The sequence below is a fragment of the Sabethes cyaneus genome, chromosome 1, assembly GCF_943734655.1.
Source record: "Sabethes cyaneus chromosome 1, idSabCyanKW18_F2, whole genome shotgun sequence".
Taxonomy (NCBI): domain Eukaryota; kingdom Metazoa; phylum Arthropoda; class Insecta; order Diptera; family Culicidae; genus Sabethes; species Sabethes cyaneus.
In genome coordinates, this window is record NC_071353.1 from 33,576,656 (window position 1) to 33,822,388 (window position 245,733).

Below are 245,733 nucleotides of genomic sequence, written 5' to 3' on the forward strand. Positions count from 1 at the left end.
GAAGAGAACAGACTTCACTGCAAAGTTGGCCGGCATCCTTGCGACGTGGCCGGCCCATCGTACTCCACCGATTTTCGCCAGATGTACCATTGGAAATAAATGTAATTGATTGAGCCAAGCATTACAAGTTTACCGCGTTCTTCAAGTGTTTGTATATTTATAAGCATGGAGCCTACTCTATATGATGGTGTACAAATCTTCCACACGATTGTGAAGAACGTGTTGCTCGAGCCACAAATGCTGATATGATGGTGTAGGAAATGCTGCCCAATTCACTTTGCGTAGTACTTAGAATAGGAATTATTTTTGGACAGATTCGATGCGTTCTTCTTCTTCCCAAGTAGCACACTATAGGTCCATTTAGTTGATGCAACTGAATTACTACTGAAATTAGTCATATTTTGGATACCACAACAACTTCCTCTATTTAGTGGTATACAATAAGCATAATATTTTATCATATTAGCGATACTAACGAGCATTTTATTCTAAGTGTTCGAAGCTTGAGACTGTTCTAATTTTGAATCAGAACGATATGGTATATAAGCGCTTGGTGTAAGAATCTTTGAAATTATAGCTGAAGCATTTTATAAAACCCAACACGCTATTTGCTTTGTTTCTAATTGTATTGTATTGTTCAGTAGATGTTAATTTTGAGTCTTAAATTACACCTAGATCCCTTACATTTTTACATTTTCCTACACGCTGGTTTCCTAAAAACAGGCTTGCTGATTATCGCGAAAGCACTCTACTCTCTTTGTTAGTTATTCTCCAGAGAGTTACACGACCTGTGAAAAAAAGCTTCTTAGATCAGCTTCGATCAGCTTTGCGGTTGAAGCTATTCGGCATATTTCGTTTTTTCATGTTCTTCGTTCTGCTCTGAATTATCGCCTGTATGGCAGGCAACAAGTATTGCTCACCCATGAACTACGGGTTAATGCGATTCACAAAGCAGTCTTCAGCTAAAGAAGCGTTCAATAGTGAGCGATATCATCTACATTCTTCATGAAGAATATTTTTTGGTTCTTCCTCGCGAATGAATGAATGATTTTAGGAAACAAGGGAAACCAGTTATTCATGTTGAATGGCAAAATTCGTTGTGATGGTAAACAAAATCAGAAGATTTGTTGCATTGCGGGTAGATAAACCTAAAACTTTTCCTCTTAATTCTATTATTTGGTCGGCGTTAAGTCAAACCGAAGACCGAACCAAGTAACAAAACTTTGATTTCGAGAAAAACTCGTTCAAAGTTTGCTGCTCTGTATGGTTTATAGCTATGAATCGTTCGAAATCTTCTCATAACTCTGGCTGTTTGCAACATTTATGTAGTCTGATTAGTGTATAATGTAGCTTAGAAATTTCTTGATCGTTTGCTGTCATTAACTCATTTTATTAAATGTTGCGACTTGGTGTAGTCTGATTTAACACCGACCATTTATAAATCGTAGAATTAAAAGGAAAACTCAGTTTTTTTTTCATTCTGCATAATCTTCTTCGACGAACTGTAGGTCTAATTATAACGATAAATAAGACATTGTAACAAACCTTAAGTAACTTTGTTTATCTTTATACAGAATATAGCTATAGTTATAGGCTATAGCTATTGGCTGTGAAATGTGAGGGTCGACGAAGCTTGATGGTATTATCAGCTGCTACGCTTACGTTTTACTATTAAATTAAGGTTTCGCGGTCGAAAAACAAAAGAAAAAATGATTTTTTTTCGTTATGTTAAGCAAATTTGATAGACGCTGCTCATGTAACATTACGTTTTTAGCTTCATATACCTTTATCTCAAAAACTAAACAAAATGTTTGTTGACAGACGTTTGAAGAAAATGTTTATAATTTGTGAGCTTTGGCCACAAAATACAACCTACAACCTGTAAAGGAACTCAGGATCCAGGTTCACAGGTGATAAACCATTCTGTGTAGTTTATTAATAAAAAAAAAATCTGAGTCAAATGATACCTGGCATTCGTCCCACAGGGCCTTCTTTCGATTTTCGGTTTTCCGAGTGATTCCTATACATTTATACTACTATATTTTCATATACACATAGTACAAAGGCAAAAACTCAAAAAATGCAAAATTGCAAAATAATAAATTTATATCTAGAAAAATGTATTTCTGTCTGTCTGTGTGTTCCTATATGCATGCATGTATGGTACTTTCCGCGAAATGGTATTCCGCGTTATGGTCAATCGAGAATTGCTTTTCCGCGAAATGGTGTTCATCGAAATATTATACAATCACGGCAAATATTTTAATGCTATCAGCTTTATTTTTTTTCGGATTATAATCACTTTAACAGCATTCGTGACTTCTGAGGGGTTGGGATTTGAACCCGGGTCCGCCGCGTGAGAGGCGTAAATGTTAACCACTACGCCGGGACTGACCCCCGGTATCAGTTTTGTTTTATTTAGCATAGCAAGGGGGTGTTGTTTTATACTTTAGTGCGAGGAAAAATTGAAGATTGTTATATTAGACTACCCATGCAGTTTACAATTTTGTACAGCACAGATTATTTGTGGTAGTATGAACTATGCCGGGTCAGCTAATAATAAGTAAATAAGAAATAAATGTTTCAAATTAAAGCTATAAATTAAACTATAAATGTATTACATAGATTAGACTATAATAAAAAGTGTATAAGTGTAAATTATATACAAAAATGAAGTAAAGCATTTACAACGATTTAAAGTGAAACGCCCTTAACCCACCAAATGTCGGGGATGGGCACTAGAGGGTTAACTAATAGAATATATTTTAAATAGTTACAGCTCTATTAAAATTGCTTTGAAATATGCTTTAAGTATTTTATCTGAGGTTACATATTTTTTATGCATATAAAGACAGTTCTTCATAACTAACATTCTCGGTGACCATAAAGATGTATTATCGACTGTATTATCAAATTTGCGTATAGAATTCACTCTATGCGGTGGTACACTCGACTTTTGAATTGCTTTTCTTGTCTCATTTGATCAATTTTACTTTTTATTTCATGCTATGAACTGGTCGGTATTAAATCGAACCGGACCAGTTAAAATGAGTTAATGACAGCTAACGATCAAGAATTTTCTAAGCTAAATTTTACTCTAATCAGACTACATAAATGTTGCAAGCAGCCAGAGTTATTAGATGATGTCGAACGATTGATAAATATAAACCATACCGAGCGAAGTTTGCGCGTTTTTCAAAATCAGAGTTTTGTCTATTAATTCGGTCTGACTTAACACCAGCCAACTGTCTTCCTAATTTTTAAAATAACTGTCAATAATATTGCTACAGTTAGTGAAAAAATTAAGTCAGCTCTAATTTGTAACAGAAAATTTATCGATCTCTTCAAATTTTAGTAACATTTGTAATTGGATGATATTAGACAACATTATGGAAAAAACTGACGCAATTTGAGAAAAATTCAGCCGTTACACGCTTTTACACTTTCACGCTTTTTATTCAGCAGACTTCGCAGCCAGCTATTAGAGTACAGAACAATTGCAAGGCTAGTGCTACGATATTACAGCCTCCCCCAGTCAAGGTTTGAACATGCAACGACGGGTTTGTTAGACCACTGCCATAGCACGTAGCCAACTGGAAGGCTTTTGTTATGTATTGTATTAAAATTCTGAAACTGACTATATTTTTCCAATTATAGTCTTATTCTATTCAATAATTAAGTATAATGTTAACCCTTCCTTCTTTGGAAATTTCAAAAGCATAATTGTTTTCAATAGTTTATAATTATGCTTGTTGTTTTAAATTTTCTTTACTAACGAATAATAGTTTAGTCCTCCAAGCAAAATTTCAAAAACCTATATTTAATTGGATTTAAATATTTTGTTTTTGAGAAAATGTGTTTCATTTGGATAGGAGCCCCATCTCCTACGTCCTCCCTAAAATTGCTCTCTCGCCCACCTATAAAATTGCTGGTCATTTTATCTATCTAACAACATATATATTGTTCAGTTTCGTTCAGTAGTTTAGTAGTTATTAACATTTGAAATCTTTCATTCAAACGTTACACTTCTATTTTCGTTTTCGCAAAGTGCTACCCAGTCCCAGTATAGTAAACAAAGACGTAGTCCTACGTCAAAAATTGGTAAAAATGTGTCTCATTGTAGACGTCTCTCCCCTATATTTTAAAATTTTAGTTATCAATGGTTTTATTTAAATAAAAATAATTCAAGAATGTGCTAGGTGCAATAGTGATATTTCTCTTCCTGGGGTGCGTAAACATTTCTTAGCGTCATCCAGTTAATTTATTTTATCAACACCTTTATTAATTTCAAATATATTCGTATGGTTAGGAAAATATATCACATAGATGATCATTTTTTCAGTCCTCTATGAATATATGTAAAATATCAGTAACTACGGAAACAATATGAAATTGAATGAGATAAATATTTGTTTGTCCAGTGCAAGTCTTTGTTGATTGCAAGAACGCAAAATTTGTTTGAAATTTGTATAGGAAAACTAGTTCTTGCTATTTTAATTCTACGAGTAACTATTTGTATGAACCAGCTACAGATCAAACCGATTTTGGCACGTTTCACGGATTATTTTTGACACGACCGTATTCGAAAATCAGTTTTATTCTTTTTGAAAAACAAAACTGACATATCAGAATATTTCTTCGCGGCCGACATGGCAATTCTGAAGGCTTAGCGGACAATTCCCGGTTCGGTTTGGCGAATTCTGCGCGAAGTTACAAGTACACGTACATACATCACAAATACACACATACTCATACACATACATGCAAGCACACATACATCAATACATAAAATCGACACTTGATAGATGTTTTGGTTATCCACGTTTTGACGGTTTTATATACGTTCCTAAGTATTCAAGTTTAAATATAGTTTATTTTCGTTTGATAGGTTTAAACAGAACAGTTTTCAAATAACGTTTACTTATATACTGATAGAAAATTCAATAGTGATCTTTCATTTGTCACCAAGACCATCCAAATCTGTCTACCGACTCTGAGAAAAGTGAGTGCAAACCGTTCATAAGTACACACATACACGTACACTCGCCCAACGCCCATACGTACACTCACACATACATACATACACACTATCTTATAAGGTTTCCAAAAATAAAATACGGAAACAGTTTGCTTTTACATTTTATCCGTTATCTGCAGCCAACTAAACTAAGCTATTAATCATCGCCTCGGTAATAAATTTTTGTTCGCTTCTTCATGAAGATCGAAGCATTCGAAGAAGAGTGAAGAATATCATGTACGCTTCGCACCGCAAACGGACCGAAGGCGAAGAATAGAGAGCGCAAAGATAAAACACAAATGTTCGGCCTATGTATTACTCTCACGCAAGTCGCATCGCTGCAAGCTTTCAAGTGTTATTATTATCTTCATTCTGGAGCAGTGAGGCGTTATTGAATCTTCGAATGCGTTCCTGCTTGAAGACTAAAAATAGGCGTTATGATGCGATTATCAGCAAGCCTGCCTAAAAATATGTCTGTTGGAACTGTTTGTGTTTTCCTGCCGAAGTCAATTGTATTACACTTTTTGACGTTTAACTCGACGCTTGCTTCAAAGCTTTTATTGCAATGTGTGTGGAATACATTGACTTCATTCTGGAATGCTTCGAAGTTTTGAGCTTGTTGAGCTTGAGCTAGTTGAATTTTGCGTCGATGCCAGTTTCTGCAACTACGTTGGCCACTTTTACAAACAAACTTGTGCAACAGCTATGGGAAATCCACTATCACTTACAATAGCGAATCATATCATCGCAGTTTTGCAATCCTGCTGGTTTAAACAGTTGAAAGTAGACCTTCCGTTCATCACAAAGTCTGTTGACTGGATTAACTGAGGTGTGTGATCGAAACTTTCAACAGTTACAATCCTAATATTCAATTCACTTTTTAGATTAAGGAACCTTTTTGGACATGTTTTTTTTTGTATGCCAGAAGGGCATTGGGTTAAAAGGCCACTGCGACAGTCTTAATTATCGTCTTTTGTGGCAGGCCCCGATTGCTGTACACAGTTTACGGACCGCTGTTGGACATGTTATTAGTAAAACACGGCGATCAACATGCCTTTACCGAATGGTGCCATAAACCTATTGCATGTGGCCGTTTCCTAAATGTTTTGTCAGCACATCCTCCACATCTAAAAATAAACATTTATGGTCATCAACTTCGTCAATGCAGCCGACTGTCTCCAGGCCCGTCAGAAGCGGCGAAGTTGGACATAGTACACCGAAATTTGAAAAACTGTATGATCTATACATGTTCGGTGCTTAAAAACATAATTGATTAATGTTTTCTAGCAAAACTGTAGGACGCCGGTCTTACCCGCATTACCCCTACATAGGTATGACAATGAACAAATTGAAAACTAGAATTAGTGGTCAAAAATCAAACATAAACGCATTACAAAAGTTGAGTTAAGCGACTCCCGACATGAAATAATTTGCGTAATTTGCGGTTTCTTCACTAACGAGAATGACATTAGCTGGGGCTCGTTTATGTAGGTAGCAAAGCATGGAGGAAATGATCCGGGAGTTTGGATTTTGATGTTGTTGATATTATTCCTACTGCAAACAGCTTCAGCGATGGCCAAAGCTAATGTCAAAAAATCTTTATATGTGTGCGTGGTGGAATACTTCATGGAGTACACATCTAAAGATTTTTGGACATTAGCTGTGGCCCTCGTTGACGCCGTTTGCAGTAGGAATAATATCAACAACATCAAATTCCAAACTCCCGGATCATTTCCTCCACTCTATGTTCCCCTCTGAACTTCGAGTCCCAGCTAATATCATTTTCGTTTAGTGACGAAACCGCAAATTGCTTCATAGCAACAAATTCAATACTGTCAACAAGAGAAGTGACATCGAAGGCCTTACACCGAAAAAAATACACACGCTCGATCAAAGTGGAAATCACATAGATTTCTCCTGGTGCTAATCACTACCGTTCCGTATAGGAACAACACATGAATCATGGTCTAATGGTACAACACTTTAAGATGATTCGGTTTGACAATGTCAAAAATTGACAGTGCAGCCAGAATCCAAAATTTAAGAGTTTGGATGTGCCTCTTGGGTGCTACAGTGTGCAACAAATTGTGATCAATGAGCTGAACTATGTAAGACATCGTTCCCTAGATGGTGTCAGCCCAATGTTCTCAGCGACTTCCCCCTTGAGTAAAACCCTTTAATCAAACGTGTAAAACTTGTGAAATATTTATAGAAACCCACACACTATAATTGTATGTGGATTGCAATAGGATATGCACTAATGGTAAAACACGTAGATTTGCATGCAAAAATATTGTTTGCCAAGTTGACTGTAGTTTGCTGAAAAAACCCGATTTAATCCACCTAGTGGTGAAAGGAACCTTTGTTATACGGTCTTACTTGCTATTTGAGATAGAAATCGACACGTCTTCGGAACATAACTCATCTATTGGTTATCGTTGCGTAGTGCGTTGGTTTACATGAAATTTTTGAAAATTGAATAAGTTTATAAAATTTGAGCAAAATAGGAACACTTAAATTTTGATAGATCCTTTTTTCATGAAATTGCTGAGTAAGGATAAGTAAGTTGTTATTAATCTGAGTAAGTTCAAATAAAAGTAAGTTGTAAGAGGAAATTTTTTCCTTTAACATATACATTGTCTAGTAAAGGTCTAGTTTATAGGTTTTTGAACTATGCATTACAGGAAACTGTAATGCCATTCTATTTGAATCACATCAATAGAGTTTTCTTGAATAATTTTCATCAATTTTTATTAACTCACGCTGCTGTATTTTATACAAGACGTGTAGGTTTTTCAACGCCATATTGTTATAAAGTTACAAATCGTTGTTTAACTAACGTATATTCTTCAACAAACTTATTGTAAGCAAAATATCATAATTATTGAATGCATTAATAATTTTAATTGTTAGGAAAATGTATGCAGCAAAACTATCAGCAAATGTAAAATGTTTAAAATGTATCCGTCTGCTGGTAGTCGAGTAATTCGAAGTCAAAATCAGGGTATTCTTTATAATCAAAGTTCTACAGTTCCTAAACAAGCAAACATACAGGTATACTATTTTCAGCAAAGTTGTGTATTTTTACTATTTGTACAATTTTGTAGTACATGAAAAAGTCATACAACAATTACAAAAAGAGCAAAAATAGAAAAACTGATTTTACAAATTCATATACAATAAATAAGATTTTTCTATTTTCGCTACAGAGATAGAAGGTTACTGTCTTCAGCAAAATTTCTTGTAATAATATGCTCTATACCTTTGCAGAACACATCAATGTGTTATATTGACTCTGAAGAAAAATATTTTTTTATTTCACTTTTAGGGGGATTAATCAAAATTTAAATTCCACCAGACGATAGAGCTTTCAATTTCAAGAAACTCTTCCAAAGGTTCGATAAACCTAAAACCAAGTTTTCCCAGTCAAAACTCTAGTGCACACGTTTTCTTTGGTTTGAGGCTATTGTGAGCGCGAGTAATTGTGTTATAAAAGTTGGCGCGAGTGTTCGAGGGTTAATATCTTTTAACCGATAAAACCAATTCTTATGAAATTTTGCATATATATTCGTATTGTCAAAACCTCTCGTTTGTTATTAAAATATTTCAAATTAGGTAAATTATCTTGGTTAAAATCATTATAAATTATTGTTAATTTTGGTGTGGTGTATACGGTTGCTCATAACTTTCAAATTAAACGTCCAATCAAAAAACCATTCAATAGTGATCTATTAGCATATATTATCTTTCAAATGAGACTAATAGCGCATAAATAGGTTTGGCCATCTCTAAGAAACAGGCGATAATTATTTCCTTGTCAAAACAGGTTTTTTAAGCATAACTTTTAAACTACTTTTTTGTTTTCAATTAAAAATTTCTGAATAATTTAGCTTTAATAAGGGCTTTCATTTAATACTAAGATCGTTGAAATCGGTCATGTAGTTCTAGAGAAACCCGTGTCACGTATTTTTCACATTTTTGCTTATTACTTTCAAACGAAACGTCGTGTCACGAAGCAACTCAATAGTGATCTACTAGACAATAATACCTTTCAAACAAAAGTAATAGCGAACGATTCGGTTCAGCGATCTTTGAGAAACAGGCGATAGAAAAAATCATTACATACATACACACACACACACAGACATTGCTCAAATCGTCGAACCCTATCGATTGGTATATGTGACTTGGCCCTCCGGGCCTCGGATCAATTTCGTGTTTTTCGACCAATTTTTAAACCTTTGTTATAGTATAACAAAGGTAAAACATGACCGTTTAATGTATTTTGCTGATAAAATATTTCATTTCACGTTAAATCGAAGGGAAAAACTTTTGATGCCCGAATGATTGGCATATGAAACAATGGTTCTACAATTGATGAAGGGACGGTAGGGGAAAGAAATGAAAATTTTTGGTGAAGGAGGGGGAAGAGCGGAAAGGAAGGGGGGGGGGTATTGGTTTCAAAAAAATATTAATATATGTATGACCTCATTCCAAGGTCAAGACTAAAATCTTGAGATTAGTCTATATGAAACAAAATTAACAATATTTACAAATAAATATTTACAAAATTACAATAACGTTTAAATCTTGCGTCAATTCCCTTGGTAACGCCGTGTCTATTTCTATCGGTGTAGTAAAACATACGCCGGTTGCCTTCATACTATTGTAAACAACAACAAACAGAAGGCTGAACATGACACTGCATAAATAAACACAAATGACGGCAAGAACAGAGTGGTCAAGTTAGTGCTGTAAAGTGTATGATTTTATTTATATAAATGTGAGTTTTTCGTCTACATTATACGTTTAGTGACGTAGGGTTTATTTCAAATTTCCGTCGTAGTAAGTAAAATCACTCTTATTTTCATCATTTTTTTAATGGATTATTCATTCAGAGTAGTCATTCCAAAAGTTCTTGTGCTGATTTGACTCAAACACACTTCCCAGCTAGCACCAACTTGTATATCAATGTACGAAAATTATCGTAAATATCTTCTAACAAACTCGAAATCGTAACTAAGCTGAATAATGTGGGAATAAGTTGATTTTCTATCGTATATAATGATAATAACTGACATACATACGGTTTTCAGCACAAAATGGTATAGTAGTACGGAGCGATTCGCGCTTAATCGGATTTTATCGTATATAAATAATTATATAGTCGTAACGCTCAAAATTATTCGTAATCACGTATATCACTTCCATAATAGTACGGATATGCCAATTTTGCGCATGAAATACGATTTATTTAACATGTATTTCTGTGCGTAATGCCGATTTTTATCTTTTATATATATATGAAAATGCTAGCTGGGTTACCTTCCGTTCCGTGCACTTTGAATTTACAAAAATGTGATTATTAAAGCATTTTATTGAAATTACGCAATTGACTTTATTTCTCAAACTCGTCGTACCGTTTCAAAATCCGTCCATCAAAATTGTTCATCGTCCAAACTAAAAATCATAACAATGTTTTCGAAATTAGCGCGCATGTAATGACAAATGGCATGACAACATGACAAATGTTATTATGCAAAAATTTCTGCTGGTCATACAAGTTTTTCCCGTTGCAGAATAACTACAATGCGTTGCGTGAGATATTTTCATTTCATGAATGACGGAAATGGAAACGATTAGTCGACATTTTCTTCTTCGTCGCACGAAAAATCGTAGGAAATTTGGCTGCTAGGAATTCTTTAATGAAAAAAAGCATTTAAATAGATCTCAGCTCGCTTTCATTGATCGCGTATGATAATCAATAAACTAAAATATTTGGGAATAACTAATTTTGCGTTGTGTGTCATAAAAAACGGTGATATTTTAATAATTTGCGTTATATAGGACGGGAATAAGCAATTACGACGAAGCAGCAACATACCCTACGTTAAGAAATTAGTGACGATTGGATTAGAAATTAGATTTGACGAGTAATGACGACCACGACATCAACAATAAAACGAGAAAACAAATAGCTACGCAAGTACATTAGGAAAAATTTGTATGTAAGTAAGGCTTAAGTTCATGTGAAATTATATTTATTTTGTGATATCCTTTCTATTGACAAAATGCATAAACGTTAAGGCAAATTAGTTAAATTACGTTTAATTCTTTAATGACTAATTTACTGAAAAAATCAAGTCTAAAAACATACAAATATGTTAACCCAACAAACATTTTATTTGAAGAGCAGTTTATTCAACCATTATACAGCCAATATCCAGTAAACAAGCGCTTAATAAGCTATTATACAACAAAAATGTTTGTTTTTTTTGTCGGAAGTTTTGACCACTGCGACCATTATTTTGATCTATTGTGGTATACTTCTTCTTTTGTATAGGTGTTAGTTGCCGACATAACACTATTGATGGAAGTGTTTGTTGGGAATGTAGTGACGAGAAATACAATCGGCTGGGTATGTGGCCAAAATGCCCGACGAAAAAGTAACTAAAACTATATTCAGCAGAGAACCATGAAAAGACCGTAGACTTCGACTCGCACCCGGTGAATATTCGCTGTCGAGGATGGTGCTTTTTCAGCTGGTGTTCATGGGGATTGGAGAACGTCTGTCCAGGACTTACAGCATTAATTTGTTCTGCGTGGGATTGATAACGAACCGGCGCTACTAAAGTAAACTAAATAAACAAGGACTTACCCATGCTTTCATGCTTGCTTCCTACAGAAGATTCCTACATGCCTATTCACTACATGCCCCCCCCCCCCCCCCTTCTAAGTTAGACATCGCATAGTTGCTCTCTTTTTTGCTCGAACACTTTCGTTCTTGAACTTAGATGTTGCCATTTTTTTCTTCATTTTATTTAGAACCACCTCGTTGGAGGCTCGAAATGCTTCTACTTTTTTCGCATATCAACGATATTCGCTGCGTTGAAAATTCACTACTAAACTTGCCGTACCAACATCTATCTTCTTCATCAACACCACACACTTTAAACGATATCATACACAGCAAAACCGAAAGCACATAATGCGTTCGTACTCAAATTAGGGCATTCAATTTTTCGCCAAAATCTCCCCATTTTGGCAGAGCTCTAACAATATCCGAACAAACACTGATTGAAACTCTTGGTCGACTAGAAGCTTGTTCACACTCCAAACCAACAACAACCTTCCTATATCATGGCGATCGCAAGCCGGGCACTTTTACTTTGTAGTTATTTTCGAATCCTCTGTCGCAGTGGCAAACAATCGAAGAATACCTGTGTCGGCTTGAGAAGCATTGATTCACTGAATATCTATTTAGCCTTCACTCTACCAGCACAGTAGCCGTAAAGTAGTTACAGTGACTTATATGTGACCAATACAAGCCATAAATAAGTTATTTCAACCTAATGTGGTAAAAGCGTGTTATTTGGGCAGCAGCATAAATCGGCAGAATTATAAACGTGACAGTGTCATCACATATCTGGGGACAATCAATCAATCGAATCTGAGTTTAACGATTCAAAACAATTAACAACTAGTGATTAATACAGAAATATTGCAATCGTTCGACTAACAAGTGAATGTTCTCCATTAAAAGCCTCCGGTTTTGTTAGGTACCTTTTGAATAAACATATGCCAAGCCATCATGAACTGTGACCATCAACCGAATCCAGAAGTAAAAGATTAAAGATTAAAGTTTTATCTGGAGATTTGCACCGCATACAGTACATGAATTCTTTATACAGTTTTGTTTCCTAATCTATAAGCTGTTTGTCCTAATTGTCCTAAGAAAGTTGATTCTTCATTTTGTACGTTCGATTACTATCTGCTTGAATAAAACTAACGTCACTTAATAGCAAACAGTCATTCCGCACAGGTAATTACCATCAGCTCAAACAACACGGATATTGCAATATTGCTTCTGGTTCGAGTAGTGTAGATCAGATTCCGTTTCCGCTTGAGGGCTCCGATTTGCTAGCGGTTCAATCAAAACACGATATGCATGCAACTATTCCATGCCACGGTTAAAGCAATTGCTTTTCTATTCCAATCTCATCCAACGACGGTGTGTGTTTTGAGAAACACAATTTCATACAAATAGAAGCAAATTTGATGTGTTAAAACGTCACTTTAAAAGCACAATAACCCCATTTATGAAATTCGCATACAGTACTTTAATTGCCAGCATTGAAAAATGCTTAGTTTTTTGTTTTGATCACATCGATCTTTATTTTGATGTAGGTAATCAAAATGCACAAGCTATCCTGCCGTGAGTCTCACCATTACTGGTTGCCGCGTTAGCCAATTAGGCAATTTTATATATTTACAGGAGGCGTTGTCCGCGAGTCAAACGTTAACAAACCTACACTCGCTAAAACTCTTCAAAAACGTGCCGTTGCCAATTAGGACAACCGCTTGCGGCACTACAGTTAACAATTTATTTGCTCTTCCTTATTCTGTCCCGGTAAAGGTTTTCCCGAAAAAACAAAACCCGTGCTGTCTTCGTTCTACATCGAATTTGGGGTGCTTCCAGAGAATTGCTGGGACTAAACGTCCAATGAATGAATAAATGAGTAATAAACTTTGCTAACATTAATATTATATAAAAATTTAACCATCGTGTCTGATTGATATTCATCGTCCGAAAATCTACGGAGAAAACCATTACCGTGGAAATGCTGGAGGGTCTCCGAGTAGCAGCTGGATAACTTTTCGGCATTTTCCAAAATTATAAATTGAATCAACCGAACGGATACTGGCGCTTTTGGTCCACTATCACCGAGGGGGCAAATTTGCTGTAAGCTTATTAATTATTCAGCGTGAACCTTGAGTTGACTGTTCGTAATGCTGAAGCTTTTAATCAATCACTTTTTCAGACAAGGTCGTAATCATGCAGGACAGGTGCCAGCAGAGCACCGGCAAGTGGTGCTAAACTGGAACTGCGCTAATGAAGTGCAAACAGTTGCAGCCACGTGAAAACGTGAGTTTGACAAAGGAGTGTGTTTATTCGCTAGTTGTTCCGACAATGGCCGTAGGTATTATGTCGAATAAACGACGATGAAATTTGCAACAGAAAGTGGGGAAATTTGAGTTCGTCCCTTCCGTATCAGAGTATTGAAAAAAACCTTTCTTGGTGAGATTCTACTGAACGTCACAATTTTCTAACACTAAAACACAGTACTTTTTTCCTCTTTTCTTCAAGGGCATCGATCTTAAATATTACAATTAAAGACTGAAACCTTGAACTTCTATAAAACTCAAGTACCTACTATCCAACGACATCAAGTACCGAGCAATGCTTCCACAATTTTCTACCCGCTTTTCCTGACTCTCACGTGCTACATAACGTACCATATGTCTGAAGTGACGTTCCCCTCGCAAGTATCGACCCAAGTCCCAAGAAAACAATGTAACAGGAAGTTCATCCTCTCATCTGAGCCTCTTAGCCGGAAGGTAGAAACACAAGACCAAAACGTAATCATCAAGCCAGTAGGTAATCGACCGTCTTGGGACTTGTACCTACAGCCTAGCAGCAGTAAGCAGCTATCAGGCCTCGCGATATTTACTTAATTAAATATTTCATGACGTTGCTCGCTTTGAAACGAAACGGAACCGTGCGGTTCGCATAGCACTTCTGAGGTAGAGCGAAAATTTCCCGAAACCAAAGTGGTAGTCTGGTTCAAGGTAATTTATTAATTGAATTGCCAGTCAACCCGAAATCAGCGGCAACTCGACATGTGCCAAGCAAATTACGCAAGGAGGTTATCACCTTTTTCAGCTTATTGAAACGTGAGATATGTGCTGATCGTTAGAATTTTTTTTTCATGTTAAACTACGCGAAGCTACGCTGTTGTTCCATTAAAATGCGTTTATTTCAATTAACAAAGTGTATCAATGACAATGACAATGACGATCAACACTTTAAGCCAAGATGAAGATCCGAATCGCGATCGAAACATTGGCCTTTAAAGGCAAATTAGACGGCTACTAACATATAATGACTGAGCGCCATCGTAACTCAATCACTTGATAAAGCAAAAATGATTATTTTAAGGTGTTAGTTAAAAAAAAAAATTAACGCCTGACCACATTACATGACATGTGTTATGTCCTATAGTTATAGAATTCAGTCTACTTTGGTACCCTTGTCAAGGTATACTAAACGCAATTACTTATAATCCAGTACCGTTACTGACTAGGCAATTAAAAATTTGTGTTGGCCAATCTCAAAATCCAGAAAGTCCTTAACGATCAGACTAGGGTCACTGATCATATTGTCAGCTTCCACTATATGGACAGAAATATACACGCGGTAATAACGCATAAAAAGTTCACAAGCAGCAGTCAACTAGACTTGCTGGAAGTTCGAGACAGCCACACTAAGTTTATTTGGGTGCACTTAGGTTGTCGGAGCTGCTGAATGGTGCTTTGCCTGGGTACCAGACAAGTTTGCATTTACTACTGGATAGCAAAATACATGAATTAATACGAGTTTTGATTCGTGGTATCTGCCGCAGAACAACTCAACAACTCAGGTAGTGTGGGGTTGGGTATCCCGACCCCCTAATGACACGAGAGGATCCCGACCCAGTAAAACCCTACTCGAGTCTCCATCCTCAATCCGCTCTGGCACCACCTTACCGGTATTACTTCAGGGAAAGGCTTTTGTGCTACACGCACCCTCTTAGATAACTACTGGACTATGGTAAGCGCCGTTGATCGGCTCTCCAGCGGTTTTGTAGCTCAAGTACAATCTGGGTAGCAGCCGCATTGACTGCTCCCCACACGTCCGAGCTAGAACACATCCTATGGACCAACTTAGCTGGAGTAGTGTCCTGTCCGCTCACTGCCATCATGTTGTTTCTCGCGCCCACGAAACGGGGGCATTTGAAGAAAGGATGTTCTGCAGTTTCCTCTATAACTAAGCATTCGGGACACACGGGAGACTCCACATGTCCGAACTTGTGCAGATACTGTCTAAAACAACCATACTCTGTCAGAATCTGTGTCAGGGGGAAGTTGACTTCACCGTGGCGCTTGTCGATCCACTCGGGTAGTTCCAGGATAAGTCGATGTTTTCACTGGTCTTTTATGGAATCAGACCATGCCCGCTGCCATGTGATCGTCGAGGCCGATCTTGTGGTACTTCGTATGCCTCTAGTTCCACGTTGCTTGAAGCGCTCTACGTCCTCGCTGATGATGATGCCAATAGGCATAGTCGACGTGGCTTCTGAACACGAGATTGTCGTTAACCATGACTCCCAGGAGGTTTAAGGACCGCATTGACGAAATTGTGCAGTCCCCGACGCTGATCTTTGCTTGCTGCACCGACTTGCGGTTGTTCACCACAATAAACTCCGTTTCACGATGTGCTAGCTCCAGATTCCTGGAGCGCATCCAATCTTCAACAATGCTTGTAGAGTGGGCGGCCGTAAACTCAACTTCTCTGATAGATTCATCGTAGACTTCCAATGTGATGTCTTCCGCAAAGCCAACAATCACAACCCCTACCAGGAACTTCAGCGTCAACACCAGTATGGAACCTTGCGAAACCACTGCGGTGATTGAAACGCACTTCGGACCCTCCTCCGTGTTGTAACTATACACGAATGTGGAAATAATTTGCCAGAATCCTGTCTAGCGACACCGGCATTTGGACGTGCCGAAGCGAGTTGGCTATGGAGTCCCAACTAGCGCTAATCAACGCACTTCTCATGTCGAGTGTGACAATTGCGCAATAGCGGATACCCGGCGTCTTGCGCTGGATTGCCACCTCGACTGTCTTAGTGACAGACAAGATGGCATCCACCGTAGAATTGCCTTTTCGGTAGCCGAATTGGTTCTTTGACAGACTGTTTGTACCCTCAGTGTACTGTACGTGTCTGTTAAGGATAACCTTCTTCAGCACCTTGCCGGCAGTATCGTGTAGACAGATCGGCCAATATGAGAAGGGGACATCCGGAGGTTTTCCCGGCTTAGGACCAGGTTCTGTCGCTTCCATCTGTTCGGGAAGTGACCATCTTCCGGGCGTCTACTCATTACTGCTTCGAATAATTAGGGAGCCTCTAAAATAACCGCTCTAAAGGCCAAATTCGGGATTCCGTCTGGTCCCGGTGCCTTGTTCACCTTTAGAGATTTAGCGATGCCAATGAATTCCTCGTTCATAATCGTCGCTTCCTCCCCGACCTCTAAACCGCTGTGATCCACGTTACTTTGAAGGTTCGGCAGGGAGGCCGACCATCTTACGCTATGGTCTGATGGTCTGGAAGGTCGGCCGTGAGACCGTTCAGCGACCTGAGACCTTGGCTCGTGGCGCAGAAAGAGGCCCTCGATGATCCGCCCCAGCATATCTGGCGATCGTTCAGCGGGCGCCATCACGCCCTTGGTCTTTACCATTACGGCCCTGTAGGCATCACCTCAGGCACTACCATATAACCTTTCAAAGCAGGCTCGTCTACCAGCTTTTACACAATTCTTCTCTTACGAAAGCACGCTCCGCGGAGTTCCACAATTTCATCTGTCTACCAGTAAACCAGTGACCTCCCACACCTAGGTCGGCCTTTCCTAGGTATGGTAGCGTCACACGCTCGCGACAGCAGCTCAATCAAATGATCAGCGCTCGGATCGGGCATACCGCGATCACTGCACTCTCTTCAGATCGTTTCCACACTACGTGATTGAAGTAGGATGCCTTCCATCCACGGGTGGCTGGAGTGTCGGCTCTACCCGCCACGTGCCGCCTCACCCAGCCAGCACCAACTCGTATATCAATGTACAAAAACTATCGTAAATATCTCTAAACAAATTCGGATTCGTAAATAAAACCTAATAAAGCACGCTCAAGTTGATGTTCTATCGTTTATAATGCTAGTAACTGACGAACATACGATTTTCAGCTCAAATTCGTATAGCTGCGTGCAGCTGGACACGCTTAATCGGATCTTATCGTATTGGAATACCTATATAAGTGTATCGCTCAAAATTATTGCCCAGTGCGTATATCGCCTCCAAATTGGCACGGATAAGCGACTTTTGCGCGTCGAATACGATTTTGTTGGATGCATATCATTACGTAATTCTTATTTGCAATCTAATTATACATATGAAAATGCTGACTGGGCGTTATCTGACCGACACCATAGCGGACCGCCTGATGGTCACTGTGAGTGTAGCCATTGTCTACCCTCCAGTCTCCTATCAGACCAGGACTGCCGAATGTCACGTCGATGATAGAGTCCGCACCATTCCTACTGAAGGTACTTATGGTGCCGACGTTAGCCAGATCTACGTTGAGCTTTGCCAGAGCCTCAAGCAGAATCCGACCCCTACGGTTCGTGCGACGACTTCCCCACTCTACCGCCCAAGCGTTAGAGTCGCCCGCCACAATCACCGGTCTTAGATCAGTCAGCATAACTGATTCTCGGTCTACCAACCGCAGAAACTGCTCGATAGATACTCCATCCACTCTGGCAACCAAAAATTCCTTGTCTGCAGTTGACACAACCTCTTGAACCGGGACCCTGCTTGTTGTCCATACAGCCGCCGTCCCGGACCTATCCGAGATCCAGTTGCCGTTTCCGGCAGGGACGCGGTATGGGTCCGAGATGATGGCAATGCCCGTTGCCAACTCAGAAACTGCTTAGTGTAACAACTGCTGAGCCGTGCTGCAGTGGTTCAGGTTGAATTGTGTCACTTGCACTATGAACGTGGCTTGGTCGCCAGCACACCAGCCGGGCACCTTGAACCTCCCGTTACGTGCTTTGCCTCCCGTTTACCGGTACAGATCGAACACTTGGGAGGCTTCGCGCAGTCTCTTGCCAGCACTACCACAATTGGCTCCTTTCTGGCCCATTCCCAGATAACACAAGGTCGTAATAGAAAGCCCACATTAAGTCGTATGCATGTCAATTTTACATTGGATTGCATAATGATTAAAGTATGTCAAAGCGAAGTGTACAATGAGTTGTTTGGCAGTTGTGCGTGTAGTCACATACAACGTATGGCTGCAAATGTATGGCTTGTCGTATCTTACCGACTGCAAAGCGTTTGTGCGAGTAAATGGAACTAGCTCTCTTCTTTTTGAGATGAAATCAGGTTTGCCCCAAGGAAGCCACCTTGGCCCACTGCTGTTCAATCTTTTTGTGAACGATCTGTGCTCCACTATAAAATCTCCAAAGTTGATGTTTGCTGACGACTTAAAATTTTACCGGGTGGTAGCATCGACAGATGATTGCTACGCAATACAATCCGATATTGATTCGCTGTTGAATTGGTGTACATTGAACGGCATGGAAGTTAATATACAGAAATGTAATGTGATATCATTCTGCAGAAACAGACAGACTACTTTGTTTGACTATAGAATGCAAACAGTCAGTGTCAGCCGAGTCCATTCTGTAAAAGATTTAGGAATTCTCCTCGATAGCAAAGTATGTTTTGCTCAGCACGTTGCAGTTACCACTGCTAAAGCATATGCGTTACTAGGCTTCGTCAAAAGGAATACGCAGCAATTCGATGATATTTATTGCCTGAAGTCTCTCTACTGCGCGATTGTACGTAGTATTTTGGAGTACGGAGCGATAGTGTGGGCACCTTACCATTTTTTTTTGTATGCCAGAAGGGCATTAGGTTAAAAGGCCACTGCGACAGTCTTAACTACTGCACCTTACCATGCTGTCCAGATCAACCGGATTGAACGAATCCAGCGTCACTTCATCCGGTATGCCTTGCGAACGCTGCCCTGGGATGATTCATTTCATTTGGTCAGAACAATCCTATTGATATGTGTTGTCTTGGATTCAATGTAGTGTCTGACTCTTATGATTTTAATATTAGTAGAATGACTTTTAAATTTAGAATAAGTATATATTAGGAACTGTCTGTGCGATACTATCGAAGAGTAGTAATAAATAAATAAAAAAATTATAAAGCAGTATAGATGATTGTAACATTTAGTTATATTTTAATCGTATATTGAGGAATATTAAGTTGCGTGTTCCAAAAACTGTTGTAAGAAATGCGAGATAGAATTACAAATGATTGTCAACATTTATGCATGTATTTTGCCTCCACTTTGGTACTTATATGTTCTTACGTGGTGTGAAATATAACTTTTTCGTACGTATATAATTTCGTATCTCTGAGTTACAACCGAGATATACAAACCAAATTGTTTGCTGGGTTGCAGTTTCAGGTCTTATGCCCGTGCTCGAAGCACCAGAAGCAAGCCTCCGACTGCTTGAGCACGCTCAGTGGGCATACCGACCAACCCACTTTTAGCCAATCAGCTTTCAGGGCTTCGTTTCCGTCCGCTAGTGGAAGTCGTATGGTGGCTACCTGGGCCCCGGCCGGACCCCTGCGCAGGCGAACCACTCCACGTTGTTCTTTGAGAGCCTGTACGACCTCGCACATTTCGGTGATTTCATCCAGGTTCTTAAGCTGGAGAGTCATTTCTGGTGTGAGAGCACGTACCTGCACTTCCACCCCGAGCACTCCCTCCGCTACCGACTTGTATGCGAAACTCTTCTTGGTGGCGTCCTTCTTTAACTCAAGGGTCATATCGCCCGTGCGTGAGCGGCGGATGCCCCGCACGTCCGCGCCCAGAGCCCTGAGTAGGGCGTCTCATGGCCTTCAGAACCACCGAGTATTTCGACCCGTCGGTTTTCAGAAGAAGAGTGTCGCCCTTCTTCGCTCGCTTCCCTGTTGGTTTAGGTGGAGTTATCTTTTTGGTAGAGCTTTCTCCTGTTGTCTTCTTTGCCTTGACCCCGGTCCATGGGCCACCCGTCTTGGTGTTTCCTGCTGGTTGATCGGTTGGCTCTGCCAACCCGCTAACCTGAGGGCTTTTACCGATCAGGCGTTTCTCTGGTCCACTGTAGAGGTGCCATCCCCCGGAGACTGTCTCAGACGCTTGGCGCTTATGGTAGCGCTCTCCGTGGCCTCCTGGGTCGCGTTGCGATACCCCGTCAACGGGAAGGCATCCGTCTGTACTGACTTCGACGCCTTCACGGTCCACTTATTTACCTTTCCTGCATGCGCCAAGAGGTCATTGTGTGTTTTGGTCGCTGCACACAAGGTTCTCCGAAGTATGAGCAAGCTCTGCGTGAAGTCCTTGGAGAAATTACCGCGACCTGACGTGAACTCGATGTTCATATCGAGCTGCTGTGACGCGGCTACCACTTTGGGTAGTGCCTCTCTATTCTTTTCCATCGTCCTGATTAGCGTACCGCTACCCTTGCCACCCACACTAGCACTTTGGGTTGCATCCTTCTCCACCCTTGGTGGTCCAAACTATCCAAACCCATTTGAAGTAGTCGCTTTAATGATTCCATGGTGATCTATGGAACAGGGAGAACCATGCGAGGGCTGGGGCAGCCAATGTTGCTATTCATCGATAAAAGTGCTGAGTTGGTTTGAAACACACTCAAAGGTGATTCCATAACGTCAAATTCTCTGGCAATGCTTTCCTAGCTGAGAATTATTTAATGAGAGTGAGAGAAAAGCGAATAACCACTCACTCTTTTTCATGCAATGATTTGATCGCTAGTGATGCCAATCAAACACGAATAGCTCGCTTTTTGATTCATCGTGATGAGTAGCGATGATTTATCAATTTTGGAAAACAGGTAAAAGCGCTATCGGATATTGAATTATACCGACAAAAAAACTTGTACCTAACATTTATGTTGGTTTTTCAGTTCGACTATTAGCACCTGAGATACTTGAAATATACATTTTTGCGACATAATACATAAATGCAATTCAAAACATCAACGTTCTTTTACACTACACCCAGAAGAATTTTAATCTCATAAAATTATTTTAACATGCTATTCATAATTTTTCAACATTCAGGTTGAGTGCAGCATAAATTTTTTTTTCGTGACAATGACAAACACCAGCAACGTTTGCAAATGTTTACAAGATACAAGCGATTTTCAGACATGTTGGCAGGATCAAATATTGAACAGTTCCCCCCGATATTTTTATTATCAGCCTTCATCGTTAGTCACACAAGAAGATGTATTGTTTTTCATAGCTTCGAACCTTCGAGGCATAAATTAATGATAATAATATTGCACCAGGTTTGCATTTCATTGAAACTAAATCTTGAAACCATTTTGTTTGTCCGTGTGCCGCTTGAAGTTGCTGGTTGTGTATGGCGTCGCAAGTATATGTTGACGTTTGACAAGTTCATAATTATGGGTGCGCGACGTTATGCATACGGACGATAGGCATACGGACGTTAGGCATACGTACGTTAGGCATAACGGACGATAGGCATAATGGATGATAGGCATAATGGACAATAGGCATAATGGATGATAGGCATAATGGACTATAGGCATAATTTAAAAAAATCGCTTTCCTACGAATACGCACTTGAGTCAATCATCACAATATAACACAGTAGTGCGTCACAATATAATAAGAACCGGAGCCACCCATTCAACATAAAGTCATTTAGCATAATGCTGCTTGGCATAACGTCGTTTGCCATAGAAACATCCATGAGACCATTTGACAGAAAAATATATGGCATAACTACTTTTTGATAGAATTTCGTGAAAAATGTTTTACGACTCTTCACAGACGATTCAAACGAGATGGGCGCAAGCCGCAAGGGTTACCGGCGAGCCTCCGTCGAAAGGGACGGCCACTACGGAGGCGGCCCCCAACAGAGATCTAGGTCTAGATTTATTCGCTTTCGTAGGTCTACCGACTTTTGTTAGTTTTCCCTACCCCTCGCATCGACTCACCGAATTGGTATCGAATGGTCCAATAACAAATAACCGAAATTCAAATGGCCGAATTTCAACAACTACCACCGAAGGCGGAAATTGTATTTGGCAGTATTATGAAGGGCCAAACCCTTATTTGACCGAATCATCATTTCGTAAAACACTGGCACCTTAGTCTAAAAACAACAAAACAAACACATTCTGTACCTTATGTTTCACTTTGGTAACTATTGGTAGTACAAACATTTTCTTTCTCTTAGGCGCAAATGAGTTACGCTCATTTTAATCCATTAAACCCCACACATTTTCCAGCAGAGATAAAAAGCTGAAACTTTCAGGAAAGTTTTGTTTTGGATCAACTAGAAAAAAAAAACCCGCAGAGATGTATTTTTAATTTTGTCCCTATGTCCCGTAACGGTACGCCGAAAAAATGCAAACGTATGGATTTACAGTGGGTGGGGAGATGGTATGCAGTTTTTACGTAGCTTTATCATTCCGGAGAGATTATAACATTATATTCGAATCCAGAAGTACTGTCATTGGCATTCCCGCTTTCACCGATTTCGCCTTTGCCATCAGAGGGTAAAGTTACTAGTTTGAGCTGAATGAAAATTAGCAAGACCTTTTATGTTTACATGGCTGTAACATTGTTATATGTAACATTGAGGCTTTAAGCAAAAACAGGACGATTAGATTTTTTCCCGATCTTTCTTTGTTTTTAGGGTCAAATTTGGTATCTCAAACCTAGCCTTCTCTAAAATCGAGAGGGTGCGTTGCGTTTTCGCAACGCTGGGAGGAAATGGGTTAAGGTGCGAGACCTACCCAAGCAACACAGCTTGTTATAGAATAGTATAACATTACATACATCAGAACTTCTCTATTACCAGAAAAGCGCAAAAAATTGAAGTCTAATGAAACAACAATTGATAGAAGTATATATCAGGTTATTTCATACCATTCTAATACGTTATTATAGCATAAGCTACAGCTTGTTCTTCCAGTAGTTTAAATTTAGTAATGGAGACATAATAAAAACTTCGTGTTGACATGTTGACAATAACAAACATTATTCATTAGATATGAGCTGTCAAATAAATTCATGTTATCACAAAACATCTAAAAACCTTAATAATAACGACACATGTTTTCAAAGTACGTTTATAGTACTCTTAAACGACTACTTTCCATGAAGATTATTTTCTAACTTGTTTTGCGTGTTACTTGGGTATTTACCGTGTGAGTAGCAAACATTTCCTCGATGATTCAGGGCGAGACGGCCGTAGGCCGCGAGTGTTCGCCGGCGACCCGCCGTCGCACAGTGGGACAATTTAAAAAAACAGTGAGACATAAGGAATAACATCGAAACCTTAAGGCATAGCATAATAGTACCTTCAGAAAAGTTTCTCCATTCAATAAGTGCTTTCTAGTGGGGGAAAAATATTTGAACATTAGGGTGTCCCTAAGCAGATACAAAAAATATTTTCTCTATTTCAAGTCAGAAACGATTACGATCTACAGAAGATTTATAGATAAACTAATTTTAAGAAACTTTGTTGAATACTGAAGGTTTCTATCTCTTACATGAAAAAAGTTATAGAGCCAAACTCTTCGGGACACCCTTAAAAACAGTTTTTTCGATGTAGCTCTTGAATTACGCTTCGTATACTTTTCAAATGTATTAAGAAATTGGTAATCTAATTAAATTGCACATTTTTGTCGAAGATAGTAGAGCTCTATCTTGTTTCCTTTAGAAGCCATCACTGGTTTTTATATTTTTTTACGTAATCTTTGAAGGGGTGTATCTCGGGGGAGAGCAGCTATGAGCAGCTAATCTGACTTGTTTTTTGTGAATCAATTTATGCTGTATCCCACCATGTACAACTTAGGGTGGAACACTGTGGAACATCTGAAAAAACTTATCACGAAGGCAACCGTTTTTAAAGCCTGAAACTATGAAAACCATAGTTTTGTACCGCTTTTGCATGTTCTCTGAATCAAATCAACAAATTTTGTAACGGTAACTTAATAACCCGATACAAAACCTGTCAATACTTTAGTTATACTTCTTTTATCGCGTCAAATAGTGAGATGAATATGAATAACTTGCGACGATCGACTTTATTCGAAGTGTGGATAGAAAAATGCAAGTCAGGAGCAGATAGCAAGAAGAATCACTGCGTTGATTACATAAAAAATAAGCTTGATGAGAAAGCGCATTTCACGTGCAGGATGGAAAGACAGATATCAATGTTTTGCTACAAGCTTCAAAAGAGATGGGAGAAAAGCCAACGAGATGTTGTCCGTTTCCGCAAGCAAAACATTATTTGGCTATCAGAGAAAGTTTTCCCAGAAGCATGCCTAGCCATGAATATCCCAAATTCAGAAAAATTCTGTCGACCCAGGAAACCGTTTGGAGAATTGACCAACCGAAGCAAAATAACTATACTAAACAACAACACTCAATTCACTACTACACTAAACAACAACACACAATTCTGGCTTTAGTTTTCAAAAGGTCGCATAATCCAAGCAAAAGGGTTGATTATGCGACCTTATGAAAACTAAAGCCAGAATTCATCAATTTAAATAAAGTCCTATTAAACTACAATGTCATAATTTTTTATTGGCTTAGTGAAGGTTTTAAAAACGGTTGCCTTCGTGATAAGTTTTTTCAGATGTTCCACAGTGTTCCACCCTAAGTTGTACATGGTGGGATACAGCATAAATTGATTCACAAAAAACAAGTCAGATTAGCTGCTCATAGCTGCTCTTCCCCGAGATACACCCCTTCAAAGATTACGTAAAAAAATATAAAAACCAGTAATAGCTTCTAAAGGAAACAAGATAGAGCTCTACTATCTTCGACAAAAATGTGCAATTTAATTAGATTACCAATTTCTTAGTACATTTGAAATGTATACGAAGCGTAATTCGAGAGCTACATCGAAAAAACTGTTTTTAAGGGTGTCCCTAAGAGTTTGGCTCTGTAACTTTTTTCATGTAAGAGATAGAAACCTTCAGTATTCAACAAAGTTTCTTAAAATTAGTTTATCTATAAATCTTCTGTGGATCGTAATCATTTCTGACTTGAAATAGAGAAAATATTTTTTGTATCTGCTTAGGGACACCCTAATGTTCAAATATTTTTCCCCACTAGAAAGCGCTTTTTAAATGGAGAAACTTTTCTGAAAGTACTATTATGCTATGCCTTAAGGTTTCGATGTTATTCCTTATGTCTCGCTATTTTTTAAATTGTCCCACTGTGCGTCGGAAGCGCCGGCCACTGCGGGGGGGCAGCCCCCCTGCAGAAATCACCTCTATTTAGGGGCACGCGTTATCCTAGGTTTACTGACTAGTAGGGGTTATCCCTTAGTTGAGTCCGAACGAGCGTTAGCGAGTAAGGGCAGTATATAGGGCTTTGCTAACACATTCGCGTTTTCAGGGGGGCACACATTACGTCAAAACAGCTGGGATTCAATAGAAATTATTACAGAAAATATTGTTTAACTACGGTTTTCATTGCTATTTTATCATTTATTTTGCACGAAAAGTGGGTAAACCTATTTCTTAAGTAGTTAGCCGGTTTATGTGTCAGAAAAATAAAACAAGGTGCGTTTGGCATGCGGAACACGCCGCTGTTTCCCAGCGTTATTTTAAAAGAGGTAAGGTTCATGGGATATATCATAATATATTTCGATAACTGCTGCCTATTGCAGGAAGAAGTGCAAGAATATAAAACTGGGATGCACCCTACAGGTTTCCTTCAGTTTCATAAATAGGTTTCTGCATGTGGCATTGAGTTTCTATATCTGTCAACCTTTTTTCAAGGTCAGATTCTTACAATTAGCAGACTTAACTTGAATGTACAATTCTTTTGTGTTTCAGTCATTCGTATGTAATCTGACTCATACCATATGTAATGAACTTTTAAACTGAGTTGATTAGATCTCTCACAAGCTAACGGCAAATTGCCAAACGTCCGTTATGCCTTCCGCACGTCAATTCCCTATCACCCGTGTAGATCTACCACTATAGATCTAAGTGCAGTGGTCTCGTATCCTATAAACAAAAACATTCTTCATAATGCCTAACGTCCATTATGCCTAACATCCATTATGCCTATCGTCCATTATGCCTAACGTCCATTATGCCTAAAGTCCATTATGCCTAACGTCCATTATGCCTAAAGTCCATTATGTCTAACGTATTTATGCCTTACGTCTATTATGCCTATCGTCCGTATGCCTAGCGTCCGTATGCCTATCGTCAGTATGCCTAATGGGGTATACTCCATAATTATTATATGTGATACGAATAACGTATTATATTTGATCGAGCAATATTTCTTTTGTAATTTGCCAAAAAGTTTGCTTGTTTACGTTTCATCGCTAATTACATTCTCGGTTGGATGACAGCAATTAACGATGATTAGCGATGAGTGTGAGACAGAGATACCGAGCGAGTATTTGCGAGCGTAATCAATTCATATTTTGCTCACCAGTTTCTGCGTCGGCGATTCATCGCGAGCAATCAGGATACGATAGAGTCGCCAGTTTATAAGATTTAAATCACTGATGAGCAGGTGATGAGCCTTCATCGTGATGAAAATTTGCAACATTGTGGGCAACTGCACTTCAGAGCCAGATCGGTGTAAATCAGGAAAAAGCATCTGAATCTACTCCCTCCTGGTGGTCACCGGTCGATGGATTTGGAACGTACTTGAACCTAAGTAGCACATTGTAGGTCCATTTAGTTGAAGCAACCGGATTACGACTAAAATTAGTTATATATCGGTTACCACAACTACTTTGTAACAACCGCGCTAGTAGGGAAGGCCCGCCAGATTTTACGGGACGGAGTCACATGCACCATTTGCCACCTCGTCATTTCAAGTCGCTACCACGCGACTTTACTAGGGGAGCTCGTCGCAAACGCTAGCCCTAAGTCATGTTGTATATCGTGCCCGAATCATGTCCAATAATTATGTTATAACATAACCGTCAGTTTACCGACGTTGAGACCTTACTGCCATCGGCCCTAATGGGTCCTAATGGACCACTCAGACACCTGGTAGACCAGAGGTCTAAGGTCTAGGAGTCCCTGTCTACCTGTCTGTTTATAATGACGGGTCCAACCAGAGGGGAGTTTCTGGTTTTTCCTGGAACCTGGTTGTATGACCAGCTGGCACCACGAGGAGGTAGGGATAAGAGTTACTATAACTGAAAGTGGCCAGGTTGCACTGTTATAGCCAAGCCGACATCTCTAGGTAACATACCTACATCGAGTATAAATCACTTTACCATAGCTTAACTAGTTAATGTTTGAAACGAAACGAATCAAGTTCAAAACTTGGTTCAATTTTCTTGCAACCTAGGTAGAAGGCAAGCAAGATTATCAGCACGACTGCAAACGAATGGTGACATACGACCGTACTCGTATGATTATTTCTTCTGTTCAAAGCAAATTTGTTTACCAAAAAAAAAACTTTCGCAATTAAATTTACTTCCGCTATGGGATAAAGTTTTTATTTTCCTGGTAATTGAAGAAATTCCGCATTAGAAACATAATCTCTTGCCGCACGGCAAGAGACAAAATTCATCGGAAAGCTTGTTACTGTATTTCAGCGAAGCATTACGGAGCCATGAATCGGAAGCGAAAAAAATTCTCCGGATAGTCGGCACCGACTTCTGGGAAACGGAAAGACTCTTCCTCGAATTTCCCACCGGAGTATGCCTACAAACAGTTATTCGAGATTTTTTCGCCCCCGAACCGTGATAATATTTGATGATTGATTTCACCGGAAGGAAGCGGCCGTCGCCGTGGTCCTTAGGGCTAGCATCTTCTAGCTCGTTATGGTTGAGTCCATTTTCCAATTGCAGCGTATCTTCATATTTTTTTTCACGTAACAACACCGTCGGTGGACGATGGGAACGAAACAAACGACGGTACTTCCATTCGCCTCGCCTCGGTGATCGGTTTATCGGAGTTTTTTTTCAACTCCTGCAAAGCTGACGAATTCTTTCTCTCGTAGAGCTGACAATCCGCCGAAAGATTGATTGGCTTGAGGCCAAGAAGCCATAAACAATGGATGGTTTTTTTTTCATTTCAATCACGGTATGGTGCTGCAGGTTTCGCTGAATATTTCCAGTTCGCCGTGCAAAGCCACGTGCAGTTAACGTTGTCCTGGTGATCGGTATGCTTGGGAAGAAAAGCTCCACCGTAGACAGTTGATAATATGAATTTTTCGCTTATATAGTACGGATAGTATGGTTTCGATCTACCCAGGATCGTATGTATTCTATCTTACATCATATCAAAGATGAACTTTATTATTACCCTTCTGCTTTATACGAACAAGTTTGGCGAATCAAACATATTTTATTTTTTTTAGTTTAAAGATATCTTCTTGTACACGAAATCTTCACCTACCTTCCATTGCAAAATATTATGACGAGAAAATCAACAAACTCTGTAAAAGCTTTTTTCAAACAGCACCAGATGCTGTAGAAATATGTTATTCCTTTTTAGAAATGGTACTGAATAAACACCCGAAATGTGCGAGAGCTGGCAAATGTTCCGTGCAGTTTATTTTGCCACTGCAAGTCACCATACCGTGAATGTAAATAAGAAATTATGGATTTAACTTAAAATTCAAACATGAATTCAATTGAACAGAGCTGTTTCAACCAGTGCTTCATTCAGTCGCCTTTCCTGTTATGAAAGTAACTATATTACGAACCTGCGGTAAAGGAGTTTTCATTTTTTTCACCTCATGCAACAATGCAAGAGAAAAAGCGTAACGTCCCAACTTTCCTAGATAGGTACGTTGTTCGTCGGATATCTGGTATGCTTTTAGCAATTTTTCGCATACTTGTCAGCAAACACATCACAACCTCTGCGTGCTTCTTCCACTGTAGTTGTCTGAGCTGATTTCCATTTTTCATGCTGCAAAACGATTCCCAGAAACAGCTGCTTCCTCACCTCATGCTGTTAGACAGCTTGAAGCATCGGAATTTCTTTTCACTTCCGCTGAACCGGCACGGTTTGCGTGCCGTCGAACAACAGCAACAGTCAGTGCGGAGGAAATACTACCGAAGCCGGCTAGGAGAGTGTGCTAGGTATAGAGGTAGGATGACGACTCGCTTGCACGAGACCTGCACGGGTGGAATAATTCGCGTTATGCGGCAAATTCACTCCGCCGGAGGTCCCCGCTGCTCGAGAATATCATCTCATTTGTGAGTACTCCGCCCAGCGGGGGAGCCTTGCGTGGGCGGAGATGCCAAATATTTTGGCACGAGTTTGTTGTGAAAATATTGATTTTCTTATTTGATTTGCAATGAAGGTAAGAGCGTAAGGAAATTATTGGATAAAAGTTTAAATTCTTGCACCAACACGATAGAGTTTTTAAACTAAATTATTAGTCATCCATCTAGGTGCGATGGAAAGCACAGCAACCGCCGGCTACTCTCATCCTCTCTAACATTTTTACTGCACATTGTTTTTTTTGTCTGGGTGATTCGGCAACACAGTCAATGCATTGAACTCCTTCGAATAACGAATAACGTGGTCCAACAGCAAAAAGTTGCCCCGATTTTGTTCAAACTTGCTGTACTTTTTCCTTTTTGGAAAATTATTAGACCCGCAATTTGTCATTTGGTCTACAGGGTGGGTCTTTCTGAGTTAGGGTAGCCCCAAAAAAACGCGATTTTTATCTAATTTTCTAACTATGCTAATTCATAACTTTTGAACCAGTGAATCGATTTCAAGTATTAATGAAAGAAATTTTATTCTAGACAAAAACTAGTGTTCTAGAAAAAATACTGAGGTGGAACTAAGAATTATGCATAATTCCAATTTTTATGTTGTGAGGCCCAAACTTTTGATATCTTTCTTTGAAAAACTGAAAATTTTTTACATAATACGTTAAAAGAATTAGAGGATTAGATTTTTTTTTTTGCTTCGAGATACAATTTTAAAGTAAAGGAGTTGCAAAAATGATATGGAGAGGCATGGTGTTTTATTTTTATGCGCAATGAAGTGCATATTTTTCAGCAAACACGAACCAAAAATATCCGTTTATGTTGCCTGTTTTCTCATTCCCGAACTGCAACCGCGACCACCAAGGCATCGCACAGTAGTCCAAAAGGGCGAAAAGTGAAACTTTTTTCCTAGGGGGCCGTGCACTAATTACGTAAGGCATTATGGGGGGAGGGGGGGTTCCCGCGAAATCTTACAAAATCTTATTTGGGGGGGGAGGGGGGTTTAATCATTTCTTACGTAAGATTTTCACACACGAAAAAATTATGAAAATGTCACATTTTTAATAGCAACTTATGTTATTTGTTTCAAAAATTTTTAAATTGATGAGGTAAGTTGTGAAGTGTCGAAATCTTTCATGCTGCAAGGAAATGCATAGCAACCTGCTGAGTATTTTAGCCTTGTCCACTCAAGGAAACAGCAGTTGGCCTACTTGTTCCAGAGTCTCTGATGTCATCGGTTTATGCTAATATTTATAATTTATAATTTATTCGTATAATTCATAGGACAATTTGGGTCTAAATGAATACTTAAAAGTTACTTAATTGTTAGTATTTACATTGTCAAGTGCACGAATTCGTTAGCGGTAAATGCGTGATGGTTCGCCAAAAACAAAAAGGTCAGCAAAGCAGTTGAATTGTCTGATCATGGAAGCGATGGGAGAGTTGACAGCATATTGCGTTGAATAGGAGTCTTCCTGTAGAATCATTCTGGGTCGTAAGACTTTTGAAGGTGCGTAGAGTCCGATTTGCGATAGGATGTCCGGTGCATCATATTCGCCAGTGAAAAGCTTGCAGCCAAACAACGATTGCGAAACCTCTCTACGTCGACTTAGCGTGCTTAAATCCAACAGACGACAGCGGTCTTCGTACGGTGTTAAGTTTTGCTGATACTCTGCACGGAAGGTGACGAAGTGCATGTCGAACAAATTTTCGCTGTACGTTTTCCAGTCTGGCGGACCAGACTCGTGCGGGTTCCAAACGATGCTCGCAAATTCCAGCGTTGACCGTACAATAGAGCAATAGAGAGCTTTGAAGCAGATCGGGTCATTGAATTCACCAGCAATCTTAAATGTGAACCCAAGACTACGATTGGACTTGTCAACGATGGCAGAAATGTGGGACTTCATGGTGAGTTTCTCGTCAAGTAATACTCCAAGGTCCTTCACCTGTTCTACCCTATTCAATTTTGATCCGGAAATTTCGTAATCGAACTCTATTGCGCTTCTAGTGCGATGGAAACTGATGACGCAACATTTCCCCACACTCAGTGACAATTGATTCCTTACGCACCAGTCACTTAACAAGTCCAGAAGCTTCTGCAACATTCTGCAGTCCTCGATTCTTCTGACTTCAAGATAGATTTTCAGATCATCAGCGAAGAAAAGCATTCCATCTTCATTGAGTAGTAACGCTGCATCATTTATGTAGATACAGAATAGCAATGCTACCAAATTGCTACCCTGTGGCACACCAGAACCATTTGTAAACGCGGCAGGCCGGCAGTTGCCAAGTTGTACGAAGAGTTGCCTATCCGTAAGGTAAGTTTCCAACCATCTGCACAATCTTCTGGTACACCCAAGTTTCTCCAACTTGCTTAAAAGAATAGTATGATTAACGGTATCAAAAGCGGCCTTCAAATCAGTATAAACTGTATCCACTTGCGCTTTGGCGCTCATACTATTTATGCAGAACGATGTGAAATTCACCAAATTCGTTTTTACAGATTGCCCGGGATCATTCCAACATATTTCGTTGCAATTTCCTATCTCAATCCCGCAAGGCAGCCGCAATCCCTTATGATATCACGAGAAATATTTTTGTTTAAAAGTAGCTTACACAATTAATGTATAGCTGTACCAATGGAACAAGTGCTTGATAAGCTACTATATAACAAAAATGTTTGTTGGGATATATTGTTCTTCTGTTCCCAAATATCTTGCCTGCCGTATGTGGCCAGAGTGGGGTCAGTATTTTGCTTCAAAGGAAACCGCGGTCATTACAGATCTGTACATTAGACGCAACGCAGTGTCAATTCCAACATAAGACCATGTCGCGTGTCATCTAGAAGAGGCAAAGAAGTTCTTTGTATACTACTTGACGAGGACACGTTTTCAGACGATTTAGATTGGATCAATGCGTATTAAGTGAACGCTAGTGAGTTTCTGAGCATACACCAACATTTATTGACAACCTCAATGCTGAAATACGTTCTGTTCGTGAGGGGATTAAGGGATTTACAATAGATAATTGATATTATTTGTTTTTTTATGAATTTGTTTGAACTTTGGTTTTTATGAACTTGTTTGAACTTTGTTGACTGTTTCAATATTCTTTCAATGTCTATCTTTTTAAATAAAACTTGAATTTTGATGTTTCAAAAAATCTTACTAAGAATTTGTACGGGGGGAGGGGGGATTGGCCAAAATCTTACAAAATCTTATATAGGGAGGAGGGAGGGGGGTTCAAAAATGAGGAAAAAGGCCTTACGTAATTATTGCACGGTCCCTAGTGTCTTTTGTTTTTATTTTATCATTTATGGTCTTCAGCACTTTTGTTCGTATGAATATCCCCCTTAATCTAAATCTATCAAAAGTGAGGCATCGCTTACTATAATGAAGATAAAAAAATAACTTTTTTGTGTTAAAAAATATAGACATAGCTTCTTAGGCAAAGTTGTAAATATTGTAAAAAGTTGGTTTTTTATAATTAGCTTTTCTTTGTGGCATTTTACAAAAATACAATGTTCTATGCAATTATCGAAACTCTCAAAATACACGTTTTTGCAGAAGACCGCAAATCTCTTGGACCTTTACATGCTGAGTTATCGCATGTTCAAGCTTTAAATTTCTATGGCTTCACGCGCCTATAGGGTGAAATGGGGCAAGTGAATTCATAAAATCAGTACTTCACCTTAAAGCTTAGGTCGAGTACTACAAACCTGTATAGATGCCGCTTGTGCCCAACCACCCAAATGAGAGTACTGCAAGCATACGTTTTAAGGGTTTCGCGTTCGCTAAAGGCTCGATACACGTCCATTTTTTTGTGTTCTTAGATAGACACATGATTTCTTCGGCAAAGCTTTAGAAAATATAAAGATAAACAATTTTGTTAAAGAAATAACAATACTATCTCTATCGAGTGCGGAGTTATAAAGCATTTTCTATGGAACTTCTATAGAAAATTCTTTAAAAATAAGTTTTCATATTTAGAGTATTTTAGTTACATTTTACAAGAGTATATGGCGCCAGGCGATTATTGAAAGACTCAAAACGCATGTTTTACAGAAGGTTGCAAATTTATAGGACCTTTCCTTACAAAGTTATCGCTTATTTAAGCATTATTTTTCCTTAACTTCAAGAGCCAAAAGCGATAACTTTGTAAGGAAAGGTCCTAGAGATTTGCAATCTTCTGCAAAAACGTGTATTTTGAGTCCTTCAATAATCGCCTAGAACCTTACACTCTTGTGAAATGCAACCAACGTACGCTAAATATGAAAAACTTATTTTCAATGAATTTTCAAACAAAATGCTCTACAGCCCTGCACTCGTTAGAGATAGAAATGTCATTTCTTTAGCAAAATTGTTTATCTGTATATTTTCCATAACTTTGCCGAAGAAATCATATGTCTATCTACTAACACAAGAAATGGACGTGTATCGAGCCTTTAGCGAGCGCGAAATACATAAAACGTATGCTTGCGGTATTTTCATTTGGGTGGTTGGGGACAAGCGGAACCCATATAAGTTATAGGCTTAAGCTTTAAGATGAAGCACTGATTTCATAAATCCACTTGCCTCATTTTACTCCATAGGCTCGTGAAGCTACGGAAAAAAGCTTGAATATATGATAACTTAGAAAGTATAAGTCCCAGAGATTCGCGGGCTTCTGCAAAAACGTACGTTTTAAGAGCTTCTAAAAGTGCCTAGAACATTATATTGTTGTAAAATGCAACTAACAAAAACTAAGAATGAAAAACTAATTTTTAAAGAAATTTCAAAGAATATGCCATATAGTTCAACACTCGATAAAGATAGAAACTTTATTTCTTCGGCAAAGTTACTTGTTTTTACAATTTTTACAACTTTGCCGAAGAAAGTATGTCTATATTTCTTAACACAAAATCTTATTTTTTTATTTTCATTATAGTAAGCAATGACAAACTTTTGACAAATTTAGATTAAGGGGGATAAAGACCATAAATGATAAAATAAAAGTAAAGGACACTAGGAAAAAAGTTCCCTTGTTCACCTTTTTGGACCACTGTGCACCGTGTCAAGTGAGAAATGCCGCATTATGTTGGTTAGCTGTTAGCTCTCTTTTATATCATTCCTCTTTTATAAATTGAAGTTTGTTAGGGATTACTTTAATATTGTTCATTCCTCTTGCATAGTATTCTGTTCTGTCCATTTGCTATTCCCTGAGCTACAACCGCTATGGTACAACGGCAAAAATTATCCGGAATACGTTAGACCGACGCAAGCGAGTCTTTTGTATCCCAGAGACATCCTATATCATATCATATAGGCTATATGGATAGAATAAATTAACCATTAGTGGACTCTATAGTGTTTGAGTTGTCTTCTTCCATGAATTATTTTCAGCTGGTAACGCTAAACACCCAACCGATGACACTTGCAATATTAGTAACTTTCGATTAAACCTTAAATAATATCAATTTATGTTGCAAATCTCCATATTTCACATACTTTTCAAGACAGATTGGGATGTCCGTTTTCCTTTTATGGGCCCTTGTGGTTTATAATAAAGAAACAACCGGGTCCATTAGACACATTTCAGCGTTACGGGACACAATTAGCACCCATTTCCATTGTGTGAATTGTTTCCTGTTTCACCTATTTTTTGGCAAATACCGTGTAAAATAATTGCTTAAAGAGCACTTTAGTTTCCACATGAATGCCAGGGATTTGATGAAATAGGAACTTATTCACATAGGGTAAGTTGACCTATAGTGGACCCTTTACCTATAATGGACCTCGGGTACAGTTTCGGCGTTTATTAGCTTGTGCTTCTTATTTCCGAGGATATATGACATGAAACAGAAAGTACTAAACATACTGCACAGTTCAGTTTATGAAATTTTAGCTGAATTTAATGATTAATGCCATAAAATCGACATTTTCAACAAGTTAGGGTCTATTTTATGGTTAACAATGCGAAATGTCGCCATTAGTGGACCCTCTTCATGCAAAATACACTAGAATTCCTATGATGGACCCGGTTGCAATCCTATTGTATTGTACATTGTACATGGTCCATTCAAAGAAAACGGACATTCCAATCCCTTTTAAAAAATGTGTAATATACTGAAATTTGCAACATAAATTGATATTTTTTAGGCTTAATCGAAAGTTACTCGTATTGTAAGTGCCATCGGTTGCGTGTTTAGCGTTACCAGTTTGAAATAATTCGTGGAAGAAAACTACTCAAGTACTAACTGGTCCACTAATGGTTAATTTACCCTAGTAGGGATGATGTTCCGTAACGCTACAATGTGTCATTATAGGAATTTCTATTATACTTAGCATGGAGAGGGTCCACTAAAGGCGACATTAAGTGAAAAGGAAGTGATTCTGGCCCGTATGCCAGTGATTGTGGGAAGCATAGCATCCAATGCTTATTCCACTGACGCAAGCGTACGACAAACAACCGCTGCACAGTGCACAATGGGCAAAAACGAGCTCGTAACTCCGATTAATTGAAGCCGCTAGTTTAGAATCGTTCAAAATTCCTAATATCTGTTTGAAACGGTGGTTCTACAATTGATGAAGGGACGGTAGGGGAAAGTAATGAACAGTAATGTTCCGATTTTGTCACCCCCATGTTGAGATTTGGGTGACAAAACGGGGAAACTGACAAAATCTGGAAATTTTTTTTTGAATTTTTTTTTCAAGATTCAAAACTTGAGACCTTGCAATATCGAAAACTGCCACAAAAAATTAAATTTTAACCCTTAATTGGTCAACCGAAAGCTCAATGAACCGGGCACAGCCCACTGATCCAGAAACTTTTTTGGTGCGTATTAGCTATGAGCGGGAAAACTATGTTTTTAGGTTTATGGAACCTTTGGAAGAGTTTCTTAAAATTAAAAGTTCTATCGTCCAGCGAAATTCGAATTTTGATTAATCCCCCTAAATGTGAAATTAAAAGTTTATTTTTCTTCAGTTTCAATTGATGTGTTCTGCAAAGTTTTACAGCATATTATTAGAAGAAATTTTGCTGAAGACAGTAACCTTCTATCTCTTCAGCAAAGATAGAAAAATTCTATTTCTCATAAATAAAAAATCGGTAAAGTTTGTTTTTCTCTTTCGGCTTTTTTGTAGTTGTTGTATGAGTTTTTCTTTTTGTACAAAGTTAAACAAATAGTAAAAATACACAACATTGCTGAATATAGTATACCTCTATCTTTGCTTGTTTAGTAACTATAGAACACTTACTATAAAAATACCCTAATTTTGACCCCGAATTACTCGAAAGAAGGCATCATTTTATCCAGAAACTCCAGAGAATCGGAATAGTTTCAAGCAGGCTGAAAAGTTTTATAAATCATGTTTAAAAGCACACAAGTTAAACAAAATTTATAGGCTGACAAAATCGGGATAAAAAGCTGATAAAATCGGGGGTAGACAAAATCTGGAGCTGACAAAATCGAAACATTACTGTGTATGAAAAATTTGTTTGAAATTTATACATTTAACTAGCTGATTGCCCGATCTCACTTGGGGCCCCTTTGTCACTCAGTCACTTGTACATCTGTTTTTATAACGAAAACTCTCGTAATGCAAGAAACATTTTAATATGTCTACTCCCTTTGTCAGTTCCTCTCTCGTTGTCCCCCAACAACTTGTAAAACTGTCTTCTTCTCAGTAATCCCTATAAATCGACACAAAGCCTTTTTTACGTTTTTGAACCTCATCCTTTTTAATGGCCACCCTATTCCCCCTTTCAGAAATAAAACAACTTGTACAACTGCTATCGTTGTAAATGCAAGAGTAGCGCACCCCTTTACCCATTTGAACCTTTCCCCTCCCCTTTTAAGAGACCGTCTCCCTCTTTAGTCAACTTGGTGCTGATTCTTTTATGCCAAAAAATATTTGTTTAACAAACGAAGTTTGATGAAGAATAGCCCAGATGTTCCGGAGCTATGGCATTCGAACTCACGTTCCTCGTCCCCATACATGTCGATTCCTTTCCAGTCAGCTTCCCCTTCTGTCACGTAGCTTATTATGCTATAATGGAATGAAAAAATCAGAGGGGTTGTGTACAAGACACGACCGCATATATAGGTGACGCAGGACTACGTAAGTTTCTTTGTAATGATAATAGCATGTATTCATGCTTGTAATCATTCGATTCTTCATGTACACATGCTATATGCAACATAAATACTTGCTGCATGCGTTGTATGTCACATTTATCAAAGTAGTAACATTGTATACGTTCAATTCTCAAAAAATTGTTCATTTGAAAACAATTTAACAAAATCAAGAACACAAACTATTGCTTTCCTGCTACCTTACTGAAATTAAAGATTGTTTTTATTACCCATGGTTCCTTACGTTGAAGGGATTTTACCAATTCAATCCTATTTTATCAACAGCACATCTTTTCACTACACTTCTATAATGAAACGGCAAGCATGCGTATTCATACAGAGTCGTATTATAACCGAACACTACAGTTGCAGCACATTTTTCCAACACAGATATCAAATTCGCCTAGATTTAATCGTATCGCAGTAAAGAATTTGCGATCTGTTGGGACAACGTACTTGTGTCATTTTTTCTGGCACACTTCCCTAACACAGACATCAAATTGGACTAGGCTTAATCGCGGTCGTAAGAAATCTGTTGGCACGAGGGGGCTTTGTCACTCTTTCTGACGTACTTCCCAAGCAAGGACATCAAAATGGTCTAGGTTGAACCGCGGTGTTAAGAAGTCTTGTTGAAATAAGGAAACTTTGTCACTAGTTTTGGTTTACTTCCCAAGCACAGATATCAAATTGGTATAGGTTTAGATCATCGCAAAGAATCTTCCAACCAATCACGAAGCGAGAATTCTGGTAAAACATAGGTTCATTATTTTCAATTTTTCAATAGTTTAATATCAAGAATCCATACTTTTCTTCATTTGGGTCAATTCTTAGAAGATTTTCCGATCGATTGGTGTAAGAATATTGAAAATCGATCGGAAAACCGCTGAGCTATTAGCGCTCAAAACCTTTCATTTTTCGTGACGCTCGCATTTTTCGATTTTTCGGAATGACACCCTATCTCAAAACTTGCAAGACGTAGTCCTACGTCAAAAAGTTTTATTTATCATATACTAGCTGACCCGACAAACTTCGTATTGCCACAAATCAACCTGTGTTGTACATAAATCATGAATCTCGGATGATCTTTGTCACAATCTCGAGTTTTGCAAGCCCCCCAGTGGGCGGCGCTTCCGACGGCGGGTCACCGGCAACACTCGCGACCGGCTCGTCCTGAATGATCTAGTGTTACTATAGATAGTTTTTCTGGTCTTGTTATTGATTAATGTTTTATGGAAGAGTCTCGAATTTCTCGAGTTGGATTAGTTTTTGAGTTTCGCAAAAATTTCTGTTTTATTTGTATGAGAGTCCATATCCCCCTACCACAGGGGTGAGAGGTCTCTAACTATCATAAAATAAATTCAAGACTCAAAAATCTCCTACATGCTAAATTTGGTTCCATTTGCTTGATTAGTACTCAAATTATAAGGAAATTTGTATTTCATTTGTATGGGAGCCCACCCTCTTAAAAGGGAAAGGGGTCGTAATACACCACAGAAAAAAAATTCTGCCATCTAAAACTCTCACATGCCAAATTTGGTTCCATTTGCTTGATTAGTTCTAAAGTTATGAGCAAATTTGTATTTCGTTTGAATGGGAGCCCCCCCCTCCTAAAAAGGTAAGAAGTCCTAATTCATAATGGGAAAAATGGTTGCCTCCAAAAACACCCACATGCCAAATATGGTTCCATTTAGTTGATTAGTTCTCGAATTATGAGGAAATTTGTATTTCATTTGTGTAGAAGCCCCCCCTCTTGAAGTATGGAAGGATCCTAATTCACCGTAGAAAATATTTTTGCCTCCAAAAACCTCCACATGCCGAATTTGGTTCTATTTGCTTGATTAGTTCTCGAGTTATGGGGAAATTTGTATTTCATTTGTATTGCAGCCCCCCCTCCTAATGTAGGAAGAGGTCCTAATTCATCACAGAAAAAATTCTTGCCTCCAGAAACACCTACACGCCAAATTTGGTTCCATTTGCTGGATTAGTTCTCGAGTTATGAGGAAATTTGTATTTCGTTTGTATAGGACCCCCCCTCCTAAAGTGGGAAGGGGTCCCAATTCATCATTGAAAAAAAAATTGTCTCCAAAAACACATATGCCAAATTTGGTTCAATTCGCTTGATTAGTTCTCGAGTTATGAGGAAATTTGTATTTCATTTGTACAGGAGCCCCTCCTCTTAAAGTGGGGAGGGGTCCTAATTCATCATAGAAAATTTTCTTGCTCTCGAAAACCTTCACATGCCAAATTTGGTTGCATTTGCTTGATTAGTTCTCGAGTTATGAGGAAATTTGTATGGAAGCCTCCCCTCTTAAAGGGGAGAGGAGTTATAATTCCTCTTACAAAGAGGGGAGCGGTCTCAATTCACCATAGAATAAATTCTTGTCATCAAAAAAAACACCCACATGCCAAATGTTGTTCTATTGCTTGATTAGTTCTCGAGTTAGGAGGAAATTTGTATTTCATTTGTATAGGAGCCCCCCCTCTTAGAGTGGGGAGGGGTCCTAATTCACCGTAGAAAATTTTCCTGCCCTCGAAAACCTTCACATGCCAAATTTGGTTCCATTTGCTTGATTAGTTCTCGAGTTATGAGGAAATTTGTATGGAAGCTCCCCCTCTTAAAGGGGAGAGGAGTTACAATTCCCCTTATAAAGAGGGAGGGGTCTCAATTTACCATAGAATAAATTCTTGTCACCGAAAACACCCACATGCCAAATTTGGTTCTATTTGCTTGATTAGTTCTCGAGTTATGCAGAAATTTGTATTTCATTTGTATAGGAGCCCCCCCTCCTAAAGTGGGGAGAGGTTCTTATTCATCATAGCAAAAATTCATGCCTCCAAAAACACCTACATGCCAAATTTGGTTCCATTTGCTGGATTAGCTCTCGAGTTATAAGGAAATTTGTATTTCGTTTGTATAGGAGCCCCCCCCCCACTTAAAGTGGGGAGGGGTCCCAATTCATCATAGAAAAAAAATTTGTCTCCAAAAACACACACATGCCAAATTTGGTTCCATTTGCTTGATTAGTTCTCGAGTTATGAGGAAATTGGTATTTCATTTGTACAGGAGCCCCCCCTCTTAAAGTGAGGAGGGGTCCTAATTCAACATAGAAAATTTTCTTGCCCTCGAAAACTTTCACATGCCAAATTTGGTTCCATTTGCTTGATCAGTTCTCGGGTTATGAGGAAATTTGTATGGAAACCCCCCCTCTTAAAGGGGAGAGGAGTTATAATTCCCCTTATAAAGAGGGGAGGGGTCTCAAATTACCCTAGAATAAATTCTTGTCACCGAAAACACCCACATGCCAAATTTGGTTCTATTTGCTTGATTAGTTCTCGAGTTATGCAGAAATTTGTGTTTCATTTGTATGGGAGCCCCCCCTCTTAGTGGGGGGAGGGGTCTCTAACCATCACTAAAACCTTTCCTGGCCCCAAAAACCTCTACATGCAAATTTTCACGCCGATTGGTTCAGTAGTTTTTGATTCTATAAGGAACACAGGACAGACAGACAGAAATCCATTTTTATAGGTATAGATTCCTCCTCGGTGGAACCCCCTGTTTTCTCAAAGTCAGCTGCGCAACTGCAATTGGTTTAAATGCAAGAGAAACGCAACCCCTTTTACTTATTTATGTATCTCCCTCCCCTTGTTAGGGACTCCCTCCTTTTGTCAATTTCCCAGTGCTGATTCCCTAATGTTAAGGAACATGTGTGCCAAGTTTGATGAAGAACCGTTCAGGTATTTCGAAGTTATGGCCTCCTCCCCTGTTATGAAACCCTCCCTTTTGTTAAACCCCTGAGTTCTAAATCCTTTATGCCAAGGAACCTGTGTGCCAAGTTTGATGAAGAATTGTCCAGGCATTTGGAATATTATGGCCTCCCTCCCTGTTATGAACGCTCGCCCCTCTTCTAGTCAACCCTTCAGTGCTGATTCCCTTATGTCAAGGAGCAATCACAATAGATCAAAATGCTGGTCGTAGTGATAATATCCGCACACACATGTCAAGGAGCACGTATGGTGAAGAACCGTCCAGGCATTTCTGAGTTATGGCCTTCCCCCCTGTTACGAATCCCCCCGCCCTCTTATCAACCCTCTCGTGCTGATTCCCTTATATCAAGGAATATGTGTGCCAAGTTTGGTGGAGATCGGTCAAGGCGTTCTGGAGTTATGGTGGAACATACATACATACGTTTGTATACAAATATATAAAAATACTCACGCTCACTTTTCTATATATAGATAAGTTCTTCTTCTTCTTTACTTGTATCTAACTCTGCATGTCGTCAAAACGTAAACTCTTTTTTGAAAAGTGAGGAAGTGTCGGGTGCGAAGAATAATAAATTGTATGACCTGGAAAATTTGGTTATTATGGCCAAAAATATATAGGGTCGTTCAATGGCAGGTGGGGTCGTTCTCACGCTCTTTCGGTTGGTACTCGAATGTTTTACTGGCTAAACTACTGCCGCACCTATATACATTCAAGTCGCTTTTTACGCGCAGGTTACGTCCCGCGTAAATCAAAACCGCGTAAAAAAACCGCGTAAATTCCGAAAACCGCGTAAAAAAGCCAAAATTTCGCGTAAAAAACTGTGGATTTCAACACTACGCAAAAAAATAGACGTTTTGAGCATATCCGCGTAAATTCCGAAAACCGCGTAAAAAAACCACGTAAATTCCGAAAACCGCGTAAAAAACCGCGAAAAATCCGAAAACCGTGTAAAAATAGTCGCGTAAAATAAACCGCGTATAAAAAAACCGCGTAAAAAGCGACTTCAGTGTACATATAATTTTACTTTTCTATTTTTTTTTATTTTATACTTTTTTTTTATATATTTTTGTTTATTTACATAAAATGTATGTACAAATTTTAATTTTCATATTCGCAACTTAAATAGAAAGATAATTCTTCAATGTTAATTGTACCACTAGCTCTACACTACTCGCAATAGACTAAGCCCAATAGACTGAATAACGTCATTTTTGAAATGCAAATTATGCAAATGCAAATGCAAACGAGGATACTGAAAGAGACAAATGTCTCAACACAGTGTAAGATAAGTTTTAAATGTACTTTCAGTTTATTTATATATCAGCTGTCACATTTTGCAACTTTTCAGTCTTTACCATTACAGGATATGCAACTTTTTACATTGAATCTGTCAATAATTTGGTCTGAATAGAACATACAGGTTCGAGATCTTCTACAAAATGGTGTATTTTTATGTTATTCACATATCTGTGGAACATTGTTGTTGTAAACTGTATAATTTTAAATATATGCTGATAAAATTGATTTTTAGGGGTCTATCATAAATCATGCCCAATATCTCAAAAACTTTGATACTTAGAAAGACAGTGTTTTCAGCAAATATTTTTGCAATAAGATTATTTTTAACCACTGACGAACTGACATGACACATAGAAGAAAATCCTTTAAAAACCATCATCCTACATATTTTGCTTGTACACTAGCACCCTCTGTTATGCATGTTGCGGAGTAGCTTGCATTTGCAGGATTTTATGTTGTAGGTTGTTTACATTTGTATGGTTTAATACTGAAAACTCGAAGCAATACTCGCGCGCCGCGGTTTGGCCATTTTACGAAACATGTTTTTTTTGGAAAAATAAGTGGTTCTTGATTGGACGATGGAATTAACGCGAGTGTCTCGTCTGTTTGTCTGTGCTATAACTATTCCAAAGAATCCATAGCCCTATATCACACAACAAAAAAGTTTGATTTTGCAGCGCCACTTGTGTTTGAATTCCGAACTAAAACTAATAATCAACTGTTGCGTTTATTGACATACAAAACCTCTCTAAAAGATACTATATTAATAAAATTACCATTAAAAGAGTTATTAAAAAAGTTCACGATGCATTCATACCCAAGCAACAATGTGAGTTTTATTGTACTCTTATGGTGGTCTTCAAGACCAATTTTGGTCTTAAATGCCATCATAAGAGTGTAATAAAACCCAAATTGTTGCTTGGAATACTTTCTGCTACCGACACATTCGCGAGCACACAGCCTCGTAGCGTGATTCTGCGCAGTCCGCTCACGAAACCAACAACACGTGAGCTATCAACAGTCCGCCAGCGTGAGTGGGATGCATGGTTACAGATTTTGCTTTATTTCTTCTTTTCTGCGAGCGAGAGCGACGACTGTAGCTAATAGCTAAACATACACAACTTGCGGAAACTCGTCGCAAGGCATTGAAAAATAAGAAAGGAAGTCCGAGAGAGATGATCCTGTCCATGTGTTCATTAGAACGAGAACGCGTGAGAAAATTTGACCACAAGAGTGTGGGCTTCACAACACTGTACTGCCTGGTCTCAATTTCCAATAAATGCATATTATCTTTTTCATGGAACAATACCATAACAATATGTAAAATGCAGAAAAAATTAAAGAAACGTTTTAAGGCAACGTCTTCCCAGAAAAGGGAGCTCATTTTCTTTTTATACAATTTCGTAGAGATGGCACACCCAGACCGCAGCAGCAGAAGATGGCAAGCAGCACTGGAAGAAAGGGTGCCAAGGCGCGGAAACTTGTTAAGTTTTGAGCGGTAGTGACTCAACGAGTCGCCGTACTCGGGAATATTTGCCTTCGCGAAATAATTTGATTGTTCTGCTTACAAACTAGTAGAATATGGATTCTAAAAGGCAATGGAGCTCAAAGCAATCAAACGCGCGGCTCGAGTATTTCATTACCATCAATGGAACCCCAATAAAGTGGCGAAGCCGTAGCTTGTTAATTTTGTGCTTCGTTTGTAACTTGTCAAATTACGTTACAAATAATAATCATCAATTACTGCAATTGAAATAAAGTAGAACCGCAACGGTTTTCAGTTATTCTGGAAAGGTTTCACTTGAAGCTCCCATCGCTATTAAACAATCCGTTCCGAAGGGATGCTGCTGCACTTGCATCATTGTTCAACTTGTCTCTCTTCGCTGCGCTGCTGTTGGCGTCGGTATTCCAATGCCAGGCCCTACACCGAACAGAGCAGCGCACTAGAGCGATGGTTAAGCACCGAGCGTGACGATGCAATTTAGGGCAATTGGGAACAACAAGGACACTCTTCTAGACGTACGGAATCTTTCTGCCCTAGCTGCGAGCGGGTGTGGTAGGTAATTGGTTTCACAGGCTTCAGAACTCTCGTCTGACAACGGAACAACAAAGGCGTCAACTTGCTTCTGACTGCTGACTGAATCCCATTCTCAAGTGGTACCACGCCACCCCCATTAGGAGATGCAAGTGAACGCCTTTTGCGGGATGCCTGTGCCGTGGTCTTGCTGAATTTGCAAACGATGATGACACAATACTGGTCCTAGGTATTGTGCGATTACTAGGACGACATTTCGTTGCAGCGTAAGTGGAAAATAAAGCTGTTGGTAAACTTGTCGAATAAAGTTTGTGTTCGAGCAACCATTCGAAATGTTGATCAAACTCTGCTTGGAGCTGAATTATCGTAACTCAAAGTTTTGCACATCCGCCGATTTAAATCCGCACCGCGCTGGCACGGAGCGGATGACAAAGTTTGTATGACGTGAGCTGCATCATGAACAAGTGATTCAGATAACGAGCAGAGATGGATCACGTAGCAGCCGTTGCTCTTCGCAGCAGGAATATGAACAAATGGAAATATCATAAAAAGAACCAGTTGATATATAGTGAGCTCAGAAAAGCTGAAATGAATGGAAATAAAATGATCCGATTCGTTGTGTGTGTGTGGTCAGCGTAGACAGACAGTGTAGGTACGAGCGCCAGCCGAGTGCAAGCCAAGTTTTTCATTCCGAAAGCATCACTTAACTCTCTTAAGATGCTATAAAAAGCTTTTTGATTTAATGGAACTTGCTCAATCAGAAACTGCGAAAAACTCTTTGATAGTGAACTCATCTTTTTCTGTAGCCTCACTTTGCTGGTGTGCAGAGTAGTAACGAGCAGTACAAGAATTCTTGTTTGATTTATGTTTTCTAAGTAAGCATGCATATCAATTTTGAGTTTGATAATTTTTCTCTTTAACAAACGATGCTATTTAAAGAGTATTATGATCGAACACAAGTCAAGCACGACTGCATATGAATTCATATGATTTAAAGTTTAATTAGCATAACATACAGAAAAAGTTGTACTTACTTTACTTTATTTTACTGTAGTAACGACCGACGGTCCGTTATCGATTCTGCTTAATGAACCTCCAGTACTGTCTCTCCTGGGCTGCCGTTCTCCAATCCCCTCGAACATCAACTGAACGTTCTCGACAGTACACATCCATCGAGTGTGAGGTCTATCCCAAAGTTTGCAGCCTCTTTCTGATACTCTGCTGTAAAAGGCTGCCATATTCAACTACCTTCACTATGTCAGCATGTATACTTGATACAGCTCTTGGTTCACGCGTCTGTGCCACATTCCATTTTCAATGAGATTAAGTGTTTATCGCAGAATTTTACACTCAAAAACTCCAAATGGCTACGTTATTCCTGAAAAATCCGATTTGCCGCTGCAATTCTTCGTTTAACTTTGCGGCTTACATTGTTGTCACATGTTACGCGCGAGATTTGGCAGCATGTAAGATTTGGTGATGATAGTCCCGTCCCTTTCACGTTTGCTCTTCGTATTCCTCCTTCCAAGGCAACGTTGGATATCAGACTAGAGAGGGTCCCCTTGCTTCACTCCATCGAACGTTATGAAAACGGATGAGGTCTCACCCGTTATTATGAGGCATGATCTTGCTTGACCCATCCAGCATCGTACGAATCAACTTAATTAATTTTACTGAAAAATCATGTTCTAGCATTATTTAGATCAGCTCGTTTCGTTTGACTGAATTGTATGTCGCCTTGAAGTCCACAAACAGATGATGAGTCTGCAAGTTGCACTCCCGGAACTTGTCTAGTAACTGACGCAGGGCTCGGCCATCGCTCACAAATTTTATTCAGTTTCTGCTGATCTCCGTGTTTGTCTCTCCATTCATCAGCGTCCGGAAGTGCTCCTTCCATTTGGCTGCTACCGCTGTTTTGTTCTTTTCTGCTTCTCACCATTTTGTAGAAACTCCGTGTGTCGTTGCTAGCGATTCGCTTCTGCGCCGACGAGTACGTGCTTCTTGTACTCGCGTTTTTCAGACTGTAGGTAAGGTGAATACTATAAGCATCTTATTCCGTCTGTAATTAAAACCATGCATCTGACAGAATGCCCCTTTTCGTGGTAAGAATCGCATTAAGTTGCATTGGTCATACATTTCGGTTATCTTCGTTACAGTCAAACTAGATTATCAAATCAAAAAAACTGTTTTTTCCCGAAATTATAAAAAAAAATAAGTAGGGCCTCCGATTCACTCTCAATTAGAAGCGACGCGACGCACACGGGCTACAACTAGTTATATAATAAACATCGTTCCGTTCCTGTGTCTGGAAATTGCGAGGGGTTCTTCCAACTTACTCGATCAGGCAAGTATCATCACGTTCACGCTCCTTCGTTTCCTGAAAGCCCGCCTATTCGCAGCAACGATGGTCTTCTAATGCAACCCAATTGTTATTATGGACTCGGTGATGAACCAGAATGCTCGTCTTCAGGCAGTACGGGAGCTTCAGCTTTATTCGATCCAGCGTTCTGCTACCCTTCACTAATCGAGACGTTCTAATCCTGTGAGTGAGACTGGGGCAAAGGGCTCCCGGCCTGCTTCTACTGGACCAAGCGGATCGCGCGAAAATGACGACGACGTCACTACTTCTTTGCGATTCTACTACCAGAATGTCAGCGGATTAAAGTCTAAAATTGGCGAGTTTATTCTAGCTTGTTCGACCAGAACTATGACGTTATCATGCTAGTAAAATCTTGGCTCGCCGACAGAATCAATTCCGTACTACTATTTGGCAATCAGTACGCTGTTTACCCTTTAAACGCTGATCGAAACCCTTTAAACAGTGTCCGTAGGGTTGGTGGCGGTGTTGTGATTGCTTTCAGAAAGTGTTTTGACTCAACCTATTGCGAAGTTTCCCATTCCGTTGGCCTAGAACAAATATTCGTTTTAATTCGACTAAGAAAGAATCATCTATTTGTTGGATGCTTCTATTTACCCCCAGATAAACATGTTGATCTCGAAGTTATTCAAGCACATGTAGATTATATTGCTAAGGTTCGCAATGTTTCAAATGTTGATGACACAAGAATTGTGGCTGGTGACTATAATCATCCTAATTTGGAATGGAAATTTTCGCAGCATGGCTATTTGTATGTTGATGCAGTCAATACTCATTCCAGAGGACGTAATGAAGCTACTTGATGGTGTAGCTAGATGCAAACTGTTACAGATTAATGGTATTTGTAATCCTTACGGGCGATATCTCGACCTCGTATTCATCAGCGAATCAGCTAGTTACTCTGTCCCGTCACGCGTCATTGACCCTTTAGTTCCACTTGACGAATCATCCTGCACTAGAGTTCAACGTCGATGTATACGTACAAGTCGTCCAAACTGCTAACTTTTAAGAGAACTAATGTACCAGCTTTGCTTCGTTTTCTCGAGTCGGTCAACTGGGATCCAGTCACAAGCTGCATCGATGTGGATGTTGCAACACTGGAGTTCAACCTCATTTTTCGAGACGCATTGTTAAGATATACTCCGCGTTTTAAATGCCCTTCCAAGCCAATATGGGATAATGCACACCTTCGCTTACTCAAGAGACTCCGTGCATCTGCATTACCTAAATATACCCGCCGTCGTTGTTTCATCACAAAAATGGCTTTTAATGTTGCCACCGCCAGCGCCAATTATCGTCAATACAATCGTCAGAGATATGCTTGCTAGGTTCGCAAAACCCAAGATCAATTACGACGGTTTTCTGCCAAATTTTGGTCATTCGTTAAAAGCAAAACCAACGATCATGGTCTTCCTGCGAACATAACCCGTGGAGATGTTGTGGCTACGTCAAACGCGGAGAAAAGTGAACCCTTTGCTGATCATTTCTCTAAAATTTTCAACCCCCCAACTTGTGCAATGGTCGACAATCAATGTGTAGAACATATTCCGGCTAATCTGATCGATCTGGATACTTTTACTCTCACTGAAGATATGTTAATGAAAGCTACACGAAAATTAAAACCATCCTATGCACCGGGACCAGATGGAGTGCCTACAGTAATTATGAAAAGTTGTATAACTATGGTCAAAATCCCTTTGTTACGGATTTTCAACCTTTCAATGGAGCAGGTGAAATTTTCTTATGAATGGAAAAAGTTAGTCATGTTTCCTGTCTTCAAAAAAGGACTAAAACAGTCGGTTGAAAACTACCGTGGAATTACATCACTCTGTTCCGGTTCTAAGCTTTTGGAGTTAATTGTCTGCGACGTCATTATGTTCAACTGCCGTGGTTACATCTCTTTGCAGCAACATGAGTTCACGCCTGGTCGTTCAGTGAACACTAATTTAATGGAGTTTACTACTCACTGCAGTGAAGGTATTGGTAACGGTAACGGTCTTCAGGTAGACGCGATCTATACGGACTTAAAAGCTGCTTTTGATCGCATTGATCATAACATTGTCATTAAAAAGCTTAGACATTTAGGTTTCTCCTGGCAGCTTTGTGTATGGCTGGAACCCTATCTTAAAAATACAAGTTAAAGTTGGTACTGCCTTATCGCATGAATTTTCTAACTGCTCCGGAGTTCCACAAAATTGAAACAAAAAAGAGCAAATCAACCCTGCAGGGACATTGGGATATTTGAACTTGAATTGGGGCCCTGGGACTGGAATCACAAAATCTTCAGAATGTCGACCAATAGAATTCAGAATACTTTTTCGTTTTTCTCATGCTGTATTTCGTTACGAATTCGTCAAAATTTCATCAGAATGTCGCTAAAATGTCGTCAAAAAGTCGTCAGAAAGCTATCAGGTCGACCAAAAGTCGTCAGAAAATCGACAACAACTCTTCAGAAATTTGTCAGAAAGATACTGAAACTGGGACACTGAGACTGGAACTGGGTCACTGCAACTGGGATACTATAACTGGGATACTATAACTGGGACACTGGGACTGTGACTGGGACTCCGATTGAGACTGGGACTCTGAATGGGACTAGCGTCGCGATTGGCACTGGGATGGGGAAGAGATTTTTTTTTCTTTTTTCCATGTTGGGTATTTTTATCACTGCGACCATTTGTTTGATCTATTGTGATATATTCCCCGTTTTATTATAGCTATGTTGTCAAGATGACGCACCACTAGCAGAAGCGATTGTCATTGTTTGACTAATAGCATTTGTCCAGCCCGGTGATGCACTTCGGATGAAGTGCACTACTGCGCTGGGAGTTGTTCTCCAAATATCAGAGGGTTCTAAGTCTAACAGCCCTCTTTCGAAGAACCTTAATCTTTTATTGAGAATTGCCGGACATCGGCATAACAGGTGTTCCGAGTCTTCTTTTTCTATGCCGCAGAAGCGACATATATCATCATGAAGTTTTCCCATTGGCTTCAGATGATAGCGGCTCGGACAATGTCCTGTTATAAGACCAGTATAAATGCTTAGATCTTTCTACGAAAGCTCCAGTATTTTGCGAGTAATTGAAACGTTTGGAGAGATGAAACGTTTCGACTGCCTAGCATTGAAAGTGTTATTCCAATTTGATTCCACTTTCGTACATTCCCATGCTTTTAGCTCCATTTTTAAAGCAGAAGCAGATAAGCAACAGAAGGGCTCAGGTCCTACAAATTGATGAGATGATCCGAGTCTTGCTAGTGCATCAGCTCTCTCATTTCCATCAATTCCACAATGACCTGGGACCCAGTACAAGTTGACTTGGTTACGACGAGACAATTTTTGGAGTGATTGAATACATTCCCAGACAAGTTTTGATGTGCATGTCGCCGACTTTAGAGCGTTTAGAGCTGCTTGGCTGTCGGACATGATGCATATATTTGAATGTTTATAGTTCCTGCGCAAGCACACAGTCGTACATTCTAGAATTGCTTGTATTTCAGCTTGGAATATAGTTGGCCATCTGCCCATAGAAATTGACATGTCTATTCCTGGGCCAGTGACTCCTGCTCCCACTTGATTGTCCATTTTTTAACCATCTGTATAGAAAACTGTCGAGCCTGGACGAATATCGGGACCACCATCTTCCCAGGAATCACGTCTAGGCTCAAATACACGAAATATTCGGTTGAAGTTGTATTTTTTCTCCATCCAATCTTCATTACTGGTTACAAGAGGATTAATACTAATAGTTTTTAGAATACTGAGATGACCTGTTAAGTCCCCTTCAAAAAGGTTCTTTGATCTTTTGATCCTCAGAGCACTTTTTTCAGCTTCTAATTGTATAAACTGATGCAATGGAAGTATATAGAGTAAAGCATCCAATGCCTTCGAAGGTGTACTTCTCATTGCACCTGTTATTGAGAGAGTGGCTAGCCTTTGAAGTTTTTCCAGCTTTGTTTGGGTAGTTTTCTCTTTCGTTTTTGGCCACCAGACCAACGAAGCATAGGTAATCCTGGGTCTGACAATGGCCGAATATATCCAATGGATCATCTTCGGTTTCAGTCCCCATTGCTTACCAAACGTTCTTTTACATATCCATAGAGCATTGTTGCTTTGTTTACTGCTTGCTCTAGATGTGTGTTCCAATTGAGTTTTCTGTCAAGAAATACTCCAAGATATTTAACAGTGTCTGAAAGTTTTAAAAGTGTTCCTTTCAATCTGATGTTATTTAATGTAAATTTTTTCCTTCTCGTAAATGGTATGATAGTAGTTTTATTGGCATTTATGCTGAGACCCTGCCTATCACACCATGATGAAATCAAATTTAAAGCCATTTGCATTCGGTCAGCGATAATAGAATCAAATTTTCCTCGAACAATTATGACTATATCATCTGCGAAGCCAATTATTTCAAAGCCTAGCGCCGTCAACTTTTGAAGAAGATCATCAACTATTAAAGACCACAGTAGAGGTGATATTACGCCTCCTTGTGGGCAACCTTTTACTGCTCTAATGCTTATAGATGAGCTTCCAAGGCTTGCTGATATCTCCCTTTTTGATAACATTTCGCTAATCCAGTCGATAATGGATATATCGAAACCACGTTTCGTCATAGCCGTAATCATTGAATTATGAGATGAATTATCAAATGCGCCTTCTATGTCAAGGAAGGCACCTAGTGAAATTTCTTTCGCTTCAAAAGACTTTTCTAGTTTTTTTACAACAGTTTGTACTGCTGTTATTGAAGATTTGCCTTCTTGATAAGCGAATTGATATTCGCTCAAAGGATCTTTGGCTAAATATGATGATTTTATATGCTCATCAATTATTTTTTCCATTGTTTTTAACACAACGGACGATAAGCTTATCGGCCTGAAGGATTTTGGTGAAGTCTTATCCTTCTTATTAGCCTTCGGAATGAACGTGACCCGTACTTGTCGCCATACTGCTGGTATATGACCTAGTATCAGGCTTGATTGAAAAAGGTTTGTTAGAATAGGTGTTAAAAACGCCTTGCCCTTCTGTAGTAGTACAGGAAAAATTCCATCCCTACCCGGTGATTTGAAGGGTTCAAAAGTGTCAATCGCCCATTCAACCTTGCTTCTTGTAAAAATTTTTTTTGGCCAAAGTACAAGCATCATTCCTGTTTCTATCTAACCCAGTCATTTCACTCGCTATTTCGAGAATGTCTGTCCTGGTTTCAAGATTTACAGTTCTCAATACCGGTGCACTTTGGTCTCCGCATGTATTAATGATTGAACAGGGAAAATGTGTTCTCATCATTAACTCTAATGTTTCCTTAGTTGAGTTAGTAAAAGAGCCATCCTCTTTTTTCAAAGTACCTAAGCCATTAGAATGATCTTTAGCGAGGATTTTCTGCAATCTAGCAGTTGCTGGAGTATTTTCAATGTTTTCACATGTGTGCCTCCAGTGAATCCTCTTTGATCTTCGTATTTCCCTATTATAGGCAGTGAGAGTTTGTTTATACTCCTCCCACTGTTGTGTTCTTTTTGCCCGGTTAAATAATTTCCGAGTTTTCTTTCTAAATTTCTCCAAAGTTTTGTTCCACCAAGGTACATCTCTATTCGTAGAGCGTTCCTTTGCAGGACAGCTTTCGTGATAAGCTTGTTGGATCAGGTTTGAAAGTTGTTTTGAGTTGCCCTCAAGTTCTTTACATGTCCTTGAGCAGCCTGGGACTGGGACTGGGACTGGGACTGGGACTGGGACTGGGACTGGGACTGGGACTGGGACTGGGACTGGGACTGGGACTGGGACTGGGACTGGGACTGGGACTGGGACTGGGACTGGGACTGGGACTGGGACTGGGACTGGGACTGGGACTGGGACTGGGACTGGGACTGGGACTGGGACTGGGACTGGGACTGGGACTGGGACTGGGACTGGGACTGGGACTGGGACTGGGACTGGGACTGGGACTGGGACTGGGACTGGGACTGGGACTGGGACTGGGACTGGGACTGGGACTGGGACTGGGACTGGGACTGGGACTGGGACTGGGACTGGGACTGGGACTGGGACTGGGACTGGGACTGGGACTGGGACTGGGACTGGGACTGGGACTGGGACTGGGACTGGGACTGGGACTGGGACTGGGACTGGGACTGGGACTGGGACTGGGACTGGGACTGGGACTGGGACTGGGACTGGGACTGGGACTGGGACTGGGACTGGGACTGGGACTGGGACTGGGACTGGGACTGGGACTGGGACTGGGACTGGGACTGGGACTGGGACTGGGACTGGGACTGGGACTGGGACTGGGACTGGGACTGGGACTGGGACTGGGACTGGGACTGGGACTGGGACTGGGACTGGGACTGGGACTGGGACTGGGACTGGGACTGGGACTGGGACTGGGACTGGGACTGGGACTGGGACTGGGACTGGGACTGGGACTGGGACTGGGACTGGGACTGGGACTGGGACTGGGACTGGGACTGGGACTGGGACTGGGACTGGGACTGGGACTGGGACTGGGACTGGGACTGGGACTGGGACTGGGACTGGCACTGGCACTGGCACTGGGACTGGGACTGGGACTGGGACTGGGACTGGGACTGGGAATCCCCACAAGATTTAAACCGGTTAGCTTTCAGATTTACAACATGCACTAGGCATTAAGACTAAACTGAGGAACTCCTATGTCATCAAAAAATTTTCTCTAAATCCACCATCTTTCAAATCAGCCCGCGAGCCGCACGAATCATTTCGAAGGACCACATGCGAGCCGCGGGCCGCGGGCCGCAGTTTTGCCATCACTGATCTATACTGTTGAAGTACAGCAATCTATCGAATAGGCTCTTGGGTGGTGCTGTTTGCTCTTAGCGGTTTCGCAGGTTTCTTCAAATAGATATAGCTGGTTTTTGTTAGACGATAAGCCTTTGATAAGTCCCAACAATATGCCAAAAATCAGCTTTATTGTTAATTGCGCAACTAAGAAATTACAGTAGATGCCCGCGCAGTACAATTCATTGAGTTATTCGGGGGATTGCTTTATAACTGTTATGGTTTGTACCATGCAGGCTTTTTCGTCCTACCGGATATTTAAACCACACAGACACCTCAATAAAAAATGGGCCTGAAATAGTCGCAGCAACTTAATTCATTTATGGCGACTATAAATCAAATTTAATAGCGTTTTATTAGGACCAAATTGCACTCAGATATTCAGTATATGTTATTCTACCAATTGGTATAAAAATCTTGTCTCGAGTTCATATAGTTTCGACGTATTTCCGGAATACTGTTCAGGCTACCGCTTAATGTGCCGAAAATACCCTCCGTTGCCCTACGTAAAACAACATCTGTCAAAATTTTCTATTGAGCAGTAGGTACTTGTTTACATAGTCGATGCTCACTAGATATCCACACTAAAAAAAATCGGCACGTCAAGTTTCCTTGAAAACATAGGAAAGTCTCATCCATCACACTTTTCATGTAACTCGTACTCATAGATCCGAACGGAAATCGATAATTGTGAATTTCTCCAGAAGTTGTTCATGTTGTAGGTAAACAATCATTAGTTTGAGTTTTTTAGCCATCCGAACAAATGACAAGGGTTTGGTCAGATTCGGGTATTCATTTTGAGCACGAAAGTATGTAACCTTCGTTCGTAGGTTATGATACATCCAAAATATGGGTCTAAATCTGTACCAAAAACTTTGTGTGGCGTAATTTGGGGAAATTTGCTATTATTAGACATGAGTTTTATATTAACCCGAACGGCAGAAGTTCCACGAATTCACACGAAAAATCCACATATAAAACAGATTTTGTGTATCCACGTGTAGCAAACTCACCCGCCAGCCACCCCCGTTCGATTCGAAGAATCCCCCAGCGCATTTTATTCGAACATCAATGCAACTGTACACAGTCAGTCAAGGGCCCCCTTTTTCCCGGTAAATCCGTTTCATCTTTGATTCCACGGAGAGAATTGGCTGCATCCTTTATTGTTTGCCTAGCCCGACGTCGAGCTTTTCTTGCTCAGAAAAGCAAACTCGAGAACCCTTCCATGGTGTGGAAATTATTTACATTTCCAGGCAAAAGTAGGCACTCCTCTGCAGCAGCGGGCAGAACAAAAGTAGATATAGGTAGGTACCTTACAGCCCTTCCGGCACGCGTACGTCCCACGTTGCCGCTTCGGATGCGGACCGTCACAGGGCTGCGATGCGATTGGCGAGCGTTTTACTGTTTCTACGAAGTGAAGGTTTCAGCTTCGTCCCAGCAATAGTTCTTGGTAGAAACCACCAACCGTTCCAGTTTATAAAACACAGATGTGGTAGCGTGTAAAGTTGAATTTAGACTCGGGTTTCTCAGCAACGGTTGAATCGATTCGAGCGCTCTTGGTTGTATTGGACAGGTGAGGTGAGATGGCAATTGTTTTAAATTTGTTTTTAAGGGGATTGTAAATCAACAATCTTTTTCCGATTGCTGAAAACAGTGACTGAGCTTTTCTGTAGCATTTATTGTGGTACTTATGACTGTATGAGAATGATTTCCATCCACTGTAAGGTGAATTGAGATGTGTTTTTCTACGTAATGAAAGTTGTGTGAAAGCAAATCGCTGATCTGGGAATTCAGCGCATTTCAAACACACATAAAGCAAGCAAAACGCAATCCAGCACAAAAGTTTCTACCCTTCCCCTTGGTGGTGGGTGGCAATCAATTGGTGTGACTGTGTCGCTGAAAAAGCACTTGGGAAACTTCTCACAGATCATGACCAACAGACGACAGGTTTTATGAGCTGTGCCGAGAGAAAATATAACTTTCTTTTGCCTGTCATTCCGTCGCGTTTGTGCGACACGATCCAATCAATGTCGCGTAAGTGAACGAAATAACAACCCCTGAGGAGTGCTTTTTCCTCATTTTTGCTCTGACAATCGGCTTTCTGGCGTGGGGGAAAAACTTATCCCAACACCAATCATTCAGTCAGGACTTTTTATGAAACGGAAAAAAAGTAGAAGGACATGAAGTCTAGGCTATACTCACACATTACTCCTAATGCTTTGTCATACGTGTTTCGAGCGGCCTGATAAACAAGTCACAGTGAAAAGTTTGCAAAGAATTTCTGTGGCTTTTTTCACTTTAGAGACCGACAGCAGAATGGATAGTTCGACATTCTTTTTGCATTTGTTTTTACTGTTTTTTCTGTGCTGGAATTTGCTGCCAAAAATCTTTCATTCTGGCAGTCAATTATATATCGTGTGAACCGCACACTGCAAGATAAACAGTAACACACTCGATTGTCAACCGAGAATTGATATCGATTGAAGCAAGTCTACCCGATTGCTATTATTTCCTGTTTGGAACCGGAATAATAATACCTAAAATTGATTATTTCATTTCCAATCCTATAACTGAACGAACCGAATGAACCGATGATTGATTTTCTTCTCTGTTCCTCCCATTCACCGGCATTGATAGTCCTTGCAGTGGAATTATTAGTTCCATTAGCCTCATTACTATGCTGTATGCTGAATGCAGAATGTAGCGAACTGTTGATATTTGAGTGACTCTGTGTAGTAGGAGAAATGAAATGGAAGAGAACTGATGAATTAATGACGGAGAGCTCACAAAAAAAAATATTTGTCGAATGGAGAGATAGAATAAACAAAGGCTATTCGGATAAAATTTTCGTTTTTCTGTTGTTTCTTTCCAGAATTTATTTACTAACACCGCCTTCCACAAAGTGGTACGGATGGAGTATATTTACAGGGTGAGGAGTAATAACTGTCAGTGTTATAGGACATGTTTAATTAAAAATGGGTTAATCACAGATGTTTCACCATATTTTTCGTTTAGAGTGTAATCAAATGTAAACACAGCTTGCAAGTTTGTTTTGTGAATTTTCATTCGTTCAAGAGTCGTGGTAATCATGGACGCAAAAAGGGAACTTGTGATCGGAATGAGATAAGCCCTATTCGATTCTGCGGATTTTTTTACACAAAATTATTAGGTTCTTAACTTTTGTTTTCTCAAAGCCTTGCTTGGAACAGTTCAATAAGGGTGAAAAATATTAAAAATAGAGGAAAATGAGCTAAATGGGGCACTTACCGATGTTAAACAGGAAAGGGGTCGGCACCACGCGATTCTCCGGAAAATTCTACATAAGATCACCTATATTTTATAAGCCTGCAGGCCGTATCTTAATTCCGTCCGTTTTTTCTCTCGTTTTTGCCCATAGTGCAATGTCTTCGCGGAATCATGTTTTCATTAGGATAGACGTTACAACCACTCAATAACAGCCACAATTAGATGAATTTAGTATGTAATCCTCTCTTACTTACTTACTTATTCAGCCGAGCACCGGGGCGGCTCTTGCTGTATCGCGAATTCCTCTACATTGTACTCGGTCCTGGGCTACTCGTCGCCAATTCGTTGCGCGTCTCGACACACGCAAGTCGGCTTCAACCTGGTCGAGCCATCGTGCACGTTGAGCCCCTCTATTTCCGGTGCCGGTGGGATTCTTGAAGAGAACGGATTTCACTATACAGTCGTCCGGCATCCTTGCGACGGGGCCGGCCCACCGTAGTCTTCCAACTTTCGCCAGGTGAACGATGGGAATCTCCCCTAGCAGTGCATGTAGCTCGTGATTCATACGTCTCCGCCACTCTCCGCTTTCCGTTTGTACTCCGCCAAAAATAGTCCACAACATCTTTCGTTCAAAAACGGCACGTGCACGTATGTCTTCCGTAAGCAAAGTTAGTGTCTCAAGTCCGTAGAGGACTACCGGTCTTATTAGCGTTTGGTACATCGTCAGCTTTGTGCGGCGGCGTATGCTCCTAGATGGAATCGTCTTGCGGAGGGAAAAGTAGGCTCGATTTCAGCTTGAATGCGTCGTTGAATCTCTTTACTTGTATTATTGTCGGCGGTGACCAGAGATCCCAAATATACGAACTCATCAACCACTTCCAGTTCATCGCCATCAATAGTCACTGTCCATGGGAGGCAAACGTTACTTTCTCGGGAGCCTCTTCCTACCAGATATTTGGTTTTCAACGCATTTATTTGTAACCCTATCCTCCTAGCCTCCGTTTTTAGTCTGGCGTAGATTGCCTCCGTTGTCCCACGGTTTCTAGTAATGATGTCGAGGTAATCTGCAAAGGCTAGAAGTTAGCTACTCTTGTTGAAGATCATTCCGCTCGTTTCGATGCCTGCTCGCCGGATCACACCTTCAATAGCGATATTGAGTAACATACAGGACAGTTCATACCCTTGCCGTAACCCTCTGCGCGATTCGAAAGTACTTGAGAGTGTCCCTGAAACGCGCACGTGGCACATCACTCGTTCCAGAGTAGCTTTGATCAGCCGCGTTAGTTTGTCCGGAAAACCGAACTCGTGTATTATCTGCCATAGCTGTTCGCGTTCAACGGTATCGTATGCTGCTCTGAAATCCACGAAAATATGATGCGTGAGTACGCGTTGTACTCTCGACATTTCTGGAGGATTTGTCGGACAGTAAAAATTTGATCCGTATCCACGAGCCCTCAAAAAGCGCGCCTGATACTGCCCTCCGAATTCTCTTGCTATTGGAGATAGACGACGCAACAAAATCTGGGAGAGCACCTTGTAGGCGGCTTTGACCAGCGTAATGCCGCGGTGGTTACAGCAGTTTAGCCGGTCGCCCTTTTTGTAGATGGGATAGACTACGCCTTTCATCAACTCCTACGGTAGTTTCTCTTCTTCCCAAATTCTTGAAATCAGCCAGTGAAGTGCCATTGCTAGTGGTTCTTGGCCATTTTTGAAGAGTTCTGCTGGGAGTCGGTCCTTTCCGGCGGCTCTATTATTCTTCAGCAGACCGATTTTTCACCGATCGATTCTCTTTGAGATCGGGAGCCGATACGCTGTTGTCGTTTGTAGATACTCCGAAGTTAACTTCCATTGCGTCTCCTGCTGCTATATCGCCGTTGAGGTGCTCATCGAAGTACTGCTTCCATCTGTCGATCACCTCGTGCTCGTTTGTGATTAGATCCCCTCCCTCGTCCTTACACATGTCAGGTTTTTGGTGGGTGAGCCTTGCGAGTTTGGTTCACCTTCTGGTAAAACTTGCGGGTGTCATTAGCCCGGAATAGTTGTTCTAGCTCCTCACAATCTCTGTCCTCCTTCTGGTGCTTTTTCCTCCTCAGGATCGTGGTCAACTCATTCCTCGCTCATTGATACTTGGCCAAATTCTCTCTCGTGGATATGCTCAGATAGTTCTACCACGCTCTTTTTTTCCTCTCTATCGCTTGTTGGCACTCCCCGTCAAACCAATCATTTCGTGCACTCGAGGTTTCCACACTTAGAACCGCGGTTGCGGCCTAGTGGACGGCCGAGCGTATCCTACTCCATCCGTTTTCGAGGGTCGAAGCATCTAGCTCCACAGAGGAAGGCAGAGCTTTATGCAGCACGCGCGCGTAGTTTTCGGCAGCTCACGGGTTGTCTAGTTGCCGAGGAGAGCGACTTTGTCGTGAGGTATAAACCGGCGATAGTGTTGAGCGTACATGTACTGCTACTAGGTAGTGGTCCAAATCAATACCCGCACTCCGTAGGGAGCGTACGTTGGTGATGTTCGAGAAAAACCGGTCCTCGATGACAATATGATCGATTTGGTTCGAGGTTCGTTGGTCAGGTGATCTCCAGGTTGGCTTGTGGATATCTTTGTGGGGAAAGAAGGTGCTTTTGATCAACAAGCCTCGGGAAGCCGCAAAGTTGATGCATCGCTGGCCGTTACCATTCGTGTCGGTGTGCAGGCTATGAGGCCCGATCACCGGTCTATACATTGCTTCCCTGCCGAATTGCGCGTTCATATCCCCGATGACGAACTTGATGTCCCGTGGTGAGCAGCTGTCGTACGTTGCCTCAAGCTGCGCGTAGAACGCTTCCTTCTCGTCGTCGGGTCCACCACGTTGCACGTTTATGATGGTGTAATTGAAGAAGCGGCCTTTTATCCTCAACACGCACATCCTCTCGTTGATCGCTTTCCAGTCCATCACGCGATCCTGCATTTTGCCCAACTCGTTGGTCGCTCCACCACTCTGGAAAAATCGGGCTCTACCGCCACGGATCCTCCACACCTTCTCGCCTTTGCGACAGATCTCCTGCAGTGCCACGATGCCAAACTTTCGGGGTTCTAGCTGATCGAGTAGCTCACTGTCGCCACCAACGAAATTTAGCGATCTGCAGTTCCAGGTACCAAGTCTCCATTCCATGTCCTTATTTCGTCGCCTTGGTCCATGCCGAATGTTCCGAGAAGATATTTCTTGACTTTTGTTAGTTTTTTTTTGGGTTTAGATACGTGGCCGTACTAGGGCTTACGCTACCGAGTTTCGGGATGGGGCTGCCATCTTACAGTGTCGAGACAACACTGAGCCTCCTCCCCTGTTAGTGTACGACCCTAGTTTCCACCGGGGTTGGTTATCCGATCTCCGGTGAGGTTGCTCGTATTCCGGTTGCTACCACGTGGAGGTAGGGGTATGAGTTCCTAGGTAAGAGGTTAGGGACCACAATGGGTCTGTTTTACGCATTATCCAACCATGCAATTCTCTCACGTTTTGCTAATAAATCGAAAATAGTTGGTCGGGTGACACATTTGCTTCCAAAACGGGCGATCATATTCGTTTACAGGACCCAACGACTACTGGACGATGACTGACAAGAATATCTCGTTTGTATTGACGGGATCAGAGGCGTCCAAAATGCTTGCAGACGTGCATCCCGAGGCCGAGAGATTAAAAGTGTATGGCTTTCAAGTTGGAAAACGCCTGGATAATGCGTGTGGTCAGTACTTTGCGTACTTCTAGGTATAAAATAGACTCTGCGGTGGTTCCAGGCTTCTTATCTAGCAATCGGACCACTAACTCTGGTGGAAGCTAAGCTCATATACCGACAGGGAAGGAGCGACTCAAGCGAATGCTGAGTGTAGTACCGAGAAATAGCCTTATCAGCCATAAGCATCTGTGTTCATACTTGGGGTAGCTCTTGACGGCTTAACGATACCCAACCAAGTGCGCGGTTGTACTCCTGGTTAGGAGCGGCTTACAACAGCGTTTAATCCGGTGCGGGCGCTTGAATTATGCAACGTGTTGTCTTGACACTAAAACTGAAATGGTAGCCTGGTCACGAGAGTCGGTAATGTGGCTCTGGTAAGGCAACCAACCTTAACAAAGTAACTACAAAAGGTCAAAAAAATTCGACTCGGAACATTCGGCATGAACAAATTGAACGAAATAAGGGCATGGAATGGATGCTTGGTACCTGGCGCTGGAGATCGATGAATATCGTGGGTGGCAACGCGGTACTACTCGAGCAGCTAGAACCCCGATAATGCTGGAGATATGTCGTGAAGGTGAGGAGGTGTGGATGTCCGGGGCGGACAGAGCCAAATTCCATCAAGATACCATTTTTTTCGGATTCTGTTTCGCTGAGGCGCTGTAATCCAAAAAGCCAAAACAGTAAATGGAACCTGTCCGTTGGGCATGTTTGATTATGGTCGTAAATAGTTGCACTGAATAAATAATTTGCTCTTGTTCCTGGCTCATGCGTACTTTTCTGTATAGGACTTTCCCAAGCAACTTGCCTCCTACAGAATAGTTAACACGTGGCAAGTAAAGTTTCTGACTAGGGCATGGGACGATATTTTCAGCATGCGTCTAATTACTAGCTCTACTTTGTTTTCGTGTTACGTGAGCCTAAAGAACCAATTTAGCACCACGAAAAGAATGTGCAAGAATAGTAGTTTATATTGATAAGAACTAATGATATTTTATCCACTCAGGATATGGTGAGCAGAGGGTGGATCTGAAATAGAAGTAAGCTGATGAACTAGCGCCGTACCTTATATAGTTTGCTATACCAATGAATTTTTGTACGAACGTCCTTGCCAAGTCCATGACAAGGTTTAAAGGTAACGCATAATAGACAAATTATGGGAGCCTAAGTAGAATCCGTTGGGTTAGAATCTGGAATGAAAATGTTGAAATTATCAGTCGGTTCTATCCCGAGGATTTCCATTATTTTTCGATCATCCAGAGTTGATGTTCGACATCGGAACGAAAATTGAAGTTCGGGTTCCGGTCCGGATAAAAAACGGAACGAACTTTTTAGGTCCGATTTCGTTCCGGTCGGATTTGGCTCTGTTCCGGTTCCGGTCCGATTCTGGTCCGGAAGTCCGAAATTGTCCGGATGCAAAATTAAGCAGTTTAAGAAAAGTAGGTAAATATCAAAGTTTTGAATGTGTGGAACCTGTAATTTGTAACTTATAAAGTGTCAGGGTGGCAACAACATGGAAAAACCTGGAAAATCTGGAATAATCAAGGAATTCGAAATGACCTGAAAAAACCTGGAATAATCAGGGAATTTTGAACAAAATCAGGGACTTTTTGAAACAACCACAATGTTTGATTCATAGGTAGCCAAGCACACTTTGAAATCGATAAAGAAGTACGACGCACAAGCGATATATTGGGTCATCGATAATTAGCTCCGTGATTTGCAAAGATTGCAAAAATATGGCAAATTTAAATATGCCACTCGTCGATGTTAGTGAAGTCGAATGACATTAGAGTTTTAGGACAGACCGTTTGAGGCATGTGACTCGATTCACAGAACATCGAAGTAAATGCGAGTGGCAGCTCAGCAAACTTTGCCTTTTCACGTAACTCTCTTCGCAGAACAGAGCCCAAAACCTCATCAAAGACATCTCTGCGAAATAACGTTTTATAGAATAATTATAAATCGAGTGTTTTAGTAAAATTCACAAATAATCGAGAAAAAAGTAGGAGAAATTCCACTATCTCACGGCAGTCCTTAAACTGGCTGATGAAGGTTACAAGTTGTAACCGAAATACGGGTGTAGCGATGCTACCATCTACGTGACGAATTTTAGGATCTGGCTTGGACCCGGAGGAATAAAAGCCGATTAATCCATGTAAAGTAAAATAAACCGCGTTGGTCAGAAAGTAGAAGAGCCGTTGCAACGGTGGTATTCTTTAACGAAAATATTTCGTAGAATGCGCGGCCCAGTTTGTCAAAGGTACGCAGTGAAATTATAATTAAACACAAGCTCAAGTAAACAGCTTTTTCCGCATGACTTATGGCTCGGAGAACGAAAATCAAACATTAACATTTCCGCGTGTCTTGCAGAAAAAGCATCATGGCGAGTTCTAGAATTAGCCGCAATGGGCGCTAAACAGTTCGGTGCTGCGAGAAGATGAGAGTGCGAGCGACACTCTCCGCCAAATCAATTTTTCACCCTCCGCTTGGGCATGAGCTTGCGAGTAAACTTACGCGGAAAAAAGAACAAATAAAGAACTCATCCCCGGAGTGTAATTTTCCGGTCAGCAGAATAGGAGAAAGCGATTGGAGAGCCCGCCTAGGGAAATAGAGTAGGTGGGGAACTTTCTCCATTTCGGTAGGTTGGGTTAAGACCCGCTGTATGGGGAAAATATACGAGAGTTTATCTTGACAAGTCTCTGACAAGATGGTTGCCACATGAAGCAAATGCAAAACTTTTCCATCAAACTTTTAGAGTTAAACTTTAGCTAAAATCGGTGGCTGGAAAACGAATATGTAGCTCGAACAGAAATTGAGATCACTTCGTCAGGTACGAAATTTACTAATGGTGAAAAGCGGGGTAAAATCACTTGATCGTGAAAGTGTAAGTCATTTCAGAATGTCGAAAAACATTTCAAAGTCTCTTGTATTGAAAGCAGAGAAACACCAGCTACTTCTCTAGAAGAGGATAGGTGATGTGAAAACACAGATGGAAGTGAGTAAGTTAGACGAGAAAATTTCAGATAATTTTTTTAACTTCCTCGTTGATTGAAACAAAATTTAAATATGAATGAGCGCTTTTCCAGTTAATATTATATCGCAATATGAAGCCTGAAATTTTATTAAACATACCTGGAAAAATCAGGGAATTTTGTTTTTCGAGTCGCGTTGCCACCCTGTATAAGCTTCTTTTCCCTACCGTATGAGTCTCCGGTTCCTTGAATTCGTTCATTTAAAAAAAATGAAAAATGCGGCACGGTAGACTGATGCTTGCCAGTATCCCCATAATGAAAAACTCCACAACGAAAAAGTTCCTAAGCTTTAGAATATGGGTTTTCCGTCATTTCTATTGAATTCTCCGCCGTCGTGGAAAATTTTATGAAAAGCTTATTACAACTGATATTTTTCCTGGATTGCTGAGAAAATTTTATTGCATTTTCATATAAAAATTTGTCCTACGATGCTTGGTTTAAAAAATGCGCTGTCTGAGAAATTATTATTAACTCCATATCCTATGCTCGTAAGCAAAATTTCATGAAATTCTGAGACAGGATAGTTTTGAAGAATCTAATCCAATGAGACTACAGTAAGTATCTTTCAGATGGGACAATAAGCTTAAAAATCGGTTACCTAAGCCATTGCCGAGAAAATTCAGTCCTATAATTACATAACTTTTAAGGTGAGATCTTTGAAATTAAATTACGAGCGCTACAGCCAATGCTGAGAAGTGTCTGGTTTCAAATGGGATTGACACCAAATATACTATATTGACAATATAGTTCACTCCTCTATAATCCTGAAGACACGACTACTAGCGCCATTGCGGCATAAAAGGTTACCAAAGTACACCGTAAATTCGGCACGTCTTTCGGAAACAACTCAACTTTCAGTATAGAGTTTACCCATTTCTAGATAGAATTAATAAAAGGGCGAATGTCACAGATGTGTACCAAACGGATGAGTTATTTTCTGCTGGACCAGTATAAGAAAATCAGCTCTCGCTCGGTTTGTTCACGTTTGCCACATTCTCTGGTTTACCGGTTCTATTTTCAATTCAATTCAATTCAATTCAATTCAATTCTCCATCATCCCTTTTGCACTCATGGAATTGCGCATATGAAGATAGAATCAACAAAAGGGCAAATGCTGCATGCGTAAAAACCATTCAAGATTTGAGATTTTGCTAGGCTGGTCCAGCAAAAAAGAACTCACGCGTTTTGTTTACACTTGCGGCATTCGCCCTTTTGTTAACTCTATTGAGATATGTGAGTGTAATGAAGTGTAATTGTCAAAAATCTTTCTGTTCGTCACACTCTTTAATGATTTTCTGACCTTGCCTGTTTTGAAGACTAAATATTTACTGGTGGCAGCACCTTATTTTCGAAGCTGCGTATTAAGTGAAAACTTACTAGATGGTTTGAAATAAAAACGTTGCTACAATTCAAACATTTGGTTGGATCGCTAAAACCAAGACTTTTGTCAATTTTTCGTATAACAAACTAATCCGGTTAGTTTTATTATTGTTCAAGTACTAAATTTGTAAAATGGGTCGCATATACTGTGCAGTTTCTGGATGTTCCAGTTTAAAAGAGGGTCCCTCCAAGTGTTTCCTTTTTCCGAATTAATTCTATCAAAAGGTAAACTATTTTTGGAATATTTCGATTTCCAGTTATGTTCCTATTTCATTATATCTTTAGGCAAACGGATACGTGGGCAAAGTTTTGTCACAAACCGTCAATCAGCAAAAGTAGTCTGATTTGTTCCCTACATTTTCATGAATCCGACTTTTTCAATCCTGATAACAAACGTCATAGGTTAATACAACAGACCATGAATGAAAAATTATGACAATTATAAATTAATTGTTTTTAGTTTATTCCTGCACGCTACTGAAATGTCAAAAATGTTGTTCAAATATTACATACACGTCCGACATTATGGTTCGTAAAAAGTTGGACAGTTTCTACCTGAGAGGGAGAGTCGTAAAGACGGTTTTCTTTTTCTCATTCTTTGACAGTTCTTATTCTTCTTCTTATGTTTGTGTTTATTTTCGGGCTGACTGTTCAAGCGCGTGCGTGAACCCTACATTGGACGTGAAAAGTGCGTGTCTTGCAGTGACATTTTTTGATGCTAGTTGATCTATGGGACATCAGCTTTTGCAAAAATACTGTATGCAACATACGATAAATCGGAAGCGCAGAGTTTATTGCATGTAAAATGACATGTTATGAGTACTTTAGTGAGAAATTCGAAGGTATGCTTAGCGTAAAATATTATCAAACGTTTTTTTAGCTAATTTACAACGAAAAAAAATAAGACAAATTTAATTTCTTATTTGTGCTTTCCTAAAGAACTACCAGACGAAAACTTGTATGGGTTACCAACACTTTTCCATTTTTGACCAATAATAACAACTGGAAGCATTCGACAGTTCGAACTGGCTGCATTTGACGTACGATTTTTTCCTATCCGCTAATCTCTCTCAGGTTTCTACTGTTCACAATTAATTTTTATATCTAATGTTACAATCTAGAAGAATGACGTCATAGGGTTAGAGATAGCATATTCAATCTACCGCACCTTTTACTTATGCATTGGTTGCACGCTTAAAAATTTTTGTTACTAAAAGCTTTTAGTCACCTTTTTGTCCGCAAGAGGGTGTTACTTTTGCGTCTTTTCGGATATATACAGGGATACCAGATTTGCAGATTTGTCTGTAAATTGCAGATTTTTGGAACGGTCTTGCAGATCATTATAAATTTGCAGATATTTGCAGTTTTTATGACTTTTATTGTTTTGTTGCAGATTTTTGTTCGAAGCTCTTTAAACTTTCACAGACTTCCTAAAAAAGTGTGCAAATTTTCGCAGATTATTTTCAAACCAGAAAACTCGAGTAGCCGGAAAACTGCTCGATTTTTCCGGTTTTCGAGCAGTTGCAGACATTTTTTTAGAAAATATGGCATCTCTGGATATATATGAGATTTTGCGAAGTGAACTATATTGTTAATATAGTATATTTGTTGACACTTAGATATTTGCTAATTTTCCAAAACTAAATCGATTGGCTGGAGTTGTTTGGGAGCCTTAAAAAATGCGGAATATTGAGCGAAATAATTGCCTTTCCTCCACAATGATTTCAGTGTTAAAAGAAATTAGCTTTAATCCTTTAAAGCAAGTTTTAGTCATTGGTTCCACCTTAGCCAATTTTGCTGTCAAAAGTGGTCCGGACTTTCAACGGAATACCCGGTCCGGTTCGGTTCCGGAACGCTTCGTTCCGGTTCCGGTCCGGTAAAAAATCGGACTCCAAAATTTCGTTCCGATCGGACTTCGGGCCGGGTATCGGGCCGGACTTTACCCGGTCCGACGTCGATCCAGAGTAGCCTCCTCCCTTAAGCATTCAGACTGCCAGATATTTAGCAGTCTGTAAGATATGTATACATTCATCAGAATGAGTCTAGTAGAGAGAAAAATTGCGTTGCATCGTCGTATTCATTTGAAAACCATTAGACAGTGCAGCGTTTTGAAAACTTCATCACTCGTAAAACTACTGCTGACCGCTTGTTTGTTCGAAAAATTTCCAGCTCGAATAAATATCAGCCGTATTCCAGAAAGCAATTATAAAGTAAGTCAGAAGCAGACGGCACTGAAGCACTAATGATTTGCATAAAATTACACTAATGAATTGAAGTGCAACCTGTGCAAACCTTACTGTTTACCATTCGGAAAGTAGTCCCACTCAATTGGTTTCTTCAGGTAGTGCTTCGTATGCTTTTTACTTGATCAGAGTTGAGCTCCAACTTTTGATTGAAGCGAAGAAAAAAGTTTCCGCTGCGCTTTTACAGAAGTTTCGCGCGATATACATAAACGTCCAGGTCTGCGGGGAAATTAAATCATAAATCACAATTTAAAACGAAACTTTTTAGCTCATTTTGAGAGCAATCACTTATATACTTCTACAAACTTTCCCTTTCCGACCTTGATGGGGGAGGAAAAGTGGCCATCGCGTGCCGCTCGGTCTTCGACAGTGTTCTGTGGGTAGAATGTATAAGCATGGTCGGTTTATCTTTCACGCCACACCGGCAACAACACACCCACCCAAATACCATCGACCGGTGAGGCACTTTCGCTGTGCCAGACGTTCGGAAAGGCCACAAACAACAACCAAGACAGTGAAACTCAACAAATTTGTAGCCGGGGCACCATAAAGCACTTCGCCTACTTTTTACACACAAGAATCCGAACTCACTGAGCTACGTCGTAATTTCCACCAGCGATCTAATTATTCCGTTCAGAAATTTCTCAACGTGGCTACCACGAGGTATAGCCACCTCACGCACGAACGCCTCCCGACCGAGGAGAGCCAAAGGCGGCATCTAACGGAAGTGGTTTCAAAAGCAGTCTTCACCACGGAGCGTCAGTAGGAGAGGTTATTGATTTTAGACTTTGATTCAATAAAATAAATACTACTTTGTGCTGGCGCTTCGGACTGTCTCAACCAGCAGGATTGCTTCTACCGAGTGACCCGGCAACCACATGCCAGCACAGACAGTGTTTTATCAAGTCATTTGAAGTCTTTCGGTTTGGTTCAACCGGAGTCGGAGTGGGGGGTGCACGTGTAGCTACTTCTAAGTTGTTGATGGGCCACTTTTTTCCCATTGATGAATGTTATCGGCAGGCTTTTCAGCTGTCCTCTAAATGATTGAATTCCATTTCGGTTCTATTGTGCACGCGCTTTCACGTCAATTTACATTGCGAAGTTCCTTTTTTATATTTTCCCGCAGACAAATTGAGAGTCAAAGCATTTAATTTCGGAATGGAATGTTGTTTACTTACGATTTAGACGGGTCGATTCCGGAACAGTAGTAGTTTTGCTGCAAGCTGCAATCTTACAGTGCAAACATTTAGCTGTAATAGTCATATCAAATTTATTGCTGATTGGGAATACTTGCTTGTTCGAAAGATATTCCTGCTGTAACTTGTTATTTGGGAATGTCGATCATGGATGATGCTAGTGTCCAGGAAAAACTTGTATGACGATAATTTTTGCTTTTCTTTCAAGAGCTATGTCTGTTTGTCAGTGCCAACATTTTGTGCTGCTCTATTTCTGGTGCTATTGAGCTTCTCAAAAGGATTATTTTTCGTTGCACAGTCGTCAGAGTACAACGGGGCTGAATTTCGCCAGGTGTGCGATGGGAACCTCTTCAAGTAGTCTCTGCACCTGGTGAGCGTAGATTGCCTCTGCCATCCTAAAATTTATAGCCATCGTTTGTGAAGGCTAGGAGTTGGCTACTTCTGCTGAAGATTGTTTCTCCTGTTCCGATGGCCACTCGCTGGATCGCACCTTCTATAGGGACCCCTTGCAGCAACCCTCTGTGCGATTCGAAAGGATTCGAGAGTGATCTAACGGGTGGCAACTAAAATTTTGAAATTTTTTCGCGGCCCTTGTGCTCAACAACAAACGAGGTTAGAGAGAAATGAGAGTATGTATGTGCTAGCTCTCTTTCTCCTCTTTTTGTTAATATTTTTTGTTTTGTTTGTGCTTGCCTAGTGTTGCTACAAATGGCGTCGAAACAAGAAGCATTTCGAGAGCGCGTTGTACACTTTTACGAACTGCAACAGAAATTTCGGCAAAAAGTATACGGTATAACATTTAAAAAGCAAATATGTTGCGGCTTCGACTGTTTACCATATCAACAATTCGCAAGCAAGGTAGTGGAAGACCAGCCTAAATTATGGACGCAGAAGGACCTCGTTCTCTTTCTAGTTTCTTCAAAAACAAGCCCTCTCGTTTGGCTATCAATTAGGATGCACCAAAAGAATGTTTGAAGAAAATTTTGATACCGTTTCTACAAAAACATCATGCAGATGACCAATACGTGTTTTGGCTGGATAGAGCATCATCGCATTACGCCAAAAAACATCAATCGTTCCTGAATACCCATTCGACCGCATTTTTACCCAAAAACCACGACCCGAAAAATTTGTCTTAGTGCACCCAATCGAAGATTTATTCGGGATTTTGAGTTCCTTGTTGTACAAAAATAACTAGAGAGCCACGAATTGCAAACAGTTGATTGGTAGAATCAAGAAATGCATTCGCAAAGTTGACATGACGGCCGTACAACGCTTCTGTTACGACGTCAAACGAAAGCTTTGCCGAACAACCGATTACGGACCGTTTTCAAATGTACACTAATTTTTTCCAACAATGGATGATGTATCTTTAATTTAGGTAAATCAGATCTTCTTCATACATCTTTGTCTTTTTTTGACAGCTTGTGAAAAAAATTCCAAAATTTTAGTTGCCACCCGTTAGAAACACGCATGTAGCACGTCAATCGCTCCAGGGTCAACTATGTAAGTTTTCTGGAATCTAGTTATTGCGCATTATCTGTCACGGCTCTTCACGCTCGACTGTATCGTATGCTGCCCTGAAATCTACGAATATGTGATGCGTGAACCGACATGTAGTACTTCCGGCTAGTGATGTCCGTTAATCGTTCGATTAATTCAACTAATCGAATAACACATGGAATATTCGAATAATTTTGAATCGAATACTGCCAGCACGAGTAGTTGAATTAATCGAATAGTTCAATGAGTACGAATAATGTCCGAATAATGCCCGAATAATGCTCGTTAATCGTTCATAATCGTTCGATTAATCGAATTAATCAAAGAAACATTCGAATATTTTTAATCGAACACCACTAACACGAATAGTTGAATTAATCGATTAGTGCAGACATCGCTCACCGATTAATCGGTAATCGAATAATTGAAAATTTCGGACATCACTACTTCCGGCATTTTCTGGATTTATTCTGGATTATTAGTTGGAATGTGAAAAATTTGAACCGCAGTAGTGAGGGCTCCTATAAAGGCCACCTGGCATTACCCGACGAAATCTCTTGCTATTGGAGAAAGACGACCTGGAAAAGCACCTTATAGTTGGTGTTGATGAGCGTAATGTCCCAGTAATTACAGCCATCGAACCGATCACCCTTTTTGTAGATGAAATAAACAGCATCTTTCATCCAGACTTCCGGCAGTTTCTGCTCCTCTCAAATCTTGAAAATCATGCTGTAAAGGGTCGATGCTATTGGTACCTATCCATTCTGCGAGTTGTTCGATTTTTTGCCAAATGTCTTCAAGATCGGAAACCGGAACAGGATTAATACAATTTCACGATCTCACGAGACTTGCGCGGCTTCACGGTTTCTGTCCTCCTCCAGGCACTTTTTACTCCTTAGGATCGTAGTCAGCTTATTCCTTCCTTGTCGATACTTGGCCAAAAGAAACGTGTACTTGGGGTTCTTCCACCTAACACCGCGGTTGCCGCCTCATATCCCCTGTCCCATCTGTCTTCCAGCGTCACAAAGAAAGTAGAGCCTCATCCAGCAACGCGCGTGATTCTCGGTAGTTTACGGATTGCCGAATGTTTTACCGAGGAGGATGGATTTGACGCGAAGTGTATACCGTCGATGGTTTTTAGCGCACATGCACTGCTACTAGGTTACGGTCCGCACTTCGTAGCGAGCGTATGTTGGCGATGTTCGAAAAAACCTATCATCGATGAGATCAATCATTCGACCGATCGATGTAGGGACGAAAGTTGTTCTCATTACCAAACCACGGGAAGCTGCGGTTTCGTTCGTGTTGGTATACAAACTATGGTATCCGATCACCGATCTACCGATAGCAAGAGAGCAAGAGCGTCCTACGGAGTCCAAAGTACGCATGATTTCCTGCCATAATGCGTCTTTGTATTTCTCTGCTGGTGTCGTTGTCTGCGGTAACCAGTGAGCCCAGATACACGAACTCTTCTACCACCTCGATTTCATCACCGTCTAAATGAATCCGGGGAGGGAGGTCAGCATTCAATTCTCTAGAAGCTCTTCCTTTCACCAATCTTTTTTTTTTCGGTTCAGATTCATTGTACCTAGTGCCGCTTGAGCAGTACTTCCAATGGTGGTCTTAATGCCTTCCCAACCATCTTCAAGAGCTCCTGCGCCAAGTTGCTCTTCCGTTAGTAGCGCTGCTTCCATCTGCCGCGCGTATTCCTGGGCAACTCCGATGTCTCGTAGCTGCTCGATGTTGGGTCGCGGCGTACGACTTCGACGCGTGTTATACACCGTCGAGAGTTTTGAGCGCATGCAGACTGCAACTAGGAAATGGTCCGAATCTTTATTCGCACTGCGGTAGGTGCAAACGTTTATAACACCCGAGAAGAATTTACCGTCGATTAGAATATGTTCAATTTAGTTGTCTATTCGTTGGTTTGGTGATCTCCAAGTGGCCTTGGATATCTTTGATAATGAAAATAAAAAAATAACTTTTTTGTGTTAGGAAATATTGACATAGTTTCTTCGGCAAAGCTGTAAATATTGTACAAATAAGCAACTTTGCTGAAGAAATAAAATTTCTATCTTTATCGAGTGCTTAAAGGGCAAATTCTTTAAAACTTCTTTAAAAATTGGTTTTTCATACTTAGCCTTTCTTAGTTGCATTTTACAAGAATACAATATTCTAGGCAATTATCGAAGCTCTCAAAATACATTCGAAAGTACTTGAGAGTGTCCCTGAAACGCGCACGTGGCACATCACTCGTTCCAGAGTAGCTTTGATCAGCCGCGTTAGTTTGTCCGGAAAACCGAACTCGTGTATTATCTGCCATAGCTGTTCGCGTTCAACGGTATCGTATGCTGCTCTGAAATCCACGAAAATATGATGCGTGAGTACGCGTTGTACTCTCGACATTTCTGGAGGATTTGTCGGACAGTAAAAATTTGATCCGTATCCACGAGCCCTCAAAAAGCGCGCCTGATACTGCCCTCCGAATTCTCTTGCTATTGGAGATAGACGACGCAACAAAATCTGGGAGAGCACCTTGTAGGCGGCTTTGACCAGCGTAATGCCGCGGTGGTTACAGCAGTTTAGCCGGTCGCCCTTTTTGTAGATGGGATAGACTACGCCTTTCATCAACTCCTACGGTAGTTTCTCTTCTTCCCAAATTCTTGAAATCAGCCAGTGAAGTGCCATTGCTAGTGGTTCTTGGCCATTTTTGAAGAGTTCTGCTGGGAGTCGGTCCTTTCCGGCGGCTCTATTATTCTTCAGCAGACCGATTTTTCACCGATCGATTCTCTTTGAGATCGGGAGCCGATACGCTGTTGTCGTTTGTAGATACTCCGAAGTTAACTTCCATTGCGTCTCCTGCTGCTATATCGCCGTTGAGGTGCTCATCGAAGTACTGCTTCCATCTGTCGATCACCTCGTGCTCGTTTGTGATTAGATCCCCTCCCTCGTCCTTACACATGTCAGGTTTTTGGTGGGTGAGCCTTGCGAGTTTGGTTCACCTTCTGGTAAAACTTGCGGGTGTCATTAGCCCGGAATAGTTGTTCTAGCTCCTCACAATCTCTGTCCTCCTTCTGGTGCTTTTTCCTCCTCAGGATCGTGGTCAACTCATTCCTCGCTCATTGATACTTGGCCAAATTCTCTCTCGTGGATATGCTCAGATAGTTCTACCACGCTCTTTTTTTCCTCTCTATCGCTTGTTGGCACTCCCCGTCAAACCAATCATTTCGTGCACTCGAGGTTTCCACACTTAGAACCGCGGTTGCGGCCTAGTGGACGGCCGAGCGTATCCTACTCCATCCGTTTTCGAGGGTCGAAGCATCTAGCTCCACAGAGGAAGGCAGAGCTTTATGCAGCACGCGCGCGTAGTTTTCGGCAGCTCACGGGTTGTCTAGTTGCCGAGGAGAGCGACTTTGTCGTGAGGTATAAACCGGCGATAGTGTTGAGCGTACATGTACTGCTACTAGGTAGTGGTCCAAATCAATACCCGCACTCCGTAGGGAGCGTACGTTGGTGATGTTCGAGAAAAACCGGTCCTCGATGACAATATGATCGATTTGGTTCGAGGTTCGTTGGTCAGGTGATCTCCAGGTTGGCTTGTGGATATCTTTGTGGGGAAAGAAGGTGCTTTTGATCAACAAGCCTCGGGAAGCCGCAAAGTTGATGCATCGCTGGCCGTTACCATTCGTGTCGGTGTGCAGGCTATGAGGCCCGATCACCGGTCTATACATTGCTTCCCTGCCGAATTGCGCGTTCATATCCCCGATGACGAACTTGATGTCCCGTGGTGAGCAGCTGTCGTACGTTGCCTCAAGCTGCGCGTAGAACGCTTCCTTCTCGTCGTCGGGTCCACCACGTTGCACGTTTATGATGGTGTAATTGAAGAAGCGGCCTTTTATCCTCAACACGCACATCCTCTCGTTGATCGCTTTCCAGTCCATCACGCGATCCTGCATTTTGCCCAACTCGTTGGTCGCTCCACCACTCTGGAAAAATCGGGCTCTACCGCCACGGATCCTCCACACCTTCTCGCCTTTGCGACAGATCTCCTGCAGTGCCACGATGCCAAACTTTCGGGGTTCTAGCTGATCGAGTAGCTCACTGTCGCCACCAACGAAATTTAGCGATCTGCAGTTCCAGGTACCAAGTCTCCATTCCATGTCCTTATTTCGTCGCCTTGGTCCATGCCGAATGTTCCGAGAAGATATTTCTTGACTTTTGTTAGTTTTTTTTTGGGTTTAGATACGTGGCCGTACTAGGGCTTACGCTACCGAGTTTCGGGATGGGGCTGCCATCTTACAGTGTCGAGACAACACTGAGCCTCCTCCCCTGTTAGTGTACGACCCTAGTTTCCACCGGGGTTGGTTATCCGATCTCCGGTGAGGTTGCTCGTATTCCGGTTGCTACCACGTGGAGGTAGGGGTATGAGTTCCTAGGTAAGAGGTTAGGGACCACAATGGGTCTGTTTTACGCATTATCCAACCATGCAATTCTCTCACGTTTTGCTAATAAATCGAAAATAGTTGGTCGGGTGACACATTTGCTTCCAAAACGGGCGATCATATTCGTTTACAGGACCCAACGACTACTGGACGATGACTGACAAGAATATCTCGTTTGTATTGACGGGATCAGAGGCGTCCAAAATGCTTGCAGACGTGCATCCCGAGGCCGAGAGATTAAAAGTGTATGGCTTTCAAGTTGGAAAACGCCTGGATAATGCGTGTGGTCAGTACTTTGCGTACTTCTAGGTATAAAATAGACTCTGCGGTGGTTCCAGGCTTCTTATCTAGCAATCGGACCACTAACTCTGGTGGAAGCTAAGCTCATATACCGACAGGGAAGGAGCGACTCAAGCGAATGCTGAGTGTAGTACCGAGAAATAGCCTTATCAGCCATAAGCATCTGTGTTCATACTTGGGGTAGCTCTTGACGGCTTAACGATACCCAACCAAGTGCGCGGTTGTACTCCTGGTTAGGAGCGGCTTACAACAGCGTTTAATCCGGTGCGGGCGCTTGAATTATGCAACGTGTTGTCTTGACACTAAAACTGAAATGGTAGCCTGGTCACGAGAGTCGGTAATGTGGCTCTGGTAAGGCAACCAACCTTAACAAAGTAACTACAAAAGGTCAAAAAAATTCGACTCGGAACATTCGGCATGAACAAATTGAACGAAATAAGGGCATGGAATGGATGCTTGGTACCTGGCGCTGGAGATCGATGAATATCGTGGGTGGCAACGCGGTACTACTCGAGCAGCTAGAACCCCGATAATGCTGGAGATATGTCGTGAAGGTGAGGAGGTGTGGATGTCCGGGGCGGACAGAGCCAAATTCCATCAAGATACCATTTTTTTCGGATTCTGTTTCGCTGAGGCGCTGTAATCCAAAAAGCCAAAACAGTAAATGGAACCTGTCCGTTGGGCATGTTTGATTATGGTCGTAAATAGTTGCACTGAATAAATAATTTGCTCTTGTTCCTGGCTCATGCGTACTTTTCTGTATAGGACTTTCCCAAGCAACTTGCCTCCTACAGAATAGTTAACACGTGGCAAGTAAAGTTTCTGACTAGGGCATGGGACGATATTTTCAGCATGCGTCTAATTACTAGCTCTACTTTGTTTTCGTGTTACGTGAGCCTAAAGAACCAATTTAGCACCACGAAAAGAATGTGCAAGAATAGTAGTTTATATTGATAAGAACTAATGATATTTTATCCACTCAGGATATGGTGAGCAGAGGGTGGATCTGAAATAGAAGTAAGCTGATGAACTAGCGCCGTACCTTATATAGTTTGCTATACCAATGAATTTTTGTACGAACGTCCTTGCCAAGTCCATGACAAGGTTTAAAGGTAACGCATAATAGACAAATTATGGGAGCCTAAGTAGAATCCGTTGGGTTAGAATCTGGAATGAAAATGTTGAAATTATCAGTCGGTTCTATCCCGAGGATTTCCATTATTTTTCGATCATCCAGAGTTGATGTTCGACATCGGAACGAAAATTGAAGTTCGGGTTCCGGTCCGGATAAAAAACGGAACGAACTTTTTAGGTCCGATTTCGTTCCGGTCGGATTTGGCTCTGTTCCGGTTCCGGTCCGATTCTGGTCCGGAAGTCCGAAATTGTCCGGATGCAAAATTAAGCAGTTTAAGAAAAGTAGGTAAATATCAAAGTTTTGAATGTGTGGAACCTGTAATTTGTAACTTATAAAGTGTCAGGGTGGCAACAACATGGAAAAACCTGGAAAATCTGGAATAATCAAGGAATTCGAAATGACCTGAAAAAACCTGGAATAATCAGGGAATTTTGAACAAAATCAGGGACTTTTTGAAACAACCACAATGTTTGATTCATAGGTAGCCAAGCACACTTTGAAATCGATAAAGAAGTACGACGCACAAGCGATATATTGGGTCATCGATAATTAGCTCCGTGATTTGCAAAGATTGCAAAAATATGGCAAATTTAAATATGCCACTCGCGTTTCGTTCGATGTTAGTGAAGTCGAATGACATTAGAGTTTTAGGACAGACCGTTTGAGGCATGTGACTCGATTCACAGAACATCGAAGTAAATGCGAGTGGCAGCTCAGCAAACTTTGCCTTTTCACGTAACTCTCTTCGCAGAACAGAGCCCAAAACCTCATCAAAGACATCTCTGCGAAATAACGTTTTATAGAATAATTATAAATCGAGTGTTTTAGTAAAATTCACAAATAATCGAGAAAAAAGTAGGAGAAATTCCACTATCTCACGGCAGTCCTTAAACTGGCTGATGAAGGTTACAAGTTGTAACCGAAATACGGGTGTAGCGATGCTACCATCTACGTGACGAATTTTAGGATCTGGCTTGGACCCGGAGGAATAAAAGCCGATTAATCCATGTAAAGTAAAATAAACCGCGTTGGTCAGAAAGTAGAAGAGCCGTTGCAACGGTGGTATTCTTTAACGAAAATATTTCGTAGAATGCGCGGCCCAGTTTGTCAAAGGTACGCAGTGAAATTATAATTAAACACAAGCTCAAGTAAACAGCTTTTTCCGCATGACTTATGGCTCGGAGAACGAAAATCAAACATTAACATTTCCGCGTGTCTTGCAGAAAAAGCATCATGGCGAGTTCTAGAATTAGCCGCAATGGGCGCTAAACAGTTCGGTGCTGCGAGAAGATGAGAGTGCGAGCGACACTCTCCGCCAAATCAATTTTTCACCCTCCGCTTGGGCATGAGCTTGCGAGTAAACTTACGCGGAAAAAAGAACAAATAAAGAACTCATCCCCGGAGTGTAATTTTCCGGTCAGCAGAATAGGAGAAAGCGATTGGAGAGCCCGCCTAGGGAAATAGAGTAGGTGGGGAACTTTCTCCATTTCGGTAGGTTGGGTTAAGACCCGCTGTATGGGGAAAATATACGAGAGTTTATCTTGACAAGTCTCTGACAAGATGGTTGCCACATGAAGCAAATGCAAAACTTTTCCATCAAACTTTTAGAGTTAAACTTTAGCTAAAATCGGTGGCTGGAAAACGAATATGTAGCTCGAACAGAAATTGAGATCACTTCGTCAGGTACGAAATTTACTAATGGTGAAAAGCGGGGTAAAATCACTTGATCGTGAAAGTGTAAGTCATTTCAGAATGTCGAAAAACATTTCAAAGTCTCTTGTATTGAAAGCAGAGAAACACCAGCTACTTCTCTAGAAGAGGATAGGTGATGTGAAAACACAGATGGAAGTGAGTAAGTTAGACGAGAAAATTTCAGATAATTTTTTTAACTTCCTCGTTGATTGAAACAAAATTTAAATATGAATGAGCGCTTTTCCAGTTAATATTATATCGCAATATGAAGCCTGAAATTTTATTAAACATACCTGGAAAAATCAGGGAATTTTGTTTTTCGAGTCGCGTTGCCACCCTGTATAAGCTTCTTTTCCCTACCGTATGAGTCTCCGGTTCCTTGAATTCGTTCATTTAAAAAAAATGAAAAATGCGGCACGGTAGACTGATGCTTGCCAGTATCCCCATAATGAAAAACTCCACAACGAAAAAGTTCCTAAGCTTTAGAATATGGGTTTTCCGTCATTTCTATTGAATTCTCCGCCGTCGTGGAAAATTTTATGAAAAGCTTATTACAACTGATATTTTTCCTGGATTGCTGAGAAAATTTTATTGCATTTTCATATAAAAATTTGTCCTACGATGCTTGGTTTAAAAAATGCGCTGTCTGAGAAATTATTATTAACTCCATATCCTATGCTCGTAAGCAAAATTTCATGAAATTCTGAGACAGGATAGTTTTGAAGAATCTAATCCAATGAGACTACAGTAAGTATCTTTCAGATGGGACAATAAGCTTAAAAATCGGTTACCTAAGCCATTGCCGAGAAAATTCAGTCCTATAATTACATAACTTTTAAGGTGAGATCTTTGAAATTAAATTACGAGCGCTACAGCCAATGCTGAGAAGTGTCTGGTTTCAAATGGGATTGACACCAAATATACTATATTGACAATATAGTTCACTCCTCTATAATCCTGAAGACACGACTACTAGCGCCATTGCGGCATAAAAGGTTACCAAAGTACACCGTAAATTCGGCACGTCTTTCGGAAACAACTCAACTTTCAGTATAGAGTTTACCCATTTCTAGATAGAATTAATAAAAGGGCGAATGTCACAGATGTGTACCAAACGGATGAGTTATTTTCTGCTGGACCAGTATAAGAAAATCAGCTCTCGCTCGGTTTGTTCACGTTTGCCACATTCTCTGGTTTACCGGTTCTATTTTCAATTCAATTCAATTCAATTCAATTCAATTCTCCATCATCCCTTTTGCACTCATGGAATTGCGCATATGAAGATAGAATCAACAAAAGGGCAAATGCTGCATGCGTAAAAACCATTCAAGATTTGAGATTTTGCTAGGCTGGTCCAGCAAAAAAGAACTCACGCGTTTTGTTTACACTTGCGGCATTCGCCCTTTTGTTAACTCTATTGAGATATGTGAGTGTAATGAAGTGTAATTGTCAAAAATCTTTCTGTTCGTCACACTCTTTAATGATTTTCTGACCTTGCCTGTTTTGAAGACTAAATATTTACTGGTGGCAGCACCTTATTTTCGAAGCTGCGTATTAAGTGAAAACTTACTAGATGGTTTGAAATAAAAACGTTGCTACAATTCAAACATTTGGTTGGATCGCTAAAACCAAGACTTTTGTCAATTTTTCGTATAACAAACTAATCCGGTTAGTTTTATTATTGTTCAAGTACTAAATTTGTAAAATGGGTCGCATATACTGTGCAGTTTCTGGATGTTCCAGTTTAAAAGAGGGTCCCTCCAAGTGTTTCCTTTTTCCGAATTAATTCTATCAAAAGGTAAACTATTTTTGGAATATTTCGATTTCCAGTTATGTTCCTATTTCATTATATCTTTAGGCAAACGGATACGTGGGCAAAGTTTTGTCACAAACCGTCAATCAGCAAAAGTAGTCTGATTTGTTCCCTACATTTTCATGAATCCGACTTTTTCAATCCTGATAACAAACGTCATAGGTTAATACAACAGACCATGAATGAAAAATTATGACAATTATAAATTAATTGTTTTTAGTTTATTCCTGCACGCTACTGAAATGTCAAAAATGTTGTTCAAATATTACATACACGTCCGACATTATGGTTCGTAAAAAGTTGGACAGTTTCTACCTGAGAGGGAGAGTCGTAAAGACGGTTTTCTTTTTCTCATTCTTTGACAGTTCTTATTCTTCTTCTTATGTTTGTGTTTATTTTCGGGCTGACTGTTCAAGCGCGTGCGTGAACCCTACATTGGACGTGAAAAGTGCGTGTCTTGCAGTGACATTTTTTGATGCTAGTTGATCTATGGGACATCAGCTTTTGCAAAAATACTGTATGCAACATACGATAAATCGGAAGCGCAGAGTTTATTGCATGTAAAATGACATGTTATGAGTACTTTAGTGAGAAATTCGAAGGTATGCTTAGCGTAAAATATTATCAAACGTTTTTTTAGCTAATTTACAACGAAAAAAAATAAGACAAATTTAATTTCTTATTTGTGCTTTCCTAAAGAACTACCAGACGAAAACTTGTATGGGTTACCAACACTTTTCCATTTTTGACCAATAATAACAACTGGAAGCATTCGACAGTTCGAACTGGCTGCATTTGACGTACGATTTTTTCCTATCCGCTAATCTCTCTCAGGTTTCTACTGTTCACAATTAATTTTTATATCTAATGTTACAATCTAGAAGAATGACGTCATAGGGTTAGAGATAGCATATTCAATCTACCGCACCTTTTACTTATGCATTGGTTGCACGCTTAAAAATTTTTGTTACTAAAAGCTTTTAGTCACCTTTTTGTCCGCAAGAGGGTGTTACTTTTGCGTCTTTTCGGATATATACAGGGATACCAGATTTGCAGATTTGTCTGTAAATTGCAGATTTTTGGAACGGTCTTGCAGATCATTATAAATTTGCAGATATTTGCAGTTTTTATGACTTTTATTGTTTTGTTGCAGATTTTTGTTCGAAGCTCTTTAAACTTTCACAGACTTCCTAAAAAAGTGTGCAAATTTTCGCAGATTATTTTCAAACCAGAAAACTCGAGTAGCCGGAAAACTGCTCGATTTTTCCGGTTTTCGAGCAGTTGCAGACATTTTTTTAGAAAATATGGCATCTCTGGATATATATGAGATTTTGCGAAGTGAACTATATTGTTAATATAGTATATTTGTTGACACTTAGATATTTGCTAATTTTCCAAAACTAAATCGATTGGCTGGAGTTGTTTGGGAGCCTTAAAAAATGCGGAATATTGAGCGAAATAATTGCCTTTCCTCCACAATGATTTCAGTGTTAAAAGAAATTAGCTTTAATCCTTTAAAGCAAGTTTTAGTCATTGGTTCCACCTTAGCCAATTTTGCTGTCAAAAGTGGTCCGGACTTTCAACGGAATACCCGGTCCGGTTCGGTTCCGGAACGCTTCGTTCCGGTTCCGGTCCGGTAAAAAATCGGACTCCAAAATTTCGTTCCGATCGGACTTCGGGCCGGGTATCGGGCCGGACTTTACCCGGTCCGACGTCGATCCAGAGTAGCCTCCTCCCTTAAGCATTCAGACTGCCAGATATTTAGCAGTCTGTAAGATATGTATACATTCATCAGAATGAGTCTAGTAGAGAGAAAAATTGCGTTGCATCGTCGTATTCATTTGAAAACCATTAGACAGTGCAGCGTTTTGAAAACTTCATCACTCGTAAAACTACTGCTGACCGCTTGTTTGTTCGAAAAATTTCCAGCTCGAATAAATATCAGCCGTATTCCAGAAAGCAATTATAAAGTAAGTCAGAAGCAGACGGCACTGAAGCACTAATGATTTGCATAAAATTACACTAATGAATTGAAGTGCAACCTGTGCAAACCTTACTGTTTACCATTCGGAAAGTAGTCCCACTCAATTGGTTTCTTCAGGTAGTGCTTCGTATGCTTTTTACTTGATCAGAGTTGAGCTCCAACTTTTGATTGAAGCGAAGAAAAAAGTTTCCGCTGCGCTTTTACAGAAGTTTCGCGCGATATACATAAACGTCCAGGTCTGCGGGGAAATTAAATCATAAATCACAATTTAAAACGAAACTTTTTAGCTCATTTTGAGAGCAATCACTTATATACTTCTACAAACTTTCCCTTTCCGACCTTGATGGGGGAGGAAAAGTGGCCATCGCGTGCCGCTCGGTCTTCGACAGTGTTCTGTGGGTAGAATGTATAAGCATGGTCGGTTTATCTTTCACGCCACACCGGCAACAACACACCCACCCAAATACCATCGACCGGTGAGGCACTTTCGCTGTGCCAGACGTTCGGAAAGGCCACAAACAACAACCAAGACAGTGAAACTCAACAAATTTGTAGCCGGGGCACCATAAAGCACTTCGCCTACTTTTTACACACAAGAATCCGAACTCACTGAGCTACGTCGTAATTTCCACCAGCGATCTAATTATTCCGTTCAGAAATTTCTCAACGTGGCTACCACGAGGTATAGCCACCTCACGCACGAACGCCTCCCGACCGAGGAGAGCCAAAGGCGGCATCTAACGGAAGTGGTTTCAAAAGCAGTCTTCACCACGGAGCGTCAGTAGGAGAGGTTATTGATTTTAGACTTTGATTCAATAAAATAAATACTACTTTGTGCTGGCGCTTCGGACTGTCTCAACCAGCAGGATTGCTTCTACCGAGTGACCCGGCAACCACATGCCAGCACAGACAGTGTTTTATCAAGTCATTTGAAGTCTTTCGGTTTGGTTCAACCGGAGTCGGAGTGGGGGGTGCACGTGTAGCTACTTCTAAGTTGTTGATGGGCCACTTTTTTCCCATTGATGAATGTTATCGGCAGGCTTTTCAGCTGTCCTCTAAATGATTGAATTCCATTTCGGTTCTATTGTGCACGCGCTTTCACGTCAATTTACATTGCGAAGTTCCTTTTTTATATTTTCCCGCAGACAAATTGAGAGTCAAAGCATTTAATTTCGGAATGGAATGTTGTTTACTTACGATTTAGACGGGTCGATTCCGGAACAGTAGTAGTTTTGCTGCAAGCTGCAATCTTACAGTGCAAACATTTAGCTGTAATAGTCATATCAAATTTATTGCTGATTGGGAATACTTGCTTGTTCGAAAGATATTCCTGCTGTAACTTGTTATTTGGGAATGTCGATCATGGATGATGCTAGTGTCCAGGAAAAACTTGTATGACGATAATTTTTGCTTTTCTTTCAAGAGCTATGTCTGTTTGTCAGTGCCAACATTTTGTGCTGCTCTATTTCTGGTGCTATTGAGCTTCTCAAAAGGATTATTTTTCGTTGCACAGTCGTCAGAGTACAACGGGGCTGAATTTCGCCAGGTGTGCGATGGGAACCTCTTCAAGTAGTCTCTGCACCTGGTGAGCGTAGATTGCCTCTGCCATCCTAAAATTTATAGCCATCGTTTGTGAAGGCTAGGAGTTGGCTACTTCTGCTGAAGATTGTTTCTCCTGTTCCGATGGCCACTCGCTGGATCGCACCTTCTATAGGGACCCCTTGCAGCAACCCTCTGTGCGATTCGAAAGGATTCGAGAGTGATCTAACGGGTGGCAACTAAAATTTTGAAATTTTTTCGCGGCCCTTGTGCTCAACAACAAACGAGGTTAGAGAGAAATGAGAGTATGTATGTGCTAGCTCTCTTTCTCCTCTTTTTGTTAATATTTTTTGTTTTGTTTGTGCTTGCCTAGTGTTGCTACAAATGGCGTCGAAACAAGAAGCATTTCGAGAGCGCGTTGTACACTTTTACGAACTGCAACAGAAATTTCGGCAAAAAGTATACGGTATAACATTTAAAAAGCAAATATGTTGCGGCTTCGACTGTTTACCATATCAACAATTCGCAAGCAAGGTAGTGGAAGACCAGCCTAAATTATGGACGCAGAAGGACCTCGTTCTCTTTCTAGTTTCTTCAAAAACAAGCCCTCTCGTTTGGCTATCAATTAGGATGCACCAAAAGAATGTTTGAAGAAAATTTTGATACCGTTTCTACAAAAACATCATGCAGATGACCAATACGTGTTTTGGCTGGATAGAGCATCATCGCATTACGCCAAAAAACATCAATCGTTCCTGAATACCCATTCGACCGCATTTTTACCCAAAAACCACGACCCGAAAAATTTGTCTTAGTGCACCCAATCGAAGATTTATTCGGGATTTTGAGTTCCTTGTTGTACAAAAATAACTAGAGAGCCACGAATTGCAAACAGTTGATTGGTAGAATCAAGAAATGCATTCGCAAAGTTGACATGACGGCCGTACAACGCTTCTGTTACGACGTCAAACGAAAGCTTTGCCGAACAACCGATTACGGACCGTTTTCAAATGTACACTAATTTTTTCCAACAATGGATGATGTATCTTTAATTTAGGTAAATCAGATCTTCTTCATACATCTTTGTCTTTTTTTGACAGCTTGTGAAAAAAATTCCAAAATTTTAGTTGCCACCCGTTAGAAACACGCATGTAGCACGTCAATCGCTCCAGGGTCAACTATGTAAGTTTTCTGGAATCTAGTTATTGCGCATTATCTGTCACGGCTCTTCACGCTCGACTGTATCGTATGCTGCCCTGAAATCTACGAATATGTGATGCGTGAACCGACATGTAGTACTTCCGGCTAGTGATGTCCGTTAATCGTTCGATTAATTCAACTAATCGAATAACACATGGAATATTCGAATAATTTTGAATCGAATACTGCCAGCACGAGTAGTTGAATTAATCGAATAGTTCAATGAGTACGAATAATGTCCGAATAATGCCCGAATAATGCTCGTTAATCGTTCATAATCGTTCGATTAATCGAATTAATCAAAGAAACATTCGAATATTTTTAATCGAACACCACTAACACGAATAGTTGAATTAATCGATTAGTGCAGACATCGCTCACCGATTAATCGGTAATCGAATAATTGAAAATTTCGGACATCACTACTTCCGGCATTTTCTGGATTTATTCTGGATTATTAGTTGGAATGTGAAAAATTTGAACCGCAGTAGTGAGGGCTCCTATAAAGGCCACCTGGCATTACCCGACGAAATCTCTTGCTATTGGAGAAAGACGACCTGGAAAAGCACCTTATAGTTGGTGTTGATGAGCGTAATGTCCCAGTAATTACAGCCATCGAACCGATCACCCTTTTTGTAGATGAAATAAACAGCATCTTTCATCCAGACTTCCGGCAGTTTCTGCTCCTCTCAAATCTTGAAAATCATGCTGTAAAGGGTCGATGCTATTGGTACCTATCCATTCTGCGAGTTGTTCGATTTTTTGCCAAATGTCTTCAAGATCGGAAACCGGAACAGGATTAATACAATTTCACGATCTCACGAGACTTGCGCGGCTTCACGGTTTCTGTCCTCCTCCAGGCACTTTTTACTCCTTAGGATCGTAGTCAGCTTATTCCTTCCTTGTCGATACTTGGCCAAAAGAAACGTGTACTTGGGGTTCTTCCACCTAACACCGCGGTTGCCGCCTCATATCCCCTGTCCCATCTGTCTTCCAGCGTCACAAAGAAAGTAGAGCCTCATCCAGCAACGCGCGTGATTCTCGGTAGTTTACGGATTGCCGAATGTTTTACCGAGGAGGATGGATTTGACGCGAAGTGTATACCGTCGATGGTTTTTAGCGCACATGCACTGCTACTAGGTTACGGTCCGCACTTCGTAGCGAGCGTATGTTGGCGATGTTCGAAAAAACCTATCATCGATGAGATCAATCATTCGACCGATCGATGTAGGGACGAAAGTTGTTCTCATTACCAAACCACGGGAAGCTGCGGTTTCGTTCGTGTTGGTATACAAACTATGGTATCCGATCACCGATCTACCGATAGCAAGAGAGCAAGAGCGTCCTACGGAGTCCAAAGTACGCATGATTTCCTGCCATAATGCGTCTTTGTATTTCTCTGCTGGTGTCGTTGTCTGCGGTAACCAGTGAGCCCAGATACACGAACTCTTCTACCACCTCGATTTCATCACCGTCTAAATGAATCCGGGGAGGGAGGTCAGCATTCAATTCTCTAGAAGCTCTTCCTTTCACCAATCTTTTTTTTTTCGGTTCAGATTCATTGTACCTAGTGCCGCTTGAGCAGTACTTCCAATGGTGGTCTTAATGCCTTCCCAACCATCTTCAAGAGCTCCTGCGCCAAGTTGCTCTTCCGTTAGTAGCGCTGCTTCCATCTGCCGCGCGTATTCCTGGGCAACTCCGATGTCTCGTAGCTGCTCGATGTTGGGTCGCGGCGTACGACTTCGACGCGTGTTATACACCGTCGAGAGTTTTGAGCGCATGCAGACTGCAACTAGGAAATGGTCCGAATCTTTATTCGCACTGCGGTAGGTGCAAACGTTTATAACACCCGAGAAGAATTTACCGTCGATTAGAATATGTTCAATTTAGTTGTCTATTCGTTGGTTTGGTGATCTCCAAGTGGCCTTGGATATCTTTGATAATGAAAATAAAAAAATAACTTTTTTGTGTTAGGAAATATTGACATAGTTTCTTCGGCAAAGCTGTAAATATTGTACAAATAAGCAACTTTGCTGAAGAAATAAAATTTCTATCTTTATCGAGTGCTTAAAGGGCAAATTCTTTAAAACTTCTTTAAAAATTGGTTTTTCATACTTAGCCTTTCTTAGTTGCATTTTACAAGAATACAATATTCTAGGCAATTATCGAAGCTCTCAAAATACATGTTTTTGCACAAGACTGCAAATCTCTTGGATCTTTACTTGCTGAGTTATTGCATATTCAAGCTTTAAATTTCCGATGATTCACGAGCCCGTGGGATAAAATGGGGCAAGTGGATTTATGAAATCAGCGCTTCATCTTAAGGGGAAACCGAAAGTGGCTCAAAGATGGCTGGATAAATGGCTACCATTCGAAGCATGTATTGTTTTGCGCCTTAAAAATGCATCTGTATTGGCAGAGCACGCTTTCGCCACGTATTCAGTGCTTCCAGTGCTGTTGTAATGTCCTAAAACTTGTAATTCAATTTATCGATCTGCTGTGTATCAATAAACGCTCAGCAAAACATAATTGCTAATGGAAAATAAATTTAACTGAACATATCGATCATTACGTGTTCATAAAAGCGACCAATGTATAATTTGGAATTAGTTAATAGATATTTGGTTACGCACATATTTCGTTGAACTAGCGATTTCGGAAAAGCAGCAACACAGTATCAAACTTTCATCACATCAATGAGCTTTTAAAGAGCTTTCAACTTTCGCCGCATCGATGAGCTTAGAGTGAAATAAACAAACAAAACGCAAAGGTAGGAATCAAAAACGCATCCTAGTGATCCTACGCATTATTCAGTTGCTGCTGTTAATTTTGATTGAATCGGAATGCCTTGATAAAGAAAACAAACCCTTTTTCGGGATGTTTGTAGTCAGTGCGGTTGGCTGCGGATCAGCTGTTTATGTTTGCAAGCTCCGCTATTTGACATATATTACCAATACTAATGCAATATTCAAATAAACGTTTAGGTTTTTAACGAACACATGAGATGTACAGTACAGTGTTTGTCGCACTAACACAATAACGTTAGCCACTTTCGGTTCCGCCTTAAAGCTTAGGTCGAGTACTATAAACCTGTATGGGTTTCGCTTGTCCTCAACCACCCAAATGAGAGTACGGCAAGCATACGTTTTATGTGTTTCGCGTTCGCTAAAGGCTCGATACACGTTCATTTTTTTTGATTTGGTAGATAGACACATGGTTCCTTCGGCAAAGTTATAGAAAATATAAAGGTAAACAATTTTGCTAAAGAAATGACATTTATAACTCTATCGAGTGAAGAGCTATGGAGCATTTTATTTGAAAATTCTTTAAAAATAAGGTCTGTATATAACTTCCAGTCCTACCAGCGCGTTCATGTCACCGATGACGATTTTCACGTCCCTTTCGCGGACAGCCATCATACACCTGCTCCAGCTGCGCGTAGAACACCTCCTTCTCGTCATCAGGTGAATGTTTTGTAGCTGACGGGGTCGTAACTACCCAGCACTTACGAGACCCCCTAAAACAAACCTCAGGGACGGCAAGCGTTCGCGACTTACTATCAAGAAAACACTTGAAAACCTTCTGCTCAAACTATTCCCGTTTATTGACGACTTTTCCCTTCGGTTATTCCTACCTTTGGGCTTCACTTCCGGTGGCGATGTTGACTGGAATCCACTTGCGGTCAGGTCGGTGACGTTGGAACGGTGTTCGATGGCTAACCTCCGGCGTTCCGACTGCGGGCTCACTCAGGGCTTCTGTCAAGCGCGTCGGCGACGACGCACAGTGGGACGGATTCAAAAGAAGACGGACATCGTTATTTGCGACGAAATTACCAAAGATATCAACTTACTGTCTTGTGCAATGTTTCTTCGATTTATGAGAACTTTATAATAGTATTGTAAAATTTGGGAGTAAGGGGATAACGCATCAGTTAGAAAAAATAACTTTTTAGTTTCAAGCTTACCGTCTTCGATTGGTGAGAAACATTTGTAGGTAATATTGTTTAGAGCAACTTCACTGAAGAAAGAAAGTGGTTATCTCTTAAGGGAAAAAAGTTACGGAGCGAAACTTGCGGGTACCCCCTTAATATTGGTTTTTTTCACATAGCTCTTTTATTTCAACTCTACTAATCAGTCCGCGGGCCGCACGAATCATCTAAAAGGGCAACAAGCGGCCCGCGGGCCGCAGTTTGGCCATCACTGTTCTAAATGATCTTTTCTCTACAAGTAAAAATGACGGAGTAATCTTTTTACAATTCTTATGAATTCTTGGTTTGGAAAGATGATAACTCTCGAACGCATGGAATGTTGTAATCTTGTTTCCAAAATGTCAAGAAGTCTATTGTAAACAAACTTTTTATATTGTTCGTTCAAAACAAATTTCATAAGTTGCTCTAAGGATCTAGGTCAGCAGGCGGTCTTTCTCGTTGGAGGGTTGAACTGAAAAACTTAAATGCAGTTTACTCATTTGGCCCATGAGATCCCATCGTCATTTATACATGCTCTTATACATAAAAAGTAAATGTTGCAAAAACATTATAAGTCAGCTGCTACATTCTGCTACTACTCAAGATACATCCCCTTAAAGTTTGCAATAAAAAAGCAAAAAGTTTCAACAACTTGAAAACCGATAATTGTAAAGTTTCCAAATATTTTACAAAAATATGCAAATTAGCATTGTCTACAACTTTGCAGAACATTTCATGTCTATAAGAGTTGGAATAAAAGAGCTATGTAAAAAAACAGTATAATCAATATATATAGAATGCCAGTGTCGCTGGTGTTTCATGGATATTTTGGTGGCAAATATGTAGCTGGTTCGTGTCTTGGATACGGGAACTACATTATCAAATGGCCCAATAGAAAATTTTCCTGCCGATGAAATACACCAAAACGATCAAATCGGGTGGTTTATCCTGCGTGATTCACGGAAAAGCAGAACGATTTTTTATTGGGTTGCCTTTTTAGTTTGACAATCAGATTCCCGTTTCGAATCGATCACTCACACATATGCGCATACAATGTAAATACATAATTTTCAAATGTGTGATGTTTACCACGAGCACTGCAGCGACACTGGCATTCTATATATATATTGATTCTACTAAAAAAAACCAATATTAAGGGGGTACCCGCAAGATTCGCTCCGTAACTTTTTTCCCTTAAGAGATAGCCACTTTCTTTCTTCAGTAAAGTTGCTTAAAATAATAATATCTACAAATATTTCTTACCAATCGAAGACGTTACGCATAAAACTAAAAAGTTATTTTTTCTGTCTGTTGTGTTATCCCCTTAATCCCGAATTTTCCAACGCCATAAAAAAGTTCTTATAAAGCGAAGAAACTTTGCAGAAGACTTTAAGGTGATATCTTTAGTAGTTTCGTCACAAATATCGATGTCCGTATTCTTTTTAGTCCGTCCCACTGTGCGACGCGACGTTACTGCGATGGCGTCGATGGCAGGGACGCACTTCCAGCTTCGGGGTTGACGGATGTGGTGACAACGGCGGACGTGAGGACCAAATTCGGTACAACCCAGGTCTAGTTCCGAGTCACGTTGGTAACGGCAGGTAATCGGGGTAAATACAGGGTAAACACAGGGGTCCTAAGAGCTAGAGGGTTTCTTTAGCATCCGGTTCACGGCGGTCAAGGTCGGTACTATGGTAGAAGAATTTCTTTTTTTTTTTGCTTTGTTATTCACGTCTTTCCTTTCCTCCTTCAAACTTTCTGTAATTTCTGTCTTTCACTGCTATCTTCCTTCTAATTTGTGTATTTCAACAAATTGAAACTTTGGGTCTAATTTCGTCTGTCTGTTTGAATTTGTGCACGTTGACGGTTTGACTTCAGTCAAGGTAATGGCTTCGATTAGCTTTTGTCCAATGACCTGTGACCTTTCTTCGTGCCAAGAACCCTACTCTCTCTCTTTCTAGCTGATCGTTTTCCTGCCATACTCAATCCACGCTAGCTCGACTCCGTTTTTCCGCTCCCTGGTGGCGGGTGGGTGGAAACCGTTGACGCGTGGCTGTGTACGACGCCGGGGAAAGCTGTTCGCAATAAAGTATTTCAACTATTTTCTTGACATTTTATTTCGTGACATTTATCAAACATTTTACACGCGCGACAGTCTCCTAAATCTTGGGCGGAGACTAGGCCGATGGTTACAGTTTTTTGTAGCAGTTTTTCTCAGCTTTCCGATGGTGTCCTTAAAATTAAAATCGGATGGAGAGATCATGGCGAAAACGACGATTTATTGATAAAATCCAGCGAACATGACAAAAGTTACAAAGGCATAGTAGTGTTAGAATGAAAGCTAAAGACGCCAGTAAAATCGTTACACTTTTCTCCATTTTGAACCACAGTGCCGAGTCGCAAAAATAAGATTATTAGCATTTGCGTAAAAGACGCTTAATTTCAGACGCATTAAAAAAACAAAAATTTGTATTACCCCAATGGTGAATTCGCCGTCACACTAAGAGTGTAGAAAGAAAATGATTATTGGAAAACTTCCCGAAGTACACATCCTCTAAAAAAAGCCTCCTTTATGAGCTTAAAATTGTAACCACATACCCATAACCCGAGTAACAATATGGGTTTTATTGCACTTTTCTTAGGATTTTCATGACCAATTTCGGTTATAAAAACCATCATAAGGACTCAATAAAACCTAAATTGTTACTTGGGAAGACATACGGACTATTTTTGGTGGAATCCCAATTTATGGAGGGTCCCAACATGCTGGATGGCTCAACAAGACCGAAGCTGTCTTGCGAGTGTCGAAGTGCTCAAAGGATTGGCGATGAGTGCAGACGAGTTTTCGATACAGCACGAACCATCCCGGTTTTAACCTGCTAATGAAGGAAGGAAAGTGTTAATTTCATCGGACCCCACATTTGCCCAGAGAACAGATCGCAGGCACGGCAAATCAGTAGCAACATTGATGACAGCACCTCACATAGGTGGAGTATGGGAAAGCATGGTACGGTCGCTTAAAACTGCCTTGGGAAACGCGCATCGTAACAATCGGACGCAGAACGATGGTGACTTGGCGACCCTCAGGTAAACGTCAAAGTAGCGAAAGAACATTTGGTCCAAATAGCGAATGAGTTACAAAGGAACGAGCAGACGAGTCCTGGAAGCAGCGTCCGGCAAGAAAAGAACAGTTCAATAAACTGTAGATCAGATTGCGGAGAGAGGGATTCTGCATTACCCGATATCCAAACTAACTGTGTTTGAGGTGAAGTTGAGTAGTGAAACTGGTTCCAGTGGCCAGTATTACAAACCTGAACGTACGTTACATAACTAAACCATTTTAGTCTGCAGATTGCTTTCAGCGCTTTCAATACTAGGTGTTGCTCCCATTTCTCCGAAATATGCAGTTCAATTCGTTTTTGCTTTCAAATATTTCTCTTGTTTCTATTCCATCGCGTTACACGTGCAATTCACGTTCTGCACAATCTTTCAGACAAGGTTACGAAATAAGCCATCGATTGAAAAATTCGCTTCCAGCGCACAGTTCAGAGCAACGAGAAAGAATGCAAAAGTGAGGAAAAAAAAATTCCCAATTTTGCGTTCCATCGACGGCAGAGCACGGAACGATTCGGAAGGAAAATCAATCCAGCGAAGTTAATTGCGATGACATAGCGCTGCGCTGGATTGGTGTTTGAACAGGAAAAATATAAAGCTTCACTGAACTGTTTAATGAGAACCGCTTCGTCCTGGCGCCAACAATGGGGGATACGAAATCAACTCAGTCACATCAACAGCTGAGCAGTGTATCCCTGCAACTGTGGGTAAGGGTTCGTGTTTTCCAACCCAATGTAAACCCTTGGCAGGGTACTTACAAATAAAGATTTGAAGCGATTCTGTGCACAACTTTTTATCGTTTTCGTAAGAAAGAAAACAGCGGTTAGATAAACAAGAAAAATCACTGATTGTTTGCCACCGGGTATTTGCATGAATGTCGGAACAACAGTAAGATTATAAAAGCAATAATCCTTTGAAATTGCGTTTTAATCAACGATGGACGACATTCTGTGTGCAATACTGGTGATGATTTACATATTTTGAACAAGAATCCTAGTACAACCATGGTTATCGTAAATTGTTGTGCATCCGATTCACAAGCAGAAGACAATTTGTTTCACTTGTTTTATTCATGCTTCAGGAGTAATTTTGTAAATGGTTTTAGTCACATCAAGCTAGTAGCTCTAGGTAGCAGAAGTCACAGACAGAGTTACGTGCAACAAGTTGCAACGCGATGTACGTCCGTAAGAAAATTATGTTCGAAAATTTACTGCTTACAGTTTGCTAGCAAGATGCTGCTAGGGAGGTTGGTACCGATGGTGAATAGCGAATTCTTGCCCGAATGCTTCTGTCTTGCATGCTGCATGTCAGCTTCATCATATCAGGATCCACGCTTCATGTAGCTTTAATTGATTTCTCTGCGATCTGGTTGCAAAAGAAAGGGGAGAGTACCGATTATTGGTTTGTTTTTAATATTCATATTGTTAAAATATTTCAGTTCCTCTGTTGAACAACGTAATTTCCGAAAAAACCGATGCAAATTAAAATACATACATAATGCTGAAAAAAATGGAATTACAATGGGGTCGACCTGTATGTGAATAATATTTTCGAAATTGAATTAGTGCCTTTGCTGAAAGTGATTTTGCCATCCCGGGAGCCCGGGGCCATTGAAGTTGATACTGCAGTTAAATTTATTCGCAGTTCTGTTCCAGAAACTATACCCTGATATGAATTCCATAATCATATCACAAACTCAATATCAGCATGCTTCACGCAGCTACATAGTCTTCGAGCTCATAATTCGCGTAGGTTGCCTTCAATGAAACCGGCAGAAAGTTATGAGTGATGCTACAGTAATTCTCAATAGGCAAGTGGTGTTAGAAGCAATATTGATTTCAATTACATTTTACTTCACGTGCCAGGAAAGCTATTGCAGTTCTGAACTGCGCAAGGCTAGATTCGCAAATGTCCTGTATGATACCAGTTAGTTGGATAAGAGATCTGCCGAGTAGGTGGTCATGTCTCGTGAGAAACAGATGAGGCTTTGTTTTCTTAGATAATCGGTTTGGTAAAGCTTGTACTTCAGTGTCTGACTTGCGATGGGAAACTCGCTCTTCTACCTGTTATTACAAGTAGGCACCAATTAGGATTACCCACAATCGCACACTGAGCGTAAATTATTTTATGGCAGACATTTCATAAACAAAAGTCATACGCAATTATATAATGCTTTGGTGCTCATGATTCAAGTGACATATATCCCGTATGAGATTTGCTACGATAATAGGATGCGGGCTGCTCATAACAATACCAAATGTTTGTTTGTAATATCCACGATGAAATCAATATGACTGATTACCTCATGCAACGCTCTTAGTATACGAAGAAACATTGCCGTGCTTGCAAACGGGTATTGAACTTTAAAACTTAGTCAATTCTAATTAAAATTAAGTATTCGTTCTAGAATTTACAGTACTCAATATAAAAAATTGAAATTTTGGTAGTAACTGATCCATTTTTATATAACACAATATTACCACAGACAAACAGACGAGACATTTATGTTAACTCCAACGTCCACGCAAAAAACGTCCATTTTTCGAAAAAAGCAGTTCAGGTGTTTCTTCGAGTATTGAGTATAAAACCGTACAAATGTTAGAACCCTACAGTGTAAATCCTTAAAAATATAAGTTGCTTCGCAACATGCATAACAAACAATGTTACTGTGCGAGCAAAATGTGTAAGACGATGTTTAATCAATGTGTCATGTCAGTTGATTAGTGTTATTACAATACTAAAAATAAAAGTTGCCAAATATTTCTTTCAATTTTTCAGGATGGAAATAAATTTCTTTACCATCCTCATGCGCATGTCATTCTGTATTGAACTTAAGTCACTACTAATTCTTTGCCATATTTCTTGCTTTCTATTTTTCAGAGTAATAACCAATTATTTCGTTGTATCGTTAGCTATGGCGGACATGTTGGTGGCACTATGTGCCATGACATTCAATGCATCTGTCGAACTGTCTGGGAGGTAAGTGCATTCAACTAATCCTTAAATTAAATAAATCAAACAAGCAGGTGCCCATGAACACTACCAGTAGAGACTTTAAATTGCAGATGTACAATATTACGGACCTGGGAAGCAAAAAGGGCACTTACATGTGATTGGCTGATTCGTTAATTTTTGACAGTTCCTGATATTTTTGGCATTTTCCAAACTGTTGGAAACATTTCTGATGGGTTGATGTAAATATCTCTAAAATCTGTTGACAAGTTTAGTTAGCATGATTGCAATCGCGAGGTTGCAGAGGACTACCGGGCTGATTAGTGTTTTGTACATCGTTAGCGTCCAATTTATGCGGCGGCGAATGCTTCTCGATATAAACTATGATATTCCATCTTCTAGTAGCCTGTGTGACTGGCTCACACTCCGTTTTCTCCGGAAGCTGTCAACCAAACTCCTGTCACTTTCTCCGTTGCCGCCACACGCTGCCGTCAACTACCAAAATAATACGTAAACAACACACATTCCATTTATATCCTAATATGGTATGAATACCAAGATGCCACATCCTCCCCCCGCGTAAAATGAACAATTCAATATATGGTATGAGGATGGACTTCCTCTGGATCTAATCTATCAAAACATAGCCATGGGTATAAAACGTCCTTAAGAACTTGACCCTTCTTTATCGACAGACTTCACAACCGGTTATTAAGGTACAGGAAAATTACGGTGCTAGTGCAAAGATCCTATTGACTCTATAAGCTGCACCGCCCAGTCGAGACTCGAACATACGACGACTGGCTTGTTAGGCTAGCGTCGTATCCCGGAGCTACTGGGGGGAATCTAATCTATCTGAATCCTAATTTGTGTTAGTCATGGCCGTTACCCGGCCATCAACTTTAATGTGCGTTGGCCACGTCCTTTTGTCGACTCTATCTTAGTATATATTGATCAAAAACTTTTTGCGGTTCAATTTTTATACACCTTGATCATGGGGTTTTCCCGCCTCAAGTTTAATCAATATTTAACTTTGGTTATATTTTGTACTTTTCTACACCTTATTCATCTGTTACCACATATTCATTTGTACTTGAACGGAAATTTTTTTTCATCTGTAATTTTTCTTTCAAAAATCTGTACCATTAAAAATATTTGTTTATTTGTTTATTTGTTTAATTAAAATTCAACTAACAAAAATGTCTTATTGAATATTCTAAGTCATGTTCATAAAAATCTTATACTGTTTAATTTTTGTACAAACATATACGACGGTTCGTTGAACTCAAAAAGGCTTTCAACGGCGGAGAAAGTTCGAATGCAGATCCAAAGGTTGTCCGGTGGAATCGCGGCTGCAGTAATCCGGTCGATCGAAGTGAGCGTTGCGACGCACGAATGTTTAAGGCAGACAGGATTGTCGGTGAATCGATCTCGCCATTTAATATCTTCGCCACACACACTGCTTTTTGAACTTTCCTGCGATGCTCGAGTGTCTGGAGACCCAGGAGACGACATCTATCGGGGTACGGCGGTAGATTTGCTGGATCACGCCAAGGTAAACCTCTCAACGCAAGCCTCACAAAACGTTTTTGAACTCGTTCGATGCGTAGATTCCATGCCAGCTGGTAAGGGCACCATATCAAGCAAGCATTTTCAATGAGTGTACGTACTAATGAACAATATAGTGCCTTCAGACAGTGTGGATCATTGAAATCACGAGCGACTTTAGCGATGAAACCTAGTTGTCGAGAAGCTTTTGCTATTGCAGTGGTGCGATGCAAGTTGAAGGTGAGTTTGGCGTCAAGCAGTACCCCCAGGTCGATAACTTCATCAACTCTAGTGAGTACACGTTCCTATATTTGATAGTTGCAGACGATTGGACTGGCAATGCGGTGGAAAGTCATTACTTGACATTTCGGGATGCTGATCACAAGCCAGTTTTTCCTGCACCAATCTACAAACAAATCTAAAAGCCCCTGCAGCCGGACACAGTCATCTATAGAACGAATCACCGAATATAATTTCAGATCATCTGCATACATCAGTTTACATCCCACTCCAAGCTGCGTCGCAATATCGTTGAAAAACAACACAAACAGGAGAGGTCCCATGTTGCTGCCTTGAGGGACACCAAAGCAGTTGGTGAACTGGGAAGAGAAAGAGAAGTCGAGCTGCACGCGTAGAATTCTGCCGCACAAATAGGAACTGAGCCATTTCGTAAAATTCCGAGATGCGCCAAGCCGTGAAATTTCCTGCAGCAGTATTTTATGGTCAATACGATCGAACGCAGCTTTCAAATCAGTATAAATCACGTCAATCTGTGATTTCTGTTCCATGTAGGTTATACAGGTGGACGTGAAATCCATTAGGTTCGTGCTTACGGATCGACCAGGCATAAATCCGTGTTGGTCGGTAGAGATATAGCATTTTGTTCTGGCGAGGATGAAATTACTCACTACTATTTCAAACAGCTTGGATGCAGCAGACAAGCTAGTAATACCACGATAGTTCCGTACATTCCGACGATCGCCACTTTTGAACACAGGAAACATGTGTGTTGCATAGAGGTTTGTTAGCAGCGCCATGGCATGCAGTTGGATAGAATGGCCCCCACTAAAGGCGCTAGCTCTAGGAGACGCCCCTAAGGGAGGTGGCCTCAGTATCCGCCAAGACCGCCATAATATTATGCTATGACGCATTGGAAGGAGGTCTAAAGTCTGATTCAAAACCTGATAAAAATGTGGACCAAAACAATCTGCAATGTAGTACGAATCTATTCCAAAATCTGAAACTAAATTCGATTAAATGTGGTCCACGATATAGTCCAGGTCAGAAATAGGTTCAAAATCTGGTTGTTGGTTTAAAATCTGATCCAAAACGTGGTTCAAAATCTGATCTAACATGTAGTCCAAAATTTAGGTTGATCTTCAAGAAGTCAATCGAGAAATCGGGTTGCTAAAGATCAGCAAGGCTTTATAAGCATGGTCAAAAAACGCTGGCAACGGCTCTACACAGGATTATTTGCAAGATTTGGGAGAAAGAGAAGCTACCGGAGGAACAGATGGAAGGAGTGGTTTGTCCCATGTATGTATGTATGAGGACTATCATAGCAATGGGCCTATTTTGACAAGGGGAATTGTACAAACATAGCGATTGGTCACGTTTACCAGCTCTTGTATGAAGGACCAAAAAGGAATCGGTCGGCAAACAACATCACTTGCACGTACCAGGGGTATTTAAGAATCTCCTTCCAGAAACCAGATCACATGAGTTAATCGTTAAGTAAGCCCTCCCAATGCATAATGAGCCCAATAGATGGGGAGAAGGGCTCGCTCACTATCCACAATGTGTTGTTAGCCAGGCCAAGGGACCTTAGGAAGTTGACCTCATCACTCTCCCTAAGCACACTGCTTCAAACATGGACCCTCCCATTCATTGTTGTTATTGTTTTTGTGTAGTTTCAAGATTTGATTAATTACTTCTGTCGTTGCACTTATGTATAGTCTTTGGGTTATAGGTCATAGTTGTATTATGCTCGTCTTTATGATGTTGTTGTGTTATAATGGTGTATTATTGGATCACAATGACGTATTAACTTTAAGATACTATCTGTTTTCATTTTATTTTTGGTATTTGAAGTGGTTTCATTATGCTTTTCAACTTAAGGCAATCCGAAATATGGATATAAGAGAAAAATACGAGAAATAAGTTTACCTACACCGAAGGTTATGTATTATCAACCTATTTGACCTGGCCGAAATCGCGCGAGCTGTTATTAGATATCGATAGTAGGATTGGGCAAAATTCCCAAAAATATCGATAATTGAATATCAGTATCAAACCCGCCGCTTCATCGATACCGTCGATATATCGTTCGTGAAGCATCGATATTAGATTTATCGATACTATTCAAGGCGGCATTCTGGGATTAGGAAATGCTACACAAAAATAGGGATTTCTAAAAATTAATCAATAAAAAAAACATGTTGCGCAAAGAGAGTGCCCCTAAAACACGCACGCAACACATGACTCGCTCCAGTGCAGCTCTATTTCGGACACGTCGCTTTGTACGGAAACCCGCACTCGTGCACAACCTGCCACAGCTGTTCGCGCCCGACTGAATCGTATGCTGCCCAGGAACTCACAAAAATATGATGGGTTGTACTCCCAATACATCTGGACGACCTGCCGAAGAGTAAAAATTTGATCCGTAGTAGCACAGGCCTCCATAAAGCCCACCTGGTACTAGCCTACCCTAGTAGCACACTTGTTACAAACTGGTTGTGGCAACCGACTTGTGACTGATTTTAGTCATAAATGAGTTGCTGCAACTAAAAGTGCTAAATATGTGCTGCTTGGGTACGAACTCTCTTGCCACCGGGGAAAGACGATGCAACAAAATCTGGGAGAGCACCCTGTTGGTAGCTTTAACCAGTGTTATGCTGCGGTAATGACAGCAATCTATCCGAAATGGGACAAACCACACCCTCAATCCACTCGTCTGGCAGCTCTATCCCAAACCCCCGAAACCATCCAGTGATGTGTCGTTGCTGGCGGTTCTTGGCCATTCCTGCAGAGTTCCGCCGGAAGTTGCTCCTTTCCGGTTCAAGCTCTTCTCGATCTCTGTCCCACCCCTGCCACTTTCTCCGCTATTATGGCGCGTAAGAGCTGGAAAGTCTTTGTTGATGCCGTCAACGCCCAATACTACTCTCTGTGCTCTCTGGTCAGTTCTGAATTGCTGAAAATCGCGTATCGTATGCACTTAGGGTACTGCCAGAGTAAACGCGGCAGCGACGCGACTTCGCTGACATTCATTTAAATAGAAAGCACTTTTTCGCCGGAAGCAGGGTTGCGTATTTAAACGAATGTGAGCGAAGCCGTTGCACGTCGCTGTCGCGTTTACTCTGTACGGGGCCTTACTGTTCAATAAGCGTTAAACATGTAAGTGACATTGTTCAATGTTTTGTTTGATAAGATCCAATTCCAATAAAGTAAATTTTAGAATTAAGCTTGGTAGATACCTGAAAAGAGAACAGCGCCAGAAAAAATATAGCTTTCTTGAGCATTTTCTGGCCTAGTTTTAGCTTATATTTTTTCAGCTGCATATCCCGTATTATCAAAACAGTATCGGGATGAAATTATCGATTTAGCATAATACCGACGTCGTAAGTATCGATGAAATATATCGAAATATCGGACTTCGAGTATCGATATCGTGGGTATCGATCCGGTATAGCTCACTACTAATCGATAAACATTTGTTACTATACGCGAAAGCCGTCTTGAGACAAACGGGTTTATTTTGGCAATTACATCAAAAACCATAGCTGCGCGAGATATCTGTTGGCATCTTCGATCATAAAATATACTAAAAACCCTAAACACTATCGGGGAGCTGTTCAAAAGCTATCGAGTTTTTGATATTCAATAATCATATAATGGAAATTACGCACGCGGTGTTCCTAGCTATCCTGTTTCATTTTTTCAATGCGCGAGATACCTCGTTTATAACGCTTCAATATAAGTCACGGTTTATAAACATGTCAATGTTATGTGAGCCCAAGCTAATTCAAAATGAATTTTAAAAACAAACGCTGCTGGAAAAATGCTACGAGCGAGGCACAAAAGCAAACGATGCGAAATTGCTATACGAAACAACACTCAGTATGTAAGCACCAGTTATATGAGACTGAGCTTGATACTCGAAAATTTTCTTGTAAAGCCAATAATTACGAAAATAAGATATATAATATATTTTTTATAAATTTAGTATATCTAATGGTAATGGAACTCATAGGCAGCCATAATTTGTAAATTTACAGCGAAAAATACTATGCACATGTGAGATTTATAATGGTTCGAAAACCATGTTACAACTTAAATTTATTCTACCTGAAAATAAAAATCAGGCATAATGAAACATTAGCTTGTTTAGCTACTAGCTATTCCTTAAGTTGATAAGCATTTCCTCTTACCAACGCTAATATGCAGAGAGATAGCGCCCTACACACTTAAAGGAGTGGTTTGTCCCATCTACAAAAAGGGTTATTGGCTCAGCTACTGTAATTGTCGAGGAATAACGCTGGTAAACGCCGTCTATTCAAGATGTACTCTCCCAGATTCTGTTGCACCTGCTGTCACCGATAGCACATGGTTTCATAGGGAATTATTAGGTGGGCCTCAAAGGGGCTTGCGCAACTACGGACCAAATTTTAACCGTCCGACAGATCTTGCAGAAATGTCGAGGGAGTACAAAGTGCCCACGCTTCACATCTTTATTGATTTCAAAGCAGCATACGATACCGTTGATCGAGACACGCTAAGGCAGATCATGCACGAACACGGTTTTCCGGAAAAACTGGTGGGACTCATCAGAACTATATTGGATCGAGCGATGAGTTTCGTGTGGATCTCGGGGACACTTCCGAGTCCCTTCGAGATGCGGCGAGGTATGAGACAAGGTGATGACTTGCTGACGAGGCACGCTGTTCAACATTGCTTTTGGGGGGGTGATTTGATTAGCGGGTATCGGAATGAGAGGCATGATTTCAACCTAGGGTAGCCAGTAGCCAGCCTGGTTGTGCAGATGACTTTGATATCATAGCTAGGAACTTTGCGACGGCGCAGTCAATCTACTCCAGATTGAAAGTGGTGCCTAGGAGGATTGGGCTAAAAAGAAATGCGTCGAAGATCAAAATCTGTCTTTAATACATGAAAGGAAGAGGCTTAAAGGAAACATACGCGTGCCTTTTACAGAAGGTAAATGTTCACGACGACGAACTAGAAGTGGTGTATTTGGGTTTCGTATATTTGGGATCGCTGGCGACCGCGGATAACAACACTAATGAGCAGATCCAGCAGCGCATTCAAGCGGGAAATCTGACCTATTTTGACCTTCGCAAAGCGCTACGACCAAGAAGCCTACACCGACGTACGAAGCTGACAATGTACTAATCCGTTATTAGACCGGTAGTCTTTTATAGACTTAAAGCCGTGACGTTGCTCACGGAGCACATACACGCCCATGCCGTGTTTGAGCGGAAGGTACTGCGGACGATATTTGGTGGAGTACGGTTGGCCGGACACGTCTTAAGAATGCCGGACAACAGTGCGACGAAAACAGTTCTCTTCAACAAACCCACCGGTACCAGGAACAGAGGGGATCAAGGCGCAGGATGGCTCGACCAGGTCGAACATGAATTACGACTTCTGAGATGACTGGGACGAGTGGCCCACGATCGTGTTGAATGGAGACGACTGTTTGAAACAGCACGAGCCACACCGGCTCTTTGCTGTTAACGACGACGACTTGCGTAAACTGCGGAAACAACACAGAATCGATAAAGAAGAGGTTGTGCAGTTACCTTAAACGTGAAAAACGCTTCCAACAATACCAGCTGTGGAGTACCAGTAAGCGGATTTCTGAGTATCTCTGTAGAATTTTTAAAAACTATATTCAGAACTCAACGACCCTACTAGCACAGCTGTTATAAAGCAGTTATGCCAACTGATTTAAAACCAATTTCAGTCGTAAATAAGTTTCGTCAACCGAAAATGCCAAAAGTGTGCTACTTGAGGTTGATCCACGATATAGATAGTAGAGAGGAAAGAGATGCAACTATGATGGGCGTTCCCCAAGGTGCCATTCGACGCTCTAAAATATCATGTACAGTGGAGTATTGAAAAATGAACCTTCCCAGGGGTGCGAGAAGATTGTCGTTTTCGTGGACGGTGTTGTACACAGAGAGCATTCATAACGGTAACTTGAATCTTACCGCACAAATTCGGAATAACATCCACCAACTGCGAAGGGTATTACTGAGTGTACCCGTCAATAGCTAGGTATGGCAGTCCCAGTAACACAAACGCGTAAAAACGTCTAGCGTTTGCACAGCACAGGGCTCGGACGCTTCGCTTGATAGGACCCAACAAGTGATCGAAAATAGCCGATTCAATGTGACTGCCTTGAGGAACCCATCCAAATTCCACACCTCAGTAAGACGGTGGAAGGTCAGAGTAAACGTTTTCGTATCCGAAATACAACATCTTTTCCATCAAAGGCACAATAAAAGTGTCTCTAAAAAAAATTAAACATTTGATTGACTTTGACTTCTATGGGTGCTACATTCCACTTAATAATTGTACAGCTTTGACAGTTTTATACACAATGAACACTTTAGTTTATTCTGCAACGTGTTTTTTTTTGGAAACCATCAATACTGATTAACTTGTTACCTATGTATGTAATGCATTTCGTTCTTGGAATCAATTAGTAAAACAAATAACAATTCGTATTCCAGCAAATGCAAATATTTTCATTAGCATACGGTAACACTGCTCTGTTTGTTTATGAATTTTCGGACGTGACCTCGCATGCACTCAGGAGGAATCAAATTTTCATGAATTTCATGAATATATGTTTGTGACTTACTGATTGACTGACTGAAAATAAATTACATTTTCGATTCGGATTGTCCGATAAAAACGATTCTAGATGAGATATTTCATTTCGCTCTAACCCCGTCGGTTTTTCCTCTATTCCTCTTCAATAGGTGGCTATTTGGGCCGTTCATGTGCGACGTCTGGAATAGCTTGGATGTGTACTTCTCAACCGCCAGCATACTGCATCTCTGTTGCATTTCCGTTGACAGGTGAGTCTCTTTGAAGAATAATATATGTGCCTATACCTATACGTGGGGCGGAGGAAGGGAACACAGGTGAAAGCTCCGTAGCAGAGTGCAGTGGTTGCACGTGCTCTGCAGAGAGTGCAATTAATTTGGTTTTCCGGTACAGTATCTGCTCTACCGACGGTGACATTGCACTGGTCTGTGGGATTGGTCCCTCTTTTTGTCACTATAATGAGATCGGAAATCCATTAGCACAGCGGCGTTATTTTGATTTATTATCAACACTCGCTTTAGCACTAGTAGTGCGCTAATTCAATTTAATTGTGGCCTTTTGTGTAGGGTGCAAACGATGATTCTAAAAAGCACCTGCAAAGTATGTGCCTGGTTGTGTAATAACTAGTTAATTAGTTTTTTTGTTGTTTCTATGAACTTTTCAGCGTTCCATTTCAATCCAGATGGAGTTCACTGGATTTGAAATTTCGAGTTCATAAATGTTGAATTGTACTGAATTGTACTTACAACCTAATGCGTCACCCACAGCCGTAATTAAACAAATTGAATCCCAGAATCGCTAAATAACTAATTAGCTTGCCTTTAATCAATGGACCTCTACACACTGTGTTATTTGGCAATATATGCAAATTTAATTTAATTTAAATACACCCATAAACAAACTTTCTTTTATGTCAATTGAAGACATCCGAAACCCAAAACTATTATAATTTTTAACTTTGGTACATTTTGATTCGAGCGGATTAACTTATGGAGTCATTTCTGAGTAATTAAAAGCTCAACCCACTCTACCCATCGTAAAATGTCAAATTTTTCACCGTCATAATGTCACCGTAAAAGTGAAATCTTTCCACTGCTTTCTCTCGGTGTTGAAAACTTTGAACCCATCCTGAATCCCATCCACAACCCAAAGCAATTACAAAATCGTTTACTAGCAACATATGTAAAGTAATTTCACTCAGCACGATAGCAATTGTATAGCCTTGCCCTGCGGTACATGCAACACAATACGTTGCAGTAAACTAACATGGCACGGTGTCCTTTTCCCAGCATATGCACTGGACAGTTTTGTTGCAAATTGTTCTGCAACTTTTTTGTTTGTATTCACCAACACCAGAAACGTGTTTCCTGCTAGCTATCAACAGCCGGTGTCTGGCGAACAAAAAAAAAAATACACGAAAACATAATTCGACATCATCGTCAACTAGAAAGTTCACCGAAGCTCAGCTTATTATGAAATCATTTGACATGCTTAATCAGCACAGTGGGATAAAACGATCCGCCTGACCGATCCCCTGAAGCACAGCGGATTTGTCATCCGCTGAAGAGTCCCTCAAGTACAAGTCTGTGACACGTGGCTTACAATAAGCCGTGAAGGATGCGAGCGAAAACGGGAACCCAGCTAAACGATAAACGATAAGGATAACTTTTAATTAACTGAGTTTTTTTTTATTTTTCTTTCTGAACCGTTACGCTGTTACGAAGCGAGTTGAGTTCCGGTTTTTTTTTGTAGCATAATACGAAACACAACAACAATTAGCATCGAAAGAAACTGGAGCATAAATCTGATATACTTTGAAAATTATTGCCTTCACAGCAAATTTTGTTCCATAAACTTTTATGTAACAAAACAATAGTCACGAAAGTAAAAGTTGCTTTTACTGTGTAGACGAAATTCCCTGGTTTACGTCAAGCACCTTTACACAGCCGAAAATAATTTTCCATTTCCATCGCTCTCATTATTATTGGCAGAAGCGAAAATGAAGGACATCCGCAATGCCGTATGGTTCATCTGTATAACGCGACTTCTGCTGGAAATTCTCTCTGCTTAATGCTTTCGTACTTTGTTTTTTTTTTTCATTTTTTTTGCCTCCCACCACCCCGCACAGGTACTTTGCCATTGTGCGACCGCTCGAGTATCCGCTCTACATGACCCAGCGCACGGTCGGGTTCATGCTGGCCAACGTTTGGATGCTGCCGGCGCTGATATCGTTCACGCCGATCTTCCTCGGCTGGTACACCACGGCCGAGCACCTGGAGACGCTCAAGGACAACCCGGAGCTGTGCATCTTCGTGGTGAACAAATCGTACGCGCTAATCTCCAGCTCGATTAGCTTCTGGATACCGGGCATCGTGATGGTGACGATGTACTATCGGATATACAAGTAAGTTTAATTACCTATTTCGAAACTTTCTCCGGTTGGGTTTTACGTTTCGCAGCTTATCTATCTGGCTGCTGATTATGGTTTAACTTGTGCTGAATCGTATAATTTCCGCTGTGCGGGAAAATGAATGACTCATAATGCGTTGAAAAGGAGAGTTTCCATGTGAACTTGTTGGTAATTACCAGTTGTTCAAAATTAATGGACTGTTTTTGTAGAAACGAGCAGAATAAGACGGACTCGAACAGTGCCTAATATTATTATTTTTCTAGCAATTAGTTGGAAATTTCGCGGAAATTTACCTTATTCTTAGATATTTGCAACGATGTATTTAGATTTCCAAACTTTCTTCTGGAACGGAAGTCATGGGTGAATGCAAAAAGGTGGTCCAGCCACAATGGTAATACCGTAAACCTGGCAACGTCCATACCTTCAACCTATTACTAGCCCAAACATTAAATTTGAAATCAAAGAAACAAATTTGGTGTAAATGGAATCAGATTGCGATTTGTAACACAAAAAAAGTTAAGCTTTGGGTCATAAACGTCTTTAGGACTTGACCCTTCTTTATTGACAGACTTCGCACCCGGTTATTAGAGTACAGGAAAATTACGGGGCTAACGTAATAATCCTACTGGCTCTAGCAGCACTGCCCGGTCGAGATTCGAACACGACGACGACGGGCTTGTTAGACCAGCCACAGATCACGACAATGGCGCAGCCTGAAACTGAACATGAGAATTACTTGACATAGGACTTCGAATTGAGCTCGAGACTTAAATCCAAACGGGAATCAAAGCTGAACTTGAAATTTTACATAACATTGGACCCGATATTAAACTAAATTTGGATTTGAAACGGGAACTGAAATTAGAATTGAAACGATTGCATGAAATTTTGCTTGAAATTGGACGTGGAATTGGACATTATAATGACTTTGCGTTACTTTAATGACGACGATCCGTTAACGATTCTGCGTCAAAAGAATTATGGCCCTCCAGTATTGTCGGTCCTGGGCTGCCATTCTTCAATTCTCTCGAATTCCAGCTGAACGTGCGTCGTCCACGACACCGCACATTCGTCGCATGCGGGGTCTGCCCCGAAGTCTACGGCATCTTCCTGGTTCTCTGCTGAAAACAGTTTTGGCTAATCTTTCGACGGATATTCTGGCCACGTGTCTAGGCAGCTCACCGCAGCCTGCCACATTGGATATCAGTAGATTTGCATGCTTGATACAGCTCTTGATTCAAGCGTCTACGTCGCACTCCATTTTACGTTTTACCACCAGAATTTTACGCTCAAAAACCCCAAGCACTCGTTGGTCAACTTCTTTTAGCGTCCATGATTTATGACCACCGGGAGGGTAAATGTTGTGATGTACATTGGCGTAGCTAGGTAATTTCCCTGGAGGGGGTCTACGGGGTGCCTTCCAAAAAAGTTTTCATTATGATCCAGTTCCGTCGGCTATCACCGATAGCACAGGGTTTTGTAGGGAAATATCAGACGGGTTTCATGATAGCCCGCGCAATTACAGACCAGATGTTTACCATCCGACAGATATTGTAGAAATATTGGGAGCAGTGGCGACTCGTGGTGGTTTAGCTTACCTGTTCAACCAGCGAAAAATACAAATTAATACGCAGCTTTTTTATTATCGAAATTCTATATGTTATTCATAAAACAAACATTAGGGGTATTCACGTAGCGCTTGCTATGTTGCGTAAACGGTGTATTTCGTGTATATGCTGCCGCAATTCGCATAGTAGTTCCGGTTTCTATGGAAGCGGCAGTATAAATACCCAATACTCCGTATACGCAACATAACAAGCGCTACGTGAATACCCCTATTATTTAAATAACAACGGAATACGGCGGTTTACTTTACCAGCAAACTCGTCTCTGAATTTTAACTATGAACCTAAGACTTTCCGTTCAATTTACCTATTGAACCAAATTCAAGAATAACCACCACACGCACCACAAGGAATATGCGTAAGTTGTTCAATGCTAAAGATGAACGAGTTAATGAGAAAATTTGGCGAATAATGCATGCCATCCCCTTTGTACCAATACATTGTTCCTGGTGCTAATCTCTAAAGCAACGTTCAAGCGTCGTATTGAACGTTTTGCTCATTAGCTTCGTGACTAGATAAAATGGAATCAAAGCGCAGGCCATAGGGATATGTGGTAGTAAGTTGTTCAATGCTGAAGATGAACGAGTAATGAGACAATAATGCGCCCGCGCTTTCGAGTAAAAGCTGTTTCACATTCTCTTTTTATCTCCTTCGTACCCAGAATCAACACCAGGAATAATGTGTTGGTATATGCTTGTGCATTGAGATCAAAGCAACGTTCAAACATCGTGTTGAACGGTTTGCTCAGCAGCTTCGTAAACTAAACTAATAATTTACCGAATTATTCGTATTGCATATGCGTCGGTTCAAACGAAATCATGAACTAGTGATGAAAAAAAAATTTGTCGGGTTGAATTTTGTTGCCTGTCCTATGAACAGGTTGAACATGCGGACGAGTCGCCACTGATTGGGAGTACAACGTGCCCATGAACCACATCTTTATTAATTTCAAAGCAGCATACGATGCGCTCGATCGAGGCTAGCTATGGCAGATAATGCACGAACACGGTTTTCCGGATAAACTGGGGCGAATGATCAGAGCTACATTGGATCGAGGGATTTATTTCGTGTGTAACTCGGGGACACTTTCGAATCCTTCTTGCATACTATTCAATATCGCTCTTGAGGGGGTGGTCCGACGAAAGCGGAGTCTAGGAGGGTTGGGTTAAACATAAGTGCGTCGAAGTCAAACAAGTGCCTCACATGGACGGTAACTGTTCACGGCGACGAACTAGAATTGCAGATAAGTTCGTGTATTTGAAGAACTTGAAGCCGTGATACTGCTCATGGAAGCCATACGCGCCCTTGCCGGAAGCGGAAGGCACTGCGGACAATATTTGGCTGAGTACAAACTGAAAACGGAGAATGGCAGAGACGAATGAACCATGAGCTACAGAAACTGTTTGGAGAGATTCTCATTCTCATCTGGCGAAAGAACCGTAGACTACCGTGGGCCGGACATGTCGTAAAGATACTGGACGACAGTGCGACAAAAATAGCTCTCTTCAACAACTACACCAGCACCAGGAACAGGGAGGCTTAACGTGCGAAGATGGCTCGACCAAGTCGACAGTGATTTAAGACTTCTGAGACTGGGAAATTGGCGACGAATGGCCCAAGATCGAGTTGAATGGAGACGACTGTTTATAACAGCATTAGCTGGGGTGGCTACTAGGCTACTGACGGCTACTGACGACGACAACAACTACGCGTTTGCGATACCTAGTAGAAAAGGAAAACATCTACGCAGTGGGAATATATACCCTGAATTTTTTTCCGGTTTTTAAATTACAGTGGGGAAAATTTCTGGAGCGGGTCTGGTACCCCAGGCACCCCTTCTAGCTACGACAATGGTGATGTGCGAAAGTTTTGTGCCAATTTGCAAACTACGGGATTTCAACTGGCCACTTAATTTGTAGAAACTCGCTTTGTCGATTTACTTCGCGGTTTACAGCGTTGTCACATATCACGAACGTACCAAGGTATACAAATTCCTCCACTGCTTCATATCGTTGTCATCCAGCTTCTTCAGTACTAACACCATTTGGACTTCCTCGTTCCCTGCCAGCAACCATTTAGGTTCCTCATTTTGGTGATGGACTGGCAAAGGGTGAACATGTGTATTCCATAATCTCTGTTAACTAATTCCTATTCCTACCTCCACGTGGTGCCAGCTGGGGTACGCAACCTCGGTTATCGTACGCCAACAGGAAAGCTGGGGCTGAGCGAGGTCCGCTGGCCGGGTACTGGCGAGCACAAAACATCATCCGGGATCATCCTGCTCTACTCTGGCATACGAGATGAAAATGCTACTCGAGAAAGAGGAGTTGGATTCCTACTGAGCCCAGGGGCACATGCGGCCCTAATGAAGTGGGAACCGATAAATGAGCGAATAATCGTTGCCACATTACAGCAATCCAGTGCTATGCGTCAGCAAATGCTGCCGACCTGCAGGAGAAAGAGAGTTTTTACAGCCAGCTGAACAGCGTGGTTGAGAAAATCCCGAAGGGGGACATTCACTTGAGCGGCTTCAACGTGAAGATTGGCTCAAACAACGCGGACCTTGAACGCGTCATGGGAGGCTATGACCTAGGAGAGATGAGCGAAAACGGGGAGCTGTATACAGTATTCTATGGTAATAACAACATAGTCATTGGTGAATCGCTCTTTCCCCATACATCAGTACATAAAGTCGCGTGGGTTTCCCGCGACGGCCTACCAAAAAACCAAATCGACCACATCTCAATCAGCCGAAATTGGCGAAAAAGCCTTCTTGATGTACGCAACAAACGCAGCGCTGAAATTGCATCCGACCATCATCTTGTTATCACTGAGATACGTTTGGGCGTCGCACTATGGGGCAGAACCCGAAAAAGCTCGGATAAAACCTCAAATTTTTTATTTGAGATATTCTGTTAACCTTAATATTCTACGTATAGTAGACATATAATCTATAAGAAATATGCATAAATTATTTTAATAAGTGTTTTTTCAATAAGCATTAAAGAAGGTGAAAAACAGTGTAAAAAAATTTGGAAAATGAGAAAATAAATATCATTTAATCTTTTAGTATCTACCATGCTGCTTAAAATTCCATACTTTTAAAGGACAATTCACATTAAAGGAATTATAAACTAATAGTTTAGGTGATATTAAGACAGATTTTTTTACTGGTAGGCTTTGTTCTGACGAAGCGTTTAAGAACAAAAAATTTGTTATTTTTGTCAGTTTTCAATAGTGTGTAGAAAGAGAGTTCTACAGATTTCCGCTCTGACACTACCATAAAATCAACATTCAAGGTGTTAACTAGTAATAAGCTGCTACTAGTTGCGATGTTCGGAGATATTAAAGTTTTCCGAATGCATGTTTTCCGGCATTTGAGGCTACAAATTAGTAAATGCGCGCGCCAGTGCGAAGTTCATTCCTGCTGTACGTTAAAGAGTCATGCTTGTGTATGTAAGACACAACATTATTATCGTTATGAGATACATTGGAGTCGATAAGGGGAATTTAGGACATTGTAAAGGTGACCACTTAACAGCTTTTTCCCGATTAGCTCTGTTTCAAGTCAAATTGGCAGTAGAATATGTTCGGTTGGACTTTCAGCTGGATTGAACGCGCCGCCATTTTAGTTTTTAGAGTCGAACATATTAATGCGTGTTTGCAGGATAAACAGATTGCTACTTGTCGCGCTTTTCTTTCACGTTTGCCTTCTATTTAAGCAAGGTCGTAAACACGACTTTCCTCGGCAAATATATCCAGTAGAATCCAGTAGAATGATCTGTAGACTGAGATCGAGCATCGAGTATTCGTTTCTCTTAGATTCGAATATCTCTCACTCTCTTTAACAACCGATCATTTCCTTTTTCGATGTAGCGTTATCTCAGTCTCACTCATGGCTCTATCTTTCATCCCGCTGAAATCGCGGGAACACTTGAGCCGTGCTCCCAAATTTCAATTTTATCCCAATTTTCGTGCAGTCTAAACGTACACTCTAATTTGTTGTTAACCATATTACACTTTATTTTATTGGATATTTACTGATCTATGTCATACTTACTACACTACTCTGTCAGTTACACGTTATTTTTTGAGCCTTCTGCCATGAAACAGAACATGCTAAACATAACACATTTGAGTTTATAAAATTTTAGCTCCATTCCATTATCAATGCTTTAAAATCGATATTTTCAACAAGTGAGGGTTCATTATAAGGCTAACAATGCAAAAAATGTCGCCATTAGTGGACCCTCTCCATGCAAAATACACTAGAATTCCTATAATGGACCCGGTCGTTATTCTATTGTAAACCACAAGGTTCCATAAAAGAAAAATGGACATTGTAATCTGTTTTAAAAAATATGTAAAATATAGAGATTTGCAGCATAAATTGATATATTTTAAGGCTTATTCCAAAGTTACTAATATTGTAAGTGCCATTGGTTGGGTTTTTAGCGTTAAGAGTTCAAAATAATGTATAGAAAGGTCCACAAATGGTTGATTTACCCTATACCCTAATAATCCTAAATTACTATTGATATACAGATTTTGTAAATTTTGTACAGATTTTGTGATAATTTGTACAGGAGGTCGTCCGACTACCAATTTCGACTACACACTGAAAAAAATGTGTTTGAGTATTTAAAGTATTTATAACTTGATTCCCGTAAGTCCTACAATTTTCGTATGTTCAGTAAGTTTACGTAACTTTACCAGACAAACAACTTTTCTGAAGGCACAACATTTCTAAAGTCATTATTTAAAAAGTTAGACCATCTATAAGAATAAAAATAAAACTACTTAAAATTTTCAAAAAGAGGCCAAATTTCATAACAAATAATGTTGCTGAAGACAATAAAGCTCTACGAAACATATAAAAGAGGTTATGAGGTTTTGTCCGACGCCGGGTCAATCTGCCCCACTGTGCGTCGCACGTGTTCAACGACGCACAGTGGCGCTCCTCTATACAAAGCTTGGCCAAAAGTCAAAAGTTACTTCAAATCGGCTGAATATAACATCTTTAACTAATTTTGGGTCACTGATTTCAAATTTGGGATCAGATAACGAAAAAACTGATCGCTCATTAGGGTGATTCACAAAATTAAAAAAAAAATAGTTTCGTTTTTTTACTTGTTTTATTGTGGTTTTGGTTCTTGAGATGGTAAATTTTGTATTTGCCGATGAAAACATAAAAAACTTGTATCATAATGCATTAGGGCGGTTCACAAACCATAAAAAAATTATTACAAAAAAAAACTTTAGTAAATTGCGATATCCACTAAGCTCGTTCAAACTATAGAATTAGCTCTTCGAAGCGCCATCGTAAGGTATCTTAACTATATAAAAATAAATTCAAATCGGTTCAGTAATTCAACAGTTACGAATTTTTAAAGAAAGCAAATTGGTTAAAAATGATGATTTTTGGCATCACCTTAACTAAAAAAAAGACACCCTCAGCGCAAAGTAAAAAGTCAGGGGTCTAAAACTTTGCGAAAAGAAACAACTATACAAAATTTGAACACCCTCGAGCATTTCTAATTAGGACTTTCGTGGAATTCTCCTATGGAAGAGAAAATCATTCCTTCATGTAAGAAGAAGAAATCGCTTCTAATATACCCGCCAAAAAGTCGATATTACTTCCTTAGCGCAGCAAAGCGCAGAAAGCCACCTAGATTTCCAAAAAGTAGAGAAAATGTCCTATAAGATGCATTTAACGTGATCGTTTTCTGACGTTTCCCGCCATACTTTCTTGATCGCTGAATATTGGTGTTGAGTTTCCCATACAAGAAGAACAAAATATCATTCTTCAACATGTTCAACTTCAGACATTTGTCAAAAATTCATTTTAACTTCAAACTGGCTAGAATTTTCAGGTTAACCTTTCAAAGTATTCCAGAAAATGATAAAAATATAATAATGGAAAAAGCTGGAAATTGGATTTTTGACTTTTGGCCAGCTTTGCGCCACAGTGCGACGGGAGGAGAAAGTTGGGTGCCGCTACGACGTATCAGTGATGGCGCTATTAGCACTGTAGTTGGTGCGAAGAAAAGGCAGGTTAAGCAAAGGAATCCTTCGTAACACTCTTAATGGTGTGTTGAGATTGATCTGGCGAAGAATGTCGGGGCAATCGATGTTGAAAGTCAGGATATCGGAAACTACTACGCCGCGCTCTGTTTCTCGGCGTAATTCGGGGGTGTCTATTCGATTGAGCTGGCACCGATCCTCGTATCGTGTATTTTTCATGAGCTGTCTCCAAGGCAGCATTCGTAGCGCGTAGCGTACGAATTGGCGCTGGATGCTTTCGATACGTTGAAGGGCATTGTTGTAGTGAGGAATCCATACAGCAGAGCAATATTCTAGCGAAGACCGAACAAACGACCCGTAAAGCGTTACTGAGCATTCGATACTGCGGAAATCACGAGTCATTCGCACAATTAAGCCTAACTGCCTAGAGGAACAATGAGCGATATATGTTGCTTGAAAGTTAGTTGAACATCTAACAACACACCGAGATCTTTGACATGGTCGACTCGTTGAATTGGAATTCCGTTGAGATTATAGTCGAAACATAACGGTTGATTTTTCCTCGTAAACGTAATCATAGAGCACTTAATTGGGTTAAGCAGCATACGATTCATCTCGCACCAGTTAGCAAACATATCAAGTTGTTGTTGAAGAAATAGCGCGTCGGTAGTGCTATGGATCCTATTGAGTAGCTTCAAATCATCCGCAAAGGCGAGCTTTGGACATTTTAGTGAGCGGATTATGTCACTGAAATACAAAACAATCACTAGTGGACCCAGATGACTGCCTTGCGCAATCCCGGAAGTAGCGGGGAACGAATCAGAGAACTCGTCACCAATTTTTACGCTCAGGGTTCGTTCAGTTAAGTAAGAATGTAGCCAGCTTAACAGATTGCCACAAAAACCGTACCGATCCAATTTAGTGACTGCAATGCGGTGATTAACCTTGTCGAAGGCAACGGACAGGTCTGTATATACCGCATCTGATCCGTCTTTGTCCAACAACTTGAATCCCGAGCCCGGAGCAATTGCCACCTGGTGGAACCGTCGAAGAGCAATGGACCGGCATCAAGAACGCCTTCATTACGACCAGTGATGAAACCCTCGGCAAAGTGCGCAGCGGGCGGAGGGAGTGGATATCGGATGAAACTTGGAGGAAGATCTACGAGTGGAAAGAGGCGAAAGCCGGCATTGAGCGAGCGCGAACCAGATCGGCTAAGACAGCTACCCGTCAACGATACACGGAGCTGGAGAGGGCTGTTAAACGTGCTTGTAAGCGGGACAAGAGAGCCTGGACTAACTCATTAGATGAGCAGGGGGAAATCGCCGCCGCCAATGGCCGTGTGTTGAACGATATTTCTCGCCGCCTTAGTGGTGCCAGGATGAATACAAAGATGCCGCCAAATGACAGTGCTGGTCAGCTACTGACTGACCGTACAGAACAGCTTAAGCGATGGACTGAACATTTTGAACAACTCTTCCGAGTCTCAAATGTTAGAGACCAACAAAACCAGCAGTGTATGACGGCTACAGTCCGTCGAATTAATCGCGTCAACTCGGAGGCGCCATCACTGGATGAAATTGTAGCAGCCATCAAGAGTATGAAATCCAATAGAGCGCCAGGAATAGACTGTATTTCAGCCGAAATGCTCAAAGCTGATACATCTTTGTCAGCCCAGATGATGCATCAGCTTTTCAGTAATATATGGGAAACCGCAAGTTTTCCGGTGGGCTGGATGCAGAGAATATTGGTCAAAGTCGCTAAGAAAGGAGTCCTTACTGAATGCGGTAACTGGCGTGGCATCACATTGCTCTGTATTACTCTCAAAATACTCTATAAGGGAATGCTCAACCGGATCCAGGAGATGATCGACGCCACCCTACGGCGGCAGCAAGCTGGATTCCGGGCTAGCCAATCATGTGTAGACCATATCACAACGTTCCGCATTATATTGGAGCAGATCAACGAATTCCAGGTGTTCGTTGACTTCGAAAAGGCGTTCGACCGACTCAACCACGAAAACATCTGGGGCGCACCTAGGCGTAGAGGAGTTCCAGATAAGCTAGTCCATCTCATCGAGGCTCAGTACGAGGCGTTCTCGAGCAAGATTTGTCAGGACGGCGTCTTGTCCGACTCCATAAGGGTTACTGCTGGTGTGAAACAGGGTTGCATTTTATCGCCACTTCTGTTTCTCATCGTTATGGATGAGATTTTAGCTGGAGTAATTGACAGTAGACCAAATGGAGGATTGCCTTGGAATCCTCTAACGATGGAGCAGCTAAATGACCTCGACCTAGCTGACAACTTTGTCTTGCTCGCACAACGCCGAAACGATATGCAGAGCAAGTTAGTTAACCTCTCCAAGAGCTCCCAGGCAGCAGGTCTCACAGTCAGTGTAGCAAAAACTAAGTTTGTGGTAGTGAACGCTGACAATTTCACCAATTTCACAGTAGCGGGACAGCATGTTGAGCAGGTTGACGCCTTTCAATATCTTGGTTGCTAGACAACGCCCGATGCACAGTGGGGCGACTCCATACAAATGCTGGCCAAGCAAAAAAATCTCTTTAAATCAAGGATAATATGTGGTTCTTAAGTAATTTTGGGTTGCTGAGCCCGAATTTCAGGTTTATTTTGCATTAGAACGTATATTTTTTGTGTTAGGGAGAATTTTCAACTATTTTTCAAGTATTTTTTAAGTATAATGACGTATAAGAAATGAGAGTCATTTGGAAAATTATTGCAGATGGATTTTTATAGGATAAAACATTATGTAAAAGAAGTATGAGCTTTAATAATCAACACAAAATCCATATAAGTTAATATTAATCAAAAATCAAAACTTTTCCCCTTATTAGTTTTCTGAATCTTCTTTATCTCCATCTTCTTTTTCTTCTTCTTCTGCTTCTTCTTTTTTTCTCCTTCTCCTTCTGCAGAATCACTCGTTTCACGTTTCGTCTTCAATAGTAATATAGCGTTCTCAGAAAGATTTTTCTAATTACATTTTTCCGTTTCGAAGAAGCTATAAGCTTTATCCGGAGAAATAAGAAGACGAATAATTCTATCACGATTTGTATTTTCACACTCATTTTTGCATGTAAAATATTGTCTTGTATTTTTATCACTATTTTTAGCATAAGGCAATACCGGTGTAGTAGCTAATATTCACGCCTCTCACACCGAGGATCGTGGTTCAATTCCCAACCCCGCAGGAGTCACGAATGACCCGAGTTGTTAAAGTGACTATAATTAAACAAAAAAAGATTATTTTTGTGCTTCTTCTGTCATTCGTCCTATCAGCAATATAGTTTTCTGGATTCATTTATGACCGCGAATTCAAATTCTTTGCATTGCAGTGGACGTATTATAGGAGGACTATACCCTGACATAAAGGTTTTTGGTATACAAACAATAAGTTTCGTATTTTTCTGAAATAATGTGTTCAAGAACTTGCTATAAGAAAATTTCTCAAGCTTTTAATTAATTTCATTACTATACCCGTGATTTCAGAACTAATTCCAGGATTGGCATAAGGTCTTCGAGCTGTATTTCCGTCATTACTATCGCTGTATCCTCCAGATTTCCTCCAACCTCTAAAATCTAGTCAATATGCAATATGGAACATACATTCGACGCAGCTTATCCAGTCCTGTAGAGGAGATATCCTATAATTAAGATATCCTACGTTTACTTTGAGTGTTTGCATTTTGTCTATATTGTTGAATTCTGATATAGTAGCTTTACAAGCGTAACATCTGTGCTCTGCGCTACTCTGCGCTAAATGAGACTATATCCATTTGAAAGCTCATATTTTACGCTAACTTTTACCGGTAGTGTCAATAGTGGCGAACCTTGGCTTCAAAACTTTTAAGCGTGTTTTACGCGAAAATATAGCACTTTTTTAATGAAAATTAAAATTGTGGCATACTATGATAAAATTACTGTATACTCAATTAATGGGCTTTATTCAGTACTATTTTTTGAAGAACTTTTCCTTAAACACCGTTGAAATCCGAGCTACTATTAGACCTCTAGCATGTTTTGAAATATTGGGTTATTTTTCAAAAAAACGCTAAAACATGCTGAGATAGCATACTTTCAAGATTCATAGAAAATTCAAATTTTGTCATATTGATCTAAAATTTTGGATTTGAACACTTCAATAGTATAGAATCACAGAAAAAATACAACGGAGAGTCAAAATGAACTTTAATTTTTTGGCAGCTGGCCAGCGATTCCCCACTGTGCGATGGTGTTACCAAGACTGATATAGCCACACAACTGCGAAACATTTGGCGCTCAAACCAGATCACTCTACGAACGAAAATCCGAATCTTTAATTCAAACGTTAAATCCGTACTGCTGTATGCCTGCGAAACGTGGTGCATCTCAGCGGAGACAACGCAAAACCTGAAGGTATTCATTAACCGGTGCCTGCGATATATCATTCGTGTCTGGTGGCCTGATAACTGTATATGCAATGAGGAACTGCATCGTCGGTGTTATCAACGGCCGATAGCCACAGAAATTCGTGAACGTAGGTCGAAGTGGATCGGACAAACCTTGAGGAAAGGAGCGAACGAGGTCTGTAGAGAAGCACTCGACTGGAATCCATAAGGACAGCGTAGAAGAGGCAGGCCCAGAGGCTCATGGCGACGCAGCTTAGCCAACGTCATCCGGGTTATATACGAGAACTTGTCCTGGCGTTAGGTAAAAGCCATGGCGGGTAACCGTCAGCAGTGGAGATCTCTGGTTTCATCCCTTTGTTCTGCCGGACTACCGGACATGGACACATAAGTAAGTTTTTTTTTCTTCTTCGTCATCTTCGTCATCTTCGTCCTCGATTCTACTCACGGGCGGGAGTACGAGCCATCGCGTCGTGGTTAATCGGTATCAGCAGATCGGGCTGCAATGACGAATGACGAGCGACAATTGTAGTTGTAAGCTGAACACACTCGCAAAAATTCATTACAGTGCATGAAGAAATAAAAGCGGGAGTTCTAAAAGGATGCGTATGCCGGCGTGTTCGTTAGAATGAGTACGCTTGTGAGAAAATTAGACCGCAACACTGAGTGTTACTTCAGTAGCTTAGCTGGACACAACAAGTTCTCACGAAGCACAGTTACTGGTTTACCAACCTACATTTCTACCACAAAAAAAAATCATTACGTGAAGTATTTTTATGCCTTTAAGTTTTTCACGTTGCATGGAATATATTAATAATATATGAATACGCGAAACAAAGCCCACAAGTAGAATTAATCTATAAATCAAAACGGTAATGAGTGTGCACACCTCAATTAACCTAATGAGTTATGAGAGTTTTTACTAATAAGAATCGTTTTCATTTCCCGCAGGGAAGCCGTCCGTCAGCGGAAAGCCCTGAGCCGCACCAGCTCCAATATCCTACTGAACAGTGTCCAGATTAACAACTCCAACACGCTGCACGCAAACTACCACCACCGGAATCATCATTTGCGTGCCAGTGATTGCGACTTCGGGATCGACATGAAAGACATCCAGCACGACACCCACAGCGAGCTGAGCGATTTGGATGTAAGTAACATAGCAGACAGTAGTTCCTTTTATGCTCGGGTGTGAAGCTTCTTGTCTTGTTGTAACCTATCAGTCAGTCTCTAGCTTTCGGGGCCAGCCATGCCAGGGCCAGCTCTTCAAACGGATCATTTTCCTCCGTCTGCCCGTGACCGGCTGCCATGAAAAGGTGTGCACATTACTAGCAAATTATCACACGTGGCAAGCTTCTTCAACTTCACTTTCTGAAGCAATCTACCTACTATGAAAGGATGTGGGGGAGAATTACGGCCTGGTGTCTGGCAAACTGTATCAGCCAGTATAATGCGGTTTAATGAAGGTTACCACAAAAGCTGTCGGTTAGTTGATGTTTGGCGTGGTAATTTCCCAGTCAATGAAGTTGGTTTCGTGTAGAGGATATTTACTAAATGTGCAGTGGAAGTTTCTGTAATTTTACGGCTTTTATACCCAAAAAGCACGTGCTTCTATTGAACATTTTTAGCATTTCAGAAACATTTTATGATTTATTTTTAACATAGAAAATCACTGGTTACTTGTAATTTTATCGCCTTGCGAGGTGAATGTGATTACCGTTTTATGCATATAAAGCAGCAAATTTTAGTTTGCCGAAAAAGGTTGCTACATGTTGAGTACACCTGCTGTTAGTGTGCACAGAGCAGTCAAAATGGCACCAAAGTTCGGTGCCGGCGAAAACCGGCCCAGCAATGTACCAAATTATAATATATCCGAACATTAATAACTGCTGGTTTAGTTTGCTTACTGCCCTGCCTGCGGCCCGGATAAGCTGACCGTCTTTGCGGATGTAATTACTACCATTATGGGTTCGCAATTAATTCTCAGCCCGGAAGGCTTTGCACGGATAACAAAAAAAGAAGCTCAGTAAGATTGTAACAACGATTAATTCTTAGTTTTCCTTGAATTTTTTCTATACTTTTTAAATGCTTTTTCGTGATTGAGATGAAAACCTGTTGATGTTTAGCCTGAAATATTAGATATCAATTTCATTAAATAATTCATTTCATTCGATTAGACATTTTATCCATTATATATAACGTAGAAATTGAATTTCTGTTGCGGATTCCAGAGAAAATCTGAACTATCGTTTTCTCCGAGCTTAAACCAATCCACCTGAAATTGAGCTTGAAGCACGTGTTTATTTTTACGTAATGCTGCCTCCAACCTCTCACTATAGCCAAACGTTTCAATTTCCACACCAATAAATATGTATGAGCCATGATTTATTTCTTAATGGCGAAAGAAAACATAACTAAGGCAGCAGTAAAATCCTTTTTTCCGCGTGGTTGGAAAGCTTGATGTACAACAGCTGAAACGAAACGAACTAGACTGTGCTGGAAAAAGTAAAAATAAAACTGAATCCTTTCGACCAAATGAAGTTTTCTAAATCTTTTGAATTACCACAGTTCAGGTCGGTTCTATTTCTTCAAAGCTTTATAGTAGAAAGTTTTGTGATAATTTTGAAATTATTTCGAACAACCGAAATAATTAAAAATATCTTGAGAAAGGTTAAATTCAATTCAATTCGTCGAATTACGTAATCCAAAGACGTTAAACACAATTACGGCTCACGGCTCCTTTACAGTAATCATTCTGTGCATCTCGCCCCTTAGCGAAAGGTAATTACATTAATTTTTCAAAATGGAATCTGATCACTATCACGAAGGCACGAAGCCCCAGACACTCGGGGCCCCGATAAAATACTCTCAATTCTCGGATTTTACCCAAAACATAGTCAAACAGCGATAATAAGGGTTCCGTCTCATTTCTTTTAATGGCTTTTTGCATCACTCGCAAGATATTCGCACCGAGGGAACCGTAGCCTTCCAGTTGCCGCTTTCGGCATCATGCTAACCAGCCGAGGCTTTCACACGTTTATTTTTTTGCACTTTCCGCCTCTGTGTGCGTGTATGTAAGTCTGCGGAGGAAACCACGGGCGTCCCTAGACTGGGGTACACTGCACTGGGACAAGTGGCACACCGTCGGCGTCGGTTTAAAGTTTAACGTTGCTGTTTTTCAAAGCCTGCGGACTGGACACTGCTACATAACTGGAGATTTTTTAAAATTCGAGAGGCTATGACTTTATGTAATTTTGTATACGGGTAGAGTTTGTGGACTAATGAACGAAAAGAATAAGCCGTATGAATAAATGAGTTTGCTTTACTTCTTCCATAGTGTTTACACTGGAGAAGCAAAGCAAACTTTTTTTGTACTTCTGGCTGGTATTTTCGAAGTATATGAATAAACTGATGATGAAAAAAACTGATACAGAAATAAATAATACAAAACCAACGCAATAATAAAACAAGCACAATTTTCAAAAAGATACCGAAAGGCCTTAACAGGCACAAAAATATTTAAAAAAAAACTGACACATATATGCAAAATGTAGAAATGATACAAAGGTTGCGAAATCTGTCGATAAAGAAGGGTCAAGTCCTAGAAAGACGTTAAAGCTCAAGGATTTACTTCACATACAAAAATAGCAGAAACATCATACAAAACTGAACCAAAGAGATATAGGGAATAATACAAAGATACCGACAAACGGGGTAACTTGCAGCAATCCTCAACTATGATTGCAAGTAAAAACTTATCTGTAGTACATTTGAGGATATTTAATTAATATAAAGTTATTAGGTCTAGGATAGAACAATTTCACATATTGAGAAAAAATATGCGATCAATATTGGCTGTTGTAGAATTTTTTAACTAATTTGTTTCTAGTAACTCCTCAAACGGGTTAACTTGCAACAAGCAATATTTTTTGGATATTGAACGAATTTAATGATTTGTATGAGTTTCTTTGGACTTGAATATTCAAGTGATAATCCGACTTGCAATTTTTAATGCTTTTGCTATGAATATATGCGTAAATGTCTTATGTCACGTTGGTGAAAATAATTTATGAGCCCCGTAACAGAAATTACGAATTAATTTTTTTATATTATTCATGCAGTTGATATTCCTTGTCTGGATCCGATAGAGCTGCCTTCTTTAAATACCATTCACATATTACGTAGCACACTTAGGGGAGTGAGATTTGTGTAACAATGCATTACACGTCGTATTTTCACTATGCAAAATCGCATCACGAATTAAGGCAGGGGAGTTAAAAATCATCGATATCTTGGTTACGTAATATATGAATGTTCATTACGCTTCGAGTGATCGTAATTAGACACTGTGATATTGCTGGTGAGGATATTGATGCAAAATAAAATGAAAACTTGCCTCGTGAAGTTAACGGAACACAGCTTTTAATATCTACCAGCTGTTGCAAGTTACCCCGCTTAAGTATTTGTTTTACGAATAATGTGGTAAAAAACAGGATAAACAAAACTAGTTATCATAAATTTGTTCATAATCATCATAATTTTGTTTTCTTATTATTCACTTTACTGTAAAAAATGTATGTGAGGCTTCTTTTATTTGGAGCGCTTGTGGGCGACACAACCGTTTTACAGACAAAAAATTGACGATAAATTTGACACCATATTGTGGGATTTTTAAAAAATCATCAGAACAGTAGAAAATCAACAAGACAGTATCTAAGGCTTCTTTGAACTGTTAACAACAAGATTCAGTGACTGATATAGATTAAAAATTGAAGTAACAGATCAAAAAGCACAATAAATTGGATCGATATTGCGTTGTTGCATGTTACCCCGCTCTTGCAAGTTACCCCGTTTGACGGTAACGCAACAATGAACTAAAAACTAAAAGACAGGAAATGAAACTAAAAAGACACAAATAGAAAAACAAAAACTGATATAGATATTAACAGTGATAGAAAAAAGAGGCGCAATTGGTACAAATGAACAAAGAAATTGTTCATAAATGATACAGAAACCAATTAAAACGATATGAGTAATTATACAAAAACTACATTATAGAGAAAAATTAAAAATTAATTAATGAAAGAACCAAAAAGGACTCCTGAAAGATACAAAAAAGGATGATACAGAAATAATACAAAATTGGCACTAAAAGTTTACCAAAATAACAAAACAAATACAAAGTGAAAGTGAAGCATAATGATATAGAGATAAATCCTCAAATATTACAAAGATAAAACAAACAAAAAACATTCAATATACCCTAAAAAGACGTAAATATGAGAAAATAAGTGGGGACATAAAGTTTTAAAGATATCTGTAGTAGCATTATTTTGGCTAAAACACTCAATTTCTATTTGTTTTTTATTTGTATACGTACTTTTGGAAAGTAAAGTAAGTGTTTGATTCGAAAAATGCTTAATTGGATGAATTGGAAAATTTTGAAACACATAAATCTCGTCTTACGTTCACTATTGGGGGGACGTAAAAAATCGGTCGTAGAAAAGAGGTCGTTAATTGAAGTTTTGGACGTAAAACGAGAGGACATTAATTCACATTTTGGACGTAAAACGAGAGGACGTTAATTCAAATTTGGACGTAAAAAAAGAGGACGGTAATTACAATTTTAGACGTAAAAAAGTGGACGTAAAACGAAATCACGTAAAATGAATGGACGTAAAAAGAGTTTCTAGACCTGTATATAGATCAAAAATATATAGGGTTGTGCAATGGCAGGTGGGATATCATCGCTGAGGATGTAAATGATGCGTGAGTGGAATGATAAAATTGAAAGAATGAAACAAAACTAGGTATTACACTACCTGATACAAAAGTGCGGCGATAGTGTATGGGTAACACGCTGGTCCGGCAAGCGAGCGATATAGGTTTCTGTCCCACCTGCTATTAAACAACCCATTATTGTTTCGTGTCAAACTCCCTTCGCAAAACAGAAATATATCTCTTAATAACGCCAACTTAATGTTAAATCTGCATAAAATGACGTAAAAGTTATACAATAAACATGCAAAACTAACATAGACGCTAGACAGACATAAAAGGAGTACCAACCCAAGTAACGATTTATGTTTCATTGCACTCTTATTGCGGTTTTATGACCAATTTTGGTCATCAGAACCGTCATAAGTGTGTAATAAAACAAGCTTACTTGGGAAGTGATGCATAGATGATTCAGTTGAGTATACACAGCTAGGCACACGGGCAGTAGGCATACTGACGTTAGACATAATGGACGTTAGCGATAACTGCCGATAGCCATAATGGATGATAGGCATAACATGTGGAAAACACAATGTTTGGTAGGCATAATGGACGTAAGGCAATCTGCCATTGGCTTGCCAGCGGTCCAATCGACTCAGTTTTAAACTGATGAATTGCATATGGGATGAATCGGATTACCTACGAATGGTCGAAACACAAATGGGAAAGGACGAAATTACAAATGGGCTAGTAAATCTAATGACCGAATCAAAATCGCCGAAACACGAATGACCGAATATCACAGAAAAGATTCGCAGTCTTCGTCATGCTCGAGTGTTGGATACATAATGTCCTTACTCGCTACCATTCGTTCGGACTCAACTGAGGGATAACCTTAGGGACTTGAGGATTTTTCTCAAACGCATGAAAATATCTTTTAATTATTCTGATTGTAGCTTAACCAGTTTAAGCCTTGGGTTATGAACGTGTTTGACACCTGTCCCTTCTTTATCGATAGACTTCGCAGCCAACCCGATCAGGAGGGCATAACAAAATTATAACTGATCCTGTTATTTTTCGACCGATTTTTTGCTAACTTCGGCTGTTATAATTTAGCTACTGCAAGTGGTTAAAATAACTCAAATTCTAACAAAACTGCTTAGCAGTGATAGCAAAAATATAACAAAGTTTGTTATGTTTTGAACAAAATTATATCAAAATTTGTTACCATATTTCTAACAAATTGTGTTATAATTTGGATAAAACAAAAACTTCTTTACCTCTGTCTGCTATATCGACATTTTCCCGACCTATTGTCAAAAATAGTACAACTATTTATCGGAAACATTTACAAATAGCAACAAAAAAAGATTTTCACACATTCTTTCAATTTCAAAAACCGCACCCTTTCAGTCGGAATTGAACTTACGACATACCACACACGATGCCATCGTCTTAACCACTGTACTAGAACTACTCTTGAATGTAGGTAGTTTAAATGCTCATATGATTTGACCGATAGCTTATTCTGTCAGTTGTCAGTTTTTGCTGTGCGAACTGTCTATAAATAGATCTCTTTTGGTACGAGACCGTGATCAAGAAAAAGAAATCGAATCCGTTTTATCAGTGTTGCTCGAAGTGCTTCCAAAAATACCAGAAAATAAATTGAAGTGAACCTGGCCATTCAAACTTTTTTGACGTAGGACTACGTCTTACGGCAAGTTTTGAGATAGGGTGTCATTCCAAAAAATCGAAAAATGCGAGCGTCACGAAAAATGAAAGATTTTGAGCGCTAATAGCTCAGCGGTTTTCCGATCGATTTTCAATATTCTTACACCAATCGATCGGAAAATTTTCTAAGAATTGACCCAAATGAAGAAAAGTATGGATTCTTGATGCTGAACTATTGAAAAATTGAAAATAATGAACCTATGTTTTACCAGAATTCTCGCTTCGTGATTGGTTAGAAGATTCTTTACGATGATCTAAACCTATACCAATTTGATATCTGTGCTTGGGAAGTAAGCCAAAACAAATGACAAAGTTACCCCATTTCGACAAGATTTCTTAACACCGCGGTTCAACCTAGACCATTTTGATGTCTTTGCTTGGGAAGTACGCCAGAGAGAGTGACAAGGCCCCCTCGTGCTAACAGATTTGTTACGAAGGCGATTAAAGCTAGTTCAATTTGATGTCTGTGTTAGGGAAGTGTGCCAGAAAAAATGACACAAGTTCGTTGTCCCAACAGATCGCAAATTCTTTACTGCGAGACGATTAAACCTAGGCGAATTTGATATCTGTGTTGGAAAAATGTGCTACAGCTGTAGTGTTCGGTTATAATATGGCTCTGTATGAATACGCATGCTTGCCGTTTCATTAGAAGTGTAGTGAAAAGATGTGCTGTTGATAAAATAGGATTGAATTGGTAAAATTTCTTCAACGTGGGAAACCATGGATAATAAAAACAATCTTTAATTTCAGTAAGGTAGCAGCAAAGCAATAGTTTGTGTTCTTGATTTTGTTAAATTGTTTTCAAATGCACAACCTTTCGAGAATTGAACGTATGCAATGTTACTACTTTGATAAATGCTACATACAACGCATGTAGCATGTATATATGCTGCATATAGCATGTATACATGAAGAATCGAATGATTACAAGCATGAATACATGCTACTATCACTACAAAGAGACTTACGTAGTCCTGCGTCACCTATATATGCGGTCGTGTCCTGTACACAACCCCTCTGATTTTTTTAAATGAGTTTTGCCTTTCTACTATATAAATATATAGTATAAAGGTATAGAAATCACTTGGAAAACCGGAAATGGAAAGAAGGTCCTGCGGGTCGAATGTTATATACCATTCGACTCAGTTTCGAAAACTGAGCATTTTCTGTGTGTGTATGTATGTGTGTGTGTGTGTGTGTGTGTGTGTGTGTGTGTGTGTGTGTGTGTGTGTGTGTGTGTGTGTGTGTGTGTGTGTGTGTGTGTGTGTGTGTGTGTGTGTGTGTGTGTGTGTGTGTGTATGTGTGTGTGTGTGTGTGTGTGTATGTGACGCTTTCAATCTCACTCACTTTTCTCGGAGATGGCTGGACCGATTTTAATGTTCTTAGTGTCAAATGAAAGGTCTAGGTGTCCCATTGGTCGCTATTGAATTTCATACTGATCGGACTTTTAGTTCAAAAGTTATGCATAAAAATACGAAAAATATGGGACTTAATTATCTCATAGATCCCTTAACCGATTTGAACAAAATTGATTGCATATGAAAGAGGAGCCTTACAAACCCTTAACTTCCAAATTTCATGATGATTGGACTTGTAGTTTGAAAGTTACATAAAGAAATGTGAAAAAATAGTATTTAAAACATATTTATGTAACATATAAGCATTAATTTAATGAAAAACATCACACATTTTATGATTATTTGAAAATTACTGCTGAGATCTATCAAACGAAACCGAGTTATTTAAAATCGGACGCTTCATTCAAAAGTTATTCAAACTTTAACACTTAAGCACCGTATATTAAACCGTTAAAACATGTGAAATCAAAACATATCAATCAAATGTTGATTGCATTCAATGTATGAGATGTGTGTGATGTATGTGTGTGATGTATGTGTGTATGTATGTATGTATGTATGTATGTATGTATGTATGTATGTATGTATGTATGTATGTATGTATGTATGTATGTATGTATGTATGTATGTATGTGATGACAATTTGCAATTTTAAAATTTGCAATGAAATTCAAGAAAAGTGAGAAACATGTCAATTGTCTGAAGTTTTTGAAGCCTCTTAGTGGAATACGAACTCTGAAATCAAAGAAAAGAAAAAACTTTTACCGACTAAATTCCACTATTTAATATTTATTCGCGACAGATACGTATACGCTTTGAAATAAGACACTGATGAAGCCTGCACGTCGTAGGTGAACTACGTATCTGTTGCAAATAAATATTAAAAAGTGGGATTCAATCGAAAAGTTTTTTCTTTTCTTTGATTTCAGATTTCAATTGTCATTTTCTTCACTTGCTGTTACTCACAATTGTACAAGAAAAGCAAAAAGCGAAGAAAAGCAGTTTATTTAAGCATGTAGGTATAGTGGTGTATAGAATCAAAACTACTAGTGAGTTGATTTTTCCAAATAAATTTGTACAAATTCCTAACAAATTCTGCGCATCAATAGATGCTCTTTTCAATCAATAGATACTAGAGCTTAGAAATGTTATATGAAAAATAGGAAGCACACGTTGCACGGTAGAAATTTTGTAAGATTGGTTTTCGTTAGTGATATTTTAAAGGACAGATGTCTTATGTCATGTATCATGTTTTAATAAATAAATCAAAAAAAGACAAGCACTGGGAATCATATCGATCGTATTTCCCATTCTCAAGCATGTTTATGGCGCAGCTTTGGCACTATTTTTCGACCTCATCTTGTTTTCCTAACCCTCTAACATTGTAAAAACGATGCGATCAAGCTAATGACTATCTTTTCATGAAATTACATTCAAAAGAAGCTTAAGTTTTGATTTTCATGCAAAAATAATTATCTGAAGGAGTGCTAGCTAAGAAATAGTTCCATTTCTCGTTTTCATATCTAATGCTCTATTCAGTAATTTTTTTCTAATTCAGATATATTGCAAAATTGAAGCCAAGCAAACCAATAGTAAAATTTTGAGATCAATCATTTTGTTGTAGATATCCTTTTTTTCAAAAGCGAAATATAATAATAATTTTTCTGAACTCTTGTTTTTCAAAGATGCCGCTAGGTGGATTAATTCGGGTTTATATTTCAGGTTTTGATTCTATAAGTGTTATTCCTGATTTTGGTAGGAACCAACCACAGTAAAGATTAAAAACAATTATGAACCTAATTATTTTAATGATGCGTGGAAGAAAATATTTCTCAATCATACGTGGTTTTGTTAGTAAAGGATTGGAGAAAACACTTGTTGCTTTTAAATTTTGTAAACAAGACGTAAACCGAGAAAAAAACTAATATATTTTATTTTATCGTTAATTATTTTTTTCATAATGTGTTTGCTCGATTACGTTTGGTTCCAAGCATCTACCAACAAATAAAAGCTTGAGAGATTTTCTTTTTAATCCTAATTCGTTGTTAGTTTCAATTCGTTGTTAGAACCTAATAAAGTGCAGAAAATACATAAAAGATGGCTTAACAGGAGCGGCATTTTGTATCGAGTATATTTCTAACTGCAATAGTTTATGTTTTCATTTTATACACTTGCTGTTGTCGGATGCTTAAAAAAATTGTTACCCAAACAAACAAATCAAAAGTCTAGAATTGACGACAAAATTTTCTTAATGCAAAATTGATAGATATAAAAATTCGCTACATGTAATCGTTATTTCGTTCTGATGCACTGAAACTGAACACTGAAAACTGAACAACTGAATAGGACTTAGATTGCAATTGCACTTGAAATTAGACACGAAATTTTACTTTGAATTTCATTTGAAATTGCATGTCAAATGGACATGGTATTGGATTTGATATTGGACCAAAATTTAAACTTGAAATTGGACATTAAATTCGAATTAAATTTAAAATTCAAATTGAATTCAAAATAAACATGAAATTTGACTTGAAATAGTACTTGAAATTTTACTTGAAGTTAGGCTGGTATTGCATGTAAAATTTGGCTTGAAATCAGATTTGAAATTACATATAAAATTTGCGTTAAATTTTATAGAAAAGGTATGGCACGTTCCCCATTGTGTGTCCCGGGCGCACCAGTGATGATATGTAACATTTTTAGTAGTGGCCAAAGCCCTAATTCTCCTATATAACTCAATGAGTTATAACTATCAGAATCTGTTACAAACTTGAAACTTTTGTTTTCCCTTCCTGATCAGTTTATTTCCGATTTGTAACACAATGTGTTATAAATATCAGAATGTGTTATAAATTTGATGTTATCTTGTTATGCCCTCCTGATCGGGAACCGTTAGAGTATGTACAAGACAAGTAAGGGGCTAGTGCAACGACTCTAGCAGCACCGTTCACCCAAGATTCGGACATACAACGACTGGCTTGTTAGGCAAGCATCGTACCTCGAACCTAACTGAGCGATTAACCAGATAACGTTGACATTAAAAAGACTATTTTTATCAAAATATTCGAGAAAATAAGGGTTCGGCCTTTCGAGATTCGACGAAATACAATTTCGGCCTTCTGTGCTAGTTGTTGAAATTCGGCGATTTGAATTTCAGCTATTTGTTATTCGGCCATTCGGTACCAACCCGGTGAGTTGATGCAAGGGCTGGAGAAAGCTAACAGAAGTCGGTAGACACAGGAAAGCCATCAATAAACCTAGACAAATGTGGTTTCTATGGCGGGGGTTACCCTAGCGGTGGCCGGCACTTCCAAAGGTAGGTCACCGACAACACTTGTGGCTTGCACCCGTCTCTTCCTGAATCTTCTATGAAAAGGCATAAAATACAGAATTATATCGAAAGGTCGTTTTGCCCTATGTTTTTCTGTCAAATGGTTCCTTATGTTAATGCCAATGCTTTTATGACAAATGGCTTTATGCCATTCTGAATTATGTCAAAGAAATTTATGTTAAATGAGCGGCCCGGTTTTCATTGTATACTGACGCAGTGATGATTGACTCAAGTGCGCATTCATAGGAAAGCGAAGTTTTGTAAATTATGCCTACCGTTCAACATGCTTATCATCCATTATGCCTAATGTCCGTATGCTTAAAGTAGCGCTCCCGATTCAGTTATGTTCTCTGCACTTAAGAAGGGTGATAAGCGCAAAGTTGAAAACTATCGAGTTTCTTTGCGGCTCAAAAGTGCTCGAGATAATCGCCAACACTACAGTTCTTCAAACCAGCATGAGTTTTTCCCAAAACTTCTTTGGTCCGAATGTCCATATCTAGTGACGTATTCCCATCGTGTTGGAAATTTGCTCATATGTTTCCTGTGCATAAAAGTGATGCAAAGGAGATGTGAACAATTATAGAGGAATCACATCGCTCAGTAACAGTCTCAAAGCTATTTGAGCTGGTAATCATGGAACCTCTACTGTCTCACTGCAAGCAATATCAAAGTGCCGATCAATGTGGCTTCGTTTCCCTAAGCTCTACCACCACTGACCTACTGTGTCTCACATCATACATAATGGAAAGTTTGGCCTACCATGCTCAAACAGACGTCTTATACTCAGACTTATCGGCAGCTTCGCAATTGCAAACTTCCATAGACTGGGCGTTAGCAACAACCGTTTGCACTAGTTTCGGTCATATCTGACCAATAGCCAGTTGGTGGTTGGCATTAGAAATTTTAGGTTCGACATCTGACCAATCTTTTCAGGTATTCTTCAAGGAAGCCTAGATGGCCCTCTGATCTTTCTGATTCACTTCAACGATGTTAATTTGGACATCAAATGTACTCGACTCTCGTATGCGGGCGAGCTTAAAATGGTCTTCCAGATCCGCTGGACTGACGATTGCCACTTTCTTCAAAATCAGTTCGAGGCCTTTGCCCCTTGGTGCGATGTGAACCGCATGTTAGAAGGGGACACGAGGTGCCGGCTGGGGTACGCAACTTCGGTTGTCGTATGATAACAGGAAAGGGGGCACAGTGGCTCCCGCTTACATTAAGATGGCAGCCCCATCAGCGGGATAAGGACCTTAGGTTAACAGCCTACTGTACCGGAACACAAAAAAGTTACCGAAAATCAAAGAAGAAATCTCTCTGGATTATTGGCAACGACTTTTAGCATGAAAATACGAACACGAATCGGAACATGGAATATGCTGACCCTTGCCCAGCAGGGCAAGCTGGCTCAACTTGCAAGGGAAGCTAGCCGCTTGAAACTTGAAATCCTGGGACTGAGCGAGGTCCGCTGGCCGGGTACTGGCGAATACAGTCTTGCTCTACTCTGGCATACGAGCTGGAAATTCTACTCGAGAAAGAGGAGTTGGATTCCTATTGAGCCCAGGGGCACATGCGGCCCTAATGAAGTGGGAGCCGATAAATGAGCAAATAATAATCGTTGCCAGATTCAGAACACGGGTTAGAAACCTTACAGCAATCTAGTGCTATGCGCCTACAGATACTGCCGACCTGCAGGAGAAAGAGAGTTTTTACTGCCAGCTGAATAGCGTGGCTGAGAAAATCCCGAAGGGGGACATCCAAATCCACATGGGCGACTTCAACGCGAAGATTGGCTCAAACAACGCGGACCTTGAACGCGTCATGGGACGCCATGGTCTAGGAGAGATGAGCGAAAATGGGGAGCTGTTTACAGAATTCTGTGGTAATAACAACATGCTCATTGCTGGATCACTCTTCCCCCATAGACCAGTACATAAATCTGCACATCTGCATCAGCCGGAAATGGCGAAGGAGCCTTCTTGATGTACGCAACAAACACAGCGCTGATATTGCATCCGACCATCATCTTGTTATCACTGAGATACGTCTGCGCGTTGCACGTGTCCAACGACGGGAGGAGAAAGTTGGGTGCCGCTACGACGTCCGTCGATTGAAAAGGGCCTTTGTCGAACAACTTGAATCCCGAGCCTCGGAGTTGCCACCTGGTGGAACCGTAGAAGAGCAATGGACCGGCATCAAGAACGCCTTCATCACGACCAAGGATGAAACCCACGGCAAACCACGCAGAGGGCGGAGGGAGTAGATTTCGGATGAAACTTGGAGGAAGATCGACGAGCAGAGAGAAGCGAAAGCCGGCATTGAGCAAGCGCAGACCAGATCGGCTAAGACAGCTGCCCGTCAACGATACGCCGAGCTGGAGAGGGCTGTTAAACGTGCTTGTAGGCGGGACAAGAGAGCCTGGACTAACTCCCTAGCCAAACAAGGAGAAACCGCCGTCGCAAATGGTGATATCCGTTTGGTTGTACGTTTGTTTATACTTTGTATGAATACAAAGATACCGCTAAAGGACAGAGCTGGTCAGCTATTGACTGACCGTACAGAACTGCTTAAGCGATGGACTGAACATTCTGAACAACTCTTCCGAGTTTCAAATATCAGAGACCAACAAAACCAGCAGCGTACGACGCCTACAGTTCGTCGAATAAATCGCGTGAACTCGGAGGCGCCATCGCTGGATGAAATTGTAGCAGCCATCAAGAGTATGAAATCCAATAGACCGCCAGGGATAGATCGTATTTCAGCCGAAATGCTCAAAGCTGACCCATCTTTGTCAGCCCAGATGATGCATCAGCTTTTCAGCAATATTTGGGAAACCGCAACTTTTCCGGTGAACTGGATGCAGGGCATATTGGTCAAAGTCCCTAAGAAAGGAGACCTAACGGAATGCGGTAACTGGCGTGGCATCACGTTGCTCAAAATACTCTGTAAGGTAATCCTCAACCGGATCCAGGAGAAGATCGACGCTACTCTCCGGCGGCAGCAAGCTAGATTCCGTGCTAGCCGATCATGTGTAGACTATATCACGACGTTCCGCATTATATTGGAGCAGATTAACGAATTCCAGGACTCTCTTCTGCTGGTGTTCGTTGACTTCGAAAAGGCGTTCGACCGACTCAACCACGAAACATCTGGGGTGCACCTAGGCGTAGAGGAGTTCCAGATAAGCTAGTCCATCTCATCGAGGCTCAGTATGAGGCGTTCTCGAGTAAGGTTTTGCACAACGGCGTCTTGTCCGACCCCATAAGGGCTACTGTTGGCGTGAAACAGGGCTGCATTTTATCGCCACTTCTGTTTCTCATCGTTATGGAACGTCCAACTAATATGGAGCAATTGACAGTAGACCAAATCGAGGATCGCCTTGGAATCCTCTAACGATGGAGCAGCTAAATGACCTCGACCTAACTGACGGCATTAACTTGCTCGTAAAACGCCGAAACGATACGCAGAGCAAGTTAGATGACCTCTCCGAGAGCTCTCGGGCAGCAGGTCTCACAGTCAATGCAGCAAAAACTAAGTCTATGGTAGTGAACACTGGCAGTTCCACCAGCTTCACAGTAGCGGGACAACAAGTTGAGCAGGTAGACGCCTTTCAATACCTTGGTAGCCAGACAACGCCCGATGGTGGTACCAAGACTGATATAGCCACACGGATCAGGAAGGCCAGGGGTGTTGCAGCTTGCAGGTCTGCAAAACATTTGGCGCTCAAATCAGATCACTCTACGTACGAAGACCCGTATCTTTAATTCAAACGTTAAATCCGTACTGCTGTATGCCTGCGAAACGTGGTGCGTCTCAGCGGAGACAACGCAAAAACTGCAGGTATTCATTAACCGGTGCCTGCGATATATCATTCGTGCCTGGTGGCCTGATAATTGGATATCCAATGAGGAACTCCATCGTCGTTGTCATCAACGGCCGATAGCCACAGAAATTCGTGAACGTAGGTGGAAGTGGATCGGACAAACCTTGAGGAAAGGAGCGAACGAGGTCTGTAGAGAAGCACTCGACTGGAATCCATAGGGACAGCGTAGAAAAGGCAGACCGAGAGGCTCATGGCGATGGAGCTTAGCCAACGACATCCGGGCTGTAGACGAGAATCTGTCCTGGCGACAGGTAAATGCCATGGCGGGTAACCGTCAGCAGTGGAGATCTCTGATTTCATCCTTTTGTTCTGCCGGACCGGCGGACATGGACACATAAGTAAGTAAGTAAGTCACCGTGGCTACACACTAGTGCCTACACTCGTAACTATCACACCGTCGGTTGAGTGTGAGGATCTGGTCCGAGTTTTCCGACTCGTTTATGCAACATCTCTGACATAGCACAGGGAACCCAGCTAGAATTTTCATATGTATATAAAAGATAAAAATCAGCATTACGTACTGTTATACATGCTAAAATATCGTATTTGATGCCCAAAATTGGTATATCCCTACTATTTTAGAGCCGATATACGTAATTAGAAATAATTATAAGCGTTGCGACTATGTATGTATTTATATACGATAATATCCGATTAAGTGCGACTCGCTTCGTAATGCTATACGATTTTGTGCTGAAAATCATATGTATCTCAGTTATTATCATTATATACGATAGAAAATCCACTTGGGCCCACTTTATCAAGCTATAACTACGATTTCGAATTTGTTAGGAGATATTTACGATAATTTTCGTACATTGATATACGTGTTGGTGCTAGCTGGGAAGCAACCTTGGACCACTGCTAGTGATGTCCGTTAATCGTTCGATTAATTCAACTAATCGAATAACACAAGGAATATTCGAATAATTTTTAATCGAATAATGCCAGCACGAGTAGTTGAATTAATCGAATAGTTCAATCAGTACGTATAATCCCCGAATAATGCTCGTTAATCGTTCATAATCGTTCGATTAATCGAATTATTCAAAGAAATATGCGAATATTTCTAATCGAACACCACTAGCACGAATAGTTGAATTAATCGATTAGTGCAGACAAGGCTCACCGATTAATCGGTAATCGAATAATTGAAAATTTCGGACATCACTAACCACTGCTCTTTTTTGACGTAGGACTACGTCTTACGGCAAGTTTTGAGATAGGGTGTCATTCCAAAAAATCGAAAAATGCGAGCGTCACGAAAAATGAAAGGTTTTGAGCGCTAATAGCTCAGCGGTTTTCCGATCGATTTTCAATATTCTTACTCCAATCGATCGGAAAATCTTCTAAGAATTGACTCAAATGAAGAAAAGTATGGATTCTTGATGTTGAACTATTGAAAAATTGAAAATAATGAACCTATGTTTTACCAGAATTCTCGCTTCGTGATTGGTTGGAAGATTCTTTACGATGATCTAAACCTATACCAATTTGATATCTGTGCTTGGGAAGTAAGCCAAAACAAGTGATAAAGTTCCCTCATTTTAACAAGATTTCTTAACACCGCGATTAAACCTATACCATTTTGATGTCCTTGCTTGGGAAGAACGCCAGAGAGAGCGACAAAGCCCCCTCGTGCCAACAGATTTCTTACAAACGCGATTAAACCTAGTCCAATTTGATGTCTGTGTTAGGGAAGTGTGCCAGAAAAAATGACACAAGTTCGTTGTCGCAATAGATCGCAAATTATTAACTGCGAGACGATTAAACCTAAGGCGATTTTGAAATCTGTGTTGGAAAAATGTGCTACAGCTGTAGTATTTTGTTACAATATGACTCTGTATGAATACGCATGCTTACCGTTTCATTAGAAGTGTAGTGAAAAGATGTGCTGTTGATAAAATAGGATTGAATTTGTAAAATCCCTTCAACGTGGGAAACCATGGATAATAAAAACAATCTTTAATTTCAGTAAGGTAGCAGGAAAGCAATAGTTTGTGTTCTTGATTTTGTTAAATTGTTTTCAAATGCGCAATCTCTTGAGAATTGAACGTATGCAATGTTACTACTTTGATAAATGTTACATACAACGCATGTAGCATGTATACATGAAGAATCGAATGATTACAAGCATGAATACATGCTACTATCACTATACAAAGAGACTTACGTAGTCCTGCGTCACCTATATATGCGGTCGTGTCTTGTACACAACCCCTCTGATTTTTCTTTTTGAAAATGAACTGTCAGCTCTCCTGCCTGCAAAATGAATATTTCCAATATTTTAGTGTAGAAAAGGTGGCTAAACTGACGATTAGCAAAACGAGTCTTCTGCGTATTGCAAAAGTATGATGGCTCCCACCCTCCCCTTCTACCAAGCCCTGTGACACGCTCGTGGAAGAAACTCAATCTTCGCCGGCACGTGTTAAACATTATTTCCGTACTTTCCGCGTGGAACCCGCCATCATCGGGTCCGCATTTTCGTATTTCGGCTCGAATTATGATGGAAAATTGTTGCTTCGCCCCTATAGGCAAGGCACTGCCAAGCATGTGGGAGGCGGGCGATGGATGACGACAAGCCAGCTACCGTAAGTGTTTTACGCCGCTATGCTAGTACCGATGTACGTTTTATGTCTGCAGTACTTTTGCAGAAAACGTTCGTTGGCAGATAAAAAAAAACTTAGGGAGTTTTACGGCCGCCGAATCAATTCCGTTTTATGGTCGAAAATTGATTGCAGTCAGGATGTGTCGTTCGTTTGTTTTCTATTTGTAGGAAGAATCATTCCGATCAATGTTTGAACGATTATGCTAATCATTGCAGGGATAAAGCTTTCTGGTTGAAGTCTTTCAGCGGATCTACATCTTTTTGCCACAGCCGGGAAAATCTCGGTGCAGCAAGGAAAGGAAAATAATTTAATTCACTTGCTTAAATATTCCAACGAAAGTAATTCGAAGCATTCGAGTAGTCGAATATAAACAACGGCATGGTGCTCACAGAACACAAAGGAATGGACTGGACAAAGAGAGAAATGATTTGCGGATTTCCGATTATTCGGTCGATACAAGATTTTCTATTTATAGTCCTCGCTGTGCCACCGTTTAGTGCTGCTTGAACAGTTCGTCTTGGGATCAGGATTACAGAAGAAGCAAAAAAAAAGAGAAGAACAGGATTATTGAAGTTCTTTCATGGGAATCAATGTAATCGGGTTTCGGACGTTCTGATGGAAAGAACATAGTTGAAGATTATGTTTTTCTGTAATTTCGTGGCACCTCGTGCCTTCGCCAATTGAAAATGGATTTGAAAGCGGATTTAATTGTTTAATATTGCTGTTAGAGCCGTGCAATGCTGTCGGTTAATTTGCATTACCCGTGGTGCCTTACATAATGCATATTGGAGAGTTCTTGTTGCTCAGAAAAGTATAGGAGTGATACCCGACATCAGTAAATACATATCTATAACAGTAAACATCTAGATTGGACTACTTGGCATACTGAGAGCTATGAATTAGGCTATTGAAGAAGCGGTGAGTAACTGGACTTCACCAGCAGTCACTAATCGCTGGCTATCCGTCAACTAACTCATCTAGTAACAATTGTTTCGTAAACTGATTGAATGCTGTAAAACAAGATTCATCGCTTAAATGTATGCAACCCACTTATCAAGACAAATTTAATCGTTCGGTACTTGTTTACCAGTTTCGCCGGTTGCATGCAATGAATATAATTGTGTGCAATCTTCCTAGTATAACGGGTATCGTTTATTAATTCATGAATATGAATCGGTGAGTATCTGGAAACTTGTAAGGCAGCCAATTAACAGGATAAAAACGGTCGTCTTCTTTTTGAAAAAATACGAAGCAACAATTCCTCCGACCTAAGTGGTGCATTTTTCCGGATGCAATGACAGTTCTTGTATCGTCTGTGACTGTTCATTGCTTATCGTAGCCATACAACCAGAAACTCGTTCGCTAAACGCAACTTTTTGGTTAAAACTTACAATATCAAACGAAAGAATACTCAAATCAAATCCATGAAATGTAATAAAATACCGATTTCTAACGTTAGATGAATCCTATTTACGAAAACCCTTAAAAATGTCAAAAATCAAATAAAATTATATTATCTCTTGGGTTGATATCACGGCAATCTGCAACATTAAGTATCCATACCATCGTTGAAGGCAATCCGGAACAATTCAATCGTCTAGATTATCTACGAACCTTAGCCTTCGGAAATCAACCAGGGGTTAACATGTTAAATCAATCAATCGAAGGAGAAACATCCTTCGTGGGAAGGTAAGAAGACGGCGAAAAAATGGGTTTATCAAAAAAATAAAAAAACTAGAAATTTTACGACAAAATTACCCCCCGAAAGGTCACAGAATTGATAGATAAAATATAAGCGTGGAAAGCAAAATATAAAATCCGCTGCGATCTTGATACCTAATTGGCAAGCTTGCGTTTTTGAACAACTTCCAAGTACAGATCTGGAGCACACTTGAAAGTTTCCAGTGCACTGTGATTGCGCTGCTAACGCGTCTTCTCATCGAATATAGGGTTGCTAATAGTGATAGTGTAAGCATATCGTTGCGATTTGTTTAGTGACGGTCATACTGATTTGAATCGTAAAACTACTTATTTTTGGTTAATTTCGTTTAGTTTTTAATGTAACGAATTTAAAAAGATTGGTTAAAATTACCGTAATCATTCGGCAGTAGCGACGAAATTCATCCTATAACATTAACCACCCTAATCGGAAGTCCCAGCGGACTTTCCCGTAACCGCAATTCAGTGTTCAACATTACAAACAATAATAGCAAAGAGAAATCGCAAGCCATTCCTCGTCATGGTCTGCGGAACAGCGCCGCCATTAAATCACCCACACGAGAAAGAGAGAGAGAGAGACTCATCAGGATGACGGATTCTACCACAAATCAAATAACATCATAGAATATGCATTAGATCGATTGTGCGCCGCTGATATGGAGACGTAAAAAGTTTTCTTTCGCAAATTGCTTTTAGTGTGTGATTGATTTGTTTTGACGTTTACAATAATGGAATTTCAACCATGAGAATTATATATGGAAATCGAGTGCCATTCATTTGCATGGTTTACAGTAACAGTTCTATTTAAAAGCAATTCTTTCTTTTATTTTGGTCCTAGTACGACATTCCCAGATCCGGATATAATTCAAGGTAAATTTCAACACGTAGTTTCAGCGTGTTCATCGTACTCCGGTAGGCAGCGTAAATTTTGTCGACCACTCGAAGTCGAAGTACGATAACATCGGACTCATAAATTCACGTGTCCAGCCAACGGCAACAGCCGTATTTCGATCTGATTGCCAGTCACATGCGGTCGCAGTCCGTTGCCCCAGCCGGACTGAAACGGTTTTCTTTTGTCCTTGAAAGGGTGTACCGCCCGCGGGCAAAACATTTATTTCCAAACCGTGCACGACAAGAACTTCAACCACTTGAATGGAATAAAATTTTCCCAAAAATAGTTCCAAAGACCGCAGGCATGCGACAGGATTTGAAGCATAGCCGGGTTTGAGTTTTGCCCGAATCTGCGCTGTTCGCATCGAATTTTAAATTTTTGCTCCTTTCCGAATTCCGAAACACACTGTACAGCAGAACGCCATCAACCCTTGGCAGTGCGACGCAACCAAACAAGGTTATATCGATTTCCCACGTTTTGCTATTATGCAATGAAGCTTGTCTGCACTTTGCAGGCATGAATATTCTATGCGGCGCTATTTTTAAACGTTAAAATTCGAGGCACCGATACGGTAGCAATTGGTTTTCTCGATTGCACATAGTTAGGGATATCGGGGGTATCGGTTGAGTTGTACTAAACTCACTTTTACGGTACTCATTTTGGGTTTACAATTTAGATGGTGTTATGTAAATGTTTCGATTGGAGGGTTGGTTTTTTCGCCGAGGACAAATTATAATGTATTGTGGATTTTCGGCTTTCCAGTCAGTTTTATTTTGAAAACGTCTTTTTTATAGGCCTGACGTTTCGGTCTTTGGTTTTGGCCTTTTTCAAAGGTAACTGTAATTTTTGTTTATTTTAACAACAGGATATAACGTTAACACATTAAAACATTGTTTTGATATTTTGTTTGAAGGAATCACATTTTGTTTGAAGGAATCAAGTCGCTATCTTCTTCGTTTCTGTAGCTATATGCATTTTTTCTAAAAAAATATGTATCTTTCAAATGTCAATAACGTAAAAAATGCTCAAAAGCAGCAAATCAAATTTTGTAAAGTTTAGTAATATATTGCCCACCGAAATTAATTGAGATCGCGTCGATCTAAGTCGGCCCTTTTTTGCTACACCGTATTGAATAATGAAGGAAAAATTACCGTTTTACTTACCAAAATCACAATTGTTACGTTAATAGAATGGATTAAAAAAGCGAAAATAATTCGCGACGTATCGTCAAACTCCACCATCTGGACGGTTGGGTTATTTATAGACACAAATTGTGCCTTTTCCTCGATCTATTCACCCTTATTCTTGTTTTCGTTCGAATGATATTCGTTCGAATGATATTCGTTCGAAAGTTAAGCCGATGCGTATTCTTGTTTTCGTTCGAATCAATTCGAACGTTCGAACACCCCTTCCTTTTGCTCATTCGAATATGAGAATTTGGCTTCCCGATTCGTTCAAAACAAACTATTCGTACGAATAGTTAACATTGTTAACTATTTACGGTCGTAAACAAGAATAAAGGTGAATAAATTGTAGCATGTTTCCCTTTCAATTAATGCTTATATGTAACAAAAAGCAATTTTAAATACATTTTTTCCACATTTCTTTATGTAACTTTCAAACCACAAGCCTATTCGTCATGAAATCTTGAAGTTAAGTGTTTAAAAGATTCCCCTTTCATATGCAATCAATTTTGTTCAAATCGGTTAAGGGACCTATGAGATAATGAAGTCCCATATTTTTCGTATTTTTATACATAACTTTTGAACTAAAAGTCCGATCAGTAAAAAATTAAACAGCGAACAATGGGACATCTAGACCTTTCATTTGACACTAAGATCATCAAAATCGGTCCAGTCATCTCCGAGAAATGTTGGCTCAATCAAAAGCGTTCCACACACACACACACACACACACACACACACACACACACACACACACACACACACATACACACACACACACACACACACACACACACACACACACACACACACACACACACATACACACACACATACACACACACATACACACACACACACACACACACACACACACACACACATACACACACACACATACACACACATACACACACACACACACACACACACACACACACACACACACACACACACACACACACACACACACACACACACACACACACACACACACACACACACACACACACACACACACACACACACACACTGAATCGAATGGTATATGACATTCGTCCCGTTAGGCTTTCTTTCGATTTTTGGTTTTTCGAGTGATTCCTATACCTTTATACTATCTATACCTATAAAGAAGGATTTCTGTCTGTCTGTCTGTCTGTCTGTCTGTCTGTTTGTCTGTCTGTCCGTATGTTCCTTATAGAATCGAAAACTACTGAACCAATCGGCATGAAAATATACATGTAGAGGTTTTTTGGGGCCAGGAAAGGTTTTAGTGATGGTTAGAAACCCCTCCCCCCACTAAGAGGGGGGGCTCCCATACAAATGAAACACAAATTTCTGCATAACTCGACAACTAATCAAGCAAATAGAACAAAATTTGGCATGTGGGTGTTTCCGGTGACAAGAATTTATTCTATGGTAAATTGAGACCCCTCCCCTCTTTATAAGGGGAATTATAACTCCACTCCTCTTTAAAAGGGGAGGCTTCCATACAAATTTCCTCATAACTCGAGAACTAATCAAGCAAATGGAACCAAATTTGGCATGTGAAGGTTTTCGAGGGCAAGAATATTTTCTATAGTAAATTAGGACCCCTCCCCACTTTAAGAGGGGGGGGGGGGGGCTCCTGTACCAAAGAAACACAATTTTCCTCATAACTCGAGAAGTAATTAAGCAAATGGAACCAAATTTGACACGTGGGTGTTTTTGGAGACAAAAATTTTTTCTATGATGAATTGGGACCCCTACCCACTTTAGGAGGGGGGGCTCCTATACAAATGAAATTCAAATTTCCTCATAACTCAAGAACTAATCAAGCAAATAAAACCAAATTTGGCATGTGGAGGTTTCTGGAGGCAAAAATATTTTCTATGGTGCATTAGGACCCCTCCCAACTTTAAGAGGGGGTGCTTCTACACAAATGAAATACAAATTTCCTCATAATTCGAGAACTAATCAAGCAAATGGAACCATATTTGGCATGCAGGTGTTTTTGGAGGCAACCATTTTTTCTATGATGAATTAGGACCCCTTACCTTTTTAAGAGGGGGGGCTCTCATACAAACGAAATACAAATTTCCTCATAACTCTAGAACTAATCAAGCAAATGGAACCAAATTTGACATGTAAGTGGTTTTGGACGCAAGATTTTTTTCTATGGTGAATTGAGACCCCTCTCTTCTTTAGAAAGCGAGTTATGGCCCATATCCCCTTTAAGAGGGGGGCTTCCATACAAATGAAATGCAAATTTCCTCTTATCTCGAGAACTAATCAATCAAATGGAACCAAATTTGGCATGTGGGAGTTTTAGATGGCAGAATTTCTTTCTATGGTGAATTACGACCCCTTCCCCTTTTAAGAGGGGAGCTCCCATACAAATGAAATTCAAATTTCCTTATAACTTGAGAACTAATCAAGCAAATGGAACCAAATTTGGCATGTGGGAGATTTTGGAGTCTTGAATTTATTTTACGATAGTTAGAGACATCTCACCCCTGTGGTAGGGGGATATGGACTCTCATACAAATTAAACAGAAATTTTTGCGAAACTCAAAAACTAATCGAACTCGAGAAATTCGAGACTCTTCCATAAAACATTAGTCAATACAAGACCACAAAAACTATCTATAGTAACACTAGATCATTCAGGACGAGACCGTCGCGAGTGTTGCCGGTGACCCGCCGTCGGAAGCGCCGCCCACTGGGGGGCTTGCAAAACTCGAGATTGTGACAAAGATCATCCGAGATTCATGATTTATGTACAACACAGGTTAATTTGTGGCAATACGAAGTTTGTCGGGTCAGCTAGTATTTTCATATAGTAGAAAGGCAAAACAAAAAAATAATTAAAAAATTTATTAAGAAATTTTTGTAAGAAATACTACCACTTTCGCCTTTTTGGGTGCCTTCGAGTATAGTCCACACCGGCAGCAGAATTGTAAGCAGAAAATATATCGTTACAATATTTTTTCTTTGACGTAGGACTTCGTCTTTCAGGAAGGTAGCTGGTATAGGGGATCATTTCAAAAAATCACAAAATGCAAGCGTTACGAAAATGATAGATTTTGAGCGCTAATAGCTTAGTGGTTTTCCGAACGATTTTCAACATTTTTGCACCAATCCACAGTGGTCCAAATATCGAAATACGTGATCGTGTGATATTGCGCCAAAACGTGAAATTTTTTGCATATTGTGTCTTTGGGAACATTTTTTGGTATAATAAGCCCCTTCTTGTGAGAGAAATCTTTGGCTGAATAATTCCCCTTAAAGTGAGATACGAAATTTATTTTCTCGTACATTCGAGATACAGGTTTGGTAGGGTACGGGAGGGTATTCCCATCAATTTTTTAATTTAATTAGAAAACAGGATTTGACTAGCAGTTAACAATTAACTTTTCTTAAACAAAAAATAAAATAAGCAACACATCTTTTTGTTGTACTTTTAAGTAGGAGTTGTTTGATCTGCCACCATTTGCCACCTTGGGAAATATTTAAGCTCAAAGTAGTACTATTTTTCATCAAAAATGCTCAGAATCGCCGAAACTGCAGAAAATCGCGTAAAATAATGTTCTACAAAATTGTTGATTTTAGTAAGATAAGTAACTTTCTAGAACACTATGAACACGTAAAAGGTGACCAAAATAAGTCAGGGTTTAAAAATTGTTTTGAAGGGTTTGTCCACGAATAACGCTTCATAGATAATTTCCATGAAGAGATACAAGTATGGTGTCTGACAAAGTTGTTTGCATTGATATTTACTACAACCCAAAGAATCACCCAAAGATTTCGCTCGCAAGAAGGGGCTTGTTATACCAAGAAATCACCCTTACTCTTGTTTTCGATCGAATGATATTCGTTCGAAAGTTAAACCGATCCGTATTCTTGTTTTCGTTTGAATCAATTCGAACGTTCGAACTCCCCTTCCTTTTGTTCATTCGAATATGAGAATAGTGCTTCCCGATTCGTTCGAAACAAACTATTCGTACGAATGCAGGATGCGGCCGTAAACAAGAATAAAGGTGAATGTTCCTAAAGACACTATATACGAAAAACTTCACGTTTCGGTGCTATATCAAACGATCACGTATTTCGCTGTTTGGACCACTGTGCAATCGATCGGAAAATCTACGCAACAACTCCAATAAAGAAACCTATTGATTTCGCACTGTTGAAAATTTGTTGAAATTATGAAGCATTGTCCATCTGGAAATCCTCACTTCGTGATTGGTTGCAAAAGACGCCATCATAGTTTTAACGTAAAAAAAAGTGACAAAACCTTCCCGTCACAACAGGTCGAAGTTGTGATGTCCGTTAATCGTTCGATTAATTCAACTAATCGAATAACTAAAAAAATATTTGAATAATTTTCAATCGAATACCGCCAGCACGAGTAGTGGCATTAATCGAATAGTTCAATTAGTATGAATAATACCCGAATAATGCTCGTTAATCGTTCATAATTGCTCGATTAATCGAATTAATCAAAGAAATATTTGAATATATTTAATCAAACAACACTGACACGAATAGTTGAATTAATCGATTAGTGCAGACAACGCTCACCGATTATTCGGTAATCGAATAATAGAAAAATTCGGACATCACTAGGTCGAAGTTTCTTTGCGACGATTGAATCTAGACCAATCTGATTTCTGTGCTTGGGAAGTACGCCAAAACAAGTTGCAAAGCACCCTCGTCCCAACAAAATTCTTTACGATCGCGAATAAACCTAGCCCAACTCGAAATCTGTGCTTGGGAAATACGCCAGAGTGCAAAACGACCCCTCCTCTTCAATCGATGTTGTCGTTTGAACATTGAACCCAGTCTAATATGAAGTCCTGAAAGTAAACAATTTTGTTAAAGTATAAAACCACCCCCATCCTTCAATCAAGTTTATCTTTAAACATTGAAACTAATCCAAATTGATGTCCTGAAAGTGAAACGACATAGAAAAGTGGGCGGTAATCCTTTACTTCTGCCAGATTGTATCGATATAGGTAGGGGAAATGTGTATAATGTGCCCCGCTTAGAATAAATGGATATATCTCTGTTATGCTTCCCCAAATTTTCGTTACAACTACGAGTAGATGTTGGTATTTGAGCTGAAAACCAATTGCAATTGTTTATTTAATTTAGTATTGTGAAATAAATATGCCAGGACCTAGTTTCGGTCTTTTGATGCACTTTTTATTTCTGTATGGAGCACATCATACTGCAGTTGTGGCATTTTGCACCGCGTAGTTCAATTACCTGGAATTTGGACGTTGGTAATAAATTATTCCCACCACGGTTACTCTACAATACTAATTGAATTAAATAATGGCAATTGACTTCAACTTAGATCTGACTACATATGTTTATAGCCACATTTGCAAGGGAGGCAATTTGCACCACCGTAAGTGGGGCATTTTGGCCTGCTTTAACTTATTTGAAAAAATATTAATTGCTAAAGCAAATCAAGCGTTTAGTACCGTATTTTTGGGCAGGGATATCTTTTTGAAGTACACTTAAAAAAGCAATCAATTCGCAACAACCGGTTATATACAGATTTTGACAAGAAAATAGCTTATGGAACCGACGCAAAAAGTTACATCGGAAGCTGCTCAAAAACAAATTTATTTTTGTTTTGTTTTTACAGCATGTCATACTTGTATAGTAGGCTGGTTCCAACAAATAGTATGGTTTCCGGGTGGCCAGGAGGGACACGTTATACACAATTCCCCTACTGCAAGACTTTGTTCGGAACTGTTGTTTTACTTGAAAACAGAAATATTTGTACATGTGACGTAACGCAGCAATTCTCAAAGCGAGGAAAATCAGCTACTCTTTTATCCGAGAATAGTTATGAACGTTTCATTTGCTGCCTTGCGTCAGTTAGTGAATTAGTTGCTTGTAATTATTGACATAGTTACAATAGTCAAGCATTATATTTAGATTAATTTCTTTCGAAAATGATGACAATGTTTATTTGACTGTCAACTCAGTATAATGCAGTCACGTATAAAACATTTTATCCACTTGTAAAAATTTGGATTTCTCAACCTGTAGCACAATCAAGCCATTTTAACATAACAATTTTTTGATTTCATCAAAATACATACACAGGTTAGGTCTATATTCCTAGTATCCGTATGCTTAATATCCATTATGCCTAGCGTACTATGGCATTCGTATGCCTGGGGATGTCATCTTTATTGGTTCAGGTGTCAAACGATATATTGCGATTGGCGATCAACACAAAAGAAGTTACATGAGAGATTGCTGCGCTGAGTAGATTTATTGTCACACAAAATTGGGCTGTTTCCAATATGTACAATATGCGTTACAAAGTGACGACATCTGTTGTATTCAACAGGGAAACATTGGTAGTTTCTAGCCTACTCTACTGGTAGAAGAAAATGTTCGGCTCGACCGGAATGACCCTCCAACATTTTGTTCGTTTCCAACCCAACTTATGCGTACGTGTATAGGGATAAGGACCTCAACAGATACAGAAGATTGGTTGTGTGCGATGTGTGAATTAGCATGCTTTTGGCAACTCTGTAAAGCCGTCAATTGTACGTGAGCAGAGTTGCCAAAAGCATCAAAATACTTTCAAAAAAACAGAAAAAATTATCCCAAATTAAGCTCAGAATCGCTCTAAACAGTATAATCAATATATATATAGAATGCCAGTGTCGCTGCAGTGCGCGTGGTAAACATCACACTTGTTCAGATAATGTATTTACAGTATATATGCATATGTGTGTGTGCCTGAGATTCATCAAAAAGGAATCTCATTGTCAAACTTTGACAACCAGTTTAAAATTTCAAATATGGCTGCCAAGTAATGTGATTGGAAACTTCGCTTGCTGCAAATTTCTGAAAAAATCAATGCAAAAGGGCGCAGTTGTGGGATGCAATTTATCCGGACGAAAAGAAAAAGAACGTTTAAAATATTTCACTGGCATGAAAACACAGCGATGAGCGCACTGATGACAGCACCAACGAGCGCATAGATAAAGAACAGATAAATAACAATGAGCAACTTTGACAATGAAGTTCCCGATTCACAGAGTTGATACAGATTGTTAGCATCATGTTTACCACAATGAGTCCCGTAGTAAAACAGCGACACTGGCATTCTATATATATTGATTCTACTCTCTAAACCCTTTAAAAGCCTTTTAAAGGTCAGAAAAGGCAGAAAAACAAAATGAATTGAATGAAGAATCGCGCTAACCCCCTTTTGAAGACCAAAAACGAACGAAAAACGAAGTGATCCAAAGTTAAGGTCAGAATCGCTCTCAACCCGTTTAAAAGGACTGAAAAGGTTAAAAAAAAAACAAAATGATCTCAAATTAAGCTCAAAGCCCTTCTAAGCCCCTTTTAAAGCCCGAAAAACAAACTGATCTCAAATTGAGCTTAGAACCCCTTTCAAACCCCGTGGTAGTATTCTGTTATCTATCAGCCCAAGGATATGACTGTCCTGAACTGCTGACAGTGTTTGTCTTTCTCAGTTTTCTACCCTTCAAAACATTTCATTCATGAATTGCAGTGCTGATTTCTAAGCACTGTTTAAGTTACTGAGTTATAAACATTGAAAACTTATCCATTTTTCGTCGTGATCACAATTTTAAATTTACACCTTGACTACGTCAAAGCAGTACAAACCACTAGATTTATCCTGACGTTCTGTTTTCTTTTCTCCTTCCCAGGTGCCGGTCGTTCCGACGATCGTGAACGTGGACGACGATCTGCTGGTTCCGTCGTCACCGCCGAGACGCCTGAGCCGCAGCAGTATCGATCTGCGCGACTTGGAGTACAAAAACGAGACAACCGTCATCAAAAGTTCGGACTCGGTCAGTTCGATCTTTCCGCTGAACTTCGAGAACAATCTGCGCTATGCGGGAAGCGAACCGATCCAGGTGAAGGAAAACCAACAACGACGACCGTCGCGCAAGGAAAGCTTCAAGCAGATCAATTTCTTCCAGCCGTTCTTTTCGAGGAACAGTTTGCTCAAGTCGTACATCAAAAGTGGCAGCAATGTTGGCAGCAATCTTAACAATAGCAATAATCGGGATGGATCAGTTAGTACTAGTATCAACAACAACAACCGGACAGCTTCGGAGAAGAAGCTGAACAATAAGAACAATGACAATCGCTCCAACAACAATATCATCGACCTAATTAATGTGACATCCTCTCTGAATAAGCCCAGTCTAATGGTGGACAAGGAGGTCAATACGCACAAGCGGCACCAGATGGCAGCCAGTGAGTCGGATTTCCTAACCATGATCCAGAAGCAAAGGTCGCAGCGGTTGGGGCTGTTGAAAAATAATGCCAGTTTAAAGAATAGTAGTCACAAGGCTGGCGCGCGGGATGACCAATTGATCTATGCGTTGAGCGACTCCGACTTTACGGCTGCACTGCACGGTGATGAAGCAATCATGAAGTGTATTAAAAATTTAAAAGCTTGCGCTGAACAGAGAGATGGTATATTTAAAATAGTTCTGAACAGTGAAGGTGGAACTGTTGCCGCAACTACAGCTGGCATCAACGATACTCCGGACATTCTAATCGGCTGTTTCGATCATGGGTTCGGTAGCACTAGTCCTAAAGAAATTTTATCGGGTCGAGTGGAGGAAAGCGCTTTCATCAAATCATCCAATCTAAAAGTTGTGAATAGTAGTAATAGTGTAAACCAAAGCAGCACAGTAATTGATAGCAATTTAAACCACGATGAAAATAACTATGTGATAGATTTAATATCGACACTGGCGTCGGCCGGATCTCCTCCGCATTCGGCGGGTTTGCTGCCGGAGACGATTTCCCGCGAGAACGAACGTCTCAAGGCTAGCGATAAACAGGGTGGCGTATTCGACAACCTAAAACCGCTGACGGTGCTACACGATTCCGTAAGTCCGGTCAACATATTAAGCGACGCGTCAACCATATCGTTGGATCTAGTGTCAACAAGTCCCTGCACAAAACTGAATGTTCCTACCGCTGCCAACGCTCCTGTTCCTGTTGTTGCTGCCGCAATTGAAGAGAGTGTCAACCCCGTAGATCATCCCATGGATCCTCTGGCCGTCAATAATCCCGATATTATTATCGAAAACATCCGAAATGATAGCCTGATAGCCAATCAACTACCGCAGCAGCAGCACCAACAACAAGCACAACAACAGCAGCAGCAGCAGGTATCGGCGGCCACTTCGACGACGGCGGTCCTGCCACCGTCGATAATGACCACGTCTCCTGTGCACCCGGCCGGTCTGCAGAGGAAGCGACAATCGTCCACCGTAACGTACAACATCAATGTAATCAATTTCAGCGACAATCCCGACGATGATCAGAGCAGTTATCAGATGAACAACCGGAGCGTGGGTGCGGGCGCTGCTTCCGGGGCCGGTGCCCGGTCCAACAGTTCCACGAGTAAGTACTCGAGTAGCTTTGTTTTTCGGCTGACTCTGTGTATTTACCTTCAATTGGTGGTATACCTTATGTTTACCTTTTTTTTTGTTTCGTTTTCGTACTTGCGGTGTGTCTAGATGTACGCTAATTAACTACTCCTGTTTAGTTTTCTCACTGGATATACTTCCTCTCCTCCATTGAGTTTGCTTGTAGATTGCTACTTTCATACATATCACATTGAGTGTCTATTCGGTTTGGTATAAAAATAGAGTCCGGAAAAAAGGTGGTTCATTCATCGAGAGGTGTGTTTAAATGTTATTTGGTGCAATATGTCTTGCTTGATGGGATACAGGTCAACCGGAAATTTCATTTTCATCGAACATTAGAACGTAAGTGCAGAAGAAAATTAGAGCACAAATTGTTTTAAGCCATTTATTATGAATGATATATCGGTATATGGGAGTATTGGGACCCAAAATCCAGTACCGAAATCTTGAGGCCTTTTTGTTTTCAAGTTTTTTAAGACATAAGACTTGAATACAATAGTTATGTGGAGCACGCTGGCTGACCCAGGCCTAAACAGAAGGTGTGACTTATATATATTAAAAGTATGTTTTGGTTTATAAATCAAATATTTTTGGGATAACAGATTTGTTTTTGTACTACATATTAGTTTACTTATCGTGAAAACATTGATCGACTAGCTTAAAAACTGTGGTTACGAGTGGACTGAAAATTTGAGTTTTGGATTAGGGTTGGTAAACAACTAATACGTACCGTCGTCCGTACCTTGCGCGCATGTAGACATAAAATAAGCCGGACAATGATTCTTAGCCTCTTATCCAGTAACTCCTACCGCTACTACCTCCCGGTACCAGCCGGGATGCGAGCAACCTTAGTGCAGATCGGGTAACCAACTCCGGTGGATACTAAAGTCGAATGGGGAAGGGGGAATCATCGTCCTCGTGTCAGTGTGTGACGCTAAACAGTACTGTCACGATGGTCCTCTGGCGACACAAAGGGTTAGTGCAGGCCTTTTGACAACGATCGTGACTATGGCACAATACCTGTCACTCCGCCTTTTCTGTCTCATAGGCTTCTCGGCCTTCGCTATGACGAACTTGATGGCATCGACGGTGGCCTTCGCTATGACGAACTTGATGGCATCGACGGTGGCCTTCGCTATGACGAACTTGATGGCATCGACGGTGGCCTTCCTCTTGCGGAATCTAAACTGCGTCCTTGCCAGCTCGGTATCGCAACAGGCGGTAGCCTATTCAGAATTACCTACCTGCTTTAGTAGCTTGCCTAGCATATCAAGTAGGTAAATTAGCCTGTGCGATGAGAGATTCCCTGGTGGTTTCCCCGGCTTCGGTAGCAGTACCAATCTTTGGATCTAGCATTTGTCTGAAAATTCGCACAAATAAAGCGCTTTCTCAGATCATGGGCGGGAGATCGACAACGGACCAAATATTTCTGAAGCGTCTCTCAAAACATATCAGGGTACGCTTGGACAGCCGCTTTCATTACCTCGTTCGGAGGCCCGTCAGGACCGAGTGCCTTCTACGTTTTAAGACCCCTGGCAACCGCAATCCTCGTTCGTGACCGGAACGAGGGTGTCATTCGCTCAAGTTAAGGTAGCGCTGCCGAATGAGGCAGACATAAATCAGTTATTAACTGCGTAGCGGTTGGTGCCATTGAGTTCGTTGAAGGGAGTCGACCTAATGGCAGGCTTGACGAAGAATCTCACACGGTGTTAGACGTGAGACGTGCAGCAGGGGACCTGCCAAAACGGGGAACGAATATAGACAGAAAGGAAGACAGCCAACTCAGATTTTTCAGTAAAAGAAGTGCCGCCTGAAAAAATGGAGTACGAGCACATGGAACAGCTCTGTCGCTTTCAGGAAACGCAAGAATTCTACAACAAACTTAACGTATCCCGCAAAGGCTTTGTGCCGTAAGCAGAAACATTTCGCAATAAAGGCGAAGGGATCTTATCGGGTGAACCTGAGGTGATCGAAAGGTGAAAACGGCACTACAATGAGCACCTGGATGGGACGGAGATGGAATTTTAACACAGCCAATAGTACCAACGACCGCAATAGGTGAAGTAATCGAAGGTACTGTGCAGCTCAATACAGGTCGGACTCGAATATCCGGATGAAAAAAAAAAAAAATAGCTTTTTTTTAATGTATTTACGTTCAAAACGTGTTTAACATTATAAAAAAAAAATTTTTCACCCAGATAATCGAGTCCGACCTGTAAGAACAAGCAGTTGGCAAAGATGGCATCGCAGTGGAGCTTATCAAGATGGGACCGGTTAGGTTGGCTACCTGTCTAAACCAGCTGATAGTCAAGATCTAGGAAACAGGACAGCTACCGGAGCAATTGACGGAGCGAGTAATATTTCCACTATGCAAGAAGGGCGACAAGTTGGAATGGGGGAGCTATCGAGCGATCACTATTCTCAACACCGCTTACAAACCTAAAAACCGCTTACAAAGCACTTTCTCAGATCATCTTTCGCCGTCTATCGCTGCTAGCAAGTAAATTTGTGGGAAGCTGGTTTGGTGGACGGGAGATCGACAATGGACCAAATATTTATGTTGCGACAGATTCAAAAGTGACACGAATGTCAAGTTTATATGCACTACCTATTCATAGATTTTTGTTGGTTGCATATGATACTATCAACCGTGAAGAGCTACGGTAAATTCACAAATCACTTTCAACCTGGTTAAGCCATCTTGCACGTGAGCCTCCTGTTTAAGTTACTGGTGAGGTTGTCGAAGAGAACTACTTTCATCGCACTGTCGTCCGATATTCTTACTACGTGGTAAAGTAGGCTCGATTTTCCGTTTGCGCCGCTTGATCTCTTTACTAGTGTTGTTATCCGCGGTCACCAGCGATCCCAAATACACGAGCTCCTCTACCACTTCTAGTTCGTCGCCGTCAACGGGTACCGTCCGTGGGAGATACGCGTTTGTCTCCTTTGAGCCTCTTCCTTTCATGTATTTGGTCTTCGACGCATTTATTTTTAGCCCAATTCTCCTAGACTCCGCTTTCAGTTTGGCATAGATTGCCTTCGTCGCACAGTGCGTTGAGCCATAGACAAAAATCGTTTTTCACTTTTTTTAATCGGGTATACTGAGTATTTAGAATTGTTTATAGATGCTTTCTGCTATATAAATAAGTATTAGTTCGCTTGGGAAAGCGCCACAACTACTATTACAAGCGTTCAAACTGTCAAGTTGCAGAGTGGATTTGACTTACAAATTTTGCTTTCATTTTTAAAGGTTATTCATCACGCTCGTAAAAGTTTCATAATTTGTGTGATCAAAATCTTTAAAATGGAAAATAACAATCAAGGTTAGTAGAACAAATTTTGGTTTTAGATGGAATTCATTTTGACCTCACTCCTAAAAAATTGCCCCATAGAAACGACATAGATATTGTCCTTCAAAAAAACAGAACTCCAACTTTGATTACCGATTTAAAAAATGTTCCACCGACTTCCAAGCTAAAACGTACACAGAATAATTGGCCAAAGTGTCCTCTACAAGATCGAACAGGTTTTAGCTGCAACTACCTGCAACTCTGCAAGATATTTCAATATTTGTAGATCAACGTCAAGCACTGATAAACCGTCAGATTTCCGTTGATTCTACTATATTATGTTATCCTTGTTAGAAGAAAGCACTGTTTATGAAGCTTTGTGCTATTATTGTTCAAAATTAAACTAAAAGCGATTTTACTTCATATAGCGAGTAAATATTTCTTAAAAAAATAAACTTAATACCGGCTGCCGTTTTTTCTCGTTTCTCGGGTTGATAATAATGACGAATAATCAATGATAACGGTTTTCCTGCTGGATATTCGTTTCGTGGATCTAATTAAAAGGTTTTCAAAAATTGCCCAACGAAAACAGAACGTCGAGCTGCAGACTTTGTCTCAAATTATGCCACGGAAAATTATTATTTACTTTTTCGTTACGGCTGGGAATGGTAAAAAATGCTTAAGTATTACTTAAACACTAGCTTTGTTCACAGATATAGATTTGTTAGTACGATAGTATATTTTGCTTAGAAATGCTTGAACGTCTTCCATAAATATAGCTTTCCAAAACTTTCATGCACTGAAGAAAAACTTTTCGATTACCGAAATTGCAGCCAAAGTTGATCTTCAAGTGCTACTTAATCTAACACTAGATAGCATTGCTGAATCCACCAAAGTATTTCTAGTACAAATGCCGTTTTCACAAACACAAACTTTGGTAGTTATATAGCTGAGGGCAACCCATATAATGATGAAAAACTTTTGCAATGCTTGCGTAAAAATTTGGCGTTTGGGACATTTTTGCCATTATATAAATATTTTGAGACATTTAAGCAAATACTAGCTTCGATTATCACAAACAACTTTTTTCATTACACTAGCTTGATAAAATGTCTAAAACTAGCAGTTTTGATTTTTGTCCCGCAGTCCCATACGTTCAACGCACTGTGCGTCGTTGCAAAGTTCCGGGCTATGGTTTCAAATTCATTTGCAAAGCCTAGCAGGCTACTGTTGGTGAAAATCGTACCATTTCGATACCCTCGATCGACTGCATCGTATGCTGCTTTGAAATCAACAAAGATGTGATCATCGTGAGTACGTTGTACATTTGTACACGATCTGTCAAATGGTAAAAATCTTGTCCGTAGTTGAGCGAGCCCTCATGAATCCCGCCTGATACTTCCGTATGAAACCCTGTGCTATAGGTGACAGCCGTCATAACAGCATCTGGGAGAGCGCCTTGTTGGTGGCGTTTAGCAGCGCTATGCCGCGATAGTTTCTGCAGTCGAGTCGATCACCCTTTTCGTAGATGTGAAAAATTCCCACTGCTTCCATCCATTCCTCCGGTAACATCTTGTCTTCCTAAATCTTAGAAATCAGAGTACAGCCGTTCCCAGCGTTTCTTGGCCATGTTTCTAAAGCTCTACCGGTAGCCGGTCCTTAGCAGCGGCTTTGTTGGTCTTCAGTAACCCGATTTCTTGTTTGTCTTCTGGGGGATCAGGTGCTGGGATATTACTATCTTCCACGGGCACTCCAAGGTTAACTTCCGTTCCGCCTCCTTCTACAACTTTGCCGGTATTCATCGAAGAGCTGCTTCTAGTTGTTGACCGCCTCCCACTCGTTTGTGATTAGATGGACTTGAAAGCACTGGCCGTTTTCGAACGTCGCGTGCTTAGGACTATGTGAGAAGGATGTATAGAGGAGAAGGATGAACTACGAGCTGGTCCGGCCCTTCAGCGAACCCAGTATCCAGAAAACTGCTAAAACTGGAAGCAGAGCCGGCGTAACAGCGCGCGTGGCCCTGTGCAGATTAGACAGCGAGGCCCTTTTTTGTATGCCAGAAGGGCATTGGGTGGAAAGGCCACTGTGACAGTCTTAATGATCGTCTTTCGGAGTAGGTTTCGATAGCTGTACACAGTTTCCGGACTGCTCATACCCATTGATGATGTTGAGCCAGACAGTTGTAATCCTGTGCCGCGATTCGGTACTACATGGCCTTTTGGGATTTGGGTTCTATACTCGGTATGGAGTAAGCAGTAAACTTACGAAGAAGTTATGCCTAGATAAAGCAAGAGCCCCGCCATTGCAGATGCTCTGAACTTTCAAGTGCAGAGTAACAGAAGCGGTTAACATTCGATAATAAAATGATAAAGAGCGTTAGAAGCGCCCTGATTGTGCGTAGCTCACTGTTTAACTATTTAGTCTACAATCTTGTATTTGATTCCTACGAGATGCTATCTTAACAGCATAATCTAGGAGGGCGGCTGAGTTTAGTTTTTATCCCAAACTTTCCTCTGACGATAACGTCAGAGGACGTTCGACGTAAACAATAGTCTCGTAACTAAGATGCTGTGAAAGAATGCTTCAGCCACCAGTGACCCAGAGCTCCTTGTGGACTTTCTTTTATCGTCGAAAATGTTAAGCAATATATCCTCCAATGAGACTGTAATTTTACTGATTGAAAGTCAGGGATGATTCCTCCTCAGAATAAAAAAAGAGAAGAGAAAAATTCACACTTTACTCAGTCGCGATCTATGTTGCTCCGTTTTGTTTGAACTTTTCTCTTTTTTACTGATCGCGATTGCTCAGCAACCTGCTCATTGTTCTTCTCATTGAGGAATAAACTGAGCAACAAAGTGTTAATACACTTTTTGGCTGCTCATGATATGGCACAAAAAACTGTTTAGTCTTCTCGCAGCGGCAACAGTGCAAAAAATGTTGCATATGACGATGGTGGATAGATATGGCAACAATGTAATTCCCGTGCCGTTGCTTGCTGCGATTTCGAGAGTTTCTCATTTTTCGCACAATGAGAATCTAAAGTTTGTTTATATTTCTCTTTATTTTTGGTCTGTTTCTCATTGCGTGGATGTATTTCTCATATGTGGCAGTAGTTCTGCTCATTGTGTTGAATGAAAAAAGTTGCACAATGAGTGAGGAAATGGGCAAACCTGTTGAAAGCATTGATAGAATCAAGTTTATTGTAGTTGATTCCGTTTTGAAAGAGAGCCGTGAAATCTGAAGCGAATGACATGTTATCGAAAGCGCCTTTAATATCAAAGAAAACCCAAAGTGCTGTTTCTTGATATTTGAGCGATTTCTCAAAAAGTTCAAAAGAATTAAGTACCCACTTGATCGAATCCTCCGTAAACAATCGGTGTGCACGCAGAGCCGAGTCGTTAGGCACATTATGTAACGACACATTCCAAAGCAGCGAGGCCTAATTTCATCGCCTGAAATGCCTGACTGCCGATCATTATGCTTATTAGTAGGAATAAACAGTCTGAGCGATCGTAGAGTTTTAATAGATGTTTTGTTCCTTAAAGACGTTATTTCTGGAAAATATAATGCTCCATATTTGTGTAGCCAAGTGACGCGCTATGAAGGCAGAACCAGCCTAAGAAGGATTAGGCGTTTCCAGTTATCAAACAGGTTGCAAAATTACGCCCGGAACGAGCCTATATATAGAATAATGGCTATCTACAACGATCACCAACTCGTCAATTCTGTTAATATGTCCAGTTATTAATTAAAATCTAGTCTTGGACAATATTTTTTGGGCAAATCGATTTTTTTAAACACTTTACACTCAACATTTAAATAAAAGAGGATAGTACACAATACAAATATTTTTGAAACGTCAATTGCGTTGTATACAGCCAGGAATTATCCACTAGAATTTTTAACATTTTTCTCTAGTCATCACCAAGCGCGAGGCCTCCTGAAGCGGGTTTTGCTGGCCTAAATGCTGCCTCTGACTGAAACGGTACAATGGGCTGACATGTCGTCAAAATGTCGGACAACGAATCCGGTTGACACCGGACGCAGCGGTACTCTACGTGTTAGACGGTTAGAACGAATGGAGTAAAACCTGGAAAGTGTGGGACACTTGAGAAACTGGAGACGGACACCCATGGACCGAGTGTGTTGGGGGAACATTGCTATGCAGAAATTCTAGTGACAAAATGAAAGCCGAAAAATAAAAGATGAAAGATGAAAGATGAAAGATGAAAGATGAAAGATGAAAGATGAAAGATGAAAGATGAAAGATGAAAGCAGAAAAATAAAAGATGAAAGATGAAAGATGAAAGATGAAAGATGAAAGATGAAAGATGAAAGATGAAAGATGAAAGATGAAAGACGAAAGATGAAAGATGAAAGATGAAAGATGAAAGATGAAAGATGAAAGATGAAAGATGAAAGATGAAAGATGAAAGATGAAAGATGAAAGATGAAAGATGAAAGATGAAAGATGAAAGATGAATGATGAAAGATGAAAGATGAAAGATGAAAGATGAAAGATGAAAGATGAAAGATGAAAGATGAAAGATGAAAGATGAAAGATGAAAGATGAAAGATGAAAGATGAAAGATGAAAGATGAAAGATGAAAGATGAAAGATGAAAGATGAAAGATGAAAGATGAAAGATGAAAGATGAAAGATGAAAGATGAAAGATGAAAGATGAAAGATGAAAGATGAAAGATGAAAGATGAAAGATGAAAGATGAAAGATGAAAGATGAAAGATGAAAGATGAAAGATGAAAGATGAAAGATGAAAGATGAAAGATGAAAGATGAAAGATGAAAGATGAAAGATGAAAGATGAAAGATGAAAGATGAAAGATGAAAGATGAAAGATGAAAGATGAAAGATGAAAGATGAAAGATGAAAGATGAAAGATGAAAGATGAAAGATGAAAGATGAAAGATGAAAGATGAAAGATGAAAGATGAAAGATGAAAGATGAAAGATGAAAGATGAAAGATGAAAGATGAAAGATGAAAGATGAAAGATGAAAGATGAAAGATGAAAGATGAAAGATGAAAGATGAAAGATGAAAGATGAAAGATGAAAGATGAAAGATGAAAGATGAAAGATGAAAGATGAAAGATGAAAGATGAAAGATGAAATATGAAAGATGAAAGATGAAAGATGAAAGATGAAAGATGAAAGATGAAAAATGAAAGATGAAAGATGAAAGATGAAAGATGAAAGATGAAAGATGAAAGATGAAAGATGAAAGATGAAAGATGAAAGATGAAAGATGAAAGATGAAAGATGAAAGATGAAAGATGAAAGATGAAAGATGAAAGATGAAAGATGAAAGATGAAAGATGAAAGATGAAAGATGAAAGATGAAAGATGAAAGATGAAAGATGAAAGATGAAAGATGAAATATAAAAGATGAAAGACGAAAGACGAAAGTCGGAAGCCAGAATGCAAATGATAAAATTTTGGTCCCTTAAATTGATTTTCAATGGTCAATAATCCGTTTCTAATCAAGAGCACGTTTTATGAAGTATTGAGCAATTAAAGACGAAAAAGAGTTTCTGGATTAATGTTAATTAGGTTTTAGGACAGCATGTGTGTCCGCAAAATATGACTTTCATCTGACAGGTCAATTTTAAACACCGACCATGTGTCAAGGTAAATATTTTTGCCCCCGTTTCAGATCACAATGTGAACAGCACGTTATCCTTCGAAAAACAAAATTTCCATGTTCGGACATAAAGCCATCAGAATAGCTTCACGCAAATTGTATCTCGATTCCGCATAACAGCACGTAATCCAGTCAGTTTAATGAAAGGGAAAAGCAACAATGACCCATTTGTTTATGTTTTCGATTCATTCACGAATGGACAGCACGGATGATGAGATTTAATTGCTCCCGCCGAAAAGCCAATCATTGAAGCACTTATAATGGAATTATGTGGTTTATATGAGTTGCCACATTGCTTATCATTTTAGAATTTGGAATCTCTTTCCAGTCGCTAAAATATATAACGACTTTAATTCTAAAGTTATTACAGAAAAAAACATTGTTTAGGCGTAAAATTATATGTCAAGGTTAAAGGTCTGTTTTGGCGATTACCACCTATTGCGAGATAATTCCAACCAGCCGCGGCTTTATTTCCGCTAGCCACCCTACCCTTAATTCTTGTGTAATTAACCGTGCCCAAATCAGGACGATCGCCCGCTGGCATCGCGGACGAAAATTATCCTCGTCTTGTGCAACCAACGAACCAACCGAGAGTGAGTATAGCTCCCTCTGTCTCTCTTCGAAACAGCCCAACCGCGTTTGTGCTGGCGTGCATGGGCGTGAACATGGTAGGGTGGGGTGCGTGTTCGTGTCCCACCTCCATCAACTCCTAACCAGCCAACCAACAACTTTCGAGCTTCATAGGAAACCATTTAAGTGCTTCGAGAGTCATGGAATGGCGGCGAAAATGGGTGACCATGATGGATGGAGGGTTTGGAGGCATGAGAAAGGGTTCCGCAGTTGGGAGCTGAACTACGTCGGCTTTCCTTAAAGCGATATCGCTTTCGTCCAACAAGCGGGGGAAGGGCATACTAATGCTGGATTGTCGTAATTCAAAGCGATTGCCGGTGGAATAAAGATGATTCGCGGAGACTTTTTAGAAATTAAATCCACCTAAAGCAATCGCCTGAGAGATGGTATCACTTTCATAATCGTGAACTGAGTAATTCAGTTAGGCACTGCTGGGGATTGAAGTTATTCAATTATATTTTTGAAATTTTTGCATTATTTTATAGCATCAGGCATTTCATTTCAAAGTATCAGGTATACCAGATGTAATTGTAAATAACATTTAAAAGTTTTGTCTCCCTTTTAATATTCAAATTTTATTGGTAGTTTGATATTTAAAACGATATCTCCTTTATTACCATTACCGTTGACAAGATGACTTAAAATTAATTAATTAATTTCAAAAGATGTCGAAATTACGCTGAAAATAATGTGAATATACGATGAAAAGACATCCGACAAAAACAGCAAAGAGGCATTTAAAAAGCGTAAAACAGACGACAAAGCATGCAAAACAGACAATGAAGAGATGGCGAATATACGTCAGACAATATTTATGTTGTCTGGACAACGAACAGGACAAAAAATGACAAAAAATAGAAGATGACAAAGAAAAGGCGGAAAGATTACGACGAAAAGACGCCAAAAAGGCAACATAACACGGTAAGAAGCTTAAAACAAGAACGAAAAATTTTAAAAACGCACGTTGAAAAACGACGTAAACGACGATGGAAGGATAGTACAAAAATCAAGAAAGAATCAAAATATGATGAAGAGATCACAAATACGAGAAAAGGCAACAAAGATAACACAAAAGACGGAGAAAAGGTACTGATAATGTGATGAACAGCAAACGATAAGATGACGAAAAGGGTTGATTTGCTGTCAAAAAGGCAGTGAAAGAACAGCAAAAAGACACCGGAAATATGGCGAAGAAATGAAGACAAGTAGACGAAAAGACGAGAGACGACAAAAATGCAGTAAAAACACGACAAAAGTATGTCGAAAAAGTGATAAAAAATGCAAAAAATGAACATACACAACGACGATATGACTATAAATAGTTTCAGAAAAGACAATGAACAGAAAATACAAATAGACAGCAAAACAACAACAAGAAAGACTACAAATGACGTTGCTATCAAACCAAAACCGCCACAAAAGACGATAAAAATAACAAAAAATTTCAAAAAAGAGGATGTCAAGGTGCCAGAAAGCGCAAAACGACTAACAAACGTAAAAAAGACAATACTCACACCTCTCGATATTTCGATATTGACCAAAAATATATCGGGGCCATGGCAGGTGGGGTTCGCATTCACGCTCTTTCGGTTGGTACTCGAATGTTTTACTAACTAAACTACCGGCGCCCGCTAATCTAATGTAAGATAGTCTAATATCCAAGTTTGTTTTATTCTCTCAATTCTATCACTCCCCCTGGCATCACAGCTTTCGGTGGCCTTATGGAACTGCTACTTAGGAAGCTGCCCAAGTAACAATTCTCTAGCCGCTTTGTTTTATCTGAATTTTATAAAGGTTTTATTGCAGCATTAATCATTACCTCTGGTTTTATAATGGTATTACGCAATATCAAGATGATACAAATCAAAACAATTCTATAGCGAGCTGTAAAACCACACTAAAACTGCTAATAAAGAAACTTTAATTGTGGTTGCTTATATGACAGTGATAAAACTAGCTGGCATCACCACATCACTTATAAACATACTGTAAGTGGAACGTAGCAATACAATATGGTATACCAACACAACATTGCTCTTATTGCAACTACTGATCAAACCGCAATGAATCTGATAGCGGTGTTTCATAGCGCTGTTAATATGGTAACCCCTTGACCAAACAGACTTATTACTGCTATTATGAACAGGATAAGAGTTCAACACCGAATATGCTTTTTGTGCGAGGTCATATTGCCATATTGTAGTACAGTAGGACTTCGATTTTGACATGGTTCGATTTTGGCAACAAATGCATTCGTTTTTGGCAACACCAAGTATTTCGCTTTCAAAAATATGCTTAAACATCAATCAGTTTCCCCCTCTCTGAACGAAAGACTTGGGCAGATTCAACTTTTTGGGCACATCGTTTTCCGATGTCCCGATGAGAGGGTTAAGGATTGTCTAGGGGCGTGGGCAAAATCAATTCGCAACGTTGGTTTTCGGGTGACGCCATTTTTTCCAATTTTCAAAAAACTAAGCGATAAAAATACAGTGTAGACAATACACTCTAAACTTCAACCCAAAGTTTCAAGACAAAATACCCAATGAGTAATTTTCTACAGTGTTTTTCCGTGATGCAATTTGATGTGGGACACCCTTTTTGCTGCTAGAATACAGAAGGATTAATTTATGTAACTCCCATGTTCTGAAATACATTAATTCATTCGTTCGACAAGTGCGTCAAATGGTTTTAATATGTCTTCGATTGGGGTGATTGGGTTGAGTGTGGCGATCGGCGTCCGTTGGATATCTTCAAGTGATGAAAACAGTTTACATTTATCAAAGACTGTAGACTGGGTATTCTATCAAATCTCTACGGGCAGGGTTAGAGCGCCCTCCATGGAGGAGGTTGGTAAATGTTAGTTTCTATATGTGCCATCATTCTAGCATCACTACCACACTGACCTCATTGGATGACAAATATACATCAGCATCACACGCATGCATACTTTCAGAACTCCCTTGGAATAAGAGACAGCGTGTTTTTTCTCTGCATGGGCTTGTCACTGCGACCTAGGAAAGGATGTGACACGTTGTATCCAAAAAGAACCAATTTTCTATCAGCTTTCTGATTGCTGATTTCAAGCGTGCAACAGTAGAAACAAAAATTCATCAGGAAGCACACCCTTCCTTCAAAGCTTGTTCTATTTTACCCACTCGTTCCTCATTGCTAGTACTATCCCATATTATAACGGTCCCTGGCAAGAACTTATTGCGTTCCTCTGACCAGTATACTTTAACTATAAGAGGAATTTTTGCACTGTCAAGAGACTTTATTAGGATAATATAGAATTCAGCATGAAAGTAGGGTAATGAGGGGCCTGAGAATAAACCCACGCTAAAGTCTCTTGGCATCGCATGTCCTAATTCTATTAAGATTCGAACCCACGACCACGACTCGCTTGTCAAAACAGACTCGGTAACCTTGCGGCTATGAAGCACCCCCCCCCCCCCAAGAGATGGCGTTAGTAGTTTCGTCATTTGCTGTGTGTTTATGAACCTTCTAATTATGTTCAGTCTTGAGTTCTGTGGCCTTCGCTTTTATTTACTTTTTCGCGTGCCACAATGGCGGACACACTAATGCGTGTTCGAAGACATAACATGCCTTTGGCAACTCAGTCTTAACAAAGCCGTTTAAGCCCAAGGCTTCGCTTTTTTTGGCAACTTGACACTTTGAACCTTAACTTTTGTTGTAAAAGCTGTCAAGATGTGGTGAGCAGATTTTCCAAAAGCATATTAATGAGAAATTAGTGATCATCTTTTGATAATGATTACGATGATTGCTCTGATTGTATTAGTAAATCAATCTTCATAGCGCTTTAACAGCAATTTTTAAGTCCATTCTGGTAATTTGGTGTAATAAATGATATCCACTGCTTACCTGGGGTGGCATTGCGATTCTCGTTTCGAGTGATTTTGGTTCGAGACGCCCATTTATTTAACGTGGTCGAAACGAACCAAAATCACTCGAAACGAGATGCGCAATGTCACCCCTGATTGATAATGTACTGAATTGAGCTTAATTTATACAAAAGAAAATTCCTTTTGGTGAGAAAACTGCTTATGAAAGTCCTCCCGCCAAAGTTAACGCAATATAAAACATAAATCATACCAGGGGCGGACTGGGAGCCAAAGGGCCCACCGGGCCTTTGAGATTAGGGACCCCAGTTTGCAAAATTCTCATGATAGAAAATTAAAACAAAAAACGACATCTACTCAAAAGACATCAGCGTTACAATGACAGTAAATCGAATGAATATGGGCTCTATTTTGTAAGTCATGTCGTGCAACTCGACTCGACTCAGGCCCTGTCGAGTGTCGAGTATCGGGAGAACGGGCCAGATCCCTGTCACAACAGTTGTCAGCTGAAGCCGCCTCCGATAGTGGTGGTAATAAAGGTAGACAACAAATTTTGAAACAAAATTTATACGAGACAACGCTTGTATTTAATGCTGTGCAGTATGACGAATGCAGCGTGTTGTTTTCCCTCTTTCGTTTATCGTAAAAAATAAGACTATCGAAAGTCAGAATTTTTCCTTTCTTATGTTGCCGATAACACAAAAAAACGAACATATTTCATTATCTACATCCCACATGCAACAAATTTTCTGAAGCATAAAACCGTATGATTGCATAATTCTTACAGCTACTGTCAAATTTGACGTAGAATAGAGCCAGCAAGCCTGGCTCAAACGGCTTCAAGAAAAATGTATGAGAATGACGTTCGTGCCAGGGATGTGGAACGGGCAGCATAGCGACTCGAGGCTCGAAACAAAACAAACTCAGTCGTTATTAGGACCGAGTTACCAGCTTTTAGCGTGTGCGTCATATTAGCGGTTCACTGTACTTTAGTTTGGACGCATTTTTCTTCAACCCAATCTTCGCTACTTTGAATTTCAGCAGTTTGTTCAGCCACCACCACAGATGCTGTTTTAACGACAATATCCATTTCATTGGGAAAGCAGACGAACTAACTAGATCTGCTGAAGATTGTGCCTGTGTGTTGCTCCTTTGATAACATCCTGTAACGGCATGTTAAACAGCCCACATAAGGAACCATTACGTTGATAAAGTCCCCTGCGAGGTTAGAATGGCCATGATTTTACGGTTGAAGGTATCATACGCAACTTTGAAATCAATGAAATAATTGTCCGTTGAATTCTTCAATCGAACATTCGTTGAATTCAGCAATCGAACATTCGTGAGTCATAGAAACAGTTTAATTGAAATAGAAATGTTGGTTTAAAGGTCAGGGCCCCAATAGTCCCATTTGAAGCTGAATTTTTAATCATCAAATCGGTTGATTTCAAAATCATGGGGCCCCAGCAATCGAACATTTGTGAGTCGTAAAAGATGTTTAAATGAAATAAAAATTTTAGTTTAAAGTTCAGGCCCCAACAGTCCCATTTGAAGCTGAATTTTCAATCATCAAATCGATTGATTTCATAAATCATGGGGCCCCAGCAAAATCTCATTTTGTGTAACAACGAAACGTTGTTGCCCGGTGGGCCAGTCCGCCCCTGAACCATACAACAAATACACTAATTTCATCCCGTATCGCATTTTTCTATAGAAATGCTATTAAAACAGGGCCAATGTTTCACTTGAAACGGAGTTTCCAACAATATTTATTTTAAGCATCACTAAATCTGTTTATATTCTCACGAAATATTGTCGCAATTGTCCAAATTTTCTCAAAACATTAAACCGATCAAGCACCCAATCCGCGTTTGTACAAACAAACAGGTTTCTGCATGCACACAAAAAAAAATCTGCGCGTCCAGTCTACGTAAAACAGGCATAGTTTTCATCCACCGACCTTTCCTAAAAAATTAATGTTTAAGGGGAAACCGAAAATGGCTCAAAGATGGCTGGATAAATGGCTACCGTTCGATGCATGTATTGTTTTGTGCCTTAAAAATGCATATGTATTGGCGGAACACGTAATCAGTGCTCCCAGTGCTGTTAGAATTTCCTAAATCTTGTCATTCCATTTATCGACCTGGTATATATCAACAAACGCTCAGCAGAACAAAATTGCTAATGGTAAATAAATTCAACGGATCATATAGATCATGACGTGTTCATAAAACGTATAATCTGGAATTGGTTAATAGATATTTGGTTGCGCACATATTTCGTTGCATTAGCGCTTTCCGAAAAAACAGCTCCACGGTCTCGAAGTTTCGCCACATCAATGTGCTTTTAAAGAGCTTTCTGCTTTTGCCGCATCGATAAGCTTAGAGAATATAAACAAACTAACAGCTGACCAGCAATCAAAAAATCGCCTTCAATGCAAACAGATTAATTAGCCATCCTATTGAATGCATAGGATCAATAGGATTGCTGCTGCAAATCTTAGATGAATCGGAATGTATTGATAAAGAAAATAAACCATATTTCGGGATGTTCGTAGTCGGTGCGGATCAGCTGTTTTTATGTTTGCAAGCTCCGCCATTTGACATATATTACCAATACTAATGCAACATTCAAATAAACGTTTAGGTTTTTAACGAACACATGAGATGTACAGTACAGTGTGTGTCACTCTAACACAATAACATTAGCCACTTTCGGTGTCTCCTTAAAAAGCTTGTGCATATATTAATCGATTTACCGGCAAATCTAGTAAAATTTACCAATTTTACTTTTAGAAATAAAATGAAATGTATCCCGATTGCAAACCAAATGTTAACATAATAATGTAAATGAACTTGTCGTTTTTTAGAGTGCTTCCGAACACAAGACAAAGGGGAGCGTTCGTGTTCCCTCTTTCACATTCTCTTTTGTGTGAGATTTCCGAAACCATTTTTTTTTTCATTTTTCCAGTGATGCCGTATAAGATACTGAGATTGTTGTTTTTTCTTCATATATTATCATCTGATCTTACAACATCTGGCATCATTTCATTAGAAGCAAATAAGCAACGAATTTGGAATCAAGCTCTCGCGTGACTCAAACTAGAATGATCATATAGTTTATACAATACTCTTGTTTTCAATAACAAGTCAATCAATTTGATTATTTGTCGTTTGCAGTTCTTACTTTATTCGGAAACCAATGTGAAGATAAAGAGATTAATTTATCTTCATGATCACTAATTTCACCTTAATATTTTCGAACATTTATTGTGGTGTCCGCCATCGTGCAGGCGAAATAGTGAATAATCAAACAATGAAGTTTTGCAAATAACAGTAGTAGGACAGTAGGGAAACAGATCAGGCGAGTTCGAGCAGTGCTAAAACAAGATATTTAAATTTCGGTTAAAAAAATCGGTGATGACTGTCACATGATGAGAAGTAACATTAACGGGAAACTAGCAGTCATTAACCTTTCGTCAGAAAGCTCAATTTCAGAAGCAGTTTTTGAGCTCAAAACAGGAGCTCTGTTTTTAAAAATGTATTCACTGCGTTCATCTAGCCAATCTGAACACAGAGAATATATTTTCATGAACAAAATTTTTGTTTCAAACAAAAAAACTGCTATCGAAATTTGCAAAATCGATGACGATTAATTTCACCTTAACACACAGTAATCTGTAACTGCCTGGTCTCATTTTACACAAAACGGGTTTGCAGTGTATTGTAAAAGTTTTAAACCCCATCTACGGCTCTTGTATGGGCTCGTGGCCCGCGTGTGAATAATAGGGATAATGTTTAAATTATTAATCTGATCACAAAGTCAAACGGACCATTATGAAAGATATTGACCAGAACAAAAGAGAAAACTTTGGTTTGAGATTACCACAAATTTCTGCCCCAGAGTGTACCATTTTCGCTACATCGTAAGTGTCGATGTTGATAGGAGAACAACTGTTGTAAACAGAACTGACAGTTTTTTGGTTAATGAATTAAACTTTATAATTTGCTATAATGTGCTTAAGCTAGATTAATACCAAAAATTGGCTTCACAAAATTTTCTCATTACATTTCTCCCAGAACAGGCAATGTATTGGTGAAATCTAAACACGTGTATTAGATTAGTTAATATGCTATTCAGCAAATCAAGAGCATTTGTGTGATTTGCAATACTTGCACTAAAATTCGAGAAGTCTGTTCTAGGGGAATAAATCGGACCACATTCATTGTGCATCCGGTACGCGTGAAACACAACTGACATTCGAAACAGTGTCAATAACGAACCACTGCACGCACACGAAATAATCCATCCACACGTCAGACAAACAAACACCCAGTAATTTAGCCACTTGCTTCGATAGCTTTTCCGAATTGTGTTCTATGCTACCGTATTATTTTCCGTTTCACATGCCATCTGTGCCCGAATGCGATGTTTCACTTCTAATAATAACACCAAATCTCGATTCCGAAACAAGATTCGAGCCAAAAGTACACCCGCCGAGGCGCCATTTGCATCGTCATCAACAACGACAACGTGATCCATGCCAACGACACGGACACGGACTTCGACGAGCGCGATGACATCCGGCTCGGTGGACCGGGTTGTGGTGGCCCAGCCGGGGGCAGTGGTGGTGCTGGAGGTGGTGGTGGTGCAGTGACCTGTCGGCATTGCTGTTCCCAGGGGCACCATGATGGTGGTTCCGGTGCGGCCAACTGTCGCCACAATAAATTCCGTAAAATCAAATGCCTGTGGAATCACGTCAAGCGGTACGGTTTTCGCCGAGCTCCCCGGCGACGCCGCAACGAACCATGCGACGCTGCTGGTCCGGGCTGTGGAACAGGCGATGGAACCGGAACCTGCATGGACAGGCTGACCGTCCCGAGTGCCGATCGGTTGGGTGGTAGTCGGTGTGGCAGTGTTGGTTATGGGGAAGGTTAGTTTCTTACTCTAACTCTCGCTTTTCGCTGCTTGCAAAACGATCGATTTTTATCGCCTTATAGTTATTTATCTAGCCGTTCACCAGTTCAATGTCTGCTTTTTTGTTCAAGCAATTGAAACAAGATTTACTGCCTGAATTCTAGCTTCTGCTCTTTACCCAAAACGCTTATCCTCGTCATCTCGTTGTCTCTTGGCTATCGAATCGGTCCTTAATTGGCTCTGCTATTCACTTTGTCCTGTCACTCATTCATACATACATACACACATAGACGCACTCACACGTGTTTCCAAATTATATTCTCGGTGTCCGTGTGGATAACAGTGTTCGAAATTTATAGGTGCTAATTTTTAATCGCGACAGAGAGATAACGAAGCAATTGTTTAGTTTATGAACTGTGCTTAGTTTTATACAAATTTAATTACAGCTGTTAGCGTTTGAAATTCGGCTGCTTGGAAAATGCGGAAGGGGCACGAAACGGTTATGCTAACGATTGATTATTATGTGGAATGAGTTTAGATCGGCTTGATATATGCATGACAGTTTGGTTTGGTTTATATAACTAGATATAGATTGTTTGGAATTCAACTGATTACATTTTCCGGCAGATACCTAGTAATAACAGTTTCTTCTTGGTGATGAATTGCATTGTTCTACTCCACTAGAGGCGTGAAATTCAATAGATTTTGCAGCTATAGCAAATAGATTCTAATAGGTAGTTGATAGCACGCGAAACTAACATCGTTAGTGTAAAGCACAACTTTAATTCAACAGGTACCAACAGGTGATAATATTTTTAACTGTGATTTTTCAAACCAAACAACCGGTAATACCGTAAAAAGGTAAGTGGTCTAGGAAACGAATATTGTGGCAGCGTCTGTATTCCGCTGCAAGAAAACGTTTAATATTTAAAATAAAAAAGAAAAAGCAGCATAAGACTATCCTAATAATGAGAATCAATCCGGGGCAGCATATCAGAAGAAGCATCATTAATATTAAACGATGACAATCTGATTATCGGTCTATTTTTCATCATCTTTCCGCGGAAACCTTAAGAGCTCAGCTGCAGTTTGCCCACGTAGCGCAGTTACAACAACGGAAGCCCTTACAAAATTTTTCCCTATTTCACTGCTTTGGTACCTTCCGGAATTTTTCACCGCTGAAAGCAACAGTACATAGAACTGACAGGTTGCCATTAGGGCTGCAAATGAAAGCATTTAAGCACAAGGTTTAGCAGTGCTTTTCACCTCGAGGAAGGAAAGCACTTTTCTGGGGAGTGGCAGTTCCATTTTATGAAAACATTGAAATTTAATTAAAATGCTGTTCTCCAACTGCTATGGTCCGGACTAAGCTAGATGAAGTAAATCAATTACTGCGACAGCTACGCGATTGGATCATTTAATTCAAAACAATGCTCAATTTGTGATCGAATGAAAGGATATCAAAGCGGACCGGCTTTCGCAGAATGCGTGTGTTCATTCATATTTAATGGTCTATTGCGTTGGAATAATTGCATTTGTTAGTGCATTTCGATGATTAACGACTAATTGGGCTAGTGCATGCATGAAATTAAACTCAATCACGTTACGATAATTATAAAAATGTGATCCGTTCTGAATGGACTTAACAAATTCAATGTGCATTAGTTCTATCGATATTATTTGTATTAAAAATGGTATGGCAATCAATCAACGTTCGGCCAATTCTACCGATAATAAACACTATCACGCGGTGGTTTTTTATTTCAATAAAGTATGATCAGTAGAATCAACATACAAAGAATGCTGGTTTCGCTGCAGTTCGTGTGGTAAACGTTACACGTTTGTGGATGATGCAGTTACGTTGCTTACGCACATGTGTAAATGCGCAAAATAAAATAGAAATGGGTACAGCACTGTTAAACTGCATGCAAATCTCTACCATTGATGCCAGATATTTTAGTATAATAATCCGTGAAAATAGTGCATATTGGCAGATGTGGCATGCCTACCCGAAAAAAAATTTACATTAAATTTGGTGGTAGAAACAATGCATCTATAACAGTTTTGACGTAGGACTACGCCTTACGGCAAGTTTTGAGTTAGGGTGTCATTCCAAAAAATCGAAAAATGCGAGCGTCACGAAAAATGAAAGGTTTTGAGCGCCAATAGCTCAGCGGTTTTCTGATCGATTTTCAATATTCTTACACCAATCGTTTGGAAAATCTTCTAAGAATTGGCCCAAATGAAGAAAAGTATGGATTCTTGATGTTGAACTATTGAAAAATTGAAAATGATGAACCTATGTTTTACCAGAATTCTCGCTTCGTGATTGGTTGGAAGATTCTTTAGGATGATCTAAACCTATATCAATTTGATATCTGTGCTTGGAAAGTAAGCCAAAACAAGTGACAAAGCTTCCTCATTTCAACAAGATTTCTTAACACCGCGATTAAACTTAGGCCATTTTGATGTCCTTGCTTGGGAAGTACGCCAGAGAGAGTGACAAAACCCCCTAGTGCCAACAGATTTCTTACGAACGCGATTCAACCTAGTACAATTTGATGTCTGTGTTAGGGAAGTGTGCCAGAAAAAACGACACAAGTTCGTCGTCACACCAGATCGCAAATTCTTTACTGCGAGACGATTAAACCTAGGCGAATTTGATATCTGTGTTGGAAAAACGTGCTACAGCTGTAGTGTTCGGTTATAATATGACTCTGTATGAATACGCATGCTTGCCGTTTCATTAGAAGTGTGGTGAAAAGATACGCTGTTGATCAAATAGGATTGAATTGGTAAAATCCCTTCAACGTGGGTAACCAAGGGTAATAAAAACAATCTTCAATTTCTGTAAGGTAGCAGGAAAGCAATAGCTTGTGTTCTTGATTTTGTTAAATTGTTTTCACATGCACATTGAAATAACTCTGAAATCTTTTGAGGATTGAACGTATGCAATGTTACTACTTTGATAAATGTTACATACAACGCATGTAGCATGTATATATGTTGCATACAGCATGTATACATGAAGAAACGAATGATTACAAGCATGGATACATGCTACTATCACTACCAAGAGGCTTACGTAGTCCTGCGTCACCTATATATGCGGCCGTGTCTTGTACACAACCCCTCTGATTTTTATTATTGACATTGAAATTTATGGTAAATTTATTGTAAAAATATTCATGTTTCATATTTTTGTTTCTTATTTTATGGAATAGAATAGAATTGGCCATATTGCACTATGAATTTACTGCCTCTTTTATAGAAGGATTTTTTGGGAATGGAGGGGAAAGAGTGTAAAGGAAGGGGGGGGGGGGGGGTAATAGGTAGCTACGCTTAACAAGTTGTCGTTGTGACTCCTACCTTTTGTCCAATGCTGGAAGGTGCAAGGATCGAACCAAGCTATAATCTGAGATTATAACCGGATTCGAAACTGCTACACCCGCCAGGGCATGTGGCTCGCTGGCACCCGTGTACCTATGAACCACAGAGGCGCTGGACAAAAGGAGACTGCACAACCCCCCTTATTAATGTAGTGACATGGGTTGGGGTATTTTTAGACACAAATTGTGCCTCTTCCTCCACCTACTGTACAAACCACCGACCGAGAAGTTTAATCTAACTTTGCGTTTACTGGCGGGACGACGACACTATGCCCTTGCGACATGTGCCTAGCCCATCGCAGCCTGCAACATTGTACTACCCTAACTAAATCAGCATATTTGTATACTTGGTACAGCTCGTGATTCATGTGCCTGTGTCACACTCCATCTTCCATTTTGCCACCAAGTATGGATCGCACAGTTTTATGCTCAAAAATCTTAAGCACTCGTCGATCATTCCATGATTCATATCCGTAAAGAGCCACCGGGAGGAATCGTGTTCTGTAGAGCGCTAGTTTTGTGTGAATTTGCAAATTATGGGACTTTAGCTGGCTACGTAATCCATAGAAAGTCCGATTCGCGACTGCAATTCATCGTTTCACTTCGCGGCGTCACGTGTCACGAGTGTACTAAGGTATATAAATTCTTCCACTACTTCTTATCGTTCCCCATCTAACTCACCCTCGGCACCAATACCACTTGGTCTCCCACGTTCGCTGCCAGCAATCATGTACTTCGTTTTGGTGGTGTTAATGGTAAACTTCAATCTCGCCGCTTCCCTTTTAAAAGCCATAAGCCTCTTCCACTGCCCTACGGTTGATTCCGATGATATCGACGTGATCCGCAAAACCAAGAAGCATGTGAGATTTCATGATGATAGTTCCATTCCTTTCCAGGTTTGCTCATCGTATTGCACTTTCCAAGGCGATGTTGAATAACAGGTTAGAGAGCGCATCCCCTTTTTTTTTTTTTTTTTTTTTTAACGAGTAGGGAAATCTGCTATCAGACACCTGAGAAGACAGCTCAGGGAGTGGGGTTTGGTATCCCGTGAAGATCGTGAAGATCCAGACCCACTAAAACCCTACTCGAGTCTCCAGCCTCAATCCCCCCTGGAACCACCTTATCGGTATTACTTCAGGGAGGGGCTATTGTGCTTAACGCACGCTCTTAAATAACTACTGTACTATGGTAGTTAGGCTGTTTATTCGCCGTTGATCGGCTTTCCAGCGGTTTTGTAGCTCAAGTACGATCTGGGTAGCAGCCGCATTGACCGCACCCCAGACGTCCGAGCTAGAACACATCCTTTGGACTAAGTTATCCGGAGTAGTGTCCTGTCCGCTAACTGCCATCATGTTGCTTCTCACGCCCTCGAAACGAGGGCATATGAAGAAAGCATGTTCTGCAGTTTCCTCAACGTCCGCGCATTTGGGACACTCGGGGGACTCCGCATGCCCAAATTTGTGCAGATACTGTCTAAAACAACCATGCCCTGACAGAATCTGTGTCAGGTGGAAGTTGACTTCGCCATGACGCCTGTTGACCCATCCGGATAGTTCCGGGATAAGTCTATGTGTCCACCGGCCTTTTGTGAAATCAGACCATGCCCGCTGCCATGTGATCATCGAGGCCGATCTTGTGGTACTCCGTATGCCTCTAGTTCCACGTTGGTTGAAGCACTCTACGTCCTCGCTGATGATGATACCAATAGGCATCATACCCGCTAAGACGCAGATTGCGTCATGTGAAACTGTGCGATACGCACTCGCCACTCTTAAGCACATGAGACGATAGGTGCTTTCCAGTTTGGCTAGATAGCTTTTGGTACCTAACGCCGATGACCACACCGGCCCGCCATACCTGAGTATGGACTGGACCACGTTGGCTAAAAGCCTTCGCTTGCTGCCATATACCGCAGAGCTATTAGACATCATACGAGACAATGCCGAAATAGCTGTGGAAGCCTTCTTGCAGGCATAGTCGACGTGGCTCCCGAACTTGAGCTTGTCATCGACCATGACTCCAAGGAGTTTTAAGAACCGCATTGACGAAATAGTGCAGTCCCCGACACTGATATTTGCTTGCTGCACCGACTTGCGGTTGTTAACCACGATAACCTCCGTTTTATGATGCGCTAGGTCCAGTTTCCTGGATCGCATCCAATCTTCAACAATGCTTATAGAGTGGGCAGCCGTCAACTCAACCTCTCTGATAGATTCACCGTAGACTTCCAAGGTGATATCGTCCGCAAAGCCGACAATCGCCACCCCTACCGGAAACTTTAGCTTCAACACCTCGTCATACATGACGTTCCACAACACCGGGCCCAGTATGGAACCTTGCGGAACCCCTGAGGTGATTGGAACGCATTTCTGACCCTCCTCCGTGTTGTAGCATAGCACACGATTCTGGAAATAATTTTCCAGAATTCTGTACAGCGACACCGGCACTTGGACGTTCCAAAGCGAGCTGGCTATGGAGTCCCAGCTAGCGCTATTAAACGCATTTCTCACGTCGAGTGTGACAACTGCGCAATAACGAATACCTGTCCTCTTGGGCTGGATTGCCACCTCGGCTGTCTTAGTGACAGACAAGATGGCATCCACCGTAGATTTGCCTTTTCGGAAGCCGAATTGGTTCCTTGACAGACCGTTTGTACCCTCCGTGTACTGTACGAGTCTGTTAAGGATAACCCTCTCCAGCACCTTGCCGGCAGTATCGAGTAGACAGATCGGCCTATATGACGAGGGGACACCCGGAGGTTTTCCCGGCTTCGGCAATAGGACCAGGTTCTGTCGCTTCCATCTGTCCGGGAAGTGGCCAGCTTCCAGGCATCTATTCATTACTGCCCCGAATAATTCGGGAGCCTCTAAAATAGCCGCTTTAATGGCCATATTCGGGATACCGCCTGGCCCCGGTGCCTTGCTCACCTTTAGGGATTTAGCGATATCAATGAGTTCCTCGTTCGTAACCGTCACTTCCTCCCCGACCTCCAAACCGCCGTCGCCCACGTTACTTTGGATGTTCGGCTGGGAGGCCGACCATCCTACGCTATGGTCTGAGATACTGGAACGTCGGCCGTGGGACGACTCAGCGGCCTGGGGCCAGGGCCTTGGCTCGTGGCGCGAAAAGAGGCCCTCGATGATCCGCTCCAGCATCTCTGGCGATTGCTCAGCGGGCGCCATCACACCCTTGGTCTTTGCCATTACGACTCTGTAGGCATCACCCCACGGGTTCGCATTGGCACTAGCACATAACCTTTCAAAGCAGGCTCGTTTACTAGCTTTTATCCCACTCTTAAGCGCTGCGCGTGCAGCAACAAGTGCTACTCGACATTCAGCCCTGCTTTCATCCGAACGAGCTCTTTGCATAATTCTCCTCGCACGAAAGCACGCTCCGCGGAGTTCCGCAATTTCATCTGTCCACCAGTAAGCCGGTGACCTGCCATACCTAGGACGACCTTTCCTAGGCATGGTAGCGTCACATGCTCGCGACAGTACCTCAACCAAATGATCAGCGTTCGGATCGGGCATACCGCGATCACCGCACTCTCTCCGGATCGCTTCCACAAATACTTCGGGATCGAAGTATGATGTCTTCCATCCACGGGTGGTTGGAGTGTTGGCCCTACTCGCCGCCTGCCGCCTCGTTATCTGACCGACACCATAGCGGACCGCCTGGTGGTCACTGTGAGTGTAGCCATTATCTACCCGCCAGTCTCCTATCAGACCAGGACTGCCGAAAGTCACGTCGATGATAGACTCCGCACCGTTCCTACTGAAGGTACTTGTGTTGCCGACGTTGGCCAGATCTACGTTGAGCTTTGCCAGAGCTTCAAGCAGAATCCGACCCCTATGGTTCGTGCGACGACTTCCCCACTCTACCGCCCAAGCGTTAAAGTCGCCCGCCACAACCACCGGCCTTAAACCAGTCAGCACAACTGATACTCGGTCTACCATCCGCGTAAACTGCTCGATAGACCAACTCGGCGGAGCATAACAACTGCAGTAGAACACTCCACCCACTTTGGCAACCGCAAATCCCTCGTCTGCAGTTGACACAACCTCCTGAACCGGGAACCTGCTTGTTGTCCATATAGCCGCCGTCGCAGACCTATCCGAGACCCAGTTGCCGTTTCCGGCAGGGACGCGATATGGATCCGAGACTATGGCAATGTCCATTGCTGACTCAGAAACTGCTTGGTGTAACAGCTGCTGAGCTGTGCTGCAGTGGTTCAGGTTGAGTTGTGTCACTTGCACTATGAACGTGGCTTAGTCGCCGGCACACCGGCCGGGCACCTTGGACCTCCCGTTACGTGCTTTGCGTCCCGTTTACCGTTTACCTGATCTGGCACTTAGGAGGCTCCGCGCAGTCCTTTGCTTTATGGCCAGCACTGCCACATCTCCTGCACAACTGGCTCCTATCTGGCCCCTTGCAGTTCCAGGCCTTATGTCCGTGCTCGAAACACCGGAAGCAAGCTTCCGACTGCTTGGACACGCTCAGTGGGCATACCGACCACCCCACTTTTAGCCTAGCAGCTTTCAGGGCTTTGTTTCCGTCAATCAGCGGAAGTCGTATGGTGGCTACCTGGGTCCCGGCCGGACCCTTGTGTAGGCGAATCGCCTCGGTTGCCACCACCACTCCACTTTGCTCTTTGAGAGCTTGTACGACCTCACGCACTTCGGTGATCTCGTCCAGGTTCTTAAGCTGGAGAGTCACTTCTGGTGTGAGAGCACGTACCTTCACTCCGTCCCCGAGCACTCCTTCCGCTATGGGCTTGTATGCGGAACTCTTCTTTGTGGCGTCCTTCTTTAACTCGAGGATCATATCGCCCGTGCGTGAGCGGCGGATGCTCCGTACGTCCGCGCCCAGATCCTTGAGTAGGGCGTCTCCTCTCATGGCCTTCAGAACCTCCGAGTATTTCGACCCGTCGGTTTTCAGGATAAGAGCGTCGCCCTTCTTCGCTCGCTTTCTTGCCGGTTTAGGTGGAGCAGTTTTTTTACTGGAGCCTCCTCCGCCTTTTCTCTTGGCCTTAACCTCGGTCCACGGGCCACCTGTCTTGGAGCTTCCCGCTGGTTCATCGGTTAGCTCTGCCAACCCGCTAGCCTGAGGGCTTTTACCGATCAGGCGTTTTTTTGGTCCGCCAGGGGTGCTATCCCCCGGGGACTGTCTCGGGCGCTTGGCGGATGCCTTACCGCTGCTGGTAGCGCTCTCCGTAGCCTCCTGGGCCGCGTTACGACACTCCGTCAACGGGCAAGCGTCCGTTTGTACTGCCTTCGACGCCTTCACGGTCACCTTCTTAGCCTCTCCTGCACGCATCCCCTTGATTCAGTCCATCCAACGTCACTGTACGCGATTTATCTTAGGTTTACATTAGATGGTTATCAACCCTATTGCGTTCGTAGATCGATACGATCCTCAGGCACTCATATCAATGCTCATTAGCTTTATCTCTCTTATCTCGATCAAATTAAACCGATCGAACAGAAAGGCCTTTTGATTCGTTTCCTGTAGCGTAGCTCTGCAGTGATCTTATAAATACCTATAGGACACCGAGATTCGCACTTTTTCTTATCAGTCTGAAATACATCATCAGAAGACACGCATCATTTATACAAACCCTTTCGCTTTCGTTATCGAATAAACCCCTTACCATTCAAACCCCAGTTCACCGCGTAATTAATTGTCGAAAATTCCCTAACATAAAAAGTTGGTCCTTCGATCCCGGATCAATTACGCGTGTGAAATTCGTTATATTAAGTTATTCGTCGGAATTGTCATCATCGCGCGGCACCGCTGCTTTGTGAACGACAAAATCGCCTCGCAAACTATATTCAACGCAAACGGACCAATTATCGTGATCGAAGCAGATAAAAGTGATACCGCTTAGTTCGGCAAAGAATCTAAAAAGTGAATTAAAATTTCGTCGCTGGAACACATTTGGGCACAGGTTTGCAGTTCGCTGGGCAACGTGGTGGATCTAGGCTTGGCTTGGGTGCTATTGTTGGGCTCAACAAAGGAGGTAGGAACAATAAAACTGAAGCGTCGAGCGGATTGTAAGTACACGTGCATGCATCTACCTGAGATTTTAATAAAATTGCTTCATACGAATGCTGAGTTCATCTATAATTTCTACGATTACTGATCCCCGATCAAAAGTGAACATTTTTGAGTTATTTTCGGAAAAATTGTCTGATACTAAAAAACACGTGCTCATTTATAGTTGGCTATATCAAATCTCTTTGCTCATTGTGGTTCAATTGAAGATAGGTGCTTGACGAGTGTGAGATAGTGTGACGAATATTTTATTTGTTGGTACATTTGAGGATTTTCGGTTCGGACGCTCATATCCTCTGCAATGGCGCCAAATTTGCGTACGCTATCACGACAAGAGCGGTTTTGCATTGACTCAATGAAGAATTTAATTGGTTTGATGAACGCCTACGATGAGCAAAGAGATAACGTTTGTCTAGAAGGTTGGAAGCAGCGATTAGAAGGTATTTTTGCAGACTTTCAAAAGATTCGATTAGATATCGAATTACTCGAGGAGACAGAAGAAATTGCTGAAGATGTTTTACCCCCAACAGATGATCAAAATCGAATTGTACGTGATAAATTCGAGAAAGATTACATGACGATGTATGGTTTTTTAGTCGCTGAGATCCGCAAGCAGAATGCTTCCACATTACAAGCAGTGCAAAGTGTAATCCCTCAAGGTCAAGGCTTTTCCGAAGCCACTATCTCTCGTGTTAAATTGCCCGAAGTAAAATTGCCTTTGTTCGATGGATCATTATCAAACTGGCTTACGTTTCGTGACACATTTGTCAGTCTTATAGATTCAAATACCCAACTGAAACCAATCGAAAAATTTACTTATCTGGTTTCTGCACTCTCGAAAGATGCAAAGAGAGTTGTAGAGTCGATCGAATTAACCTCAGCCAATTATTCAGTAGCTTGGGCATTACTGAAAAAGCGTTATGATAACAAAAAACTAGTCGTGAAAGGTTATATTGAGTCGTTGCTTACTATCGAACCTATGCGTAAGGAATGCTACGATTCCTTGTCTCGATTAGTTGATGATTACGAGCGGAATTTAAATATGGTAAAAAAGATAGGGATTGATGTCGAAGGATGGAGTGTTCTCCTAGCGCATATGGTTTGCGCGCGTTTAGATGCAGCTACTCTCAAACAATGGGAACAACGCCATAGTTCTACTGAAGTACCACACTATGCAGAAGTGATTGAGTTCTTACGAGAACATTGCACCGTTTTGCAATCGATATCGTCGTTGAAACCCCGAATTGTAGAACCACCGAAAACTGAATTTACTCGCTTACAGAAACCAAAGCTGGTTCATGCGATTACCACTAACCAACCGGTTAGAAACTGTCCGTTTTGTAGACGAATGCCACACTCTCCCTTTCATTGTGATACCTTTCGACCAATGCCCATATCCCAACGATTCGAAGCAGTCAAGAAAAATTCGCTCTGTATTAACTGCTTCTCACACTCACATCTCGTTAAGCAATGTCCGTCAAGCTCTTGCAGAGTCTGTAGCCAGAAACATCATACAATGTTGCACCAAAATACCGGGCGCTTACTCGAACCCGTAGCAAAACCGAAATTCTCTGAACAATCACCAATGTCGTCATCGAATCACGCTCAGTTTACTCGAAATAGTAATGTTCCTCCTCTGCCCGCATCGCACCAAGCACCATCGTCCAGCCTCACCTCGTCTTCGCCCCCACCCACAAGCCACGTTTCGACTTCCTTGCTCAGAAATACAAAATCAGTTCCAGCCACAGTATTATTACAAACTGCTGTTGTGAAGGTGTCCGATATCAACGGACATACCGTATGGGCTAGAGCTTTGCTAGACCCAGCATCACAAATCAATCTCATAACGGAGGAATTGTCGCAGCAGCTCACGTTACGCCGCATAAAAACTCACCAAGAAATCGGTGGTGTTGGAAATTCTACTGTCGTTTCATCGCATATCGTTATCGCTAAAATAAAGTCTCACTGTTCAACTTTCATTGCTGATTTTTCATTCCACGTGCTGTCAGGAATAACTCGCGAGCTTCCTGCCAGGGCTCTTGCCACCGCCGAATGGACCATTCCCAATGAAATCGTGCTTGCTGATCCCACCTTTTACCAACCCGGTCGGATCGATATGATATTGGGCATGGAAGTATACTACGAACTCATACAAGAAGGGCTAGTTAGACTTGGTCCCCATTTGCCAGTACTGCAAAAAACCACACTAGGATGGGTGGTCTCCGGTAAGGTTGGAAATTCGTCAGCGCCTACTCTTCGTATCGCTAATATTTGCACAGCAACCGCTATTGATGAACAATTGGCGCGTTTCTGGGAAATAGAATCTTGTTATGCTAAAAGCACTCTTTCGGTCGAAGAAACACTTTGCGAGGCTCACTTTGCGGCAACTACCGTTCGGAATGAAATGGGCCGCTTTGTAGTACAACTTCCTAAACGGAACTCCGTGTTGGCCACATTGGGAAATTCTGAAGAAATCGCAATTCGTCGATTCTTGGCACTAGAACGTCGCTTGAATGCAAATCCACCCCTGAAGGAAGCATACAGCAACTTTATTGCCGAGTATTATCGCCTTGGCCACATGGTCGAACCGTCAGCACCATTTGACCTACCATCGTACTTTTTGCCCCACCACTGCGTAATCAAACCAGACAGCCTTACTACCAAGCTTAGGGTAGTGTTCGATGCTTCGTGCGCAACAGACACTGGCGTGTCGTTGAACGACGCACTTATGATTGGACCCGTTGTGCAGGACGATCTCCTATCGATAGTTCTTCGTTTTAGAATGCATCGCTATGCGATAATAGCTGACGTCGAAAAAATGTACCGGCAAGTGGCCGTACCTTCTCCTGATCGTGCTCTGCAACAAATTCTCTGGAGAAATTCCCCACAAGAACCACTACGTACCTACCAACTGACAACAGTAACATATGGCACATCGTGTGCACCGTATCTCGCTACTAAATGCCTACAAGAGTTATCGAAATCTGTGCAAAATACCCAACCTAAAATAGCCAGGATAGTTGGGTCTGATTTTTATATGGACGATCTTTTAACTGGAGTTGATGATATATGCGATGGTCAGCAACTTTGTTCACAGCTGCTAAAGGTACTCAACTCAGCTGGTTTTCCCTTGAGAAAATGGTCATCTAATTGTCCAATGGTTCTTGAACATCTCCCGCCTGACATACTTGACGAAAGACAACTGTTCGAGCTCGACTCTAGTTCTGCTGCTATTAAAACGCTCGGTTTACAGTGGCAGACCAATACCGACCAATTTATTTTCGGCATTCCTAAATGGAACGAGTCAACCGTAATTACCAAACGTACGATACTATCCGATGCTGCCAAACTTTTCGACCCTCTTGGTCTTGTCGGTCCCGTGATTGTTCGAGCCAAAATTTGTATGCAGGATCTTTGGAGAGACCAGAAAACATGGGATGAGCCACTTAGTGAAGAATTCCAGGAGAGATGGCGCGAGTTCAAAAATAGTTTGACCACTCTTCAAGACCTGATCATTCCTCGTTGGGCAATCCAAGTAGATTCACCTAGTTCGATCGAAATACACGGCTTCTGCGATTCATCAGAAAAGGCTTACGGCGCGTGCATTTACCTACGAGCAATAGCTGCAAACGGAACCATCGCAGTCAATCTCCTCACTGCGAAATCGAAGGTCGCTCCGCTGGGTGACACAAAGAAGCAAAAACGTATTTGCTTACCTCGTCTAGAACTATCTTCTGCTTTACTGCTTGCTCATCTGTTCCAAAAGGTTCAACAAGCTATTCGGTTGAACACGAAACCGTTCTTTTGGACAGATTCAACCATCGTCCTACACTGGCTAGCAGGAACACCGTCTCGATGGAAGACCTTTGTTGCCAATAGAGTGTCCGAGATACAGCATATCACAGCTTCGGGAATCTGGTCTCACGTCTCAGGTTCAGAAAATCCAGCAGATATAATATCGCGTGGAATGGATCCCGAACAGCTTCAGCATACATCGACCTGGTGGCACGGACCACATTGGCTTAGTAAGCAGCCAAGATTTTGGCCATCTTTGTCACCACTGCACATCGAATTATTTGATCAACAAGATCTCGAAGAACGTCCAATCACATTAGTCGCACAGCCAATAACAGTAAATTCAATTTTTTCCCTACGATCTTCGTACATGGCTCTGGTCCGAATAGTAGCTTGGATGCAGAGATTTTGCTATAATAGTCAACCCAAAAATTTGGTACTCAGAAGAAATGGATGTTTACGGGTTCCGGAAATCAAGGAAGCAGAAAAAACTTTAGTACGAATCGCTCAAAGCGAAATATTTTCGGAAGATCTTTCGTCAATAGCCAAAACTGGCCAAGTCAAACCAAATTCCCCGCTAAAACTACTGACGCCCTTGGTTTGTCAAGGCATTCTTCGCGTTCGTGGCAGACTACATCATGCTGCAGTCTCTTACGATCGAAAGCACCCTATGATACTACCTGCAAAACACCCGCTCACCGACCTCATAGCACGCTATTATCATGAAAAGTTGCTTCACGCGGGGCCACAGTTCCTAATCGCCGGCCTACGAGAGAAGTTTTGGCCGCTACGCATCCGAAACCTCGTTAGACGCACCGTTCACTCTTGTATTAGCTGTTTCAGATGTCGACCGCGTGGGCAAGACCAAATAATGGGCGACTTACCACCTGAGCGAGTGTCTCCCACACTACCCTTTGTTCACACTGGAGTGGACCTATGCGGACCACTGTATTATCGACACCCTCAGCGCCGCTCTCAGCATACAAAAACATACATAGCGATTTTCGTTTGCCTCTCAGTAAAAGCAATTCACATCGAGCTGGTCGGAGATCTATCTACTGGTTCGTTTATAGCTGCTTTAAGACGATTTCTAGCCCGTCGTGGAAAACCACGTCTTATCGAATGCGACAATGCAACAAATTTTAAGGGTGCATCTCGAGAATTAGCCGAACTGAAAAGACAATTCAACTCACAACAAATGCAGCAGTCCATAACAAGTTCCTGCACCGAAGAAGGTATCGAATTTAAGTTCATTCCACCCCGTTCACCGAATTTCGGTGGATTATGGGAGGCGGCCGTAAGGTCTCTCAAGGCGCACCTGCGAGCAACTATCGGCAACGCAGTCTTAACTGCTGAACAACTGACCACACTTTTGGCTCAAATAGAGAGCTGTCTCAATTCCCGTCCTTTAACGCAAATGACAGCCGAGCCTGAAGACCTCGAAGTCCTGACTCCTGGGCATTTCCTTATCCATCGCTCTCTGACGGCCCCAGCAGAGCCATCACTAGAAAACGTACCAATTAATCGACTTGATCGCTGGCAGGTAGTTCAAGAATACGTTCGCCGACTCTGGAGGCGCTGGAGTACAGAATATTTGTCCGGCCTGCAACCACGGACGAAATGGACCCGTGAAAAAGACAATATTGCCATCGGAACCATGGTTTTGGTCAAGGAGGAGAATCTGCCACCTCTCAAGTGGCGTTTTGGCAGAATCGTGCATATCTTCAGAGCAGATGACGGCAATATACGTGTCGTGGTAGTGAGGACCAAGGACGGAGAATTCAGGCGCGCAATTTCCAAAATCTGCGTGCTACCCATTCGTCAACCATCTCCACCCAACGGGAGCCACGATAATGATGACAATTAACTTTCTTCCATCGTAGTGTTCGCACTACGCAACGACCGAGGGCTCGCGGGCCCTCGGACTCTGTGAGTATGTTTTTTATAAGAATTTGCAAAAGGTAATAGAATGTTTTATCCTCCATATTGGCTGGCTACGGCGACGTCGACCTTGGCTCCAACCCACAACCATGAGCTATAATGCTACAACCCTCATCCAAAGCATTTAACCGTTATCATCGCCACAACCATCAGACGTCTACAAAAACAACGATTGATGACATCCACGACAACATGCGTTCGGGTTGCATCAATGGAACAGCTGATCGGTACGGACCGATGAATGAAGCATCCTCCCAATCAACAACATTAATATCTGAACGAAACAGCTGATCATTGGAATCGGCACATGCAGATATAAACAAGCAGCCGAGTAGTCACGTGGAGAATACCGAAGAATACCCGAATTATTATTGTTAACACGAAGAGCTACTATTAGAAAAATTAGTTAATAGGATAGGTTGAAAATTTGATTTTCAACGGAGGGCGGCATATGTACGCGATTTATCTTAGGTTTACATTAGATGGTTATCAACCCTATTGCGTTCGTAGATCGATACGATCCTCAGGCACTCATATCAATGCTCATTAGCTTTATCTCTCTTATCTCGATCAAATTAAACCGATCGAACAGAAAGGCCTTTTGATTCGTTTCCTGTAGCGTAGCTCTGCAGTGATCTTATAAATACCTATAGGACACCGAGATTCGCACTTTTTCTTATCAGTCTGAAATACATCATCAGAAGACACGCATCATTTATACAAACCCTTTCGCTTTCGTTATCGAATAAACCCCTTACCATTCAAACCCCAGTTCACCGCGTAATTAATTGTCGAAAATTCCCTAACAGTCACGAAAGCGGCTGAGGTCTCATCCGCTATTCTAACGCATGATTTGGACCCATCCAGCGTCGCACGAATCAGCGTAACTATTTTCGTCGGAAAACCATGTTCTAGCATTATCTGCCACAGCTTATTGCGTTTGACTGAATCGTACGCCGCCTTAAAGTCCACAAACAGATACGTCGCTACCTTAATAAGTGGGTTGTGCAGTCTCCTTTTATCCAGCGCCTTGGCTTTTCAAAGGTACCAGCGTGTCACATACCCCGGCGGGAGTTGTGGGTTCGAATCGGGTTATAATCTCAGATTATAGCTTGGTTTGACCCATGCACCTTCCAGCACTGGACAAAAGGTAAGAGTCAGAACGACAACTTGTTAAGCGTAGCTACCTATTACCCCCCCCTCACCTTCTCACCTTTCCACTCTTTCCATCTGATCCGTCGGGAAGCGACCCTCGCGAAAACCAGGTTGGTACTCGCCGGCGATGAACTCCGCTAACGGTCTCAGTCTGCAGAATAGGATACGGGAAAGCACCTTATAGGCAGAATTGAGCAATGTAATTCCACGATAGTTTCTACACTCGAGTCAATGCCCTTTTTTAAAAATTGGGCAAATGAGGCCATTCAACCACCTCCGGCATTTGTTCTTCCTCCCAGATCCTGGCATTTATTGGGTAGATTGCTTTGTACAGCCGCTCGCTCTGCGCTTTTAGAAATTAAGCCGGAATACCGTCCTTCCTTACTGTTAGCAGCCTTACTGGTTTTTAGCTCACTGATTGCCTTCTTAACCTCCTCCTGTGATGCTGGCTCCACAGCTTGGCCATCGCATACAATTCTTATCCTGTCCCTGCTGTTCTCCGCATTTACCTCTCCATTATACAGTGTCTGGAAGTGCTCCTGCCACCTGGCTGCTACCGCCATTTTATCGGTAGGCAGGTTGCCAGCACTATCATCGCACATCACAGGCATGGCAAACCTCCTGCATCTCACCGTTTTGTAAAAACTTCGTATGTCGTTGCCGGCGTATCGCTCCTCTGCGCCGGCGGGCGTTTTTTTAGACGATGGGCTCTTTTTTCCGTAGCTTTAGTCTCTCTGTACCTCTGTTTGTTTTGACGCGTTCCCGCAGTGAGCATGTGACTCCTGGCCTGGTTCTTTTCATCTGTCACTTTCTGGCATTCGGCGTCACACCAGCTGTTACGCTGTCTTCCACGCGTCTTGCCTACCACTTCTCTCGTAGCTGTTTCGATGGCACCATGGATGATCCTCCACAGCCCATTCATATCTTCTGCTTCTACCTGTTGTTCTGCGATACGTTGATCAAGCTTCCTGGCGTACTCCACTGCCACGTCATCTGCCGTCAACCGCTGGATGTTGAAACGCAGCGTCCTCTCATAAAGTTTAAATGTTGTTACAAGTTAGTTGGGCTTGTTGAAATTTTTGAAATAGAGAGACGAGGTGAAAAGTAAAGAATTTGGTAATTTATTCGAATTTGAAGAAATCAGGTGAAGAAAGGATTTCGTACTTTGGAGTTCGGGAATTGCAGTTTTGTAGGTGGATTCAGACGTAGGGTTAGGACAACGTGCTAGCCTGGGCAAACTGATCCGTAATCCCGGCAGATGAGTGATCGTCTGGGGCTAAAGCTGGGTATTTGGAGACCCTATGAGAATCCTCCTTACATTAGCCTTGCGCGAATCTTACACACTACGAGATAGTGGCCAGAGTCGTTATTTGATCCCCGAAAAGACGGTACATCGATGACATCTGGGGTGACATTGCGATTCTCGTTTCGAGTGATTTTGGTTCGTTTCTCCCATTCGTTTAACATGGTCGAAACGAACCAAAATCACTCATAACGAGAATCGCAATGTCACCCCTGAAAAGTGTCGTCCGTCAATCAAGACATGATCGATCTGAAAGCTAAAGTCTCCATTTGGATGCCTCCAGGTGCATGATATAACGGGATATAACAGGGGGGGAAATGGGACAAACATCGGAAAAAATAGGACTGAAAAAAGAAGAAAAGAAAAACAAGAAAAACGGACTGCAGAAAAAGGTAAAATGGAAGAATAAAAGGCGAAAAACGCTCTCGTTCGTTTGAAAACCGTAAAACCAGAAAGGAAAGGGGAGCATAGAAGCCAAAAACAAAATAAACGTGACAGATAAGACGGAAAAACGGGGCATCGAAACACGAAAGGAAAAGAGCTAAAAAGCGCGAAAAAGAGCAGAAACCGGCGGAAACTGGAAAAGAAAATTACAAAAATGAGGAGAAACTAGATAGAAAATAAGGAAAAATGGGACAGGAAAGAAATCAATATAACGAGACAGGAAACACGGCATGGAAAAAAATCGGAAGGAAAATGAGGGCAAAAACCAAGGAAACGGCACAGAAAAGAGGAAAAAATAGAACAGAAAAGGAATAAAACGTGTGAGTGAATAAGACGAAAAGTTCGTGTCTAATTTCGTGCCCATGTCCGGTGTGAAGCTCAAACTAAGGGCTGTCCCACATCAAATTGGGAATTTTCTCTAAAAAATTTGGGTAGAAGTAGATTTTTATGACGTCACCCGAAAAGCAACGTCGCGAATTGATTTTGTGCAAGTACCTGGAAAATACTCAACTCTCTCTCATCCTCAACTACTCTCGCGACATCTGAAAACAACTCGGAATTGTGCAGTCAACGGTGAGTCATGTGATTAAACGATACTATGAAACTCTGAGCATCGAACAGAAGGAGAAATGCGGTCAGAATGGATGTTCTATTAGTGATCTGAATCACAAGAGTGTCGTGAAAGCTTTTAAACGGAATCCTGCTTCGGTCAGGGATGTGGCCAAAAAGTTGAATCTGTCCAAAGACCGGGAGGGACTGCGTACGTACAAAGTGCAGAAGGTCCCAAATAGTGACGAACGGCAAAATACGGTGGGAAAGTCACGGACCCGGAAACTGCACACCCAGATGCTAACGAAGCCTCATTGATGAGACTTATGTCAAGGCGGACTTTCGGCAACTTCCGGGGTTACTGTTATTCACCGCCCAGCACAAGTTTGATGCTCCGGGGGGAAGCAGAAAGTTTCAAAGTTTGCAAAGAAATACATGATTTGGCAATCGATCTGCTTAGTAGGAACCGTTGGCTTCTCGCTCGATTTGCAACATTGGATGACATTGCTGAGCAAGGGATGAAAGGCTCGGTCCTCAGTCCACAGCTATATGTTTCTTCCCAGATCATGGGTTTTTTTGCGAATTTGTTAGCAAACATGAGCTTCTACTTGCCTGGCTCACCGCAATGCCCGGGGTTGCTTGATATCCATTTTCACGTAGATTTCGTCGTCCATCAAAATATATCTGTTGAAAGTCGTCACAACTTGATCGTACAAACGACTAGCATGCTTCTGGGCTACCACATTCTGCTTTAAATAAGTACTGATTCGGATGCTTTCCTGACATTATAGGTCTTAAATCTTCTCGAGCGAGAATATTCCGCGTGGCTTAATGGTGGGACGTTCCAGTCATATCGTCGATGGAGATGCCAGAAATTTACTTAACGCACTTCAATATCTTCTTCCATATCGCTCAGTCCCTAGTTTCGCACCGGGAAAGCACGCACCGCTCCGGTAACCGTGCTAAAACATTCCCCTCCGATCATAGGTCACACGTTCCCGGTTTCGGTATATTTCACCTGTTCTCGTTCGAACTAATGTGATACCGCACCTCAGTGCTGATTTTTTCAGTTCGGTACAATATAATGCGTGTTCGGTGCGATCCGAGCTGCTCTGGGCCAAAAATTCGATAATTTTTACTGAGCAGCAGCAGCTGATATGGCACAAACACGGCTTTGTGAAAGGCACTCGCTACGCTGCCGTTCATAAGTTTTTACCGTTTCGCACCAAGCAGTTATATAGGTTCTTTAGGTTTGCGAGCGAAACCGTGCCAGCTTACACCAGCCGGCACCTGCTAGAGCACGGCTAAAGCACGGGCAGAGAACGGAACCCGAACGAACTTCCTGACAACTCAGTCACGTACACCGAATATGAACGAATAAGAAAGAAAGAAAAGAACGAAATCATGCAAGCCGTTGTTGGTACGGTGCTCACCGGTGCTTAGCCGAAGACAAAGCACTTCGATATGGTTTTTGCGTTTTCGGGGAGCGTGCCAATATGTAGCAACGCCTGTGCATTCTATTATCAAAAGTACCCGTTGCGGTGCCTATCTGGACGGGTAGCAGCTGTGTCGTACCGGACGGTGTTTATAACAAGTCTGGTTTCGGTTTTCTTGAAAGTTCTTTACCGCCTTTCTACACCTAGATTTGCTTATAGCCCTTCAGAACGGTTGATTTTGTTATTTCAGCACTCCAGCCAGCTCTGATTCAGACCACTGGATTCTGGCTTTTCCATACGTTTGTGAACGATTTCTTTGCGTCGTTCGAGTTTCATTCCATACTGTTTCGCAATGTGGAGGAATATTATGACGAAATTTGCACCAGTTGTTCTTCATAAACATGTAAACATAGTTATGTCAAATAGTTCCAGTTCCAGTCACAAGAGGCTGCCGGCGGTGACGCTCGAGGGGCCATATTTATCTGCTATGATTATTTGTCTGCTGAGCGAAAACTACATGTTTGAAAGTAGATTTAAAACGTTTTTGCCTAATTACCTTAGCGATAAAAATATATTATAAGTGATCCTGCTTTTATGTTCACGCTTAATAATTCTCATAAAAACATTTTTTACCAGAAACTGACAATAGACAACTTTCCGCGGGATGATGCCACGCAATGGTCGCTGACCGAAAAAGCAGCCGTTAGTACGAAGTTTTTGCTACCTAGAAAAGAAATTATTCTTGCGTTTAATCTAAAATGTAACCACCAGGTTTACTTTTCATTTTCCATACATTTGCTGTTTTAGGTGCATCTCATATGGTACAAACATATCCGCTGTGTTTACTCTGTGCCGCTTTTCTGATAGTTTCAACCATTAGCGAAACTAGCGCTCATGTCTAGGGGGGGCTAAAACCCGCGGCAATTTTTTCAACCATTTTATTTGGTCGACCAGGTCCATTTCTCTCTAATCTCTAAATCTCTCCTAGGGAGGGCTTAGCCCCCCCCCCCCTTGGATTCCCCCTTAGTTACGCCAATGGTTTCAACTAATGAGAAGCTTTTGCAGCTACGAATGCTCGGTTATATGGTGAGTCGTTAAAACTCTTTGTAATTAAATTTGGATTGTAATTTTATGGGACTTGTATCTGAAAGGATAATGTTTCTTTCGACAAAGCAAACTCATTTATTCTAAATCGTAACGTTGCTGTTAGTAAGTGCATCAAACATTTTGCAGAAAAATGTGAGTTCCCTGCCAACAGCCCATCTGGCAACTTTGATCAACGAATGCAACCCTCGAATGTAAAGCTTCCTTCAGAAAGTTCTGGAACAGAAACAATTGCGTGTATTTCAGTTATTTATTATTGAATTCAAGATCTTTTCTTACACAAATGTAGCATTTTCTTTATACTGTTAAGAAAAAATACGGATAAAATCATTCGTCACGGTTTCGAAGGAATTCTCGAACTTTTCCTATAATATGGCTCTTTAGGCGGCGCACACTTTCTTCATCCATCGTTTGTCTATCTTATTCCACCAGGTCTTCATCTGATTGATGCCTTTGACAACTTTTCCCTTTGCTTTGAGTCTCCTCTTCATGATTGCCCAGTATTTCTTAATAGGGCGCAACTAGGGATAATTGGGTGGGTTAAGGTTTTTTGGAATAAACTGGACCCTTTCCTCTGCATACCATTCTTGAACGACTTTGCTGTAATGACAGCTTGCCAAATCTGGCCAAAACATCACGGGATGGTGGTGGGATCGAATGAACGGCAAAATTCGTTGTTGGAGACCCTCCTTTTGGTATAGTTCCGACGTCATTGTCTTATTTGTAACGAAAATTTTCGTTTTTCTGCCACAGCTTCAAATGCCCTGCCAAATCATAAATTTTCGTACAAATTTGTCGGCAAAAATAAATTTAAATTTGCTTGAAACATCCCCCGAGCCGTTGCCAAGTAAAATTTTTGACCTGGCATTTGCCCGAAGTCAGCCTTGACATAGGTTTCATCGTTCATCAGAAGACACCCGTAGAACTTGGTTAGTAACCGGTCGTATAGCTTTCGAGCACGAATTTTGATCACACTATTCTGTTTTATGGTTCGGTTTGGCTGTTTGCTAGCTCGATACGACTTGATTCCTTCCCGGCGTCGAATTCTGCTCACGGTACTATGGGCAGCACCGAATTTTCTGACCAATTCACGGTCCGACAGATTGGGATTCTGCTTGATGGTCTTCAAAATCTCACCCCGCAGTTTCCGGCCGACAGTTCCACTCCGATGATTAGCTTGAGGCTTCCGAATCGTCGTTAATGTTTCCTTATACCGTTTGATAACGCGCCATACGGTATTTCTGGGCAATTTTATCTGTTTAGCTAGCCTAGATGCAGACCATAAGGGATTTTCCAAATAACTGTGCACATTTTTTTCCCTTTTTCGGCTTTCATGTTGTTTGTTTACAAAATACAGGCGTTTTGCGGAATGTCAAAAATACATAGGTGAAGCTAACAAAATTTCCGACACGTTGGCGCCAAGAACTTCGAAATCCGTCCACCAAGAGCGCCTCAACATGAGCAAAAGTTTGTTTCAATTCTAAATGAAGCAAGCTTTAGCGAACTGAGGCGAACCGAATGCGGGTCCTGGTGAGATGGAAAGAAATGTTAGTCCAATACTTATTGCCACTTAAGACCAAGGAACGTGCTGCTCGAGCCAAAGATGCTGATGCTGATAAGACCAAGGAATCTTGTGCATTTTCACAAGCATTTCGGGAAAGGAATTGTTGTATTTCAGTACGTATTTTGGTATCGTATTTCTGGTACGAATTTAAACCTTTTTTGAATCACCCTAATGTGTTTAAACATGACCACGCATATAATGCAAAAAGATAAAACAAAATTCGTTAGTAAACTTGGTATCCTTTTGCAAACAATTTTTTTCCGTTTACATCGGTCTTCCATTTCGCAGCCCAAAATTCACGGAGAGGATGATATAATCGGAACAATACTGTAGTTGTTCTTTATAACCAAGTAGCTGGCAATCTTATTCTTTTCGCATTATTAAGTGTTACTCTTTTTACGCAACAATCGAATACTGTTGAAGATTTAAGCCTTCAGAAAAACACAACAATAAGGCGACGAAAAGAAATCTGAAATACGAAACAAGACAACGAAGAGACGCCGCCAAGACGACGAATATGCGATAAAAATTAAAAAGTGGTTAGAAGATGGCGAAAATAGATGAAAAATTGACAAAAAAAAACAAAGAAAACCGTCTAAAATACGACGCCAAAACAGAGACAAAAAGAACAATAAAACATTGACAAAAAGAGGTTTAAAACGCATCAAAAAGATGACGAAACATGCTTAAAACAAAAGTCAAAAACCGATGAAAAGATAGTAAAAATTTAATATTTTTGGTGTTTTAAACAACCAACAGAATAACGGAAAATTGATAAAAAAATTATGAAGAGAGAACAAAAACAAAAAACGACGAAACGACGACAAAAGACAATGTACAGATCACAAAAATGAAGAAAAACCGGCGAAAAGACATCGAAAGCAGCAACATAAAATTGTCGAACATAAAAGATGACAAAAACAAAGGAAAAACGGCACAAAACAAGAACAAAACTACGACAGAGAGATAACAAAAAGGTGACGAACACGAAAAAATACAACAAAAAGATGACAACAAGACGACTAAAATGCGTCGAAAAACCAATAAGATTGCGAAACGAAGCTAAAACGGGGACAAAAACTTGGCTAAACACGACAAGGCAATTGAAAAAATACGAAAAAACACGCTTAAAAGGTATCAAAATGGAAAATACGATAAAAAAGCGACAAAAATACCAAAGGCATTCTTCAAAAATTGACGAACAGACGACGAAAATACGTTGAAATGGTGGCAAAAACATCATGAAAGACGACAGAAATATAGCAGAGAGAAAAAGACGACGTATACGTTTAGGAGAAAACAAATATAGAGGACAAAAGGCGAAAAGGTATCGAATGGACAACAAAAAGATGACGAAATGACTATAAATAGACGTAGGAAAGCCTATGAAGAGACGTTAAAAATACGGTAAAAAGGACAAAACACAGCATGAGAAAAAACATTTTAGAAGCTTCTAAAAGGTGACAAAATACGCAAACAAGACGACGCAAATATGGCGAATATCCGACAAAAAGACGACGAAAGAACAACGAGCAGATAGTAAAAAGAGAGCTTTTTGTTGCCTTGATAGCGAACAGGACGACCAATTACACAACTAGACAAAAACTCAACAATAAAACGGCGAAACGATGACAAAACTAAGCTGAAAAGACGATGGATAAACAGACGACGACGGAAATAACATGAAAAAATGTTGAAGACGACGGAAACTCGCCATAACTTAGATGAAAAAAAAACACGATAAAAAGACTTTTAAAGACCGTAAAAAACGATGAAAAAATGATGAATATACGGCAAAAAACCGACAACATGACAACGAACAGACGGCAAAACAGCGACAAAAATAGTAAAAAGTCGTCCAAAAACTAACAAAAGCACAAAAAACGATCATCATTTAGAAAGCGTCAAAAAGACGGTAAAGTAGGCAAAAAGGACGACAAATATAGATTAGAAAAGAACGATGAAACGAAAGTAAAGAAAACAACAATTTGGTTGACTTTTTTATATGTCCGAATGGCATCACAGTGGTCCAAAAGGGAGAAAAGGGAAACTTTTTTCCTAGTGTCTTTTGCTTTCATTTTATCATTTATGACCTTCAGTACTTTCGTTCGTATAAGCCTAGGTGCTACATTCCGCTATCGAAACTTGACCTTCTGCTTTTATACGACAGACTTCGCAGCCAGCTTTTAGAGTGCAGGACAATTGCAGGGCTAGTTGCTACGATCCTATTGACTCTAACAGCCTCTCCCAGTCAGGATTCGAACATACGACGACTGGCTTATTGGGCCAGCATCATACCTCGGGGCCAACTGGGAGGCAGTGTTCGTATGAATATGTCCCTTAATATAAAAGTGCCAAAAGTTAGTCATCAACTACAATAAAAATAAAAAAATAGCTGCAAAGCTGTAGAACATTTTCTTTGGAAATTCTTTAAAAATAAGAAATATAGACATAGTTTCTTCGACAAAGTTGTAAACAATGTAAAATCAAGCAACCATTTTACCACAAAGACTCGTGAAGCTGTGGAAATTTAAAGCTCGAATATGCGATAACTTAGCAAGTAAAGGTCCAAGAGATTTGCGGTCTTCTGCAAAAACGTGTGTTTTGAGTATTTTGATAATTGCTTAGAACGATGCATTCTTATAAAATGCAACTAACAAAAGCTAAGTATTAAAAACTTGTTTTTATAGAATTTTCCAAGAAAATGATCTATAGTTTAGCACTCGATAAAGATATAAATTTTGTTTTTTCAGCAAAGTTGCTTGATTTTACATTGTTTACAACTTTGTCGAAGAAACTATGTCTATATTTCCTTACACAAAAAAGTTATTTTTTAAATTTTTACTATAGTAAGCGATGACTAACTTTTGACACTTTTAGATTAAGGGTTAAGACCACAAATGATAAAATGATAGCAAAAGACACTTTGAAAACAGTTCCACTTTTCACCCTTTTGGACCACTGTGCATTGGGTTCAAGGCCCAAGGCGGCAGTCTAAATGATTGTGGCAGTTTTGATTTCTTTTAAAACAAACAAGACAGCGAGAAAATATGCCAAAAAGGTGATGAAAAGACAACAAACGATGGAAAGATGACAAAAAAAAATAAAAAAATATGAAGAATTATCATAATTATGAAATGATGATGTTAAAATGAAAATGCCAAAGCAGCAACAGTAAAAACCGACAACAACGGTAAAAAACCTTTCAAAAAGGTGCCGACGAAAAGACAACGGAAACGTGACGTTAAGATGGCAAAACGACCATGAAAAGGAGACAAAAATGCAGATAGATAGATGTAACAAAAATAGCAAAAAGACAACATCAGAACGACGAAAAAACAGCTAATAGATGTTAAAAGGATAGCGAAGAAGCGGCAACAAGATAACGAAGACAAATAGGTGAAAATCTGATGAAAATAGAAGATGAAGGATGGCAAAAATCTGATGAATGGACACCGAAAAAGCGCCAGAGAAATGACATTAAATGTAAGAAACGACGAAAAGATTAAAAATAGACGCAGAAAAGGCGATAAAGGAACGATCAAATGACAGCCAAACAGCAACAAGTAATGTCAAAATCAACTGCAAATGGGGACATAAAGAAGCAATTAAGAGCATGCAGGAACGCAATAAAAGACAACAAAATATAACAACAAATCGCTGGAAATAACAAAAAGACAATGTAAAGATGTCAGTAAGGTAGATGTTGCAAAGAGTGAACCACCGAACCACAGAACCGAAAAAACGCACGAAGGAAAATAAAATATGGAAGATGGAAAAACATATACGAAAGGAGAATGATAAAAGAGCAATAAAGAAAGTTGAGAGTAAGCGTCCTTAACTAATTTAAGTTAAATCTTAAGGAAACATGAAATGAGTTAATTCAAAGAAATACTAATTTTCTCCAAATACAATTAATGATAATACCCATAAATCAAATATGATAAAGAGTGATCACACATATGACTCTGAAACGAAAGTAGGATAAGACTGTCCAGAACTCACCGGGGGGGTAGAATGGCCTACCCAGCAAACCACAAATCGTATAATAATATGTGAAAATCATCTTAAATATCGCTAAACAAACTCGAAATCGTACATAAAGCTTAATAAAGCGTACCCTAGTTTACATTTATTCGTACAAAATGATAGTAACTGATTCACATACGATTTTTGTCACAGAATTTTATAGCATTATGGAACTAATCATGTTGAGTCGGATTTCATCGTAAACAAATACTTATGAATGTAAATTGTTTTCATATAATTTACAGTACGTATATGGCCTCCAAAACAGTGCGCATATGCTGGTTTCGTACATCGAATGCGATTTTTCTAGATATATATCGGTACATATATCATATTTGCTACTTTGATATACGTACGAAAATGTTTGCTGGGTATGCTATTAATTGCTTAAAAACGCGAAAACTATTTGGTAAAATTATGAATGCGCATTTTATTTTGGTGTAAAACCAGCTAATTCATAATTGTGTAGAATGTAAAAGCAGCAAACAAAGCCACATCCAATAAAATCAAGCGATTATCCGCGATCTCATTCCACATGTAAGAAATCACGGTTTTCTCTTAAGCTTTTACCGCTAGTCGGTATACAAATTTCATAATAAATACAGTCTATCTAATTGATATACTGTCATACTCGATGGTTCGTCACAAAAACGGCATTAACTATGCATATTTTTCACATATATTGCAAAAAACTTCAAAATAAAAATAAAATATTTTTAATTTGCAGTACATCTTTTGTTTCGGATTATTCATTAAAAATGTAGCAATATTATGTATTATATAGGAGTTAGAATTTGCCTTAAACCTAATTGTGCATTGTTTAACTTACAATATTTCATCACACATCAGTTGGAGAAAAGTAGATGATTAAATTTTATTGCCAATTATGTTGAGATATGAACCCATTGTATCCCAGCAAACAAGCGTATGTATCAGGTATCAGGTATCAGCATCTTTGGCTCGAGCAGCACGTTCCTCACAATCATGTGGAAGATTTGTGCCTTGCCCATCTTGCCCGTGTCATCATTTACCTGATGAGGACGGGAAGGAAAACAGGAGGAATAGGAAGGGGTGGATGAGGAATTTGGGCAAACACTAACATATATATACCAAGAGATTTTTGTACCCCCGAGGGGATACTGCAATCCTTGGTAGTTAACTTATCAAAAGTACACCCCCTGGGGGGTATACTCATGATAAATAAGAGCTTATAGCTCAATACCGCTTTCTAATCTAATCTAATCTAATCTCACACTAACGCAGCCAATTCTTGAAGGCATCCTGGAAAATGACGATTACTTGAATCAATCATTTTTCTTGTCAACGGCCAGGCCAACTGCGCAGCATGTACCGCAGAGAGAATTCCAAGGAATCAAGTGGAACCAGAAAAAATACCTAATTCCATTAAACTCCTTGAAATCAAGGGGAAGGAAGGAAGCGTGGACCTCCCGTACCAAACGCTTCCCATATACATAGATAATGATTTATTTACAGTCGTAGGGAGTATCTTTGCTAATAAAGGTTAAGTGATACTCCGGACCCTCAGGGATGAACTAATGGCATTTAGACCAGAAGCCAGGCTGCAATTGGCCAAGGATATAGCGCCTTATTTCGCTCTCTGAAAATAGATTAGTTTGCCAAAAATATTAGTTTAAATCATATAATACTTGAAAATAAAGTCATGTGGTTTAATGGTTGCCTAAAACTACATTTGTAAGGTTAGGAACTGAAAACCGCACGACCCCGCACCTCCTAGCTTGGCTACTCAATTATACAAATTGAAGTATTTCCAGGTATGGCCACGTGGAGGCGCTAGGTAGGGGCTTGGGATGGCTAGAGCTATATTGGGCGCTTTTTCCTAGTTGCCTTCCCCATTTCATACCCTTATAGCTCAATACCGCTTTCGGTAAGAAACATCAAAATGTCTCGTAATTTTAGTTTCCTAAAATCCGATTCATTTAAGACGTAGGATCCAAAGATCCTATGACGCAATTGTGCTACTGCAGGACAGTTGCAAATTACGTGATATGGTGTACCGTAGTCGGATTCACATAAATTACAATGAAACGATTCAGCTCGCTGAATCGTAGCCATATGATAATTTAGTCTGCAGTGACCAGTCAGTGATCTGACAAGAATACTGCAATTTACCTTTGAGTGTTGCAAAAGAAATTTCGCAACCTTCTCACACGGCTTAACAATGAAACTTTTCGTTTGACGACAAGTTTCAAGATTTTCCCAATAACGTACATGTTCAGATGAAAACCAAGATCGAATCTTTTGTTTTATCCAACATGCCGCAATTGATAAAGCAGGTTCCGGTCCGAAAACCGACTTTTCTGCTCCAGATCTTGCTAATTCATCAGCCCATTCATTTCCGGTTATACCAGAATGGCCAGGAACCCAAACCAGATGAACGGCATTTAGAATGCTTAGTTCTTCTAATTGGGTGTGGCAGGCGATGACTGTTTTAGATTTAGAATTAGCCGCACAAAGGGCTTTTTTAGCGGCTTGACTGTCAGAACAGAAGTAGATAATCTTGCCTATCAGTTCTTTCTGAAGTGCAAACTGAGCTCCGCACATAATTGCAAAGATTTCAGCTTGAAAAACGGTGCAGTAACTACCCAACGAATAGGATTCCTCCAATTCCAGCTCACGGCAGTAAACACCAGCACCCGCGCGACCTTCGTACAAGGAACCATCGGTATAACAGACCACATAGTCGGAAATTTTCCTTTCCATATAGCCTGACATCCAATCCTCTCTAGGAGGAAAGTCACTTGAGAAAGTCCTATACGGGAAAGTACGCATGAGCGTTACATCGCTAGGAGCAAGGGCAAACTTGTCCTCAGCAACAATTTGCGACCACAATCGAGTATGACCAGTGGAACCGTCCACAGACTGCCAAAGGCCAATCGCGTGTAGTTGATAAGCACATATTAGTGCCTCTTGCTTCAGGTGGAAGTGAAGAGGTTTAATATTGAAAATAGCGTCTAGGGCGGCAGTAGGAGTTGTAGTAAATGCACCAGACATTGCCATTAAACACATCCTTTGAAGATGGTTTAGCTTTGTCTGGACAGTCACAACTTCCCCTCTCTGCCACCATACAAGACAATTGGTCTGACAACGACCGTGTATAACCAGTGTATGTATTTGGGTTTAAGCCCCCAAGAATTGCCAATTGCTCGTCTACATTGCCCAAAGGCCATGCACGCTTTTTTAATTCGGAAATCAATATTTGTGGATCAGTCAAGCTTGGAGTTGAGTATCAACCCCACGTACTTCACTTCGTTCACAACATCAACCTCCGAATCGTAAAAGCGCAGAGCGCGAGCTCCATTGGTCTTGAAAATAAGACGATAGATGTTTTGCTCGGATTTACCAAAAGTGCAGTTTCTTGGCACCACGTTTCCACGACGCGTAGTGTCAAATAATGTGCTTATGCACTTTCCAACTACTAGGATGAGATAGTCATCCGCAAAACCATATGACGGATAGCCTAGACCATTGAGTTTCCTCAATAGGCCATCCGCCACAAGGTTCCATAAAAGAGGCGAGAGAACGCCACCTTGTGGACATCCACAAACACTTTGCTTCCAAATGCTTGCTTGCCGTAAGGACGAAAAAAGCAATCGGTTACTAAGCATTTGTTCATTTGTTCGATGACTCAATCGTCGGTTCGGATCCTTGAAATTTCGTCGCCAGTTCCTCCTCAAAGAGTTCCCAGTCAGAAAATCTCGGATTGCGAAATGTTGCAGCGTTCAAGGAGACACCCAAATGATCAAAATATATAAAGCAATGATCAGATATTGGTGTCTCATTTGAAACATGCCATTGTGCCAACTCATGACTGATCCTGTTAGAGCAGAGTGTTATATCTAACACTTCCTCTCTACCAGCTCGTATGAAAGTTGGACAATTGCCAATGTTGAGTATTCCAAGGTTGGTACTACTCAAATATTCAAATTAGCTGCCCCAAATGATGTGATGGGCATTGGCATCACTGCCTACAATGAGCGGAAGCCCATTAGATTGGCAGTATCTCACCACATTTCTGAAATCGTCGCTGGGAGACGGTTCATCGTGTGGTAAGTATGCAGAACAGTAGACATAGCGCCTATGGACATCATCCACGACGAGTTCTACTGTGACTGCACAAATATCTCGAGTAGTCAACTCAGAGATAAGGCATGCACTTATTGACCTATGCAACAATATACATGCCCTGGGCATCAAACGAGGATTTGTCATACCAGTTTTGCTGAAAACAGCAAAGTTCTGGTTTCCAATATCCGTCGAATGAAAGTACCCCTTGCGAAAATATGGCTCCTGAACCAATGCGATGGTGACAGAGCCATTAAAAAGTTTTTCGCATAAAAACAAATTTGCTGCCCGTTTGTGTTGAAGATTTATTTGTGCGACTCTAACTATTTGACTAGCGGAGTATATGCACAAACAATCTCCAACACAGATCAGACAGCAAATTGTAAGCGAAGCCAATTAAGTTGGCCAGAACGCACTTGGCGTAAAACCGATAAGGGAAATTGGGCAGGACTACTATGCTGTTCCCACGAAACACAAGGGACAACAAAGATCGACCGTACCAGAGCCCCGCATGGCACAGTAGGGACAAGATGCCCAAAGCACTCCGTTCGCGACTGGCATGTTTTCACCCCTCCAGCCATTCAGTCATCGGCACGGAGATAGACCTTGACTTAGGGGCACCTGATTTGCCGACTCCCGGCACGATCAGGTCCTGTGGCTCAATTTTTGCCCAAACGTACAATTCGGCACCAACCGCCAAAGGGCGTAAGTGCAGATTGTGTAAAACAGACCGATTAAGAGTCTCTCTCTCTCTGTGCTAAGCCAGCTGAGAAAATCTCTCCCGGTGTGCTCACACCCCGCAGCCGCGCCCTCCGAAAAGCCTGCGCCGAACTGCATGATTAGGTAGCCAGAAACCACACGGCGAGTGTTCCACCTTCTCTGTCTGCATACGACAACCAAGGTTGCGTACCACCAGGTGCGCAATTTTGGCTACCGTACCCCAGCCGGCACCTCGTCGAGGTAGAGATAGGAGTTAGAAAACAGAGGTGATATATTTGCACATGTTCACTCATTTGCCAGCCACAAAATCTATAACGAACGCTTCCGCCATTTCGGAAGCCTAGTTTTAGGAGTTTATACAACACGTAATTGAATGTAAATTTTTTGGTTGCGTTTAACGCCTAGCCGAGCAAACTTGGTGCGTTTTGTCCACGGGCTTTGGCGTTCTGCCTCACATAATGATTTTGACTCTTGCCAAAAATCGTCAAAACTAAAAAAAAAATACTGGTTTGTTAGGAAATTTCACCAGGAGTAAGTGTAAAAAAGATCCCAAAGTCTTCTAGAAGTTGAAAAACGTGGAACAAACACGCCGTTGCTCTGCAAAATGATGTTTTGCTTAAGCGGTGCATTCTGCACCACTTTACCCTATAACACTGGCTTCGGTGATAAAACTACGGACTTTCCCCAGCAACCTGCAGCCAGCAGCCCGGCAAGGCTGAACAATGGTTCTTTATTCTTAACTAGCTGACCCAACAAACTTCGTATTGCCACAAATTAAACTATGTTGTACCATTGGCGGAACTTGCGCTCATTTCTAGGGGGGGCTATAGCCCCGGCATTTTTTTCGACTATTTTATTGGTCGGCCAAGTCAATTTTTCTAGGGGGGGAGGGGGGTTAAATCTCTCCTGTACATAAATCGTGAATCCCGGATGGCCTTTGTCACAATCTCGAGTTTTGCAAGTATCTGAGGAGTTCATGGGTGTTTTATTATACAAATTTTCCTCACAGTAAATTAGAAAACAACTCCCCCCATTGCTTTGCCTGATAAAATAAAGCGTATAGCATTTAAATATTCGCCATCATTGCCAACCATTTCGCCGAATACCATTTTGCGGAACACCAATTCTGGGTTGACCATAACACGGAATATAGAGTTTCGCAGAATACCATTTCGCGAAAAACCTCACGCGGGATGTGCTATTTCACGAAAAATCTTTTCGTGAAAAGTACCATTTCGCAGGGGTGACCCAACTGAAGGAAAGTAATAGAGGTCAGTAGATCTAGGAAAATAAATAAACTTAGATAGAGGTGATCTCCACGGGAGGCTGCCCCCACCCCCGCTGTCGCGGCCTGTATCCATCTTGCCCTGAATCATCTAATGTTACTATTGATAGTTTTTGGTGGTCTTGTTATTGACTAATGTTTTATGAAAAAGTCTAAAATTTCTCGAGTTCGATTAGTTTTTAAGTTACGCAAAAATTTCTGTTTTATTTGTATGAGAGTCCTTATCCCCCTACCACAGGGAGGGTCTCAAACCATTATAAAAAAATTCCTTCCTCCAAAACCCCCCACGTTCCAAATTTGTTTCCATTTGCTTGATTAGTTCTCTAGTTATGAGGATATTTGTATTTCATTTGTATAGAAGCCCCCCAACTATTGAAGGGGAGAGGGGTCATAATTCCCTCCTAAAGAGGGGAGGGGTCTCAATTCACCATAGAAAAAAATTTGCCTACAAAAACTGCTTGATTAGTTTTTTTTGTTAACCCTCCACTGACCCCCACACCAAAGAGCTCAGAAAGAGCCCCCTGGTAGTGGACACTTACAAAACAAAATATTAAAAGAAAAACGCGGAGATTTAATTAACAACAATTAACAACGAAGTGAGAACCCAGTGAGTTCTTGAGTTTTGCAGAAATTTGTGTTTCAACCTCTACATGCAAATTTTCAGGCCGATTGGTTCAGTAGTTTTCGATTCTATAAGGAACTTCCCGACAGACAAACAGACAGACAGACAGAAATCCATTTTTATAGGTAGTTATAGATTACATTTGTATTTACACAGCACTGCTGAATTTCAATGAAAAAAAAAATACGCAAATTATGTCGGAGTCTCTCGACTATAACCGTACTCTCAGCAATCCGCTTCCGATCAATGATCGAACAAAAGTCTAACTTTATACATAAAGTGGATGAAATTCACTTCATATGAGTGCGAAATCCATTACACTTGGAGTTACCGAAATTAGTTTACTTAAATAATTCACTCATATAAATTTATACTATACTAAGTTCACATTAATAGTGCATCCCTTAGTAAGATGTATAAATAATATTTGCGAGGCGAGTGATCGAAATTCTCTATAGTAATAGCTGCAAACCCGCTAAACCGTGTTGAACGTGAAATAAGCTACGATCACTAATTGAATCGTTTGCTTGAGAAACCCCACATACGCTTTTGACTTGACACAATTGTAGGAAAACAACAAAAAACTGATTTTCTAGAGATATTTTCAATCCGAACTAAACGGGATTTGTGATGGAATCAACCTTTTTCCAGAATTTGAAAACTTTTAAAAACTCATGTCGAATGGCGCTTGTGGAGTTTCTCAAACAAACGATTCAATTGCTAGTTATATTCGTTTCAATTAAATAATTGTGCTTTATAGGAGGTTATACTTCCATATTGAAACAAAAACTATGTAAAACCTTCATATATAACGGGTGGCAACTAAAATTTTGGAATTTTTTTCACAAGCTGTCAAAAAAAGACAAAGATATATGAAGAAGATCTGATTTCCCGAAATTAAAGATACATTACCCATTGTTGTAAAAAAATTATTATACATTTGAAAACGGTCTGTAATAGGCTGTTCGGCGAAGCTTTCGTTTGACGTCGAAACAAGAGCGTTGTACGGCCGTCATGTCAACTTTGCGAATGCATCTATTGAATCTACCAATCAACTGTTTGCAATTCGTGACTCTCCAATTATTTTTGTACAACAAGGAACTCAAAATCCCGAAGAAATCTTCGATTGGGCGCACTGAGACAGATTTTACGGGTCGTGGTTTTTGGGTAAAAATTGAATCGAATGGGTATTCAGGAACGATTGTGTTTTTTGGCGTAATGCGATGATGCTGTGTTCGGCCAAAACACGTATTGTCCATCTGGATGATGTTTTTGTAGAAACGGGATCAAAATTTTCTTCAAACATTCGTCTGGTGCATCTTAGGGACGATTCAAATATGACGTCCACCAAATTTCTGCTTTTTTAGACCCCCCCTCCCCCCTCTGTCCGATTGTGTCACAAAACTCAACCTCCCCCCCCCACTTTGGACGTCACGCAAACTCAAAAAAAATGTAAAAGCGTGTTGAAAGTAAAAAGAGGTTTATAAAAATAGCTTAACCTTTTAAGAGTTAGTGTATAATTAATAAAGATATAGAAAATAACAATTAATAACAAATAATAACTGCGAACAAGGGCTCTAACAATATTCAATTGCAAATTGTTACACATCAATGAAGAAATGAAGCTTTGGTTTCAATTGAAGTAGCACGGCTCCGCTTCAAAACAAGCTTCAATCTGCATCAGCGAAGCAGGTTTTATTACATCATGACGATAGCTTTTAGAGTTCATTGTACTTTTCTATCCAATATTTAGTAAAAAGCTAGAATCTTTGATTGGAAATGAACTAAAATTGATTTACATAAGTCCTTCAATGTAACGCGTGATCTATCTAGTTAACATTGACAAATTGTACCTGACTTTCAAGCGCCGTCAGCTGGAACAATAAGCTCGAAATCGAAATAAATCGATGAGTGATGAATGACTGAGAAACATATTTTTGCTACCTTTTGATGAAAATGCAGTTTTTTTTACGGATGTCACATTTGCCTAGACCCCCTCCCCCCCTTTGTCACAACCTGTCACAAAATTGACACCCCCCTCCCCCCATAAGTAATGGACATCATTATTGAATGATCCATTAATTGATAGCCAAACCAGAGGGCTTGTTGTTGAAGAAACGAGAAAGAGAACGATGTCCTTCTGCGCCCATCATTTTGGCTGGTCTTCCACTTCCTTGCTTGCGAATAGTTGTTGGGCATCTTAGGATATGGTAAACAGTCGAAACCGCAACAGATTTGCTTTTTAAATGTTGTACCGTACACTTTTTGCCGAGATTTCTGTTGCAGTTGATAGAAATGTACAACGCGGTTCCGAAAGGCTTCTTGTTTCGACGCCATTTTTAGCAAAACTGAGCAAGCATTAACAAAACAAAAAATATTGACAAAAAGAGGGAAGATAGAGCTAACACATACATACTCTCATTTCTCTTTGAGCTCGTGTGTTGTCGAGCATAAGGGCCGCGAAAAAATTCCAAAATTTTAGCAGCCACCCGTTATATTTTCCACTACAGAGTGATTATCGTCCCCCGTGCACGCATCGTTTCGGGTAAGAACTATGCTAACAGAATCTGTGTTTTTCTGCCTACCCGGAACATTGTTCGTTTGTATTCATTCGTTGCATCTTATTTGCGGTCAAAGGAAACTAGAATGCAACCGGGCACTTTCAATTCCCTTTGTTGGATGAAGTATCACGAATGCCCCAGTGTCTCGAAACAAAAAGAAAGATAAAGGAAAATTTAGCAATTTATTCTTGATTATATTCTCTCTAATCTAGTCAAAAGTGTTGAAATAGAATACAGTTTGGATGCTATGAGATTTGACTTGGAATAAAACTAGCATCAGTGATCTCTTCAATTTTATGGATGCGAAAAATCTAGATATTAAATCGCATTGGCAATACTATTGAGCGGGAGTGCTCTGATAGAAGATACTAGATCTGACCCAGATGAATAGTAAAGTGCACGTAGTTTGTTTGAGTTTTACTTTTTCTTGATTCTCTTTGTAGTACGCTGTAAGCATTGCATGTGCATTACGTTTTCCTTTGCCTGTCCATTACCCTCAGCACTAGCAATACTAAATCTTCGTGACTTTTCTAGCATTCATGTATTGCGCGTCTTTCTTTCTGATTGACTGTCCGGCTGTGTGACAAACTGTGTTAAAGCTAACAGCAACAGTGCGATAGTTTCCGTTTCCTATTCTTGCTGCTCGGTTTGCGGGAGGGACGCGAGAATAAAACGCACCAGAGAAAAACAAATCCACTAAATTGACTTTCACTTTTCTTTTTTGCTTTGCCGCTGCCGTCACCACGATCGCACCGTCACTCGCCGAAATTACATATAAACAACGGAAATTTAATTACACGTCCGGCACACGACGTTCACTTTGTTAATAAATTGCGATGGTGATGACTACGGCGATGACGACGACGACGACGACGACCTTGCCTGCTGATGATGGCGTCCGTGCGACTGTGCTCGGGGACGGGATAATATAAATGATGCAACCAACAATGGACCGCCAAACGTCTTGATACCACCAGGTGGAACCTCAACCCGACCGACCAAAGGCTGGCGAGCGGAGCACAAAGCGGCCAGGACGCTGGGAATCATCATGGGAGTGTTTCTGCTCTGCTGGTTGCCGTTCTTTTTATGGTAAGTAGATGGACAAATTGTTCCTCCTTTGTAATGGTAATATTTATTGGCAGTGTCTCGAAAAATCTATATAAATTATTAACAAGATTATTCGAACGTTTCGTCCGAAATAAAGTTAGAAATTCACTGACACAGCACACAGTTCGTTGCCAATCAACATAGTAGCACAAGTTTCCATGTTTATTAGCAAAAATCAGCTACCGGAAACTCGATTAGCTCCAATGGGAAGCCACCAACTGCGGATGGGATGATGTTCATCAATAGAGAACGTTTTTTGCACTTTAATGAAAAGATTCAATCAATCAATTTTGCCATCACACCTAATCGAACTGGATAGCAATAAAAAAAAGCTTACTGACAGATTCACGCGTTCATACTATTACTGACGGTGAACGATCCTTTCAAATTGATGGAGTTCCTAACACAGAGAAAAATTTAGATGAAAAAAATGTATAGTCAGCAAAACTTAATAACACACATTTTGAATATGAATTGCATTTGCAAAGATAAACTTAATTTCAAAATGGTTAATAATTTTTTATCGTACGATTCGCTCAAACGCGCAGATTCTAGGCACAAACTTTGTCACATATCATTCCACTTCACTGAAAATTAAAGCTTACTTCAAGAAATGATTTCGTGACTGTTATATTCATGGCGACAGTCTTCCCGCGCGGAACGTGGCCGGACGGTCGTTGGAGGCAGAGCCGTGACGGGTCACGGTTGTGCAATTTCTCGCCGTCAACGGAACGGGCTCCTCTTGCTGTAACGAGAATTAATGGTAATTGAATTTATTCTCTAACTGGATACGATAAATTCGTGTTAACAGTCTCTCATCGATGGGCGAGTGCAAGGGAGTAAAAATGAAAAAAAGGCGAAAAATTCTCAGCACGAGGTGATTATATACGTTTTACTGCTTTGTTATTTGAAATCAATACCTATAAGTAGAAGTGATCTTTTGTGGAAGTGACTCTGTAAACGAACGATCAAGTCCAGTGGAACTGCATTTTAAAAAAGTGGGTTTTATTTCGTCTAAAGTGTGGCATTGTAAAAATATTCTCATCAACAGTAATCCCCCCGGAAAGAACGTAAATACGGACCGCCCTAATAGAGTCTACGTAGCATATGGGAATTAACTTAGTTGGTTCCAACATGGAATAACTCGTGATCTTGGTCGTGTAGAGTACATTTACTGAATATCTGAGTACATTTTGGTTATAATAAAACGTTTTTAAACGTTTTGGGTAACAGGCGCGATAAGTGATGAACTTGCGATTCTAGTTTGTGCCTATGTGTATTCTATTTCCAGCCGGCAACACACACTATTTCTGCCTGTATGTTACAAACCGCAACACTTATAGTGCTGTGCGGGCTGCAACGATGCGCAGTGCCACACGTAACAATGTGGAAAGACAGAACCAGAGGAAAATACATTCTTTCGGGAGAAAAAGAACTATCTGGAAGAGCAGGAATATGCGGAATTGTTTTCAAGAAACGCGAAAGTTCTACCAAAAACTGAACGCATCCTGTGAAGGCTTTGTGCCGCGAGCTGAAATGTGTTGGAATAAGAATGGCAGAATTTTAACGGACGATCATGAGGTGACTGGAAGGTGGAAGCAGCACTTCGATCATGCAGTGAACAATAAATCTGCTGGGAAGGATGGCGTCGGAACGGAGCTTATTAAAATGTGATCAGAAAAGCTGGCTATTTTTATGCACCGGCTAATCGTTAGGATTTGAGAGACAGAACCGTCCCTGGAGTAGTGGAAAGAAGGGGTTATCTGCCTGATCTACAAAAAGAGCAACAAGTTGGACTGTGAGAACTATCGAACGATTACCGTTCCCAATGCCACCTGGAAAGTGCTGTCCCAACTCATTTTCGGCCTACTATCACCAATTGCGAATAGATTTGTGGGAATTTATCAAGCCGGCTTCGTTAAAGGACGATCAACAACGGATCCAATATTTACGCTACGGCAGATCCTCCGAAAGGGCTGCTAATACAGAGGTCCCACGCACTATTTGTTGGTTGACTTCAAAGTCGCACATGATACCATCGACCGAAAAGAACTAAGGAAAATCATGGGCAAGAACAGTTTCCCTGGGAAGCTCATTAACCCTTTAAGCACGGAGGGTTTTAGTTACGATATTTTTGGTTTTTGGATCAATATAAATTTTTTTTATCACTCGAGATACCAAAACCAGTGTATTCTACACATTGCAATAAATGTTTGCTAAATTTAGCAACCTAGACAATTGTGTGGGTTCGGCCTTATCTTATACCATTGCACTATGGGCAAAAACGAGCCGAAAAAACGAATGCAATTAAGATATGGCCTGCAGGCTGATAAAATGTAGGTGATCTTATGTAAAATTTTCCGGAGAATCGCATGGTGCCCACCGCTTTCCTGTTTGTCATCGGGAAGTGCCCCATTTTGCTTATTTTCCCCTATTTTTAACATTTTTTACCCTTTTTGGACTATACCATGCCAGGTTTTGAAAAAACAAAACATGAAAATCTAATTATTTTGTGTAAAAAGTCCACAGAATTGAATAGGGTTGACCCCGTTTAGTTTAGAGCGAGATCCTCGCTTCGAGGCTCATAAACTTCAGCTTCTGAAGCAGCGGAACGGTTGCTACGTAGCTATGGAAATACGCGCAACTTTTTGCAAGTTAAGTTTTTACTAATCTTAATACAACAGATATCCCGGAACGTCCAGATTGGCTTAAAACATTCAAATGTTGATCCAAGAATTTGTCTTAGAAAATACCGTAGTTGAATACATCATTTGTCACACTACTTTATTATTTCACAATTTATAAATGACCAGTTTTAGGTTCTGGTAGTACTCTAAACGGAGGTTCCGTAGTGTGGAGCATGAACAAATGCTCTACAGTATAATGTATTCATTCTTACTGACTCAAAATGAGATGGCAGCAGCAAATTTCGTTTTATTTCATCTATTACTTATGACGTGAAAAAATAATCCCACTGCGATCTGGAATATCTCTGGGAAAATGGATCCAAAATTTGCTTACATATTTTTTTATTGAAGGTCAATCTAAGGTGGTTCTTTGAAGACAAGTTGTATAAAAATCGATCAAAAAATAGTAAAGATAGAGCCAAAAGTGTTACGACAAGTACACTAATTTTTGAAGTCCCGGCGGGAACGTAAAGGTTAAAGTATGTATGCAATAAGGCCGAACCTACACAATTGTGTAGGTATGAAAAACAATGTGCATAAGTAAGTTGTAAAAGTTATTTCGCGTAAATTTTTAATTACATCAATTAGAAATACTTATTACCAATAATTTTTTATCCAAGCAATTTCGAAATACGGATCCAATAAGAAAATACGACAGATAAAACTTTTTGCTGTTTTCACAAGATTTTGAAGACTAGACAATAATTAATCCAAACACAAAAGAAAACTTCTTTTCAGCTATTTTCTATTTTTTTTACGTGTCACGATGTTTACACAAGAGATTGGCGCCATATATGCAAAAGTACGACGTTTAGAAAGGAAAGAAAAATTTTTTAAAAGTAGTCATGTCTCACCTACACAATTGTGAGGGCTCGGGCTTAAAGGGTTAAACTGATTCAATCTACGATGGATGGTACACAGTGCTGCGGTCGGATGTCGGGTGGATTGTCGAGTTCATACGAATCACACAGAGGGCTTCGTCAAGGTGATGGTCTCCCATGCCTGCTGTTTAACATGAAACATGGACAATACTCGAGGAGGACCAGCGAGTGCTCGGAGTTTTTGAACGACGAGTGCTCCTGTACGCCGGAGACCTGTAGGAGACCGGAATATGGAGGCGGAGGATAAACCATGAACTCGCACAGCTCTGTGGCGAACCCTGAGTCCAAAAGGTGGCTAAAACTAGACGGATACGATGGGCAGGCCATGTTGTAAGCATGCCGGACAACTACCCTGCAAAGATGGTCTTCGTTTCAAAATCGGTAGAAACAAGACGATCAGCGGTTGCGACGAGCAAGATGGTTAGACCGGGTGGAGCGAGATCTTGTGGAGATTATGCGGTGTCCAAGGAGTTAGAGAGCGGTAGCCCACAGCCGAGTAAATTGGAGTAACTTTGTTCACCAAGCTTTGTCTTAGAATGGCAAGCCAACTAAGTAAATAACAGTCCCTCGTATAACGCACTGGATGGTGCTGCACTTGCGCCCGCCTTAATTTCTTAGTTGTTTAATAGAGATAATTTGTGGCATATTTGGACTTATCAGAGGTTTATTGCCTACCAAAAATCAGCTAGGGTAGATGATCCATTAGTTGCGCCACTAAGCACAATATAACTTCATTTTTCTTGTTTATTGAGGTACATGCTTCAATTAATGCTTGTGGGATATAAATTTATCAAATACAAGGTATTTGTCACAAGGCAAGACAATTGCTTTCGTTGTACGAGAAGCTTTATAAAGAAAAAATGAATTTTCCGATTCAATTATATTGTACTAACAGTTGCGCTAATGTTTCTTTAGTTAAGTTTGATGTTCCTTTAATTGTGGTATTCCATATACATTGCTAGGTTGCTAAGTGAAAAAACATCGTAGCAAAACTATAGATGAGCGCCTATAGTTGTGCGCTCCAACTGCGATTTGGATTTTGGAAAATTGGCATTTTAGCAAATAATACTTTAATTTTAAATGGTGTAGTCTAACTACCAATACTTCTAAAAACCTGTTTTATATAATGAATGTAATTGTTTTATCTAAAATGCTACGGTGACGAAAATATGCATTAATAATGAATAGTAGCGCAACTATTGGTACTACCACAACTATTGGATCAACTACCCTATATGTATTTGAAGAAACCTAAGAAATTGCGATGAGGCCCCATTTGGAAGATTGCTGTACTTCAGTAGCATACCAAAAGAGCTGACACAGTATAAATTGAGTTATTATCATGGTTTATACTGAGGTATTATTTTGAGGGGTTACTTACTTTACTTTACTTTAGTGGCAACGGTCCGTTGCCGATCCTGCTCCGAACGAATTATGGGCCTCCAGTACCGTCGGTTCTAAGCTGTCGTACTCTAATCCCCACGAACACCAGCTGAACGAGCATCGTCTTTGGCAGACAATTAGTAGAATTGTTGACACACCCACGGGGTGTGGGGTCTGCCTCGGAGTCTACGGCCTCTTGCTGGTTCTCTGCTGAAAATAGTTTTGGCTTCCCTTTTCGTCGGGCATTCTGGCCACGTGTCCAGCGCACCGCAGCCTGCCACATTGCACTACCTGCACTATATCAGCAGATTTGTATACTTGGTACAGCTCGTGATTCATGCGCCTGCGCCACACTCCATTTTCCATTTTGCCGCCTAGTATAGATCGCAGAATTTTACGCTCAAAAGCCCCTAGCACTCGCCGATCAGCTTACTCTAGCGTCCATGATTCGTGTCCGTAAAGGGCCACTGGAAGGATAAGTGTTCTGTAGAGCGCCAGTTTTGTGCGAATTTGCAAACTATGGGACTTTAGTTGGCTACGTAATCCTTAGAAAGTCCGATTCGCGGCTGCAACTCGTCGTTTCACTTCGCGGCTTACATCGTTGTCACATGTCACGAGTGTACCAAGGTATATAAATTCCTTCACTACTTCATATCGTTTCCCATCAAACTCCACCTCGGCACCAACACCACTTGGGCTCCCACGTTCCCTACCAGCAACCATGTACTTCGTTTTGGCGGTATTAATGGTAAGTCCCAAACTCGCAGCTTCCCTTTTAAAGGGCCTGAAGGCCACTTCCACTGCTCTACGGTTGATTCCGATGATATCGACGTCATCCGCAAAACCAAAAAGCATGTGAGATTTCGTGATGATAGTTCCATTCCTTTCCACGTTTGCCATTCGTAATGCACCTTCCAAGGTAATGTTGAATAGCAGGTTAGAGAGTGCATCCCCTTGCTTCAGTCCATCCAACGTCACGAAAGCAGCTGAGGTCTCACCCGCTATTCTAACGCATGATTTGGATCCGTCCAGCGTCGCACGAATCAGCGTAACTAGTTTCGTCGGAAAACCATGTTCTAGCATTATCTGCCATAGCTCATGTCGTTTAACTGAATTGTACGCCGCTTTAAAGTCCACAAACAGATAGTGTGTCTGCAAGTTGTACTCCCGGAACTTGTCTAGCAACTGACGCAGGGTAAACGTCTGATCCGTCGTGGAGCGACCCTCATGAAAACCAGCTTGGTACTCGCCGACGAAGGACTCCGCTAACGGTCTCAGTCTGCAGAACAGAATACGGGAAAGCACCTTGTAGGCAGAATTGAGCAATGTAATTCCTCGATAGTTTTTACACTTCAGTCGATGTCCCTTTTTGAAAATTGGGCAAATGAGGCCATCCAACCACTCCTCCGGCATTTGTTCTTCCTCCCAGATACTGACAATGATCCGGTGGATTGCTTCGTACAGCCGCTCGCTTCCCGCTTTTAGACGTTCAGTCGGGAAACCGTCCTTCCCAGCAGCCTTACCGTTTTTCAGCTCACTGATTGCCTTTTTAACCTCCTCCTATGTTGGTGGCTCCACAGCTTGACCTTCACTTACAATTCCTATTCTGTCCCTGCTGATCTTCACATCTACCTCTCCATTCAACAGTGTCTGGAAGTGCTCCTTCCACCTGTCAATGCTAAGGATGAGTTCTACGATAGACTCAAGAGGGCCTATTAAAAGTGCCCAAAACATGACGTGAAAATCATCATCGGAGATGCAAATGCGCCGATCGGGAAGGAGGAATTCTTCCGTCCTGTCATTGGAAGACATAGCCTTCGTCTATCGACCAACGATAATGGTCCGAGACTCATAAATTTTGCCGCCGAATCTGTAGCACTCTAGCTCTCAGATCATCCATGTCTTGATTGACGGTCGACACTTTTCAGATGTCCTTGATGTGTGGCAAGGTTGTTGAACGCGGTTGAGCGGTTGACGGCAGATGACGTGGCAGCGAAATACGCCAGAAATTTTGATCAACGAATCGCAGAACAGCAGGAAGAAAAGGAAGACATAAGTGGCCTGTAGAGGAACCCCCACCGCTAGGTTGGTTTCGAGTTACGATGCTGGTCTAACGAACCAGTCGTCGTATGTTCGAATCTCGGCTTGGCGGTGCTGCTGGATAGAATCAGTAGAATTGTTGCACTACCCGGCTGTAAAGTCCGTGGATAAAGAAGGGTCAAGTCGTTGAAAGACGTTTAAGCCCAAAACTTTGCTTTGTGGAGGAACCTTCATGGTGCCATTGAAAGAACAGCGAGGAACGGGGTAGGTACGACGCGTCAGGCCAGAATCAGGCCAGAAGTTGGAGGAGCACGAGGAGCACGTGCTAACCGGCGCAGAGGAGATATTCGCCTGCAACGACATACGGAGCTTCTACAAAACGGTGAGGTGCAAGAATTTTGCTATGCCTGTAATGTGCATTAATAGTGCTGGGAAACTGCTTGCCGACATAACTGTGGTAGCAGCCACTAAGTGATGGTAAAAACTCAAAATCTCAAAACTAATCAAAAATCAAAATCAACTGTGAATAAGGTCAACCGATCCTCACGCTTGAGTTTTTCTGTTTCCATAGCAAGAAGCACAAAACTCATACATATTTCTTCCCGTTTGATCACATTCTACTTTGCTTCAACTGCTGCCCGGAGCTTTGCACACACATACATACAAATTCGTTGTTCAACAACATAGGCATTATCTCTCGCGATACGTAGCTGTCAGTGAGTGTAACAGAATGAATCACTAAATAAATCACAAAGTTAGCCTAAAACACATACCTATTTTAATTGCATGTTTATCTAATACTTATAAAGCTTTTTACTTTGTAGTTGAGAAAATGTCGATTACCGCGAAGAAAAAATGTAATTTCCACCATTATGTTTACCATCTTAATTCATGAATCCGTGCGGCATTTTTCGGTGCGGATGTTTACTCTCATGGTAGACGCTCTTTCACTCTCTTCGTTACATATATTTCATTTGAAATGCCTACCTGTGGAAGAAGGAAGTAAAATGCTCACAGCTGAATTTCATTCTCATTGCATAGCAACAGCCACATCACGTACAATAGCGAGAGAAATTCATATGTGAGTTTGGCGCTTGTGATCATGTTTAAAAATTCGTGTGGCTGAAATCTCAATGAGTTTTTTGTTGCTATGAATTTCTCAACACTTGCAGCCAGGTGAAAGGAGCACTTCGAGATGTTGTTGAATGGAGAAGTATATACGGGGATCAGCAGAAACCGGATAAGAATTGTGAGCGATGACCAAGCTGTGAAGTCACCAACACAGGAGAAAGTTAAGAAAGTGAGCTGAAAAATGGTAAGGCAGCTGGGAAGGACAGTATCCTGGTTGAATTTCTAAAAGCAGAGAGTAAGCGGCTCTACGAAGCAATTCACCTGACCATTATCAGGATCTGGAAGGAAGAACAAATGCCGGAGGATTAGTTGGATAGTCTCGTTTGCCTTATTTTCAGAAAAGGACATCGACTCGAGTGTAAAAACTATCGAGGGATTACATAGCTCGATTTTGCCTGTAAGCTTTCTTGTATCCTGTAGACTGTGATCGTTAGCGGCTTACTTCGTCGACAAGTACCAAGGCTTTCATCAGGGTCGCTTCACGAAGGATTAGATACCCAATACAACAGCATTTTAGCATTCATGATAATTTATAACGGTTTTAAAGCGGCAATTGGCATGCTTCTTAGCTGACAAACTAATTTTTAGAAAGCAAAGCAAAGCTATCTTCTATCTATTTATATAAGAGGCTTATGTCTGTCTCCAAAACCAGGTCTCTGACACGACGTCATAAGAGGCTTATCGGTAACTAAAAACAGGTCCCTGACAGGACACCATGCTTTCGTAGCAATGGGTTGTATTCTCAGTCACCTCACTGGTCGACTGCTGGACTGCTCGATTGCTCAACTGGTTGACTAGACTGCTCGACTGGACTGTTTAGCTGAACTGCTCGACTGAACTCTTCGATTCGACTGCTCGACTCAACTGCTTGATTGGACAGATCGACTTAACTGTTTGACTGAACAGCTCGATTTAACTGCTCGAGTGGACTACTCGACTTAACTACTCGATTCGACTGCTTGACACATTTGCTTGGCTCACTACTCGACCCGACTGCTTGACTTAACTGCACGATTGAGCTGCTCGACTGGACTGTTCGATTCGACTGCTCGACTGAACTGCTTGACTGGACCGCATGATTCATCTGCTCGACTCAACTGTTCAATTCAATGCTCGACTCAACTGCTTGATTCCACTGCTCGACTGGACTACTCGACTCAACTGCTCGACTCGACTGCTCGAATGAACTGCTTGACTCAACTACTCGATTGGACTATTCGAATCGGCTGCTCGACTCAACTGCTCAACCCGATTGCTTGATTCAACTGACAGCTTGATTCAACAGCTCGACTGGACTGCTCGACTTAACTGCTTGACTTAGCCACTCAACCCGACTGCTCGACTCATCTGCTTGACTTAACTATTTGATTCGACAGCTCGACTTAACTACTCGATTCAACTGCTCGACTGGACTACTAGACTAAACTGCTCGACTCAACTGTTCGATTTAACTGCTCGACTGAACCGCTTGACCCGACTACTCGACTGGACTACTTAACTAAACTGTTCGATTCGAGTGCTCGACTCAGCTGCTCGACTAGACTACTCGATTCAACTGCTCGACTGGACTACTCGATTCAACTGCTCGACTGGACTACTCGATTTAACTGCTCGATTAAACTGCTCGATTAAACTGCTCGACTGGACTGCTCAAACTGCTCGACTCAACTGCCTGACTTCCGTTTGATACGACAGCTTGACTTAACTGCTCGACTGGACTACTCGACTCAACTGCTCGATTCGACTGCTCGATTCGACTGCTCGACTCGACTGCTCGACTCAGCTACTCAACTGGACTACTCGACTGAAATGATCGAATAAACTGTTCGACGGGACTACTTGACTCAACTGCTAGATTCGACTGTTCGACTCAACTGTTCGATTTAACCGCTTGACCCGAGTGGAAAAACGCAGCCAAAGACCGACAGTATATATAATTTTTTTAATTTTTCAGAGTTTTTTCAAATTGTGTATCGTCTTTCTACTGGTAACGATATTAATAATTTCCCACCCTTTCGAGCGCGATGAATTACTATTGTCGCGGACGAAGCCGTCGCGAGAATCGTCGCAAGGGAAAATATCGTTTATTTTGTCAAGTAAATCAATAACTTACTTGCTAGACAAACAAAATATATACTCATAATTTACACACAGCCAAGCAGTTCCTTTGGCGACGATTTCAAGCTGTCAAAAAAGTGAGCAGCGCATTTTGCTACCAATGAAACGGGCAATATCTCAGTTTGTTTGCATTTGCGACATAATTCTTATGCTGGTTATATCTAGAATTTTGATTTTGGGAAAGGTCATTGCCAAAGAAAGATTTACAGTGCCTGTATATAGATGTCACCAACTACGAAAACTGTAAATCGTGATGGTCCAACATTATCGGCATTTCCCTACTTCAATACTCGGCCCGTCTAGGAGAAAGGCAACCAAAATATGGGATAGAAAACCTCCACCTAAACGACGAGCTTAATCAAATCCAATCTAATTCAATTTATTCTAACCTAATCCAAGCTAATATTTTCCGACATTTTCTCTCCCGTCCCAGGTACGTCATCACCACACTGTGCGGTGAAGAGCACTGCCCCTGTCCGGATGTCGTCATTACGCTGCTGTTCTGGATCGGCTACTTCAACTCGACGCTCAATCCGCTGATCTACGCTTACTTCAACCGGGACTTCCGGGAGGCGTTCCGGAACACACTGCAATCGTTACTGCCCTGTTTCGTTAAGAAAAGCCCCTACAGCGGCCATAGCGCTTACTATGTGTAGTATTAAGCCCGCTAGGTTAGATGCCGTTTGTTCTACGTTCCAACGCGTGAATGTGTGTGTGTGCGTTTGTGTTTGTGATACACGCGTGTGATTCGGTTTTAAACTCTTATTTCGTTTAGTTTATGTCTCTACAAAGTTGGACGTAAACAGGGTAAAGAAAATAAACATTTGCTTACAGAATTTTGCAAATATATGACACCACGTGCGCAAGAGGTCTAGAAACACCGGAAATCGGAAGCGGAGGAAAGTTTGGAACAGCTCTTGATACAATTTACGGTAGAAATATTTCCATTCCAATTGGTTATGCAAGCTGTATGGTGTAAACAAAAACTTTATCCATCGTGTTTTGCCGTACAACAACGGTACGATTCCTGCCGTGCAGGATTATATCGAGTGAAAATTCACTTAGGTGCTACCGTGTAACCCATTTTTCTGCTACCAAACCCTTTGGAATGCTTCCTTGCTTTCGAGTTTTTGGAGCTTAAAGATAATTAATTCAATTTTGTTTACGAACAGGAAATTTCAATTAAAGGATTATTTTCAACGCACCTGTGTGTTCCCTGGGTTGTTTTGCAATTGGCTCAAGCATTGTTTGCTTATTCTCTGTTAAACTGCATTTTGCCGAACCTGTGTGTACAGGGTATTTGAAGGTCGATCCAATCTCGTTCGGAAGTGTTTGCACATATCTGACTGTTTTTTTTCTCTGCACAATTTGATCCGATTGCCTGACAAGTTGAGCACAGTGCTACGGTTGCAACAGTCAGTGTGTTCAGTTACGATGATTGAAAACGTGCTCTTCGATTATGGACTTTCACACCGTGGCCGCGTCAGAATCTGGAGAATAAATATAGTTCCGAGAACTTGGAAATACATTGATCGATACTATTCACTGGTGCTCTGTAATATGGTAAAAATTGTAATGAGAGATAGTTTTACGTTTTGGAATTCTTTCCCAAACAATTTCCACTAGTTAAAACTGATTTTTTTCTCCAAATTTGGTAGATGTTAAAATATACCATACAATTGGTATAACATTTGTTATAACCATCATCGTCCAACTGATTTTCAAGTTTTCAAGTGACATTACTTTAGCAGACAAAAAAATCACTATGGTAATATATTGCAGACTAATTTTCTTCCACCCAAGACCGGATAGTAATGATCCCTGTAACTCAACCATGACACAAACCTGAATTGGCTGAACGATTAACTCATTCCAGCTGCGGCAGGCTCTTTAGATCGAACCACAATCAATGTTAGTCTATGACATTGGTAATAAATTTCACTTTTGCGCTCCCATTCCAGACACAAAAAAGCATAAACTTTTCGATGTTGCTGCCTGGGCCTCTCGCCAGAGCCGGTGTGAATACACGCATAAATCAGCGTGCTGCCCGTTATTGCGTGGGATGCGGCCACGGTGAAAGCACAACATTATTCTTTACACTTGACAGGCTGACACGAAAAACGTGTGGCTCGTCACACGATTATCCCAACCGGGGTTGTCTGTTTCGGAGAACTAAGCTGCCGACAGACACCCAACAGCAGTAAACTTGCTAAACAAAATATTAGTTTAGGACAACGCATTCCAAACTTTCGCTGCGCCCCCGAATCCGGGCGGGAGCGATTGGGTGTCGACATGGAAGCATCATCATCGATGGAAAATAAACGTTGGTGCTTGCAGACAAAGGAAAACACGGATCGGTGTTTCCTTTCTCTCCAGTCTCCAGGCCAATTGACGCTCGGTGATGTTTACCTGTTTACATCTAGCTGACTGACAGATTGAAGTTAAAAGTACATAAATATATTTACACTAACCCCGCGTTCAGGGGTTCGAATGTGTAGGTGAAACATCACAACTCCATAAAAAAAAGGTAAAAATCAGAAAGTGTGTTCAATCGATGCTAAACATGACACACACCGTTAACAGGTGTTGTAAATATTAGTCTCCAACATGTGGAGAATAGAAATAACGCTCTCTTCACCAATCAGGTCTGAACGGAAGCTGGTCCAAGCAGTATTCAGCACAGATAAATAGGAAACATAAATCCAATTAGAAATCAAGCCAGTAAACCTTAGATGTAAAAACACCCAAACTCACTCCGCAGAGCAATCAAGCAATCAAATAAAGCACCATCCCTCGAGAGTTGTGACGAGCAATGGGCCAGCCAGCAGTGTTTCCTGGAAAAAGAAAATGCACGAATCCACGTAGCAAAACACTTACCCAGCATTGCCCGGAATCAGTTTGTACAAAGCGCCTAGGTATCGTGTAGAATCGTAGCGAATTAAAGTAGAATCTTAGCCAAAGAGTACCCTCGTAGTGAAAACCCTTGATAGAGCAAAACAGTAATAAACCAAACAACCACAACTGAGTCGGTTAATACCGTGTTAAAATCGTTGATTGTAGCAATAAATAGTTGTTATGTACTGGGCAATTGTTACTAAAACTAAGGCAAATGTTAGGAGGCGTAAATCAAAGGGAGAGTTTGCCCATTGGGGCGACCGGATAGTTCATCTGCAGTAAACCAACAACAAACAATGGAACAAATCAAATAACATACACACCCACATGGTAACTAGTTGTGCTAGATTAGGAAATACAAACAAAAGGACAAAACCTTTCCGAGAAAGAGAAAGTGTCAACACATGCGCGATACTGGCCCGAAGGAAGTAAGAATATGGTTCGGTTCTAACGTTGGTTAAGAACAGTGAGTGATTTGTTTATGGCTTCCAACCGGCATGATGCAGATGTCATAGAAATGTGTCTAACTGTTTAGTTTTTTTCATGGCAGTCCAATAAATATTAACCAAGAAAATACGTACTGCTTCAAGCAGTCGTCTCCATTCAACCCGATTTTGAATTACTCGTTGCCCATTTCCCAGTCGTCTCAGAAGTCGCGAATTACTTTCGACCTGGTCGAGGCAACTTGAACGTTAAGACCCTGTTCCTGGTGGGGTTGTAAAAGAGGTGTTTTCATCGCATTGTCGTCCGACATCCTTACAACATGTCCGGCCCACCGTAGCCTGCCAACTTTCGCCAGATGTACGATGGGATTCTCTCCAAGCAGTGTCTGTTGCTCGTGATTCATACAGTCAACCAAAAAAGTATTCGGACAGCAGCGCATAAAATTTTTTTTTAGAAATTTTGCACAGTATTTTTGCAAAGAATGGCAACACATATTTTTTAAAACAATGTTTAACTAAAGCATATTTATATGCACAACTAAAATTCGGGGAAAAGCTTTCCGTTTTGAAGATAGGGTACATACAGTTTGAATTCCTCAAAAATGCAGCCAAAAAAGTATTCGGACAGTTAACTATTAGTTAAAACAAATGTCCTTTCTCGCTCAACTACTACCTTGTAGGACCATTTATATTCTTGATGACCTGTTTTAATCTGTTTGGGATAAAATTAACAATTTTTCAAATATCCCTCTGTGAATTGCTGACCATTTTTTTACAAGAACTCGGTTTAAGTCATTGTGATAAGAAATCGAATGATTTCTCATTTAGAAATGAGATTATCTAAAAAGATGTTCAAAAGGGTTCAAATCTAGACTGAATGCTGATGTTTCGGTAGCTCTAGGACAATTATATGGTGCCTACCGCTTACAATTATCAACAGTATGTTTAGATTCAACATTCCGGTACAATATGTATGTACCACACAATTACAATTTTGCTTTAATTTCAGCTAAAATTATTCAGATAGTTGAGTTTACATTTAGTTCTATCCAAAAGTATATATCTTTGGTGCCTCGGAGCTTTCCAAGCACCCCAACAAGGTATGACATCAACAACCCTTATGCAAGAATAATTAAAAGAGACGGGTTACAAGTGAAAAATCACTCGTCAGCAAGTAAACAAGCAATGCGGTTAGTGTCATACCTTGTTGGGATGCTTGGAAAGCTCCGAGGTAGCAAAGATATATATTTTTGGATAGAACTAAGTGTAAACTCAATTATCTGAACAATTTCAGGTGAAATTAAAGCAAAATTGTAATTGTGCGGTACATACATATTGTACCGGGATGTTGAAACTAAACGTACTGTTGATAATTGTAAGCGGTAGGCACCATACAATTGTCCTAGAGCTATCGAAACATCAGCATTCAGTCTAGATTTGAACCCTTTTGAACATCTTTTTAGATAATTTTATTTCTAAATGAGAAATCATTCGATTTCTTATCACAATGACTTAAACCGAGCTCTTGTAAAAAAATGGTCAGCAATTCACAGAGGGATATTTGAAAAATTGTTAATTTTATCCCAAACAGATTAAAACAGGTCATCAAGATTGTAAATGGTCCTACGAGGTAGTAGATGAGCGAGAAAGGACATTTGTTTCAACTAATAGTTAACTGTCCGAATACTTTTTTGGCTGCATTTTTGAGGAATTCAAACTATATGTACCCTATCTTCAAAACGGAAAGCTTTTCCCCGAATTTTTGTTGTGCATCTGAATATGCTTTAGTTAAACATTGTTTTGAAAAATATGTGTTACCATTCTTTGCAAAAATACTGTGCAAAATTACTAAAAGAAAATTTTATGCGCTGCTGTCCGAATACTTTTTTGGTTGACTGTATGTCTCCGCCACTCTCCGCTTTCAGTTTGTACTCCGCCAAATATCGACCGCAGTACCTTCCGCTTGAACATGGCAAGGGTGCGTATGTCCTCCGTGAGCAGCGTCAGGGTTATTGGTGTTATCAGGGTTTTGGACATTGTCAGTTTCGTACGGCGGCATATGCTTCTTGATCGTAGAGTTTTGTGAAGGGCAATGAAGGCTAGATTACCTGTTTGAATGCGCCACTGGATCTCCTTAATAGTATTGTTGTCCGCGGTCACCAGCGATCCCAAATACACGAACTCATCCACCACTTCTAACTCGTCGCCGTCAACGGTTACCGTCCGTGGGAGGCACACGCCTGTTTCCTTTGAGTCTCTTCCGTTCATGTATTTGGTCTTCAACGCATTTATTTGTAGCCCAACCATCCTAATCTCCACCTTCAGTCTGGCGTAGAAAATCGTGAAAATTATGACTCTCATCTCGACGCCCGCTTGTTGGATCACACCCTCAAGAGCGATGTTGTACAGCATGCAGGATAGTTTGTCACCTTGTCTCAACCCTGGCTGCATCTCGCAGGGACTCGAGAGTGTCCTCGAGAAGCGCACGAAACACATCACTCGATCCAATGTAGCTCTGATCAGTCACGTCAGTTTATCAGCAAAACCTTTCTGATGCTTTATCTGCCACAGCTGGTCTCGATCGATTATATCGGAAGCTGCTTTGAAATCCATAAAGATGTGATGCGTGGGCAAGTTGTACTCTCGACATTTTTGCAAGATCTGTCGAATGGTAAAAATCTAGTTCACTGTTCCGTGAGCCGCCATGAAACTCGCCTGGTAATTCCCTACGAAACTCTGTGCTATTGGTGACAGCGGGTGTAACAAGATCTGGGAGAGTACCTTGTAGGCGGTGTTTACCAGCGTTATGCCGCGATAGTTGTAGCAGCCGAGCCGATCACCTTTTTTATAGATGGGCCAAACCACTCCTTCCATCCATTCCTCCAGTAGCTTCTCCTCTTCAAAAGTCGAGGAAATAAGCCAGTATATAGCAGTTGTCAGCGTTTCTCGGCTATAAAGCTCTGCCGGTAGGCGGTACTCTCCAGCGGCTTTGTTGGTCTTCAGCGACCTGATTTCTTAGAGAACAGATGCCAGGACATTACTATCTTCCATTTCCAAGCAACAATGTGAGTTTTATTGTACTCTTATGGTGGTCTTCAAGACCAATTTCGGTCTTAAATACCATCATAAGAGTGTAATAAAACCCAAATTGTTACTTGGATTGGCACTCCTAGGATAACTTTCATTCCGCCTCCTTCTGGAACTTTGCCGTTATTATTATTATTATTATTCTTTATTTAAGAGGTTTTCAGCCTGCGGCTGGTTTGCTTCTCACTTTGCCGTCGAGCTGCTCATCGAAGAATTGCTTTCACTTGTCGACCACCCCATGCTCGTTTGTGACTAGATTCCCTTCCTCGTCCTTCCCCGTGATACTTTGAATTTTTATGAGAATGATGCAGCGTTTCCTTCTTAGAAGCGGGTTTCCTTTCCTTATTTTTGCTAGTACCGCTCCACGTTTTGAAGAACTCCCGTTGAGATCTTTGGTAATGTCTTTCGCGACATGTTTTGAGAAGTTGTTGTAGTCACGCTGTAGCTAGTCGTAAACAGCGCGCTAAACATAATCATTGCTTCCTAGGTATAAGCTGAAGACGTTGATAATACTTACTTTACTTTAGTGACAACGGTTCGTTACCGATCCTGCGCCGAACGATTTATAGTCCTCCAGTACTGTCAGTCCTGGGCTGCCGTTCTCCAATCCCGACGAACACCAGCGGAACGTGCATCGTCTTCGACAGCGCACACTCATCGGTTGCTGGGTCTGCCTCGGAATCTACGGCCTCTTCCTAATTCTCTGCTGATAATAGTTTTGGCTACTCTTTCGTCGAGCATTCTGGCCACGTGCCCAGCCCACCGTAGCCTGCCACATTGTACTACCTCCACAATATCAGCATATTTGTATACTTGGTACAGTTCGTGACTCATGCATCTGCGCCAAACTACATTTTCCATTTTGCCTCGTCAATCAGCTTCCTTTAGCGTCCATGATTCATGTCCGTAAAGGACCACCGGGAGAATTGGGGTTCTGGCGAGCGAGTGCGAATTTGTAAACTACGGGGCTTCAACTGGGTACGTAATCCGTAGAAAGCCTGATTCGCGGATGCAATTCGTTCCGTCACTTCACGGCTTACATCATTGTCAGATGTCACGACTATACCAAGGTATATAAATTCCTCCATTACTTCGTATCGTTCCCCATCTAACTCCACCTCGACACCAACACCACTTGGTCTCCCACGTTCCCTGCCAGCAATCATGTACTTTGTTTTGGCGGTGTTTATGGTAAGCCCAAGCTCGCCGCTTCTATTTTAAAAGGTCTGAAGACCTCTTTCATTGTTTTACGGTTGATTCCGATTATATCCACGTCATCCGCAAAGCCAAGAAGCATGTGATATTCCTTTCCACGTTCGCTCTTCGTATTGCACCTTCCAAGGCGATGTTGAATAGCAGGTTAGAGGGTACATCCCTTTGCTTCAGTCCATACAACGTCACGGAAGCGGCTGAGATCTCGCCCGCTTTTCTAACGCATGATTTGGACCCATTCAGCATCGCACGAATCAGTGTGATCAGTTTCGTCGGACAACCATGTTCTAGCAGTATCTGTCACAGCTCATTTCCTTTGACTGAATCGTACGCCGCCTTAAAGTCCACAAACAGATGTCAGCAAGTTGTACTCCCGGAACTTGTCTAGTAACTGACACCGGATAAACATCTGATCCGTCGTGGAGCGACCCTCACGAAAACCAGCTTGATACTCGCCGACGAAGGAGTCGCCTAACGATCTCTGTCTACAGAACAGAATACAGGAGATCACCTTATGAACAGAACTATGCAATGCAATTCCTCGATAGGTTTTAGACTCGAGTCGACGCCCCTCTTTAAAAATTGGGCAAATGAGACCATCCAACCACTCCTCCGGTACTTGTTCTTCCTCCCAGATCCTGACAATGATCCGGTGGATTGCTTCGTACAGTCGCTCGTTCCCCGCTTTTAGAAATTCAGGCAGGAAATCGTTCTTCCCAGCGGCCTCGCCGGTTTTCAGCTCACTGATCGCCTTCTTAACCTCCTCCTGTGTTGGTGGCTTCACAGCTTAGCCATCGTTTACAATTCTTATCCTGCCCCTGCGATCTTCGCGTTTACCTCTCCATTTAACAGTGTCTGGAAGTGCTTCTTCCACCTGGCTGCTACCGCCGTTTTGTCAATAAGCAGGTTGCCAGTACTATCATTGCACATCACACGCATGGAAAAATTCCTGCATCTCACCGTTATGTAGAAACTCCGTGTGTCGTCGCCGGCGTATCGCTTCTCTGCGCCGGCGAGCACGCGTTCTTCGTACTCGCGTTCCTCGTACTCGCGCAGCTCTAGTCTCTCTGTAGCTCTCTCTGTTTTGGCGCGTTGCCGTAGTGGGCATGCGACTCCTGGCCTGATTTTTTTCATCTGGCATCCGGCATCAAACCAGCTGTTACGCTGTCTTCCACACGTGGTGCCTACCACTTCTCTCGCAGCTGTTTCGATGGCACAATGGATGTTCCTCCACAGCCCATTTATATTTTCTCCTTCTACCTGCTGTTCTGCGATACGTTGATCAAGCTTTTTGGCGTACTCCACTGCCACACCATCTGCCGTCAGCCGCTGGATGTTGAAACGTAGCGTCCTCTCAGTGCGAGCCTTCGCCGTGTTCGACAGCCTTGCGCGAATCTTACACACTACGAGATAGTGGTCAGAGTCGATATTTGGTCCCCGAAAGGACCGTACATCGATGGCATTCGAAAAGTGTGGACCGTTAATCAAAGCATGATTAATCTGAGAGCTGGAGTCCCCACTTGGATGCCTTCAAGTTTGTTTCGTTGGTAGTACTAAATTTCATAAAGAAATAATTATGCATTGATTGGTCACCACCCAATCACCCGTTACTGCAGAGCACGAAGATAGTTCCGGAGTGATTCGCGATAAGGGTGCAACTAGTAAAGTGTAAACAATGAGGAATATCACTGTGATAATTTGCCAGTACATTTTCAAGTCATAATTTAATTAAAAGTTACAAAAATCAAGTTTAAACACATGAATTGGTGTAGAATAAATCAATCTTATAATTTCACAACAATACTTCATAAAATTTGTCCATTCAAGCTCAAAATCTAAGTTTTATAGTTGAACTCCTTGGAATGAGCCTCAAAGCATTTTGACAATGAGATTGTTTTGATTTTTTTATTTAGTTTCGCCTGTTTACAATGCGCCTGTGTTTTGAAAACAACGCAGTTTCGCTCTTTACTATCGCCTGTTTACAAGACGATTTGCAAATAAGCCTGTTGCTTCATAACAATGAAAGGGGCTGAACTGCAAATTGTCTTTTGTTTTGATTAAACACTTCTATCGCCCATCACTAAAAACTTGGTTTAAATAATTCTAACCATTAAAACAGAAGAAAGGATTCTTGCCAAGGATATTATCAGTCTTTTTAAGGCTGATGGTGTAATAAAACGATTTGTTTACAATTTGTTAGTTGAGACTCAATCACGAATCGCTCCGGAGTTGTATCTAGTTCGTGTATTACCGCATTAAATTTTTGAAGAATCAATTCTCTTTCAAACATTTATTATGGTTTGGTCTCTACTTCATTCACGTCCAATAAATCGGATGTACTCTCCACAACCGAATGTCACAACTTGCCCTTAACACCACATTCATAAGGTTTTGGGTAATGGTGAGACCGACTTCTTTTACTACTTTAACCTAGATCTTTCTTGAATGCCAGATTGTTTACGAAATTTGGCTTTCATGATGGGCCGATGCTTCTCAATCGAGCAAATGTCTGGCAAGTTCGGAGGGTTTCACATTTTTCGGTACAAAACAAAGTATAATAATCACAGACAAACAGACATAACACTTGGAAGAAAAATAAACAAAAATTATTGTATCACACATTTTGCCTGAACACTAGTACCATCTATGATCGACATTCCTAAAGATCAAATAGCAACAGGAATATCCCTCGAACCAGCAACTACTTTCTTATAAAGCATTCCCCTCCGTTCGTTATAAAGCGTCACTTTTAAAACGGGTACATTCCCAACTAAGCCCAAACTTGAAAAGACGGTTTAATCGGTGCGAAGAATGGAAAACGAGTGTCATGTCTATTTGTCTGTGTTAATAATTGTACCAACCTTACATTGGCCGTGCGTAGTATCAGAATGCCAATTTCGGACAAAATAGCATGTCACCTCCGTAAGACCGCAGAATAGGCAGCCGGTGCTACTAGAGGCACTCTAGTACTCGTGACGAGTACCAGCGTCATAACGTACAGCTGACTCATCTTGCCGCGCTCACCAATGGCATGTTAAACCAAGAGTTTTTTTGGCAAATTTGTGCAACTTTTGATTTGGTAAAGCGTGATGTGGTAACGTAAAATCCAGCCCCGGTAATGTAATCTTGATGTAAACCTTGTCTTCCATTATGACGCACTTCGGTTTCGGCAACCATTCCTGGTACAGCGTCATGGTCATGGCGGGGGTTGTGGCAACCCTAGTTTGTTTGTCATTTCGGTTCGATACCTTTCAGACCGTAATACCTAACAGATGCCGTTTCATCATTTTATGAACAAACTAGACGAAAACAACCACCTGCTTCGCCGGATCGCGAATAGAAATTTTCGGTCGTAATTCTTGGATAGCGTCACCACCACTATAATTTCCCAACTAAATGATTACCACACTGGCAACATTTTGCCGCTGGCGGTAGTATATATGGATCATAAATATTACACTAGCATCAGAAGCTAATTGTTGTAATTTTAGTGTCAACTTGTATGCGCCTTTAGCGACACCATCACTATAGTTTCCGGACTAATTTTATCTAAGTGGGAACCTTGTCGTTTCTCTGTGATAATTTCTCCCTGCAAAATTTTGACATAAGCTGGGGTTAGTGCTAAACTCGCTTAAACTGTTTGCAATAGGAACAAAATCTAATATCAACTCCCATGCTAAAAAATTACAAACTAATCAATTCGTCTTACCACAGACTACCAGCCATAACACTGAAGCCTCATTCCATCGTCAATAAAAACGATCATTTCAAATTTTCGCTTAAGCCAAAACTCAAACAACAGTTGCTGTGCGAGAACGCCGCTTGCCTGTGATGGCGCTGTTGTCAGATAATATACAAGCAAATTTATAGGATTGCTAAATTTATAGCAACCTACTCTGCGTGGCGCGAAGACAGCACCAGGTGTTGCTAGTGTTTTTTTCAAGTTTTAGGAGTGTCATTGAAACGATGTTTTGTTAGAAAATTTGTTCGAAGTGTTACGTCTGTTAGTCTGTGGTCTTACCTTTGTACCTTACCGACTGTACGGTAATAAAATACACTGCGAATATAAGCTGAAAGGCGAAAACTCAAATCGATTTTTTGAATTGTTAACTACTTCCCTGAACCGTCAAAATTAACTTGTCGCGGACGACAGTGACCTACAATGAGGTGCGCCATGGGCTGTTTATAATAAAAATTAAATTCTCATAAACTTTAATGAACACTTTCAGTTCAACCGGGGTTCACCGTGAATTGGTAGCAAGTAGTCAAAATATAATACCTTGGAGTTTCTTACGAGGATTCTACACTTCAAAGGGATTCTATTAGAATCTCGCTTGCAAGCGAGCGGTCTCTTATTTTTTACGACACGAAGGTGAACGGCAGTCCGGGAGCTAGATTTATGCAAAATTCAGTTTATTTGAGTTTATTTGCTTGCATGTAATGTGAAAATCAAAAATAGCCCGGTAATTTTTTGAATATTCCACAAACAGATAGTAAAGTAATTTGACAAGCCTCTTTATTCATTAACTTGTACATCCCCCCGCTCGCATAATTGGGGAATCACAACTTTTCTAAGGAAAATATATAGGATTAGGATGTCATGTCGGTTCGTCGGCGTTACCATAGTAATATGTAAACACTTGATGTTGATACTTCTATGGAATTTGGAACACGCTATCAAACGCCTTGGAAGCCATAATTGAATTCTCAACTCCATTGGGAATAGAAAGTTTTCTTTCTAGCGAAATACATTTAAGAAAATGTAAAGAATTTGCTTTGTTTTTAGTTGTTGTGTGCTAGTTTCAAGATATACTACGCAAACGTTTAGTTTTAACGACATCTGTAAACAGTTACACAAATTGTCAACACCTGTATTTCAACAAACTCGCCAAAGGTCGCTAACATTTCCAGGTTATGTTTGTCCTCGTTAGACTTTATATATACATAGTATCTTTATGTGCGAAAAGTTGCCCAGAAATGAAAAGTGTGTTCCGAAGATATAGGATAAGATAGGACAAAAAAGTAGTGAAACAAACAGATTATTATAAAGACTGTCAATAAACTGGAATCGGTCGTATCTGAAATCAATGGTAGTCGGTAAATCACAAGCCACAAAAACGGGGAATCGTTCGGATTAAAAGCTGGACGTCCGGTCCGGCGAAACGCACGCTCTATGAATCACTTCGATTTATATTTGAACCATTGCAAAATATCTTTTGAACTAAAAATAAATATCTCATTCACTTTTTTTTTTATTCTTTGCTAGTGTTAATATTTCACTTCATTAGCTTAAACTTAGTTTCGTTTTTGGTTTTAGGTATTTTATTATTATGTTATTTTTTCACTAATCTTTCGTACAAAATGTGTTGAACTCATAGACACGCGCACTGTTTTCTCTCATTTTATTCTGTAAATGCTTTCGTCATAGTGATAATTGAAAATCCTACAAATTAACCTAGTACAGTGGTTGGAGGCTTTTAGCTTCTCATAAATACCTCGTCGTCTGCGTCTGTTGACAGGTGCGCGTAACATAACAAAATATAACATCTTACATATTGCCATTTCTTGCCGTTCGCCCTTTCGAAGTGCTGAAACGTGCTGGCCGGAAATAATAGTTCAACAGTTTGCTTTCTTTAACGTAATTATTGTTTTAGCAGTTTCGCCAGTGTCATCACATCTAAAACTAGAGTTGCTTTTACTGTTTTTAGAGTTTTTTTTTCTTTGCTGAAGTCTCTCAATTGATTTCTCACACCAGATTCGTTTTTTTGCGACAATGCTTGCTCTTCATACCGTTTTTTGTTGTTATTGAATGTAGGTTTATGGTATGAGCACTGACGAACTGACATGACACTGACTTTCGTCTTCAAACCGCAAACGATGTTGCAAGCAAGCGATCGCTTGCGTACAAGCGAGCGATCGCTTGTATCAAACAGATGAGGTGCACCAAAGTACGGAAGACAGATTTATGTAAAGTTCAGTTTGTTATAATGCAAATTGAATATAAATGAATATTCCACAAACAGCAATAAATATTGATTTAGACTATTTGGGCACTTACTATCATACTGTCATATGTAATTATGACGATGTGTTAGTGGCATAGTGGCTGTTCATAGTAAATTCTAATAAATATTTCTTGCATAAATAGACAATAAGAAGAATTACATTCTGCCAAATCTGTTCTTTGCTTTTTCAAGATATATAAAGGTTCGTTGTGCAGATGGTGTTACTGTTCAACGTGTTTTGATTTAGGATTTCGGGCACAAATTTTCTAGGCGAAATGTATGAAATGTCATGTCGGTTCATCGGTGCTATCGTCAGTGTGCAGTTGAGTTTGTGCAACGCACACAGAAGCAGTCGCCACGCTGCGCAGTCACACGATCGCACTCACACGCCTATCGACGTGCTACCGGAAGAAAACCGGCAGCTTCTAGATCCGATATAGGTAAATAGGTTTGTTGATTGTTGAACGCCGGTGTTGTCATTGTTTTGAAATTGCTCACTTTTGCTGCTGAACATCGCCTTAATTTTTTTTTTCTCTATTACCGATTATGATCGGTAATCACCGTTAATCACAATGAGATGTTTGGGTAATTACATTTGACTATTGCTACACAAAAAGGAGAAGGGAGGCGAAAAGTTAAACCCCCCCTTTCTTACGTTCTCTTAGAAAAGGTAACTGAACAGCACTTTGAAGATTTTTTTCCAACAACATTTACATATTTGTGGTTTGTTTGCTGCTTACATATAGTCTACTCTGATTCTACTATTTAAGGTTCAATTTTTGTTTGTTTCCATCTGACTTCCACATGACATGAAAAGAGTGAAACGGTCTGAGCTGAGAGGGAAAGCCGGCAGAAACAGATATCGAGAATCTAATTTGGTTTAGTTTCGTTTAATGGCTATAAGTTAACAGTCTTTGTTAAATCCTATCCGACAAAACAATGGTAACAAGAGTAAAGGTAACCGCAGTAATAATTTCCACTATCAACAAGAACTTGGTGCAGTGCAAAGATTACTTAATGATGATAACAACAGAGCAACGCTGATTAAGTTCAAGACAACGGGTTCAGTTCAGAAAAATAAAAAATAACAATAAAATTACAAGTTACATGATCTGTAACTGGAATTTTGACTTTAAAATGTGTCCTATGTGAATATTAACAATTTATTCAGCTTCAAAGCAGAAAAATAATAGGCCGTGTTGAAGATGCCGTAGGTATTTACCCATAACTGATTCCCTCTTTTCTTACCACTTTTCTGAATAAATACAGTACAAGATGTCGCACATCAAATTGCATCACGGAACAAACGCTGTAGAAAATTACTCATTGGGTATTTTTTCTGGAAAATTTGGCTAGAAGTAGTTTAGAGTGTATTGTTTACACCGTATTTTTATCGCTCACAGATGCGTCACCCGAAAAGCAACGTCGCCAGTTGATTTTGCTCAAGCACCTGGAAAATCCTCAACTCTCTCATCGGGAGATCGGAAAACAACGATGAGTCGTGTGATTAAACGTTACTACGAAACTCTGAGCATCGAACGAAAGGAAAAATGCGACCAGAATAGGTGTTCTATTAGTGATCAGGATCACAAGCGTGTAGTGACAGCGTTTAAGCGGAATCCTGCTTCGGTCAGGGATGTGGCCAAAAAGTTGAATCTGTCCAAGTCTTTCGTTTAGAGAGTCAAGGACCGGGAGGGACTGCGTACGTACAAAGTGCAGAAGGCCCCAAATCGTGACGAACGGAAAAATACGGTGGGAAAGTCACGGGCCCGAAAACTGCACACCCAGATGCTAACGAAGCCTCATTGTCTCTCATCATGGATGATGAGACTTACGTCAAGGCGGACTTTCGGCAGCTTCCGGGGTTACTGTCCCTCACCGCCCAGCACAAACTTGATGTTTCGCAGGAAATAAAGAATCTAAAACTTTCAAAGTTTGCCAAGAAATACATGATTTGACAAGCGATCTGCTCATGTGGCAAATGGAGTGCGCCATTCGTGACTACCGGAACTGTAAACGGGCAGATCTACCTCAAAAGCATTGTCTACAGAAGCGTTTGCTTTCTCTGTTGAACCAACACGAGGGTCCTACGATCTTCTGGCCGGATCTAATTTTGTGGCACTATTCAAAGGGTGTTCTGGAGTGGCACGAAGCCAACGGAGTTACTTGCGTACCGAAGGACATGTACCCACTCAACGCTTCGGAACTAAGGCCCATCGGAAAATACTGGGCTATTATGAAGCAGGTACTACGTAAGCATTCCAAGAAGGTGAAATCTAAGGTAGACATAAAGAAAAAGTGAGTTTCCGTACAGAAGAAGCCGCAGCCAGATATTGTACAGGACCTTATGAGTGGAGTTAAGCGTAAGGTGCAAGCATACGGTTATGGTTCCGTGATACAATTTGGTGTGGGACACCCTTTATTGCGCAATTTTCTGATTTTACATCCGCGGTTCCAAAATTCAGTGTCAGTGACTTTATTTGAAAATAATTAACGGGTGACAACTAAAATCTTGGAATTTTTTTCTCAAGCTGTCAAAAAAAGACAAATATACAAGAAGATCTGATTTACTGAAATTATAGACACATTATCCATTGTTGAAACAAAATTAGTGTACATTTGAAAACGATCCGTGATCGGCAGTTCGGCGAAGCTTTCGTTTGACGTCGAAACAGGAGCGTTGTACGGCCGTCATGTCATGTCAACTTTGCGAATGCATCTCTTGATTCTAACAATCAACTGTTTGCATTTCTTGGCTCTCCAGTTATTTTTGTACACAAAAGAACTCGAAGAAATCTTCAATTGGGCGCACTGAGACAGATTTTACGGGTCGTGGTTTTTGGGTAAAAATGGAATCGAATGGGTATTCAGGAACGATTGTGTTTTCTTGGCGTACTGCGCTCTATCCGGCCAAAACACGTATTGTCCATCTGCACGATGTTTTTGTAGAAACGGGTTCAAAATTTTCTTCAAACATTCGTCTGGTGCATCTCTATTGATAGCCAAACCAGAGGGCTTGTTGGTGAAGAAACGAGAAAGAGAACGATGTCCTTCTGCGTCCATAATTTTGGCTGATCTTCCACTACCTTGCTTGCGAATAGTTGTTGGGCATCTTAGGATATGGTAGACAGTCGATGCCGCAACATATTCGCCTTTTAAATGTTGTACCGTAAACTTTTTCCCGAGATTTCGGTGGAAGTTCGCAGATGTGTACAACGCGCTCGCGGGATGCTTCTTGCTTTGGAGTTATTTTAAACAAAACTTGGCCAGCATAAACAAAACAAAAAATATTGACAGAAAGACAGAAAGAAAGAAAGAGCTAACACATACACACTCTCATTTCTCCCTTAGCTAGTTTGTTTTTGAGTATAGGGGCGTCGAAAAAAATCCAAAATTTTAGTTGTCACCCGTTAGAAATAGTTACCGACGATGAATTCTGCACGTTAAAGGCGAATTGAATTGGTAATTGGTTGAATTAAGTTAAGCTTCAACTAAAACGTCAGTAAATGAGAAACAAGAGCTTACAATTTGTTAAAACCACATTAAAATAAAAATTTAAAAAAATTACAATTTTAAACCACAAAAGGATATGGAATACCCAAGGTAAACACACATTTTCCATTCCATTCAGAAAAGCTAACCAAATTTTGTTACAAATTTTCCCTTTCTTGTTTCAGTGGAGCTTCAGGAGCCGTATATGAATATTGTTTTACATTTACAATATAAAAAATTAGTTCAGAACCGATTTCTTGACATTTTGATAATAATATCACAATATTCTAACCATGCGTTCAAGATTTATTATCTTTCAAAAACTAGAACTCAGGAAAATTGTGAAAAAAAATTATTGCACGAATATTTCCTTTTTCTCTTTTGAATAAAAAGTACGTCTAGAACAAAATGATTGCTCTTAAAGTTTTTCTTTGAGTAATTTACATGGTTTATTTAAATTTTGTAATATATCTGAATAAATTAATTAGGGCGCTAGATGTTGAAAACGACAAAAAGATAATAATTTTCGCATGAAAATGTTAACTTGAGCTTATTTTCAATGTACTTTCATGAAAAAAAGTCAATAATTCGCTATGTAAGCACAAATCGATCTCTTGTACTCTCATGGAACTGCCATATGGAAAGTTTGTGAAGATTTGGTGCAAAGTTTTGTCTATCCTTTTCACTCTTTAACAAACCTGTCTACAGACTTCACAAATAGAACAAACTTGGGAAGGTGGCAGCACCGTTTGGCGCACATAGCGAATTAGATTGCCCGTTTTTACAGTGTTGCCCGTTAAAGGGTTGAAACTCGAGCGTTACGGTTTACGGGTCAATCTGTCAAATTGCGTGAATGGTTCATACATTTCGGGTTCGGGGCTAATTTATGAATTCGCTATATAGTAAACTATTAAGTTTTCATTGAAACAATACATCTTCACTAGTGTTTGACTGAATGAAAAGCGGCCTTGTCAGGGAAAGTTTACCATTTAAAGCACAAACCAAAAAAATGACATATGGGCAAACGTAAGCAAAACGAGTGTGAGAATAACACTCACTCGAATTGTTTACGTTTGCACGTTTATGTAGGTACGCCGTGTTTATTGGTTCTATCTATAAAATGGCCACTAACGTTGATCACGATAGGTTTCTTATCTAGCACAGCTTGGACGATGAAACAGTGATCGGGAGAAGAGGGGAGAGATGTAACTAACAATACCTTCATAACCAACACGGCTCTGCCCACGCTCTTCCAGGCCCATAGATACAATACATATTACACAAGTTGGAAGCAACGGTGTCAAATTTACGAATTTTCATGTATGCTTGAATGTGGGACCCCTCGTTCTTCTCTGTTTCTGCGCATGTGACACGCATTTTTATATTATGTACAAATTTTCATTGGATATTTTCTTCTTTATTTTCAAGTAAAAGAGCGACTCCCCAATTTAAGCATGCACAAAAATCGGTAGATCTGACATCGCTGGTTGGAAGTCGATCGGAACGCATCGGTAGCAACGCCAATAACACACATCTACAGATCGCTGCGAAGTAAAATATCACTAACACTTATCGCCATTGATTTCTTGCTGTTTTTTTGCTGTTTCTCTTAATTTATACTGCTGTTGTTGTTGTTGTTGCTGTTTTTGTTGTTGTTGTTCTTTGTTGCTGTTGATGTTTTTTTAATCAATTGTTAATATCTAAAAATGCCACATCCAATCGAACGTTTTAACACTAAAGTTCAGACAACGGTTTGTTGTTTTTCTTTTTGGGAGCAGTTAAACTTTTGGTTTGATTTATTGGTTTTGTATTCCTTTTTTTTCCTACTAGTTTTTCTTAAAAACAAGACATTAGTTTTCATCTGCTTTGCGATGTTCAGATCAGTTTTTTTTAAATTATCTTATCTAACGATATAAATATTGCTTTGTCATTATTTAGATTCCGATACTAAAGTTATGGTTTTGCTCTTGTGCTCTCTCCTTCTTAATTTTAGCCTACTTAAGATCTGATTATTTCTTCGTACGATTCTAGGTTATCTAATACATGTCGACTCTCTCTTTCTCTCGTTGGTGATATTTTGATTTGATTGCAAGCACTCTTTACTGTTTTGTTTTTTGTTTTCAAAACATTCACACTCAGTTGCATATCTGGTTTTTTGTTTTTTGTTTTCTTATTTATATAACACTACAGTTCTAGTTTGAACGAGCTATTCTAGCGACTAGTTTCACATTCAACGTGGGTTTCAATTTGCACACGATTCAAGATATGACTGCATTCTATTGTTTTGTGGTTGTGTTAGTTGTAACGTCAACACTATTGACGTGTTAGCATTTTTGGACCCCTCGTCCGATTATCAGATTTTACACGCGTCAATAAATGAAAGACATTTTCGAGAACGTTCGGATAAAATAATAAAATTAGCATCCCATTAATACCAGCCAGACTGAGCTTCCGAGCTTCCTTCGTGAAATGTTGAAGTTGACCGCCAGCATGCTGGGGCGCAATCCGCCTTGCCCGTTTTTGGAAAGCTGGACCTTTGCCGTTAAGATTGGTAACACTTTTCGACGAAGATAATTTAAGAGAAATTTTCAAATAAATTGTAAGCAGCATTACATGTTGTTCAACCTGCTGCGTAAATTGGTTACAGGAGATACAATTTGTGTCCTTCTTAAGTGTTAGAAAATGTTTCTTATTGAAGGTAGACAATGCTAGAAATATTATCCAGCAGCGTCGCTTTTAAACATTCAACACCAGCCATTATTAATTGTCTTAAGTTTTTCATCCAAAACAGTATTGAAAAATCGATTCAGATGATTCTACTCGTATTTATATCAATCGTGTAATACTTAAGACAAAGTAGTTCTGCATTAGCCAAGTTCCTCGATATAGCAGACAAACTATTCTTAAGGGGAAACCGAAAATGGCTACCGTTCGATGCATGTATTGGTTTGTGCCTTAAAAATGCATATGTATTGGCAGAGCACGTAATCAGTACTCCCAGTGCCGTTAGGATTTCCTAAATTTTGTCATTCCATTTATCGACCTGGTATCTATCAACAAACGCTCAGCAAAACATAATTGCTAATGGAAAATAAATTCAACGGATCATATAGATCATTACGTGTTCATAAAACGTAAATCTGGGATTGGTTAATAGATATTTGGTTGCGCACATATTTCGTTGCACTAGCGCTTTCCGAAAAAACAGCACCACGGTCTCAAAGTTTCGCCAAATCAATGAGCTTTCTGCTTTTCCCGCAACGATAAGCTTAGAGAATGTAAGCAAACTAACATCTGACCAGCAATCAACAACTCGTCTTCAATGCAAACGGATTAATCAGCCATTCTATTGAATGCATAGGATCAATAGTATTGCTGCTGCAAATCTTAGATGAATCTCAATGTCTTGATAAAGAAAATAAACCATATTTCGGGATGTTCGTAGCCGGTGCGGTTGGCTGCGGATCAGCTGTGTTTATGTGTTAGCTCTGCTATTTGACATATATTACCAATACTAATGCAACATTCAAATAAAGGTTTAGGTTTTTAACGAACACATGAGATGTACAGTATAGTGTGTGTCGCTTAAACACAATAACGTTAGCCACTTTCGGTGTCTCCTTAACGGGAAACCGAAAGTAGCCAAAAGATGAATGAGCCATGTATTGTTTTGCACCTTAAAAATATGTGTGTACCATCCTTTTCGCGTGCGTAATGGCGGCTAGTAGGTACAGCTACAGAGACTATATATTACAGAGGCACCGAGACACTCAAAATCCACTAAATTTTAAAACAAAATGGAGAGTACCATCATAAATAAAGGTAACTTTCCGCTTTCGTTCAAAATTTAGCGGTTTTCGAGTGTTTCGGTGCCTCTGTAATCTGTAGTCTCTGTAGGTATAACCTTTGGAAAATATTAGCATGCCTTTGGAATCTTTATTCACTATATTCCCTTGATTGTTGTTGTAGGACGATCATGCGTAAGTGAGCGGAGTTGCCAAAAGCAAATAAACATTTTCGAACAGTGTACCAACCAGCCGCCATTACGCACGCAAAGAGGTGGATTGGCAGAGCCCGCTTTTGCCGAGTAGTCAGTGCATCCAACGCTATTATAGTAACCCGAAGCTTGTCAAAATGAAGATTATACTTTTCGCTGTGATTAGTTTTGTGCCGGGTCAGCGGAATATCGGATAATCGCGCTTATTGCTCACATTTGCCAATTCCACCCAGCTAACTGGCACCTTTATCTCATTTGCTTTGCGTTGACGAGAGCTTACATCAGGCGGGCTCAGGAGTCGTGGGCCCCACTGACAGCTGAAGAGCTAACTTGTGTGAAGAGTGGCGAATATATGATTTCTCGTTTACGCTAACGCTAACATGTTAGCATCGAAAACATGGCTGCCTGCCAGCTACTTGATTCCACCACATTGATCAACGTAAATTGTGTTAAGCTGGTTTGACATCGCATCGGCGTGTTCAAAGTAATTTGATTTGAGGTGGCTCACTGCTGCGTTCAAAGTAACTTGACTTAAGGTGGCTCATTTCGGGAAGGGATTGCTCACTATGGAAAGTGTCTGCTAAACCGGTTAAAGCGACCGATGAGACAATCGGAGGTCTCTTCAGCCAAATGCGTTTGATTGAATTCGTCTGTTTTATCTTCCATCGGCTAGGCTGTCTCATCAATGTCTGTCGACCATAGTGAGGCCATTATTGATTTGAAGCAGGCCGTCTTGGTTAACGTCAAGCAGATGGAAAAGCTTTCTAAGACAGTGCAAGAGAGTGTCTCTACACCACTAGCCCCAAGAATAGAGGTTTTCCGTCAGATCATACCCCTTCTTTTCTTATTTTTTCTCGAAAGTACTCCCAATACGAGTGATAATGGTGCAAAAATATATATTTTTCGTTGACACTAGAATTTACTACGATTTTTCAAACAATGTAAATTGCAAGAATGGTGAGTTTCTTTTCACCAAATCACGAATGTTGAGTTTTAAAAAATTCGTTTCGGCTGCACTGTTTATTAAAATTTTCAGATTTTCTGGCAGCATTGCACAACAGATATTGACATATGTGTATCAGCGGTTGAGTGAAAAGGACAAAACGAATGAAGCTAATGATTACTTTCTTTTTCGTTTCGTGCGTTGCTTGCCACAAGAGTAAAGAGTGGCATAAATGGTTTCGAAGTGGTGAAAATAGAGGACACTGGTACAAAAAGGCATGTAATACATCCGAGAAGTGACGGGTTGAAATATACGTATTTTAGTTTTTCATTTTTACAGTAGTTAGAGGTTTTAATAAAGAAAGTTTTATATGGGTATCATTTCTAAGAGTCAAAACCGAACATTTAGTGGAAAAAAAAAATTTTGACGGAAAACCTCTATTACTGTTGGCAAAACTCCGATGAAACGTAGTCGTGATGAGCGCTTTACGGTTGCCATACCGTTCCTTGGAGTTACGAAGCCATCCACTTCTCAAGCCGTAATAACTGTTCCTCCTCCTAAGGAACTAATCTGGCTCTCAGTAACTGATTTGGTTAAGGAATGCTTGCAGTGCGATAGACCATTCAAGGTCATTCCCGTGACCAAACCAGATGCAGACTTGTTTGCAAAGGAACGATTACAAGACTCCGTACTGAATATGGGGATCTGTCCTCTTTAGAGAGTTTGAGGGTGTCGTCTCAAAAAACTATTGGGAACCATCAAACTCCCTCTCGTTGCCTTTCATTCCAAGGATCACACTAACTCCTGCGACGACTTCGTTGTGCGTTGCTGCTGGATCTTCGGGCATGCAGTTGTTTCTGACTCTCCAAGCACCACTACCACTCCATTGTCGGTAGTTCAGATGCTGTAACGCAACGTTTCTAGCATCATGGAGGCTTCTTTCTCCCCTACCGCTGATACTTTAAATACGTTACGTGAAAGCTTTATTTCCAGTGACCCAAGCATTGCCGCACACGTCGATCTCTCCATCAATCTAGACCAGCTTGACGTAGCATACCCCTCTAGGCGGATCCCCGCGTCTCTACCGACATCTGAGGCTGTACTGAGAAGCAATGATGTCGGTACTATGGTAGCCACCGACCTCCCTACCGCAATCGAGTCATTTCTGTCAGCGTACTACCGTCTTCTGTATCAAGAGTATATTCTACGAATGCAAGGATACCTTCGTAGAAATCCGAAGAAATTCTGGACATATGTGAACGAATAAAAACGAAGATGGCCTGTCTGTGGATCTGTTTCTGGATCGTAAAGCCAACGTTGCTCACGATAAATGCAAGCTCTTTACTACACTCTTCAGGTAGGTTTTCAATCGTTTATCTGCTTCTTTGGAATGAATTGCCTCTGCTATTAGAAACACACCGAACGAAGTCATATTCCATCCTGACGGTATTCCATCTTGCATCCTAAATAAGTGTTCTACTGTTCTCACTAGACTTCTTTCGCTATTGTTCCGTGCTTCATTCCAGCAGTGTAAGTTTCCTACTCTATGAAAAAAGCAGTAATGTTCCCTGTTCACAAGAAGGGTGCTAAGCGCAACGTTCAAAACTATCGGGGAATTTCATCGTTAGGGTCCAGCTCTAAAGTGCTCTAAATGGTGTCCCACATCAAATTGCACCACGGAAAAAACGCTGTAGAAAATTACCCATTAGGTGTTTTCTCTTGAAAATTTGAGAAGAAGTAGTTTGGAGTGTATTGTTTACACTCTATTTTTATTGTGGTCAGTTTTTCGAAAATTTGAAAAAATGGCGTCACCCGAAAAGCAACGTCGCGAATTTATTTTGCTCAAGCACCTGAAAAATCCTCAACTCTTTCATCATGAATGATGAGACTTCCCAAGTAGCACACTTTTGTCGTTTCTAGTTGTTGCAACCTATTTATGACTGAAATTAGTCATTAATCAGTTACCACGACTAGCTTATAACAACTGTGCTAGTAGGGTTACGTCAAGGCGGACTTCCAGCAGCTTCTGGGACTACTGTACTTCACCGCCCTGCACGAGTTTGATGTTCCGGAGGAAGTAAGGATGCAGAAACTTTTACAGTTTGTGTTCGCAACAGCGAAAATACGCTAAAATCCGCCAATCGTAGGCACTTCTTTCCTATGCCAGCAATGTATTTCGTCGAGCCTTCCCGAAGTTGCCCGAGATGACCAGAATATCGCACCGTGTAGTATAAATACGGGCGTTTAACAGAATGCAGAAAAGAAGACAACATCGATTTAACCACTGTACCGTAATAGTAACAACAAGTGATAAAAACTAAGTGAAAGTGCCACATTGTGTAAAACATAGTTGAATAAAAGTAGTGTTAAGTAGAAGTGATCTTTTCCCGATATCCGAAAGAATTCCAGTTTGGCATCGTTCCCAGTCGGTAAACCATTCCAGCTAGGATTTAGTGTTTTGCGTGACCCTTCCACCCTCTCCGGCGTCGCCTCTGGACTCTACCATCTACAGCGGTGTGGCACATATCCATCCAGTTGTTGTTACCGTGACTTTTGTTCCAACGGCGGTAAGAAGGCACCGGTCACCCACCCGCCTTCACATGTTGGCATTGGTGCCAAGAAATACATCATGCGGTAAACGGAGTGCGCCGTTCGTGACTACCGGGACTTTAAACGGGCAGATCTACCTCAAGGAGTGTTTACAGAAGCATCTGCCTTCTCTGTCGAAGCAATACGAGGGTCCTACGATCTTCTAGCCAGATCTACCTTCGTGCCAATTATCAAAGGATGTATTGGAGTAGTATGAAGCCAACGGAGTCACGGTCGAAGGAGGATCGGTCAAATAGGTAATTTTCTACATTGTTTTTTCCGTGGTGTAATTTGATGTGGGACACCCTTTGGATAATCGTGAACGACGCTTTGTTCGCTAGCTGTTAACATTACATTTCTTCAGACCATAAGGTTTCGATTCCAAAAACCACAAATCCAATCCCATGAATGAAGGAGTGCAAATTGATGCAGAGTACACGGGCCTGAAAGTAGCGTTTGATCGGATGGATCACAGCATCCTCCTTGCTAGGAAGCTGGGAGTTTCCGCACCGTTCAGCAAGTGGCTACGCTCGGACTTAACACACCGTTGGCTGAGCGTGAAGCGGTGAACGGGTCCGAGTTTTCTAACTCGTTCTGCAATAGCTTTGATGTACCACCACAGAGAACAGACATCCATTCAGGAACAAATTTTTCGGGAATTCTTGGATAAAATTTCAAATTAAAATCACCTAATGTGCTAGCGACACCACTACTATAGTTTCCCAACTAAATGATTCTTTTGATTTGCACACTGACAACCTTTGGCTCCTCTGGCGCTAGTATATATGGACTGTAAGCGTTATGCTAGCGCCAGAAGCTAGCTGTTGTGAGTTTAGTGTAAAATTTTATGTGCCTATAGCGACATCATCGCTATAGTTTCCCAACTAATTTGACAAAAGTTTTATCCAAGTGGAGACCTTTCGCTTGGATGTCTGTTCTCTGTGGTACCACAGGGGAGCAACCTTCTACCACTGCTCTTTACTCTTTTAATAAATGAACTGTCAGCTCTCGTACCATTTGGCTGTTAGTCTTTTTATGCTGACTATGTAAAAATCTCGAAGGTAATTAAAATGGGCTTCGACTGCGTTAAACCACAACGCTTTGTAAACAAATTTGAAGATTGGTGCTCGAGTAACATGCTTACTGTCAGCATCTTCAGTGCTTCGTCATTTATTTTCACCGTAAAAAATAATCCTACAGTTTTTAGAAACAAAAGGACAAGACATGTGTTATAACGCGTCTATCACATTTGTATTCTGTATTCCGTACAACGACATTATCTCCAAAGCCAATAAACCGCTAGGATTTATTTTTGAAAACGCTAAGAAGAGAGGAAAAACGAGCTTAGAAAAACTATCTAAACATGTCCACCAGAGAGAATTTGGCCAAGTATCGGCGAGCGCGGAATGAGTTGACCACGATCCTGAGGAGGAAAAAGCGCCAGAAGGAGGACAGAGAACCTCAGAGTTAACCTCAGAGTGCCTAAAAACGGCAACAGCGTGCCGGCTCCCGATCTCGAAGAGATCCGGTGAGAAATTCATCAACTGAAGAATAAAAGAGCCGCCGGAAAAGATCGACTCCCCATAGAACTCTCCAAAAATGGCCAAGAACCGCTAGCAAAGACACTTCATTGGGAAATTTCTAGGATTTGGAAGGAGGAGAAACTACCGGAGGAGTGGATGGAAGATCTAGTATATCCCATCTACTAAAACGACGACCGGCTAGATTTCTGTAATTACCGCGACATCATGTTGGTCAACGCCGCCTACAAGGTGCTCGCCCAGATTTTGTTGCGTAGTCTGTTCCCAATAGCAAGAGAATTCGTAGGGCAATATTAGGCGGGTTTTATGGGGACCGGTGCCACTACTACTACAAATCTTCCAGAAATGTCGGGAGTAAGATGTGCCCACACATCATGATTTCGTGGATATCAGGGCAGCATACGATACAGTTGAACGGGAGCAGCTATGACAGATAATGCACGGGTACGGTTTTTCGGACAAACTGACGCAGCTGATCAAAGCTACCCTGGAGCGAGTTATGTGCTACGTCCGCGTTTTGGGGACACTCTCGAGTCCTTTCGAATCGCGCAGAGGGTTGCGGCAAGGTTATGGACCGTCCTGTATGTAATTCAATATCGCTATTGAAGGTGTGATCCGGCGAGTAGTGAGCACCGAAACGAGAGGAACGATCTTCAGCAAGAGTAGTCAACTTCTAGCTTTCGCAGACGACCTAGACATTATTACTAGAATCCTTGGGATGGCGGAGGCCAGAATTAAAACGGAGGCTAGGAGGATAGGGTTACAATTCAATGCGTCGAAAACCAAATATATGGTAGAAAAAGGATACGGAGAAAGCAACGTTTGCCTTCCATGGACAGTTACTATTGACGGCGATGAACTGGAAGTGGTTGATGAGTTCGTATATTTGGGATCTCTGGCTACCACCGACAATAATACGAGTAAGGAGATCCAACGACGCATGCGAGATGGAGATCGACCCTATTTTTACTTCCGCAAGACGCTTCGATCTGGGAGCATACTCAGCCGCACAAAATTGACGATCTACAAAACTCTAATCGGATCGGCAGTCCTCTACGGACTTGAGACAGTAACTCTGCTTACGGAAAACATACGTGCTCTTGCCGTATTTGAACGAAAGGTGTTTCGGACTATTTTTGGCGGAGTACAAACGGAAAGCGGAGAGTGGCGGAGGCGTTTGAATCACGAACTGCAGGCACTGCTTGGATAGATTCCTATCATACACCTGGAGAAAGTTAGGAGGTTACGGTGGGCCGGCCACATGGAAGGATGCCGGACGACTATGCAATGAAATTCGTTCTCTTCAAGAACTCCACCGGCATCCGGAATAGAGGGGCCCAACGTGCTAGATGGCTTGATCAGGTTAAAGCCGAATTGCGTGTGTCGAGACGCGCAACGAATTAGCTACGAGTAGTTCAGGACCAAGTACAACGAAGAGAAGTTCTTGATACGGCAAGAGCTACTTCGGCTCTCGGTTGCTAAAGTCAGTAAGTAGGGAGTTCCGCAATCCGTACTGTTTTCGATTATTGTACTGTTTACTTGTAAGGTTTATTTTAAATTCGGATCTGCCATCTGGCGTCCTTATCAATAAATTTGGATTGCTAGTAAAAATTTGGAAGCGGAGAGTGACGCAAACGTATGAACCACGAACTGTAGAAACTACTTGACTCGGGAGTCGGGAGGCTACGATGGGCTGCCCACGTCGCAAGGATGCCGGACGACTGTGCAATGAAGTTTATTCTCTACAAAAACCCCTCTGATCCCAGGAATAGTGGGTGCTTTTCAGGTTGAAACCGATTTGAGAGAGTCGAGACGCTCGACGAGTTGGAGGTGCGTTGCCCAGGAGCAACTACAGCGGAGAGAAATGCTTGATACCGCAGAAACCCTGCCCCATCCCACCCCTGCAAAATGTTATTTAAACTCAACCAATTAATAAGTAAGATATTAAAGAAAGTAGAACAAATACAACGTATATTGACAGGTATTATTACCACATACTCGTAAAATTTAATATAAAATGAGAGACATTTGATGGAAAAAGGAGTAAACATGAGAAAGATTCAACTCACTTGCAGACAAAATGGATGGAATGGCTAAAAAATCTACAATAGCCCGTAGTGAGCCAAGCCAAACTGTAAATTGAGTTATAAATAATCCCGATTTGGGTAAAAATTACTCAATTTTGGGGGTTAAAGGTGCTCAATTTCGGGTAAACAGTTACTTATTCAAGCGCGTTAAACTCAAAAAAGTAAGAGTAAGACTTTCTCAAAATTGATCAGCCAAAATAGGCTGATTTGAGTGAGTTAAATTTTTCAGAAACACGCATAGAACAGAACTGGAAATCCGTACAACGCGATGATCAAAAAGTGGTAACACAGTCTCCTTTGACTTTTTTGTTTTAGAAGGTGTTCGCCTTAAAAGGAACAATAGTAATATGAGCAGAACGTTTTCTCCCTCTCGCTGCTCGTTCTTTTCGCGTACTTTCGTGTGTTTTAGAGTGCTTTCGTGGAAAAAAGTCAGTACCAAGTACGCCAGTAGCTGTAGAAGGGTAGCATTTATGTATTTGTTTTGATTTGTTTGGACTCTAGTGTAGTAGGTTACATCGTTCTTAAGAGCTCATCACCACTACTCAATCATTGAGGCGGTATATTTTTAATTGATTTATAAGTTTTCACCTCGTTTGCTGCTTGCCCATTCGTTCAAGGCTTATGGCTCAACAGGTTGGCACTCATTCCTAATGCTGAAAATTATTCGCCAAAGTCGGACACGACCAAATAATAAATGCATTCCCCAAAAATTTGTACTGGCATATCACGCTTCCGCTAGAAAAACTATTTTTCACGCTTAATAAGCCTACTCCTACCCAAAAAAAGAAAGCCTGAATATCGCATTAATCTTACTCTAGTTCCCCGGTGAAAGCGCTGCCTCTGCTGGTTGCCTTGCCCGTCAGTTTTCTTCATAAATTCGCTCAGATGTATTTCACGTTTCAGCGCTTTCTGGCACGGCTCAGTGCGCACGTCGTCATCGTTAATCCCGCGACAGGGAAAACCAAAATTAGTGCACTAATTTACTTGCCACGCCAGCTATTGCTTTCGTTTCACGAGTCGCATCGGTCGATTGCACGGAACTTATGAGCTGGAACGGGATAGTGAGCTAACAGTACCGCAACCCCTATCACCAATCTGGCAGGACCTCCGGATGTAAGGTAGGCACCCCTCCCCCCCCCCCCCACCTGCCTCACAGCAAAAGATGTGAAAACGTGAAAAGCAAGTGGAAAAAATCCTACCCATCAAGGCAGTAACTAGCTTAATACTGCATGTCAGTCTGCAGGGAAAATTAATTATTTTCAGTGTCAATGTCAGGTAAGGAAACGAAAAGGACGGCATGGAAAATCTTTATCGATGCGGTTCGCGCCTCGGACCGAGCGGTTTTCGTGTTGACGGAGTGTGTAGCTTGTTAGTGGAAAATATCAAGATAGATGACTTGCCACGATACACTCATGTACTCCCGTCTGGTGAAGGTCGGGCTAATTAGAGGATGGAGAGCAGATAAGTTTTGCTTTAACTCTTCATTTCATACGGTGGCACTTGCGGTGCCAACTTTTCGTCGTGGGCTATGATTGGTTTTCCGACTTCTGATTTGATTTCCATTCGTAATTTTTACATTATACAACGAACGATAAGTTTCACAAGTTACCTTTTACCAGAGTAACTTCCATGAATCCAGCGGGGATGTTCGCTTCACCCTGCATTACCCGCAATTTAAATTTAAATTACAGATTTATCATTTTCTGCTGACATACGTAAATTCGTTCACCACAACTAACCGCTCCAAGCAAGAATTAATTACCATTGCTCGTATTACCGGGCAATTGCACTATATAGCTGTAGCCGTTAACTTAACGAAGCTGTCAAGCTTCGAATTCCGTTTTCATCAGGCCTCAACCAGTTCAAAAGCCAAAAAACTTCGACTTTCTCGATTTTTATAGATTAACAAATTGCAATAGAACATATAGTAGTATCTAACACGACACTTTTTATTGAAAACCCATCAGTTACTTTTGAATTAAATGTAGCAGTCTTTTAGGACTCTTTCAGCGATGGGTCTCGTTTCGTGTGATTCTATTATCAAAATGTGTGAGGACTGCTTACAAAGGTAACTTCATGTTATTGCTGACCAATTAGTAAAACTGTGTACTGTATCATCGTAATATCGTGAAAAGTATATAA

At 40.8% G+C, this 245,733-nt stretch overlaps 1 protein-coding gene across 1 annotated transcript; it reads left to right on the forward strand.

Annotated features, from left to right (window-relative positions):
- The first annotated feature begins 91,751 nt into the window (after positions 1-91,751).
- LOC128745546 (octopamine receptor beta-3R-like) lies at positions 91,752-215,956 on the forward strand. Its single transcript, XM_053842620.1, has 9 exons — positions 91,752-91,834; positions 94,742-94,840; positions 103,366-103,464; positions 105,342-105,617; positions 118,627-118,825; positions 147,801-149,520; positions 167,456-167,914; positions 204,931-205,042; positions 215,734-215,956. Exons 1-9 carry the CDS (start codon positions 91,752-91,754, stop codon positions 215,954-215,956), a joined length of 3,270 nt encoding a protein of 1,089 aa, XP_053698595.1.
- Positions 215,957-245,733: the final 29,777 nt, after the last annotated feature.

What these genes read in the sequence shown, in the direction of transcription:
- LOC128745546 (XM_053842620.1), top strand. Translation starts at nt 91,752, where the DNA reads ATGGTACGGTCGCTTAAAACTGCCTTGGGAAACGCGCATCGTAACAAT. An exon ending in ATGTACTATCGGATATACAA is followed by an intron (nt 105,618 to 118,626) that starts GTAAGTTTAATT and finishes CATTTCCCGCAG; the next exon opens with GGAAGCCGTCCGTCAGCGGA. An exon ending in CCGGTCCAACAGTTCCACGA is followed by an intron (nt 149,521 to 167,455) that starts GTAAGTACTCGA and finishes TTCCGAAACAAG; the next exon opens with ATTCGAGCCAAAAGTACACC.